This window comes from Microcaecilia unicolor, chromosome 6 (assembly GCF_901765095.1).
Source record: "Microcaecilia unicolor chromosome 6, aMicUni1.1, whole genome shotgun sequence".
NCBI classification, from domain to species: Eukaryota; Metazoa; Chordata; class Amphibia; order Gymnophiona; family Siphonopidae; genus Microcaecilia; species Microcaecilia unicolor.
This window is the reverse complement of record NC_044036.1, coordinates 182,147,906-182,378,779: the sequence shown is the minus strand read 5'-3', so window position 1 is coordinate 182,378,779 and position 230,874 is coordinate 182,147,906. Positions and strand designations below refer to the sequence as shown.

Genomic DNA, 230,874 nt, shown 5'->3' with positions numbered 1-230,874 from the left:
CTGATCAATTTGCTCTTGGTCTCTGGGGTTTTTAATCACTCTGTATAAGAGACCATCTTTCAACTTCAGTCTTCCTCGCATTTTCCACAGCTTTTTGCTGTCTTCGGACCAAGTCTCAAAATCGTCTGTCCTGGCACTCAAAAAAGCTTCGATTATAGGGTTTAAGGTGTGATCTGTTCTCTGTAGCTCTCTCACAGTGAGGTCAGACAGGTAAAACACTTCCGACTCTGGTTCTCTCACAGGAGGGCTATTGGCTCCAGCACGGATGTTTTGGCTTTGGGCCTGGAACCGATGCTGAATCTCGTTGGCCTCCACTATCCAGGACTCAGCACCACCATCTTCCCCAGCTTCTGATTCGTGTAATCTGGACAGTATGTCAGCATTGGTATTCTGTCTTCCAGGCTTGTATTGCACCTCAAAGTTGAAGTCAGCCAACTGGGCTAGCCAACGTTGAATTACTACTGACACCTTCGCTGTATCTAAGTATCCTGGCTCCTATTTGCTATCTCACACACTGTCCCTCCCCTAGTTCCCAGCTTGCTTTGGGTACCTTAGCCAGCAAATCAGGAGCCTTTTACTGGGCTCTTAGACAGCCAATCGGAAGATTTGTAACAAGTCTGCCCTTATCTCACAGTCACAAACTGCTGAAACCTTATAAACACACATCTAGCATTTATGGACACCTGAGTTCTTTGTTTCATAGCAGTGCTGGAGCATTCTAAACACTTTAAGCATTCTAACAAAAGGTGCTAGCATTGTTGCTGGCTCTCAGCTTGTCCTCTGTGTCTCCCTGCTCTCTGCAAGATGCCCCCTTCCCAGGAAAGGGGGGGGGGGAGGACAAGGTAAAAGCTTCTTTTCTTCTCTATATTTACACAATCAAAACTCTTCCTCCCCCCTTAAAGAAACAGAAAGAGAATGGAGCACAGCAAGGAGGGATCTGCAAGGAGTGAGGGGGGAGGAGGAGGCTAATCCAACCCCTCCTCAAGTAAAAGAGAGAAAGGGAGCCAAAGCACAGTACAGTAAGGAGCTGGGAGAGGAGGGGCACGAAGGAAAAACCAACCTCCCCCCCCCCTCAAAGAAAAAGGGAGCTGGAGCGGTGCCGGGAGGGGGGGGGGGAGAAAAATAGGAGACTGAGCACAGTATATTGGATCTTATAAGGACCCATTCCCCCCTCCAAAAAAAGGAGGGGGAGGAAATTCAACAGGAAAATTCTCCCACAAAGAGAGGGAGAAGTGCAGTATAAGAATGAAAGAGCAGGAAACTCACTCTCCTACCCACTGAGATGGAGGTGGGGGAAGAGCACTTAGACCCAGATGCATCAACCAAACGTAAAAAAAAGCAAAATCGTTAAAGCCATTACCGAATTTTAAAAAACGAACAATGCTCCAAAAAAACAAGTCGCACAAGTTCAGTGCGGTATTGTAAAGAAAGATGCATCAATCCCCGTCGGTAATCGGCTCCTAAACCATGCACAGAGCAGCCAAGCGTTATGCTGGCTGCTCTGCGCATGCCAGAAACGTCAAAAAAAAAAAAAAAAGAAAACAGCACAAACACATGGCTCCCCGCTTTCCCCTGCATGTCTCCACAAACAAAGGATCGGGAGGGAGCAAAGGCGCTCATAAGGACCGTCCTGTATGGATGGCCTTGCCCCCCCCCCCTGAGGTCGCTGCTACTCCCCGCTGCTCCGTGTGTGAAATAAAAGCTGTTAAAAATCTTAACTTTTGCAGTGCCAGGCCCCCCTCCCTTCCTGTCTCTCTCTTCTCCTTCTGTATCCAATGCTCTGCCTCCTGCCATCCTCCGCCTCCATACCCCGCCCCCCTGAGTTAGTCGCCGCCGCTCCCCCCCCTCCACCGGACCCCCCCCCCTCCGCCATAATGGCTGGTGCAGCGCCTCTCACCTATGTTTGAAGGCGCTGCACGGGTTGGATCAGCTGTTCATCGATCGCTTCTGTCTCCTCCGACGTCTCTCTCCTTCTTCTTGTGCCCGCCCTCCTCTGACGTCAGTTATCTACGTAGGTAACTGACGTCAGAGGAGGGCGGGCACAAGAAGAAGGAGAGAGACGTCGGAGGAGACAGAAGCGATCGACGAACAGCTGATCCAACCCATGCAGCGCCTTCAAACATAGGTGAGAGGCGCTGCACCGGCCATTATGGCGGAGGGGGGGGGGTCCGGTGGAGGGGGGAGCGGCAGCGATGAACTCAGGGGGGCGGGGCACAGAGACGGAGGATGGCAGGAGGCGGAGCATTGGATACAGAAGGAGAAGAGAGAGACAGGAAGGGAGGGGGGCCCGGTACTGCAAAAGTTAAGATTTTTAACAGCTTTTATTTCACACACGGAGCAGCAGGGAGCAGCGGCGACCTCGGGGGGGAGGGGCAAGGCCATCCATACAGGACACTGTTGATGAGCGCCTTTGCCCCCTCCCGATACTTTTTTAATTTTAGTTTCATTTTTTGTTTTTGGCAGAGGGAAGCGGGGGAGCTCACTTTTCTTTTTTAAACATGTTTTTTTTTTTTTTTTTTTATATCATTTTTATTAATGACCAAAAGATACAGGTGACAATAAAGTGGAAAAAAAAAACATTGCATTACAAGTGTGTTCCAATAATCTAATTACATCCATGTTCAACCTGGTCATTTATAATTTTTGCTTTCATAATGTGCCTATCTAACCTCCCCCCCTCCCACCTCCCACCCACCCTCCACCCTGCAAGCTTACCCATTCAGAATTCTACTGCGAGCCATGGGAGTCAAGGTATCCCAGAACAATAACCAACATTGTAATAGTCGATCTCCTTTCGGGGATGCTAAGTCATTTATTTCCCTACGTTCTAGAGCTCCTAGGGAGATCATAAGGGATCGCCACCGTGGCATGGAAGGGGGTTCCGATGAAATCCAATTCAATAAAATCGTTTTCTTTCCCATAGCAGTCGCCCTGCGTAGGAACGGTAACATACCCCTCCTTCGGTTCCCTCTCACCTTATATTTGTCAAATAAAAGGGTAGGTAAGGGGCACCACTGCAACCCCCAGATACTCGAGACGAATGCACAAAGCTGTGTCCAGAAGACACGGACCTGGGGGCACAACCAGAACATATGTCCCAAATGCGCCCCAGTTCCCGCACACTTAGGGCAGTCATCCAAAGGTCTTAAGGCAGCTCTAAACGCTCTATGTGGCGAAATATACATTCTCATGTTAAATTTATATTGGGATTCCTGCAGTGTCACCTCTCTAAAGGTCTTATACCCCATTGCCAAATTAGCCTGTACCATCACTCCAGTAATAGAACAGCCCAAGTCTCTAGTCCAGGCCCCAGCAATCTGATCATATGATATCTCCGGGCAAAGCTCTTTGAGTTTAAAATGATAGAATTTTAGAGGAACCGAAAGCTGCGCCTCCAAATCTAGCAAATCTGTAATTTGTCTTCGTCTCTGCGAGGTCAACGACGCTCGGGGGAGGGAGGCAATGTAATGGCTCAATTGCAAGTAGGAAAGGGTAGCCTGTGCTGGAAGTCCAACATTCTCACACAAATCCTTGAAGGACTTACATTTGCCTTCTTTTGTTAATACTTGAAACAGGAATATTATCCCCCCCTCCCTCCATGTCTGAAAAGTCTCAGTATCCGTGCCCACTGAAAAATCTACGTTGCCACCAATCGGTAGGAAGGGGGAAGAGTGGCACTCGAACCCTCCAGCTCTGCCCAGCCATCGCCATGCACGTCTCAGCGGCGTGAAAAGAGGAGCATATCCTTTGGCGGTGGGTGCTTTGCCAACTGGTGCATGCAACCAATAGCTAAAGTGATATTTGCTCACTAGTTTAGTTTCAGGAATGGGAAAGGAAAAAAAGGATGTGCCCCTAAACCAATCCGTAAGATGTCTCATGCAACCCGCCACTGACATACGTTGAATGCTGTGTACACCCAATCCTCCCTTTTGTATTGGAAGGTATGTTTGTTGTAGTGTAGCCCTGGGTCTTTTCCCATTCCATAGATATCTAGCTAGTAATCTGTGTAGTTTCCGCTCGTCTTTATATAAGAAGAATAGAGATAGCACCTGGACCACATATAGCCATTTCGGAACCAGGACCATATTGTACAGAGCTGCACGCCCCCACAAGGACAGGGGAAGGCGCTGCCACATTTCTAAAGTGTGTTGAGTCTCTTTCCACAAGGGGGCTAAGTTGATTTTATAAAGTTGCGTGAGCGATGTTGGCAATCTGATCCCCAAGTAGACCAAGTAATCAGCGGTCCACTTCAACGGGAACCTTCCCTCCCAGCGCTCCCGCACGGAGAGAGGTATTGGTAGCACCTCGGACTTCTGTGAATTAAGTTGGAACCCCGAGTAATATCCGAATTCTGCTATGTGGTCTAAAGCTATTGTCAACGATGTCTGAGGTTGTGTCAGTACTAGAAGAATGTCATCTGCATAAGCCAATACTTTAACATGAAGCTGTGGTAGCTGAACTCCCTCCACCTCTGGGTCTTTTATAATATTGCGCAGCAGGGGCTCCAAGTATATCAAAAACAGAAGTGGGGACAGGGGGCAACCCTGTCTCGTGCCCCGTCTTACCAAAAAACGTGGAGAACACATTCCATTCACTAAGACTCTGGCTCCAGGATCCGTATATAGTGTATCAATTGCATGCAAATACCACCCGGTCAACCCTATGTATTTAAGTGTTTGAAAGAGATAGTCCCAATTCACTTGGTCAAATGCTTTAGTAGCGTCCAGGCCTGCCAACATTAAGGGATGACCCGTGGCTTCCGCATACGCCACTGCCATCAGGGCCCTACGGACATTGAGACCTGGGTGTCTCCCCCGCACGAATCCCACCTGATGGTCCCCTACTAAAGCCGGGAGATGTATAGCCAGCCTGTCAGCAAGGACTTTAGCTAAAATTTTTACATCTACATTGAGAAGAGATATTGGCCTGTAAGACCCTGGCAAGTCGGGTGGTTTACCCGGTTTCGGGATGAGAACAATTAAGGCTTCATTCGAATCCCTGGGCAGTCTCCCCACTCCCACAGCTGCTTCAAGGTGAAGTGTCAGGGGAACACTCAGTTGGGTCGACAATAATTTATAGTATTCTGTAGAGAAACCATCCAGGCCCGGAGATTTTCCCAAGGACAAACCCTTGATCGTTTGTTGAATCTCTCGGGCCTGGAGGGGAGCATTCAACTGATCCCGGACCACCTGTGGCAGTACCGGGAGGCCCGCGTCTCTCAAATAATCATCCAATTTTGGTCCCCCCTGCTGCGCCTCCGGTTGGTATACTCGGGAAAAATAATCTCTGAATATGGTCAATATATCCTTAGGACAAGATTTACGGGAACCATCAGGTGCCAACACCGTAGAAATAAATGTCTTCTCCGACCAGGCCTTTGCAACTTTAGCTAGTAATTTCCCAGGTCTATTACCATATTTGAAATAGTGATATTTACGGCCAAAAGCTTGCCTCTTGGCCCGTTCGTGGAGTAGTGAGTCTAGGGCCACCTGTGCCGCAATCACATTGTCATAATTGGTCTGGGTTCTACATCGTATGTGCGCCCGTTTAGCTTGTTGGTATTTACGCTCCAGTAAAATTATGCCTTGGGAGATCTTTTTATTTCTTGCGCTTAAGTATCCGATGATTTCCCCTCTCATAACTGCTTTAGAAGTTTCCCAGAACAATGTCGGGTTTTAAACATGTTTTTTATGGTGCAGGGGGCAGCGGGGAGATGATAGCTCAGGCCTTAACGACAGGTCTGAGCTCAAGTTAAATTTCTGACGGTAAATGGTTCGTTGCAATCGTCGGTATGCTTAGTGCATTTCGAATTGTCCTCATTTCAATGGTAGTTTCTCGTTTGCATTCCGTTTTCGTTAGCTGCTAGCGTTGTCGGAAAATGGCCTTTAATGCATGCTACGTTTCAAAATTTCCTCGTTAAAGGGTTGTTAAAGGGTCATTAAAGTTTTGTGCATCTGGGCCTTAGAGTTTGGTGAATGTTACTAACACTATAATGCCATTTCCACCCTCCCCCCAGTTGCTGGCTGGATCCTCTTTATCCCCCTTCCCCCCACCCCCCCCCCCCCCCCACCCCCCAAAGAGAGGGGAGGCTTCATTTGACATCTCCATTTCTTTGTTGGTGGTTTCTCTCTGTATAAACTTTTTCTCTCATTGCAACTGATTGTTGGAAACAAAATTTGCATATAAGAGGTCGAGAATGTCTGCCCATCTGTTTTGGGGCAATACTGCTGTCTGAAAACTAGACAGAACAGTTTTAAAGGTGGAATGAGACAAAAACTTGGAAAAGAATAAAGTGAGTTTTGCAACTGGGCCAGATTGGATTGGGTGTTCCAGAGAAATGAACCCTAAATATATGACCCAGTGATTTCATTTCAGCAGCTGCAACATAGAAACACTGACAGACTGAAGTATAGCTGTCAGGGATTTGCTCCTTCCAAACTGCGCCACATAAATACATACTCAGGCGTCCCGTCCTCTTTTTTTTCCAGGCTGTTAATGAATAGGATTGCAGTTTTTTACTTGTAAATTCTACAGTGACACCTAAACGATAGTCGACTTAATGGTTTTCTAGTATAGTGACCTGTAGTAACTTGCACTGTGTAATTTGCTCCTGGTTGCTCTGTGTGTGTCTCTTGGTAGTAGAGAAGCATGACAGCCTTGTGCTTGTGATTAAACTGTAATGGAGTTTTGGCGTGAGAATCAAGGAAGCCCGGTTCAAATCTCACTGGAGCTCGTTGTAATCTTGGGCAAGTCTCTGTTGCCTCGGGTACAAACTTAAAGCCTGATATTCAAAGGATTTATGCTCTTTGGGGTCCTTTTACAAAGCTGCGGTAAAAATTAGCCTTACCGCAGACGTATATGGGACTTTCCCGCAAGCCGTTAGCGTGTGACCATTTTTAAACATTACTGCGAGAGGACATGCAGCCTCTTTATTTTGTAGATTGTAAGAGCTTCTGCATTGAGAATGACATGGGGATGGGGACGGGGACAGACTTTCTGCATTAACTGGTTATCACAGGAACACTTGTTCTCTGCCCCTGAAACACTTCTCAAAAAAGATACAAAAGCTTAGCACGTGGTTAGCATGTGACATTTAGAAAGTACTTCGTGACACTGTAGCGCGTCCTGCTGTTTTCCATTTTTTTACTGCCTTACATGGTTTGGTAAAAGGGCCCCTTTGAGAGCTACACACCTAACTTGTCTCTTTGAAAACTTATAGGGCTGAGTGTGTAACTTTAAACTGAAAATTCCACTAAACTCCTAAATTTTAGGAGCATGAAAAGTGACTGGCAGGAAAAAAAGGTTATGAACTTAGTACTAATTTTAAATACTAGGCTCAGTAGAAGGCCTAAATTTATATGCATAAATTTTAAGCTCTTAAATTAAGATGAATTTTCAGCAAAAAAACTTGGGCTCATAAAAAACCAGCTTGAGCAGCACAAAATAGCATATCCTGTACAATGCCAGAAAATTGGTGAATAGTCTGCTCACAAAGAAGACTTCATATATATTGGTTCTAACAGAGAATTTGATACCGATCTTATTTAATAAAGACACTGACTAGCCCCTGACGCAGCCCTATTGTTGGGCGAAATACAGCCTGTGTCGGGCATTTGTTTAATGTACGGTATCTTCAATAAAGTCTTTTTGGATATTATACTGATCTGCTGGCTAGTTTCCCTATTTATATGGTTACTTTTTTTTTAGATGGGGCAACCAGAATTGAACACAATAATCGAGGTGTGGATTCATCATGGAATGACAGATACAGAGGCTTTATGATATTCTCTGTTGCTTTCCTAGTAATTCCTAGCATTGGGGGGGGGGGGGGGGGGGGGTTGGCTGCCACCATACACTAAGCATAAGATTTCAGCAAATTGTCCAGAATAACACTTAAATGTTTTTCCTCAGTGGTGACTCCTAAAGTAGAATCTGCAGCATATAAATTGGATTAGTCTTCACAATGTGCATCATTTTGCACTTGTCCATGTAAAATCTCATCTGCCATTTGGATGCCCAGGTCTTCTCTACAGCTAAGGTCAAGAAAAAATCTAGGTGTCATTGTGTGGCGGCAGTCTACTTTTTTTTACTTTTAATTATTTATATAGTGCTACTAGAAATAGTAGCAGCACTGTACACATTATATGCAGGTACTTTTCTCTGTCAGAGGGCTCACAATCTAAGCTTTGGGAAAATGAAGGGTTAAGTGACTTGCCCAAGGTCACAAGGAGCTGCAGTTGGAATTGAACCCAGTTCCCCAGGATCACAGTCTGCTGCACTGACCACTAGGCCAGGGCCGGTCTTAGGGCGAGGCGACCGCATAGGGCCTCGCGCTCAAGGGGGCACCGTGCGGGGTGCCTGAAGTCGCCCCGCCCCGACCGCCCAAGCTCCAGTCCCCCCGCCCTCTCAATTTTAAGTTGCCTCGTCAGCGACGTTGGAGCGGCCGGCAGGTAGCAGCAGCAGTGAAAAGCGTGGGAGCTGCTGGGCGGCGCTTTGGGAGTCAGCTGAACGAGGGAAAGGAAGGCTCCCGAAGCGCCACCCAGCAGCTCCCACGCTTTTCACTGCTGCTGCTACCTGCCGGCCGCTCCGATGTCAACGACGAGGTAACTTTTAAAATTCAGAGGGAGGGGGGCCTTGGAGCTGGTGGGTGGGAGGGAGAGAGAGAGGGAGCAGGGAGGGAGGGGGGCCTTGGAGCTGGTGGGTGGGAGGGAGAGAGAGAGACCGGCCGGCCTTGGAGCTGGTGGGTGGGTAGGAGGGAGGGAGAGAGAGAGACCGGCCTTGGAGCTGGGTGGGAGGCTGGGAGGCCTTTGAGCTGGGAGGGAGGGAGGGAGCTGGGGAGCCCTGCCCTGGAGCTGGGGAGCCCTGGGGATGGCCCGGGAGCTCGGAGGGAGGGGTGGCCGCCCTGGAGCTCAGAGGGGGGGTGGCCAGCCCTGGAGCTAGGGTGGGGGCGGGGCTAGGATGGGGCCCCATCAGATTGGTCTGCATAGGGCCCCGCACTTGCTAAGACCGGCCCTGCACTAGGCTACTCCTCCACTCCAAAAGCTATCTAGATTGAAAAAAGGTTTGGACAGGTTCCTGGAGGAAAGATCCATGGTCTGTTATTGGGAGGGACATGGGGAAGCAACTGCTTGTTCTGGGATTGGTAGCATGGAATGTTGCTAGTATTTGGGTTTCTGTCAGGTACTTGTGACCTGGATTGGCCACTGCTGGAAGCAGGATACTGGGATGGATCATGGATGGACCATTAGTCTGACCCAATATGGTTATTCTTATGTTATGTTCACAGCCTCCGGCAAACAGCTCCAGAGCTTAACTATTTGTTGAGTGAAAAAATATTTCCTCCTATTTGTTTTAAAAGTATTCCCATGTAACTTCCTCGAGCGTCTCCTAGTCTTTGTACTTTTGGAACGAGTAAAAAATCAATTTACTTCTTCTCGTTCTACACCACTCAGGATTTTGTAGACCTCAATTATATCGTACGCCCATTTTGATTGACATATAGACAAAGCATTCAAAAAATGTTTTGGAACTATAGAATAAACCTGTTGATTATACTTTAAACCAGTGTTTCCCAAGCCTGGTCCTGGAGGCACCCCAGCCAGTCAGGTTTTCAGGATATCCACAATGAATATTCATAAGAGAGATTTACATGGAGTGAAGACAGTGCATGCAAATCTCTCTCATGAATATTCATTGTGGATATCCTGAATACCTGACTGGCTGGGGTGCCTCCAGGATCAGGTTTGGGAACCACTGCTTTAAACAATACTCAAAATTTAATAGATAGCCAATGAAACTATTCAATTCCGGTCCTCAAGGTCCACTGGCAGGCCAGGTTTTCAGAATATCCATATTGATTATGCATGAGAGAGATTTGCATGAACTGCTTCCTTGTTATGCAAATCTCTCTCATGTATATTTATAACATCATAAGAATTTTAACAGCTGTTTGTGCTGTTCGGACCAGGGCAGGACTAGGATTTACCTAGGAGGCTGAGCAAGCTCTGAATCAGACTTCACACAATGATGGAGACCACACCAGTTCTTTTTCTGAAAACCAGAACCTTTACAGTCCTTCAATTGATGAGTGTACTGCTTCAAGCATTTCAACACAGATGGCCAACTATTTACAATAGCTTTCTCCTCTCCTCAAATAAAGCACAGAAATTACAAACTGCTTCTCCTTATTCTCCTCATTACTCAAACCCACTTACCGGCGGTTAGGGCTTGGCTTGGCTTGCACAGTTCATTTGCTTTTACATTTAAGCAGATGTTAACTTTATCAAAAGTCAGTTAGTTAGTAATCACTTACAGGTTCCTTGATATCTCAGTGATAGACACTGTGGCTCTAAAGTAAGGATGTTATAGTTATTTAAAAAATCTTTTCTCCTCCTGTCATTGTAAGTTGTAGGCTGCCTGGATGTCACCACAGGTACCCTGAATGAATTCCTCTCTCATTCTTCCCTGGACTACACAGGGATGGAAATGTTTCCCATACCAGTGGCATAGCTAAGGCCCACCCAATCTTAGCTAAGCCCCACCCAATCTTGGCTCAGGCCCACCCAGCTGCAGCGCCACACTGCTCTCTTCGCCCCTGTCCTCTGCGGCGGCCCGGCATTGCACTCTGGTCACTGAACCCCTTCCCTCCCAGGTGCCTGTAACGATTCATTCTCTCTGCTTATACTGGCCCCACAGGCTTCATGCATAGGCGCCGACTCCGTGGGTAGTCGAGCACCCCCAATATTTCACCCGCCGGAACAGGAAGATCCCTTCGCCAGCCCAGTGCCCGCTCTCGCCTTCCTGAATGCCGCCCAGAATTATAAAAGTCATCTTACCTTGGGGTCTCAGCGGCAGCAGTGAAAGGCAAGCAGGCTCGGCGCTTCAGCCTTCCCTTCTCTCTCTCTCAATTCTGGTCCCGCCCTTACGGAAACAGGAAATGAGGGCGGGACCAGAACTGAGAGAGAGAGAAGGGAAGGCTGAAGCGCCAAGCCTACATGCCTTTCACTGTCTGCTGCCGCCGGGACCCCGAGGTAAGATTACTTTTAAAATTCGGAACTCAGAGGGAGGGAGGGCCTGGAACTCGGAAGGAAGGAGGGGAGAGGGAGGGGGAGGGGGAGGGGGAATGCACCACCTGTAAAAAAAAAAAAAAAAAATTCAGCACCCCCAATCATTTTGAAAAGTTGGCTCCTGTGTGTCCTTGTGCTGCGCTCTGCCAGACAGAAAACAGGCAATGATGTCAATGAGGACGGGACATGGCAGATGGAAGCCTGTACCGAATACATCGCTACAGGCGCCAAAGGACGCCTGTACTGACATCGGGGAGGAACAGAGTTCAGAGACAGGAGCACAGATGCTGGGATGCCACAGAGGAGAGGGAAAAGATGTGGGGTAGGTGAAAAAAACCCTCTTATGCTCTTAAAAAATATCTCTGGGAAGATATTTGTGGTGTGTGATTGGGGGGGAAGGGTCATATGTGTGTGGAAGGGCCCATCCAATTTACCTCTGGGCACATCCAAAATATTGAGTCTAGCTATGTCTCTGCCCCACACTGTCCCACTACACAAGCCAGCAAACGGGTTTCGGGTCTGTTTCTTGTCCCTTTGTCCTTTAATTCTTTTTTTTTCCACTTAAAATTTTTATTGTAATAATTCTGTAACAGTCATTTTCGCAAAGAGCACATCTTGCTCACATTTGCTGGACTATAACATCTTGAACTAGCGTATTAGTTATATACACTTCTCCACAACACATTTTATCAAAATAGTCCCATAAACAGTATCCGCTCCCCAAACAGACCGTGCACCCATAATATACACCATCACCTCTCCTGCCCCACCAACCACATCCAGCCCCTGCTCAACTTGATCCCCTGATTCTTTGGGACATTCTCTCTCCCCCTCCCCTCCCCCCTCTTCCTATAATACTCCACCATCCTAAATGCATGTCAATCGCTTTGTAATCGAGCCCATCCGCCTTTGTGTCGCAGTACGCCCTCCCTGCGGAATGCTATTAGGCGCTCCATTTGTATTAACTGACCCAATTTGCACTTCCAATCACCCAGTGTCAGGGAGTCTGCCCTCTTCCAATGCTGTGCTATGAGGCACTTAGCTGCTGCCAACCCCCAGCGCAGCCATTTACGCTCCTCCCAAGAGTCCCTCTCATTATGTAAGCCCAAGAGGCACACCAAAGGACTGCACACCAAAGATGAGCCAATCAACTTTACCAATGCCTTCATAACAGCCTGCCAAAAGGGCACCACCCTAGGGCATGTCCACCATATATGTAAGAATGATCCCAATTGAGAGTTACACCTCCAGCATAGATCTGAAGTACCTGGGTACATCTGCTGCAGCCTCTCCGGTGTGTAATACCATCTAGTGAGAACTTTATTCGCATTTTCCTGCACCAAAACACACACCGAAGCTTTCTGAACCGCCCCACAAATAGCTTCCCACTCCTGATTGGAAAAACTGCAATTTAAATCTGCTTCCCAAGCCCCCTGAAAGCTAAATGGTCTGGGATCCCATCCCCGAAAAAATGTATATCACACTGATATAGGTCTGGGTACCCTCCTCAATAAAAGCCACAGGTTTTCCAAACTTTCCATCTCTTGAGGGTTCTCCCCCCTCCAACCCAGTGTCCCCACAAAGTGTTGAATCTGTAAATAGGAAAAAATATCTCCCCCGGGCAGGCCATACATGGAGCACAGTGTATCAAAACTCTTCATCCTACCCCCCTGCAGCACAGCTCGGAAATTCAATATACCCATTTGTTCCCACCGCACAAATATGGCATTTTCTCTCCCAGCCCCAAATTTTGACTCCCATTGCAAAGACGCAAGTGTAGATACCCTATCAGTCTGGCCCCATTTCCTCCGCATTTCTCTCCACAATTCCACCAGATGCCTCACAAATGGATTTTGTATCCCAGCCAAAATCACTCCCACTCCTTCAGTAGTCCACAAATAGGAACTCATTGGCCTATGAAGGCTACACGACTGCTCCACCTGACTAGCTGGTTTTGTTTTCCCCCTCTCCCAGTCTATAATCATCCACAGTTGGGCAGCAAAATAATACCACTCAATATTGGGCACCACTCTACCCCCCTTCTCAGGAGCCCACCACAATACACATCCTGCCAAACGGGGATGCCTACCCTCCCATATAAACTGTGACAAAAAACCCTGCAATTGTTTAAGTGTCCGTCTTGGAACCACCACTGGCAGCGCCTGAAACAGAAATAACAATCTAGGCAGCACATTCATCTTCACCACTGCCATACGCCCCCACCACGAAAGCCACAATCCCTTCCATCCAGACAACTCCCCCTGAAATTGGTCTATTATCTTCTCATAATTAAGACTATACACCCTTCCCAAGTCCATAGGAATCTGAATCCCCAAATACCGAATGTGGTGCTTGGTCCACTTGAATGCAAACAATGCTCTCAATCTACTTTTCTCCCCCTGGGTCAAAGAAATCCCCAATAGCTCACTTTTATCCATGTTAACCCTTAGGCCAGCATATCGTTCAAATTCCCTAAATATCTCCAACACCGCAGGTAGTGTCTGCTCAGGATCCACCACATAAAGTAACACATCATCCGCAAACAAAGCAATACAATGTTCCATCCCCCCAACCCTAATACCCCGAAAATCTGGATGTTGACGTATCATTTCTGCCAACGGCTCTATGTATGGTGCAAAGAGGAGAGGCGACAAGGGACATCCCTGCCTAGTCCCTCTACCTATTGGGAAGAAGGAAGTATATCCCCCATTAATATTAAGGCATGCCTTCGGAGCTCTATACAAAGCTGTCAGCCAAGCCCCAAAATGATCTCCCAGGCCCATGCGATTCATCACTTCTCGCAAAAAAAAACCCCAGCTTATCCAGTCAAAGGCCTTCTCCGCGTCTGTAGCCAACAAGGCTTAACCAATACATTTAGGAATCTTCAGGCTATTGCCCTTTCTACTCTGTCCTCTTCTCTACCACTATATTAGCCAAGTCTGTCAATGAGGCTGTCTCTTCCTATAATACTATTCTCTCCTCTGCTCTGAATACTCTCGCTCCTCTCATTCCCCGTTCTGTAAAACGTACCAAACCCCAGCCTTGGCTGACCTCTAGAATCTGCTACCTACATTCCTGTGCCCGCTCTGCCAAACGCCTTTGGCTGAAATCCCGTGCCAATGCTGACTTCATACATTTCAAATTCTTGCTGACCTCCTTCCAGTCTGCTCTTTTACTTGCCAAACAGGACTATTACATCCAGTTGACAAATTCTCTTGGCTCAAATCCTCGACGTCTCTTTGCCACACTGAACTCTCTCCTCAAAGTGCCTTCACCTCCAACCCCCCTTCACTTTCCCCCAGACTCTGGCTGAGTACTTTCATGATAAGGTTCACAAGATTAAACTTGAATTCTCAACCAGGTCACCTCCACCTCTCCTTCCCTTAGTCCATTCTCTCAACCCTCCAACCACTGCCTCCTTTTCTTCAATCACTGAAGAGGAAACTACACATCTTATTTCCTCCTAGAAACTAACTACCTGTTCCTCTGATCCTATTTCCACCCATCTACTTAACACTATCTCTCCTACTGTCATCCCTTTTATCTGTCATATCCTCAATCTTTCACTGTCCACTGCGACTGTTCCTGATGCCTTCAAACATGCCGTAGTCACACCACTCCTTAAAAAACCTTCATTGGACCCTACCTGTCCTTCCAACTATTGCCCCATCTCCTTCCTCCCTTTCCTATCCAAGATACTTGAACGTACTGTTCACCACTGTTGCCTTGATTTTCTTTCATCTCAAGCTATTCTTGATCCACTTCAATCTGGCTTTCGCCCCCTTCATTTAACTGAAACAGTGCTTGCTAAAGTCTCCAATGATCTGTTCCTGGCCAGATCCAAAGGTCTTTATTCTACCCTCATCCTTCTTGATCTATCTGCTGCTTTTGACACTGTTGATCACAGCCTACTCCTTCATACGCTGTCCTCACTTGGATTTCAGGGCTCTGTTCTTTCCTGGTTTTCTTCTTATCTCTCCCAGTGTACCTTTAGTGTATACTCTAGTGGATCCTCCTCTACTTCTATTCCACTGTCAGTTGGTGTACCTCAGGGATCTGTCCTGGGACCTCTTCTTTTCTCCATCTATACTTCTTCCCTTGGTACTCTGATCTCATCCCATGGTTTTCAGTATCATGTTTACACTGATGACTCCCAGATCTACCTCTCCACACCAGAAATCTCAGCCGAAATCCAGGCCAAAGTATCTGCCTGCCTGTCTGACATTGCTGCCTGGATGTCTCAGCGCCATCTGAAACTAAACATGACCAAGACTGAGCTTCTTATCTTTCCCCCTAAACCAACCTCTCCTCCTCCCCCATTCTCTATGTCTGTGGAAGGACTCTCATCCTTCCTGTCTCATCAGCTCGTAACCTTGGGGTCATCTTCGACTCCTCCCTCTCCTTCTCTGCACATATTCAGCAGACTGCTAAAACCTGTCGTTTCTTTCTCTATAATATCAGCAAAATTCGCCCTTCCCTTTCTGAGCACACTACCAGAACCCTCATCCACACTCTTATCACCTCTCACTTAGACTATTGCAACTTGCTTCTCACAGGTCTCCCACTTAGCCATCTCTCTCCTCTTCAATTTGTTCAAAATTCTGCTGCACGACTAATATTCCGCCAGTGTCGTTATGCTTATATTGGCCGTCTCCTCAAGTCACTTCACTGGCTTCCTATTCGTTTCCACATATAGTTCAAACTCCTCTTATTGACCTATAAGTGCATTCACTCTGCAGCTCCTCAGTATCTCTCCACTCTCATCTCTCCTTACATTCCTCCCCGGGAACTCCGTTCACTGGGTAAATCTCTCTTATATGCACCCTTCTCCTCCACTGCTAACTCCAGATTCCATTCCTTTTATCTTGCTGCACCATATGCCTGGAATAGACTTCCTGAGCCGGTACGTCAAGCTCCATCTCTGGTCGTCTTCAAATGTAAGCTAAAAGCCCACCTTTTTGATGTTGCTTTTAACTCCTAACCCTTATTCACTTGTTCAGAACCCTTATTTTATCATCCTCACTTTAATATTCCCTTATCTCTTGTTTGTCCTGTTTGTCCTAATTAGATTGTAAGCTCTGTCAAGCAGGGACTGTCTCTTCATGTTCAAGTGTACAGCGCTGTGTACGTCTAGTAGAGCTATAGAAATGATAAGTAGTAGTAGTAGTACTAGCCCAGGATCTTTGTGCCTCCCATATTAAATGGAGAGTACGCCTTATGTTATCCCCTACCTGCCTCTTCGGGATAAACCCAGATTGATCTATATGGATCAATTTCGGCAACACCCTAGCCAACCTGTTAGCCAGAACCCTGGCTATTATCTTTGCATCTAAATTCAGAATTGAAATAGGCCTATAGGCACCGCAAACCACAGGATCTTTCCCAAGCTTAGGCAGAACCGTTATCCCAGCCTCATACATGTATACCAGGAGCCCATTGCCCTCCAAAACTCTATTTCCCACCTGCACCAATAAGTCTCCCAGCTCCTCCACAAAACATTTATAAAACCTCGCCGAGTATCCATCTAACCCTGGTGCTTTACCTCCCCTAGTCTAATGGGTTCCCCAAGCTGAGCTCTTTCAGACTCTTCCAATTGTTGTAATGGAACCTGGTCCAAATGCCAAGCTATATCTGCAGCTGATGTATCCTCAGAAGCACTATATAAATCTTGATAGTTTTTCACAAAACAATTTCCAATGTCTGAATCAGCATAGTGCCAACCTCCCCTATCATCTTTCATCTTTTGAATAAGGGAGCACCCTCTCCTCACCCGTAAATAACGGGCCAACATTGCACTTGATTTATTGGCAAACTCAAAATATTGCTGCTTTAGCTTGGTTCTCATAAAATCCACGTCTGCCATTTGCAATTGTGCTATTTCCTCTCTCACTTGCTTAAGGTCTTCCCATACCTGCAGTGTAGGGTTTCTTTTATGCAGCTTTTCTAAGTGCAACAACCTCATCTGTAAAGTCATCGAGTGCTGCCCTTTTTCTCTTTTCTTGTGCGACCCCCACTTAATCAAGGCGCCCCTCACCACTATCTTCATCGCATCCCATAACACCCCATCAGTTACATCCCCATTGTCATTAAAGCAACGGAACTCTTGAATAGTAAGCTTAATATCTTCCCGCATTTTCTCATCTCCAAGCAGTGACTCATTAAGTCTCCATACTCCTTGTCACCTGCATTGACCCAACCCAGTTAATTTAATCCACATTGGCGCATGATCAGAAACACAAATGGTCTCTATCTCAGCAGCCCCCACCATATACCATCCATTGTGATGCACCCATAACCCATCTATCCGGGAATAAGTCTACGCTGCATGTAAAAGGTGTAATTCCGCTGCACCCCATGTAATAACCTCCAACAATCCACTACCTCCAACCCCTTGAAAAATTGTAACAATGCTTTTCGCCCAGGGCCACTCTGCTGCCCTCCTCCTGTCGAGTGATCTAGTCTTGCATCCGGGGCAATATTAAAATCCCCCCTATAACACGACCTGCCCTCCTACAAATCCCCCAAATTTCTTCTTTTAATGTTTGAAAGAATTCCCTCTGCCCCACGTTTGGAGCATAAATGTTGATCAATGTCAGCTCCTTGCTCTGCAACCACCCTCTGAGCCACACAATGCACACTGGTATCTGGAAACACCATTTTAATCACAAACCCACAAGTTTGTTTTATCAAAATGGCCACTCCCCCCATCCTTTTTGGTCCTATTCCCTGATGTACCACCGCTTCCCAAAAAGGCCTACGACGCAGCATGTGAGTATCTCTTGGTCTTAAGTGTGTTTCTTGCAAAAACGTTACATCCCACTTCAGCCTGTCCAACTCCTTAAATGCTCTACAATGCTTCCCCTGATTATTTAGCCCATTTACATTCCATGTACCCACCAATAAGGTCTCTCCCCTCCCCGCCCCTCCCCTCCACCCTCCTCCCCTTGTCCCCTCCCCTTCCCCACAGGTTATCTCTGCTCCCCCTGCTCCAAACCCACTCCCCTCTGCTCCAACATATCCCCAACCCCTCCCTCATCCTCCCTTTCCCTCCCCTTCCCTGTAGCTGATCTTTCTATCAGTAAATCAGCCATCCCAAGAGAAATCAACGCACTCTCCCAGGACTTTAACCTCTCAAAAGCTAATCCCTAACCCTCCCATCCTCCTGCATTCACCCACATCCACTGCATTCATTCATCCCACACCCCTCCACCCCACCTCCCTCCATCCCCCACCCCCAAACTTGCATAATTTTAATTCCCTCACCCTAAATCCCTCCAGTTCCATCTCATACCTCACCGGCTTCCAACCTTTTCCCATACTCTCATCCCCAGGGTACCCTCCCCTCTCCCCTGCAGACCCCCTATACATAGCACCCCCTAAGTAAGGGAGGGGAAGATCGGGTATGTCTGGGTAAAAACGGACATAACCCTATGTAATATGTAAGATAAAATGCATACATCAGAAATCCACCTGTGCACTACCCACACTACACTCTAGAAATGCCTTAGTATGGTACAATACAACTATTTCTATTCCATACTTACCAGTAACTTGGCTCACTGCAGATCACACTAAAATAAACCAGCTGTATCTGGGAAGTCACGATAAACGAAACATAATCAGGCTCAATTTCTAAGAAATTTTGAGAAGAGAAAATATTTTTCAGTTTCCAGCAGACATGCATATAATCGATTTCTGATCTGAAATCTGTTGGTAAATCATTCCATAATTTTTGGTACTTGGTAGGAGAAATATGAAGTAAAAATCCATTTGTTTCTAATACCCTTTGCTAATGGCAAGTGAATAGCTATCAAATCCCTAGTATATAATGTTCTATTTGATACAGAAAGAGGCAATAATTGGGACATAAACCACAAATTATCCTAAATACTACAATGTATAATTTAAATATTACCTTTGCCTCAGTCAGCAGCCAGTGCAAGTTTTGCAAGAGAGGAGTTACCCAATCAAACAACACACATTTATACTATGTTTTCTGCAGGCAGAACAACCTTTATAGGCTTACCCTATATTTAGTGGGGTGAGACAAATAGTGTCACTGAGTATACAAAAGAAGTTAAGTGCCAGCACCTAGGGGCCCTTTTACAAAGCCATGGTAAAAAGTGGCCTGCAGTAGTGTGGGTGCGTCTTTTAGGCGCACGCTGGGCCATTTTTTACTGCGGCTGGCAAAAAGGCGATTTTTTTCTAATGGGTCGGGAAATGGGCCTGCGCTAATATTAAAACTAGCTTGCGACCATTTATGGCCTGCGCCCTTACCGCCACCCATTGGCTTAGCGGTAAGGGCTCATGTGCTACCCACGTGGTAACCATGTAGTGCGCACCAACATGGGCATGCTGCCGGTTACCATTAGGAACACCCCTCCCCTTGCAGTAAAAAATAGAAAATTATTTTCTACTGATTGGGCGCACACTACCTGCTCATTAGCCCTCCCACGCCTTTCTAAAAGGGCTCCTTAATTTTAGATGCTGGCTGCTGTAACTGAGTAACCTGTCCTAAATATCTTGACTTGCTAGTACTCGGAATATGTACATATATAGATCATTTAAGTCAGTGGTATATATTTATTTTTTTATGATATTTATACCCGGAGCAGGAGAAGAGTGGGAACAGAATCAGGCTCTTCGACAAACAGACCGGAGATGTCCAATATTTGAAGTAAAGTTGTGGCATCTAGAAGCCATATTTTCAACTCTACTCCAAAGGTCTTTCTCAAGACCAGAACAATTTTCAACAAGAGACTCACTCTCGTATGCTTTGTTTGTACGTTTGCATGGGACAAAGTACAAAGACTCCTGAAGAAGGCACTTCCAGTGCCGAAACAGGGTACCTTGTAGAGTCTTCCCTCAATAAACTTTACTTCAAATATTGGACGTCTCCGGTCTGTTTGTCGAAGAGCCTGATTCTGTTCCCACTCTTCTCCTGCTCCTGAGATCATCCGTGGGACACTGTTGTTCTTTTCTACCTTGGTGGGTTTTGCTGATATTTATACCCCACATTTTCCCATACAATTTTGAGTTCAATGTGGCTAACAAGCTATTAAAAAGTCATTACAAAATATGAAACAAAATATATAAACCCACACATATCGATAAGTAAATATAAAGAATTCAATAATATAGCATAATGGGGAGAATGGAAGGGAGAGATTACAGATCAATTGACAGAAATGTTATGAAAAGGAAAGATTTCAAAAACTTACGAGGAACCAAATGTTGGGATCTTTTATTTTTTTGGCAAGGAATTCCACCATTTAGTACCTTGGTATGAAAAAGTAGCTGAACATATAGATTTATAAACTACTTTCTTACAGGTAGGAAAATGAAGACACAGGAAGTCTCTTGCACCAAAGACTGAATTGCGAGAAGGCAAAGTAACAGGGGGCAACATATAGTCGGGCAAAACCATACAAAATCTGAAATATGAGCAGCCCAATGCCAGAGTGCAAGCTTTCTAATCCTAAGAAATGGCCCAGTGGTAATGATCAGCATAAAATGCATTGTGTGTTCATGTTCCCCTGCTTTTTTTAAACTGTCATTTTGAATATTATTACTATTACTAGTAAAAAAGGCCCGTTTCTGATAGAAATGAAACGGGCGCTAGCAAGGTTTTCCTCACAGTTGCAGCTTGGCCTCCTGCCTCCCTCCCTATCATGTGAATTCCATGCTCCCCTCTCCTCGGAGTTCCAGCTCTCCCTCCCTTGGTCTCTGTCTTTGGAGTTCCACACCCCTACGTGTCCGTCCCTCTCTCTCCTCGGAGTTCCAGGCCCTTTCCTCCCTCCCTGTCCTCCGCCTCCCAGGCCCCCCTCCCCTTCGAGTTCCAGGACCCCCCTTCCTGGTCGAGTTCCAGGACCCCCTCCCGTTCCAGTTCCAGAACCCCTCTCCCGCCTCCCTCTCCTCCCCTGCCTCCCAGTTCCATGTACCCCCTGTCGTCCGAGTTCCACACCCACGTTCCTCCCTCCCTCCCTCTCTGTGCCCTCTGAGTGGAAGCAGGACATGTGCAGCTGCCCCTCCCCTTCGTAAGTGCCGGCTGTTATTTAAAACTTCTTACCTCGTGGTCTGCCGGCAACAGTGAAGTCGAGCAGGCACGGCATGGCGCTTCAGACTGCCTTCGCTTCTGTTTCAGCTCTGCCTCTGGTCCCGCCCTCATTTCCTGTTTGTGGAAGGGCGGGACCAGAGGCAGAGCTGAAACAGAAGCCGCCCTCATTTCCTGTTTGTGGAAGGGCGGGACCAGAGGCAGAGCTGAAACAGAAGCGAAGGCAGTGTGAAGCGCAGTGCTGTGCCTGCTTGACTTCACTTTTGCCGGCGGACCAGGAGGTAAGAAGTTTTAAATAACAGCTGGCACTTATGAAGGGGAGGGGCAGCCCCACACGTCCCGCTTCCAGTCGGAGGGCACAGAGAGGGAGGGAGGCGCGGGGCGGTGGAATTCAGAGGAGAGATAGCCGGCACTTACGAAGGGGAGAGGTAGCCACACATGTCCTGCTTCCACTCGGAGGGCACAGAGAGAGAGAGGAAGGGAGGCACGGGGTGGTGGAACTCAGAGGAGAGGGGGGGGCATGGAACTGGGACAGGAGTGGAAGGAGGAAGGTAGTGGGCATGGAACTTGGAGGGGAGGGAGCTGGAACTCGGGAGGGGGGCGATTGTGTACTGACCTCCGCCGGCTGGTGCTAGCTTCCCTTCCCAAGTTGTTGTTGCACTCCGAGGGGACAGAGGGAGAGACCTCCTGTGGCTGATGCTGGCTGCCCTTCCCTCTCACTTCCCATTGGTCCGCCCTGTGATGTCATCCTCAGGGCGGACCAATGGGAAGTGTGTTACGAACCCAGGCATCCAGACAGAGGTGCAAATTATTATATAGGATTGCTTTCTATATAATTATTTTTTAAATATTCATATTTATTAATAATATAAATAACACCACATTTCCACTGTTCCACAACATAACTCAATAATAGTGTGTTATATGCTCCAAAAAGCAAACCGCAAAAACTCTAAATGCTCCATAACAAACTTTTTTTGTCCTTTCCCCTCCTACTCTTCCCTTAATTCCTCCATCCCTATTCAGTAGGCACAAAGAAGAAAAAGACTCTACTCCAGGTGGTTTCTGCGCTGGAGTAGGCTAACAATTCCCAACACCTTCCTCCCCACTATGGACCCAAACCCACAGTATCAATCTCCAGACCTAAGATATTGGTATCTATTGATTATTCTTAGATTAGCTAAAATAGCTATTCCAGTTGCCAGAATCCTGCCTACACTGATTCATCAGCACTTAAAATCAGGAATCGATTGTAGCTGCTATGCTATTGGCAATCACAGAACCTAGAGCGCCCCTTACACTGTGGGCCCCTATTACCATGCTGCGGCAAAGGGGGGCCTGCGCTGGTGTCGGTGTATGTTTTTGACGCGAAACGAGGCCCCTTTCTACCGTAGCGGGTAAAGAGTAGGTCTTGTTTTCTGCAGGAAATGGCCATGCGGCAAGTAAAGCAATTGCCACATGGCCATTTTGGATGGGGAGCCCTTACCGCTACCCATTGAGGTGGTGGTAAGAGCTCCCACGCTAACATGAAGGTAACCGATTACCACCAGGTACACACCGGTGCTACAAAAACAAATATATTTTTGTTGTGCTGGACATGACAGGGGGTGGGAAGTACTGCTGGGCTGGTCTTACCACCGCTTTTTAAAAGGGGCCCTCAGTACCTTCCTTAAGAATTATCAAAGAGGCATCCAGGAATGCTTATATAACATGAGGCCACCTTTATTTCTTCTGCACTATAATTTAGCAAGTGCTATGAGTGTTTTACTGTACACCTTGGATATTTTTAACAAGATTCATATATTGTTTGGTTTTTCTTATTATGTGGATTGCTATTTACGTTATATGGGTATTGCCTCATCTGGTATGTGGCACACTTATTGTTTTGTAATAATATTACATTTGTTTGTACAATTATGTATGTATTGCTCTGTAAACCACTTTGCTGTGTTGATCAAAAGGCGTTCAATCAAATTGAATAAAAAACATAAATATAAACGTATTGCACAACAGCGAGAACATAGTGCTTCTTGGGGGTAAACGTCTTCCGATGGATTAGTTTTGCATATAGTGTGACAGTAATAAACCTCACTCCTAAGCCAGAAGTATATCTCAGTCTCTCAAATTTACTGCTAACACTTGCCGTAGTACTTGCGAGGGGCAAACATCCTCTAACATGATGACATCTTTTAGTAGAGGTATCATTGATTTATTTGTGACATTTATATCTCACATCAACCCAAGGAATCTTGAATTCAACGTGGTTTACAGCAGTTAATCAAAATATCATTAGAAGGTAGTAACAAGTATAAGAAAATTATTTACAATAAAGTACATCAACCATTATAACAATGGAAGAAGAGATATTAACAACAATACTTTAGAGATTATTATCCTGATTAATATACACTTTAAGTTGATACTTTGGATTACAATAATAAGTATAATAAATTGGAGAAGTCAAAGTATTCATGTGATTATACAAAAAATAATTTTAAGTGTGCAGCTCATATAAGTTGAAGTTAAATGGAAGTTAAAACTGAAAGATTAGTTTTCTGTTGACAAGAGTCTATTAAAGAGATGCGATTTCAGAGATTCACAGAACTGGATAATTATATTGAGGTTTCATTGATTTTGGTAGTAAATTCCACAATTTCGTGCTCAGCCATGAAAAACTCAGTTGATAAAACAGATTTATAGCAAATATTTCTACAGTTGGGAAGTGTAATGTAACATAATCTCTTGCTCCAGTGACTACGTTGTGCAGGGGAAGTTCTATAAATTGCTGCCTATAATTCGGAGCCATCCCGTATATTATTAGATGAATAAAAGCACAAATCTTGAAGTAGACTCTGGCTTTTATAGGTAACAAGTGAAGTCTAATTAGCAGGGGGGGTAGCTCTGTTTTGAACAGTTTGATTTTTTTAAAATTGTTCTTTACAACTGGCATAGGTAGCATTGCAGTAGTCCAGTTGAGTTAATACAAGAGATTGTATTAGGAGTCTAAGGGTTCAGGATGGGAACTAGGACTTTATATGTTTTAGTTTCCAAAGAATTTCAAAGCATTTGGATATGACTGAGGAGACTTGAGGTTCAAATGTTACGTGATGATCTATAATTACTCCAAACAATTAACCCAATGGAAAACATATTAAAAATTCCTGATCAGTTTTAATATAGGGAATGGTCAAAGGGATATGTCACTACCAAGAACTTACTTTTCTCTCTATTCAATTTTAGTCTAAAGTCAGAAGCCCAAGATTCCATGAGGTTAAGACCTAATTTGATTTTATTTGTAATTTCATGAATTTAATTTACAAACGGGATATGTTTAAATCTGTTTTATTGACGATAAGATCAATACAAACCAGCAAGCGTATGCTAATAAATATACCATAATACAAAAGAGAAATCAACCAACATTCTCATAATCATCAATAACTTTTCCTTTTTCTCCCCACTCCCAAATGTTTATTTTCTCCGAATCTGCCTTTGCTAATCCAGCAGCGGAAGCAGTGGCCCGTCTCATCTCTCTGGGCAAAGTTACATATGCCCTCCAAATATCTAGCTTTCCCAACTTTGAATCTGCTCATGACAGGCTTACACCATCAGGCAGTATGGACTCTTGTAATTAGAAAGGAACCCAGTATGTAGTAGATATAATAAGATAGTTTATTACAATCTTACCAATGGTAATACAGGTAGGTTAAGCATTCACATAATGGAACCGCATATCATGGCACGTCCTCTCTCTCTAGCCTTCTGGAGTCTCCCTTCTTCTTCTCATCTCGTCTCGTCTCGTCTCGACTGAACTAATACTCCTCAAACTGCTGCTTATATACAATTTTGGCCCTATTCATTTCAATGGACCCCAGCTGTCTCAACTGGGCTCCTAGTCCTTATCAGTTGATCAGAATGACTTCACATATTCCCAAACCTTCCTGTAGCCCCCCCTTTGGATGGTCCCATCTGGGGTGCAGCTGACCCAGCACTATCTCTACGTAACCATAGCAACTCTTGCTCATGACGTCTTGCAGGTGCCAATCTCAGGATTGTTTATAGAGTAGATTGCCCCCACCCTTGCCAGTTCAGCACTTGCCACAGTGAAATGTAACTGTGTCAAAGGTGATCTCTGATTTTTACAAGCTAGCTCTCTTTTGTATCAGAGATGATTCTGATTTTAAGAAGCCTAGCTCTTATTATGAGCCATTTGCTTGCAGAGGCCTAGCTCTTTAGCCTGAGCCATTGACCTGTATTTTACTGAGAGCAAGGGCAGCCATATATATACACAAATCACCCCTCCCCTTTATGGCAATCATTTTAGTGTGGGTATTAAGAATGACAGGACCTGAATATTATACATCATAGTCAAAGTCAGCACCATACAGATCCAGAAAATAAAGCGATATCAATGCTTAATTTTATTCCTTTAACCATCAAAACAAACCACCTTCCCTCTGTTACCTCTCCAAACCCCGTCCGCCCTTTAACCATACTTTTATGAACAACTTCACCATCAATAGGTTCTGCAATCTTGTTTCTAATGAAACCTTATTTTGAAAACCTTTTATTTAGGGACATCGAACAACCTATTGTCCCAGTAACTGTTAACAATCCTAGAATAAAATTTAACGAATCTGAAACACCCCTCCTAAAACCCCAGATGCAACCTACCCGCCCTATCCCCCCCCTGGCCTCTACACCCTTCCCACCCCTCCCTGTTCAAACACATTAGAAATTCAAAATATAACTTCTTCCTTTGGAGGGCAAGGTTAGCCATAAAGGTTCCCATTTTTCTCAGAACCGGACCCCTGGTATATCATCCAGAGATCAAATACTACATCTATCCATGCTCATTTAATGAATCAGGTGAGATCTCCACTGAATCAAAGATGGACCCTGATCAGACAGCCACGCTCCCAAAATAGTATTGAGCCCAAAAAATATAGCCATCTGAATAAATCGTCAAAATTCCTGAGGTGGAACTGCAGTGAAGCTATACTTATAAAAAAGGAGCAGCGGATCATAAACCAAAGTACAGCCCCACTGCCGGTCCACTGTATGTAAAATATTTTATCAAAAGTGCCTGACCCGCGGACACAACCAGAACATATGCCCCAGAGAGGCAAGATCACTCCCACACTTTGGGCAAGAGCCATCACAGGATTCTATTATTCGGGATGCTCTTCTGGGGGATATATATATTCTTAAGAGGAATTTGTATAACTTCTCTCGCTGCGGGACTGACATTCTTATTGAATGTAAATTTTTTTATGAATGTTTTACACACGTCGACCGTCACTTCACACCCAAGTTCTCCCGTCCAGCCAAGGGCCAAGCACACATAGTCCAACTCAACTGTTGTGTCTTTCAACTGCCGGTGATGAAATTTTAACGGCACCGACTGTTGGGCCCCCAATGAGTACATCTCGGTAAGCACATCTATAACATCCTCTGTCAAATCTGTCCATTGTAAGATAGCTAAATAGTGACGTAATTGCATATAGGCAAACTGCTGGCCCTCTACTAATCCATATTTCTCACAAAGTTCTGACAGAGGCCTCAACTGACCCTCTTCATTTATTACCTGTGCTAAATATAGAATTCCTTTCGTAGCCCAACGACTAAATACACTACCCCCTGTCCCGGGGGGAACACTGGATTATTACAAATTGGTAATAATTGCCGCAAAGTTATGTCTCCTACATATCCATCTCCAGGTGGCTCTTAGTGAGAATAGTAAGGGGTGTCTTCTAAAAGCCTGAGTCGGCAATCTGTTTCCTGCATGTAGAAGATAACTAAAATGAACATTTGAAAAAAGAGAAGTCTCTGCTTTAGTTAGAGAGAATTCTGAGGTGCCCTGAAACCAATCATTGATGTGTCGCATTGCACAAGCAATAGTTAGGAGTCTAATGCTCAAAAGCCCCATCCCTCCATATTCCTTTGGAACACAAAGCACTTTCAAAGGCAATCTAGGCCGTTTGCCTTGCCATACATATGCTTGTATAAGTCTGTTCAATAGCTTCTCCTCCCTAACTTTCAAAAACAGGGGAAGTTGTTGAAATAAATACTGCCATTTGGGGGCTAACAACATATTAAATAGAGCAATGCATCCCCACATTGAAAGTGGCAATGATTGCCACAAAGCCAGCTTGTACTTTGTCTGTTTGAAAAGAGGATTAATGTTTAGAGCTTACAATGAAGTCAGGTCCCTTGGTATATATATACCCAAGTATTTCAGAGCTTTTCTCAGCCCACCTGAGAGGGAACTCCCCCCTCCAGGAGTGCCTTATGGTGTCATCGGTTGCTAGCGCACATGATTTTTGTAAATTTAGGGCAAACCCCGATATGTCCCCATATTGTCCCACTATGTCTAACACGTTTTGTAATGAGATCTTCAGTTTGGACAGAACTAGCAAAATGTCATCTGCATATGCTAAAGTCTTCACTTCCTCAGTCCCTATGTTCACCCCTGAGATCTTCCTCGAATTATTCAACACCCTGATCAGCGGCTCTAACGAAAGATCAAAAGAAGGGGAGATAAGGGGCAACCCTGTCTTGTCCCTCTTTGAACTGTAAATCCCTCCAATCTCCCACCATTAGCTACAATTTTCGCCCCCAGACCTATGTAAAGCACTCTTAGAGCCTGCAGGAACCCCACAGGGAAACCCAATCACTCCAATACACAAAGCAAATATTTCCATTCCACCTGGTCAAACGCCTTAGCGGCATCTAGACTCACCAACATAACTGGATCTTTCTGGTAATACTCTGGGGCATAGATAAAAGAATTCGACGGACATGTAGCACCGAGTGACGCTTAGTTATAAATCCAATCTGAGCTGTACTAATCAACCCTGGGAGATGTTCAATCAGCCTATTAGCCAGGATCTTCGCCAGAAGCTTAATATCTATGTTAATGAGAGAGATTGGCTGATAAGAATCTGGATCTATAGATTTCCCAGGCTTAAGAATCAAAGTGATCAATGCTGTATTTTCATGTTTGGAAACTCACCCTCCACAACCGCTGCCTGATAATATTCAAGTAAGGGCCCAGAGAGAATTGCAGAACTCTATAAAATTCACCAGAGAATCCATCAATTCCAGGTGCCGAGCAGAATTTCAGCCCCCGAATTGCTTTCTAGAGTTCCTTGGGTTGCAACGGCTTCTCCAAAATCTCTGTCCCCTCTTTGGTTATTTTGGGCATCTCAGACTTTCCCAAAAAACTGACTACCTCCTCTTTGCTCGGGGAGATGCTGCGCGTATATAAGTGTTGGAAATGATCTTGTAGAATTTGCAGCACCATCTGCCCTGCTTATCACCTGACCTCTAGAATTTTTAAGGGCAGTTATTGTTCGATTCTCTCCCCAAGATTTTACCACCCTTGCCAGAAGGCCACCTTGACGATCTCCATATCTATGTAATCTATATTTTTGGTAAACCATGTGCCTTTTAGTCTGTTTGTATAATAAAGAATTATTTGTCACCTGCAGAGTCAGATAGAGGTCTCTATTAACTGAAGATGGCACGTTTATATATGTCAATGACAAGCTGAACTTACTTGAATACCCAATAAATTTAAAGTGTAGTATCAATTCTTTTTTTCTTATTCTCTTTTCTTTTCAAAGTGGAGAAAAAGACCTCAGCAGTCTCTGCATGGCGATACTGTGCTCAATGTGCTCAAACGCCAGCCTTCCTAAGACTCCGTTGTAATCATAGGTCTCAAAAAACTCCACCGATATATAATAAAATATCATATATATAAAGTGCTGAAATGCTAAATCGTGATCTTTTAATTCTTTTGACTATAATATTATTAATGTTACTTAGCTTTCAATCATGCCCAATGGGGCTCTCCGTTTCGCTATGAAATATAAGCTGTAGCCAGCTCTGCAATTTTTTTTTTGGGGGGGGGGGTGCAGAGGGGGACCAGGGAGAGAGCCTGTTGTTAAACATTTACCAGCACACCACTGGATATGGAGATAGGGTTTTCCTTCCAATTTGGTTTGATTAAGGGAGGTTTAGGAGGAAGACTACAAGGAGAAGGAAGAGGAAGTTGCAAAGCACTGTCTGGAAGCTCCTTTGGGCCCCCACGCAAGAAAGAATTCTGCATTTCTGTATTCACCAGCATTCTGTAATCTGTTACAGCTAAGTAAAGGTGTGCATGAAAAGTTAAGCTGGTAAACTCACCTGAACATTGCTTGATTTTCTAAGGTGAACTCTGTGAATAAAAACCCCCCACAAAGAATCAAATTCTAATGATAAGTAAGAACGTTACAAGTTTATAAAGAAAACCGACGCGTTCAAATGTTACAAATATATATATTTATGTACTTATCTGATAGTCTTCATGCTAAGGTTTCTGTAGTACCCCTGTGGAATAAAAAGAAATAAACCTCAGTAAATGATTATAAAGGCATATAGGAGACTTATGTTCAAATGTTTATATATATTATTAAATTACTAAAAAGGAAGGTTAAATACTTACCAGGTTGTGTTATGGAAAAATAAAAAAAATAAAATACAAAATTGAATACTTGTATTTGACTTTATAAAATAAAATAAAGAAACTGAAATTGATTCAACTTTTATTCTCATACCCTGGGTGTAAGAGCGGAAGTTGAGTTAAATGTACACCCTTCCCCCACTCAGCAGTGTGTTCCTAGAGAAGATGGATGGGGAAGAGAAACAGAGAGGCAGTGATGCTAGATGGAGGAGAGAGACGGAGAAAAGAGACAGTGGATGGGGGAAGAGAGGCAGAGATGAGGGTGATGCAGGATGGGGGAAACAGAGAGACAGAGAGGCTGGTGGCTTTTGATTCTTAGTCCCCCTCTCCTAATGTGGACTGATACTGTAGTGAGGATCATAAGGGCCAGGGTATGTGAGAGGATTGCCACAGGGTCTGGTTCCCTGTTTTCAGGACAAAACTAAATAGAGGGAGAAATGTCATTTTCCCTTTAAGATCCTGCAGGCAAGGGACCTATTTAGTTGGATAGGGTCACCACCCTTTTGAGAGGTAAAAGGAAGATGCAATCTACTAACCACAAGGAAGCCTTGCTAGGGCCAAAAGCTTCCAGAGTCCAGAAAGAGAGGTCCATTTAGAAAGTCCATGCAGGAGGAGAGATGGAAAAAAAACACCTCAAAGCCTGTCTAAGAGTACCATCCAGGAAGCGATGAAATGGAAAGAAAGCCTTACAAAGAGGAACCCAAAGTGGGAGAGAGAGAGAGAGAGAGTAAAGCAAGGAATAACTTACTGTTTGGTTTGGATGTAAGGATGGAATTGGAAGGAGAACTCAGGGAGTAAACCCAGGAACAAGGGACTGTTTTGCTTTGAAACTAAACCATATCCCTGGGTTTTCCTGACTGTACTATTGGTGCTTTTCAACAGTAGGAGGTGAAGGAGAGTTTATTCCAGCAGGGGTGGAAGAAGTTGGCATGAGATTCCCGTACGGATGGAAGCAGTTGCCAAGGGATTCTCGTGGAAGTGTAGTCAAAATCTCTGCTGAGGCCGCAATGAAGCTTGAAATGCACTGACAGAGGCAACTGGAGCAATAGAATGAAGCTTGAAATGTCCAGAGAGACAGTCAGAACAGCAGACTGAGGCTTGAAACACTCATTGGTTAAAAACTGAATACAACCCCCCAAAAACGTCAGAGGCTGTTGGGGTCAAGATGAAACAGAGGGCTCTGAGAGAGTAAATAATAACGTTGATTTTTGTGGTACATGTGGGGATGGAGGAGATTAATTGTGGGAATAAAATCGATCTTAGCGGGTTCCAGTGGGGACAGGTGAGGATGGGTGAAATTTCTGTCCCCGTGCAACTCTCTACTGCAAATGTACTCGGTTACAACTCAACAGATTTGTTCTCTACTTCTAGAACTCAGTTATGCACTGCGCAGGAAGTGGGCACACTCATATTTAAAGAATGCATGATCATAATGTATCTTCTGTTGAAAGACTCATATGGGCCCCTCTCTCTAGCAGATGACCCTCACTCACTACATCAACGGTTTTAAGTCTCTACTCCAATCTTAGAGCTCGACCTTGTGAACAAGTCATCGTTGTTCTCTGTCATGTAGGAGAAGTGGAAGAAGAGTCCAGGGGTGACCAGAGGAAAAAGTGGCCCTTGGAGCCCTGACGAGGCGGGAAGCATGGGGAGGCAGGTGGTGTTGGCAGTGGATAGGACTAGGGAGGACCAGCTGCTGGGAAAGTACCAGAGATCCTGGAAACCAAGAAGACTTCACGTAAGTTTTACAATCCTGATTGCTAAGTAGATGGTAAAAGAGCTAAATATAAGTGCTTTAGGTGAGGTTCTATATATGGAGCCTAAAAAACTGTATTCTATAATCGGTGCCTAGATTTAGACACCGATTATAGAATACCGTAATGAGGTTGGTCCCTCTAGGGAGTAGATTCCCAGCAAAATAACCCTTGGGTATAAAACTTTCTGGCCTTAAACCTAAGGGAGGGAAAAAAACCCAGAATGCATTCAGAAAGAAAGGAATAGAATTGTTCCTCCTAAGGTAGGGTTACCATATGTCCTCTTTTTGCATATCTTCAGATATGTCCTACAGGATTTTTGATTTTTAGAGAAATGTCCTCTTTTTCTTTTATGTGCCTATGACCAACACACCTACCCATATAATGACAGAAACCATCTCTGGCCTATTAGTCAGTCTGGACACATGGGGGTACTAACGAGAGAAAAAGGCATCACTGCTCCCTTCTCTGTTCCCCTGCTGATTGAATCTGTCAAAGGAATTTTGTTCATGCAGCACGATTTTAAGCATATGTCATGCAAAGATTTTCACACGTTATCTCAGAAGCCAGCCAAAGGGATCTGCGCTCTTATGATAAGCATGCTTAGGCTCAAACTCAATCGAACTCAAATCCAGAAGTTCTTGAAAAGTAGAATGTCTACTGCTGACCTGTAAGTAAGTCAATGTTTGAAGGTAGCAACCATTTTTATTTTTTCTGTCCCTTTTTTTTTGTCTCCGCAAATATGGTAAATCTATCCTAAGGCAGAAGTGGAGTTATCTTGTTTGGCAGCCAGGGGGAGCTATAGTAAGAAAGTCCAGCTCCCCTGAGTGGAAAAAGCAAGATGTGCCTCATCAGGAGGGGAAGATGGGGGGGGGGGGGGGGGAGAAGTCATTCCCACCCCCAGCTGTAAACAGGCAGGCTTGAGCCACAAAGGCAAAGAAGAAAGAGAATACCTGGGAAGAGGTAGGTGTCACTCTCTCCCACCCGGAGGGTATGGAGTGTAGAGAGAAAGGTACCTTAACTTTGGCTGTGAAGCAGAGGGTGGTGAACAGGAAGCCTACTAAAGGAATTCCAGGTACTGCAAAAGGCAGTTGTGGGAAGCCACAGAAAGATTATTGGAGCAGGGAGCTGACAGTCCTTAATAATGAAGGGAGCAGACCACTGGAAGAAGCTTGTTGAGCATCTTCCTGGTGAGCAAGTAAAGGGCACGAAGATTTGTAGGAGTCTTTTGGGTTTGGACACTATCGGATTTTCCCTTTTGCTTGTTACACTGGTGTTAAAACTGATTGGCTGGAATAAAGGAAGAAAACCAGGAGAGGATCACTTTGGAGCTCATTTTCAAAGCACTTGGACTTACAAAGTTCCATAGCTTACTATGCAACTTTGTAAATCTAAGTGCTTTGAAAATACACCTCCACGTGACCTTGACCTGAGCTCATATAAACTTCCAATCTTTATTAACACGCCTATTACAACAAATGCAACCATGGAAGCTTCTGCTCCTTGGTCAACTCCAGACCACTCCATACTTCATAGTACAATGTACAGTACAATGTCTTTCTTCAATATTACTTCACCCCCCGCCAAATAGCTCAGACACTTAAACGCTAAGAACCACCAGTGTCCATCATGATATCCTCCCCTCTTGCGTTATAAAACAATTTGAAATGGAATATCAAATCTTCATTCCATGATTTCTATAAACCCAAAAGTTAGCTTCGTACTGCCTTTCTGGAAGTCTACTTTTATCTTCCCAAAACCTAAAGACCTAAAGTTTTGTACCTACCTTTCACATGATTGCTCAGCTACCTTTTGTGTCTAAACCAGCCTAAAGATTGGTCCTCAATCAAATGGAGGATTATCTAGACCAGTGCTTCTCAACCCAATACGTGAGGTTATCCACAATGAATATGCAAGGAAACAGTGAATGCAAATCTCTCTCATACATATTCATTGTGTATATCCTGAAAACCTGATGGGACTAGGTATGCCTTAGGGACTGGGTTGAGAAATACTGACCTAGACAAAACCAATAACCTTCACCCTAATGATATGGGATTTAGATACTTGTATAGTATAAAAACCACCTGTGGTATGCCTCACGACATCTGTCCTATATACTTTGGGACAGGATAAGTCAGTAATCCTTCTATCCCTGGATCTTTCTGTGGCATTTGATCTCATTAAACCATGATAATCTCCTCACAAAACTGGTCTTGATGACAGTCTAAATTGGTTCCACTCATATCTAGCAATAAGATCTAATTATAGTAATCCTTACTCATTCAATTGCAGAGTCCTTCAGGGCTCAATACTAATTCCCACCCTTTTTAAACTTTTCATGTCACCACTATTAATTTCCTATGTTTGTGGGAATGACATTCAGGTAGTGATCAGTTTCCCCACCACCTGCCCATATGAGATGCTCACCTTCAAATGCCAAGCTTTCACTGATCATTATCTGCCTTCAAGATCACAAACTCAAATTGAATCCAGGAAAATCCCGTTTTCTACTTATCTCCCAAAATGGTAATTCCTCTCTCGTCAATCATCTTTGCAGAAACAACAATCCCTTTAGGACCAACTGTAAAAATACTTGGTGTTACCCTTGACCATCTCTGAACTTTCAATCACATATTTCCAATATTGTTAAACATTGTTTTTATAAACTCAGAACACTATTTTATTCATCATCTTTTTGAACAGTGTCCTTTATGTTCTGGTCCATTCTCTAATTAATCACCAACTTGGATTAGATTTGGCACAAGATTTTAAAAATTTGACCATGTAACTCCTCTCCTTCAAGAAGAGCACTGGTTAACTATAACTCACAGAATTACTTTTTAAGACTCTTTAATTAGTACATAAGTGGAGTGGAGGAGTGGCCTAGTGGTAATAGAGCACCAGTCTTGCAATCCAGAGGTGGCCAGTTCAATTCCCACTGCTGCTCCTTGTGATCTTGGGCAAGTCACTTAACCCTCCTTTGCCTCAGGTACAAACTTAGACTGTGAGCCCTCCTGGGACAGAGAAATATCCAATCTACCTGAATGTAACTCACCTTGAGCTACTACTGAAAAGGTGTGAGTGTAGCATGATATGAGTTTAATTGTCAAAATTATTGAAATATGTAGCATGATACCAGAGTTCTTTAAATATTTTGTTGGATCAGATACAAAGGTAAAAAGGTTCTGCTGCAAAGAGATTTCAAGTTCCTCTTTTCCTCCCCCCTGGAAAACTACTGACAACAAAGCTTGGCTGGGTGTGAATATCCTGTCCATCAGCATAATAAAAACTCTATGTAGCCACAGAGACTGCAGTAACAAAAGACTCCACCAAAGACTCAGACTGAAAGCCCATCTACCTATTCACAAGACAATGATTCAGGCTGGGGCTAAACAAAAGACACTGACCACCTACAGCTGGCTATCTCAGACAAATCTTATCAGATGTGTATCTGCCCCCCCCCCCCCCATCAACTATCAGGCAAGACACCAGCACATGTAAAAGGCTTATAGCATGTGACCATGCTTCCCTGCAAACTACAATACCCAGGATTCCCTGGGGACATTATAAAAAGCCTGGGAACAGCCCAGCTCGCTCGCTGGGGATCTGCTGCTCTCTGCTGAACATTACCAACATCCTGACAAGACTTCACTCCAGGCTCCAGTAACCAATTCTGCAACAAAGACTTTGTAAGTTAACGTATGATTTATGATTCAGATCTGTTATCTTGTAGCAAATTTCTCCTGTACCAAGATCCTTTAACGCTGCCTCTCATTTGTAACATTATTACATTACCTGTATTGTAAATAAACCTTTTTAAAGTTAAATATATGGTCTTTTGCACATGTTCTTAATTCTTGCAGTGCAGGTTAATGTAATTCAACAGAGATAATATTTAATTCCCCTTTATTCTTGCAATTGTAAATCTTATTACCTTAGAGGTAATTGGTGGAGAATAGAATATAAAATCAAAATATATCTTAAAACTTAGAAATACAGCACATGTTACGACCATATGCTCTGAGCAATTCCATTATTCTTAAATATCATATTAGAACTGTAACATTAATTGTAACATGAGCAAAATCTAAATAAATAAATAATCCTTCAGATCTACTTTCCTTTCTCTCCTGTCTTTTAATACAATATACTGCAATGAAAAATCTCAGATCTTCTCAACATAATCATCTGGTAATTCCATCTTTTCCACATCTTACCCTGGCTATTATTAGATCCAAAATAGTCAGTGTTACAGGGCCTTCCCTTTGAAATACCTTCCCACTTTATTTCTATTTAGAAGACCCCTTTGACAAATTCAAAAGAGGTTCTTGGACCATCCTTGTTCAAGATGCCTTTGGAGCTTAACGTTCTTCTGTACCCATGCCATTCCAATCTCCCCCAGGGACGATTGCAGTGGTGCAGGTCTCACATGATCACTGCTAATATCTGTACCCTTTTCTATCATGATTTTACTTCCTTTCCATTTTCTCCTTCACTAAATTTTCCATATGATTGTACACTGCTCAGAAGGATCCCCATAAGGTAGTATATCAAATGCTTATCAAACTTGACACTTTGAGCCAAGGAGGTTAGATAAAAACAGGAGACGAGATGATGTCAAAATGTTGAAGCCAATTAGGCAAGTCTTTGTTTCCCCTTTCCTGCGTAGCCATCATTTTGCGTACACTCAAAACAAAGCAAGCAAACCTATGAGCTGCTGCATCCATGTTCTTCTTTATTGTTGGCAGCATTTTTACTTAATCTCACTTGTATTTTCAAACATGCTGGTTTGTGCAGCATACAGATGTACACCTTTCTCAACCTACACTTCCCCAGTTGTAAAGGATTAAAATACAAACTATCTCATGCGACCAGCTTTTCTTATATGGCCACACAGCTGTGGAACGCACTTCCAACCCACCTGAGAATGATCAAAGAATTAATTAACTTCCGCAAATCTCTGAAGACCTACCTCTTTGACAAAGCCTATCACAAGAACCCATAGCTAACCATAACACAACACCTACCCAACTTTAGGCAGAATGCATCTCTCTACAACTACTTGATCAAATCCTTTTGTCTCCCTTGACTTCTTTGTAATATCAAATGTATACTTCATCCCGTATGGCGATGCCACAACAGGTCTTTGTAAGCCACATTGAGCCTGCAAATAGGTGGGAAAATGTGGGATACAAGTGAAATAAATAAATATAATAATGGAATAACTTTTCATAAGTTGAGTAGTAATTTGTTATAAATCGTACTCAGTGTGTCATGTGGAGGGGCTGGTTATAGGGACACACTAGCAATGTTATATTCATGCAGAGATTTTTTTTCTCCTGGTAAAGGGCCACTAAAACAGACATCATGTTATGAGAATCATGTGCTCAGCATTCAGAGTTTCTATCTATTTATTTACTTTTGACATTTATATCCCACATTAAACATGAATTAGGTTGAAACCTGGGAGTATTTAAAATCTTTTTTTTTCCTGTGCCTACATCAAAAGAAAAGGATGACATGGGGGAGTTGCAGTGGTATATCATAAAAAAAGCACTTGCCTTTTACTACTATTTCACAGAGAGGTATTAAATAATGAGGGAAGGGCTTGCTTCATGCAGAAATTCTGTCCAGTATAAGTCTAAATGTGCCAGCTGGATGGTGATGGCACAAGGAAAACAAGTTTGGTCCAGTGAAGACTAACTCAAAATAAACTTAGTTGGCTCTAGTTTTACCATATTTATCACATTTATAACCCGCATTTCCCCACGTTTGCAGGCTCAATGTGGCTTACAATAAACAGAAAAGGCTATCACCAGTCCAGTAGTTATACAAATACAATATATTGAAAATGCGACCCCCTATTATGGGCTAGATAGGCACATCCCGTCTCCTGTTTTTATCCAAGCCCTAAAAGAAATCCTCACACGGTTTGCAGGCTATGATTGATAAGGCCAAAACTAATTGATAGCAAGCTAGTAAAAACACTAGTTTATGTGGCTGCAGAAACCTTACCTAACAATACCCTCTGAAATTTGGACAAGAAGCTATAAGAGTCTGAACATAAAATGTTGGTCACAAACGCAACATAACCTGCTCCTTGAGAAAATTACTATATATCAAGAATAGCATTGAGAAGATGTTTAGAACTGGTTGGACCATACAAAACATGATGATGCAAAGGAGGCTACTAACATAGATCTGATGTCAGCACTGTCTCCTATACTGCACTGCAATGGCAGAAGTAAACATGTCCCACCCAAGTGCATATTAGACATCTACATAGCCAAAAGGCTGTAAAACTGAAATCTCTCATCTTTTCTATCTGGTCGATGTTCCTCTGCAACTGCAGGGAAGTAGAGACAAATGCAGAAATTTAGAAAGCTAATGGCTGATCTCTAAGACTGAAGGTATTTTCTGAGGAAAAGCAATAGGAAGTTCAAAGAAATGCAGCAAAAAAGCAATAAATATTTAGCCACTGGCAATCAGTATTTTGTCAACTGTTGCCAGCGTTAAACACAGAAATTCGATGCTGGGCTATGTCCCTGTACCGGCATTGAATTTTCAGTTTCTTGAGCCAGTTGGTTCTCACCCTCTTGTAGATTTCAACCTCTTCTTCCACTTCAGTCTTACTGTTTTTCATCCTTTGAAGTCCACTCCTTCCATCTATTCACTCTTCTACCTCTCCGAGTAGCAGTCATTTATCAACCCCCTGATAAGTCCCTTTCTTCCTTTCTCACTGACTCTGACGCTTGGCTTTCCTTCTTTCTTGAACATTCATCTCCTTCCTTCATTCTTGGGTATTTTAACATTCATGCTAATTATCTCTCCGACTCTTATGCTTCTCAGTTTCTCACTTTAACATCCCCTTTCAATCTTCAACTGTGCTCTACTACCCCTACTCAATCTGTCCTTTAGTGTTTCAAACCTCTTGTCAACCACTATGTTATCCAAGTCTGTAAATGAGGCTGTCTGTTCCTATGACTCCCTGTTCTGTAAAGCATACCAAACCCCAGCCTTGGCTGACCTCTAGAATCTGCTACCTACATTCCTGTGCTTGATCTGCGAAACACCTTTGGCTGAAATCACTTGTCCATGCTCATTTCATATACTTCAAATTCTTGCTGACCACCTTCCAGTCTGCTCTTTCACTTGCCAAACAGGCTGCTACATCCAGTTGACAAACTTTCTTGGCTCAAACCCTTGACATCTCTTTGCCACACTGAACTCTCTTCTCAAAGTGCCTTCACCCCCAATTCCCCCTTCACTTTCTCATCAGATTCTGGCTGAGTACTTCCATGATAAGGTTCAGAGATTAACTGTGAATTCTCAACTAAGTCACCTCTACCTCTCCTTCCCTCAGTCCATTCTCTCAACCCTCTTTCAACCCCTGCATCCTTTTCTTCCTTTCCTGAAATAACTGAAGATGAACCTGCACATTTTCTTTCCTCCTCCAAACTGACTACCTGTTCCTCTGATCCTATTTCCACCTATTAGCACTACTGTCATCCCTTCTGTCATATCCTCAAACTTTCACTTTCCACTACAACTGTTCCTGATGCCTTCAAACATGCTGTAGTTACACCACTCCTCAAAAAACCTTCATTGAACCCCATATCCATCTTCCCTTTCATATCCAAGATACTTGAACATGCTGTTCACTGCCATTGTGTTGACATTATTTTATCTCAAGCTATTCTTGATCCACTTCAATCTGGCTTTCATCCTCTTCATTCAACTGAAACAGCCCTTGATCCAATGACCTGTTTAGCATCATTAGCCTGAGTCTTCAGTGCCTATTCAGAGAATGGCAGCTAACGGCCTCTGGGAGAGAATGCAAGCAGCACTCTTCCCACCCCCTCCTAGTTGAATCCCTGGGAATATCTGTGAAAGACAGGATGTATCCTAACACCTGTGCTTCCGAGCAATAAAACAGACCAGAACCAATGCTCAGGAAAAACAATAGAAATAAACCACTGTCTCCATAAACTGCCTTCACAGGCACAAAGAGGACAGACAGACACACACACACATGCACGCGCGTACACCTTCAGACACAGATCCAGACACCCCTCCCACCTGTAGCACTCACTAATAGACATACACAGAATCAGACATCAGGCAGACCCTGAGACACATAGACACACTGCTGTGTTATCTTTGTGCCCTAAGTGCTGTAAGCCTATTTCTAGATAAAATACCTTTTGCCAAGCCACATTTGTGTGTTGTATTATTGTGCTATCAAACTCACTGCTCCTAAGAAGTGGGCTTGGGACCAAAGGAAAGGAACTCAGTCCAAGACCAAAGCCAAAGCTGTCTGACCTCTATAGTCATACAGACATCTTGGTGGCATTGTCTCAGATGCATCAAAAAAACGTAGAAGAACCGAAAACGTAAAAGTCACGATGGATGCTCTAAAAAAACAACTTGCAAATGGTCAGCGTGGTATTAAAAAAGTGGGTGCATGAAAGTATTACTAATCTGATGAAATCCCCGCTAGCAGTGTAGGAAACGCATGCGCACAATAGTAATTTGCTAAACACACGGTATCACTGTGGCTGTTGTACGCATGTCACACATCATAGACGTGTGTCCGGGCTGTGTAAGATACACGTTACTTGGAAGTGGGGCTTTTAGGCGCGTGGCTTTTTGATCACAACGGCTACTGGCGTGTGGTGTCTGCCTCGTTGCTTGACTCCGGGCTCGATTTTCCGTTAGGTGCTTGCACATGTTCATAGGTAAGTGAGACGTTTCATGCAGAGAGATGAGCTTATGGATGGGTGGTAAGTGTGCTTCTTCTTGCATTTTCCTGATGTTAACATCTCCTCCATTTTATTTTATTTAAGTTGTGTGGTGTGTGCCACGTTGCTTTTTCCTTTGTGCTTTCAAGTTTTCATAGGTAAGCGAGATATTTCATGCAGAGAGATGAGCTTATGGCTGGGTGATAAGTGTGCATTTTCCTGATGTTAACATCTCCTCCATTTTATTTTTCTGGAAGCAATAGCGGATAATGTGCCCCGACGGGAGGAGGATGAGGAAACAGTGGTTGAAAGTATGGGCCCTGATGGCAATGGTAAGCGGAAGCGTGCACCAAAATTCACAGACGACGAGCTTGAAGTTTTGGTGCATCGTGTATGCGAAGAGTTTGACCGGCTTTTTTAAAAGTCCAGGCTTTCGCTTGGCCAAAAAAAAAAAATATGGGAAAGAATGCAACAGCACTCCCCCCCCCTTCCCCCAGTCTGATCCCTGGGAATGTCAGTGAAAGACAGGCTGTCTCAACACCTGTGCTTCCAATCAATAAAACAGACCAGACCAATGCTCAGGGAAAACAATAGAAATATAAGTACATAAGTACATAAGTAGTGCCATACTGGGAAAGACCAAAGGTCCATCTAGCCCAGCATCCTGTCACCGACAGTGGCCAATCCAGGTCAAGGGCACCTGGCATGCTCCCCAAACGTAAAAACATTCCAGACAAGTTATACCTAAAAATGCGGAATTTTTCCAAGTCCATTTAATAGCGGTCTATGGACTTGTCCTTTAGGAATCTATCTAACCCCTTTTTAAACTCCGTCAAGCTAACCGCCTGTACCACGTTCTCCGGCAACGAATTCCAGAGTCTAATTACACGTTGGGTGAAGAAAAAGTTTCTCCGATTCGTTTTAAATTTACCACACTGTAGCTTCAACTCATGCCCTCTAGTCCTAGTATTTTTGGATAGCGTGAACAGTCGCTTCACATCCACCCGATCCATTCCACTCATTATTTTATACACTTCTATCATATCTCCCCTCAGCCGTCTCTTCTCCAAGCTGAAAAGCCCTAGCCTTCTCAGCCTCTCTTCATAGGAAAGTCGTCCCATCCCCACTATCATTTTCGTCGCCCTTCGCTGTACCACTCTCAATATAAACTGTGCCTTCACAGGAATTCACACCTCCTTGGTACAACTAACCAAATTATATCACAGGCCAGTGCTGTGAAAACAGTAAACAAAGAAGGACAGACACAGACACACCCACACACCCCTCTTACCTGCAGCACTCTCACTCACTGACAAAAAACATACACAGAATCAGACATCAGGCAGACCCTGAGACACAAGCACTGCTGTGTTATCTTTCTGCCCTAAGTGCTGTTAGCCTATTTCTAGATAAAATACATTTTGCCAAGCCACATTTGGGTGTTGTATTATTGTGCTACCAAACCCACCCTAAGAAGTGGACTCGGGACCAAAAGAAAGGAACTCAGAACCAGACCAAAACCAAAGCTGACGTCTGACCTCTAGGGCCATAACGGACACTGTTCCTGGCCAGATCCAAAGGTCTCTGTTCTATCCTCATCCTTCTTGACCTGCTGCTTTTGACACTATCGATCACTGCCTACTCCTTGATAGTTGGATTTCAGGGCTCTCTTCTTTTTATTTCTTCCATTGCACTTTTAGTGTATGGTGGATCCTCTTCCACCTCTATCCCACTATCACTGTGCTTCAGGGCTTTTTCTTGGGACCTCTTTTTTTTCTCCATCTATACTTCTTCCCTTGGTGCTCTGAACTCATCCCATGGTTTTCAGTATCACCATTATGCTGATGACTCCCAGATCTATCTCTCTACACCAGAAAGTTCAGCAGGAATCCAGGCCCAAGTATCACTGCCATCTGAAACTAAACATGGCCAAGATTGAGCTCCTCTTCCCCTATCCTGTTTGTCCAGATTAGGTTGTAAGCTCTTTTGAGCAGGGACTGTCTCTTAGCACAACACAGTAATGTTGTTCCAGATATAACATCTGCTCATGCTTCTCTTCCTACCCAGCAGCACACCTCTGCAGTATAGATGAGCTCCCAACACAGCTTCTAGAGACAAGATGAATTTGCCACCATTTTGAAGAACACACTATTGTGGCTGTAAAATGAAGATACTTACCTGTAGCAGGTATTCTCTAAGGACAGCAGGCCTTATATTCTCACAAGTGGGTGATGCCGATCACGTCGCCTGGTCCTGAACTTTTGACAAGCATAAGTTGAGCTTTGTGGCGTGCGAGCCATGTTCTACCCCGCATATGCGAGTGCCTTCCCACCCGCCAGAAGAACATGGTGAGCTCAGTTATATAGTACAGCAAATAAATAAAAAATAGGAAACAACTCCAAGGGGAGGTGGAAGAGAGTGTGAGAATATAAGGCCTGCTGCCCTTGGAGAATACCTGCTACAGGTAAGTATCTTCACTTTCTCAGAGGACAAGCAGGCCTATTTATTCTCACAAGTGTCAGCATCCAAGCTCACCGAAAACAGCAAACATTGGTGAATTGGGCCTCACAATGGCAAGGACCTGTGGCGTACCTAGTGTATTTGACACCCGGGGCCGGGTGTACCTAGGAATGGCAGCATCTTAAAACATTGCAGTGAGCACTAGAACATCAATACACCCACTGTAAAACTAAACAAGACATTAGTAAAACTGATCCTGCCAACAGAAAACCGTGTCTTTTTTACAAACATAGAACACAGGTACATCCTCACCAAGTATAGAATAAGTAACCACAAACTAAAATAGAAATATGTGGACAAAAATTAAACTGAACCCCCAAGAGGCCAGATTCCGCATTCAGTGCAACACCACAGAAACAGTGATGCATGTTGTGAGCACTCTGGAGTGCTGTCATGGGGAAAAGGGGATAGTGGTTCTTTCAGCTGGCATCATCCCTGGTCATTCAGCCCAGCTAGGAGAGCAGTGCGCCCTCTAGGGGCTAAGCTGCCAGAGAAAGCTTTAGTTCAGGAGAAAAACCACACTCCCCAGAAGCCAATGCAGGGTCAGCTGAACTCCCAGGAGGGGGAGGGAGGAATGACTGATTGGGAGATGAGGTCTGATCCTGGAGATGAGGAACAGCTGGTGGAGCTTGGGGAGGCGGAAGAGATGAATTGTAAAAGAGGAGGTGGAGAGAGAAGGGGAGGAGGAGTGCATGGAAGTGGGTGGTTTGGCTCTATATCATGCAGACAAGGTGAGAGCTTTTGTGGCCTCTGTGTTGCCCCGACTGTGGAGTTTGGGGAAGTCGAGAGTAAGGCAGTGGAGAGGAGGTTGGGTGAAATGCCTTGCTGCAGAACTGTCTGCTCTTAAAAGGTAGTGCTGCTAAAAGTTGGATTGTGTTGCTGAGCAAGATTGTGCAGGTGAAAACTCAAACTGTGTAAGAGATGATGTGGAAACACCTAACCACCAAAACTATCTGCTGTTAGGAGATAGTGCTGCTGGAGGTTTGGTGGGATTTTGAAGCAGAAATGTGCAACTGTCATGTGGGAAATGAGTCTGCACTATGTAAAGAAAGGAGGACTGTTAATAAATAAGATAAACTATAAGGACTGAAAGAGGTTTTCTCAAGCTGGAAAAATCTGATGTTAAGAGAGTTGAAACAATAAAATCCTTTGTTTTATAATGACGTGGAGTGTTCAAGAGTTTCTAAAAGCAACAGAGGAGAGAGAGATAAGGCGAGGTTGGAGGCTGGCTCAGCTCCCGGGTGGTGAGGCCTCGGTCCCAGCCGGAAGGGTGGCCTGGTTACAATGTCCCTAGTACTGTGCAAAATAGAAAGATAGCAGACGTAAATTTGAAAAAACTGACAAATACCAATCACAACTTTACAAATTAAAAAAATAGAAATAAAACAAAACGTTGAAAATAAGATAATACCATTTTATTGGACTAATACTTTTTCAATTTGCTTTCAGAATCCAAAACCTCCTTCCTCAGGTCAGTACAGTATACTGCTGTTACGGTCCTGTCCTGACCTAAGGATGGAGGTTTTGGTCTCTGAAAGTTGGTCAAAAATGTATTAAAATTAGTCCAACAAAAAGATCACCTTATTTTCATTTTCTATTTATCACCACAGCTACAATACTAATTTATTCTAAAGCAAATAAATAAATCTTTTTTTCTACCTTTATTGTCTCTGGTTTCTGCTTTCCTTGTCTTCTCTTCACTCTCTCCCTTCAATCCAGCATCTGTTCTCTTTCTCTCTCCCTTTCATCCAGCGTGTCTGCTTTCTCTGCCCCTTCCATCCACTGTCTGCCCTTTCCCCCTTTCCATATGGTGTCTGCCAGCTTTCTCTGCCTCCTCCATCCACTGCCTGCCTTTTCTTTCCCTTCTATCCTGCCCGTCTCCCTCTCTCCTTTTTACATGATGCATTGCAGTATCTCTCCCCCTCTCCATCTTTATTTCTCTTCTCTCTGTACTCCATCCATAGCCATCTTCTGCTTATCTCCTATTTGACTTTTTTCTCTCCATGTCCACTGTCATTCCCTGTGATTCACTATCTCTCCTATCCATAACCTCCCCTGTGTACCTGTCCCTATTCCCCCCACATTCAGCATTTGCTCTGTGTTCCCATCCCTGTTCCCCCTATGTGTCCCCTTCCCATGTTCCTCACCCTTCTTTCTCCCTTTCCTGCACTCCCACCTCGGGGCCAGTATCTCTCGCCCCTGCTTCATAGTACTGCATCTCATTCTCCCCCTCCCCAGCTTCTCCTCCAGTCTCCTCTCCCTCATGCGTCCCACCTTTCTCTCCCCTCCCCCTCTTGCTTTTCTTTGATCTGGCATCACTCTCACGCCTTTCTCCACCCCCCCTTTCTCATTCCCCTGTCTTCACTTTCCTTCTTTTCTCTACCACTCTTTTCCCTTGGGTCTGGCATCCCTCTCTCCACCCCCTCTTCCTTTAGAGCTGGCATCACATTTCATCCTCCTCTCTCCACTCCCCTTTCCCTTTGGTCTGGCTGGAATCACTCTCCCTCCCTCCGTCCTCCCCCCCCCCCCCCGCTCCTGCATGCCTCCAAGCTTCCAGGCCCGCCATCAGCGTCTCAGCAATGAAAGTGCTGCCTTCTGCCTGCCATGGAAGCCTCCTCTATACAGCTTCCTGCGTAGGCGGGACGCTGTACAGAGAATGCTTCCGGGGCTGGCTGAAGGCAGCGCTCACATTGCTGATGCTGCCGGAGGCCTCGAAGTTTAAAGAGCAGCAGAGTGGGGTGAGCGAGGAGGGGGGAGAGCAATACCGCAGTAGTCGGGGGGAGACGGGACACCCCATGCAGCACCGCACCAGTTGGGGGTGGGGGGGTGAAGACATACGCAGCAACATGGCACCAGTTGAGGGAGGGGGAAGATGTCCATGGATGGCAGCACCCCCTAACGACCAGCACCCGGGGTGGACCGTCCCGCCCTCAGTACGCCACTGGCGAGGACATAACTCAGATTAACCTGAAACTATATACAAACCAAGAATGCAGCCTGGAACAGAATAAAATGGGTCGGAGTTGAATTCTAGACCCTAAACAGATTTTGCAACACTGCCTGCCTGAACCGACTGTCATGTCGGGTATTCTGCTCCAAGGAGATGTGAATGTGTAGACTGAAGACCACGTTGCAGCCTTGCAAATTTCTTCAATGGAGGCTGACCGCAAGTGGGCTACCGACACAGCCATGGCTCTGAAATTATGAGCTGTGACATGACCCTCTAGGGTCAGCCCAACCTAGGCATAAAAGTGAAAGAAATGCAGTCTGCCAGCCAATTAGAGATTATGCGTTTCCCCGATGGCAACCCCCATCCTGTTGGGATCAAAAGAAATAAAAAGTTGGGCGGATTGTCTGTGGGGCCTGGTCTGCTCCATGTCATAGGCCAACGCTCTCTTGCAATCTAAGGTGTGCAAGGCACTCTCACCAGGATGGGCATGAAGTCGGGGAAAGAATGTTAGGAAGACAACACTTTTGGCAGGAATTTAGTGTGTGTGCGGACTACCCTGTTGTGATGGAAATTAGTATAAGGTGCATCCACTTCTAAGGCCTGAAGCTCACTGACTCTATGAGCTGAACAGCCACCAAGAAAATGATCTTCCAGGTCAAGCACTTCAGATGGCAGGAATTCAGTGGCTTGAAAGGAGCTTTCATCAGCTGGGTGAGAACGACGTTGAGGTCCCATGACACTGGTGGAGGTTTGACAGGGGGCTTTGACAAAGGAAACCTTTCATGAATCGAACTAAAGGCTGTCCAGAGACGAGCTTACCTTCTACACGATGATAAGCACTAATTGTACTGAGGTGAACCCTTACGGAGTTGGTCATAAGACCAGACTCAGATAAGTGTAGAAGGTATTCAAGCAGGGTCTGCGTAGGGCAAGCAAGGGGATCTAGGGCCTTGTTCTCACACCAGTTGTCAAACTTCCTCCACTTGAAAGAATAACACCTCTGATGATGTATTTCCTGTTTCTGCAAGGGCGGGACACTGAGGGAAGGGAAAGGATGGAGGCGAGCCTGCTGTGCTGTTTTTTTTTCACTGCCGTCGCTGCAACTTCAAATAAAAGGTTTCAATGCAGGGCAGCAGGAATGGAGAGGAGGGCTATTGCGGAAGCTGAGGGTGGGAAGGTGGGGATGGGTTGGAACTCGAACTCAGGGACTGAAAAGGAGGGGCTGAGGCAAGTCATTGGACATGGATGGGAGGATAGGGAGCAAAAGACAATTGTCAGGCATGGATAGGAGGGGAAAGCAGAGGAGAGAAATCATTGGACATGGAGGGGAGGGCAAGGGAGAGAGAGAGAATTGCTGAATATGGATGGAGGAGAGGGCAGGGGAGAATGGAGAGTTGCTGGACATGGAGGAGAAGTAAAACAGGAAGGAGATGCACAAGGATGGAGGGGAGAAATGCTAGCCATGGATGGAGTGGAGGGCAGGGAAGAGAAGAGAGTAGAAATGTTGGACAAGGGTGGACGGAAGGAAAGAAAGACAAAGGAAGGAGAAGCACACGGATGGAGGGGAAGGGAGAGGAGAATGCTGGACCTGGATGAAGGGGAGTGAGGAGAAATGCTGGATATGAATGGAGGGAAAACTGTTGAATTTGAGGGCAGATGCTGAAATTGGTGGAAGGATAGGGACAGGGCTAAAGATGGTAGACAGGACGCATAAGGACACAGAAGGATGGTGGACATGGTGAGAGAAAAAATATCAAATGGAAAGAAGACACTGGGACCAAAGCGGATAGAAAAACTAAATGCTCAGAAAACAAATGTAGAAAAAAGTATTTTATTCAGAATTTATTAATTGGAATGTCAGCTTTTGGAAATATGCATCTGTGATATTTTGCATGCAAGTTTCAATTTCTCTAGTATTGCTGCATGCCAAGTCTGATTTCTTGAGGTAACTTTCCAGTTCAGTATTTTGCCTTCATATTTTTTAATTTCTAGTTCCTTGTGTCGTATCTGTTGTCATGTGTTTTTCATGTGCAATCAAGGTGTAGTATTCTGCTAGCATGTAGTATTTGCAGCCCTTTTTGTTTTATTGTTTTCACTAGGTAGTGAATTGGTGTTATAGAGCCCGGTGTAATTACAGTGCTGCCTCTCTACGCATAAGGTTGTAGCTCGTCCTGACCTTGGAATTAGTGCTGTTATGATTTGGTAAGGTTACGAGTGTGTTTTTGCACAAGTTTCTGTATAGTGTTTTGCAGTGGAGAGATTGTCATGATTTAGGCTTTAAAACTTTCTGATGTTTTGGTGCCACCTCAGTAAGGCCAACATACACACTACCTCTTGAAGGATCTACATACAGAGCCTATGCATTTCTAAGGTCTACACTGGCGTGGTATAGGAAAAGGGATGGGGAAAAACTACTGGAGAGGAACAGGGAGTGCTGGGTAAGGAGGAAAGAAGGAAGGGAGAAAGAGCTGGCTTTTTTGGGAATAACCATAATGAATATGAATCCGCCCCTGAATGCTACATAGCCGACCTCACATCTCACCTAAACTACATGTTCAGCTAGGCCTATCCCCTAAAGAAAATGGCAATGTACTACTCACCCCGATACCAAAAGACACCACAAAAAAACAAATGAAATCACTAATTATCGTCCGGTAGCATCCATCCCGTTGTCAGTCAAACTGATGGAAGTATGGTAGCCAAACAACTCACAGATTACATACACAAATTCTCAATACTACATGAATCACAGTCAGGTTTTTGGCCCAAACCCAGCACAGAAACAGTACTAAACACTCTACTAGCCAAATTCAAGCGGGAAATTGCAACAGGAAAAAACATACTCCTCCTTCAATTTGACATGTCTAGTGCATTTGACATGGTAAACCACAATATATTAATAAGATTACTAGATAAGTTCGAAATTGGTGGTAACATTCTTAGCTGGATCAAAGGTTTCCTAACCACAAGAACCTATCAAATAAAATCAAACTCAAACATATCATCACCTTGGAAAGCAGACTGCGGAGTACCACAAGGATCACCGTTATCACTGATCCTCTTCAACCCTATGATGACCCCTCTAGCCAAGATCTTATCCAACGAAGGACTTAACCCTTGCATCTATGCAGACGATGCCACAATAGTAGAATTGGAAAAGGTGCAGCGAAGGGCGACTAAAATGATAGCGGGAATGGGACAACTTCCCTATGAAGAAGATTAAGGAGGCTAGGGCTTTTCAGCTTGGAGAAGAGACGGCTGAGGGGAGACATGATAGAGGTATGTAAAATAATGAGTGGAGTGGAACGGGTGGATGTGAAGCGTCTGTTCACGCTTTCCAAAAATACTAGGACTAGGGGGCATGCGATTAAACTACAGTGTAGTAATTTAAAACAAATCGGAAAATGTTTCTTCACCCAACGCGTAATTAAACTCTGGAATTCATTGCCGGAGAACGTGGTGAAGGCGGTTAGCTTGGCAGAGTTTAAAAAGGGGCTAGACGGTTTCCTAAAGAACAAGTCCATAAACCACTATTAGATGGACTTGGGAAAAATCCACAATTCCAGGAATAATATGTACAGAATGTTTGTACGTTTGGGAAGCTTGCCAGGTGCCCTTGGCCTGGATTGGCCGCTGTCGTGGACAGGATGCTGGGCTCGATGGACCCTTGGTCTTTTCCCAGTGTGGCATTACTTATGTACTTATGTACAATATACATTCCTTACAAATCTAAATTCACAGAAATAACCAAAGAAATCAAGACCAGCTTAAATATCATGGGCTCTTGGGCAAACGCATTTCAACTAAAACTCAACAAAGAAAAAACACATTTTTATTTATTTATTTAGATTTTGCTCACACCTTTTTCAGTAGTAGCTCAAGGTGAGTTACATTCAGCTACACTGGATATTTCTCTGTCCCAGGAGGGCTCACAATCTAAGTTGTCTTGTCATCTCATCCCAACGCAGCACAGACAACCCTACAATCATCAACACACCAGACTACACACTCCCTATCTCAGACAGCCTGAAAATCCTCGGAGTCACATTGGACCACAACCTAACACTAGACAGCCAAGTGAAAAGCACAACAAAGAAAATTTTCCACTCAATGTGGAAACTTAAGCGCGTGAAACAATTCTTCCCAAGGGAAACATTTTGCAACCTAAAACAATCAATGGTACTAAATCATTTAGACTACTGCAATGGAATTTATACGGGATGCAAAGAACAAATCTTAAAGAAACTTCAGACAGTCCAAAACACAGCAGCCAGGCTCATCTTCTGGAAAACGCGATTTGAAAGTGCAAAACCCCTCCGCAAAAAATTACACTGGCTCCCAATCAAAGAACGCATTGCTTTCAAAATCTGCACTATGGTTCACAAAATAATCTACGGTGAAGACCCAGGATACATGATAGACTTGATCAACCTACCAACTAGAAACACATTTGAATCATCACGAACATACCTAAACCTGCACTACCCAAGCTGCAAAGGACTCAAATACAAATCAATTTACGTATCCAGTTTTTCCTTTATAAGCACACAACTGTGGAATGCAATACCAGAAGCCTTGAAAACCAAGTGCGACCATCTACACTTCCGGAGAACAGTAAAAACTTACCTGTTTAAAAAGGCATACCCCACCAATCCAACATAAATGCCTGATCTCTGCAAAAAAAAAAAAAAAGACAGACATAACACAACCCTTACAGCTACAATTCCCTTATGTGGCTATACCACATGAACTTTATCTTACCACAACTTCACTATGTATTTGTTTACACCGGAGTCCGCAATCGCCTCTCCGGTACTATGTAAGCCACATTGAGCCTGCAAATAGGTGGGATACAAATGTAATAAAGAAATAAATGCACATGAATATTTATTTTATTTTTGGTGCATTAAAAAAATGTTTATTAAATATTTGAATTCAAACATCCAATGCACAATATACAATTATTGTGTAATTCAGAGGTTAACAAATTTTTCCAAGCCTCCCCCCCCTTCCCTTCCCTGATAACCAGACACAAAGCTCAACTGAAGGTTGGTGTTGATGAGTCTTTGAGTTTAACAGTCACAGCCGAGGAACAATCAACTTGGGGGCATCCAGATCAATCCCTCCATGAGATCTCCACGATCTATACATGTCCCATTGTTTAAGGAACTTTGTAAGATGTCCAGAGCGGATAGCTGTCATTTTGACATTCGATAGAGATAATCCATTTTATGAATAACTTTTATCACTGGTGGTGCTGCGGGGTTTCTCCACGCTGATGCCAACGCAATTTTGCCCGCCACCAGCCACACCGATGTTATCCGGTGTTCCGGCAACTGGACTCCCCCAGGACGGATGTGCAACAGGCAAACTTCCGCTCCAGCGGGATACGCACCCCCGTCACCTCAGCAAACAAATCTAGCAGTTCTGACCAGCAGAACTGTATCTTTGGACATGTCCACCAAATATGAAGCATATCTCCCACCAACACTGCACATCCCTGCCAACACTGGTCAGTCCCCTGTCCATACATTTTCACTAGTCTTTTAGGCGTATAATACCATTGATACAATACTTTATAGCTATTTTCAATCATAGAGCTGGAAATAGAAACCCGCAGCATATGCTCTAAAGCTTTCTCCCATTGTGTGTATTCCAGGTTTATCTTTAGGTCTCTCTCCCAATGCTTTATAGTGCAAGATAGGTCCCTGTTAGTGAGCAATGCCTCATATAAGCGAGACACGCACCCTCTATGGCTTCCTGCCCTCAGCGCCTTTTCTAGGGCCTTCTCCTCAAGGGATAGCTCTTCCATGGCGCGCCTGTATATGTAGTCTCTAATGCGGTTATATTGGAACAAATGATGTGATGGTAGGCCATATTCCTCTTGAAGATCAACAAATGGTACCATCTGCCCCTCTTCCCAGATTTGACCTAATGTGCCAAGGCCCCTCCGCTCCCAGAATCTGTATAGGATCTTCCGATCCCAAAGGACAACCCAGTGCTGTCTTTATTGTCATCTGCTGAAAATATGTTCTATTGGGAAAAGACCTCCGCCTGAGAGCAGACCAGGTCTGTAGGGGGTACTGCACCGCTAGTGGGGCCTGTCTAATATATGCCTGAAGTCTGTCTCTGGTCATCCATAATATAGAATTTAAGTTTGTTGTCCCCATCCAATACTGCTCTATTTGTAGCTAGGGCTTTATGCTACCAGCGCTCCACTCCGTTAACACTCGTAATTGTGCCGCCCGATGGTAGAAAATGAAATTCAGAACTCCCATGCCCCCTTGCTTCTTGGATTGACACATATCTGCCCATACCCTTGGTGGTCTGTGCTGCCATATGTAGGCAAAAACTTTTCGGTTAAGCTAGCAAAAAAAAACCGTGCGGGCATTAGTAATGGTAGTGCTAAAAATAGATACAGGAGTTTTGGCAATATCATAATTTTTATGGCTGCCACCCTTCCCAACCATGACAGTTCTAACCCCTCCCACCTAACTCTTAAAAAAAAAAAAAAAAGTTCTCGAATTTTGGAGGGAAAGTTAGTCTGGTATAGGTCGGCCAGCTTGGGCATAAGATGAATGCCCAAATACTTGAGGGATTGGGTGGCCCACTTGATAGGGAACTGTTGGTGAAGAGAGGCCTCCTCTTCTTTTGACAAACCGAGGCCTAAAACCCCCGACTTGTCCATATTCACCCGAAACCCGGAGAGCTGCCCATACTGATGTAAACCCTGCACTACCTGAGGCAAAGACTCTTGGGGGTTGGTCAGTGTAAGAAGGACATCATTGGCAAATAACATAATCTTATGGGTGGTTATTCACAGGATAAGGCCATGTATGTGCGGGTGCCATCATATAGATTGGGCCAACGGTTCCATTGTCAGTGCAAATAGTAGCGGCGATAGTGTGCACCCCTGACGCATCCCCCGTTTTTGGTGCATTTTTACCCCACATTTTCCCACATGAGCAGGACAATGTGGCTTACATAATTTCAAGAGGATACAATACAATACAGAGAAGGCACAGATTCTGAGTGTGACAGGAGGGGAAGGAACATGGGATGGCACAGGTTAAACATTGGATTAGCCAGTGGAATAAGCCCTGTCGAATAAGAATGTTTTTAAAGGACTTCTTGAACAGTTGATGGTCGACTAGCTCTTTGAGCTGTTTTGGCAGGACATTCCAGGATTTTGGACTGATATAGAGGAAGGACAAAGCATAAAGGGTCTTGTATTTAATATTCCTGCAGGTGGGGTAATGTAAATTGAGGTAGGTCCTTGAAGTTGCTAGGGCATTTCTAGGCGGGAGATCGATTAAATGAAGAATGTATTCAGGGGCTTCCCCATATATGATCTTTTGTGTTAGTGAGCAAATCTTAAATGTATACGGTCCATTACTGGGAGCCAGTGAAGTTGAAACGTAGAGGTTGAGCAGGGACAAAGCGCGATTTCCCAAGGATTAGTCTAGCAGCCGTGTTTGAACAGTCTGAAGCCTTTTCAGGACATAGTCCCGACAGCCAGCATAGATCCCACTAATATGCCCTGCCCCATCCTTTGCAACCCCAATGAAACAGTCAAACTACAACCCATACCTTTGCGCCTTTCCCAGAGAATGGACCCCACCTGTTTCCCAGCCTCACTTTGGATTTGGACTTTATCTAAATGCTGGCTCATCCTTAAGGACAGACTTCTTTCCCTCCACGAAAGCACTACAGGTGAGGAGCACCTCCTTTCCTGAGGTAGTGCCAGGTTTTCTCCCTTCCAGAGGTTCTGTGCCTGTCCTGGAGAAGGACAGCACTAAGCATTACTGGGAAGGGTTTAGAACTTTGGGAATCTGCCCTCTTGGTAATTATGATCATGGGAACGCATACTCAGCTGCCAGGTAAATTTTTCTCTCTTCAATAGTATCTCATTTGCTTAGAGAGCTCCATTGGCTTCCAGTTTCCTCTCGTATATGTTTTAAGATTGCATGTTTTGTTTTTAAATCCTTTGCTGGTCAAAATGTGGTTGGAATAACAAATCATTGGCTTTTGCAAAGATCTAGCAAGCCCTTTCGATTGGCTCAAGCTTTCACTGTCATTTCCAAGCTGCAGAGGGTTTAAAGCTAAATAAAAATGTTTGGATTCTTCTTTCAAATATTTAGCCGCTAAGGTTTGAATGGGCTGCCAATTTTGCAAGATTGTCTTATTTAGGAAATGCCTGAAAGTTCATGTTTTCTGCTGTTGGTATTAATTTAGATATAATTTTTTTGTCTGATATTGTAGATATGATTTCTGTCTGTTATGTTTTCTGCTTTTTTATGTAATATAATTTCACCTGACTAGGGTGCTTCTTTTTCTTGACTATAATCTGCAGTGAACCCAAATGGAGATATTGTAGAATATAAAAGTCATCCATAGTGTAACCGCCCCCTCCCCGGGAGGGCATTGCATAACGTGTGATTCCCAGGATACCAGCTGTTGGTAGTCGTGGCAAGCATCCGAGTACACACTGCCTTGAACAGGGGGGAGGTACAATAGACTAACCTCGTCTCTCGCCCTCAAAGGGTGAGAGCGGAAATGATACTAAGCACATAAGCACTGCCATACTGGGAAAAGACCAAGGGTCCATCAAACCCAGCATCCTGTCTCCGACAGTGGCCAATCCAGGCCACAAGAACCTGGCAGAACCCAAAAATCTTAATAATGATCAAAGGACTTTTCCTTCAGGAATCTGTCCAAACCCCCTTTAAACTCGGCAAGGCCAACTGCTGTCACTACCTTCTCTGGCAATGAGTTCCAGAGTCCAACTACGCGCTGAGTAAAGAAAAACTTTCTCCTATTTGTTTTAAATCTACTACATTCTAGCTTCATCTTGTGTCGCATGGTCCTATTATTATTAGAAAGTGTAAACAAACGTTTCACATCTGTCCGCTCCATTCCATTCATTATTTTGTAGACTTCTATCATGTCCCCCCTCAGCCACCTTTTTTCCACTTTTATCATTTTCATCGCCCTTCTCTGCACCTTCTCCAATTCCTTTATATCTTTTTTTGAGGTGTGGCGACCAGAACTGAACACAATATTCGAGGTGCGGTCGCACCATGGAGCGATACAACGGCATTATAACATCTTCATGTTTGTTTTCCATTCCTTTCTTAATAATACTCAACATTCTGTGCGCTTTTTTAGCCGCCGCAGCACACTGAGCAGAAGTTTTCAACGTCTTGTCAACGATGACTCCCAGATCCCTTTCTAGGTCCGTGACTCCTAACGTGGAACCCTGCATGACATAGCTGTAATTCGGGTTCCTCTTTCCCACATGCATCACTTTGCACTTATCAACATTAAACTTCATCTGCCATTTTGACGCCCAATCTCCCAGTCTTGTGAGGTAATCTTTCACATTCCTCCTGCGATGTGACCACCCTGAATAACTTGGTGTCATCTGTGAATTACTAAATTAGGATTAATCCCTATTTGGAAAGAAGCAACCTAAAAAATTCACGAAACAATTTGTTTCTATAACTAATGTTAAATATTTAACTTTGGAATTACTTCTTCTTTATTTTAAAACACTTTAATAACTATACATAAATATCCTAAATATAAAGTTACCACAATGTTTATTTTGTTTTTCTTAACAGAGTTACTGTCCCTCCCAGTGTAAGAAAAAGAAACAAAAAAAACATCAGATAAGTTTACTTTTACCTACTAGTATCCCCAGCATTTAACAGTTTCAACTGCTTTTTATCTTTCTTCTTCTAATATGTTGCAAGAATTTGATACTATAGTGTGCATTCTTTTTGTGTTCAGAGGAATCTCTCAAAGAACCTCAACAGGTACTCAGGTAAGTATTTCATTAAGTTCTGTCTTTATCCAGGTTAATTTAAACAGAGTTCTCTTTAAAGATGTTACTTAGCTGTGTTGAAATCTTCTTTGAAATCAATTAAGATAATTCTTTCTTGCGTGGGGGCCCATACAAAGAGACTCCAGTCGGTCTTCACAATGTCTTTTTTCCTCCTACACCTCACTTAAAATAAATAAATTGGAAGCAAAACCCTGTCGCCTTATAACTTTCAGTTAACTTTATCTTTCTCTAGTGACTTTTAATATTTTATTAACACATTTTTGGGCCTGTGAACTAGTAAAAACAAAATTAATCAAACGAATCCTTACTTCCAAGCCTGAACTTTACTGTTTTTGCCCTAATCTAGTAAGAGCTTTAGGAGGAACATGCACTATTTCAATGAAACTACATGAACATCCCCATCCCCATTTTATTTTTCAGATCTTCATTAAGTCACTCAGTCAGCCTCTCTCATTTTTGAGTTATCAGAAATCCATTCTTCTCTCATAAATTCAATTTCATTCACTTCAATTGCTTTTCTTGCACAAGTGACAGGCCTTTTATGGCATTAAAACAGCACTGCCATCAAATCAATGTGAAAATTCTATTCCCATCTAATCATTTAATCATACACAGGTAGCATGGAATGTCACCATTAGTACAGAGACTCAGTCTCACTTTCCATACATTAAAACTTACTTCAACTATTCTTTTAATTTTTTTCCAACAAGTTTTTTTTTAATAAGATATATTCTGTTTTTGTCACCTCACTCTCTCTAGTACAGTGACTCCCTCATATCAGAGTTATACCTGTACTATCTGGTAATGTTACTACTTTTACAACAACTTAAAACCAATTTTTATCTCTTTCAATCCGAAGCACACAATGAGCACCACCTCCACATCAAACGCTTCAGCTCTTCTTTGAAAAAGACTGATTTTCTTTGAAAGAAACAAAACCAGTATTCCCTCACCCAAACCAGAATCAGGCATCTACTCCTTTAACTTTTGATACAGCACAGCTATTTCATCACAAAACTCTACTCCCCTTTTTAAACTATGTTAATTAGTGCCAAACTTAATCACATACATCCCTGAGTAACATAACCAGTATAGAAACAGAGTTTCTTCTACTTCCCTTTTTAAATTGTTTTAAAACCACCTTTATTAACTTACTTTCTCTCTCTGAAGCACAATCAATATACCAGTCACCTCCTCTCTCACACTCAGCTCAGCACATCCTCTCACACCAACAGACAGAGAGCCTCTCTGTAACTGTCAGCAAAGCTGTTGCTAAGCCAACAGAAGCTCAGCTCTCAGCAAATTCTAAGGACCTGCACTGCTGGCCACAACGGAACTCTGGGACAACTCAGGTAATTTTATTTATTTTTTTTAAATTCCATTATAACCCCTTAGGGTTACAACAGCATAGCATATAGTGGTAGTCAGGTTTGAAAAAGACAACAGGGAGACCAGGAGGGCATCCCATACATCACAATTATCAAGATCGGTGATATATGAATAAGCTTCAGCATTACACCTTCAGTCTGTAGGAAAAATATTTTAAAAATGTCAAAACTTCAGTTCCTCCCTCCCCCAATAAGGGCCACCGATCAAATTAATACAAGCAAAAATATAATAGGTCAAAGAAACACACTCTGGGAGCTGCTGGAGAAAGTGTTGACCAAACCTGCTCCCAAGTCCTCTGGAAAAGTTGTCCTTTCACAGATGTCAAATCTTGGATTCTACACCGATTCTACACCTAATTTATAGAATTAGGGGGCAAATGAGTGGTAGGAACTTTCTTCAGAAACAAACCATCCTATAAAAAGAAACTACATTACAGCCAGAGATCTTTTCCCATCCCACAGTGAAGGAAAAACGGGCATTTCCACGCTCTCTGGAATGAGAGGACAGCCTCCTTACCATCAATGCCAGGCTCTCTTCCTCTTCACCAACAAAACACAGGAGGGTGGACAGAGGGCGAGAGATAGGGCGAACTCCCCCTCCCACCTTTTACAAATATTTGGAAAATAAAATGCCATGAACAGTATTTTTATGTTTTTAATTTTTATTTAACAATGGTGTAAGATGCATTTAAATAAACATTCTGACTCTTATGCAGGGCTTTAACTCAGTTTGGGTGGTGCCCTTTTCAGGGGAATTATGTACACTGCATTCTTGGCTTCTTTAATCCGCCACCAACGTCCCAACCTGTAGGAGAAAAAGGAAGCATGAGAGTGGAACAGCTCCTTGAGAGGTTTTCACTATCAATCCTTCAGACACCTAGCTGGAGGATGAGGCCGGGATAATTTTCTAAAGGTTTTCCTGCATGTAAACCCATATTCACACTCACAACCCTGTGTGCTATTGAAGCTTTGACCTGGCAGCACATTTTATTTAAAAAATCTGTGTACTTTGAAGTGTTTCTTGCACTATGTTAAATCGAGCTGTTCTTGATGCTTTTTGATGTATGCATTTCTCTGATTTTAATAAAGATATTAAAAAAAAAATAGGTACATAAGAGTGACAATGGGACTCATTTTCAAAGCACTTTGAAAGTTCCACAGGTTACGTGGAGGCATATTTTCAAAGCATTTATTTTATTTACTAGGATTTATTTACCACCTTTTCGAAGGAATTCACGCAAGGCAGTGAACAAAAAGAATAGATCAAATATGAGCAATAGACAATTACAGCAGTAAAAATAGTCAAACAATACAAAGTATGGCATAGTATACTACTTACAATGTCAACACAATATGTAATAGGACATTTTAGAAGGGTATAAGCAAAGATGGAACATATAGATAGGCAAGAGAGTAAGAGGAGTTAGAAGATAAGGTGACTAATTTAAAAGAAAGTTGCACATGAGGTCAGAGGGAACTCTAAGTGCTTTGAAAATACATCTCTACATTACCTTCATAAAACAGGCTTAAAAACAAGGCCTTTTGGGACTTCTCACACAGACATCCTCTGATGAAATCAGGTCCTAACGCCATGGTCCCTAAATCTGTTGTGGAAGTTCCTCAGCCAGTCAGATTTACAGGATATCCACAATGAATATTCATGAGAGATTTGCATGCACTACCCTCCACTGCATGTAAATCTCTCTCATAAATATTCATTGTGGATAACCTGAAAACCTGACTGCTGGGGAGCCCCAAGGAAATGTTGGGAACCTCTGCCCTAAAGCCTAGGGGGAAGCAGTCCAGTCCCTGAGTTGGGCCTTTTGCAAGGGCAGTGTTTGAAGGCCCTGGGGAAAAGGGAAGGGTAGGAAGTTGTGGTCACTGTTTAAATGCGACACTTGCTGGCTGAATTCTTGGTCCAGGACATCAGAGCATACTAGGTATGTGGAGGGCATAAAATAGGGTAAAAGTTCACAAGTAGTCATGAAAGAAGGTTTGTGGTGCCAGATCCCAGACCAATACCAAAGGAGTAGGAAGCTGACAGGTAAAATACATTTTCGTAATTAGGGGAGGAGAGGAGAGTCTCCTATTAACTAAACATGAACCAATGTTTAGGCCTGTTTACTGATTTGGATTTTGCTTACACCTTTTTCAATAGTAGTCGAGTTACAATTCAGGTACACTAGGTATTTCCCTGTCTCTGTAGGGCTCACAAGGGCTAAGTGACTTTTGACCAAGATCAGATCACAAGTAGCAGCAGTGGGATTTGATTCGTTCTCCCCTGGATGTTAAACCCACTAGGCTTCTCCTCCACTTTGTGCGACCATCTGATTGTACACCTGGCCTTGGTTACAATCACTAACCAAAGGAAAAGAGACCACCCCTGTCAGGTGGGGTTACCATCGGAGCTATGGTATTCTTAGCCTCATGCAGTTATAAATTACATCCCCTGCACCCATAATAAAGACAGCTCCTTTCTTCTGGCCCCACTAATGCAGCATAATATGCAGAATACAGTACCTGTGCTCCTGTCCCACTCCAGCCACAAGGAAATCTCCTGCATTACTGAACTTCAGACTGTTGATGAAGCCCATCTAAGAGAGAGGAGAGCAGATCAAAAGCTGCCCAGAAGGAGAAATCTGACAGTAACATCAAGACTAACCTCAAAGGCAAACATTCATTCAGAACAGAAATTCTGTTTTTGTTGCACCTCCCCCACTTCAAAATAACAGAGGATGCTAGTTTGACCCTGCAGCAGAGGGTCTGATTTATTCACATTAGAAGAAAAAACACATTTTAAAGAAGATTTCTTTAAACTGTATAATGAACCATAAAGGGTTCGTGTAGACTTATCTTTTTATCAAAGCAGCTATAAACAAAACAAGAAGAATCTCTTAGGCTAAAGGGGAACAGATGGATGAAAACGGAAAACACATCAGACACAATAATTATGTCAAAAGTTACAAATTTATGGCATACCTTTATAAGGAAATTTAAGCCACAAAGAAACATTACTTTTCCTAACAAATAGAAAAGGCACCCAATACTGGGACATGATACGAGATACTTTGAAGCTTAACTGACCAACCTAATTGAAATTGTTCTCAAAATCTTTTGACAGCTACAGAGTTGGCAACTTATTTTTCAAGAAAGATTCTCAACAGCCTTAATGTCTCAAAGCTGTTCCCATGCACATGAAGACTACAGGACAGGGGCATAGCCAGACATCAATTTCTGAGGAGGGCCTAGGGGTCGACTGGGAAGGCCAAGCATGACCTCACAGTTCCCTCCCCTGCCAGCTGAAGAGATTTTCTGCCCAAGCAGCAAGAAAGTCGGTAGGATACTCCAGGCTACAATGCCAGCATTTCTGTGCGTGCTCTATTCAATGCATGAACTCAGTTTGCGAGGAAGTGCCGGAATCGGCAAGTAACACACCTCATCAACTTTCTGCTGCTCAGGCAGTGTGGTGGGGGATCTGGCAGTGAATCCAGTGGCACAATTTTGAAAAGGGCACAGCACTCCCCCCCCCCCCCCCCCCCGTGGTGGTTATGCCAAAGCCACCCCCCCTTGTGGCTATGCCCCTGCTAAAAGCAGAGCTTTTTCTTTTTTGCCCACGTACAGCTTTGTAAAATTGTTGATTCCGCTTGATTTGGGGAGATATACACATTTTTTCTAAGAGGCTCTGTGTCCGGCAAAGCTTTTGTAAAATATGGTGGGAATTTTCCATGTCCCAGCTCAGACATCCTTTTTTGAAAATTGGGCTCCGGGTCTCCTTCAACCCCAACAGAACTGGAACCCTAGTCATCAAATGGAGTCTCTTGACTGTATCTCCTGATAAAGAAGAGTAAGCATACACCTTGTGGACAGAAACTGGGTCCATCACCTTAGAGCCATGGTATCAACCATGGCTTCCTCAGCAAATTATCCACTGGACATCTGTCGGGCCAAAACATGATCATCTAGCCACACTTTTACAAGACACTAATGCCTCAACCAACAGAGCCTCTGACAGCTCCTTTGGCTGCACCATCCTCTAAAAGACCTTCTCTCTCCAGGTCCATGAGCAGGCCACCCCACAGGTGCCTTACCTGTTGGCTTTTCAGGCTGTTTTAACCATGCTTATGCTACTAATAATGTGTATGCCCCACTGGCTTTTCCATACATGCTCTTATGTTCACTCCTGATTCTAATTCTTCTTTCTTCTCACACAGCTTCATCCCACTGCAGCACTCACACGGGCTGTCAAAGGTAAAAAGCTTTCTTCTCTATACAACATTCTTCACAGCCCCATGTTTGGGGGTTCATTGTGTACAGTATGATAAGTCAGCCACACAAGTCCGCCCACCTCCCCTCAAAGATGAGCCTGCTTGCAGCTAGAGAATGAAAATGGAGCAGAAATGGACATGCACTGTGGTTGGGGCTGTTCAGCACATGGTCAGAAAGATCTTCTAAACCGAGAGCTACCTCCACCCATGGCTCTGTTGGATGACATCACCAGCGTGTGGCTGACTTACCCTGCTGTCCATGGAGAATCTCAATTACAAGTAAGTAACTTTGCCCTATGACTTCAATGCTTTTTGGTGTCAGCTCTCTAGCAGAAATTTGGGAAAAATATTGATGTCTACCAAGAGATATCTACATACTAGGGACAAGTACCAATCCAGTGATTTTGAGCCAATTGTCATGTTAGGGATCAGGAAGAATTATTTTCACTGTTACAAACTCACGGACCTCTTTTTCTGGTCTTTTAACCTAAACAAAAACAACAAAAAGTGTCCCAACTGCTATATGAGAGAGACATAGAGGGGCATTTTCGATATGACGTCTACGTCAGACTTTGGACGTTTTGCAAAACACATCCAAAATCTGAATAAGAAAAACGCTTTTCTTTTTCAAAAATGACCTTTTTTTTTTTTTTCTTAAAAATACTGTTTTGTGATTTGGACATTTTTTTTTTGGGTCCATTAAAAAAAAAAAAAAAAAAAAACCCCCAAGTGCAAAACGCACAAAATCAAGCCATTTTGATGTAGGAGGAGTCAGCATTTTTAGTAGATTGGTCCCCCTGACCTCCCAAGACAGCAATAGGGCACCCTAGGGGGCACTGCAGTGGACGTCATAAACTGCTCCCATAAGTACATAAGTAATGCCACACTGGGAAAAGGCCAAGGGTCCATCGAGCCCAGCATCCCATGCTCCCAGGTACATATCTCACCGTTGCTCCCTTACCTTGTCTGCTGAGGCCCCCAAAACCCACTACCCCCAACTGTACACCACTACCATAGTCCTTATGGGTGAAGGGGGCACCTATATGTGGGTACAGTGGGTTTCTGGTGAGTTTTGGAGGGATCACAGTTTCATCCACAAGTGTAACAGGTAGGAGGAGGTAGGAGCCTGGGTCCACCTGTCTGCAGAGCACTGAAGCACTACTAGACTACTCCAGGGACCTGCATGCTATTCTAATGGACCTGAGCATAACATCTGAGGCTGCCATAGAGGCTGGCAAGTAATGTTTTTCATCACATTTTTGGGGGGTGGGAGGGGGTTAGTGACCACTGGGGGAATAAGGGGAGGTCACCCCTGATTCCCTCCAGTGGTCATCTGGTTATTTAAGGCACCTTTTTGTGCCTTATTCGTTGTAAAAACAGGTCTAGATCAAAACGTCTTAGTTTTAGTCCTGGACGTTTTTGTTTTGCTCCATTATGGCTGAAAAACATCTTAGGAACACCCAAATCCTGCCCCTGACACGTCCCCCCCTTTGAGATTTGGACATACTTCCAACCGACTTCTAAACGTCTAAAAATAGGTTTCAAAAATACTGATTTGAACGTTTGTGTGAGAAAAATGTCCAAATGCTGCTTTATGCCACTTTTTAGACGTTTTTCTGTTTTGAAAAACAGCCTGATAGCCACTCTGCGTGATCTCTTTTCCCAATTCTATTTTTTCACATCCCTCCTCTTTCTGGTGCCAAAGATGTTTCTGTTCCTCAAGCTCAGTCCCTGCTCAGCTTCCAAAATAGTCATTTGAGAGCACCAACTTACCAGAGGGATCTCAAAAAGTGCTTTCAAGCTGCGGAATCCCTCCCCGCACTGCCACACCCGGATGTTAGAATCATGGGAGCCTGGAAAAGCAAAGGAGTTAGTAAAGAAAGACTGTCCCAAAATATCACATAGATATTTAGCCTTCCCCCTGCCATAGGTTGTTTGTGCCACTCATCTCCATGCAGGGTGTTGGACGGTGGGTGCTCAAAGGGTTTACAAAGACCACCCTGGCTTCCTCTTCCTATGGACCTCCATATACACTACAACCTAGCACATCTCTGATCCCTCCACCCACACCCCGTGTAAAATAGAGGGTGGGAGGGATCCTAGGTTATCACCTCTTCTCAGATGGAAAAATGGAAAGAAATTAAGAACTCCCCTCATGGACATGGAGGCTGAACAGGACATTGAAGGGGGTCTCTCAAAGCTGGAGGTGTACCTGTAGCTACAACATCACTATTCAGAATGGCTGACACAGAAGAAATCCAGTAGGGCTGCTCCAAGCCCTGGTCACCATGGACACCGTGCGCTTGCTTCACCACTGCCAGTGGCTTCTTCTTGGCCACGCTCCAGAGTGCTAGAGACCTGTGACCAAAAATAGACAAGTTGATTTTTTGCTGCAAGGTCTGCACACATCACCCCCACTGCTCAACTGCTTCTTCTGCACAATGAGCACAAAAACAAACAAAAGGTTTAACTGCGTAAGTCTTCACACCCCTTGACTGCATGCGTAGTGGAAGTCCCTTCTACACCAACAACCACGAGTCTTTTAAAGTGTCTACCAAATATGGATAGCAGGATGGTGCAGTTTTTGCCCATTGGTCTTGGCAGAAATGCACAAACTCTCAACTTAGATGCAGTGTTCACACTTTAATTATGCTATCTTTAAAATGTGATGAAACATAAGAAGAACATAAAAAAGAGTTGCCATATGGAGTCAGACCAAAGATCCGTCTAGCCAGTATCCTGTTTCTAACAGTGGCCGATCCAGGTCACAAGTATCTTCAAACATGATAAATACAACTTGCTACGGATTTTACTACTACTTATCATTTCTATAGCGCCACTAGGCTACTAGGACAAATTTTGGTGGCATTATAGGCAGGTTCTAGCAGTCTGTTGGATATGTGCAGAAAAAGAGAGGAGTCAAAGATAACCCCAAGGTTACGAGATAAGACAGGGAGGATGAGAGTGCTATCCACAGAGAATGGGGGAGGAGGAGAGGTGGATTTAGGGGGAAAAGATAAGCTCAGTCTTGGTCATGTTTAGTTTCAGATGGCAGCAAGACATCCAGGCAGCAATGTCATACAGGATTCCTGCTGAAATTTCTGGTGTGGATAGATCTGGGAGTCATCAGCATAACGATAATACTGAAAACCATGGAATGAGATCAGAGCTCCAAGGGAAGAAGTATAGATGGAGAAAAGAAGAGGTCCCAAGACGGAGCCCTGAGGTACACCAACTTATAGTAGGATAGAAGTGGAGGAGGATCCAGAAGGAGTACACACTAAAAATGCGATGGGAGAGATAAGAAAACCAGGAAAGAACAGTACCCTGAAATCCAAGCATCAAGGAGTAGGCGGTGATCAAGTGTCAAGAGCAGCAGATAGATCGAGAAGGATGAGGATAGAATAAAGACCTTTGGATCTGGCCAGGAACAAGTCATTGGAGACTTCAGCAAGGAGCTGTTTCAGGTGAATGAAGAGGGCTTTGTCTGGGTCACTCAGACATTCACTTCTTTAATGCCAAGACACTTCATTGTTGCTTTTCTTTGTGCTTAAGATCACTGTCCTGCTGGAAGCTCAATCTTCTCCCCAGTCTCAGGTCTACTGCACAACACATTGGATCAGCTTTTTCTCCAGGATGTGCCTGTACTTGGCATCATTCATCTTTCCTTTGATCTTCACAAGCCTTCTTGTCCCTGTTGCAAAGCTTCTCCACAACATAAAGCTACTACCACTATACTTTAATGTAGGGTGATGTGACGTGTTTGTTTTATGCTATATGTAACACTTAACACCAACACCAGAAAATTCCATTTTTCTCTCATCAGACCACATAACTTCCTCCCACATGTGCAATGTCCCCTAGGTGGCAATTCATATGGCTTGTTTTCAGCTGTGGCTTCATTCTTACCACCCATAAAGACCATATTTGTGGAATAATCCTGAAATTGTTAACTGTCAGCAATTTCCCCAGTCTTGACTAGAGTACTTTTAGAGTAGTCTCAGGTCTCACTTTGGAGGCACAACCTGATCAAAGCAGTGTTTAGTGGTGTCCAAATGGACTCGACAGTGCTGCAAGAAATGAAATGCTGAAATATTCTTATAGCTTTCCTCCAATCAGTATCTTTCAAAAAACTTTATTCTGGAGTTTTCTGTAGTTCCATGTTCAACATGTTTGGGTCTGTCAGCTAATCTGGGGTTGCTATGACAACTTATGTGATCAAGACTTTTTGGTTTCTTTATTACTTTTTGAATATTTCTGTAATTGTTCTTTCACACTGAAGGTGTATAGTGTGTGGGTAACAGGGTCACGGACTTGCTACACTGCCTGTGTACAATCAAAGTGGTTTAAATATACAATATGCAAATACTTCCTCGGTCTCTACTGGGCTCACAATCTATGTTTTTTTGTACCTGATTTGCCTAGAATCACAAGGAGCTGCAGTGGGAAATGAACCCAGTTCCCCATGTTCTCAGCCCACTGCATTAACCAGATCAGTAAAATAAGTTTCTGCTTTTAATGCACTATGAATTCTATTTTTCAGACAACAGAACACAAAGAATGTACAAGGATACATGATATGAAATGAAACTGCAATGAGGTAAACTTAAGGAAACTATCAAGAGACAGTATTTCATGAAAAGTGTGGCAGATACCTGGAGCACCATCCTGGTGGAGGTGGTGGGGACAAAAACAGTGACAGAATTCAAAACGTGTAAAATAAACACACAGGATTCAATCACAACAAAACGTAAATGACTTTTACACATTAAAAAAAAAAGAAGAAAAAGCAGAGGGATGTAACTTGCATGGAGCAGCAGTTACAACTCTAGCTACCTTACTATGCAGACTAAATGGACTATACTGGTCTCTGTCTGCCATCTGTTATTATAGAGTCGATAGTCAAAGAGATTTAACTGGCCAGAAATGGCTTCTGGTCGGTTAAATCACCTATTTGGGACTAACTGGTTATTTTCAGTGGCACTTAACCAGTCGATGCTGAAACTGAAATGTTAACGCTTAAAACAAAACTGGCTATTTTTTGGGTGTTCCGGGAATGGAATCGGCTCTTGGCCAGTTAAGTACTGATATTCCGTACTTAACCGGCCAAGGTCACCACATAAAAGTCAGTCCTATCTTTATGCGGTGCCCCCTAGCTGGTTAAGTGCTGAATATCACTTAACTGGTTATGGTGTAGCTGGCTCTGGAAATTCAATATCGAAGCCCAGACATACTACTACTAATCATTTCTATAGCATTACTAGATGTACGCAGTGCTGTACACTTTAAATGCAGGCGCTTTCTCTGTCCCTAGAGGGCTCACAATCTATGTTTTTGTACCTGGGGCAATGGAGGGTTAAGTGACTTGGTTAGAGTCAAAAGAAGCTGCAGTGGGAATTGAACCCAGTTCCCCAGGTTCTTAGGCCACTGCACTAACCACTAGGCTACTCCTCCTGACACTGAATTTCTAGGCATAAAGCCAGAAACGGTGAGCTAAACTGAGTGCTGCCAGCTAAATATCAACCCCCATGTATATGTACGAATACATAAAAGGCACTATAAAGCTATACATACCCATCAGTGTACAGGTACACAAACATACACACACCAACAAATTTTTAAAAAGCATTTACCTGGGTAAAATTATCTAAAAGTATGTTTCATTGCTACAGCATGTGTACTTTTAGTGAGAACTGGTGAAATGTATATGAGCTAAAATAGCTCCTTTACTCTGCACACAACCTACGATATTGCCCCCTCTAAAACTAACCAGACGTTTTCTAACACCGACTGTAAAACAAACCTGGCACCACCCTGATCACCAGGCAGGAATACAGCCTGATTTGTTAATCGGCTCCAGTCTAATGTGGGTTTATGTATTTATTGCATTTGTATCCCACATTTTCCCACCTCTTTGCAGGCTCAATGTGGCTTACAATACATCATGGATAGTGGAAATAAGAAGAGAATATACATTTGGTATTACAGAATGATTTTGGAAACATATCAGGACAAAAAAAAAAAAAAAAAAAAGACTAACTTACCCATCATCTGCTCCAGACACCATGTGCTCTTCATTTATCAGCTGGATGCAGTCAATGGAGCCGCTGGAAAGAAAAACAGCGGGTTAGGAGGCACAAAAGGGTAGGTAAAAAGTCTCACTCAGGAAAAAACAAACAGACCGCTCCCATCTCTTTCCTGCATGCGGCATCTTATACCAAAATTATCCAAATCTCCCCTAACTCATGGAAACCAATCTCCTTCAACAATGTGCAGACAGGTAATAAAAAGTGTCACAACAATAACCCAAAGGCCAAGTTTGCTTGATGCCCAGAAATAACAGTCATTAGACGACCAAAGTGGAAGGAAAGCATGGCACGTGTATCACAATGGGATAAACCAGTGAAGCAAAATTTAAAAAAAAAAAAAAAAAAGTGAAGACAAGCCAACTGCAGAAGCAAGGAATCTTTAATACTCTGGTTAGCTCACACTAAGCAAGTAATCACGGTTTGAAAGACGTTCCACCTCAATCTGAAGATGCCGGACGCTGGTTGACACTTTTGAATATTAAAGTTTCCTTTGTTCTGCAATTGGTTTGTCTTCATTATTTATTTTGGCTCACTGGTTTATCCTGCTGTTCTTCACATAGGGACTATAATCCTTCTCCTATGTACCACATGTGTACCACAATGGCACCCTCTTGAGGAAAAGAGGTTTCACTGAAGATAGGCAGACAGGGACTGAGCTATCCCATCTTAGGGTCATTTTCTCATTAATAATTTTTGAGATTTGGCTCAAATAAAACCAGTTTTCAACTCCAGCTCTATCTATGCTAGAATTCTGACTGAAAAGTGTTGGATGGTTGTAGGAAGACCACAAAGAGTGAACTGATTAATGGGACATCAGGCACCCCTACACACTTATAAGGCAGCAGATAATTGGCAATTGGCTATTCAGAAGGCCTGTCTGGGCCGAGAGTTACTTTAAAAGGGTGGATATATTACTGTTGGGCAGTGCTTTCCAAATGCTTATCCAATATGATCCCATTTTAAACAATTACAAATTCAAGAGACGTCCAGTTAATGAAAACTGAAATAGTGGACCATTGCTCCCCTCCCCTACTTATCCAAAGCACAGAAGTAACAGCAGCGACAGCCATCGAAGGGTCCAGTGTGTCAGATTCCATTGTACTGTGCATGGTATAGGAAGCCCATCTGTAAACATTCACCAACTCACAGGCCCTAACTAATGGCCATAGGTCAGAGTGGAGGTCCAGGAGGAATGAGAGCAGCCCTTTTTCTGCAACCCCATCTACTGAGGATGAGACCCCATTGGCAGTCCTTACCCACAGTTTGGGAACCATTGCTGTTAAGGTCTCGCTCCCCTGCTAGACCCTGTGGAGCACTTTCTGCCACATATTTTCAGTCTTTGGGGGTTCTCTGCATATCCTGCTTCTAGAGGACAACTTTCTTTTGTTTTTTTAAGAAAAATATTCTATTTAATGACTACCAGCATTTCAACAGATACCCCAGGCTCAGTTATACTAAGGGCCTGGCATTCATCACCCCAGCAGCACACGTGTGGGGTTAAAGGAGACAGAGGTGCAAGGGTGGGGGAGAAGATGACCATCATGCAATTGATTCTGTTAAGAACAGAATCTTATTAGGTTGTGAGAGCTTCTTAAAAATTAACAGCAGAACAGATGTTGCAATATATGGAGCATTCAAAAACACCACAACACGGGCCTTTTCTTTTTATAATTAAAGCACCCTGCAGATCACTTACAGGAAGCTAGGATTATGGAAACAGTGCATTTAAAACTCTTTCCTTCTTTACACATTAAAAAAAAAAATTACATTTCTAATGGATTGCAGTGGAATTGTAATAATGAGCACCAACACAGTACTGCAACAAAACACATTTTGTAAAACATCCGTTTCCAAAATCACAGTCTCTTGTGGCATGTATAGGGTTCATTTCCAGTAATTAGCAGTAGTTCTTCATTAACACTTTGGGTTTTTCACCTAGCACTTTCCTCAAGCCCTCAGTTCCTAGCTCAGGCAAAACAGAATTCAATTAGGCCAGGGCTTCTCAACCCAGTCCAGCCAGTCAGGTTTTAGGATATCCACTATGAATATGCACAAGATAGATTTGTATATCAAGGAGGCAGTACATGCAAATCTCTCATGCATAGGCATTGTGGATATCCTGAGAACCTTACTGGCTGGGGGGGGGGGGGGGGGGGGAGTGACCACATCATATTCATTCAAACTCCTTCCACTAGTGCAAAAGATACATAACTCTGGCACTCCCTTATACCTCTCTTGGCTATTAATACCATATTCACCTTCCACAACCACATCTAGAGATGCCCAGTTCAATTCCCAGTGTTGCTCCTTGTGATCCTGGGCAGGTCACTTAACCCTCCAATGCCTCAGGTATAAACTAGATTGTGAGCCCTCCAGGGACAGGGAAATACCCAGTGTACCTGAATGCAACTCACCTTGAGCTACTACTGAAAAAGGTGTGAGCAAAATCCAAATAAATAAATAACCGTTCACTCATCTTAAAATAATGGTCTTGCCATGCCATCTTTTTGTAACATATATTTTGACTTTATCCACTCTAAAATCTTTGGTGTAACAGGTCCCACTCTCTGAAGACCCTTTGACTGGAACAATCCCATGCCATATAAAAAGAGGTTTTGAGGACAGTTTTATAAGGATGACTATGACCCCTGACCTTCTTGCTTCACTACCCACTTGGTGGTCAGATTTAGGTGACAGACACTTTAAGCAGATAGGAAAGCGAAGTTAAAGAACTCATATATTGTATTTCCTTTTTCTGTTTGACTGGAATATTGTTAACCACATTGAAAGGCTTCTCACTGAGTGGTATATTAAGTATTAATAAACTCAATTGTTGTGCAGCTCTGTATTAGGCTACTGCACCACAAACCTTCATTCACAACTATCCCAGTTGCTATTTTTATATCCTTTGCCCAACTCAGTCCAGTCATCACAGCAACCGTCCTGGCCAAAAAGCCACAAAGCAGAGCTCCCTTCAGAACCCAGCTACCATATATCCTAGGTCTAGCCAGTGGGTGTTACGATGGTCAAGACTTCCTATTCCCAGTCTTTGAACCACTAGGCCAGCCATCAGTAAGGTCTTTTGATACAAGCAAGTCACTTCTCACTTCATTTTCATACAATGCTAAGCCAAAGTAAATCCTAACTTGTTAGCTGGTTATTTATTTTATTTTTCTCACATTTGTGCCCCGCACTTTCCCACTCATAGCAGGCTCAATGCGGCTTACATATTATATACAGGTACTTATTTGTACCTGGGGCAATGGAGGGTTAAGTGACTTGCCCAGAGTCACAAGGAGCTGCCTGTGCCTGCAGTGGGAATCAAACTTCAGTACTACATCAACGTATCATAAGCTGACAAGCAATGAATGGATGACACTGTGCGCCAGCACCACTATGCCATAGGGCAGTATGACAGACCAAGAAAATGTGTCAGAAAGATACACAAATATTCCCATCATATTCTGGAAGCCACAGGTCTGATTAAAAGCAATTTCCAAGCACACCTCGACAACTTGCATGTACATATTACATCCTATGAACTCTGCAAGGAAGTTATTTGGTACAGTGCAAGTATTAAAGCGAACACCAGCAGTAAGTTTGAGAAACTGAGATTATAATACACATAAAAAGAGTGAGGTTCACTACTGTCATGGAATGTGCTGACCTTACCCAATAAAACAAAAAAAGGCTCAAGGAAACCACTGCAAATGTCCAAATGTCAGAAGAGAAATAGCCAAAGGAACCAACCAGTGGCCATCAAATAAAAGTTTATTAGAAGAGCACATTTTGCTACCAAAGTGTGTTCTAATAAACTTCATCCTTAGAGGGCAAACCTCTAAAAGTAATTAATGTCTATGCTCCAAATATAGATGACCCTAATTTCTTTCATAAAAATCAACATTTCTGGGTCAAATGCTCTCAATTATCACACTATAATTGGAGGAGATTTCAACTTCCCAATTGATCCTTATCTGGATCGCTCTTCAAATTGCAGACCTGCCAAACTCAAAGTTCGCAACTCACTAAATGTTCTTATGTAGTCCAATGGGTGGTCTGATTTATGGAGATTACTTTATCCAACAGCTAGTGATTACTCTTTTTTTTTCTGCTCCTCATCACATCTATTCAAGAATTGATTATTTTTTGGGTACTAAGGACTTGATTCTTATGTTAAATATGTGCTGCACAGATACATGAAATATTGACTTCTGACCATGCAGCAATATCCTGTGACCTTATTTGGTCTTCTAATAAAACAACTTCCTCTACTTGGAGAGTTAATACTTCTTTACTCTCGGATCCAACATTTCTGCAACATATCTCCCAGAAATCTGTTAAATTTTTTGATAATAATAAAGATTCTGTAGCATCTTATATAACAATATGGGAAGCATTCAAGACATGACTAAGAAGTGAAATAATTAGTTATGTATCTCATCTTCGTAAAACCAATAATGCTAAACTTAATAGACTTGAGAAGGAAATTCATCAACTTGAAATTACTTTATACTCCTCATCATCTAAGTTTACACTTCAAAATCTCAGATCTCTCAAAATGCAGTATAAATTCTCTTTTATCAAGCATGTCCAATATTATCACTTTTAAGCAAAATGCTATGTATTATACAGATTCCAAACTGATAGCATCTTATCTTAAAGGCAAAAGAACAAAACAACGTATAGCTGTTATAAATCTTCTGCTGGAGCCTCTTTGACATCTTCTCCTCAAATACTTGAAGCTTTTGAATCTTTTTAAACGTCATTATATTCTTCAGAATGCGCAGCTCATGATATTGAAATTTCTAAATTTCTTACATCATTAAATCTTCCTTGCCTTACTGATCATCAAAGAAGCCAGCTAAATCAACCTATTTCCCATGAGGAGATCATCTCTGCAATTAAAAAAATTGCCTTCAACAAAAGCACCAGGTCCAGACGGTCTACCAATGGAGTTTTATAAATCATTTTTCACCTTCATTTCATCTCATCTCATTTAATGCTTTACTACCACACTTTGTTAGATTCATCATCTCCAGGTCACTTTCTGGATGCAAATATCATAGTACTACCAAAACCTAATAGAGACTCTGTACCCTTGTACAAAATTACAGACCGATTTCATTACTAAATGCAGACTATAAGATTTACACAAAGCTACTATGTTGCAGAATGGAGACTATTATTCAATCGCTTATACATAGAGATCAAGCTGGATTTGTAAAACTCAGATATGGTGCTGATAACACTAGGTTACTGGTCATCTCATCTACTTCGCCCGGTCTGAAAAATGTCCTGTATTATCTATCTGTCTCCTTGGATGCTGAAAAAGCTTTCGACCGGGTGGAGTGGAAATATTTGTTTAATGTACTTAGACATTTTGGTTTCCCTGAATTCTTCATACATATGTTTCATTTATTGTATTCATTCCCATCTGCTCAAATTGCAGCTAATGGTGAACTTTCTGCCCCATTCATACTACGCAGAGGCACCAGGCAAGGCTGCCCTATTTCTCCTATATTGTTTAATTTGGCTCTTGAACCTCTTTTGGTGGCTATTCGAAACTCAAAAGATATCACTGGAGTTATGGGCAAGGTAGAGTTCAAGCTTTCAGCATATGCTGATGATATCATGCTATACCTTACTAAACCATGGGCATCTACGAAGGCACTTATTCAGCTAATTTCTCAATTTTCAATGTTGTCTGGCTACAACGTTAACTGGGATAAAACTGAGTTGATGCCTTTAAATGATGCCTGTATTCCTTTCAATATACCTGGTTATTCTCTCAAACGGGTAGTCTCTTCTATTAAATATTTGGGTGTCTTTTTTTGATAGAGATTTCCCTACCACTATTAAAATAAAATAATAAAATAAGATTATAGCAAAAGTTGAAAATTCTCTCTCATCCTGGTCCCCACTTAGCTTAACATGGTGGGGCAGGCTTGACACTATCAAAATGATGATAGTACCCAAAATTACATATACCCTGAGCATGATTCCTCTCCTTTTTCCTAGTTCTTTCTGGAAAAATTACTCTCTAATTTTCTGTGGAATCTTCGGTCACCCAGAATCTCCTTAAGTAAGTTAAAACTAACTAAATCGCAAGATGGGGTAAGATTTCCCGATCGATTAACATACCATAAAGCTTTTATTATTTGTCAGGGCTTAGAATGGATCACGCCCTTCAATACTACTTCTCTGCCTAGATGGCTAATTCTTGAACAGTCCATTATAAATCCATTAATACACTCTCATCTAATTAGCATGCATCTTCCCAAAAATATTGCTTCTAATCCCGTTATTAACATCACTCACAAATTATTATCCTCTTTTGATAAGCAGCTAAATATACCCTGGTCTGCTACCATACGCATGCCTATATGGATAACTCCAAATTTATAATTAATAGAAAACACATTTCCTGTCACAATGGCAACGTATTGGTATATGGGATCTTAGCAATTTCCTTGATTTAAATAATCATATTTGGAAATCATTTTCTGTTATGAAAGCTGAATTCTCTTTATTAGACTCTCAATTCTATCAATGGTTACAACTTAGCTCAATGCTAAAAAATAGCAATTTACAAATTCAAAAAATGTCGCATATACCTGAACTTAATGATATGTCCAAATGATTCCAACTTACTGGGCATGTTGCATCTCATATATATAAATTTATCTTTAATAAATCTCCTATTAAACGTATAGGTTTACGTAAATGCTGGGAAGAGGATATCCAGCAACCTATCTCAGACAAAGTATGAGAACAGATATGAAGTTCACTGTTTAAATGTTCTAAATCCTCATCGGTAACAGAAGCTCTTTATTTTTTCACTCATAGGTCCTTCTATCTCAAATTTATGTTGGTCTTGCCAATCTCAACAAGGCACTATCAAACACATTACATTTGATTGTATATGCATTCAAAAGTTCTGGAAGACCATATGGTCTATATTAGTAGATATATTCCATCTTTCTGGTCCAATACTATATAAATATGTGATACTTAAAGATCAATGTTTTAAAAACACTTTAAATTGAATTTAGCTTTGACAGTAGTCTTTTCACACTGGAAAGTTCTACATCAAGCTACTTATCAAGAATGGTGGAATTTGTTATTTCAAACTTATAAATATGAAACATATTTTGCCAAAAAATCAATTCATTTTACTTTGTATAAGGAAAAGTGGTCTCTTTTGATATCTTATTTTCAAGATGCAAAATGAGAAGTGTTCACGTATTTATATTATGTTACATGCATGAATCATACTCTGATTTATATCCTTTTTCTTCTCCTCTTTCTTTCTTTCTATATTCTCCAATGTTAAGTCAAATTGTATATTACATTTGTTGTTACTCATGCTTATCTTGTACTAAAATTAATAAAAATACTAAGACTTAAAAAAAAAAAAAAAGTAAATAAATAAATATGTACGTACATACATATATTTCTTTGAAGGGGTGAACAAACAGGTGGAAAAAGGTGAGCCGGTCGATATTGTGTATCTGGATTTTCAAAAGGCATTTGATAAAGTACATCATGAAAGACTCCAGAGGAAATTGAAAAAGTCATGGGATAGGAGGTAGTGTTCTATTGTGGATTAAAAACCGGTTAAAAGATAGAAAACAGAGAGTAGGGCTAAATAGTCAGTATTCTCAATGTAGATAGTGGGGTTCCCCAGGGGTCTGTGCTGAGTACGCTGCTTTTTAACATATTTATAAACGATCTAGAGATGGGAATAACTAGTGAGGTAATTAAATTTGCTGACGACACAAAGTTGTTAAATCGCAAGAGGATTGTGAAAAATTGCAAGAGGATCTTAGGAGACTGGGCATTCAAATGGCAGATGACGTTTAATGTGAGCAAGTGCAAAGTGGGAAAGAGGAACCCGAACTATAAATACATGATACAAGGTTCCACATTAGGAGTTTCTGACCAGGAAAAGGACCTAGTTGTCATCGTTGATGATACACTGAAACCCTCTGCTCAGTGTGCAGCTGCGGTGAAGAAAGGAAATAAAATGTTAGGTATTATTAGGAAAGAATGAAAAACAAAAATGAGGATGTTATAATGCCTTTGTGTGACCGCGTCTTGAATACTGTGTGCAATTCTGCCATTGTATCTCAAAAAAGACATAGTGGCACAAAGGTACAAAGAAGGGCGACGAAAATGATAAAGGGGATGGGACAACTTCCTGTGAGGAAAGGCTGAAGCGGCTAGAGCTCTTCAGCTTGGAGGAAAGATGGCTGAGGGGAGATATGATAGAGGAGAGGCACAGGTAGAAGTGAATCGCTTGTTTACTCTTTCCAAAAATATTAGGACTAGGGGGCACGCAATGAAGCCACAAAGTAGTAAATTTAAAACTGAATCGGAGAATTTTTTTTTTCATTTGTACCCCACGCTTTCCCACTCATGGCAGGCTCAATGCGGCTTACATGGGGCAATGGAGGGTTAAGTGACTTGCCCAGAGTCACAAGGAGCTTGCCTGTGCCTGAAGTGGGAATCGAACTCAGTTCCTCAGTTCCCCAGGACCAAAGTCCACCACCCTAACCTTCACTCAATGTGTAATTAAACTCTGGAATTCGTTGCCAGAGAATGTGGTAAAAGCAGTTAGCTTACTAGGGTTGAAAAGAAGGTTAGGATATCTTCCTAAAAGAAAAGTCCATAAGCCATTATTAAGATGGACTTGGGGAAAATTCACTGCTTATTTCTAGGATAAGCAGCAAAAATTGTATTGTACTGTTTTGGGATCTTCACTGTTGGAAACAGGATACTGGGCTTGATGGACCTTTGGTCTGTCCCAGTATGGCAACGCTTATATTGGCCTTAAATTTTTTAAAGGATCAATTTATTTATTTATTGCATTTGTATCCCACATTTTCCTACCTTTTTGCGGGCTCAGTGTGGCTTACAATACATTATGAATCATGGAAATACAATTTGTTACAACTCGGTTATGGATTACATTGTGATGAGTTATGCGAGACAAGTCAAAGTATCGTTAAGGAATATAATAATGGAGAAGAGCACTGAGACATTGAAAGGAAATAACGGAAACAAAAAGGGGCAATATATAATAACAGGAAAACATTTGGTATACATTTTCTGTGAGTAATGGTATGAGTGTGGTGAGATTACGGGGGATAAGAATTCAGAAGTGGCTGTATTGATGCATTACTGAACAGTGAGTGTGGGCTTTATGTGTTTTGGTTCTTTCCGTAAATTTTCTCAAAAAGATGGGTCTTCAATAGTTTGCGGAAGGTGCCTTGCTCGTAGATCGTTTTCAGGTTGCGTGGCAGTGTATTCCAGAACTGCGTGCTCATGTAAGAAAAGGTTGACGCGTGCAGTGCCTTGTATTTCAAGCCCTTGCAATTAGGGAAGTGGAGGTTGAGGAAAGTTCGGGATGATCTTTTAGCGTTTCTGGGTGGTAAGTCTATTAAATCAGACATGTAAGCTGGGGCTTCACCGTGAATGATTTTGTGGACTAATGTGCATACTTTAAAAGTAATACGTTCCTTGAGTGGGAGCCAGTGTAGCTTCTCTCTTAAGGGTTTTGCACTTTCATATTTTGGTTTTCCGAAGATGAGTCTGGCTGCTGTATTCTGGGCTGTTTGAAGTTTCCTCAGTATTTGCTCTTTGCAACCTGCGTATAGTGAGTTGCAGTAGTCCAGATGGCTGAGTACGAGGGATTGCACTAGGCTGCGAAAGACGGATCTTGGGAAGAATGGTCTTATTCTTTTCAGTTTCCACATGCAGTAGAACATCTTTTTGGTTGTGTTGTTTGCATGAGTTTCGAGTGTTAGGTGGCGGTCGATAGTGACTCCAAGGATTTTTAACGTTTCTGAGATTGGAAGGTTTAGTTTTGGTGTGTTTATAGTGGTGAATTCATTCGTGTTGTACTGGGAAGTGAGTATCAGGCATTGAGTTTTTTCTGCATTTAGTTTCAAGCGAAATGCATCTGCCCAGGTGTTCATGATGTGTAGACTTTGGTTGATTTCATTGAAGATTTCTTTAATGTCTTGTTTGAAAGGGATGTATATTGTTACATCATCGGCGTATATATATGGGTTGAGGTTATGGTTTGATAGGAGTTTTGCCAAGGGGATCATCATTAGGTTGAAAATGGTTGGTGAGAGGGGTGATCCTTGTGGTACTCCACATTCAGGTGTCCATGCAGCAGACGTGGTTGAATTCGATGTGACTTGATATGACCGCTGGGTTAGGAACCCCTTGAACCAGTTTAGGACATTTCCTCCAATGCCAAAATATTCAAGTATGTGTAATAGGATTTCGTGGTCAACCATGTCGAAGGCACTTGACATATCAAATTGTAGGAGGAGTATATTGTTGCCGGTTGCAATCATTTGTTTAAATTTAGTCATAAGGGTAATTAATACTGTTTCTGTGCTGTGATTCGACCGGAATCCTGATTGGGCATCATGCAGTATTGAGTGTTTGTTTAGATAGTTTGTGAGTTGTTTAGTTACCATTCCTTCGGTTATTTTGGTTATTAGTGGTATGGATGCTACTGCATAAAACTGTACATTTTTGTTGGCACTTATAATACCTATGCAATTATATATAGAAGTTATTTCTGTGTGTAAAGCATGCTTTACATTCTAAAAGTATTAAGGGCTCCTGTTACGAAACAGTGCTACTGATTAGCATGTGCTGAATGTGAAGAAGCCCATGGGAAGTGAATGGGCTTTTTTTGCATTCAGTGCATGCTGATCGGTAGCACCATTTCGTAAAGAGAGCTCTAAGTTTTCAAATACATTTCTGGAAATACTTTGCAACTCTTTGCATGCATTCCTTGTAATCATTGTTTCATCGCCTGATGGTATTCATGACATCAGAGCCAATGTGAACCAGTTTGGATGAAGGTTGTAAAAGGCAATGTGTGTAGATACTGCATTTTCAAGACAACTGCATTTTCAAGACAACCTGAGTCCCTTTTTTTAAATTGATTCCACAGTTCAAATACAGTCTTCCATTAATCCACAGCTTACAAAGAAAAAACCCTACTTTCTCTAGGACTCAAGTGTCACCAGAGCCCCACAGTACAGGATTCATTTATGCCACTGCATTGAACATGGCTGCTCCCAAGTAACTAGGGGCAATGAAAGACTGGTTTACAGAATTTCAAAAAGCAGTGGACAACAGAAGCATGCTAGTTATCACCAATTATACAAAGCAGAGACCACATGCACAGCTCAGTGACATGGGGTATTTAGTGGACTCACTTGTGCCCATGGAACACCAGCTGCGACTCCTCAGCAATCTTCCAAACTCGGACAGTGCCATCCCTCCCACCAGCTGTGACACAACGCTCCCGGCTTAGGCTGTCCATCCCCATCACCGCGTCCTGGTGCCCGAACCTGCAGTTCAGGAGAAGGCAGAAATACCACAAAATTCAAATCACATTCGCTTCTACCAACAACTTGAAAGAGCTAGACAGAGCTGTGGCCATCTTGAGAGGCCCCATCAGAAGTCCTCTAAGAAAGGTCAACCTAAAATCTGCATGGCCTGTGATGAACTGGTCACAATGAGGCCCTGGAACACCAATGTGCATGGCTCAGCCCCCAAACTGATCTAAACTTAATAGGGCTGGGGACAGGGTTAACAAAGTCTATATCCTTGTAAGTGGGAGAGGGGTAGATGAGAAACATGTGTATAGCTAATCCAAAAGCACTTTTCAGTGGAATGCATGAAGAAACGTCCAGAACAAGATACAGGCTGGTGATGCTTTGAATAACCTCACACTGGTGTCAAATATGGTCATGGAATGCTAAAAGACATGGGATAAAATCAGAAATCCACAAGGGTCTGTGATATTGCAGCAGAAAGATAAACAGGCCTTGCAGTCATTGTTAGCTTTTGGGTCTCATGCTCCTGTCCAACACTTTCAAGTTGGAGGAATAACCTCAGTCGGATCTGGCACAAAACTGGCTACAGACACATCTATCATAACTCCATGAGGGTACTACGCTAAAACCTCCCCTTTCAATGTTTCACTTTCCTGGAATGTTTCCGCAGGAATCGCACTCATATAGAATGAACCTCAGTGTGTGACAGCTGTTTCCTCCCCATCTCTCCCAATTTAAAAACAAAATCACTAGCCTCTCTCCTTCATTTACTTTTGGGTTAAGATATCCTTCCTCTCCCACAAACATGCAGCCTGGCTCCCCTTGCTATTATGGTTTCCAGATGGGCAGATAAAAGCAGGGCAGAGCTCCCCTGTACATGCTCTGGGCTGGACATGCCATCAGGCCCCAGCTTATCTGCTGAACACTGAAAATTCAGTAAGGAAGCCAAGCATTTGTGGGCAATGCTGGGGGGGACGGAAGGGGAAGGAATAGATCTCACCACAGCACTTTCCCTATTCCCAACAATACTGGCTCAAATACCTAAAACAGTACTGGTCCTTACAGAGTTTCCACATAGGCGTTCTCAGCCACATTCCAGACTTTGAGGGAGCGGTCATGAGAGGCGCTATACAACTGGTGAGTGCCTTTGCGAAACGAGAGCGCCTGTGTAGGAAGAAAGAGAAAGGGTGTCAAGTAACAAGCTTGTGCCACTCCCTAACACTCACTAGGAATTAAATCCTTGGCCATCAGATTGTCTCAGCTATTACCATGCTGGCCTCATCGCACATATGGAAACAGAGAAAATAAACAGCCTATCCAATGTGACCATTCACGCCAACAATTAAGTTCTACAATCCCTTCCTCTCCCTCAGAAATCCCATATTCTGGACAACCCCCCCCCCCCCCCCACCTGACAAATGGGTTCCCACTTATCCAAGCAAGTTCCCAAATTTCTGGGTGCACTGGGACTTCAACCCAACCTGAGGTCATAGGATTCCCAGAAAGAAAAATACCAAGCTTTCATCTCACAAAGACCAAGGGACCAATGCTCAAAGGAAACTGGGCTTACAACATTTCATTTAGACTGGTTTTAGCAGTGACCAAAAGTGTTATGCTAATGAGTTCGCTTATATTAAAACTAGCTTATTAGCAATTTTGTGCAGTGCTCAAAAACAGCATTGCACGGAAACTCCCTGCCCTAACAACTAAAACCTGACAGCTCCTGAGCTGTTGGCAAGTTTACTTGATAGGGCAGGGTGACCAGAACTCCCTGATGGTCCAGTGGATCCCAATCCTGACCCCGACCCCCCCCCCCCCCCAAACATTTAAAACTCCCTGGTGGTCCAGCATCCGTCTGGGGACTACTTTATTCTGCTGGAGAAGGCTATACAAGTGCTTTTCACTTTGTAAAACATTATTATAAGAAATGAAAGGGTGGTACTTTTGCACTTACCACCCTTTCATTGTGGTGTTGTTTTTTGCCAATGATGAAGAGTTATTAGCTCCGGAGGTGTTCTACCTGGAGCTCTTTTGAGGCTTTTTCCATCCACTTCACTTCCATTCGACTATTACCAAAGCATTACCCTGTGCTGTAGTCACACACATTTTTTTTGGATACATCAATGTCTCATGACCCCTGAGGCAGGCACTTAGTGCCGAAACATGGTGCCGTGTCAGGTATCACGTTATTGCAAGTATAAGCAATAAAGTGTTTTTCCTACTGATGACCATCCAACGTCCCTGGTTTTTCCTCAAGCCTTCTCCAGTCATTTGCCTATCATGTTCTACTTTCGGTTCTCTCTTTGCTTCTTATGTTAAATACTGAAATGTTTTTAAAATTATGCTCCATGATATACTTAGTGGATGATGATGATGATCAAACCAGCATAAAGTTGAAAAAAAAAAACAACAACGGTTCTTTTGAAAGGAATCTGTGGAAAGTCAGCGAAGGAATGAGGCAGCTCAAACACTTACTGATACTGCATCTCGATGGCCTGGGAATGTGTACAAGTGTCTGCAGGTCTCAGTTTCCCAAATCAGGATCAGCTTATTTTTATCACCTGTTGCCTGGAAAGAAAAACAAAAAGGGGGAGGGGGGTTACTGAGCACCTTTAATAGAAGAATAGCCTGTTAAGAACATGCACCCTCCCACCACATCATCAAACATACACACACTTACTACTACTGCTAAGCATTTCTATAGCGCTACTGAACGTATACAATGCTGTACAGAGCTTATAAACTATTCAGTACATAACATAAAAATAGCCATACTGGGTCAGACCAATCATACATCTAGCCCAGTATCCTGCTTCCAGCAGTGGCCAAGCCAAGTCACACCTGGCAGAAACTCATCATTCCATACCACCAATCCCAAGGAAAGCAGTGGCTTCCCCCATGTCCATCTCAACAGACTTTTCCTCCAGGAACTTACCATATCCTCCTGCAGCAAGTTCCAGAGCTTAACTATTCCTTGAGAGAAAAAACATTTCATCCTATTTGTTTCAAAAGTATTACAATTCCTGCTGCCCAAGTCATTTAACCCTCCATTGCCTTAAGTACAGACTGACGTTTTGCTCACCAATGTGATAAATAATTAGATTGCAAACACAACCACTGTGATATTTATGTGTGAGGTGATTAAATCTGCAGATGACACAAAACTAATTAAGATTGTTAAAACACGTGAAATATTGCAGGAAGATCTTAGGAAACTGGCAGACTGGGTATCCAAGTGGCAGATGAATTTTAATGTGGACAAATGCAAGGTGATGCAAATTGGAAAGAATAACCTGAATTGTAGTTACCTGATGCTAGGGTCCACTTTGGGGGTCAGCACTCGAGAAAAAGATCTAGGTGACGCTGTAGATAATACAATGAAATCTTCTGCTCAGTGTGTGGCGGCAGCCAAAAAAGCAAACAGGATGCTAGGAATTATGAGGAAAGGGATGGTGAATAAGATCGAAAATACTATAATGCCTCTGTATTGTTCCACGGTGCAACCGCACCTTAAGTATTGCATTCAGTTCTGGTCACCATATCTCAAAAAATATATAGTGGAACTAGAAAAAGTTCAAAGAAGAGCAACCAAAATGATAAAAGGGGATGGAACTCCTCTCGTATGAGGAAAGGCTAAAGAGGTTAGGGCTCTTCAGCTTGGAAAAGAGACGGATGAGGGGAGTTATGATTGAGGTCTACAAAATTCTGTGTGAAGTAGAAGTAAATCAATGTTTTACTCGTTCCAAAAGTACAAAGACTAGGGGAGGGGACACTCTAGGAAGTTACATGGAAATACTTTTAAAACAAATACGAGGAAATATTTTTTCACTTAACAAATAGTTAAACTCTGGAACTCTTTGCCGGAGGAGATGGTAACAGCAGTTAGCGTATCTGGGTTTAAAAAAAAAAAGGTCTGGACAAGTTCCTGGAGGAAAAGTCCATGGTCTGCTGTTGAGACAGACATGGGGAAGCGACTGCTTGACCTGGGATTTGCAGCATGGAATGTTGCCACAATTTGGGTTTCTGCCAGGTACTTGTGACCTGGCTTGGCCTCTGTTGGAAACAGGATATTGGGCTAGATGGACCAGTATGGCTACTCTTTATGTTCTTATTTCAAATTTTCTGAACTTATTGGTGAACTTCATGCACCTGAAAAGCACTCTACTAACACCTAACAACAGGAAGGGGATAGAAGAACTACAACATAGACAGGAAAGAGGGGAGGGTTAAACAAAAAGGGATAATGAATTTGTATTCAGAGTTACAGTGGAGTCATAGAGATCCCAAAAAATCATTTAACAATGGAGAAGGCATCCATGGAAAGAAAAGTTTTTAAATCTGCTTTGAAAGTATCTAAAGAAGGATACTGCCTTAAGTGAGCTGGTAACAATTCCAAAGTTCTGGAGCTTCAACCGAATATATACTGTGTCTAGAATATTCATGATATATTTCCCTGTAAGTGGGTACATAAAGGCGATGATGTTGTGCTGATCTAAGGGGACACAAAGGAACATACGGAACTAAATAGCATGCTAAGTATAGTGGTTCACTGGACGAACAGGTTTTGAATACTAGCAGTAAACGTTTGTAAGTTATATGGTGTGTAATTGGTAACCAGTGGGCTTTTATCAAGTAAGGTGTAACATGGTCAAATATTTTAGTCCATTAATGATCTTGATAACCATATTTTGAACGAGTTTGTAAACACTGACTATCTTTAACACGGAGACCCATATATAAAAAGAGTTAGATTGGCTAATAACCAAAGAACGCATGAGAATGTTCAATGCAGAGAGATAAATCAAAGACTGGACAGATCTGTTAAGTCTAAGCCTGTAAAAGGAGTGCTGTACAACTAGTGAAATCTGAGAATAAAGGGCGCCTGGTCGTCATGGCACCTAGAAATTGAATCCTGGAGCCTGATATTTCATACCCCCGAAAGCTCCCCCCCCCCCCCCTTATTCCTAGTAGTTAGAATGTAAGGCTACAGCAGGGGCATAGCCACACCTCGACGGGAAGGGGGGCCAAAGCACAAAGTGTGTGTGTGTGGGACACATTTTGGCCCACCTCCCCGCCGCTGCTGCACGATGGTACCTCCAACCCCTGCCAGCTGAAGCATTTGTCCTTTGCTGGTCTTGCATTGCCTGCCCTGCTCTGTTCTCAGTTGCGCTGTGCATGCTCGTTTTAGTGAAACTGAGCATTTGCGCCGTGCACGCTCTTTTTAATGAAACTGAGCATTTGCGCCGTGCACACTCTTTTTAATGAAACTGAGCATGTGTGACGCATGCTCACTTTCACTAAAACGAAAGTGCACGGTGCAACTGAGAAGAGCAGAGTAGGCAATGCAGTGAGACCAGTGCGGGGACCCCGCCAGCCAAACCGGGGGGGGGGGGGGGGGGGGGGGGCGCTAGGCCTCCATGGCCCACCCCATACCTACGCCACTGGATTAAAGTACAGGTGCTAGGTAGCCCTTAAAGAGATAATACACAAATGCTCTTATCAAAAGCCAAGTCAGAGTAAACACGCACTCCCTAGGCACAGAAATTGGACTGCCTGCTTATTGCCCAACAGCAATGACACAACTTGTGTTTATACTACCTGATGGAAAACAGATCTTTTTTTCTCACAATGTCTATGCAAGACAGCAGCTGTACAGCTGGTAGAAAGAACCCTAGATTGTCCCAGCAGTGCAGAGAGATATAAAGAGGAGTCCAGTTGAGCTCTACAGTTGATAGGCAATTCACAATGACAGCTTGGATCCGATGAGTGATTAGGTGAATTTTTGTCTCCAAAGAGGCCTTTTTTATACAGTTCTCACCAAGGATCCGACCCCAAAGAAAATGTAAACAGTTAATTTTGTTTTGAACATTCTGACTCCACAAACTACAAGAATGTTTATTGTACATCACTGAAGATGCAGTTCTTGGAACTCTGGAAAGTCCTCGGACCTAGGCACCAGTGTCTGAAGTCAACCGGAGAGCCTTATCTCTGTACAAGTTAAGGGAACAATAGCTGTGCAATAATGATATCAGCTAAGTAGGCCAGAAAGTCTGCTGATGAGCAAATTCAGGCTAAAGTTCCTCCTGAATCATAAATTGATGGAGGTTGCCAAGCTAAGCTCTGTATTATAGCTACATAGGCAGGAGCCTAGACCCCTACAAGCCCAAGGAATGTCTGCTAAGGAAATAAACTTGATGCAATATGCCCCACCAATATCAGAGGCAAATGATTCTCTAGAGAGTGAAAAAGAAGCTGTGCTTCCTGAGCCAGCCGAGCATTTTTGGTTGCCCTTGCCTGGTGATAGGCTGTTGTTGGGCGATTGACCTACCATAAAGCTTCCACTGGAGGCCAGAGACCTTGAGCTGTTTGATCAAGACAATGGGCTCCCCAGATGGAAAGGCCGACGTCATTACTATCCAATCTGAGAAGGCAAGGAGAAGGCCTCTCTGGAGATTACAGGACACAGCATCCAGTCCAGACTCGCTCTTGACTGAATCATCCAGGGAAGGTGAACCTGATAAGTCAGCGGTAGTGGGAGACCATCTACTGAGTAAAGATGGTGAGGTCCCACATGAGGACACTCCAGCTAAAGGGAGCCCATCTAATGTGGCTGAATGGACCTTAGCACCTGGATGTAATCCCAAGCCCATAGGGTGAAGAGATATAGAAAATTGGAGCTTTGAAGCTTGAGCTTCTGATGCTCTGATGGGAGAAAGACTTTTCCCAATTTGGTGTTGAATAATTTACCAAATCATCTAGATAAGGTTGCACACAAATGCCTTCATGCCAAAGAAAAGCAGCTCCTACCACCTCCATTATTTTGGAAAAAGGCAAATGGCGTTGCTCGAAATTGATGTTTGCCCAGAATGGCGAAACAAAGAAACCTCAGATGAGGCCAAATTAGGTTAGGGAAATAAGCTTCCTTGAGATTGACAGAAGACAGATACTTGTTTGGTTGAGCAGCTGTTATTACTGACCCCTAGTCACCATCCTGAAATTCTGGACTTGAGCGTTCTGTTGAGGTTTAGGATCGGTCGAATGGAACCCCCCCACCTTTTTGGAACTACAAAGTAGACGGGATACTTTCCTTGACTTCTGTCACAGAGAGGGATAGTTTGTACCACCCGTAAGCATGGTCCTGCAGTGTGGAAAAAACTGCAAGCCTTTTCAACTGCATCTTGCAGGGAAACTAAGAAAAATAAATCAGTGAGTGGGTGGGGGAACTCCAATTTGTATCAGTCCCTTACGATATCCAAGACCAACTGGTCTGAAGTGATTTTAGTCCACTCCTCCAAAGATCAGGACGGATGTCCTCCAATGACAACATTCGTGGAGTGGACCGGCAGCTCATCATTGGGCAGTGCGAGAGGATTTAGAGAATCTGGACGCTGGAGCAGTTTCTTCTGTCTCCATGAAAGGAAGAGTGTTTCTGTTGGAAGGAAATGAGATCTCTCATAGGAAGATGACTTCCTTAGCCTATAGAGTCTAACATCTCTGAAACTGGAGCGAGGCTGAGCTGACCGAAATGAGGTCTTAGGTTTGTCCTCTGGCAAAAGTTGACCTTTAGAGTCAACCAGATTCTTCACTATCCTTTCCAAATCTTCCTAAAGGGCAATCTAGCCAATCTGGACTTTGAAGCTACATCTGCTGTCCAGTGCCAAAGCTAGCGCCAACATCTTGCAGACACTGCCAGGGACATCTACTTAGCTGTAACTGTAAGCAGACCATAGAGCAAATCTGCCAGATCAACCTCAAAGGGGGGGGGGGGGGGGGGGGTGAGGCAGATCTCTATAAAAGCTTTTTAAACTGAACTCAGGCATTCCTGAGCTGCATAAAAACCACATACTGTTGCCTGTAAGCACAAGGAAGCCACTTCAAAAGAAAGCTTCAGCAAAGATTCTAGCCTGTGATCCTGGACATCTTTAAGAGCAATGCCACCTTCCATAGGGAGTGTGGTCTTTTTAATCACTGCAGTGATCAGAGCACCCACCAGCAAATTTAGCTTAAAGCAGCAAAGAATGAGATTTGGAATTTGATATACCGTCTTTCTGTGGCTACAATCCAAGTGGATTTAGAGATGATCCCACCACAGCCAGCCTTTTCCATAAGGAGGCATTACCATCCCTTATTACTGAGGCTTTAGAAGTTTTAAATACTTAATCTCCAGAGCCTGAAAATGTGGCAGCTATTTCTCGTCCTCTAACGTCAGGAACCATGAAACCACCAAAGGCTTTTCTTTTCATGCTGTGACTCAGGAATTAACACATGCATCCAGCTACTTACTTTGTACTTGGGGCAATGGAGAGGTAGGTGACTTGCCCAGAGTCAAAAGGAGTTGCAGTAGGAAAAAGGAACCTGGTTCCCAAGCCACCGTACTAACCATTAACCTCAGAGGTGTCTCACTGGGAGAAATTAATTTATTTGTTGCATTTGTATTCCACATTTTTCCACCTACCACCGTACTAACCATTAACCTCAGAGGTGTCTCACTGGGAGAAATTAATTTATTTGTTGCATTTGTATTCCACATTTTTCCACCTACCACCGTACTAACCATTAACCTCAGAGGTGTCTCACTGGGCAGAAATTAATTTGTTGCATTTGTATCCCACATTTCCCCACCTATTTGCAGGCTCAATGTGGCTTACATTGTTCCGCCATGACTAACGTCATACCAGAGTAAAAGATACAATTAATAATTACATAAGAATATGGGTAACATAATGGAATAAAGCATCAGGTATAAAGAGATCACAATCGAAATAACAGTTAAAAGCAGTAATGCGCTAAAGTTCAAATGATGGATTGTTGTGGTATGCTCTGTTGAAGAGGTAGGTCTTCAGTGATTTCCAAAAGCTGATTAGGTCACGCATTTTTTTCACATCAACTGGTAATGCATTCCAAAGCTGTGTGCCTATATAGGAAAAGCTGGATGCATGTGTTAATTCCTGAGTCACAGCATGAAAAGAAAAGCCTTTGGTGGTTTCATGGTTCCTGACGTTAGAGGACGAGAAGTAGCTGCCACATTTTCAGGCTCTGGAGATTAAGTATTTAAAACTTCTAAAGCCTCAGTAATAAGGGATGGTAATGCCTCCTTATGGAAAAGGCTGGCTGTGGTGGGATCATCACCCTCTTCAGCAAGGATTTCTCCCTCCTCAAGGGGGTCAGAATGGCAAGAGCCAGGGCTGCTTCTGAACCATGACCCAAATGTACCGATTCCTCATCTAAGTCCTGCTGAGTATCCAAATGTCTTTTCTTAAAAGACTGGTCAGCCAAACTTAAGAGAGACTTTGTGGAGCTAAGATAAGGCCAATTCCTCTTCATCAAATAATTTTGATGCAGGATTAAAACAAAACTCTGGAGAGTATGGCACCTCAGAGGAAGCAATATGGACATTTCTACGACTATCTGACACTGACTGAGCAGAGGGGACATCTGACAAAGCAGAACTCAAGAAAGGAGCTGCTGACATAGGGTGCTAAAGTTGAACCGGTGCTTCAAAGATGGCTACTGGTGAAGCACAGTCTGTGGAAACTGCCATGGAGCCCACTAAAAGAGAAGCTTGCATCCTTTCAGCTCCAAGTGAACTAACACCTGGGCCAGTTTGGCAGTAGGGGAAAGAGGAAGGAGCCCAACACTGCTTACTGACTCCCACGTGAGGAATAGCGCTTAACAGGTTCCACAGATGCTGTTGTAAAAAAGAAAAAAAGAAAGGCACATGTCCTGAAAAAATAAAATCCTCAAAGAGTTGTCTTTACTGAAGCAGGCGCTGCAGCACTGGGTGCAGACTGCACAGAAACCCCCTCAAAACCAAGTAGCTATTAAAAAAAAAAAAAAGGCGGCGGCAAGGGATTAGAAACTCAGTCATAAAATAAATCGCAAAAAAAAAAGGGGGGGGGGGGGGGGGAAGAACCCAAGCTGCTATGAAGCACCCCCAGCTCCACTGAACCCACTAAAGGCCAGGACCAAGCATCAGCATCTACCAAAGCTGCACAGGTTACATCCTTCTGTCTGCTGGAGATAGAGAGAAACTGACTGCAGTGCACTGTGTCCTTTATGGGCAGAGCTCTGCATGGTAGATGGGCATAAGTCACAAGTTCTGATTGGTTGGGATGCCATAGAAGTATGAATTGTATATGTAAATGAGTAGGAAGCCAACAAAGTGGCTCGAGAAAAGTCTAGCAAAATTAGTAGAAATTGTGAAGAAGAATTTGGAGTAGATAAAATAAAGAAACATGATTCAGTGGGAGACCTGTAAGAAGCAAGTTACAGTAGTGGGATAGAAGCGGAGGAGGGAGATGGGACGTTAGCTGGAAGGGCAAGTAGGATCCAGAGGTTTTTTTTGAGTGGTGGTGTAAACACAGCAGTTTGAAGACTAAAACATTTCTCTACCCTTAAATATGTTCAAAATTCTGTTATACAACATATCTTCTGCCAGTGTTGCTATGCTCAAATAAGCCCTATCCTTAAGTCATTTCATTGGCTCCCTATCATTTCTGTATACGGTTCATAAGCCTTTTACTGATTTACAAGTAAATACATTCTGCAGTTTCGCAATATCATTGCTCTCTCAGCTTCCATAACTCCCACCTCCTTGAACTCTGTTCATCAGGTAACAACTCTTATCTGTTCCCTTCTCCACCACCAACTTGAGTCCATTCTTTCCATTTTGCTGCACCATATGCCTGGAATAGATTTCCTGAGTTGGTACATCATGTTCTGTCTCTGGCCCTACTCAAATCCAGGCTAAAAGACCACCTTTTTGAAGCTACTTTTAATTATTTGCCCCTTATTCAGCTGTTCAAAACCCATGTTGTTTCAAATCATTCCTATAATAAAACAGAAATCCCTGATCTCTCATTTGTCTGATTTGGACAGATTGTAAGCTATGTCGAGCAGGGACCATCTCTTATGTGTTCGTGTACATCACTGTGTATTGTCTAGTAGCACTACAGAAATTTATTTATTAGGATATATATATATATATATATTGTTACATTTGTACCCCGCGCTTTCCCACTCATGGCAGGCTCAATGCGGCTTACATATACAGGTACTTATTTGTATTTACCGCCTTCTTGAAGGAATTCACTCAAGGTGATATACAATAAGAATAAATCTAATATGAGAAATAGACAAATTACAGCAGTAAAAACATTCAAGTAACAATATGTATATTCCTTCCTATGCTAGGCCTGTTACAAAAAGCCTTTACATTGCTTTATTTGGTTCTCACAAGTTAGCCTAATACGTTGCCATCTTTTTAACATACAGTGCTTTCTCAGGACTGAGGAATGACACTTCAAGGATGCAAATTTGGCTGGAGCTGAGCAGGACTTTCATATAAGCTGGATATAACCTTGGGAGGTGCTGAGAGAGACTGAGGATACAGTGAGCCTAAGATGGCCAGAATGTTTCAGTTTTAGGAAGAAAGGACACAAGGGTATTGTAATATGTATTTTTGCTCTGTGACTAACTGCACGCAGTACTGATAGCAAATTAGCCAATGGCCACTGAGTGTGCACATGCATACACATCAGGAGAGACTGATATGATACAGAAACAATCCATATACGGCATAGGCTACCTAATGATTCTAGTTTAGGGGAAATCATATGATTTGGGAGAAAACGAAACTTACAAAGAGTATATATGTGATGGCTGGGACAGTGTTAGCTGAGCAGTCTTTGTTATTCAAGATTTGCGTCTTGCTTTGCTGTATGATAACTTGCTCCAGAAAGAACAATTACTTTGTATTTGGCTTAGTGATATACCAATAAAGATTTTTACTGGTTGCGCCTATATCTAAGTCTAAATTGCCTCTCTTATTTTTTCAGCCCACGAGGCTGAAGTGTTTCCCCTCCCAATGGACCAGGGATAACACAAATACAAAGTATGGCATAGTATACTACTTACAATGCCAACAGAAATAGTAGGAGAGGGCTCGTCTTCAGAGCAGAGGGAGATGTATATATCTATTTATTCTGTGCTGATTTGAATGTTTTTGAAGGCTCATGATATTATCAGTGTAATGTTTGAAATTTGTTGTATATTTTAAAATGTTTTAAAAAATTATTTTTAAATTCAGTTATAGCCAGTATTATATAATATGGCCTTTCTATAAAATATATTATTAATAATTAAAATAAGCATTTTAAACATATATTAATATATGAAAAATTTTTTGTCCAAAAGTAAGGAATATTGTAGATGAAAATATTCGAGTTATTCCCCAAGTTTTCCACGTCATCACTGTGGTGAGTTACCATTACCATTTTTGTTTTGATTAATTATCCATTTATTTTCAAATTACTATATAATAATATATGAGAATGTTAAATTACTAAATGCAATGTTAAAATATTAAATGCTTTAGGTGTTTATATAGGCTTATATATGTATGCTTGATGAGTCTAAATATTATTTTTAATTCTTGGTTTTATTCATTATATGTTAACAATTTTTAAAAATATATTATTTCTATGTTTTGTATTTTATGTAGACCCCTGACGCAGGTGCTAGTCACCGAAACACGGCCCGTGTCGGGTCAAGGCTCATTCATTAAAGAACTTTGTTCCATTTTAAAGGCCCGTGGTGCTGATAGTATACTACTTACAATGCCAACAGAAATAGTAGGAGAGGGCTCGTCTTCAGAGCAGAGGGAGGGTGCAGGCTCTCATGATGCAGGCGTCTCGCCTGAAGGGTGTTGGAGGGACTGGTGATTCCAAGTGGTTGAGGAACAGAGCAAGTATTTTTTTCTATGTTTATGGACTGAACTGCTATAAACAGGTGTTTAAAAATATGTGTTTGGGTTTGCAGGGAAGGACAGGATGGCAGCTACAAAGATAGAAATTTAAAATTTAAAATAGTTCAGCTTATGTGGGATTTGAACTCTAATTCAGCACTAGAGAGGAAGAATGGATTCTCCTTTGAACTCATGTGGTCATTTAAGACCAAGACTGAGATTACAGAAGTCATACTGAGCAAACTTTAGTACCCATGAGGTGTCTTTTGTATTAGGAAATGGGCCAAAAGTAAGCATTAAAATGCAGTGGTGCAGCTAGAACTGAATGAACCCCAAGAGGAAAAATTAAGATGGACCCCTATAACACCATCCTCCCAAGGTAGTGAAGATTTGGAGGGGGAGGATCCTTTCAGAGCTCCAGTAAACAAAACACATTCCAAACCTATATAGAAAACCTGTTATAGTAATAGAAATAGAAGCTGGAATGCAAGATATCAGAGATGCATGTTTCCCAAAGACGATTATTACAATTAAAAACAATTCAGAGAAAAATACTATTTTCTACCTTTCTCTGAGCATTGGGCTTTGGTCTCACTTTCTCTTTCCTACTTTTGTCAACTCTTTCCAGGGTCTCCTGTCCTTTTCACATTTCCCTAAGTCGGCACCATCCATTTTTCCTCTTGTCCCTTATCCGTCTTGACCAGCAATGCCACCGTGTTCCTGTCCCCTTCCTCACCCCAATTTCAGCATCTACCCATCATATTCATTATCTCTCCTCTGTGTCCCTATCTTACTCTGTCCAGCATCTCCTGTGCATCCCTGTCCAGCACCTCTTCTCTGTGTCCTTGTCCCTTCCCATGTCCAGCTTCTCTCTCCTCTTCCCATCCTCCTGCACCCCCCACCCTGGTGCCAGCATTTCCTCCTTTCTCAATCTGACCCCCTCCTCTTGTTGTCCGGTATTTGTTCCTTCCTCCCTCCTTCCATTTGTCCAACAACTCTCCCAGTTTGTCTCTCTGCTCCCCCACCAGGTCCAGCATCTCTCCCTCTCTCTCTTCCCAGGTCTAGTCTCTTCCCCACCCCCCCACCCCCAAAACCAGCCAGGCATTTCTCCATTCCTGGCTCCCCCCTCCAGTGGATCTGGCATCTCTCACTCCCTGACCCCGACAGTGCTTTTCCTCTGCCACTTCCCACCCAAAGAAGTTACATCAGAGGAAAAGGAAAGTCCCTCTCAGCAGCTATCTGGTTTCACTGCTGCCAGTCCCAGTTTAGAGGATTATGGAGGGTGAGAGAGATGCTGAACAATGGGGATAGTGAGCAGCAGTTCGATAGCAGGCGGTCCATGTCATTAGGCAGACCTAGGCATTTTTCCGGCTTACTCAGTGGTACCTATGCCCCTTGTAAAAGGGAATCCATATGTGGTTTTGCTGGATTTAAGGTGTGACAGATAGAAAAAAGAGGTCTTGCAGGCAGAAAGCCAGCTTGTGAAGAGTGCATACCATTCCATCCCATACACCCTGTAATATAGAAACAAAGGTTCCCTCAATACAACACACATACAGGATATGTTCCTGTAATACAGAAACTCATGTTTTTCCAGCACCATAGCACATACACACACACCTCCTTACCAGGTACTTTCCATCTGATGAGATAGTCATGGTCAGGATGTGCGCTGTGTGGCCATGCTGATCCTTTGCCCCTTTCTGCCCCCGTGGGATTACGCAGATCTTCTTTCCAGAGTATACATCCCCTGCAAAACAAATTCTGTGTAATGAACACTCATCAGCAGAGACCTGCAGTGCAGTATGTCCTAACACATGAAAATTACTAAGAGGCAAACCTTTGATAATGCAGGAATAGCACAGGCAGAAAAACACATCCAAGAACCCAATTCGCCAGAGCTCAATATGCAAGCACCAAGTGATCCTGACCAAGCAAGAGGCCTTAGTAACAAAAAAAATGTCTACATTTAAAGGTTGCCCATTTGCCCTGTCCATGCCCTCTCCCCACATAGAGAGAGCGATTAGAAAATCAGAAAGCTAAGCTTGATGATGTCTAGTCTAGTGACCAAAATCAACTCAGATGCCAGAGAACGGCACTGTATCACTCCATTTCTAATGCACTATCACTTGTTACCTGTTCATTACCATATTCAATACAAAATTCTTATATGAGCACATAAAGTACTTCATACTGGTATTCCAGCCCATTTGGCTTCTACCATTACTCTACATACTCATTCTGGAATACTGTGCTCTTAAAATGATGGGCAATTTGTATTTTTAATACATAACCTTGATGGCTGGTACTTGAGTAAGCTGATACTGTTCCACCCCCCAACTCTTTCCTATCTGAAAAGACATTTTTTCCATTAAATGTTATAATTTGCACACTACTCTGTCAAGTCTTTTCAAGAGTGCTGCATTCAAGCTAAATAAACCATAAACCATGTACAGGTTCTGGAAAACAGCAACCCCCAGCAGGACAGCACCAATAACACCATGCTGAAATTCTGGAAGATGTCCTGTATATAGACAAATGGTGAACAGAGCACTAGGGCTGGTGTAAGGGCACTAGACACCCTAGCCAAACTTTCAGCCTTGCCCCTTTCCCCGTTAACTTTCAAACATTTAGTGCCCCCAGTCCCCCAAACAAAATATCTTAATAATAATTAAACAATCACAATTACACTGATATCATCCCCGTGAGAATGAACCTGTGTAAATACATAATTGGTCATCATACTTTTAAACATTAATATAGTTAAAAAGGAGTCTTACTGAATAAATGGGAGGCATATGGGATCTCGGACAAAAACTCATGTTTCCTACTTAGTAAAACTTACGCATTAGGGAAGCAATGCATACTTAAGCATTGGATGCAAGAACCTTCATGTGTATCTGGAATTGTTACTTGCAAACCATTTCCCATAAAGCAACAAGTGCTGTATTAAACAGGTTCCAGAGTGTTTCCTAAGTTTTAGTAAGGGGTTACTCTGGAGTTTTCTGCCTGGGGAGGATCAGGATCTCAAAGGTTTTTTGTAAGCTTTCGATTATGTATTAGTTTGATGACTTTGCTCACACTAGTTATTCGGCTGTTTGATGGTGGATTCTTTTGATCCTGAACAAGATTGCTAATCCTTACAAATCTTGAAATAAGATGAATACGAAGGGTTGGGTGGGGGAGTTCGGGTTAGAAATGAAAATTGCTAAAAATATTGAACACACATTTCTGTTTGAATTAATTTATTTTTATTCATTTGTTCAATAAAAATTGTTTATAGTTAAAGGTAACATGATATTGGGCTAGTGGATGTGAGTGAGAAGGGCTCCCGGGCCCCGACTTCTGAAATTCCCCCTAGAATTGTTTTACTGACGATACCGCCTCACACAACTCGCAGCCGAGTTCACATATTGCACCCGGAAGAGAGCAGAAATTATTTCTCCTGCTGTGAATAGCTGCCTGATTTCGACGACGAGAGATGATGCCCGAGTAATTCTAAGATGGGGGGTGTGGAGCACAAGGGGCCTCCTAAGGTAAGCTCGGCTTGGGTGCATGAAATTGTGATGGAAGTCCAGTGGGCGGTTGAAACTTCCTTAGATAAAAAGTTGAAAACAGTCACTATTAAACTGGAAGTTATGGATGGGCATTTGGAGGCCCTTCGAGGGGACTTCACCTTGCAATGTCAGCGAATCTCTGACTTGGAGGACCGCGTGCAGCAGCTGACTTCTAACAACGTGAACCCGCAATCTGCACTACAGAAGTTGGAAGATAAGGTGGATGAAATTGAGAACTGCTCCAGTTGGAGTAATTTACAAGGCATACGCAGCGCTGTAGTAGGTTTACCTGAGAAAGTTACTGATGTGAGCTTCGCACTGTTCTGTAATCTTGGCTGGTTGATACAATCCACCTTCAATCGGTGGTGGGATCCTGCCATACAGAATGGGCTCACCGTTTGGGTGGCCAGAGATCGCAAGATGGTCCCCCAAGAGTGATTATTTTTAAACTACTTAATTATGCACATAAAGTGGAATTTTAAGAGCTATCTGATCAAATGGCCCTTTGAGGTATGAAAACAAAACAGTGTACTGTTTTCAGGACTTTTCCATTCACATTTCTACTATGTGAAGGGCCTATGTGCCTATCTGTGCTACTCTTCATAAACGTCACATCCAATTTGCACTACTCTATCCTGCAAGATTGAAGGTGGGTATTTTTTTTTTTTTTTTACTGAGGGCAAGCCTCACCACAGAGGCCACCAAGACTTTTCTACAACAGCTACCAGAGCCGGAGAGTTCAACTGGGTAAGCTCTGTGGACTGAGGATCATCTGCCCTGTCGTCCTTACGGTTGTGGACTGAGCTATACGACATTGCTGTCTTCAGATCATTGGATTTCTTGCTTATATTTGGTGATGTTTGTTCGTTGGTGGGAAAATGTGGGATACAAGTGCTATAAATGAATAAATAATTGATCCATATTTCAGTTACCTGTTATTTGCCCACTGCACTTCTTTTGGTTCACTGTTTAATTTTTTTTAAAGAGAATAAACATAGCTGTTTGTTCGCCCTGCCTGTCTGGACTGATAAAGATTCCTGGTGGTTTGTGTGTTGGGTCTATGATTGATTTCTGGGAACTGAGGGACCACTACAAATTACTGTGGATGAGAGTGGAAGACTCGACCGGGGGCAGTTGTGACCCAGTTGGTGGGAGGAGGGTGCTAGTGTACAGCACAAGTGGCAGGTGCAGATGGACCTGAACTATGCTGGGGATAGACCCTCTAAGTGGCCACGGGGTAACCCCAGGCGACTGGTTAGGCATTTCATGACAGGTGGTGAAAGGAGTTTTGTGTCTACAACAGGTTTTAGGAGCTGAAGGTAAACTAATCCATTGGGAGGATTTGTTTGCCAGAGTAGTCGTCAAACCACAGGACCTTTTTGCTTATAGACAAGTGTCTCACTATGTGTCTACTTTAGAATCCAAGGACTAACATTTCCTTTACAGGCCCGTTTATTGAATTTCTTTGAACTACTCCAGGATGGTGGCCGATCAGTCTCCTCTCTTCATAAAGTGATGACGGAACTTTCCACAATTCCTAGTCATATAGAACTTCAAAACTGCTGGAGCCGAGATTTGGATTTACCTACTGAATCTCTGATCTTGGTGTGTTGATCCATCATATACCTTCGCTTTCCATTAGAGCTGATTATGTGAATGCCAATTCCATGTCCTACATTGGGCCAACTTTACACTGGACCGATTACATTTCCTACAAATGGGACTATCTACGCCCCTGGCCTTAAATAATCAGGATGTTAATTCCTTTTTTCATTGTTTTTGCAGCTGTGTGAAAGTTCAGTATTTTTGGAAATCAATACTACGTTATTTTGAGAGGCTGTTTGAACACACTGTTCCAGTGTCACCAGCGGGATTGCTCTTGAACAGATATGAGGCCTTTCACATAAATCGTTCTCACACCCTTTTGCTCCAGAAGGCAGGGATGTTGGGCAAGAGTTATCTTAGGAGTGTGGATCAATGAGGAATCACCCGTACTTTTAGAGCTGGAGAAACCGCTTTCATACTTTGATGTTGCTTGCGCAGAGATGTGCTGGGTATTCCCCTAAAGACAAAAGCTCTTTTTGAGCACTTGCCTCACAGAACTAGGAGTCTAACTCTTAACACATTATAGTCTTCTCATGATCCCCCGCCTTGATGGTGTTTTCCACTACTCCTTCTAGCTGACTGGTGGGGAGGGGGGCTCCTTTCGGTCGGGAGTACCCAGCCTGTATGATCCTTCTACAGCTTTTTTTTTTTTTTTTTTTTAATTATTATTATTTATGGGGGTGAAAGATAGGATATGGAATTGCTATATTCCCCACGGTATTCTGAGGTGTTATAAGAGTACAGACACTTCGGAATTCATTCTCTTGTTACTGGATTGGACTGGGGGCTGACTCATCTCTTTGATGATGGATCCCCCCCACTCTTTTTTGGGGTGTTAAGTTATGCATTGTATTCTATAAGCTCAGGGGGAGGGTAATTATACTCTAAAAAAATGATTTGGTGATGCTTTTCAATTTTTCTATTTGATGTTACTGTATTGGTTTCTGTTATATCTATATCTTGCAGTTCTATAGTAACGTTATATATACCTTGTACTGTTACCATCACCAATAAAAATGTTTCATCTAAACATTAATATAGTTAAAACCACAGGTTGGAGAACGTAGTCCTCCACCGTTAGATGTTTCTGCTATTCTAAAATGGACCCAACATAGAATTTCTTGAATTTCAACAAGCAGCAATTTCTATTGGAGCTACTTACCAGCTGAGATTCCCCAGTAAATTCTCAGAATATATTTCTTTTTGAAAGGCAAGGATGCCTAGTTTGGCTAATCCTGTCCTGGACTCTCAGTTATTTTGGGACGAGTTAAAGTAAGAAACATTAGGCTTTTATTTCTTATGGTAAATACCAGCTTCCTAGGGTGTTTGTGTGATTTCTCCCCCCGTGGTAGACTATATTAAGTATATCACTTCTTTCCAGTTTGGAGTGTTTATTCCTTTTGAAAAATTGCTGAATTTCCTTTTTCAAAGTTATATCTTTGATGTCAATTTTAAATGCAAATAAATAAATAAATAAATAAAACCCCCACAGGTTGAAGGTTCTCTGAAATTATGCAGCTGTCAGGATCTGTTCTGCATTGGACTTCAGCCACTCTTTGTTGCACCTCAACCCGAAGGTGTCATCATCCATGGTGCCTGTCTAGGTTACCTTGTGGTTAAGCTTATGCCATCAAGTTATTAAGACCAAACCAGACCCCTCCTTTGGTGATGTAGCACAAAGTACATGACACTTACATTTGATAATGGTGCAGTCTTTGGCTGCTGAGAAGATGTGTTGGTCATCAGGGGAAATGACCAGGCAGGTGATAGGTCGCTGGTGACCTCTTAGTACTTGGATCTTTGTGACATCTGGAGGCTGCAACTACATAAAACAGATCTCAATTGTCAAAATGCATTAAAATGCAGCTTCATGCATTCCATCCAGTCAGAAGGCTGGAAAGCAGAGATGTAAATATTAGGAGCACTCTTGATTCATCCAGATTCCTTACAAGGCAGAAACGGCCCTAAATCTAGGTATGTACAAATCAATTAATGGGCAGCACTTCTGCTTGGGCCCAATTATGCTCCCTATGGATCTCCAGCTCTCCTTTCCACTCCTATAACTGATTTGAGATGTTGCTGTCAGAATATTAAACACAATAAACAAAATCAAGTCCTGCCCTGTTGTTGCAGTAGCCAGAGCAACAGTTGCTTATGGTGGCCCCCTGTTACTGGCCTGAAAGTCACGCAATAAATACTATTAATGCACTAGCACCACCTTGCCCTGCCTCCACAGTAGATACTTACATCTTTGGCAACAAGTCGCTGAAGTTTTCCTCTCTGCTCAAGCTGTTGAAAGAAAAAAAAAAAGAATTAGCACAGTGAGCACCACTCTTTCATCATTCAGCACACACAGGGACAAAATCCAAAGAATGCAATCCAGGAGTGGGCAATCACTGTACCTCCCCCCATGCTTTTTCTTTTATCAAACACACGAGGGATAATGATATAGAAGTTTCCAAAAAAAATGTGCTTATTTTATAAAAGGAGCGCTATAAAGATCGCTTTATAAAACAGGCACCCAGAACTATATCCAGAAGTACATGTGCTTCTAGGTACTATATAATGCATGCACACACTTCATAACTGTGCCATGTTCTGCCCAAATGACACCTCAGGAACACTTACTCACGGACCGAATAGAAATGCTAATGCTCTCATCAGTATGTGTATTCTCCCATGCAGAAAACTATTCCATTAGGTTCCTAAGAGACATGCATATGTGTCAAGTCTTTTCCTTGGCTCTTTCAGCTGCTACTCAGCAGTTTCACTTTTTCAGCTACATGAGGAGCATGTTTTACACACAGATGGAACACACATGCTCAAAAGAGCTCTAGATCTGTCATTGTACAGCAACTGCACTTCTCAGGAGCCATGATCATCCAGCCTATAGCATTCTCCTGCTTCTGCCAGCACCAAGTCCAATCCATGCTTTCCCCCTTCAAATTGTAAGAAACATTGAGGGTTCAACTGTTAATTATATATAGGATCCGTCATGGAACACCTAGCACCCACCTGAGGTTAACCCTGCGGCCACCTTGAGGGTCTGTCTCCAGCACTGCTCAAGCCTGCCTGCACCTGGGCACGTGCTCTATACTAGCACCTTCCTCCCACTTGCCTCTGGATGAGTCTATTATTCTCAGGTCATTTCCCCCAAGGATTTCTAGGACACTGAGGCCACACTCCCAGATGTCCCACAGTTCCTAGAAATCACCCACAGACCCAACACACAAACCACCAGGATTCTTAGTCAGTCCAGGACAACAGAGCCAATAAACTAACAGGTTTATTGTCACAGTAGAACACTGAACACTTGAAAAACAACAAATAATAACAGGTAACTGTCACAAGTCTTGAACAGGGTCTCATGACAGCGATGTTTCTCCTCTGTACTCCCAAGCTGAGACTGGGGAAAAATCCAGTAACTCCTGGCTAGATCTGAACTTCAGGGCCAATCAGAGCCCAGGGCACCAACTTTGAAAGTGTCTGGCTAATGGTACTGCAGACTGCCTTTCACCAAGCTTAATCTGCAAGCTTAGGGGCCCTTTTACTAAGCCACATGTGTACGCGCACCCAAATGGAGTTACTGCCCAACTACCGCATGGCTCTTGCGGTAATTTCATTTTTGATGCGTATCTGAAAAGTATTTTTTTTTTTATTTTGGGGCGCGCATAATGGATGTGCACCAAGTGGCATTTGACGCACATAGGTCATTACCACCCAGATTCTTTACTGCTAGGTCAATTGCTGGCGGTAACGTATCAGCGCGCGCCCAAAGCCCGAACCTACACTACTGCAAGCCATTTTTCAGCGTGCCTTAGTAAATGGACCCATTAATCTGCAACAGCTTTAACACACAAAACAAATGCCATCTGCTGGCCAATTAAGAGAAATACACTTCATAAAATAATACTGTTCATAGGCTTAAAAACCTACTGTTTCGTCACAGGATCCATTTAGCTATGTCAGACATAACCCAAGAGGAGTCTATTCTAACCCATTTCCAACAGTTCCCCCTATCATCTAGCACAAAGATATTTGCAACTATAATTTTTTAGGCCCAACTAAAAATATTTGATTCTTTAAGATGTTTGTGAATTAATCTGCTTAGTGTTTTTAATGACTAGATGCAATCGATCACTTATTCCTCTCATCAGCTAGGTGTTCTTAAAGTCTATAAAGTCCATTTGATCTCATCTGTACCTTCAGTGCAGTTATATAGCGGAGCCAAACAACATTTATTATAATTGGAAATCTTCTAATTGCATTGATTAGAATTTGTATTCTCAAAAAGGGTTTATCATTTGTACCAACTACAGGCTACAATGCATTTCAGACGAGAGTAGACCACTTTAAATTCAATCGTTTCTCTAAGAATGATGGTCCGCACCAGAAAATTTCTGTAGTCAAGAAATCATCAACCTGGATTCCACCCGGTCCCATCCATCCTTTAATAACGGCTTTTTTTTTTGTTACATTTGTACCCCGCGCTTTCCCACTCATGGCAGGCTCAATGCGGCTTACATGGGGCAATGGAGGGTTAAGTGACTTGCCCAGAGTCACAAGGAGCTGCCTGTGCTCGGAATCGAACTCAGTTCCTCAGTTCCCCAGGACCAAAGTCCACCACCCTAACCACTAGGCCACTCCTCCACTCATTCATGTGTGGAAAACGACCTAAAGAAGGTCGAGAAAAACAAAAACCCAAGATATTATATCACCACCACCTTGGAACGTAATGCCATCAAAGAATTAAACCCGCCGACAAATGCGGAGGAATAGTCATTATGGACCGTACTAACTATGTGAAAGAAGTAAAAAGGCAATTAGAAGACCGAGAATTTTATATCCCTTTAGCAAAGGATCCAACAGATGATATAAAAAAAAAAAAAAGACATTACCGAACTTATTGATATTGCCTCAAACATGGGTTTTCTAACAAAACAATTTCTGCAAGTAACGCATCCAGTCATTTCAACAATTTATATACTCCCAAAAATTCACAAATCACTAGAGAATCCACCTGGCAGACCAATTATTTCGGGAAATAGCTCTATTTTGGAACCTCTGTCCATATTTGTTGACTTTTTCATGCGCCCATTTGTACCACTAATTCCATCACATGGGCAAGATACCACCCATATGATTAACATTTTACAGGACTACGATGGCCCGCTGGAGGAGGAGTGGCCTAGTGGTTAGGGTGGCGGACTTTGGTCCTGGGGAACTGAGTTCGATTCCCACTTTAGGCACAGGCAGCTCCTTGTGACTCTGGGCAAGTCACTTAACCCTCCATTGCCCCATGTAAGCCGCATTGAGCCTGCCATGAGTGGGAAAGTGCGGGGTACAAATGTAATTAAAAAAAAAAATAAAAAAAAAATCATGGTCACCATGGACATTGAACCACTATATACCAATATCCCACAGTTAGAGGCCATCAACATCATAAGCAAAATTCTACAGGAAAGAAATACCCATAAGAGGATACCTAACCACCTGATTTTGCTTTGTGTCACTATCGCGCTTATGAAAAATTACTTTGGCTTCGAAAATGCATATTACCAGCAGATAAAAGGCACAACCATGGGTGCAAGTATGGCTCCAGATTTAGCAAATCTATACGTCGGAAATTTCGAAAAAGTACATCTTTCCACCCATTCCTTCTCACAACACATCAAAATCTACCGACGATATATAGATGATGTTTTCATTCTCTGGCAAGGAGATACAGAAACACTCATGTCTTTTCACCAGTGGTTAAACAGCAGAGATCCCAATCTTAAATTTACCATGGAACATAATACTGAAGAAATCCATTTCTTAGACCTTTTAATCACCAAGAATGAATATTTTTTCAAAAACAATATTTATAGGAAATCAACAGACCGCAATACCTTCTTACACTATACCAGTTACCAAAATCCAAATCTCAAAAGCAACCTCCCGATAAGTCAATTTCTACGCCTACGCCGTCTTTGTTCAGACTATGATGACTTCAATCATCAAGAATGGATCATGAGTGACAGATTTTCAGCGAGAGGATACCCATCTAAACATATTTCCAATGGATTTACTAGAGCATTAGAAAAGGATCGCGGTGATCTAGTACAACCTACCCGCACCAAGACGACACCAGATGTTGTCTGTACCCTCAAGTACTCATTTTTGGCCAAATACATCTCACGATCGATCCGTAAACATTGGCACATTTTGGAAGGCTTGGAATGTTTTAAAAATAAAGAGCTGGTGGTTGTGTACTCTCGAAATAAGAACATTTAGTCCCCTTAACACTACCAGACGTAGTACCGACATTCCCCAAATCGGGACATCACAAATGCGGCCACTGCAGTGTATGTATTCATAGTCTGGAAGGAATGTTATGGTTATGGAACAGAAATGGTCCTTGTATCCCTGCTAGATCTTCACAGAAACCGAGACAAGGGATTTGCCTCAATGTTAGTACTGCTAGATTTCTCCCTCTATTGCAAATCTTTTTATGTGAGCCTTTGAAGAGAGATTTGTACACCCATCTAGATATCATAAGTACATTGGCATGTGGACCAGGTTTATAGATGATATTTTCATGTTGTGGACTGGGAGTGTTTCTGAGTTGAATCTTTTTATAACGAAACTGAACACTTATCATCCTTGTATCAAATTCACCTCACATATACATACAGCAGAAATAACGTTTTTGGATGTATTAATCAGGAATGAAGGTAATAGTTTTGTTACCACTGTGTTTCACAAGATCACAGACAAAAACATGTTTCTAGATTGAGAGAGCAGTCATCCGATCGCTTTAAAAAATAGTTTACCTCTATCCCAATTTTTGAGGTATCGTCAGATTTGCTCTGATGATTTAGATTTTAAAAACCAATCTAGAACGCTGTTTAACAAATTGAAAGTTCGAGGATATCCTAAACCTGTGATCAAAAACGCGTATAGAAGAGCCTGTTACAATTATAGAGTACATCTCCTGAAATCGAATACTCCAGCTGTTAGAGAAGAGGATGAACAAAATATTTTTACTTATGTCACACAATTTAATTCTACATCACCACGAATTACAGCAATATTGAGAAAACACTGGAAACTTATTCAAACTCATCCATTGTTTTCAAATGCTCACCTCTGTTTATCCAACAGCAGAAATAGGAATTTAAAGGAACTCCTCAGCCCCGCTGTATTATCCAGCAGAGTCCCATTGCCGATGAAGAGTTGGACTGGTCACACTAAATGTAACAATTGTTCAGTATGTTTCATTATGTTGGAGATCTCCACTTTCGTCAACCCATTGGATCAGAAGCCATATGAACTCAGGATAAACACCACATGCAGATCCAATTCAGTAATATATTGTCTACTTTGCCCATGCAAGAAATTGTATGTAGGACAAACCTCTAGACCTTTACATGTGCGCATAATAGAACATAAAAGCGCTATCTCACAAGATAGGTCTACCTTAGGTCAAACATTGTACGAATCAACGGCATGTTTTCGATGACCTGAAAGGTTTTGTCCTACAAGAAATTTCAAGATCTATGCGAGGGGGAGACCATCAGAGACAATTATTACAAGCAGAACGATGGATTTTTAAACTGCACTCTTTAGAACTGCAAGGTCTAAATTCATGACTGGATTGGTGCTATTTCTTTTAGAACTCCTGATTGGAGATTCATCTGTCAGAGTCTGATGTCAGATTTCTAATATATACAAGCGCAGTAATGTCTTTTCAGGTTAGACGTGCTGCAGTTGAAACGCTGTGCAAAGTGTTCCAAGTACTTTGCTGTTGGTTTTTTATAAAGAATTTTTCTTGAAACTGTTTTTGCTGCATCATACTAACTTTTCCATTTGAATTTCCTAGTAATTACCTGAGATCCTGAAGAAGCAGCGAAATGCTGGCCAACGTCGGCTCAGGGTAACAAAGCAGGGAACAGCGCAGCATGAAGCAGCAGTAATATAGAACGCCAAGCAATAAGCTAAGTGTATTGTATTAGATATTGAGTATGTTCTAGAAATTAACACGTTATTTTCAAAAAATTCTTTATTTCAAAAAATCTGTATTAACAGAATCTTGCGGTCCACTAGGAATTTCTGGGGCTGCACATACGGGGTTTTTGCCTATGATGAAGAGAAGACCAGTCTGTTTTAGCTCCGACAGATGGATATTTGATCTGGGAGCTCTTTGAGGCTTTTCCTCATTACTATTGTAGTTTTGTACTGAGAAGAAGTATTTGCATTTAGAACACTTTTTATCACACAGCACCAAAAAATGTTTTAATTACCATTTCATCTACCACTTTATTATCAATCACAGAGTACAAAAATTTTTTTAACTCCCATTTGACCTACCCACTCTATTTATTTTTATTCACTTTTTTATTTTGAATTTCATTTGCATTTTTATTTTTTGTCGTTTTTTCCGAAATTAAATCCCATTTCATTTATTACCCCACATGTATATAATGCAATTTAAATTTTACTAGCAAGCCATTTTTTATTTCATTATTTTACTACATTTAAGCCTTCCCCCTCCCCCTCCTTTCCCTTCCCCTCTCCCCCCCTCCCTTTTCTCTTTCTGTAGGCATAATCGATGCCATTACTGTCCTATCATTGTACCGTCATCTTAAGTTTAAAGTCACACCATAACCTCAGCTGTTCACAACCCATAACTACAACGGAAATATTTTTAACCACACACATTTTTTAATAATGTTTGTTCAATTTAAAGTCCACATTCGATCAGATAATCTCATTGATTTTTATTTTTAATCTATTTTAATTTTGACTCCATTGACCACACACGTCATCAAACGTCACTTCCCACAATTTTGGCGTGCATTTTTCCTTTTTAACGGACTGCCTGTGCAAATTCCTCTCTTTGCTTAAGCTGAAAACTAACCTTACTGGCAAGCAGGCTGTTTTGTTAAAAAGGTCTTTGTCCTTTCCAAACATTCTTTGCCTTCTCTTACTGCCACAGTACTCGTAATTGGCTATAATCGCTAGAAGACACCTTTCATTGTTTAATAAGAATTGAAAAGTATATTTTGCATAGCGTCCATTTCAGACATCATCTATCAATTACTAGCTCCTTGTTCCATTCTTTTACTGAGTTTATCTCCGTTTTTCCTCCTTTTCTTTTTTCCCCCCCAGTCTGTATACATCACGTTTTAAAACAACTTCTCTCATACGTTTTACTTCCTCATGATTTGACCCTTTATATTGCATTACAGACCACTTTTTTGACTTCACAATAAAAGATCACATATTTCCACAAGTACCAGTACCATTCTGTACAACGCATCAGAAGCTCTTCGTCTACAAAGGTCAGTGGTCTCTAGGATGCCTATGAGAAGCTTTTGGCTGTATTTAATATCCTTAATCTAGCTATTTGTAAAGTTTTCATCACATCATAGCATGGTGTTGCTTTTTCAGTTCTATTGTTTTTTTGTTTCTTTCATTTTGTTGTTCTTTTTGTTTTCCGCAAAACTTTATTTTGTTTGATAACACACACTGAATTATTCTTTATGGAACTTTCGAATATCTCTGTAGCATAATTACCATTATTCAATATTATGTTCCCTCAATACAATGACACTTTTAAGCCCTTCTTTTTCCTTTCCCCTTCCCCCCTTCACAACCCCTTTTTTTTCCTTCCCCCACCTCTTTTTCGTTTTTCATAGTACACAGTGTTAAGACAAACTGCACTTTTATTTTTTAATTAGTTTATAGTTTATTTTTATTTTTTAATTTTTCTATCCTTTAAATCTCACCATCAATAACAAATGATTAGGCAATGGATGATTACATGTTTTTTTGTCCTTTTTATATTCTCTATATATTTAAATTTATATGCAATATTAAGTCAAGCCATATTACATTCTATCAGCATATTTTATCATTTTATTATATCTCGCCATGAAATGTTTATTAAACATTTTTACTATTCATTAACATTTTTAACAATGGATTTAAATGATGTTATTTTGTATGATTTTGATATTGTATTTATCCTTTATTGTCTTAATCAATGGAATTAACTGATGTCATGATGTATATTTTCATTATTTCTGACCTTTTGATATGAAAGTACATTTTATCTGTTATTGACTTGTATTTATCATTTTATTCATTTTTTAAATTATATTTCTAATTATTATTTTTTCATTATATGTTTTTTAGTTGTCTATTATATATATATATATATATATATATATATATATATATATATATCATGGCCATTTTACTTACCACCAAAGCAATAAATCAGACTGCCTTTCACTTTTAAATGTGGCTCCGATTTTTATTAATAGCTTTACAGTACAAAATTGAGCTTGATGCTCTGATGAAGATTGAGTGCTCCCCTCCCCCACAACTCTAGTATCATCTGGGCTCATGACCAGCCTCGTTGGTATATACATTTTGCACATACTACCATCCAGTGAGATGCTGTCATACAGATCACATGACCAAAGCTTCTCATGCCACTACTCCAAGGTTCATACTCACCACTTCCTCCTCTAGTCGGCTTGCAACTAGATCTTGCTGGAAAGCTTCCTCTTCGGCCTTCTCCTCTTCTGTGAAGGAACAGCACATACAATGGAGATGTGAGTTCTGTCACTCAAGTACAAATGACCCCAGAACATCCAAACACATCAGCCCACAAAACTCCAACTCAAATTTGCTGCATGCAAGCAGCCTTAAAGGTTTGATAAGTAAAGAGGTAATGCAACCACTGCTATTGACAGGGGCAGTTCCCTGCTGCCAAACCACTAAGAAAGAAATGCTCAGGGCAACCTCCTGTTCTTGGGCACGATGAAAAGAAAGTGATAATAAACATAGGGTATGAAAGAGGAGGAAAGTGGAGAGACTAGAGAAGTGGAATTTAAAAAAACAAACAAACACACACCAACAAACATAAACAAAAACAACAGGGTGGCCTAGGGCACAGCAATGTGAGGGATCATGCACTGCTTTGCAGTAGGGCTAGCACCTCATGGTAGTAGCTTGAGCCTTCACTAAAAGGTTTTTGGTGAAATTCTTGAGTATAGTTGCATGGCCTCTCAAGCACTAACACAGAGTCACCTGGTGGTAGTGGAGCTTTCTGAATTCCAGAAAGCATGGGACCAATATATATAGGTTCTTATTTTCAAAGCACCTAGGTTACTATTAACTTTGTAAGTCTATATGCTTTGAAAATGAGCCTCATAATATCTAGGAGAGAGGAAGGGAAGGGAAATGGGACTTGATATACCGCCTCTCTGTGGTTTTTTGCAACTACATTCAAAGCGGTTTACATATATTCAGGTACTTATTTTGTACCGGGGCAATGGAGGGTTAAGTGACTTACCTAGAGTCACAAGGAGCTGCAGTGGGAATCGAACCCAGTTCCCCAGAATCAGAGTCCTCTGCACTAACCACTAGGCTACTCCTCCACTAGCAACATTCCATGTAGAAGCTTGCCCTTGCATTTCAGCAGTGCGGCCGCACAGGCTTCTGTTTCTGCGAGTCTGACGTCCTGCAGGACGTCAGACTCACAGAAACAGAAGCCTGCGCGGCTGCGTTGCTGATCTGCAAGGGCAGGCTTCTACATGGAATGTTGCTAGTGGAATACCAACATTCCATCTAGAATCTCCAATAGTAGCAACATTCCATGTAGAATCTCAAATAGAGAAAGGGAAATGGGACTCGATATACCGCCTTTCTGAGGTCTTTCTTTTTTTTTTGCAACTACATTCAAAGCGGTTTACATATATTCAGGTACTTACTTTGTACCAGGGAAGTCTGGATAGGCCATATGGTCTTTATCGGCCTTCATTTTCCATACCCCCCACCACCTGGAACTTTAAGAGCACCTTATGCAGATGGCCCTGCCACCCCAGGGCTCGCAAGAGCACTAAGAGACAACCATCTCATTAGTCAACACTGTTGGCCAGACCTACAGGAAAGAATAAACACCACTAAAGCTATTTTCCCAGAAGACACTCAAACTATCATATTGGAAATGTGCAGCAGGCCTCAGTGATTTTCCAGAAGGATTAGACAAATGGATCAGGAGATATTCCATTGTGCCACCAGAACAAAGCATGAAGCATTTGCCAGATCGTATCTGGGGTAGTGTTCATTCTTGGGTACCCCTTCTCAAAAGGGATATCGAAATGTTAAGAAACAACATTCAACCTGGGGCCATTTACATCAGAGAGCTAAATTACACTACATAAATATATGAAAGAAAAGCGGCCACCCGCAAAACAGGAGGCATCCTCTACAATTAAGTAATAAATTCCACCACCTCCAAAGGATTTTTTTTTTTTTTTACATTTAGAAAACCTTTAGATGATTTAACATTTCATAAAGCAGTAACTATGCTATGAAAATCAATTAAAAAAATAAACTGAACAAATTTTCAGAAGAAAAAGCTATTAGTGAATGTGAGAACACAGCTACATACTGGGATAAGTGCTAAGCCACCAATTCTAGGTTTGGCTGCCTTTGGACACTTTACCAACCTCAGCAGTTTGCCCAAAGTGGCTTATAAAAAAAGTAAAACACATTTTCATAAATTACATCACATCACTAGACCAATTCTAATATTTAGGTAGTAGGAAAAAGAAAGGGAACAGTTTGGGAATACACATTCTTTCACTGCTGCAGACTGGGGTAGAGATGTGCTTTCATGCCTAGAACACAGTGAAAGCTGTTAAGTAAATGAAGAGGTTCAGTTCTCGGGACTTCTGATCTTTTAATCTAATGAACAATATAACTACCTTTAAGTCAGATCACTTAATCAGGAGGTGCCAGAAGCCTCACTAGTTCATATATTTCCTTGCTACGAAATGACAAAGCCTATCCCCTCCCCACAGTAGGAACCAGGAAAGAGATGCCTGTTACTCTCACCCTGCTGCTGAAGCTGTTCCAAGTAGCTCTTTGCCAATCTCAGTTTCTTCTCCTGAGCCGTTTCTTCGATCTCCTCATCCTCAGCATGCCTCTGTTTCCTCTTGTCTGCTGCAGGACTTGAGGCAGACAGCATCAGTACGATAAATTAGGACCAGCTGGCTTTCTCAGGACAACCTCATATCACAGCGAGTACAATCATACCCTGCAGTCTATAACTCCCTCTTGTACATTAATGCACACAAAGATATACCGAGACAATTGCAGGCCCAGTATATATTATTGTGCATCACGATACAGGATGAGGAGGGAACCCCGAACATCAAAAGAAATGTCAGAATACGAACAGTAAAATAGAATATTGTGCACTAGGTTACTGTTTACCCACCATGAGGTGTGTGACAACACATATTAGAACACTATAATATTCCCCACTAACTTGGCACCTAAATTGAAATAAGGTTTGAACACTTACATTTACAGAATACAAGCACTTAAGCAGGTTTAGGACTAGATTCAGTGAATGGTGCCTAAATTTAGGGGCCGAATAAAAAGTGAGTGCCGAGCATTATTCTATAAATGGCGCTTCGAGTTGGGCAACGTTTATAGAATAGGGCATAGCACCAGGATCTGCATCTGAGGATTTACACCAATTGAAACCCGACATAAATGCATCCTTGCAAGTAAATTAGGAGCGGACTGACTTTGAGATACAGATAGCTTTAACCAGAGTCCTTGAAGAAAAAAAAAAAAAAAAAAAAAAAGACTAAAACCGGCGATGTTGGGCGATTTCAGGGGAGAACAGTCCATTATCAATCATCTCAGCGACAGCATTCAATGAGCCCTGGGCGTCCAGAAGTTCAGGACGTGGGGCTCTTAAGATAAATAATGTAAAATACAAAGTAGACAAGTTATATTTTGGCCACATTACAATACATGAATAGCACATTTTGCACAGTTCATTAACAGAAAAAGTAGCCCGATGAATGAAGTGCTAAGTCACACATCGGAGGTTGAATGAACCGCCAAACGAGTGTGGAAATCTCTGAGGGTACTCTTTTCTACACTTTATATTTATAAACTATTTGATTAGTAGCATTATTATTTCCTGGTTCTACAGAGTACTGAATTGTGGTGGGGCATTTTCGATATGATGTCTAAATCCAAATTTGGACATTTCATGGAAAATATAAAAAAAAAAATAGTAGTGAACAGACACTTTTCAGTTTCAAAAATTATAATTTGCTAGATGTTGTTATGCTCAGTGCGTCTATCCTTTTTGGACCATTTTTGAAAAAACACAAAAAGCGTCCAAATGAAAAACGCACAAAATCAAGCCATTGCGATGTAGGAGGAACCAGCATTCTTAGTAGACTGGCCACACAGACATCCCAGCAGAGCAGTAGGGCACCCAAGGGGACTTCACATAAAAGGTCCCAGGTATACATCTCATCATTGCCCCCTTATATTGCATGGTGAGCCCTCCAAACCCCAACCAAAATCTACAGTATACTACTGCAGGTGTCATCTATATGTGTGTACAGTAGGTTCTGGAGGGTTCATACGTTCCACCACAAGTGTACTAATTAGAGTGGGATATGGGCCTGGGTTCCCTTCTTTACAGGGCACTGCACAGACTGCTAGGCAACTCCAGGAACCTGCTTGCTATTCTAAAAGGACTGGCCATAACATCTGAAGCCATCATAGAGGCTGGTATGTACTGTTTCTGTCACATCTCTGAGTAGTGGCGGGTGGGGTCAGTGACCACTGGAGTAACGGGTGGTTATGCCTTAATCCCTCCAGTGGTCATCTGGTCATTTAGGGCACTTTTTTGTGATTCACTCGTGATAAAAACATCTAAATTGTTGCCCTGGACGTTTGTTTTGTTCCATTATGACAGAAAAACATCCAAGTGTTAGAAACGCCCAAATCCCACCGCCAACATGCCCCCCACCTACACTTTGTGATTTGGAAGTACTGCCGATGAACTGCATAGAAAAACGTCTTAAAAATGTGTTTCAAAAATAAAGATTTGGATGTTTGGGCAAATAAAACATCCAAATGCTGCTTTGTGCTGGTTTTTGGATTTCTTCTGTTTCAAAAATGAGCCCCTAAACCAGCAGATTGGTGGCACAGCACAGGATGTCCCCTACAAGCAGTACCACCTAAGCAATTCTTTAACGCCCATTCCATTTCCCTTTATTCCAGAAATCACCTCAATCTTTTTGGAACCTCTTACCTCTCTGTGCCTGAATCACTAGATATCTCTTCATTCAGTTGGGACAAAGCTTTCCTCCGTGGTTTCCCGTCTCCCTCATTTGGCTGAAACAAGTTTAAAAGAAGCAACACAAATCAGAAAACATACATTACAATATACTTTTAGACAACCGATACCTTCAGGTTCTTAGTGGTTAACAATAATTAAAAAAAAAAAAAAAGACAGTCTCTTGGGAAACAAAAAACAGAACATCTTATTCAAGAACTAATGTTAACAAACTTCTTAAAAAGATAGGGCTTTTTTTCTTATTCTAGAAAAATGTAAAGATAACTGAGCAGCAAAACAAATATTAAAGTCGCTCCAGGACCTCGATGCTTGAACTGCAAGAAGTCTAGCAAACATTTTAAATCTCTTTACTCCCTTAATAGATGGAAGGACGAAAAGTGAATTGTGAAATGATCTTCTATCCCTATTATTGGAAATAAATTCCATATGATCCATTATATAAGTTGGGCATTCACCATTTAGGATCTTATATAGAAAGCAAAAGAATTTTGAACACAATCCTCACCTCTATAGGCAACCAACGTAATTCAACAAAATATGAAGAAATTTTATCCTGCTTCTGTAGTGAAAAAATTAATTGGATTGCAGTGTTCTGGATTGTTTGCAATCACCGAATAACTTGTCTATGTGCACCCAAATAGATAAGATTACACTAGTCCAAACTTGGACAAAAGCAACACCTATAACCAATAATCTGAACAGTCCAAATTCAAAACACTTTCTTATGCGTCTCCTCAAAAGGAAGAGCTCTTAGAGCATTGAGTCGAGAGTGAAGGGATTAATTCTGGTCAACATAAACCCACAGTATCTTTATGACAGAAGAAAATGAATCCCTAGCTCGATCCATCATTATATGGTCCACTAAAGGGTCAGGATTGTTATCAAAAAGTAAAAATTTGGTCTTATCGGTGTTATACTAGAGTCGATAGTGTAACATCCAGGATCTAATTGGTGCATCTTTGAACAACTGATGATACTGATTTCATAGATGAGTAAATTGGAATTAACACTAAAACATCACTTAGTTATGCCGACGATAATCCTCTCTAGCAAGTTTCAAACCCAAAGAATGTAAAACATTCTGTAAGGAAGCCTTAAAAGATATGAATTCATTCAGGATGAGGTATACTACACAATGCAAGACCCCAACAGTGAGTGTCAATACAAAATTCCCTGAATCTGAAAGTGACTGCTGTTTGATGCCTGGCAAATAATGCCAGCCCAGTAATTAAACAGAGGAAAAAAGCAGAACCTTTCGCAGATGGTGTCCAGAAAAGATCTTTATTAACATCAGTCTTCAATAAAAACAAAGGGGACCCGACACAACTCGTGTTTCGGCGCTACCGACCTGCATCAGGGGTCTAGGAATCTACCATCTCAAACATATTCCCAGACAAGTCATGAAACAAAGTCCCCCATTGGCAACCTGTGGTCTCCAGCAGAATTCTGTGCCAAGAAAGTTCTGGAGACCACAGTGAACAGATTACCAGTAGGAGACTTTTTTTCATGACTTGTCTAGGAATATGTTTGAGATGATAGATTCCTAGACCCCTGGTGCAGGCCGGTAGGGCTGAAACACGAGTCATAATCGGGTCCCCTTTGTATTGAAGGCTGATGTTAATAAAGATCTTTTCTGGACACCATCTGTGAGAGGTTCTGCTTTTTTCCTCTACTGTTTGATGCCTAGTGTTTTCCTTCAGTGATGTTTTTCTCCTGTTATTATTTATTTGCCACCAGTAGTATTACGTACAACTAAATCTCTTTAAAACAGGGAACAGAGAGTATCTCAATCCATACACACTGTCCCATAAAGATTTTCTAAAACATATGAGCCTTTAACATATCACAATCTGGAACATATCTAAATGACCATTCAGCAGTGGATAGGTTCCCAAATAGATTTATCACAGGAGCTGGTTGAGAGAAGATGAAAAGCCCTGATGCAGGAGACAATTATGTCAGCAGCTATCCTCCTACCATGCAATATGTATACATACTAAAAACAGTTGGCTTCTTAACATCTTCAAAGATAAGTGAATATTTCTTTCAAGAAGTTTTCTGTTTCAAGATATTTTTATATGCAAAAGTATATATGCTTAAAAAAATGGACCGAAGATGAATTTTATGTGGAATTTGGTACTGTTGTGAAAAATCTATTTGGAAGCCTCTCAATTGCTGACTGGTCCTTAAAAAAACTCATTTAGATATGTTCCAGATTGTGATATGTTAAAGAATTTCTAAAACATATGAGCCTTTATGTAGCCTTTATGTAGTGTTGGAACACTGTATGTGTGTGGAATTATTTATTTGTGACATATCTGTGCGGTAAATGAGAACAAGCAAATTCAATTCCTATGGGCTTCCTCTTATTTGCCGCACGGGAATCGCTAGTATGGTTTTGTAAAAGAGGCCCTTTAGTGTTGCCCAGTTAAAACACAGATGTCACAAATAAATAATTCCACACACATACACTGTTCCAACACTACATAAAGGCTCATATGTATTAGAAAATCTTTAACATATCACAATCTGGAACATATCTAAATAGTTGTTTTTTTTAAGGATACTAAAGGCTGAAGAAGTCTTATTAGAAAGCCAAGATTATACTCCTAGGTGAATTCTGTGCAAAAACAACTTAAAATTCTGAACAACATATTTCAGATTCTTCAAAATTCTGGGGCATTTATTTATTCAAAATAGTGCAATTTCTTTGTCTAATAATTTATAAAAGGCAATTACAGACCATTTTGTTACCCAATGATGCATAACTGTCATGTTTTGTGCAGAACTCCTCAATCATAACCCTGGTCCATCCCTCGCCGCCCCCCCCCCCCAACTGCGTGCTCAATTCTCCTCAGCTATATATCCTTTTGGCAAGAACCCTTTACAAGCATGATCTCACTATCCTCCCCCTCTCTTCTCTCACTCCAGCTTTTTCTTCCTCTCTTCCCCAGTTCTCTTACTCCTTCCCAACTCATCCCTTCCCAGTGTAACCTCTCTCTCACTGCTTACTTCTCAAGTGGCACCCCCCTTGCTCCAGCACTCTATGTCTTAGGCCTACCCTCATTTCTCCCTTTTTCATTATAAAACTAGTAAAAAAGGCCCGTTTCTGAAACCAATGAAACGGGCGCTAGCATGTGGTTTTGTGTGTGTGTGTGTGTGTATGTGTCACAGAGTTATTTTGTTTGTGTGTGTGTGTGAGTGTGTGAGGGTGCGGTGTGTGTGCAGGTTGTTGATGTGTGTCTTTTTTTGTTTTGTTTTTTGCTTGGGGGTTGGGGGATGTGCTGTGTTGTGCTGGCAAAGTGGGTTGGATGTGTGTGTGGCTTTGAGGGTGTGTTTCTGTTGTATTGTGTGTGTGTGGTTTTGTCTGTCAAGGAGGTTTGTGGAGGGGGGTCTTTCTGTTGGTGAAATGTAAATGTGGTTGTAGGGGGGTCAGCCTTTGTTGAGTGTTGTTTTTTTTTTTGTGTTGTGCTGAGGCAGCAGTGTTGTTTTAGATGGGCGGAAGGTAGAGGAGCACGTTCTTGGTCTGTCAGTATTTTTTGGCCGTTTCAGGGCTGCTGTAAGGGAATGCTGGAAGAGAAATGTGCTGTTGGAAGCAGCGCCATCTTTTTCCATTGGGCTGGGGTTCTGGGCATCCTGGAGGTGGGTGACGGCTTGCCTGAGGACGGGGATGGTTGTTTTAAGTTGGCGGAAGGGAGAAGAGCACGGTCTCGGGCCGTCGGGGGGTGATCCGGTATGTTTGGTCCATTTCAGGCCGGCTGCAGGGGAATGCTGGAACATTTATGCGCTGCAGGAATCAGCGCCGTCCTTTTCCGGGTGCTCGGGGAATCCCCGAGGTGGGAGACAGCTTGCCTGAGGCTGGTTGGGCACGTCCTTGGCCGCTTCGGCAAAAGGGGAAGGGGAAGAGGAAGAGGAAGGGGGTGGGGAGTTACCTGCAGCCGCCTGAGAAACCATGTATTCTTTGTTTGTTTTGTATTATTAGTTTGCATTTCTGTTGAAGAAAGAGTGGATGCCTTTCGAATGATGGGGGTGGTGCGTCGGTGTGCGGTTGTTTCGTTAGTTTGGCAGCCAGTCTCCAGCGATTCCTAGGCAGGGAAGGAGTACTCCTCCCCCTTCCTTGGTCGCTGTGTGCTGCTGGCTGGGTCGCGGGTAATCCTTCCAGCTGGGCCGCAGCTTGTTCTGTTCGCCGATGTCCCAGATGGTGACGGGCACGTTGTTTTCCGGCTCCTCTGACTCCATGTCAAGCGATCCCAAATATAGTCTGTGCTATAGGCCCTCTGGCACTCTTCAGTACTGGCATTAGGCATTTAAAAATTTCTCCCCCCCCCCGGTCTATTTTTGCACATACCCACAGCAGGAATATTCTTCTCTCGTTCCAGCGGTGGTTCTGTGCTCTCCGTGCTGCACAGATAAGTAGCCATTCTGCTGGGGAATGCTCCTCCCTTATTGTCACGCAGTTTCCTCTGATTGGTCCGTCTTAGGTTGCCTAGTGTTGCCTGGGAATGGTGTTGTGATGGTCCTTTGTGTTTCAGAATGTTGAGGGTGTTTTTTCTGATTGGTCCGTCATGCGAGGGCGGGGCAGAGAGACATGGTCAGTGTTGTGGCTTCACCACCATGAATCCATGAACCCTTCAGTGAGTGACTGAGTGACTTCAGAACGTTGTCTTCAGAACGTTGAGGGTGAGTTTTATTATAGTAGATTTGGACTTACCAGAAGCTCTGCCAACCAGTAACCGCATCTCACTGGGTGTGCTTGGCTTCAGCCTCCAAATTGGACTGACAAGCTGGCTCTCATGACTATAGGTTAATTTTCCTTACATATTCTAGTATTTGTGGCTGCAGACTCCTCCCTGAGTCCACAGTAAGCCTTCTCCCACAGCGACAGCAGTTTTTTCATTTTAAAACATGCATGCACAGCTCTTCACTTCAGGCCACTCGCAGCTTCAGCTTTTACCTGGGCACACATGAGCCAGCCCCCGAGACAGCAGCCATCCATCCCCTGGTGCAAACTGCTACATGTTTTCATCTTGTGCCCAAATGATCTGGCAGCCTTTCCTTGCTTATTGTTCCCTGCACAAAATTCTGCAACAGAAATGCAGAGTTCTGCGTGGAAGGGGAATTCTGCTTTGTACAGTTGTGCAACATTCCCTCAGGAAAAAGATACAAATATTCCAAGGCACAATTCCTTGATGATAAAGTAAATGACATCAGAGAAAGAATTATCTGTCCCCACATTTAGTCTGCTAGTAAGGCTGCTGGGGTTGTATCTGCCATGCAGTGGAGGTTACTTTCCCCGTGATTTGGAAATACAGATACCATTTCACAGCTCTTTTGAGCTTTAGTGTTCTATTACTGTCAGGTGTGGAAATGGAAGTACTCTATAACTTCATGTCTAAATCTTGGGAACAACCATGACCCCGCTCATGCTCCTCCCTTGGCCATGCCTCCTTTGGAGTTGTGCGTGAGAAGAAGTAGGTGCACATATTATAGAATAGGGACCCAGAACAGATATGTGTGTAACCGGTAATTAATGCCAATTAGTTTATGTGCGTAAAGGACCTCTTCTAAAATGGCATACCCAATAGCACACCTAACTCTGGGCACCACTTATAGAATTTAGGAGGTAAGTTACTTGCCCAAGATCACCCTCTTGGCCATGTGCGGATGACTTGCTCCTGGGATACCTCCTCACTTATGTGTGCAGGAGAGCTGGGTCATCATATTCTCGCTCATCTGCGATCCCTACCAGTCTGCCCAGGGAAGGGACGCAAGAAAGAGATCCCCTTCCTCATGCTCTGCAGACATCAAGACTGATGCCACTTTAAACTGTGTCTGTTTGCATCCCCCTCTCTATGGAATGGAAGTGCATGCATGATGAGGTCTTTCCATTCCTACTAGACCGAGGGAGTCCAGAGCCAAGGGGATGCCAGCTTCATTCAAGGGCTGAGAGAAGAAGGGATCCACTAAGGGCACTGGATGCTCAGCATGCTAGAAGAATCAATACCCCAGAGAGAAGGGGGTGAACCAGCAGACAGGTACTAGGATCATCTCTGTCCTGAAATACAAATGACCATCAATCAAGCACCATTCTCCTTTCCAAGTTCCAAAGATCTAGTGTTGTTCCAGTCACCCAATAAAAAACATGTCTACACCATATGGAAAGGAGACAGTGGAAAGGTTTGAAGTCTCTTATTACACATTAATCTTGTATTCCGCATAAGTCTTTGCAGTTCAGTGTGGATTAGATTAAGAACCGAGACAGTTCGTGAATTTACAATTTAAGTACAGTAAGTTAAAAACTCAGCCAACAAACTTTTTAAAAAGAAAAGAAATGTTAGATGACCTGATTTGTCATGGGAAGTGAATTCCAAACTGAAGCAGCCCTATACAATAGGCATGAGGCCAACCTGTTTCCTAAGTTTAATCATATCCATTGAAGGAAATTTCAAAGCTACCTGACCCCGATCTAATTGTCTATTTAACAAAGAAAAGAACTCAGCCAAATATAATGAAAGATCCCCATTCAGTGCCCTAAAAAACATAATACATAATTTAAAATTAGACCTAGTGGCTACTGGAAACCAATGGTTTAGTGAGGTAAGAAGATATATGCTCTTCCCTACGTAGAGGAAAGATAACCAATTGCAAGATTTTGAATCATTTGAAGCTTTGTTTTAAGACCTCATTCATGCGACCAACATAGACTATGTTGCCATAATCCAACTTGGAAAGCAACAAAGATTGAACTATGAGCCTAAAACAGTGTAATTCAAAATTTCTAAGTATTAATTTTCTTAAAAGAATGGAGGAGAATTAACCTAATTTAACACAGTTAGCTGACTATCCACTTCAACTCCTAATATACGCGTGGTGAACTCAAACTTAAGGTATTACTCCCAATGACAAAACCTTTTATGTTCTTTGGTAGACCTATCCAAATAAATATTTTTACCTTAAGTTTCGAGCAGAAAGATGAAGCCCACTCTTCTCCACAAATTTTTGAATTTCCCTTATCTCTTCTTGGGAATGTGACTTGAAATACCGCCTTTCTGTGGTTTTTGCAACTACAGTCAAAGTGGTTTACATAGTATATACAGGTACTTATTTGTACCTGGGGCAATGGAAAGTTAAGTGACTTGCCCAGAGTCACAAGGAGCTGACTCTTGAGAAAGGCATCAAGATAGTGATGTCAACTACATAGATAAAGGTGTATAAAACTTTGAACCATCAAGGGCCTTATCTAGTGACTGTAACAGCAAGTTAAATAAAATTGGTTAAAGAGGTGACCCCTGTGGGACCCCACATGTTGGAAACCAAACATCAGACAAGACACCCTGCATCTTGACCCTATAACTGCGACCAGTTAAAAATCCCCTACCAATTCAACAATGCATCTTGTACACCAAAGCTGTCCAGAATAAAACAACAAGAAGTCAAGGTCGACCAGATCAAAGGCACTTGATCAGTCAAATTGAATAACAGTAGCACTTTGACCATGACTCAACAGATGTTTCCCATGTTCCACCAGAGATCCTAAGACAGTCTCTGTGCTGTACCCTTTCTGAAATCCTGATTAAGATGATGTAACAGATCATATTTATCAATATAACATGTCAACAGTTTCATGACCCATCCCTCTATAATCTTATCAGCAATGGTACAGAGCAGGGCTTTTCAACGTTTTTCATCTCACGGCACATCACAATCCATTCCATCCCTGCAACCTTCAGAAGTAGTTATCTCATGTAATTATACAATTGAAATACATTAGAACACCAATATACCTGCTGCTAGGAAACTGGAACAAGATGAACTGTTACAGATCCCTGCACAGACACCACATAGCAGCAGAATTCTTCACCTTGTTGCAGATGCAGAACACGCCTCTCAACTAATACAAAATAGGGAACCGCAAAAAAACATGCGGACAAAAACTGAAAGCAGAGATACCAGACTGTGCATGGCATGTAACACTAGAGAAATAGAAAGAAATGTATGTTCTCCTGTACAGTGCAAATAAAGCCGACAGTTATAAATTCTCAACATCAATATAATTCAATTGCTAAGCTGAAAATAAAATTTCCTACCTTTGGAATAATAAAATCACCAGACTGCAATCATCTTGTTACCAATCTTTGGCTCTGCTTTCGTCTGTCTGTGCTCTTAACTTTGTTTCCAGGGCTTTCTTTCCATTTGCAATTTCTTTTCTAACCTCCTGCCCTGTCTGTTTCTGATCTTTCACATTCAGCTTTCTTCAATTTCTGTCTCCTCAATCTATCTTGTTTTCCCTCTCTCTTCCCTTCATGTGCAGCCTGTCTCTCCTCTCCCCTTCCCTCCCACACATGTGCAGCCTGTTTCCCTTCCTGCTCACACATGTGAGCAACTACAAAATTTGAAGATCGTGGTGAAGAGGAGAGAGACCCATGTAGTGGAAGAAAAAAAGATCATAGGCATCCCACAATTTGCCACATTATCTGGAGGGGATCCTGGACCTGCTGTGGCACACTGGTTGAAAAATGCTGGTATAGAGGCTACTGGCCTATAATTAATTTCCTATAGGATTTTTTGTACAGGAGTCAAAATTATTTCACCATCTTTTTTTTTTTTGGGGGGGGGGGGGCCTTGATATACCACCTTTCTGTGTTTTTTGCAACTACATTCAAAGCGGTTTACATAGTATATACAGGTACTTATTTGCACCTGGGGCAATGGAGGGTTAATTAAACCATTTCGTGTCCAATGTTCACATCAATCTGTTCATATATGGCTTATTACGAGAACATTGGACACTAAAGGGTTAAGTGACTTGCCCAGTGTCACAAGGAGGTGCAGTGGGAATTGAACCCAGTTTCCCAGGATTAAAGTCCACTGCACTAACCACTAGCATATCCAATTTTTCTACACCAATTAATTTTGAAAAATATTCTTTTCAATTTAAGAGCACATTTATATTTGTGAATTGCACAACCAGTACAGAAAAATAGCAACAGTTTAAACACGTGAAAATCTCAGACACACACCGGATAATCACCAGAAGCCTCTGCACTCTGTACTAACAAAGGGAGGCCGCAGACAGATACAGCAAAAAGATCGAACAATGTTTCCCATCCATCCTCCCAAGTCATCGTGTCTCACCTTCTTCCGTCTCTTGCCAGTCCCACGCACCTCCACAAGTCCATTTTTGCGCGGTTTCTTATTTATGAAAAAAGAAGACATAATAGCCACCACTACGGATGCTTTCACGTGGAGACCTGCCTCAAAGGGAAATACTTCCGGATACACCCCCCGTCCTACTATTGGATGCTGTGTTTTTCCGGCCACGCCTATACCAAACTCCACCACAGGGTTAAGGCAGAGGGCGAGCGAGGTAGGCAGAGAGCAGTGTTGCCAGATGCCTGGGTGGGTTTCCAAATTTGGATCGCAGACCGCGCAGAGTACTTTCAATCGAAGGCTCAGGCAAGGATTTCTATTTCTGTTCCTGTGTGAAAAATTTTGGTAAAATAGATTCTCACCCTCGGGCAAAAAGAAGAGGGTAAACTACAAGATTAAAATTAGCATGATCAAGTGTAAGCTGAATTTTTGCAAATTTTATTAGCGAAGAAGGTTTAATACTTTTCTTCCTAAAAATGGGGCTGATCTGTGTGAGTATGCAGATGATGAAAATAACAAAAGTGCCCGTGCAGTGTAAACAGCTTGTTGCCTCGGTTCAGTGCCTTTTCTCGACCATTTATTCCAAACGTGTCCTCGGGGAGCCCCAGTGGGGTAAGGTAGGGTTCCAGTTACTTTTGTGCCGGGCGGGCTTCCTCATCAGCTTTTAAAAACCTCCAACCTCTACTATTTATTGTTTTTTTTTGCTAACATATAAAAAAATAAAACATAAAAAAACAATAAATAGTGGAGGTTGGAGGTTTTTAAAGGCTGATGAGGAAGCCCGCCCGGCACAAAAGTAACTTACATAAGTAATCACAGTCGAGCATCTGAAGCCTTTTTCCTCCGTTGAAGAAAAACCTCCACACGTTGAGAATCATATTTCAGCAACTTAATTTGATGATAGATTTGGAAGAGACTCTTTTCAAAGTTGCAGCCATTTAGAGTATGTTATACCTCAGCAATCACATGTCACATAGATCAGAAAAAGTGAGTCACTTATTCCTTATGCAGCTGTAATACTGATCGTTGCCAGTGCGTGCTAAAGGTGGCTAACGTGCCAATCACAGTGGGGACTGGGGAGAAGCATCAGCACAGCAGGGAGGGTGGTGCTATAAGCAGATTTAGTGAAAGAAGTGGGAGGAGGAGACCGGACAGTAAGAAGACCTTGGAGCAAGGAGGTTTGATTGAGAACAGGAGATGGCATGACGTCAAAAAGTTGAAGCTTCTTAGGTAGTTTGTTTCCCCTTCCTCGCGCAGCCGTCGTTCTGCGTACACTCAAAACAAACAAACCAATGAGCTGTTCACGTTGTCGTTGTTTATGCTGGTAAGATTTTTATTTAATCTCACTTATATTTTCAAACATGGCAGCTTGAGCAGCATACGGATGTCCACAGAGAAAGTATAATGATAGAGTAACTTTTCATAGGTAGAGTAGTTATTTTGTTATAAATGGTAATCAGCGTGTCATTTGGTGGGGCTGGTTATAGGGTTACCATGTGTTATATTTATGCATAATTTTTTTTCTCCTGGTAAAGGGCCACTAAAATAGACATCATGTTTGATGTCAGATAGTATTGTGATTGCATGACAAATTCCAGGAGCAGCTTCTTTCCTGAAGCAGCCAACAAATGGGCGAAACAAGGCGCTCTTGTTGAGGGAGACATGCGCTTTATATTGGAGAGTGGAATACCCTGGACAGGTGGCAATTTCCCCAGGAGAAGTACTAGCGGTGGGCTAGTGTCTGTTTGAATTTCAATTAGACCTGCAACTTGAACTGCTATTATAAGTATCTTTATTTTCATAATTTTTTGAGGTTTTGCTACTTGTACATCAAGGGGGGGTGGGTTGCTTCTACTGAGGGGCATTCTTGTGTTCCAGGTCTTTCAGAACCAGTGCCAATCTTAAAGGGTCATTATATTTGGTAGGATTACTCGGGGGTTACGTTTTTTGTGTGTATATGTTTTGTCATAACTTTCCTGTCCTTCCTTTTGGGTAAAAGGTTTTTTAAACCATCTGTTTTTCTCTGTTTTCAGAGTTTTTTCGGATGTTTTTTTTCTTTTTTTTCCCAGGCAGGGACCAGTGGTAGTACTGCACTCCCTGATTTGATAGGGGATTTTGAATACTGTGAGTACTTTCCCTATTGGGAAGCGTTTGAGGTCCCAATTGTTTACAGTTTTTTTTTTTTAGATTTCTTTGTTTCAATCTGGAGGTTACAGGAGGTGAGACACAAAAATAGCTTTTTAGTACTACTACTACTACTACTATTTAGCATTTCTATAGCGCTACAAGGCATACGCAGCGCTGTACAAACATAGAAGAAAGACAGTCCCTGCTCAAAGAGCTTACAATCTAATAGACAAAAAATAAATAAAGTAAGCAAATCAAATCAATTAATGTGAACGGGAAGGAAGAGAGGAGGGGGTAGGTGGAGGCGAGTGGTTACAAGTGGTTACGAGTCAAAAGCAATGTCAAAGAGGTGGGTTTTCAGTCTAGATTTAAAGGTGGCCAAGGATGGGGCAAGACGTAGGGGCTCAGGAAGTTTATTCCAGGCGTAGGGTGCAGCGAGACAGAAGGCGCGAAGTCTGGAGTTGGCAGTAGTGGAGAAGGGAACAGATAAGAAGGATTTATCCATGGAGCGGAGTGCACGGGAAGGGGTGTAGGGAAGGACGAGTGTGGAGAGATACTGGGGAGCAGCAGAGTGAGTACATTTATAGGTTAGTAGAAGAAGTTTGAACAGGATGCGAAAACGGATAGGGAGCCAGTGAAGGGTCTTGAGGAGAGGGGTAGTATGAGTAAAGCGACCCTGGCGGAAGATGAGACGGGCAGCAGAGTTTTGAACTGACTGGAGAGGGGAGAGGTGACTAAGTGGGAGGCCAGCAAGAAGCAGATTGCAGTAGTCTAAACGAGAGGTGACAAGGGTGTGGATGAGGGTTTTGGTAGAGTGCTCGGAAAGAAAGGGGCGGATTTTACGGATGTTGTAAAGAAAGAAACGACAGGTCTTGGCGGTCTGCTGGATATGAGCAGAGAAGGAGAGAGAAGAGTCAAAGATGACCCCAAGGTTTCGAGCTGAGGAGACAGGGAGAATGAGAGAGCCATCAACAGAAATAGAAAATGGGGGGAGCGGGGAGGTGGGTTTGGGGGGGAAAATGAGAAGCTCGGTTTTGGTCATATTTAATTTCAGGTGGCGTTGAGACATCCAGGCAGCAATGTCAGACAAGCACGCTGAAACTTTGGTTTGGATGCAAGGTGAGATATCAGGGGTAGAAAGGTAGATTTGGGAGTCATCAGCATAGAGGTGGTAGGAAAAGCCATGGGATGAGATTAATGAACCAAGGGAAGAAGTGTAGATAGAAAAGAGGAGGGGACCAAGAACAGAACCCTGGGGTACGCCGACAGGCAGAGGGATAGAAGTAGAAGAGGATCCACCAGAGTGAACACTAAAGGTGCGGAGGGAGAGGTAGGAAGAGAACCAGGAAAGGACAGAGCCCTGGAATCCAAGTGAGGACAGGGTATCGAGAAGTATGCTGTGATCGACAGTGTCAAAAGCAGCGGAAAGATCAAGAAGAATGAGGATGGAATATTGACCTCTGGATTTAGCCAGTAATAGGTCATTGGAGACTTTAGTAAGCGCAGTTTCGGTTGAGTGGAGAGGGCGAAAACCAGATTGTAATGGGTCAAGAATAGCATGTGAGGAGAGAAAATCAAGGCAGCGGCGGTGAACAGCACGCTCAAGTAATTTGGAGAGAAAAGGAAGGAGGGAGATGGGTCGGTAATTAGAGGGACAAGTAGGGTCAAGTGAAGGCTTCTTAAGGAGAGGTGTGACCACAGCATGTTTAAAGGCAGCAGGGACAGTCGCAGTGGAAAGTGAGAGGTTGAGAATGTGACAGATAAAAGGAATAAGAGTAGGAGAGATGGCATTAAGAAGGTGGGTGGGAATGGGATCAGAGGAACAGGTGGTACATTTTGAGGAAGAAAGGAGAAGTGTAGTTTCCTCAATAGTAACTTCAGGAAAGGAGGAAAGGGAATGAGGGGAAGGAGAGAGAGGGGAACGGACTAGTGGAGGGAGAGCTGGTGAGGTAGAGAAAGCAAGGTTTATCTTTTGAACCTTGTTGTGAAAGAATTCAGCAAGGGTCTGAGGAGATAGTGAAGGGGGAGTTGGGGGAGGGGGCACCTTGAGGAGAGAGTTCAATGTGGTGAAGAGAAGTCGAGGATTAGAGCCAAGAGAGTTGGTCAGTTGGATATAATAATCCTGTTTGGCACGTAAAAGAGCAGATTGGAAGGAGGTCAGCATGAACTTAAAGTGTAAGAAATCAGCAAGGGCCCGAGATTTCCGCCAGAGGCGTTCGGCGGAGCGGGTACAGGAACGTAGGTAGCGGATATTAGAAGTCAGCCAAGGTTGGGGTTTTGTACGCCTTACAGGGCGGGTCATCAAAGGTGCAAGAGTGTCTAAGGCAGAGGATAGAGTATTGTTGTAAGAAGAAACAGCCTCGTTGACAGACGTGGATGGTGCCACAGTAGAGAGGAGGTTTGAAACATGGGAGGATAGAGATGAAGGGTCAATGTCGTGAAGATTCCTAGATAAATTAGATAGGATAGGACGGGACTGGGAGGGAGGAGATTTAAGTGTGAAAGTTATAAGATGGTGATCAGAGAGGGGAAGATCGGAGGCAAGGAAACTAGAGGGTGAACAGTTGGAGGAGAAGATGAGATCAAGACAGTGACCATTTTGATGAGTGGGGGAGGTGGAGCATAGTTGGAGATTAAAGGACGACGTTAAAGCGAGTAACTTGGAAATATAAGAGTTGGAAGGATCATTAGCAGGAATATTAAAGTCACCAAGGATGAGAGAGGGGGAGGAAGGATCATGGAAGAAGGCAAGCCAGGCATCAAAGTCACTGAGAAAGGATGAAAGGGACTTATCAGGGGGACGATAAATGACCGCTATTCGAAGAGGCAGAGGAGAGAAAAGGCGGATAGAGTGGACTTCAAAGGAGGAAAAACAGTGAGATTGAGGTGGAAGAAGGGGTTGAAATCTGGAGGAGGGAGAGAGAAGTAGTCCAACACCGCCCCCACGGCCAGCAGGGCGAGGAGTATGTGAAAATAGATAACCGCCATGGCACAGGGCTGCGACTGAAGCAGAGTCATCAGGGCAGAGCCAGGTTTCTGTTATGGCGAGCAGATGGAGGTGACGCGAGATAAAGAGGTCCTGGATATAGGGGAGTTTGTTACAGATAGAGCGGGCATTCCATAGGGCGCAAGAGAAGGGCAGAGAAGAGGAGGGGAGTAGAGGAATAGAGATGAGGTTAGAGAGGTCACGGTGAGATCTGTAGAGTTTGGATAATAGTTGGTGAGGAGGGCCAGGATTTTAGCTTCAAACTTCTTTGAATTTTTGTATGACATTTTTATCTACATATTTGTTTATTTGTTGCATTTGCACCCCACATTTTCCCACCTATTTGCAGGCTCAATGTGGCTTACATAGTACTGTCAAAGGCGTTTGCCCAATCGGTTGATAACAAGTACAAGGTTGAAATGTATGAGGTATATGTGGAGGGTCGGGAAGGATGAAGATTGTGTGTTGTCCAGTACGATCAAAGTTATGCTGTGTTGCTGGGTGAGGAGGTTTACGTGGGGTTGTTGGGGTAGGCCTTTTTGAAGAGGATGGTTCTTAGTGATTTCCTGAAGTTCTGGTGGTCGTGGATTGTTTTCAGGGCTTTTGGGAGGCCATTTATAGTTGTGCGCATATGTAGGAGAAGCCGGATGCGTAAGTTGTTTTGTATTTCAGTCCTTTGCTATTTGGGTAATGTAGGTTTAAGTAAGATCTTGATAGTCTGACTTTGTTTCTTATTGGTAGATCAATAAGGTCTGTCATGTATCCTGGGACAATGCCGTATATGATTTTGTGGACTATGGTGCAGATTTTGAAGCTGATCTGTTCTTTGATTGGGAGCCAATGCAACTTTTCTCGAAGAGGTTTAGCATTTTCGAAGCGTGTTTTGCTGAATATAAGTAAAAAATAATCTTTTGCCCTCCACCTTTTAAGCTTTTGACTTTTTACAGATGGACTGCGCATAGGCAGTCCATTATTTCTAATAATCTTTTACTATTGCTTATAGCGTTTGCTATTGTTTTGGGTGAACTAGTGACTCCGCCTACTGGTTTCAACCCATATAATGGGCTAGATAGCCCCCTCATACTGTCTCCTCAATCAAACCTCCTTGCCTTGTAACCTGTACGCTTCCTCCTCTGTCTTCTGGAGTGTATCAGAAGGGAGGATAGTCAAGGAGGTTTAATAGACAGGCGATGAAGTTACGTCAAAACGCTGAAACCAATTAGGTAAGTCTGAGTTTTCCCTTCCCCGCGAAGCTGTCATCCCTGTATACTCAAAACAAATCAAGCAAACTTATGAGCTGCTGCATTTACGTTGTACTTTATTGTTGGTAGCATTTTTATTTAATCTCACTTGTATTTTCAAACATGCCAGCTTGTGCAGTATACGAATGTACACAGAGGAAGCATAAAAACGGGATAACTTTTCATAGGTAATTTGTTATAAATCTTAATCAGTGGTCAGTTGGAGGGGCTGGTTACAGGGACATCCTAGCATGTGTTATATTCGTGCAAAGATTATTTTCTCCTGGTAATGGGCCACTAAAACAGACATCATGTTATGAGAATCAGGTGCTCAACATTCAGAGTTTCTATCTATTTGACATTCATATCCCACATTTAACATGTATTAGGTTGAAACCTGGGAGCATTTGAAAGCTTTTTTTTTTTTTTTTACCTGTGCCTAGATGGTTTGTGGGAACTTGCTCCTACTGTTTTGAAGAATGCAGTGGTATATTATAAACATGCACTTAATATTGTTTATTACTATTATTTACTACTGGTTGATATACAGCAGAAGTTAACCAAGTCAACTTCATGCTTTGTAATATAATTTTAATATCATTTTCCTCAGTCATCACCCAAATACAAATAAAATTATAATGTTAATTATACGACCATGTCTGCCTCTTATGGTAGCTTTTGTTAATTAAAGCCGTGTTGGAAAAATATTTGCAAGCGCGATTTTATTATGCAGACAAACAATACACCGCCAAAATACAAAATTGCAAGCAGCACAGTATTAGTCGCCAAGTTTATACAAAGTGATTTTTTTCAGTGGAAAATAAATCTGTTGGCTGCTACTATGTGAGTATTCCATCACTGTTTAATTATTGCTACCAAGTATTACATATTTAGGGGATATGCCTTAAACATAGATTGTTCACATTTGTTTATCTAGACCTTACATACACATTGTATTGCTTATTAAACCCGAAGGCAAAACCAAAGTGTGGTTAAACAATTTGGTATAAACTTGTTTATGAAATGCTTTGAGTCCTACTGATCTGTACATGTGTTGTGTTATTTTGGCATGTGGAAACAGGTGGGCTTATAGGGGGAAGGGTTCTTGGGGTAAAAGTTTTTATTGTGCCATGTTGGATGGTTTACTGTTTTTTCTTCTGTATGAAGCTTATCAACCAACATGTTTTGCTTTTAATAAAGATGATTAAAACATTTTAATTGTATTATTTCTCACTGTATTTCCAGTTTTGGCACAGTATAAGCCATCAAAAGAACAAAATATAAGAAAACCAATGGGCTGTATTAGGGGCTTATAGCCCATTTAGTTATGTTTCAAAAAAAAAGAAATCCGTTTGACAGAAAATATTTTTATTATTTTGACTTATAAACCACTTGTCCCTGAAACATGCACAAACAGAATAATCCATTTGTGTATCTAAAAGGTAAAGATCTACAAAACAGGTGAAGATGTGATTCCATGTGCCCCAATGAAAGGAGAGTTTAATTCTACTTCCATTTGATTTCAATATATTCCATCATCTTTATAACACCATGCTTCCCAAGGCAGATTACAACAACATTTAAGATGAACCCATCAGGAAACAGAATATCCTCTCTGAAATTTGGCCATCAGTATTGTATACAGTGTATTTATTTAGTTTTTAGTGTAGAAAAACGAGCACAAAATACAGAGTTTAAAATTGCTGTTTCTACCAGCTATAATAATTTTTAAGATGTTTTAGTGATATTCAATTATTTCATGATATTTATATCTACATATGGGAAGCTTTGGAATGAATGAAAAAGCTGTCCAATAAGTACAAAAAAACCCCCAAAACTTTTGTCCTCCACTTTATAAGGCACTGCCTATGCAATTGAAACAGCTTTAGACTTGTTACAGTGGACCAACAGTAAAAAAACAAACAAAAAAAAAACCGACAATGTGGATGCAGCAGCTCATAGGTTTGGTTGATTTGTTTGCGTAAATGGGGATGACGGCTGCGCTGGGACGGGGGAAACTCAGATTGTCCTAATTGGCTTCCTTACTTACAATGGACGAGATAGGCTCACTTCCACTCCGGACCGATCTATTAAACCTCCTTGAGATTAGTAGAAGAGGAGGAGAAGGAGGGACCTTGGAGCCTGCACGAGCTTCCTCCTCTGTCCTGCGGAGTGCATCAGATGGGAGGATGTTGTAAAGGGATTAGCAAAAGAGGTGGGAGAAGAGGAGGAGACCGCATCGGAAAGTAAGAGGAGAAGGAGGGAGGGACCTTGGAGCCTGTACGGGCTTGTCCTGATTCCAGTCCGATAGCCAGGCAGACTGTCTTCCTCCTCTGGAGTGTCAGTAGAGCACTGTAAGGAATAGGTACTGGGTGATCCTAGTAAAGAGGGTATCACAGGTGAGTGCCTCGACTTCTGCTTTCCTGACCAGCGTATTCCAGACCTACCGTTTATAGCCCGACGTTTCAAGTAATTATACAAGGCCTGCTTGTGTTAGGTCTTCAGGGAATGGTGCCACATTCATGCTCTTCCCATACCTGCCCAGGGGGAACCCCAGACAGGTATTCATGAGATCGATTTTCGTACACTGCCTCCTTGGTGTACTACTACTTTATTATTTATTTATTTGGATTTTGCTCACACCTTTTCCAGTAGTAGCTCAAGGTGAGTTACATTCAGGTACACTGGGTATTTCCCTGGCACAATCTAAGTTTGTACCTGAGGCAATGGAGGGTTAAGTGACATGGCCAAGTTCACAAGTAGCAGCAGTGGGATTTGAACTGGCCACCTGTTCCACCCAGAAATCTGCAGCAAAAAAAACAAAAATGTGTAAAAAAAATTTGAAAATTCTGCACAAAAAAATTTGTTTGGCATAATTTAACCAATATTACAGCCCCCCCCCCCCCCACCCATACACACACAAATATATAGCATCTACCTTTTTTTTACAGCCCTGTCTTCCACCCACACACAGCCCCCTCCCTTTACCCACAGCATCAACTTTTTTTTTTTTTTTTTACTACCCCCCTCCACTCACCCACACATAGCATCCACTTTTTTTAACAGCTCCTTCCCTGCCTGCACCCACAGGCCATCAATATAATTTTTTTCAGCCTGCACTCACCCGTAAGGTAGGGGCTGCATGGGAGTACCTCTTTGGAGCAGGAAAGAACCCCACTCTTTCCTGCCTGGCCCGCTGCCGCCACTCTTTGGCTTATGCCACCGCTTTTTCCAAATGGCCGCCAAGACTTCCTGCGACAGTCTCACGATATTACCGTTTGAAGTCTCAGTGACCATTTTGAAAAAGCGGCGGCATGAGCCAGAGAAAGGTGGTAGCAGGCTGGAAAGAGTAGGGCTCTTTCCTGCCCCCGAAGAGGCCACTAGACCAACAGGTAGGCCTGGGAGGGTGGCAGGGGAGTCAGCTAGCCTGCCTGCCTGCCATTGCTGCAGGCTGGGGAGGGCCAACTGAGGATTGGCGGAGAGGCCAGCCATCCAGGCTCGGTGTGCAGATTCTGTTCTGACATGCAGAATTCTGCACTCTGCAGTCGTGCAGAATTCCGGCAGGAGTAGTATACAAATTTATCTTAATGCATATTCATTGTGGATATCCTGAAAACCTCTCTAGCTAGGGACAGGACCCTAGGACAGGTTTGGGAATCATTGGTTTGAGGGCTGAGTGTTCAGTCACACAATAATTCCCTTCAGGTGATACCCCACAATGCTTGTTCTTATTTTGAATGGGTGTCATCTTCAAAAATTTTAGGAGTAGTGGTAGATGATAAATTATCCAAAAAACTACTATACATTCAGTTAACTCCTTATTCACAGATCAAGCTTTTTATTCACTCAGCTATAATAAGCAATATAGATTACTGCAATTCTCTTCTTAAGGGGATCCGCTTAGTTGAATGCCATCGTCTTTCAAATATTTCAGAACACCGCTGTGAAATTGATAAAGGGTGTGCAGAAGTGGAATCATGTTACGCCTCTTTTGAAGGGGGAACATTGACTTTCAATAAATCACAGGATTACATTTAAGTTCTTGATGTTGGTATATAAAATTTATCATTCTGATATGCCATTTTCAATCGTATCAACACTTGGGGGAGGGGGTTATTTACTAAAGCTTAGCTTGAGTTATCTGCAGCAGGGCCCATAGGAATAAAATGGGCCTTGCTGCAGATAACTCGAGCTAAGCTTTAGTAAACAGGGGGAGTTGGAGTTGCATGTAGATACATTTGTGCATGTGCTGGAATGCTATTCTATGCAATATCAATATTTATGCACAGAATAACATTCTAGCAGATGTATTCCCTTGCACATCTGGGTCCCAATACAATTTTTATTATACAAATAAAACATTCCCTTTCCTCAATGAATGTCACTGCTAATCCACTTGGATTTGGAGGAGTAGCCTAGTGGTTAGTGCAGTGGACTTTGATCCTGGGGAACTGAGTTCAATTCCCACTGCAGCTCCTTGTGACTCTGGGCAAGTCACTTAACCCTCCATTGCTCCTGGTACAAAAAATAGGTACCTGAATATATGTAAACCGCTTTGAATGTAGTTGCAAAAAAACCCTCAGGCAGAATATCAAATCCCATTTCCCTTTCCCTCAATCATATTTTCGTTGATTGTCATCAAAGGTTGCTTTTGTTTATTTTGTTTTGTGTGTGTCTTGACCACAGAGCATGGACTGTTTATATGTCTGATAGTTCTATATTACTAGTTGTAGTAAACAGGGGCACAGGAGTAGGCAGATGGTTAGAGCATCAGGCTGGCCACTAGAAGGACCAGATTGAAATCCTACTGCTACTCCTTGTGTAAGCCCTGGGATAGCTAGGAGTGGTGCTGGCAACTTTGCCGCACTCAAAGCCAACCATGGAAACCGTCACACTTGTGGCAGTCCCCATAACAGTTTGTAGCTTGGTTTATGTGTACAATGGAAAGAAAGAGAGAGAGAGAGACAGTAGTAGTAAAGGCCTTTTGAAAATTGCCATTCAAAATAAATTACACCATACAGTTGGTGGTTACCCTTGAAGGCCTGTGTGATGTCTCTTCAAAAATAAAAAGGATGTCCTGATATTTAACAGTTCTGTTCACAGATTATTTATGCCAAGAAGGTTTCATCAGCCTTCAGTTATTTAGGAGACCTGAACTTTCCTTTCATCTAGGCTGTATGTTTGATTTGTAAGCTTTTTGTTTACTTATCTTAATTTATTTTGAAATTACTGTTTGTGAAAGGTGTCAGGAGTGAAAACTGAAAGCCCTATACTGATACGTAGGCCAGATACAGCAGTTAGAAGCATTTCTTCCCCGCTGCCCCCCCCCCAATACACTATCCTACCAGAGAACAGGGGTAGCAGCATTTATAGGCATCCCCCCCCCCATACACTGTCCCACCAGAGAACAGGGACAGCATAGCAGCAGTTACAGGCTCCCCCCTCCCCCATACACTGTCCCACTGGAGAACAGGGAGAGCATGGCAAACAGCAGTGTAAACCTCTCACACTGCTGTGTAATCTAATTTACCCTAGCCTAGTTCTTGAAGCCCCACTTTGGTGAGAGAATGCACTCCTCATACCTGCTGTCAGGATGGGTTGGTCTCAGACCAGTGCTTCTCAGGAGGAGCTGTTCCTCCCCTTGGGGACTTTACTGGAGCCAGCTCATTCATCAAATGTCTTCTAATAATCTTGCTCCTGTTGTTTCTGTTTCCTGATTGGCCCAGCAGGGACCAGCCCAGGACCAGTTCCAGTATTTCTGCCCCAAGCCTGGACTTTTTCTCTGCTGGGTCATTTATTTTAGGACTGCTGCTGCTGACCAGCCCCCTGCTTTCCTTAGATTTTTTTTACTGAGAGGTTCTGCCTCTGTTACTGTATTTGCCTTGTTTCCATTTGCGTTTTGGATTTCATTTCTGCGCCTTCTCAAGTTCCTTAATTCAAGGGCCAGCGTTAGGGGGTGGCAGACAGGGGACTTGCCCTGTGCCCTCATACTACAGAGAGCCCCAAGCCTGCCTCAAGCTGAAGAAGGCATAGGTGTCCCCCACCCCCCTCCCAGTTTCTATCCTGGGCCCCTGAATGTCTAACACTAGCCCTGCTTAATTCTTGTGTTGGTCTTTTTGGTGGATGCATTTATGAGGTCCAGTGACATTAAACTTACCTTAAGAATTACCAGGATATGTACGGTAGTTCTGGAATTTAAGCTCTTGTCCATTCTGTTTTTGTTTTTTTTTTTTCATGCCTCTTTTCTTTCCTTCCTGAAAATAACTCAGAACCTGGCTCCTGTTCGTTTTTTTCCATCTGCTCTTTCCTGACATTTATAGCTAGTTTTTATTTCCTTAATTTTCTCATTGATTTTAGATAGTATTTATTGATTGTGGCATGTCTGGCCTGCACGCCTCTTATTCAGCACAATGCTGACTATCATCCCTTGCTCTAAAGTCCTTGTGTCATTGCTGTTACTGTGGTCAGGTGAAAGCAGTACAGAGTTAAGAAGGGTGTAGCCTGGCCTTTTTTCCTGTTGTAGTCTAAAGACCTGAGTATGCTTTGCATTACATAACATGCCTGGTTTGGGCAGAGCAAACTCTCTGTATAATATGTTTACTGGCGTTCAGCTCACTTTGTATGAAGTCTTATTGCATTGTTGCTTGGATGTCAAACAGAAGAAAAAGTGAAGGGGTGTGTGCTTGGGTTGGGTGTTTTTTTTTTAAATTTTGTTATTAACCGGTTTGATCTGCTGAATAAGTCACTGTAAAGAGCTTATTGGTATCCCAGTAAGATTAGCAAAGGGTTACGTTAGGCAGAGTTAATGATATGAGTGTGTTGCTTATGTGTACTTCATTCTGCTTTTTGGGTTGAGAAACCAAGAGGATGGACCTGCACCTGACAGTGCTTAGGGGTGGAGTTTCAAATCAAACCCCAGGTTTCTAAGGGGGATTTCCATATCATCATGCTGATCAATCCATAGTCTAGTGGGTTGTGTCCATCTACCAGCAGGTGGAGATAGAGAGCAATCCTTTTGCCTCCCTATATGTGGTCATGTGCTGCCGGAAACTCCTCAGTATGTTCTCTATCTCAGCAGGTGGTGGTCACACACAGCAGCAGCTCTGGCTAGGTCTCCAAGCCTAATCTTTAGGTTTTGTTGAGTACCTGGGGTTGAGGGCTTTTCTTGAGCAAGTGCAAACCTGGTGGTGCCAGGTCCCTCCTTTTCTCCCCCCTCCCGCTGGGTCCGTTAAAAAAAAAAAAAAAATGTTTGGACGTCCTTAAGGGCGTTTATTTCAACGTTTATTTCAACGTTTATTGCAGCTGCTCACTGGGACACCAGTTCGTTACAGCTCGGAGCGAGAAGCAGGTAATTTTACCTTTTTATAGCGGGCAGGGGTTTCCCCGTTCGGTCTCCACGTGGCTTATGGCGTCGGAGGGCGAGGGCGCAAGGATTCGCTCCCCAGACCGCGTGGGTGCGTCTAGCGGGAATGCAGGGATTTCAAAGCCTGAATCGCCTTTAAGCATCAGTTTGGAGTCCGGTCAGTGTCCCAGTTCTTCCTCCGGTGCGGCGGTTTTTCCCGCCATAAGCGCCCATCCCCCGCTGCTCGCCCACTCCATGTTAGCCGGCCACTCTGCTCGGACGGCTTCTTCTTGGGCCGCCCTCGAGCTGGGAGACGTTAATTCTATGGTCGCCCTTGATTCGGGCAACAGAAAGCGGCCAAAGCTAAGCGCCGTTCTTCCCTCGCGGCTCCTTCTCGGAGTTTCACGCCGGACGGCATTTTGGATGCGCAGCACGTTTCTCCCCCGCTCTTGCGAGCGCCGGTTGAGGGTGCGTCTAGGGCCGTGGCCCAAGCTGCAGAAGTGCACAGTTCGGGGGGCTACTCCCCTGAGTTCATTTTGCTGCTGCATCAGGCTTTTCTTATGCAAAACGCTGCCCCTGCCCCCCTGTCTGATAAAGGGGTTGAGGCCTCTGGAAGCAAACGCCCTCGGGTGGATTTCCAGGCCCTAGAGGACTCTGTCTCCTCTGATGTAGATGAGGGCAGCGTATCTGAGTTCTCCCAACGGTCCTTTGGGGATTCCTTGGAGGAGACGGATTCCCACTCGGATGGAGCGGATGACCCCTCTGCAGCGCGGATGTTTCGCTCAGAGGATTTGCCCAACCTGTTAGTGCAGGCCATGAGCATTTTGAAGATTTCCTTTCCGGAGGACGTCTCTCTCTCAGCCTCTGTTGGCTCCGCCATTATGCTGGGGACGAAGCGCCCGCCTAGAACCTTCCACGTGCATGATGCCATGCACACCTTGATTTCGGCTCAATGGGATGTCCCGGAAGCGAGCCTCAAAGTGGCTAGGGCTATGTCCCGCCTCTATCCTCTGCCTGAAAGTGAACGGGAGGCCTTTCTTTGGCCTACCATGGATTCTTTAATCACTGCGGTGACTAAGAAAACGGCGTTGCCGGTGGAAGGTGGCACGGCCCTAAAGGACGCCCAAGACAGAAGATTGGAGGCGGCCTTAAGGTCGTCCTTCGAGGCGGCTGCTTTAAGTTTGCAGGCCTCAGTTTGCGGCTCCTATGTGGCCAGGGCGTGCCTGACGATTGTGCAGCGGGCTTCCCCCTCGGATCCTTCCTTGAGAGCTGATTGGCCAGCCCTGGAATCGGGCTTGGCTTATTTGGCAGACTTGCTGTATGATGTCTTGAGAGCCTCAGCTAAAGGTATGGCTCAGACAGTCTCTGCGCGGCGGTGGCTTTGGCTGAAGCATTGGTCTGCTGACCACGCCTCTAAGTCTCGCCTGGCTAAGTTGCCTTTTAAAGGCAAGCTGCTCTTTGGGGTCGAGCTGGACAAAATTGTGACCGATCTCGGCACGTCTAAGGGCAAGAGGTTACCAGAGGTCAGGGCTCGGGCCAGTGGTGCCCGCCCCGGTTCTTCCAAAGGACGGTTTCAGGAAGCCCGTCGGTATCGCCCGGGCAAGTCGGGCTCCTCTGCCCCCTCTTCCTTCAAGAGGAACTTCTCCCCCAAGCAGCATTCTTTCGCAGAGACCGCCGTCCCGGAGGTGCGTCCTCCGGTCCTCCCCCAGGGTCTCGTACCCAATGACGGGGCCCTGGTCCATGGCCCAGTGCAGATTGGAGGACGCCTGTCCTCGTTTCTGGGCGAGTGGACCAGGGTAACTTCAGACGCTTGGGTGCTGGAAGTCATCAGAGACGGCTACAAGCTAGAGTTCTGCCGACCCTTAAGAGACGGGTTTGTGCACTCTCCCTGCAAGTCTCCGGTCAAAGCTGTGGCAGTGCAGCAGACTTTGGACAATCTTATCCGCCTGGGTGCGGTCGTTCCGGTGCCAGAAGATCAGCTTGGCAAGGGACGTTACTCCATTTACTTTGTGGTACCAAAGAAAGGAGGTTCTGTACGGCCTATCCTCGACCTCAAAGGGGTCAATCGGGCCTTGAAAGTTCGGCACTTCCGAATGGAGACTCTCCGCTCTCTGCTCCAGGGGTCCCACAAGTCCACAGCTATTCTCTCAATGGGCATGAACATGAGAGGGGCAGGTGGAACCCTAGCAGGGCTGTTCAGCTGACAGGTTGGTTAGGACTGGCAATAGAGGTAGACTTGTTTATATAAACTTGGCCAGAAGAACTGGGCCATTATCTGCTCTCAAGTTTTCTCCTGGAACCTGCTTACGATAGGGTTGAGACATTAACAGTTGCTCTACAGAGTGGGCAAGGGATTCTTGGAAAGGGGAAGAGGTGGAACAAGTCATATTTCAGTATAAAATATGGGGAAACTACCTTAGAGGGATCCTGATTGCCTATGTGTTTCTCATCCCACTTGGACTCAGGCTCCTCTTAGGGGCTCAACTTCTAACTTGAGCCCTCTTAAAATTCCTTGGATTGTCCTCACTTCATACAGCCACATTCTCTGAGCACATATAAGTACTACCACACTGGGAAAAGACCAAAGGTCCATCAAGCCTAGCACTGTCTCCGACAGCGGCCAATCCAGGCCCCAAGAACCTGGCAAAAACCCAAAATTTAATAGTGATCAATGGACTTTTCCTTCGGGAATCTGTCCAGACCCCCTTTAAACTCAGCAAGGCCAGCTGCCGTCACTACCTTCTCCGACAATGAGATCCAGAGTCTAATTACGCACTGAGTAAAGAAAAGCTTTCTCCGATTTGTTTTAAACCTACCACATTCTAATTTCATCTTGTGTCCCCTGGTTCTATTATTGTTAGAAAGTGTAAACAAACGCTTCACATCTGTCCGCTCTACCCCGCTCATTATTTTGTAGACCTCTATCATATCACCCCTCAGCCGCCTTTTCTCCAGGCTAAAGAGTCCTAGACGTCTTAACCTCTCCTCATAGGGTAGTTGTCCCATCCCTTTTATCATTTTTGTCGCCCTTTCCTGTGTGTCTTCACCTGCACCCACGTCCCCATTTACTGCAGCTTCTAAATTTGGAGTGTAGTGTAGCATTTCCAGGTGACACTGCCAGCACGGTTTGGGAAACTTGGAATTCTCCATGTACAAATCAGAATCCTTCAATGAGAAGATCCTGGGGAAGGATTCATCCTTCGTCTTTGGGCCAGCAGTTAACTGTGCCCATGGGGCCTCAAATTTTGGAAAATCCCAGCACAGGACGACTGGGTAAGGTTGCCGACCTCCAACTAGGCTTCTCTGGGGTTTTGAAGGAAACTCAGGCAGTGGGGTAATACCTCTGATTCCCATGTTTGCAAGACAGTCACTGTCCGCTCATAATTCATTTGATGTATGGTGAGGATTCGTTTTCATTCGAGGGTTTTCACACTGCCAGAGTCCTTCAGGTTTAACCTGGAGCACAAAGTTCCTGCCTCCTGGCTGGGAGGCTTCCACAAAATTACAAAAGTGTGGGTCTACAATATTCACGTCCATGGCAATCACTTGCTAAGTGTCCCCCCCCCTCCCCCACACACACACAGAGCCTGTTTCCGGTCCCGAGGTCCACATGGCCTGCTGTGTTCTGAGTGAGGACAGCTTCCACCGCATTGACCTTCCCTTCCCAGGCTTGATGGTGGCTTCCTCTACTTGGGATGCTTGACCACTGCCTTCTCTTTTTGCCTTCCAGAGCTCCCACCTAGTCTTCTCTCCTTCCCCAATTCCAGGATATGTTTTACATCCAAGCACTGTAAAAATCTAAAGTGCCTGAACTAGAAAGACTGTTGTTCCATTATTCCAGTATGCATTGTGAAGAAATATTCCTGTTTGCCAGCTGTAGAAGTCTGATCGCTTCTAGAGTCACTTACATTCCATCATTTTGTTGTTTTCTTATTCCTTGTTTCTCTACTTTCCTCGGTAGCTGAGTATACAGGATGCCAGACTTTATTAAAGATTAGATCAGCAGGTCTGAGAACCATAGAAGGTAGAATTCAGATCTGCTTCGCCCACTGATGCTTTTTATGACCTTGGGAAAGTCATTGTACAGAACTTGGAGCATAAGCCCACAGGGAAATGCCTCCAGTATGACTTTTAACAATTTTACAGTAATGCTTAATGGTGAAATGCTTTTATAACACTGTGAGTGGGTCTACAGAACACTGCCCCTCTCCCTTAAGAAAAGTCCCTCTGATAACCTGGGCCACTTAAGAGTATGAAACTTGGGAAGAGGAACCCAACCTGGGCAAGAACCTGATTGAATATGTACTCACCATGCAGGCGAGGCTACAGAAAGCCAGCGAGGCTGCCAAGCTTTGCCTGGAAAAGGCTCAAGCCTGAACCTATAACCACAAGGCGATTCAACGAACCTTCCAGCCAGGGGCTAGAGTCCTTCTACCTTCTTCTGAGAGCAGGCTGTTATGCAAGTGACAAGGTCCTTACGAAGTTGTAGAAAGGAAAGGGCCTATCAACTACAAGGTTGCACAACCTGACAAAAGGGATAAGACAAAGGTTTTCCATGTCAACTTGCTGAAGAAGTGGGTCCCCATGACAGCAGCCCTAGTGCAGCGGGCCGTCCTGGAGCAGTTGATATGTCAGAATGAAGATGTGTTTTCCGAAGGGCCAGGCTGGGCCCACCTTGCGACTTATGATGTTATTACCGAACCAGGAATGGTAGTCTGGCAGTGCTCCTATTGAATCCCGGAAGCCTAGCAGCAAGTAGTGGTCACTGAAATCTTAAAATTTGGGAGTTATCGAGAAGTCTACAAGCAATTGGTTATCCCCCATTATATTGGTACCTAAACCAGATGGGAGCATCCAGTTTTGCATCGATTTTCAAAAAATGAATGCTGTGTCTAAACTAGAGGCCTATACAATACCAAAGGTTGATGAACTCATTCTGCAACTGGGAGGGGCCCGATTCATTTATTAGCCAGAAACTGTTCCCAAGAGAAAAGAGCTATGCAGTGATTGAGAAGGAGGCTCTTGTGGTCAAGTGGGCCCTGAAAATATTCTAGTACTGTCTGTTGGGCCGAAACTTCTTGCTGATCACTGACCATCAGCCCTGCAGTGGATATACAATGGTCTGACTACAAAGGGACTGCACCAGCTTCAGTTGATTCAGAATGCTGCAGCAAGACTCATAGAAGGTTCAAGCAACGTGACCACATCACACCATTTTTGCAAAAACTTCATTGGCTACCAGTACAATACAGGGCTAAATTTAAAACACTATGTGTGATCTTCAAAGCCCTTAAAGGAAATGGCTTACACACCTCCAAGGACACTAAGAGGGGCATAATCGAATGGGGCACCCGAATTTTCATGAGGGCTTCCTCACAGGATAGCCTTGCGAAGGGGCGGGGAAACCTGTATTATCGAAACAAGATGGGTGTCCGTCTTTCGTTTCGATAATACGGTCGGGGACGCCCAAATCTCAACATTTAATTCGACCTTAGAGATGGTCGCACTAAATGTTGAGATGGTCGATCTTAGAGATATTCATCCCCAGTTTTCAGCCATAATGAAAACTGAGGACACCCATCTCAAAAACGACCAAATCCAAGCCCTTTGTCGTGGGAGGAGCCAGAATTCGTAGTGCACTGGTCCCCCTCACATGCCAGGACACCAACCTGGTACCCTAGGGGGCACTGCAGTGGACTTCAGAAATTGCTCCCAGGTGCATAGCTCCCTTACCTTGTGTGCTGAGCCCCCCAACCCCCCCCCCCCCCAAAAAAAAAACCCACTCCCCACAACTGTACACCACTACCATAGCCCTAAGGGGTGAAGGGGGGCACCTACATGTGGGTACAGTGGGTTTCTGGTGGGTTTTGGAGGGCTCACATTTACCACCACAAGTGTAACAGGTGGGGGGGGGGGATGGGCCTGGGTCCGCCTGCCTGAAGTGCACTGCACCCACTAAACCTGCTCCAGGGACCTGCATACTGCTGTCATGGAGCTGGGTATGACATTTGAGGCTGGCAAAAACCATTTTTTTTTTTAGGGTGGGAGGGGGTTGGTGACCACTGGGGGAGCAAGGGGAGGTCATCCCCGATACCCTCTGGTGGTCATCCGGTCAGTTCGAGCACCTTTTTGAAGCTTGGTCGCAAGAAAAAATGGACCCAGTAAAGTCGGCCAAGTGCTCGTCAGGGACGCCCTTCTTTTTTTCCATTATCGGCTGAGGAAGCCCATCTCTTAATCACGCTCCAGTCCCGCCTTCGCTATGGTGCCGACACGCCCCTTTGAACTTTGGTCATCCCCGCGACGGGAAGCAGTTGAGGATGCCAAAAATCGGCTTTTGATTATGCTGATTTGGACGACCCTGAGATAAGGACGCCCATCTCTTTCGAAAATAAGCCTGTAAGGCCCTCCCAAGGGGTATCCCTAAATGTACCCTCTCCAACAGACATTACATGATAAGCGAGCCTTCTGTGGAGTAGCCTCCACACTCTGGAATGCACTCCCTGATAGGCTTCACTTAACACAAGACTATCTGTACTTCAGGAAGCAAGTGAAAGCTTGGGTGTTCAACCAGGCCTCTTATGGAAGAAGTTACTACTACTACTACTATTAACATTTATATAGTGCTACCAGACGCACGCAGCGCTGAACAATTGACATTAGAGAAACAGTCCCTGCTGAAAGAGCTTACAATCTAGGTAACTTCTTAGACACAGACACTCACACTCTTTATACACTTGTACCCTAGCTGAGATAACATTTAATCATCTCTCTGATGTCATGTTGGTCACCTTATATTCTAACTCCTCTTACTTTCTTGCCTTTCTATATGTTCCATCTTTGCTTATACCCTACTAAAATGTTCTATTACATATTGTGTTAACATTGTAAGTAGTATACTATGCCATACTTTGTATTGTTTGAATATTGTTACTGCTGTAATTTATTGCTTATATTTATTTTATTTTTACTGTACACTGCCTTGAGTGAATTCTTTTAAAAAGGTGGTAAACACATTCTAATAAATAAATAAGTCCAATGCATGTGTATTGCAATGGTTCCTCAGCCTCCAACCTTTTAGCTATTGGGTGCAGCATCGGGCGGGCCGAGAGCATGCTAATGTGAGGTGGACCATGAAATGGCAGGCGCTCAACCTGGTATGGTTGAGCTGAGGGTATGTGAGGGGGCTACAGAACACTGCCCCTCTCCCTTAAGAAAAGTCCCTCAGCTAGCTTGGGCCACCTTAGGAACAGTCCCTCCAATAGCGTGGACCACCTTAAGAGCATGAAACTGTCCCTGGGAGGAGGTGAGCTGGGAGGAGCAGAGCCCAAACCTGGGAGTATAGAAGACAGAGCCAGGCTGACCTTAAGGAGTCCCAGAGAAGGAAGAACAGATGCCCTAGTCTATATCCTGACTGAATACATCTGGCTGCTGTGACTTGGCTGAGGTAAAGCAACCTTGTGCTTTTGGTTAAGACTCACCAGACCTGGACCTCTGAGGGAAAGCAAGAACTATAAGCTGTGTTTGGGCTGTGGCAACCCCTGCAGTCAACTGCATCATGGGTCAAAACCAAATCTTACTTTAAGATGACAGTAGAACGAATCAATAGCTGGTTGTCAATTCTTATACTCCTTAAAAAACAGTATAAATATAGCACAGCAAATGATGGCGCTTAGTGTGCCGATCAACACAGAATGCAGGTATAAACAAATGCAGGCGTATGTTTATGCAGAATGTAGGCATATATTTATGCCAAAACACAGCTGTGTCGGGTTCTTCCAATGCTATTGATGCTGGCAATAATCATCTGGTTTCTATATGTGCTTATTGACTCCACGTTTTGTTCTATCAATGACTACTTATGCCAGTTCTATGGCTTCTGTTAGATTAAGCACATTAGTACTGGATTATGTTGGTCAGGTGCCTGGTTCCATTATCAGCTGTCCTTGAGTTGCTTAAGTGACTTGGTTATAGACCTGACCTCAAAGCCTTCACAGAAAGGTGGGAAATAACATGCAACACCACCTGGAAGTGGTGGAGACAGCAACCAATTCAAGAAAGCCTGGTATAAGCACAATGGACCCTAGCTGTGAAGGCATTCAGAGGAAGCCATGGACTTGTTTTAAAAACATATAGGGGCCATTTTTACTAAGGCACGTTAGAAAGTGGCTAGCACTTCGATTAACGTATGGGTTTGCCGCATGCTCTGACCACTTTTTAGCGGGACTGAAAAATGGCCGCGGTCAACTTTTTTTTTTTTTTTCTTTAATGGCCATGTGCTAATTTCCCCATTAGCGTGTCGTCCTTGTGATAAGAGCTCCTGCACTAATCGGGTAGCGTGTGGTAATGTGCCCGCACTACCCGATTAGCATGGGTGTGCCTACTCTCCGCCCTCCAGACGCGCCTCCTGCGGCAAAAAAAAAAAAATCTTTTACTGTGGGAGTAGCGCGTGCTGCTGCCCAAACGACAGCAGAACTCAGCTTGTCCCACGATAGTGCCCCTTTACCTCACAGGAGGCCCACCTTAGTAAAAGGGCCCCATAGTGTCCAATTGCATTGATATGTCAGGTAAGAAAATGCATTACACAAAACAGTCATCAAAAGTAAATAAATGAAAAATATAGAAATAATAAATTTAAATATGATCAACTGGTGTCGATGATGTTGCTCTAGCGATGAAATTGGATAGAGAAGATGAGACTAATGGATCCTGTTTGCCTTAATGTTCTGCATTTCTATGGAAGGTCACAGATGCCAGGGTGAGGTGACACCCAAATAGTTTTCTGTGCTATTGAAGAACATTAATGGTATTTTGTCGGTTTATTCATGGAAATTTAGAATCTGCCAGTGCAGGTGAAAACACCTGCTCTCAGTAGATGCAGGCACCATTTTCTTGTACTGACAATGTAGATATTGGCCTCAGCTTTTGTGGTCCTGTCATAGGTTTCCTCTATCTGGCCCAGGAAGATGGCTCCCAAGCGCAAGGCTGCAACCAAGACCGTTGCCCCCAGCAAAGGGAAGAAAGTGAAAACAGAGCCAGAGGAAGACAACTTCCGATCCGCTGTGGAGGCCCTGAAGGCTGCTCCCAAGGAGAAAGGGAAGGCCAAAATTGATTCTGCCTGTCCTCTGAATAGTTCTGGAAGCTCTGAGGTAAGTGAGTCAAGGGGGAGATAGACAGGAGAAGGGGCTGCAGTGTTGCATCTATGCAGGTGTTGGGGGGGACTCTGATAATAACATTCTTCCATATCCCCTTCCTTTTAAAACTTTCACATAGTCTAGATTTAAAAAATGCTATTTGTACATGTACCTGTATGCATGCAGTGTGTAATAAGTGTTAATATGTGGCCTGGCTTCAGACTTACCACTGGAATAGTGGTGGGCTAAGCTATACAGGCAAAAGCAACTGAAAAGTACTGACTAGGCCAAATAACAAGCTAATGATGTCATATTAGAGAATCTGCAAAAAGCAGGTTTGAACAATGGGTCTTAACACAACCAGGTACAACTTTCTAATTGAATATAGCACCTATAATGAAATAAAAATGGGCAAAAGGAATAAAATGAGGTTTTTAAAGTGGGACTTATTTTCCATCAGATGGCACTGAGATCATAAGATGTTATGAAAGGTATTACTAAAGAAAGATGTGAAACTGGTATCTTAACAGAAAGATATTTTGGTAAACGACAAAAACTAAATGTTCCAAAAACATGTTGACTTTAACGGATATGGGGCAATCTCTTGAAATAGCTAGAACGGAAAGACAGATGGTACAGATGCGCATGTGGCCGGATACGAAAGTATGATCTCAGAAATTGAGAAATATTAGAAAAAAAAGGTACTTCACAATAGACTTCTATTGGGATCTGTGGGTATAAAAGGGATAAGATTTTGAGAGAAAGTTGGAGTTCTCCCCAACGCTTGCTCAGACGGCAAGGCCCTGTGCGACTGAAACCAGAGTCTGTCTGATGTCTGTACTTAATTGAACAACTTGGTAAGATTAAAGTCTTCTTTCTGAAATTTATCTCTGTCTTTATTTCCAATAATTCTTTACCTGTCATTCTAACTTAAAACTAAGCCACATACAACTCACACACACTCTTTACACTAAGTGTCATAGATTTCTAATACTATATATATATGGGAACTTAAATGGACAAAGATCTACTTAGATCCTGATAGATAGAAAACTATGGTCATGGACAGTATCCTAGACTTATGCCTTCTAATATCTACACAAGAGACATATCACTGGGATGGAATATCAAAAGGATTTAGGCAGGCGGCCCAACACGTAGTGAAAGCGCAGGCCCTTTGTCCCTGGAGTAGGGTATTCCTGGGGCGCAAAGAGGGCCCTTAGAATTTACATAAGGCACACAGGGAAGAGTCTTGTTTATAAATTCACATCTCATTATCCTAAAAAAGTCTTTCAGTCACTGAGTTTTTACGTAGATATTTGTCTGAGACGGTGTAAAGGGTGTCCTGTGAGATCATAGATTACTCTTGCTATCCCTCATTTGTGAGCAGCTATCCGACACTAAAGCTTTGATGCTGCCTGCCGTATTGGAGGGGCTGAAACCAATTCCGCTTGCATACTGTAAAGAGTGGTCACGCATCCTGTGTGCACTCCCTGCCCTGCTATTTCTGCAGTGGACTTACTTTTCCATACCAAGTCTGCATTTATTTATTTATTTATGTGTAGCATTTGTATCCCACATTTTCCCACCAATTTGCAGGTTCAATGTGGCTTACATTTGCCGTAATGGCGATTGCCATTTCCGGTTAGCAGAGTTACAAATGGTATTGCGTTAAGGTGCTTACATACATGGTAGCAAACATGGAGCATAACATATATGGCATAGATCATGGTGTGTGTATATATATATATATATAACGTACATACATGGTAAAGAAGAGAAAAGTTGTGGTAGTGCATGAAGGCTGAAGGCTCCTGAGTAGTGGATTGGTTAGTAACATGCATTAGGTCATCGACTAAAGAGAGTCCCTATTCCGCATAAGCTTAATTCCGAATTGCTTAATCATTAATATCATAGAGGTTGATCAGTCATGTGTTAGGAGTTCGGTTTTGTGTAGATCGTGTATAGTTTCGTTATTTAGTATTAGGATGGATGCTTAAGGTATGCCTTCTTGAAAAGATCTGTTTTCAGTAGTCTTCGGAAGATGGTTAGATCTTGCGTTGTTTTTATGGCCTTCGGTAGTGCGTTCCATAGCTGCGTGCAGACGTATGAGAAACTGGTTGCGTATGTGGATTTATACTTTAGTCCTTTGCAGTTAGGAAAATGGAGATTGAGGAATGTGCGTGATGATCTTTTTGCATTCCTAATAGGCAAGTCTATAAGGTCTGACATGTAGGTCGGAGCTTCTCCGTGGATGATTTTGTGGACCAGGGTGCAGACTTTGAACGCAATACATTCTTTTAGTGGGAGCCAGTCAGGCATATTTTCAAAGCACTTAGCCTTCCAAAGTTTCATAGGTTTCTATGGAACTTTGGAAGGCTAAGTGCTTTGAAAATATGCCTCCGTGTAGTTTTTCTCTTAGGGGTTTGGCGCTTTCGTATTTCGCTTTCCCAAATATGAGTCTGGCTGCTGTGTTTTGGGCGGTTTGAAGCTTCTTAATGATTTGTTCTTTGCATCCGGCATAAATGGCATTGTAGTAGTCTAGATGACTGAGCACTATTGATTGTACTAGGCTGCGGAGTACTTCCCTTGGGAAGAAAGGTTTGATTCTTTTGAGTTTCCACATTGAGTAGAACATTTTCTTTGCTGTGTTTTTTGCATGATTTTCGAATGTGAGATTTCGACAATTGTGACCCAGAATTTTCAGGCTGTCTGAGACCGGGAGGGTGTAATCCGGGGTGTTTATGGTGTTGGGTTTATTGGTGTTGTATTGTGAGGATAGAATGAGACATTGTGTTTTTTCTGTGTTTAGCTTTAGTTGGAATGTGTCCACCCATGAGTTCATTAATTGGAGGCTGTGTGTAATTTCATTTGTGCTTTCAGCTATGTCTTATTTGAACGGGATGTATAGCGTGACATCGTCTTGTTTTAATGCCCCCCTTTTAGACCCCTCCAGGGTTACCCAGACCCATGGGGGTCTGTTCTGGGAAGGCATCAGAAGGCGGAGTTCACACCTTATTCCCATGACCACAGCTTTCTGTCTTTCAGGATCTAGGTGTATCTTGGGCCATTTATGTTCCCACATATATATTATTAAAATCTACCCTAATTAGTTGGAAAAGTGAGTGTCACCTGTGTGTGGATTATTTGGTAGAGCAAATGATAGATAAACAGTAGAAATAAAGACAAAGATAGTTTTCAGAAATAGGATTTTGTTTATTCTTACCAAAATAAAGTCTTCTATTCAATACATTCATCAGACAAATTCTGGATTCAGCTGACTGGAGCTCTGCGTCCTAGATGCGTTGGGGAGAAATTTAAAGTCTGCATAGATGTACGGGTTGAGTCCTTGGTTGGATAGTGATTTGGCTAGAGGTATCATCATTAAGTTAAAAAGGGATGTTCACATGGAATTCAAGCCAGAAAAGGACCGGTGCTGCTTCCAGTGTCCTGAGGTCATGGGGCCTGCCAGCCATCATCTAGTATTTCTGGATTTCTCCCTTCTCTCCCATTGTCAGATTTTGATTTTTTCTGGAAATGGTCTGAACCCCAACACTCTGCAGATTTTATAATTCCACAGCTGGAACTAGCTGCTTCCCTTAAGGTTTATCACCTCTCTACTCCTGTCTGAAATCACCTTCCTGTAGTTCTCTGCATACCTTGTAATTGTCATTAAAGTTATGCAGTTATACGCAACAGTATTAACTAGATTCCTCAAAGCCTCGGGTTACTTGTTTTCATGATTCTGTTGCCTTTTCTTTTGGTCTTACCCTAGTTCATTATATTTTTTATTCTTACTTCTTTCTTGAAAGCTAATATGTACATCTTTTATTGTAGACAAAACTTCTGTCTTTAAAAATCTTGTCCAGTCTGATCAGTTCGTTGCTTCTATGGGCCTTAAAGTGCTGGTAATATGAAACTCAGGTATGCCAGATTCACCCATCAGAAACCTGCCTGACTCTAGGGTGTTCAGTCCCCTGTAAATGATGTTTCAACACAGTTATTGTTGTGTGAATAAACAGAAGCCCCTGAAAATCCAGGAAGGTAGTTGCGGTGGGGGGGGGGGGGGGGGGGGGGGGGGGGGGGGGGGGGGGGGGGGGGGTGTTAGAAGGTGGGAAAGGGGTGGGTCAGAACTTAGAGACAACGGGGAATTGCATCTAGCTGCAGTTGGTGTACAGCAGCCGGAGGATGTTGCTGGTGGAGGGACGGGGCTGCCTTTTCCCTTTCTTGGGCCGGCGCAGAAAACTTGCATTAGTCATGTGCTGATGGCTGACTGCATGGCTTAAAATGCAAATGTGATGCCCATTTTTTACTCAATGATGCAGTATACAAGTTTGATGCAATAGAGCAGAAATATGTAGTAGCACATGTGCCGGAATGCCGTCCTGTGCGTTCTTCTCAGTCCTGTGTGCAGCTGTAGTTGCTCTTAGTGCAGAACCGTCACCTCCTACCTTTTTATACCCATGCTGTTCATGGAGGCCACAACAAAAGTTGGCAGGAAAAAGAAGAGCAGCATTAAATGCTCACAGACAACCAAGCCTCCGGGCTTTCAGGTGCCTGCGTTGTGCTCACCTGAGTCTTCCATGTGTTCTCCGAATAGCTAATACCTTACCAGTGATTTGAAGATGCTATGTGCTGGTGTCTAATGCAAGATTTGTGTGCAAAACTTGTGGGCAGGTGTTGCCTTAACTGTATTCTGCTGTCTGTGCAAGCTTTCTGCATCAGCCATCCCTGGTGTTTGGGGAATGATGACGGTATATTGAGAGTGTTGTTTAAACTGAGCTGTGCCTGTCTTGGGAACACTGGGCTGCAAGGGGGAGGCTGGATCTGATATCTTTAAGTAGATGCTGTGGAGATGCCGTTGCCTCTTTCTCCTCTGAGATCCCTTGCTATTGCTATTCTGTTTTGTGAACCTGTAAACAGAGAAAACCTGCTTCTCTGATAACCTGCCTTGCTATCCTTTCTGTCTCTGTGTGATACTGCATGAAGTAAAAACTATCCCCTGGTGTTTCTATCCATTTTATCTCACTCTATCAAATGCTAAAGGGCAAGCAGGATTAGGGGGTGCTGAACAAACTAAACTTCAGTGCCTTTCACTTCTCCAAGTCCTTTAGTTGCTTATGCTTTGCAAGCAAGAAGTTGAATGGGCAAGGGAGTAATCCACCCTGTCCTACTGCTTGTTCTGCAGGGAGTGAAGACTATCTCTGTTCCCTTCATCTCACTGGTGGGCCGATGATCAGAAACAAATGCAGACGCTAGAGGCTGTTAGCGCCATACTAGCGCCTGCGTTTGCTACCGTCACATGATTAGAGCCCCTGATCGCGTGAAACAGTGTGCTCGCGGGCTGTGAATGCAAGTAGCATGCAAATGCATTCTAAACCTATTCATCCCCAATGATCAGCGACCAGCGCGCCAAAGATTGGCTCGCTGGCTGGGGCAAACCCTACGCCAGCTCGGAGCTGGCGTTAGGGTTTGCAGACCATTAGGAAGGAATGGTGAGCCCTGTCCAGCATGCATTTGCATGCTAGCTGGCCCCCATTCCCCCGAATGCAGCAGCCCCGGCAGGAACCCCGACCTGACCCCCCTTCAATCCAGCAACAGGGGACTGGATGTCCAGCAGACCTCTGGGCCCCCCGACCCCCCCCCCCGACACAGGTTCAGAGGGGGCTAGAGATCCGGTGGGTCTCCAGCCCCCCTACCCCCCCCCCCCCCCCCAGCATCCCTCCAATGTTCCTGGTGGCCCAGTGAGCCGCGGGTAATTTCCCCCCCCCCCCCCCCACCTGGTAGTCTAGCAGTCCTTCCCCACCCCCCTACCTACAGTTGGAGGAGGGAGGCAGCCTCCCTCCTCTTCCATCGGTGCTGCCTGAAAATGGCCGTGCCCAGCCTTCCCAGTGCATTTATTATTCAAGATGCCCGACTTGGCCATGTTTCGCCATCAAAAAGGCTGTGTCGGGGGGGGGGGGAACTATTGGGGCTCAGAAAGCCCATTCCCCTCATAGTTAGCACCATAGCCAGAGCATCAACATCAGTGTCTCTCTCCTCCTCTTTCATCACCTTGAATAGTAAACGCTCTTCTCTTCAATTTATTGGTCTGCTTTGTTTTGTCTGTGGATCCAATCATCTTGATTCATCTAACAGTTCTATTGACTGTGCTGTTTCCAATTGAGTCTCTCCACTAACTCTTCTAGACAGGTACAAATCAAGGTAAGGTATACACAAAAAATGGCACATGTGAGTTTATCTTGTTGGGCAGACTGGGTGGACCGTGCAGGTCTTTTTCTGCCGTCATCTACTATGTTACTATGTTCTTCATGAAGGAAGATAATGTATTTTCACAATCGGTGGTATTATATTTGATGAAACATTCAAAACTTCTCTCATATACCTCACAAATAATACCTTAGGAGATACCGATTCTAAACATGGAAAATTAAGACGTCTCAGGTTGCAGCTTCTAGTAGCATTTTCCAAAAATTCTATCTTAGCTTTTAAAATTGAATCTGTATCTAAAGTTTGAATATTAGATACAGATTCCTTCATTTTCTCAAGTGTATCAGCCAGTTGAGTTGCATCATTTTCATTTTGATTACCTTCTTTTGCAGATCTTGCCAATCGAAGCCCCAACACTATATTTTGAGAGGTTTAACGTTTTCCCAGGTCTAGTATAGCATTCCATATTGCCTTGAGTAAATTCTTCAGGATGAGACAAATTAAAAGATGATATCTGAGCAACCCCAGATGCTTGATGAAAATCTTGTTCACTCTGTACATTCTTCACTAAGGGCAAAGAAGTAGACAGTCCAGGTCTTGCCATCTGTGGCTCAGCTCCAACTGCAGGTTCACTCCGTTCACTGGCTCTCTGCGGCAAGCTTGACACCTCGGGCAATGCACTGCTAACATCTCTACACTCTGTGGATCATTGTCTCCTTACATTCTATTATCCGCTACCTTTGGCCTTGGTCCAAACTACCCACCCCACAGTTCCCCTATTCTGGTTAGGAAGTTAAGAAATCTCACTTTTGACCACTTTTTGCTTCATGCAGCCCCTTTCCTCGTAACTTTACATTTTCGTACTGGAGTCTTAACTTTCTACATGAGACACGACCTTTGCTACCATGAACTGAGGATGCTCAGGGAGTGCCAGCATCGGCGGCTGGAGGCACCCTGCTGATTCATTTCTTCTGAGGCAGCACAAGGAGGAAGGGGGCCACTTTGACAGTAGATTTCTTTGACTGGTGGGGCTTTGGCATCCCCACCAGAAAAGGTATTATATTTAATGTGTAGGGGGAGAGATGAAATATGTGCCTTTAATCACATGATTAATTGTGATTAAAAGTTGTAATCGAAATTCAGCCCTACAGAAAAATAAAACCATTGCCCTATTCACACAATAGAAATTTAAGTGAGAAATTAGTTCCTTTCTGGTTACCCAAACTCAAAGAAGCAGAAAACTCATGCGGAGGTCATTTCCCATGTGGTTCCTGTCCTGTTTGCAAGCATACATTTAGTCTACCAGTGTTTACTCATCCAGTCACTAAGAGGCACCAATTGCAACTCTGCTCGTGTTATATATGTAATCATCTGTCCCTGTAAAGTACTGCACGTTGGGAAAACAAAACCCATGATAAAAACAAGAAGCATAGAGCATAGGAGTTGCATCTGTAGGGGTGTGACCTCTGCAACATTAGTCACACATTAGAATTTGTTCAACCACACCAAAGATGATTTACAGTTCTTTGTTACCAGGAAAATACACAGAAGGCAGCGTGGCGGGCACATTGATCGGATTTTGTTACAGGAAGAACAACGACTTATTTTCAACCAAAACACAATAGAACCCAATGATGCATTTCAATGGCATTTTTGTAAGACCATGAATATGTGTATGCACATTTTTAAAAATTGATTTATTTTCAGTTAGGGCCCTATTTATTAAGCCGCACTATAGGCGCGCTAGCATTTTTGGCATTAGTTTTTAGAATTAGGTGTTAATTAAGGTGTGAAGAAGTAGAATATTTGCAAAGGTTACAAAGGGCTAACTGATTACTGGGCTAGCTTCAGACAAACAGCTGGCATGGTTAAAAAATGAGGGGAAGGAAGCTATTAGAGCTAAAAGAAAATCCTACAGAAAATGGAAGAAAGATCTGAATGAAAATAATAAGAAACAGTATAAGGAATGGTAAGTCAAGTGCAAAGCGCTGATAAGGAAGGCAAAGAGGGACTTTGAAAAAAAGATTGCGTTGGAGGCAAAAACACATAGTAAAAATTTTTTTAGGTCTATTAAAAGCATGAAGCTGCCAAAAGAATTGGTTGTACCACTAGATGACCGAGAGGTAAAGGGGCAATCAGGGAAAAGCCATAGCGGAGCGATTAAATGAATTCTTTGCTTTGGTCTTCACCAAGAAAGATTTGGGAGAGATACTGGTGCCAGAAAAGATATTCAAAGCTGATGAGTCAGAGAAACTGAATGAAATCTCTATAAACCTGGAAAAGATAATGGCACAATTTGACAAATTTGAAGAGTAGCAAATCGCCTGGACTGGATGGTATTCATCCCAGGGTACTGATAGAATTGAAAAATGAACTAGTGGAACTGTTGTTAAGTTGGAGAGTTTTCAATGTAATGACAATTTTTAAAAAGAGTTCCAGAGGTGATCCAGGAAATTATAGATCGGTGAGCCTGACGTCTGTGCCAGGCAAAATGTTAGAGACTATTATAAACAACAAAATTACAGAGCATACTCAAAAGCATGGATTAATGAGACAAAGCTAACATGGATTTAGTGAAGGGAAATCTTGCCTCACCAATCTATTACATTTCTTTGAAAGGTGAACAAACGTGTGGTAAAGGTGAGCCGGTCGATATTGTGTATCTGGATTTTCAAAAGGCATTTGACAAAGTACCTCATGAAAGACTCCAGAGGAAATTGGTGAGTCATGGGATAGGAGGTGTAGTGTACTATTATGGATTAAAAACTGGTTAAATGATAGAAAACAGAGAGTAGGGTTATATGGTCAGTATTCTCAATGGAGAAGGGTAGATAGTGGGGTTCCCCAGGTCTGTGCTGGGACCGTTGCTTTTTAACATATTTATAAATGATCTAGAGATGGGAGTAACTAGTGAGGTAATTAAATTTGCTGACTACACAAAGTTATTCAACTTTGTTAAGTCGCAAGAGGTTTGTGAAAAATTACAAGAGGACCTTGGGAGACTGGGCATCCAAATGGCAGATGACATTTAATGTGATTTAGTGCAATGTGATGCATGTGGGAAAGAGGAAGTTGAACTATGGCTATGTAATGCAAGGTTCCATATTAGAAGTCACCAACCAGGAAAGGGATCTAGATGTCATTGTTGATACGTTGAAACTAGAGAGTTACACGGGGACAGAAATCTTACCCATCCCCACCCATCCCCATAAGAATTTGACCTGTCCCCACCCGTCCCAGCAAGAATTTAATGGTACATAAAAAAATTTTCTAGTCGGTTCTCTGTCTCTCTCTAGGTTTGAGCCGCAGCACTGCAGGCAAGGAAGGAACAGAAGTTGGAACTTGGAACACTCTGGTGCACACATGTAAGACTTGTCTCTGATTCACTGGCACTGTGTGCTGAGAGGTCACCACATGCACGCGCCAGTAGGTCAGGTGACATCTTATGCTTGTGCCTGTGTCGGAGCTGAGGTCTGCGCATCAGCCCAGGAGCAGGATGTCAGACTCACAGAAACAGAACAAAGCCTTGCAGATCAGCCAGGCTTCGTTCTGTTTCTGTGAGTCTGACGTCCTGCACGTACAACGTGCAGGATGTCAGAAACAGAACGAAGCCTTCAGAGCAAGAAGAGGACCTCCTCGGCTGGCGGGGATTGGGGTCCCCCGCCAGCAAAGGTAGGCAACGGCGGGGGAGGGTTGACAGCGGGAGGGGGGTCGAGAGGGTCATCGACAGGGGGGGGTCCAAGGCCAAATCTATGGGGGCCCAGGCCCCACGTAGCTACGCCACTGGTTCCCAGCACGGTAAGCTTTGTGCGTTGGGCCCTAGTCTGCTCCCTGCTGGCTGAGAGTTTTTTTGATTTTACATTTGCCCTCTGTTAAAGCAAATAAGTTTACAAAGTTCTTTCAGTCTGTCTTTTCTTTTGCAGGAGTTAGATTGTGAAATGCATTACCATTGAATATTAGACATCTTGACAATTATCTTTTAAAAACATGGTTATTTGAGAAATACTTGTATTAAATTTAAATTTTTGCAGCTTATTTGTAAGCTACTTTTAATGTAGCAGGGTTATTTTATGTACTCTCTCAGGTATGCCTGACTTCTTTGATGTAATCCGCATAGAACGTACAAGGGCGTTTGTGGAATATAAGAACTGTATTAGATTAGATTAGCTCAGAGTGCTCTCTGCACCAGTATTGAGGCCCAGTCAGTTCCCTTACTCTTCTGCAGCATCAGAACCTTGCACACCTCCTGAATAGCGTGCTCCATAGATTCTTAACGGGGTTTTTTTCACCCCCCTGCATTTCCAATTTTTTAGGACATCCAACTTGTATGGCTGTTCCTGTTCCTTTTCCAATTTGTCCACTTTAATCCAGGCCCCCCATAGTGAATTCATCGTGCTCCTCAGTCTTTGTCTCAGTTTCCAACACTCTTGTACCCAGGTCATGGATTCACAATCCACATGTTCCTGATTTTACTTGTGATGTCATCCTTCACTGCCTTCAGGTCTTTAAATTGGCGAAGCATTTCGAGTTTTCCATTCTTCCCCACCATTTTCTCTGTGCCAGTATCCCTGTCAGATAGTACCTCTCTTTTTGAGTCTGACGCTATGATGAGTATGGAAGGTCTGGTGTGCCACAGGCTACTCATTACCACACTACACTGATCTCTGTCACTGCCTCACCTCTGGCTGCAGACTCATGCTTGCCATGCTGCTGGATGTCTAAAATATTATTGGGAACATTTTAGTGTCCAAACTCTCAATGGCTACAAATACCCACTTTTATCAGTGCCAGGGAGAGCTACTGGACTATGCTGTCATCTTGGGCACTGGTGTCACCCCCATCCACACACGTATATTTTATAAAATACACAGATACATACATTAGAAACATACATATTTACACCATCTTCAGAGCAGGTGTGAATATGTACATTTGAATTTGCTTGCTTTTGGGAACTTAGTTTATAAAGGCACATGGATGTATTTATAAAATAGGAATAAAATATGTTGGACATTCAACATAGACACCCTGTCATAAAACTTCCCCAGTGTGTGTTGGCGCTGATAGAATGTCCTTTTCCTAATACACTCCATATTGCAGAAGCGAAACGCATTTTGAAATTATCCGTTCCATCAGAAGTTAGACACAGAAGGTTTGGCATGTGATGGCACGCTGCTTTATGGCTAGGGGCCACAGTTCCTCAGACCTGAGATGTGGCAAAATGCAAGGAAAATCTGACATGCCGTGTGAGGCACAGGCTGACACTAAGGGTTGTAACAAATGTGCTGTGGATGAAAATGCCAGGGGGCATGGTGTAGCAAGGATGCATTTAGTCAGTAAGCGGAGGAGCTGGGGGAGTCTTTATTCACCGGCTTGTTAGCAAGTGTTTGTAACTGTGAAATCTGTAGATAAAACTCCCAGTACATAATAAGAAGGAACGTCTCTTAACATTATAAGAACCATCATGGTGTAGTGGTTATGAAAGGCAGAAAGCTCAGATTGATGGACCTTTGGTCTGTCCCAGCATGGCCATACTTATGTACTTATTTGCTTTTTGATCGTTAAAATACCATGAGGCATGTTTTCAAAGCACTTAGCCTTCCAAAGTTCCATAGGTTTCTATGGAACTTTGGAAGACTAAGTGCTTTGAAAATATGCCTCCATGTGCATTTATATCCGCAGTTGAACTCATCATCGATTTTTGAAACAACGATCGATGCTCAAAGGAAATTGAATGCAAATGAGATGCACTGAAATTCTGCAAGTGGCTCAGTAGGTAAAGCGCTCAGCACATGCATAAAAGAGTCTTGCGTTAAGCGTTGATGTTCTGTGCATGCCTAGGAAAAAAAGGCAACAACTATGTCATAGGCATGTATCCAGTGGCATCACATGGAGTTTTTTTTGTTCCACGACGACTTTAAAGCTACTGTTATGTGTAAGACATACACACATACAATACATGCAGATGCTATTAAAAAATGCAAGCAGGCTGCTTCAACAAGAAGTCGTCCTCATGCAGTGACAGCTCCAGACCTAGAAAAATTTGAATGTTAACGGTAGGTGCTCCTTTCTGTGTATTGCATGGAAACATCTGTGCATCGCATAGAATGCTCATTTTAATACTACTGAGCTCACTGTAGTACATGTGCATAGGATTATCGGTAGCTGCTACCATGAATGGTAAAAGCAATGCAGAACCTCTTTGTGCATTACACTCTGAAAAACATGTGCGCTAGACTGGCTACAACCAGTCTAAATTGAATGTTGCAAGCATTGTAAACTTTGAGCATCGGGACCTAAGAGATTACCTTCCTAGCCTCTGTTAATTTCTATCAGTGTGGGGTTTTTTTCTCCTGTATAGATGGACTTTTTTAAATCTTCTAAATGGAGAATCTTGGCACTTCCTTATAGACAGTATTTTTATTATTTAATGAATCGTGTTTTTATTCCACTTATTCAACAATGTAAGCAGATCTCAAATTCAGCATAAAATAATTAACAGAAAACAGAAATGGGCACAGTGCACAAGCTACAATGTGTGCTGTGATGCCTGGTGATATGTAAGGGTACGCTATGTCGTGCGTTCTTCAGAGTCAGCAAAAGGGGTAAGGGTTACATGCTGCCTGCATGCTTAGTCTCTGATTTGCCCTCTTCTACTGTCCGGGTAACAGGTTGCTCTCTTATAGGGGGTAGTTCTCTAAAGTCAGCACTAACTATTTCATGACAAATACACATGGAAAGGATTAGAAATTTATTTATTTAACACATTTATACCCCACATTTTCCCACTAGTTGTAGGCTCAATGTGGTTTACTCAAGACGGTAGGTCAGGCTACAGTTCAGTAAAATACAATTCCTCCATGACCCTCCAGACTGGTCAAGACGCGTGGGTTATGTCCTCCTACCAGCAGAGGGAGACTGAGAAACACTGAGCTTTTGAATACTGTATATATAACCTGTGCAGTACATCCACTAGCCAGTATTTTCTCAGTCTCAGAAGAGGTAGAAGGACAGCCTGTGCAGTCTTCAATAGTCTGGTGAGGTAGTTTGGATACTAGGTCACGGGGACATGTTGGTTTCCTGACCATTTTCTGTTTCTTGACATACCCTGTACGTGTGTTAAAAAAGAAATCATAATAATAAATAAGTGCTTCGGGGCCCTGGGTCCGGTGGGGCCCAGTGTTTTCCCCCGGGGTGTCACACCTATTTTGGGTCCCTCCCCCTGTGCTGCTCTCTGTATTGAGATTCTGGCAGCTTGTGCCTCGGCTGCTTTCCTGGTACTGTAGCCTTGAGTGCCTCACAATTCTCAGCTGCCAATTTATGTTCCTGTTTCTTTAAGAGCAACAGTGAATTTCTTGTGCTCGGAACGAATGGAGTTTCAGTTCTTTGTTAGAGTGTGAGAGCAGCGCGAGTGTGTTGAGTGAGAGCAGTTTGGGTCTGTCTCGCGCAGCATTGTTGTTTTTGCCCTCGTGCTTAGATGGCGGGCAAACTTCTCTGATGTCGCGCGTGTCGTCTTTGTGGCGAACCAAAGCAGGCAACAGTGGCGGCTCCCCCCGAGTTAACTGTGGAGGTCCCGGCAGTTTCGGGAGTTGCTGGGACAGCGGGGGCTCCGCTCGGGACATCGTCAGCGGCTCCTGTTTTGGCGGGAACGTCTGCCATTTTGTCAGCGGTGCGCGCTGCGGAATCAGCTGTTTTTTGGCCCGCTGCTCCCGTTTTAGTTGCAAAAGCCCCGTCTGAGGCTCTTGGAGGGGTTGGTTTTCCCCCTGATTTTGTGTGGACCCTCTATCAGGCATGGAGGACGGGACGACCCCCCCCCCCCCCCCCCCCCCGTTGGAGGAAGGGGCTAGTACCTCGCTAGCAAAAAGACCACGGGTGGATTGGTCAGATGACGGGGAGTACTTTTCTCCGGGTGGTTCTGACGGAGCGCTTAGTGAGCTTGGGGACCCAGAGGGGTTTGAAGGCTCTCAGGATGCGGAGTGCTTGATTCCTGGTGAGGATTCCTCAGTGGTTCGTATTTTCCACAGAGATGAGCTGTCTGAGCTTATAGATCAGGTGACGGCCACCCTTAAGTTTGATCAGCAAGAGGTAGCCGTGGGGTAGGCTAGACAGGTGGATCCCTTAGTTAAAGGTATCCAGCGGAAAGCCCGGTCCTTCCCCATGAACAAGGATCTCCGGGATATGGTTTTTCAGGAGTGTAATGCTCCGGATGCGCCATGTAAAGTCGCAAAAGCCATGGCGAGGCTTTATCCTCTTCCGCAGGAGGATAGGGATTCCTTTAAGGCTCCCACAGTGGACGCCGTGGTGACGGCAGTTACTAAAGCCACAACAATCCCGGTAGATGGAGGTACCGCTCTCCGTGACCCCCAGGATAGGAGGCTGGAATCATTTCTCAAGCGTAGTTTCGATCTGTCAGCTCTCGCCTTGCAGGTGGTGTGTGGGGGCCTGGTAGCTCGGGCGTGTTTTCACTGGGCCGAGAAGCTTCTGGATGATTCGGTGGATGTTGGTTCCTCGAGGGTCCAGGAGTTAGCCAAGCTGGAGATGGGATCATCTTTTTTGTCGGATGCTCTTTATGATTTATTGCGTGCTTCGGCAAAAAATATGGCTATGGTAGTGGGGGTGCGCAGGGCCCTCTGGTTACGCGGTTGGGTCGCGGACGCGGCCTCTAAGGCTAAGCTGTGTTCTCTTCCCTTCAAGGGGTCCATGCTTTTTGGTGAGGAATTGGATAAATTGTTGAAAGCTCTCAGTGATGCCAAGGCCCCTCGTCTTCCGGATTTTCGTCCCAAGGTGGCTACCAGGGGTACTTCTTCCCGAGGTCGGTTTAAGGAGGCTCGTCGGTATAGGCCAGGGAGGTCTAGTGGGTCTTCTAGAGGGTGGTTCTTCCAGCGCACCAAGTCCTTTCATGGGAGTCGTCGCGGAGGGCGTGACTTTTCCGCGGGAGGACATGTTTCAGGGCGAAATTCACAATGAAGGTGCGGGCCCAGGCTCTGGTTCGGGTAGGGGCTCGTCTGAGTCTTTTTTTTTTTTTTTTTTTACCAGAACTGGGCCCAAATAACTTCAGATCAGTGGGTTCTCGAGGTGGTGCGAGACGGATATGCCCTGGAGTTCGACAGTTTGCCTCCCTGAAGGTTCTTGGAGCCCCCTTGTCATTTGAGGCTCAAGCGGGCAGCAGTGTGGGACACTTTGGCTCGTCTTATCAGGGGGGTGGTACCGGTTCCCCCCGCTCAGCATGGCTCGGGCTGCTATTCGATCTATTTTGTGGTCCCAAAGAAGGAAGATGCCTTTCGGCCTATCTTAGATCTAAAGAGAGTCAATGCAGCCCTCAAGGTTCCCTCGTTTCACATGGAAACATTGCGGTCGGTCATTGTCGCGGTTCAGGAAGGGGAGTTTCTAACATCTTTGGATTTGACGGAAGCTTATCTCCACATTCCTATTCGTGCCGCTCATCAGCGATTTCTTCGCTTTGCTGTATTGGGGAAGCACTTTCAGTTCTGTGCTCTGCCTTTCGGACTAGCATCGGCTCCCTGAACTTTTTCCAAGTTTATGGTTGTAGTGGCTGCGGCGGCCTTGCGGAGGCAGGGTATTCTGGTGCACCCGTACCTGGACGATTGGCTGATTCGGGCCAAGTCCAGGTCGGAGAGTGAGATTGCTACTGCTCGAGTGGTACAGTTTCTTTAGTCTCTGGGCTGGGTAGTGAACTTCGGCAAGAGTCATCTGGTGCCGTCGCAGTCTCTGGAATATCTGGGGGTCCTTTTCGATACCAGGAAGGGTCGAGTATTCTTGCCGGGTCCCCGGATTCGCAAGTTGCAGGGTCAGATTCGTCGATTTCTGGCGGAATCGGCACCGACGGCCCGGGAGTATCTGCAAGTCCTGGGGCTGATGGCGGCCACCATAGAGGTAGTTCCGTGGGCTCGGGCGCACATGCGGCAGTTGCAGTTAGCTCTTCTCAGTCGTTGGTCACCACTGTATCAGGAGTTGGACATTCGTCTTCAGCTGTCAGTAATCCCACGCCTCAGTCTCCGGTGGTGGCTAGACACATGCAATCTGGAAAAGGGAATGCCGTTGGAGGCTCCGCAGTGGGTGGTCCTCGTCACAGACGCCAGTCTCCAAGGCTGGGGAGCTCGTTGTCTCGGGCAAGTAGCTCAAGGTCGGTGGACTCAGAATCTCAGTGGTCCATCAATCGCTTGGAAACTCGGGCCATTCGGTTCACACTTCAGGCCTTTCAGAGTCTTCTGTTCCTGAAACCAGTCAGGGTTTTCTGCGACAATGCCACCGCTGTGGCTTATGTCAACCTTCAGGGGGGCACAAAGAGTCAGGCGGTCGCGGAGGAGGCGGCGCTGTTGTGCCAATGGGCGGAGATTCACCTTCTAGCGCTCTCCGCGGCCCATGTGGCCGGAGTGGACAACGTGTATGCAGATTACCTGAGCAGACATACTCTCTAGACCCCGGAGAGTGGTCTCTGCATCGGTCGGTGTTCGATCGCATTGTGTCGGTCTGGGGGCTTCCTGTGGTGGACCTGATGGCAACGGCCCGCAGTGCTCAAGTTCAGCGGTTTTTCAGTCGTCGGAGGGACCCTTGAGCGGAAGGGATCGACGCTCTTCTGGTGCCCTGGCCTCAGGAGTTGCTGTATGTTTTTCCTCCATGGCCGTTAGTCGGACGCATAGTTCAACGCATAGCTTGGCACCCCAGATGGGTAATTTTGATAGCCCTGAATTGGCCGCGTCGGCCTTGGTACGGAGATCTGGTACGGCTGGCGGTAACGGACCCTCTTCCGTTGTCATATTCAGTGGTGTTGTGTCAGGGCCCGATAATTATGCCAGATCCGGATCGGTTCTCGCTTACGGCCTGGCTCTTGAGAGGCATAGGTTAAAGAAGAAAGGGTTTTCATCCAGAGTCATCGCCACGATGTTGAGCTCTCTTAGGCAATCTACTTCGTTGGCTTACATCCGGGTCTGGAGAGTCTTTGAGCATTGGTGTGCAGGTAGACAGGTTCTTCCTTTTTTCGTGCGTCGGTGACGGATGTATTGGAGTTTTTGCAGGATGGTATGGACAGGGGTCTGGCCTTGTCCTCCTTGAAAGTACAAGTGGCAGCTTTGTCGTGTTTCCATGGGAAGGTGCAGGGGAAGTCTTTAGCTTCTAGTCCTGATGTTGTTCGTTTTTTGAAGGGTGTTAAGTTGCTGCGACCGCCTCGGCGGTGGATGGTGCCTCCGTGGGATTTGAATCTCGTTCTGGATGCTTTGGTTAGGCCGCTGTTTGAGCCCTTGGTTTCCGTTTCGGACAAGGGTCTTTCCTTAAAGACAGTTTTCTTGGTGGCTATTACTTCAGCTCGGAGGGTGTCAGAGCTTCATGCTTTGTCTTGTAGAGAACCCTTTTTTACTTTTTCCAAGGAAACGGTTTTGTTGCGGCCGGTGCCGTCCTTTTTGCCCAAGGTGGTCTCAGAGTTTCATGTTAATCAAGTCATTTCCTTGCCAGTTTTGGGTAACTTGGCGGGGGATGCGTCGTCTGGCAAAGTTAGATGTGCGGACAGTCTTGCGCTGTTATATTTCCAGAACTCGGGAGTATAGAGTTTCTGATCGTTTGTTCGTTCTTCATGGTATGAGTCTGGACAGGTGTGACAGTGTTTGGTAGTCTACCTGTGGAAGCACACATGAAAAAGGGACACAGTAAGAGAAATGAAGAAAGTGTCCTGTTGGCAGTGGCCACGTACAGGGTTGCTCATTATAGTTAGTGTTATTGTTTCTCTGCTTTGTTAGTTTTATACTGGCTAGTGGATGTACTGCACAGGTTATATACAGTATACAGTATTCAAAAGCTCAGTGTTTCTCAGTCTCCCTCTGCTGGTAGGAGGACATAACCCACTCGTCTTGACCGGTCTGGAGGGTCTAGAGGAAAGAAAATTAGCAGGCAAGATCTAATTTCACCTTAAACAATGTCATATATAGGTATCAAATAGGACAACAAAGATAATAAAAGTGAAAAAGATGATAAGGTCCATGGATTTTGCTGTATCAAAGAAGAGGTACGTTAGGTTGGGTCAGGAAGGTAAGCCCTCTTAAACAGGGTGGTCCAGTAATTTCCTGAAACTTAGATGGTTCTGATTTGATTTTAAGATTTTGGGTAGTGCATTCCATAGCTGTGTTCCTATGACATATACATGCTTGTGTAAATGCCATAATTCCGCTTAAGCACTATTCTGTAAATACACACATTACATGATGTGTATTTTATAAATAGGCGTACACATGGGTGAAGCATTGGCAGGACTCATATTTCGTACATCATTTATAAAATACTACAAGTTACAAACATCTCTGGCACAGCTCTAGGGCTGGTGTTAGTTCTCACACCTAGATTATACAAATCAAATTAAGCCAAAAGGAAGTGAATCTGAAGCAGGGGAAACCAAAAAGATATGTAGCTAAACCATCCCAGCGCTATCATAACTTCAAGTGCTTAACATAAAATCTACACGAGACTGGGAAACTGGGCGTCTAAATGGCAGATGACATTTAATGTGAGCAAGTGCAAAGTGATGCATGTGGGAAAGAGGAACTCAAATTATAGTTGTGTTATTCAAGGTTCCATGTTAGGAATCACCGACCAAGAAAGGGATCTAGTTGTCGTCGTTGATGATACGTTGAAACCTTCTGCTCAGTGTGCTACGGCGGCTAAGAAAGCAAATAGAATGTTAAGTATTGTTAGGAAAGGAATGGAAAACAAAAATGAGGACGTTATAATGCCTTTATATCGCTCCATGGTGCAACCGCACCAAGAATATTGTGTTCAATTCTGGTCACCGCATCTAAATAAAGTTGTAGTGGAATTAGAAAAGGTGCAGAGAAGGGTGACGAAAATGATAATATGAGGAAAGTCTAAAGCGGCCAGGGCTCTTCAGCTTGGAGAAAAGACAAATGAGGTCTATAAAATAATGAGTGGAGTGGAAAGGGTAGACATGAAGCGTCTGTTTACTCTTTCCAAAATTAGTAGGTCTAGGGGGCATTCAATGAAGCTACAAAGTCGTAAATTTAAAATGAATCGGAGAAAATTTTTCTTCACTCAATGTGTAATTAAAATCTGGAATTTGTTGCCAGAGAATGTGGTAAAGACAGCTTAGTGGGGTTTTTAAAAGGTTTGGACGGTTTCCTAAAGGAAAGCTCCATAGACTATTATTAAAATGGACTTGGGGAAAATCCACTGCTTATTTCTGAGATAAGCAGAATAAAACGTTTTGTACTTTTTGGGGATCTTGCCAGTTATTTGTGACCTGGATTGGCTACTGTTGGAAACTGGATGCTGGGCTTGATGGACCTTTGGTCTGTCCCAGTATGACAATACTTATGTACTTATATACACTCAAACATATAAATCTTGGCAACAGCTTTTAATATCTTCATCTGTATAAACATTTAGGGCCCTGTTTACTAAGGTGCGCTAGTTTTTTTAGCTCGTGCTAAAAATGAGCGCATGCTAACTGTGTAGAGGCCAATAGGAATATTATGGGCCTCTACATGGTTAGTGCATGCTAAGGCTTAGCATTCGCTAAAAACGTTAACGCACCTCTAGTGCGGCTTAGTAAACAGGGCCCTTAAATTACAATCATGCAGATCACCGACATGGACCATGTTTCTTCTCTGCTTCAAGGTTGGTCCTACAATATAACACATGATTCTACATCAATAAAATATATAAAATATCATAATTTAACAACACTTCAATTATTCAAAGCATATCAACTCACCTCAGCATTTTTTTTCTATTCATGATGGCATTTCATTCATCGAGATGTCGTTGACGTGATGCTAACTACATAAAGACAGCCCACATATAACCACCAATCAAAACATCAAAGCTACACTGCCATTATCCAATAGTCAAACAGTTCGTCACAATAATGATGTCCAATCTAATTCTAAATTAAGTCCATTGGAATGCACAGTCTGAAGCGTGAAAATCCAACGCTGTTCTTTATAATTCAACAACTGTTCAGAATCTATTTATACAGAATCTATTTATATTAAAAGTTATTTTCAAGATTTATATGTTTGCGTGCAGATTTTATGTTAAGCATTTAGCGCTTGGATGGTTTAGCTACACACTTAGATTATAGGCACACATTTCACTTACTATGATAGTGTTCTATAAAGGAAAGCACACTTACAGAATTACCCTCACAATGGCTTTGCTTGTTCTGATTTCAGATTCATGAGGACTACGACTGCATGCTGAACCAAACCAATATTGGCCATAACAACAACAAGTTCTACATCATTCAACTCATCTGTAATCAGGGACAGTATTATTGCTGGAACCGCTGGGGGCGTGTGGTGAGTAGAGTAACTCCAGCTCACTAATCTGTGATCAGGGATAGTGTTACTGCTGGGGCTGACATCAGTGACAGCAGTACTGGTGGGAATCCTTAGAGAACTTTGTAAATCCCACCCCCAGCTCAATCAGTATAACTCCAGTGAAGAAAACAGAAAATAAGAATGAGTTGTTGGTTTGTTGTTTTACATTTTTTTCTGTTTGTTTTGCTGAGCAGGGAGAAGTTGGTCAGTCAAAGCTGAGCCCTTTACCCAGTTTGGATACAGCAATAAAAGACTTTGAGAAAAAGTTCAAAGACAAGACCAAGAATGACTGGAAGAATCGGGACTCGTTTGTGGCTCACCCGGGAAAGTACACTATGATAGAGATGCAGAATGATGAGGAAGGAGGAGAAGCCATGGTGAAGGTGAGGGCTAGAGAGCTGAAAGGGGGAGGGGAGGGGAAGGGAAGGGGTTTTGTTGCAGTAAAGATGAGTGGGGAAGAAGTAAAGATAAAGAATGGCAGAGAGATGAAGGGGAAGGGCAGAAAAGTGATAGGGAAGGTGAGAAAGGGGCAGGGATAATACTGTAGGTGAAGGAGAAGGAGGGCAGAGAAGGGACCAGGTGCTAAAGGATCCCAAGGAAGATGAGAGGGAAGGTACTTCTTCTAACTTTTAGTCTCTGTGCCTCTTCCAGGTGGACACTGTTGATGGTGTTCAACAGTCAGTGAAAAAGAAGGAGCTGCCATGTCGCCTGGACAAACCTACACAGGATCTGGTTTCACTTATCTTCAGCAATGATATGTTTAATGAAGCCATGAAAACCATGAACTTAGGTAACCCCTTAAAAGATAATAACAGACTTGTATTTCTATACAAAGCCTTTACATATACACCCAAGAACATTTTATAAGTACATACACACTGCCATATATACAGTGGTGTACAGAAATGTAGGCATTCCTGCTCAGATTTTATTTTTCACTGTGTTTGACACATCCTCTACATAATACCAAATTAAACACCAAAGAAAAGCCACACAAGGAGCAGAGAGTGACAAACTGCCTTTCAGCCTAGGAGAGAATGTTTAAAGGTTCTTTTATTTAAAGGAACCAGAGAAATGACCCGGCACAGGTCCGTGTTTCAGCAAACACAGCTGCCTACCTTAGGGGTCACAAGAAACACTCTATGTGAACAGAATTTGGTGTGATAGATGAATGTAGATTGTAGGATAAAAGACTGCACTGGAGTGCGTTGGGTTTGACGGTGCTGGAAGAAGATGGTAAACTGACCAACCATGAGTTTATGAACATATGGAAAGTTGGTGAAGATATTTTGAATACCAAATTTGCATGAGATTGACGAGTTAAAGGAAAGTCAAGATCAATTTGGAGATAATTGCTATCAGCGACAGCTGTGTGGAGCTGTAGATTGGAAAGACATTGTGAAATATTGATTTAGATCTACAGATTGATATGTGATCACATGGACATGAGCTGAAAGCACAGTTATAATAGAAGAATTGAATGGGAGTATACACCAAAACAATGGCACAGAATTATATGTGGAAATAGAAATTCCTTGTCATCAAGCAGATGAAGCCATTACGTATGGGTTGTGTCCATCAACCACCAGGGGGAGATAGAGAGCACTCAACTTTTCACAGTGCCTCATGGCCAGCTAGCTCCAACGCCTCTTCAGTATTCTCTATCTCCCCAAGCAGGGTGGCTGCAGCTTCTTCGAGCTCCATCAAAAATCTGCCTGGGGGTGGCTCCTGGCTTGCCAGTTGTTAGCCGGGGTGTTAGAAGCTATAGCAGCTTCACTTTGAAGGCACATAGGTCAGCCCTTTCCCTGCCTTACCCATGCCCCCAAGGATGTGGACATATTAGCTTGCTTTTCCCTGTCCTTTCCCACTCAGTGGATGCAGGCACATTGGTTCGCCTTTCCCTGCCTTTCTCACTTATCTGAGCCTCCGGAGTGATTTTATTTACCTCTTTTGCCTCTGCTTTCCTCACAGCGTTAAAAAAAAAAAAAAAAAAGAGGTTTTTCTTGAGATTCTTCTGCAGGACCGGAGCTGTGATACTCGGTCTAGTGAGGTAAGAGTGTTTTCTGACTCCTCCGGGGTGGGCCCGCGATCGGAACGTTTTTGGCGCGAACCGCCATTTTTGAATTTTCCGCCGTTTTCGGCGATGGCTGCGGAGACTGTAAAGCGCTGTTCTAAATGTGGCAAGCGCAAATCAGCAGCGGGGCTCTGTAATTCGTGCTGTACAGACGGTAGAGCCGGCCTGAGCATGGCGAGCGGCGATCTTTCGCGCTCTGAGCTGGCAGCGGACGCCATTTTGGATTTTCTACATGGCGCGGCCTCCGTTGCGACGGAGAGCCCTGAATCCGGGGGGGGGGGGGGGGGGGGGTCCCCTGAGTGAGGCTAATAATAGAGCTGATAGCCCTGGGCAGGATCCGGGTGGTCAGGGAGCGGTTTTTTCTCCTGATTTTGTTTTAATGCTGCATAGGGCATACATGCTTAAAAGAGCTCTTCCACCGGGATCTTTGGACCCTCTGCTTGCCCCCCCCCCCCCCCCCCCCCCCCCCCCCGGTGGATCCTGGCCTTTTGGAGTTGGCTTTGTCTGTTTCTTATCCTCCTGATAAACGCAGAAGGGCTAATTCCCTTTCTGAGTGTGGCACACCCCCCTTTCCCCCACACCCGTGGTCGGGCTATGAGGATTCTGAGGGGTCTGGCAGAACTTCTTGGGCTGAGGAGCCAGAGTCGGGTGCAGAATTGCCACAGGAGCTTGATGATCCGTCTGCGGTGAGGATTTTCCACCGAGAGGAGCTGCCAGCGCTTATTTCAGATGCCTTACAAGCCCTCTCGATTGAAGATCCTGGGAGTGGCACAGCCTCCTCTGTTAATCCAAGGATGGCTAGTACCAGAAAGCCTGCTCGAGCCTTTCCTTTGCATGTCTCCATCCAAGAGCTTATTTCGGCTCAATGGGCTGACCCCGAGGGACCTTTGAAGGTTGCTAGGGCTATGGGGCAATTGTACCCTCTGAGTGAGGAACATTTGGCTCGCTTTGCAATGCCTAAAGTGGATGCCCTGGTCACGGCTGTGACAAAGAGAACTACCCTCCCTGTTGAAGGAGGTGTTGCCCTGAAGCATATTCAAGACCGCAGGCTTGATTCAGCTCTGAAGTGGTCCTTTGATTTGGCAGGTCTCACTGTTCGGGCGTCTGCATGCAGTTGTTATGCTGCTAGAGCCTGCCTGGCTTGGTTACTGCAGGCAGTGGAACAGCCCGGTGATGGAGCGGAGACCTTATCTGAAGTGGCTCCGCGGATGGAGTCGGCCTTGTCCTTTTTGGCTGCTGCCCTTTATGATATGGTCAGAGCTTCGGCTAAACAAATGGCTGTAGCAGTGATGGCTCGCCGCACTCTTTGGTTACGACATTGGCGGCGGACATGGCCTCTAAGCAAAGGTTGGTGAAGTTGCCCTTTCAAGGCCTTCTCCTGTTTGGTGAGGAGCTGGAAAACATTGTTAAAGGCCTGGGGGATTCCAAACCTCAGCGCTTGCCCGAAGATAGGCCGAAGCCTTCCTCTAAGGGCCAGGCGGTCCGCTCCTCTTTCAGACCTCGCTTCGTGAAGCTAGAAGGTCCCGCCCGGGGCATGCTGCTGGGTTCACTTCTTGTGCCCGCTTTCAGCAGAGAAACTCCTTTCGCTCGGACAAACGTTCTGCAGCTGCCGGTTCAAGGCCTGGAGTTCAAGGGCGACCCTCTCAATGATGGTGCGCCGGCCCCCTCCTCGTTTCCTGTCATCGGAGGAAGACTGTCAGGTTCTCAGGTTCAGAGCCCACGGGGCCGGGCTCTGGAACAAACGTGAGCCCTTGGGCTGCTGCCGAGGAGCGACAGCAGCAGGCAAAACCCACCAACCAACGCTGGGCAAGCACACCGGCAGGGACTGCAGGCACTGCCCAGCGAACCGGAACACATGGACTGGAATCCCCCGGACTGGAGGACACAGGACTGGAACACACACCGGACCGGAACACACTGGATTGGAGCGCACCAGACTGGAACACACCGGACCGGAACACACTGGACTGGAGCGCACCGGACCGGTCCACACAGCTTCACCTGCACTTAGCTACTAAGCCCCCCAGGAGTTGAGCTCCTGGGTTCGAGTGGACGACACAGGGACCAGGACTAGAACAAGCTGTAACTGAAGTGCACCTAACTCCTAAAGTGACCGAAAGTGTTCCTAAGCCCAGCACCAGCAGAAAAGCTCCTAAGCCCTCCACTAACAGCAGTGCTCCTACCAGAAACTAACAGGGGTGCCCCTACGCCCTACACTAACAGAAGTGCAGGGAAACCACAAGGGAAAAGGAAGGGAAGACAAATGCCAGACCTAACACTGGTACTTCCTAAGCACCAAGCTGCAGCAGCTAAACATGGGTTCTCACCCTGGTGCTTCCTAAGCACCCAGCTACAGCAGCTAAACACAGGTCACGAGGAAAAGCGAGGAAAGCCCAAGGAAACAAACAGGAAAGCCAAATACCCAAACAACAAAAGGTGCTTCCTAAACACTTACTAACAAGGGTGCTCCCAGCACCAAACTCCAGCACTGCACTAACAGCAGTGCTACACACCGTAGCAAAAGGGAAAGCAGAGGAGACAAAGGGAAAAACAGGGAAGTAACACACAAGTCTCAAGTGCACACTGCACTGCACTAAACTAACCTGGACCTAAAGCAAGTAGCCAGAAGAAAACGTTGCGAAGGCCCTGAAGGAAAGAACCCACTTCCTTATCAAGGCCCTCCCAGATGATGTCACTCTCCTTAGAGCCAGGCAGAACACATTCAAAACCCGAGAGGCCCAACCCACAACAGTGCAACACCGTGAAACACTTGAAGCCAGTACACCCAAAGAGAGTTAGAGCAACTCAGACCACACCCACAGCTGTAGTGAAGTGAGACAATTAACCCCATGCTGCTGGAAGCTGCCAGCATAGAGAGACAGAGCCAGCTCAGAAAGGACAGAGAAAAGAACCAGAAGCCAGCTAAGAAGCTGACCCCAGGAAAGAGGTAAGTTTGAGAGGGGTTCAGACCCCAATCATAACAGCACCTCTCCCTCAAGGCTCCCGTGTCCCCACGGGAGCTCCAGGTCTCAAAAGACAATTTAGGACTCCATGGGTAGCTGTGATGAAATCTCCCAATGGGTTTCACAACATAAATCTGGGCGGCTGGGCAGGACGTGACAAGTACATCTGGAACTAGGAAACCAGAATGGCTTTGGCCGCCACGAGGCACTTTAGAACGGCTGTTAGGCAGGATCAGAGTCTTGGATGCAACAAGTGGAGTTCTATTCAACAGGAACCATCTCCTGAAGGAGTCCACAACTTCCTTGACTTCCTGGTACTCCACTGTAGCAGCCAGAACTGGGCTAGAGCCCACACCCATCCTGGAATCTGAGGCCGGATAGGAACTCGAACAGGACTTCAGACTGGACCTTGCCTCTTGGCTGGAGCTGGAACTCAGGAGGGGTTCAACATCTTGGTTGAAGTGGGAACTCAGAGTAGACTCAGCATCTTGCCTGAGACTGCAATCTGATCCGGCCTCAGCATCTTGGCCGGAACTGCCACTCAATTCTGACTCAGCCTCTTGGCTGGATTCGGTACTCAGCGTAGACTCAGCATCTTGGCCGGAACTGCAACTTGACCCGGACTCAGCCTCTTGGCCGGAACTGCAACTTGACCCGGACTCAGCCTCTTGACCGGGACTGCAACTTGACCCGGATTCAGCATCTTGCCTGGGACTGGAACTCCAACTTGACCCGGACTCAGCATCTTGCCCGGGGCTGTAACTCAATTCTGATTCGGCATCTCGGCTGAACTCTGCACTCGGTGCAGACTCAGCACTCATCGTGGACCCGTCATCTTGGCTGGGCTCCGCACTCGGTGCAGACTCAGCACTCATCGTGGACTCATCATCTCGGCTGGGCTCTGCACTCGGTGTAGACTCGAAATCCCGGCTGGGACTGCAACTCGATCCAGACTCAGCATCTTGACTGGAACTGGAACTCGCTCCGGACTCAGCATCTTGGCCGGAACTGCAACTTGACCCAGACTCAGCATCTTGACTGGAACTAGAACTCGATCCAGACTCAGCATCTTGACTGGAACTGCTGCAACTTGATCCGGACTCAGCATCTTGGCCGGAACTGCAACTTGACCCGGACTCAGCATCTTGACCGGGACTGCAACTTGACCTGGACTCAGCATCTTGCCTGGAACTGGAACTCCAACTTGACCCGGACTCAGCATCTTGCCTGGGACTGTAATGCCAACTTGACCCGGGCTCAGCATCTTGACCCGGACGGCAACTCTCACCGGACTCAGCATCTTGGCCGGGACTGTAACTCAATTCTGATTCGGCATCTCGGCTGAACTCTGCACTCGGTGCAGACTCAGCACTCATCGTGGACTCGTCACCTTGGCTGGGCTCCGCACTCGGTGCAGACTCAGCACTCATCGTGGACTCATCATCTCGGCTGGGCTCTGCACTCGGTGTAGACTCAAAATCCCGGCTGGGACTGCAACTCGATCCAGACTCAGCATCTTGACTGGAACTGGAACTCGATCCAGACTCAGCATCTTGACTGGAACTGGAACTCGCTCCGGACTCAGCATCTTGGCCGGAACTGCAACTTGACCCAGACTCAGCATCTTGACTGGGACTGCAACTTGACCCGGACTCAGCCTCTTGACCGGGACTGCAACTTGACCCGGATTCAGCATCTTGCCTGGGACTGGAACTCCAACTTGACCTGGACTCAGCATCTTGCCTGGGACTGGAACTCCAACTTGACCCGGACTCAGCATCTTGACCGGGATGGCAACTCTTACCGGACTCAGCATCTTGGCCGGGACTGTAACTTGACCCGGACTCAGCATCTTGCCCGGGGCTGTAACTCAATTCTGATTCGGCATCTCGGCTGAACTCTGCACTCGGTGCAGACTCAGCACTCATCGTGGACCTGTCATCTTGGCTGGGCTCCGCACTCGGTGCAGACTCAGCACTCATCGTGGACTCATCATCTCGGCTGGGCTCTGCACTCGGTGTAGACTCGAAATCCCGGCTGGGACTGCAACTCAATCCAGACTCAGCATCTTGACTGGAACTGGAACTCGCTCCGGACTCAGCATCTTGGCCGGAACTGGAACTCGCTCCGGACTCAGCATCTTGGCCGGAACTGCAACTTGACCCGGACTCAGCATCTTGGCCGGAACTGCAACTTGACCCGGACTCAGCATCTTGACTGGAACTACAACTCGATCCAGACTCAGCATCTTGACTGGAACTGCAACTCGCTCCAGACTCAGCATCTTGACTGGAACTGCAACTCGATCCAGACTCAGCATCTTGACTGGAACTGCAACTCGATCCAGACTCAGCATCTTGGCTGCCACTGCTGCAACTTGATCCGGACTCAGCATCTTGGCTGCCACTGCTGCAACTCGGAGTGGACACAGCATCACGGCTGGCCTCAGCACTCGGTGTAGACTCAGCCCACAGCGTGGACTCAGCAGCTCAGCCAGGACTGGCACTTGGCCCGGGACTATTAAGCCACCTTCTTTCAGCTTGGGCCTCAGGAGTATCCCGCAGGGCTGGATCTGATAGGAGTTGGAAGCGGTAAAAGAACAGCTTGGTAGAGGGATCAATAGCAGAAACTGGGTTTTCTTCAAACCCAAGCCAGGAGACACGCTTTCTCTCTGCGGCAGCTTCAGGGGTATCCTTCAAGGCTGGATCAGACAAAAGGGCAACCCGGTACTCCTGGAGTGTCATAAACGGATCCAGCTCAAAAATGGGGTTGGAACTGGGATCCAAACTGGTACTAGGAGACTCAGTAGACAGAGCCACTTGAACTGGACGCAGAGACTTGGCTTGAAGCGCTGCTTGGACTGGAATCGGAGACTCGGTAGAAAGCATCCCTCGGACTGGACTCAGAGACTCGAATGGAAGCGCCACCTGAACTAGGATAGGAAGCTCGGTTCAAAGCGCCCTCTGGACTGGACTTGGAGGTTCGGTCAGAAGCATCCCTCGGACTGGACTCAGAGACTCGAATGGAAGCGCCACTTGAACTGGAGTCGGCGACTTGGTTAGGAGCATCCCTTGGACTAGGCTCCGAGGCTTGAGTGGAAGCGCCCCTTGAACTGGCATCGGAGGCTCGGTCAGCAGCGTCCCTCGGACTAGACTCTGAAGCTTGGCTGAACGCGCTGCTCGGACTGGATTCAGAGGCTTGTCTGGGTGCTCTGCTTGAATGGGACTGGACCCCTGCTGGGCCCAGAGCATGGAATTCCCAAGACGTCTCCTCTCAGCGACAGCTTCAGGAGTATCCCACAAAGCTGGATTCAAGACCAGGCTGCGGCGATATTCAGCGAGCGTAATAAAAGGGTCCATATCTGAAACTGGGTTTTCAGTGATTCCAAGCCATCGGACACGTTTTCTCTCAGCTGCCGCTTCAGGGGTCTTCTTCAAAACAGGATGAGACAAAAGTTTTCCACGATACTGACAAAGAGTCATAGAAGGATCAAGAACAACGATGGAGCTGGACCCCAGCTGGGTCAGCTGGGCGGGGGTTCTTGCCGGGCTCATGGCCGCAATCTGTCAGGTTCTCAGGTTCAGAGCCCACGGGGCCGGGCTCTGGAACAAACGTGAGCCCTTGGGCTGCTGCCGAGGAGCGACAGCAGCAGGCAAAACCCACCAACCAACGCTGGGCAAGCACACCGGCAGGGACTGCAGGCACTGCCCAGCGACCAGAACACATGGACTGGAATCCCCCGGACTGGAGGACACAGGACTGGAACACTGGACTGCAATCCCCCGGACTGGAGGACACAGGACTGGAACACACACTGGAGCGCACCAGACTGGAACACACCGGACCGGAACACACTGGACTGGAGCGCACCGGACTGGTCCACACAGCTTCACCTGCACTTAGCTACTAAGCCCCCCAGGAGTTGAGCTCCTGGGTTCGAGTAGCCGACAGGACTTACTGTACGGCACAGGGACCAGGACTAGAACAAACTGTAACTGAAGTGCACCTAACTCCTAAAGTGACCGAAAGTGTTCCTAAGCCCAGCACCAGCAGAAAAGCTCCTAAGCCCTCCACTAACAGCAGTGCTCCTACCAGAAACTAACAGGGGTGCCCCTACGCCCTACACTAACAGAAGTGCAGGGAAACCACAAGGGAAAAGGAAGGGAAGACAAATGCTAGACCTAACACTGGTACTTCCTAAGCACCAAGCTGCAGCAGCTAAACATTGGTTCTCACCCTGGTGCTTCCTAAGCACCCAGCTACAGCAGCTAAACACAGGTCACGAGGAAAAGCGAGGAAAGCTCAAGGAAACAAGCAGAAAAGCCAAATACCCAAACAACAAAAGGTGCTTCCTAAACACTTACTAACAAGGGTGCTCCCAGCACCAAACTCCAGCACTGCACTAACAGCAGTGCTACACACCGTAGCAAAAGGGAAAGCAGAGGAGACAAAGGGAAAAACAGGGAAGTAACATACAAGTCTGAAGTGCACACTGCACTGCACTAAACTAACCTGGACCTAAAGCAAGTAGCCAGAAGCAAACGTTGCGAAGGCCCTGAAGGAAAGAACCCACTTCCTTATCAAGGCCCTCCCAGATGATGTCACTCTCCCTAGAGCCAGGCAGAACACATTCAAACCCCGAGAGGCCCAACCCACAACAATGCAACACCGTGAAACACTTGAAGCCAGTACACCCAAAGAGAGTTAGAGCAACTCAGACCACACCCACAGCTGTAGTAAAGTGAGACAATTAAACCCATGCTGCTGGAAGCTGCCAGCACAGAGAGACAGAGCCAGCTCAGAAAGGGCAGAGAAAAGAACCAGAAGCCAGCTAAGAAGCTGACCCCAGGAAAGAGGTAAGTTTGAGAGGGGTTCAGACCCCAATCATAACAAAGACTTTCCCTCTTTTTCGAGGAGTGGGCCAAAATCTCCGCAGATCAGTGGGTCTTGGACCTGATCAGAGACGGATACCGAATAGAATTCGATGCCCCGGTGAGAGACGTGTTTGTGGAGTCCCGATGTGGTTCTGCCACCAAACAGGCGGCTGTAGAGGAGACTTTGCACAGTCTGTGCCAGATAGGGGCTGTGACCCCAGTGCCTCCCGCCGAACAAGGTCTAGGCTGCTACTCCATTTACTTTGTAGTGCCATGAAAAGGCGGGTCTTTTCGCCCGATCCTGGACTTAAAAGAGCTAAACAAGTCCTTGAGAGTGCGGCATTTTCACATGGAAACCCTGCGCTCCGTCATTGCGGCGGTACAGCCAGGAGATTGTCTCACGTCTCTGGACCTGAGAGAAGTTTACTTGCACATACCAATTTGGCCCCCGCACCAGAAGTTTCTGCGGTTTGCGGTGTTGGGAAAACATTTCCAGTTTCGGGCCTTGCCTTTTGGCCTCGCCACAGCTCCCCGAACCTTCTCCAAGGTAATGGTGGTAGTAGCTGCCTTTCTCAGGCCAGAGGGTATCCGGGTTCACCCGTACCTAGACGACTGGCTCATCAGAGCAGACTCAGAAAAAGAGAGTCATCTAGCTACAGCCAGAGTGGTTTCAGTCCTTCAATCTCTGGGCTGGGTCGTCAATATGGCCAAAAGTTACCTGACCCCCTCGCAATCTCTAGAATATTTGGGGGCCAGGTTTGACACAGCCTCGGGCTATGTGTTTCTTCCCGAGCAAAGGTGGTGCAAGCTTCAGAATCAGGTCCGTCTGCTCCTGAGGATGCCCCGCCCGCGAGCTTGGGACATTGTCCAGCTGTTGGGATCGATGACTGCCACCTTGGAAGTGGTGCCATGGGTGAGAGCGCACCTGAGACCTCTACAGTATTCTCTACTTCAACGATGGTCTCCAGTATCTCAGGATTATCAGTGCAGACTTTCTTGGCTCCCTGCGGCCCGCCTCAGTATGGGGTGGTGGCTCTCGGACAGCATGTTGCAGCGGGGAATGCCGTTGGCGCTCCCCGATTGGTGCCTAGTGGTGACAGATGCCAGCCTGAAGGGCTGGAGCGCACATTGCCAGGGGAAGCATGCCCAGGGTCTGTGGATGCCCGACGAGTCGGAGTGGTCTATCAACCGCCTGGAGTTGTAAGCGGTGTTTCTGGCTCTTCTGGCCTTTCAAGTGACCCTGGAAGGATTGGCTGTCCGAGTGATGTCGGACAACCCGACAGCAGTGGCCTACATAAATCGACAAGGCGGCACTCAGTGCAGAGCTCTAGCTGCGCAGGCCAAACAAATTTGCCACTGGGCCGAGCTGCATCTACAATCCCTGTCAGCAGCTCACATTGCAGGTCAGAGCAATGTGCAAGCATCAGATCGATCCAGCGGAGTGGGAACTAGCAGACGATGTATTCCTGCAGATATGTGCCAAATGGGGCAAGCCAGTGATGGATCTTATGGCGACCAGTTCCAATGCCAAAGTCCTGTGCTTCTTCAGCAGACGGAGGGATCCTCGCTCTGCCGGGTTGGATGCCTTGGCTCAACCCTGGCCCCTGGGCTTGCTGTGTGTCTTCCCTCCGTGGCCCTTGATAGGGCAAGTGCTCCTGCGGATTCGGCTGCATCCAGGAGAAGTGGTGCTCATCGCCCCGGATTGGCCCAGGAGGCCTTGGTATGCGGACCTCCGACAGATGCTGTTGGAGGCTCCCTTTCCGTTACCTCTGGTTCCGCACCTGTTGTCACAGGGTCCGGTGGCCATGGAGGACGCCTGCCGCTTTGGTCTTATGGCATGGCGATTGAGAGGGCGCAATTGAGAGATAAAGGCTACTCAAGGTAATTTCCACTCTCCTGCGGGCCCATAAGCGCTCCATTTCCGTGGCTTATGCCAGGATTTGGCGCCAGTTTGAAGTCTGGTGTGTTTCAAGAGCGCTTTCTCCGTTGCGGGCTCCTGTCTCGCCGATTCTGGACTTTTTGCAGGATGGTGTACACAAAGGCTTGGCCTATAATTCCCTGCGGGTGCAAGTGGCAGCATTGGCCTCCCTGCGTGGCAAGGTTGAAGGCGTGTCCTTAGCTGCTCATCCAGATGTGGCACGGTTTCTTAGAGGGGTGCTTCGGCTCCATCCTCCCGTGTGGGCACCTTGTCCAGCTTGGAACCTGGGGTTAGTATTGAAGGCCTTTCAGGGGGCTCCCTTTGAACCGCTTCGGCGTGCTTCAGAGAAAGATTTGACACTGAAGGCCGTCTTTTTATTGGCCATTACCTCGGCGAGACGGGTGTCAGAACTCCAGGCGCTGTCCTGTAGAGACCCTTTTCTGCAATTCTCAGAGTCAGGGGTCACGGTTCGGACCGTGCCTTCCTTCATGCCTAAGGTGGTTTCAGCGTTTCACCTAAACCAGCCTGTTTTCCTTCCCTCCTTTGTTGAGGAGGAGTTTCCAGATTAATTTGGGCAGTTGCACCTTTTGGATGTGCGCAGGACTCTGTTGCAGTATCTACGAATTACAAATTCTTTCAGGACCTCTGATCATCTTTTTGTGCTGTTTGCAGGTCCTCGCAGAGGGTCTTCAGCGTCTAAAGCCACTATTGCCCGTTGGCTCAAAGAAGCTATCTTTTCAGCATATCTGCTGTCTGGCCGGGCTCCGCCTGAAGCCTTTAAGGCACATTCCACAAGAGCGATTTTCTCTTCCTGGGCGGAAACTGGAGCACTATCTCTTCATGAGATTTGCAGTGTGGCAACATGGGCTTCTAAGCTCTCTTTCGCCCAACATTACAGGCTGGATGTGGCTGCCAGGAGGGATGCGCATTTTGGAGCACAGGTACTAGCACGTGGTGTGGCTTGTTCCCACCCTATATAGGGATTGCTTTGTTACATCCCATACGTAATGGCTTCATCTGCTTGATGACAAGGAAGGGAAAATTAGGTTCTTACCATGATAATTTTCTTTCCTTTAGTCATAGCAGATGAAGCCATAAGCCCTCCCTGTATGATTGTCTGTATTGCAGTGATTCTGATTTCAGGTGTTGTTCTTGTTTCCTGAAGTTATATTCCTTCCTTGGGGAGTCGGAAAACAGTCTTCAGGATTCTTGTTACAGTTATAGGAGGATGAGTTCATTCCCTCCAGTTCATGTTTTGGGAGGATGAGTTTATTCTCTCCAGGAGGATGCAAGTATTCCCTCCGTTTATACAAAGTGGAGGACGAGTTTATTCCCTCCAGGAGGATGAGTTCATTCCCTCCTTTTTTGAGTTCATGCCCTTGTTAAGGGGCCATCGTTCGCTGTGAGGAACGTTCACGTTATTTCCATTGCGGTTTGCCGTACTGCTTTGGAAGCTTCAAATACTGAAGAGGCAGTGGAGCTAGCTGGCCATGAGGCACTGTGAAAAGTTGAGTGCTCTCTATCTCCCCCTGGTGGTTGATGGACACAACCCATACGTAATGGCTTCATCTGCTATGACTAAAGGAAAGAAAATTATCATGGTAAGAACCTAATTTTCCTATTCAAACATTGTATTGCCTTGCTGTTGGAAAATTGTTAGAGATATAAACATAAGGTGCAGGATGTATACTTCTGTTAATCGTCAGTCGTGCACGATTCGGGATCTTTGATATAGCATAAGATTGTATATGTTGAATGAGAAGTATAAATGCAGAGTGGAATGACTGGAAATAGTGAGATTGTTGAAGGAAAAATGGCTAGGGTGATGGGAAATTGTTAAAAAATAGATAAAATATCATAAGAGCATAATAAAAATTTTAAAAATGTATATATCATAGTGGTGGTTACTATTGGGAGATAATAAATTTTCAGAGAGGCCAATTAGTGAGCATAACTCTCAGAGGGGTTCTTTTAAAAAGGTTCGGTAGTATTTTTAGTGTGCGTTAATGATTAGCATGCACTAAACGCTAGATACATCCATAGGAATATATGGGTGTCTCCAGTGTTTAAGGACCCTAAAGTTAGGCATATAAATCCTTTGAATATCAGGCTCCTTGTTTTTAACTGAATCCTGTGGCATAGAAAGGTACAATTTTTTTTTTAAAACCTTGGGGAGTTCTTGAAAGCAAAGTATACATGGGATCAGAAAATACACTTTTCACATGGAAACTTGCTGCAGAATTTCCCTTTAAAAGTTTGGGCTGGAGACTTTGCCCCTGTTTTGAAAAAGGGACAAAGTCCATGGCTGAAACCAGGCACAGGGATTTCAAAATGAATCCCCATACATGGACTGTCAATTCCACCCTGGATCTGCCTCTTTTGGCACAGGTAAAAGCCCCCAAACTAAAATAGCATGGGTGCTTTTACCTGGAGAGGTTGAAAAACATCTTTTAGTTTCCCATTTCCCCTTGAGAACTGTTTAGATTCCTGAGTAAAATCTTTGGAAATTTCCCCTCAGAAGTTCTAGTTAGGTTCACAAAGAGTGTCTTTGAGAAAGGAAGTGCTTAGTGATTAGAGCAATGGACTGAGAACCAGGAAAGCCAGGATTCAAATCCCACTCCTGCCACTAATACTCCATGTGACTTTGTTCAAGTCAGTGTTATCTCCCATTGCCTCAGGTACCCACTGAGATTGTTATTTCTTTGTGGCATGGACATATTGTACCTGAATATCACCATTGAAGAGTACTGTGTAGATTCACCACACTACATGTATTATATTGCAGATGGGATTAGAACTGAGATACAGGGAGATAAAATAACTCACACAATGGGGAGTTCTGATGCCTTCTGAATCATAGTCTGTTGCTGATATTCCTATTCTAGGCCTTCTTCCTGAGGATCTAGCAGCAGTGACTAGTCGCAGCAGTGACTAGTCACAGCCGTTTGACTGTAGCTCCTGGACCTGTTCACCTTAACTAGAAGGATTTACCTATCTCTTCCTATCCTCCCTAGATGTGAAAAAGATGCCCCTTGGCAAGCTAAGTAAGCAGCAGATTGCTAAAGGCTTTGAGGCCTTGGAGGAGATTGAAACTGCCTTGCAGAATCAGCAGCCCATTTCCCAGCTACAGGAGCTGTCCTCCCGCTTCTACACCATCATCCCTCACAGCTTTGGGCGCATGCGACCCCCTGTCATCAATACCAGTGAAGTCATCCAAGCCAAGAAGGACATGCTACTGGTAAGAGCCCCTTGGGTGGAAGGACAGATGAGGTGACTTTTAAATCTCAACATCTGGCTCTTCCTGATCAGATCCCTTCTGATTTTAACCATATTTTCCACAATTAACAAGTCCACATAGGTAAAATTGGTCTTTACTTCTATAAATCTTGCGTTTTAAATCTTTACCATCCTTTGTCCAGGTAACTTGGTCCACATAAAATTTTAGTGTGTCCAAATGTACTGGCCTTGGTATAAAATGTTGTGTGGCTGAATTTGTGCCGATGTTGATCGGCACAAATTCAAGGCCTAAACTTATCCGGGCAACGTTATCTGAAAATTTAGATCTTCAGTTAAGTTATGCACTCATCATCTCACCAGTTATTTTGGATTTAGCTTGCATCTTTTGATTGTAGCTACAGGTGACTTACGTTCAGATACAGTAGCTATTTCCTTGTCCCCAGAGGGCTTACAGTGTAAGGGGTCTAGTTACTAAGCTGAGAAAAGATAATAATGCAGGATTATTTTACCGCAATGCACGTTATCCCCGGGATTCTATATATCACGCCTTAATTTCCACATGGAAATCAAAAGCATATTCTATAACAGTGCATGTAATTTTAATTGTTTAACTAGCTAATCACTGTCAATTAGATGTTAAGCAATTATCAGCACAACTTGCTAAGTGTATTTTGTAATGTGGTGCGTGTAAATTCCAAGTCGCATAGTTGAAAAAGGGGGTGTGGCCATAGAGCATGGGTGTTTCTAAAATCTGTGCACGTTGTTATAGAATACACCCGCTCTGCGCCTAATTTAGGCGTTGGGATTTACGCCAAGTAAAACATGGCATAAATGGCCTCGACTAAATTTGGTCACGTAGAGAGGCGCTCGGCATATTCTATATACCATGTGGAAATTTAAGCCTATTCTATAAAATTTAGGTGTATTTTTTTCTGCCTGGAATTTTCAGGCGCCATATATAGAATCTAACCCTATATGCTTCACAGTGCATTATTATTTAGGAGGCAGTTGTATAAGTGGGGTTTCCTTTTAAGTGCCCTGACACTGCATGGAGAGAGCCTATTCTGTAACCAAATTCGGGCACCCTGCGCACCTAATATTTTTGCGCTTCAGTTACACCAGCCATATAATTTTGAATATTCTGTATGTCGGAGCCCCGCCCTTGTGTACCGCTTGTAGTTACGCACTTACGCACATCCTGTATAAAAGTCGTAGCGTTCTGTAACTTTACATGCGTAAGAGTTGTGTAAATGGAAGTGCTCTGTTATAGAATTTTCCTTATAAAATCATGCAAAGCAGCTCATTATTATGCAAAATGAATAACACATAGTATACCTTACCTTGATTTGTATCTGACATTTTCAGGGCACAGACCGTAGAAGTCTTGCCCAGCACTAGCCCCGCCTCCCAATCTCAGCTAAGCTTCTGAGGATCCATTCCTTCTGAATAGGATTCCTTTATGTTTATCCCACGCATGCTTGAATTCCCGCGGGAGGTAGTGGAGATGAAAACGGTAGCGGAATTCAAGCATGTGTGGGATAAACATAAAGGAATCCTGTTCAGAAGGAATGGATCCTCAGAAGCTTAGCTGAGATTGGGAGGCGGGGCTGGTGTTTGGGAGGCGGGGCTAGTGCTGGGCAAGACTTCTACAGTCTGTGCCCTGAAAATGGCAGATACAAATCAAGGTAAGGTATGCACAAGAAGTAGCACATATGAGTTTATCTTGTTGGGTAGACTAGATGGACCGTGCAGGTCTTTTTCTGCCGTCATCTACTATGTTACTATGAGGCATATTTTCAAAGCACTTTGGGAGGCTAAGTTCCATAGGTTTCTATGGAACTTTGGGAGGCTAAGTGCTTTGAAAATGAGCTTGTATGTGTTATTCATTTTGCACAATTTGCTTATTCATGAAAAAAATGCTCTCGGGGAGCAATTTAAAAGAGAAGGTACTTACTGAAAAGAACACACCCATCCCGTAATTCTCACAAAACTTGATCCCCTTTCAGAATAGTGCTTCCCTCCAGACTCCTACCCCTCCCCGCACCTGGTAGATAGTGGGAGGGCCATGTGTCTAGATTTGAAAACGCAATCTAAGCATGCGCTTTTTGTCTCCCCTGACTTAATGATTCCCTTGGAAACATGTCCTGACAGTGTGAGTAAAACTAGATGCTCTCTTTTACCCACATTGAGGGTAATTTTACAGAGGTATCTTCACACACATGTACAGGTAAATGCACGTAGAATGCCTCTTAGAAAAATTAGCCCATGCATAAAAATACAGGTGACAGCCAGAACACATGTACTTTTTATGTGACCCTGGTGTAGGTGAGTTTTGGGCAAAGTGTACAACTTACGCTCAAAATGCCAGTGCATGCAAATGATATGTAAATGCGGGCATTCAGTTACAGAACATATGCTGTACATACAAGGGGCTCTTCACAGGCTGTGGGGTTCAGCTGGTATGTACTGTACAAACGATGAACAATAGTAGCAATTCTTGCCTCACTCCTGCTGTTACCTTTCGGCAGGTCCTGGCAGATATTGAGCTGGCTCAGACTCTGCAGGCACAGAAGGTGAAGGACGAGGAAAAGGTGAAGGAGGAGGTAGTGCCTCACCCGCTGGATAAAGACTATGAGATTCTTAAGTGTGAGCTCTCCCTGCTCGATCCAAAGTCTGAGGAATACAAGGTATGACACAGAGCTAAGCACCACTGCGGGAACATCCTGCAAAAGTGTCACATGGAGCTTTCCTGCTGAAAGAGTGCACTGTGACCCATGACCTCATACATAAAGGGGTTGGTTTAGTACCGATCAGCTTCCTGAAGGGCAAAATTAGCGTTGAGGGCGGAGCTCCCAACGAAGCGTTTGGGAAACAGAAGCTTTCTGTTGAGCACACCCTCCAGTCCATGCTATAGCCCAGATAGGTGTTTTTGTATTTGATAAAAAAGCAAGAATACCATGTGTAAAGTATTGATTCAGTAGCGGAGGTTTTGACTGAGGAGCCTTTATCATGATCTCTATAGTGAAATGTGCTTGAGATTGATGACAGTCTGTAATTCACGGTTATATACAGTGAGTACAGAGTTTCTGAAGTCTTTCCTCCTTAAGTATTGCACTCTATATTCCTTCTTGCCTATATTATATAGCAGTAGTTCTCAGGGGCAATTCTGCAAAGTCACTAAAAATTAGGCGCTAAAATTTGCATGCTAAGCCTGTATTCTATAATGGCATATTGGTGCACATAAGCCATTATAGAATACTAGAGTAAGACTGGCATCAACATGCCTATTCTCCGAGGACAAGCAGGCTGCTTGTTCTCACGGACTGGGTTGACGTCCGCGGCAGCCCCCACCAACCGGAAGAAGCTTCGCGGGACGGTCGGCACGCAGGGCACGCCACCGCGCATGCGCGGCCGTCTTCCCGCCCGTGCGCGACCGCTCCCGCCAGTTACTTTTTTTCCGCGACTGGAGAGAGTTGTGCAATTGCCTCTCTCTCCGTTCAGCCGCCGGATTTTTCGACCGCGTTTACGCGGATCGTTGCTTTTGACCCGTTCGGTTCCTCTTTCTTTCTTTCTTTGTATTGTTAAAAAAAAAAAAAAAAAATAGATTTTCAGGCGTGTGGAGCACGCGCTCCCCCTTTTCCCTCGCTTCCAGCGGGGACGCTCGTTGCGGCCTAGTGGCCGCTCGGTCGGCTAGTTTTTTCGTGGTGTGATTTTAGCCACCATTGCCGACTTTGACTCGCCGACGCGATTTTTCCGTCGATGTCCTCGAAGGTCCCGAGTGGATTTAAAAAGTGTGGTCGCTGCGGCCGGCCGATCTCGCAGACCGACACCCACGCTTGGTGCCTCCAGTGCCTCGGGCCGGAGCACAATCTCAAGTCGTGCGCGCTGTGTCTCGGTCTCCGGAAACGGACTCAGGTTGCGAGGCAAGTTCTGCGGGACCGTCTTTTTGGAACTTGCGCCGGCCCCATCGACGTCGACCTCGACGGCATCGGGATCGAAGGCCGGTTCTTCGGTACCGGTATCGATGCCCTAGACATCGGCACCGATGGCAGCGACCCCAGGAGAACAGGTCCCGTCGGCCCGCCGGTCCGCCGTGAGAGTGGGGTTGAGAGGCCGCGTGGGCAGTCGGCCCCGTCACATCCCTCAGCTCGTGAGCCACGGGACCGAACCCTGTCGGACCCCGGTACCCTCGAGACCGAGGGGGATCGACCTATCCTCCCCTCCTGCCCCCGGCGCCGTGACGTGCACCGGAAAAAAGATAAGAAGCGCCGTCACCGGGAGCCCTCGGTGCACCCTGAAGAGGGAGTCGACGCCCGAAGCGTCATCGCAGAGAGAGAGATCTCCGTCGGTGGTGGAGGTACCGACGCGTCGGGGTTCCGGCACCTCGGTGCCGTCTCCTGGCCCCAGCAGCTTCTGGCACCGACACCCTTACCGGCCCCACCGCCTTTCCCGGCAGCGGCCTGGACGAGTGCTCCATAGCCATCCTTCCGGGGATCCTGGAAGGGCTGATGCGCCAGGCTGTGCCGGCGTCGGGGGTGCTTGCGCCCCCGGCGCCGATGACTGTGGCGCCGGCGAGCTCTAGCCCGGCGCCGGGGCTGTCGACACCGCCGCCGCTATGCGGTGCCGGTCTCGACCAGCCACGCAGGTGGAGTCTCCCGTCCGACGTCGATGGAGGGAGCTCCGTCCCCGCCAGCGCGGGAGTCCACCGCTCGACGACACCGAGACCTCGGTGCCTCGACGTCGAGCCGGGCCCGGTACCGGACTCAGTCTACATGAGCTAATGTCCGATACCGAGGATGAGGACTCGTGGGGGGAAGAGGAGACCCGAGATATTTCTCCTCAGAGGAGTCGTACGGGCCTTCCCTCGGGACCCCACGCCGTCACCGGAGAGGAAGCTCTCACCTCCTGAGAGTCTCTCCTTGCCTCCTTTGTGCGGGATATGTCTATAAGCATTCCCTTTCCCCGTGGTCTCTGTGGAAGAGCCGAGGGCCGAGATGCTCGAGGTCCTCGACTATCCATCACCACCTAGAGAGTCCTCCACGGTACCGCTTGCACAATGTCCTGAAGGAGACGCTGCTTCGGAACTGGGTGCGACCACTAACTAACCCACCATTCCCAAGAAAGCAGAGTCCCAGTACAGGATCCACTCTGACCCAGAGCTCATGCGGCCCCAGTTGCCCCATGACTCAGCGGTCGTGGATTCTGCTCTCAAGAGGGCACGGAGTTCGAGGGATACCGCCTCGGCGCCCCCGGGGCGGGAGCCTCGCACTCTGGACTCATTTGGGAGGAAGGCCTACCAATCCTCCATGCTCGTGACCCGCATCCAATCTTACCTGCTCTATATGCGCATCACATGCGGACCAATGTGCAACAGCTGGCGGACCTGGTCGATAAGCTCCCGCCGGGAGCAGTCCCAGGCCAATCCAGGAGGTGGGCAGCAGCTGAATGCGTGCAGAAAGTTCCTGTCCAGGGGATTTTTGACACCTGTGACGTGGCAGCTCGTGCTGCGGCCAAGGTATAGTGATGCGCAGGCCTCTCATGGCTGCGTGCCTCTGACCTGGACAACCGCACCCAGCAGAGACTGGCTGACGTCCCTTGCCGGGGGGATAATATTTTGGCGAGAAGGTCGAGCAGATGGTTGACCAACTGCATCAGCGGGAAACCGCTCTCGACAAGCTCTCCCACCGGGCGCCTTCAGCAACCCGCCCCCGCGGGTGCGGGCTTTTTTTTTCCCGGGCTCGGCAGGCTGCACCCTATTCTTTTGCGAAGCGTAGTACAACCAGCCGGCCCGAAGGCCTCGTCAGGCACAGGGACAGCCCCAGCGCGCATCGGTTCCCGTCAACAGCGTGCGCCTAAGCAGCCCCCTGCGCCTCCACAGGCAAAGCCGGGGACGGGCTTTTGACTGGATCCACGGGGAACATAGCCGCCCTACAAGTGTCCCGTACCGGACGACCTGCCGGTCGGAGGGAGGTTAAAATTTCTTTCACCAAAGGTGGCCTCTCATAACCTCCGACCAGTGGGTTCTCCAAATAGTGCGGTGCGGATTACTCCCTGAATTTGACCCTCCCTGCCTCCGGGAGCTCAGTCTTTCAGCTCCCATCACAAGCAGGTACTTGCAGAGGAACTCTCCGCCCTTCTCAGCGCAATATGCGGTCGAGACCCGTACCACCGGGCAGGAAGGGCAGGGATTCTATTCCAGGTACTTCCTTGTGGAAAAGAAAACAGGGGGGATGCGTCCCATCCTAGACCTGAGAGGCCTGAACAAATTCCTGGTCAAAGAAAAGTTCAGGATGCTTTCCTTGGGCACCCTTCTGCCAATGATTCAGAAAAACGATTGGCTATGTTCCCTGGATTTAAAGGACGCATACACTCACATCCCGATACTGCCAGCTCACAGACAGTATCTCAGATTCCGCCTGGGCGCACGGCACTTTCAGTATTGTGTGCTGCCCTTTGGGCTCGCCTCTGCCCCACGAGTGTTTACAAGTGCCTCGTGGTGGTAGCGCCCTACCTACGCAAAGCTGGGAGTGCACGTGTTCCCATATCTCGACGATTGGCTGGTCAAGAACACCTCGGAGGCAGGAGCCCTCCGGTCCATGCAGTGCACTATTCAACTTCTGGAGTTGCTGGGGTTTGTGATAAATTACCCAAAGTCCCATCTCCAGCCAACTCAGTCTCTGGAATTCATAGGAGCGCTGCTGAATTCCAGAAGGTTCAGGCCTACCTTCCCGAAGCGAGGGCCACCAATCTCTTGGCCCTGGCTTCGCAGACCAGAGCGTCTCAGCAGATCACAGCTTGGCAGATGTTGAGACTTCTGGGTCATATGGCCTCCACAGTTCATGTGACTCCCATGGCTCGTCTTCACATGAGATCTGCTCAATGGACCCCTAGCTTCCCAGTGGTTCCAAGCCACCGGAATCTAGAGGATGTCATCCGCCTCTCCACCAGTTGCCGCACTTCACTGCTCTGGTGGACCATACGGACCAATTTGACCCTGGGACGTCCATTCCAAATTCCGCAGCCCACGAAAGTGCTGACGACGGATGCATCCCGCCTGGGGTGGGGAGCTCATGTCGAGGGGCTTCACACCCAGGGTCTGTGGTCCCTCCAGGAAAAGGATCTGCATATCAACCTCCTGGAGCTCCGAGCGATCTGGAACGCACTGAAGGCTTCAGAGATCGCTGTCCTGCCAAATTATCCAAATTCGGACCAGACAATCAGGTTGCATGTATTACGTCAACAAGCAGGGGGGGCACCGGATCCTCGCCCCCTGTGTCAGGAAGCCGTCGGTATGTGGCGTTGGGCGTGTCCGCTTCGGCATGCTTCTCCAAGCCACGTACCTGGCAGGCGTAAACAACAAGTCTGGCCGACAGACTGAGCAGAGTCATGCAACCGCACCGAGTGGTCGCTCCAATTTCCAGAGTGGTACGTCAAGATCTCCGAGAGTGGGGGCAAACCCCCTCTGTGGATCTTTTCGCCTCTCAGCGACCAACAACAAAGCTGCCTCTGTTCTGTTCCAGGCTTCAGACACACGGCAGGCTAGCGGCAGATGCCGTTCTCCTTCAGTGGGGGAACCGGCCTCCTGTAGGCTTATCCTCCTAACCCATACCTTTGGTGGTGAAGACCGTACTGAAGCTCAGCAAGACCCGCGGCAACCATGATTCTGATAGCCAGCCCTTTTGGCCCCGTCAGATCTGGTTCCTCCTCGTCTTCTGGAGTTGTCCTCGAGAAAAAAAGAACCGTGGAGATTGGAGTGTTTTCCGACACTCATTTCGCAGAACGACGGAGCGTTGCTGAACCCCCAAACCTTCAATCCCTGGCTCTCATCGCAACGGCCTGGATGTTGAGGGGGCTGTAGACTTCGCTTGCGTTGGGTCTGTCGAGGTGTCTCCCGGGTCCTTGCGTGCCTCGAGGAAGGAGTCCACTAAAAAGAGTTACTTTTTCAAGTGGAGGAGGTTTGTCGTTTGGTGTGAGAGCAAGGCCCTAGAACCTCGTTCTTAGCCCTGCACAGAACCTGCTTGAATACCTTCTGCACTTATCATAGTCTGGCCTCAAGACCAACTCAGTAAGGAATCACCTTAGTGCGATTAGTGCTTACCATTAGCGTGTGGAAGGTAAAGCCATCTCTGGAGAGCCTTTAGTCGTTCGATTCATGAGAGGCTTGCTTTTGTCAAAGCCCCCCTATCAAGCCTCCTACTGTGTCATGGGATCTCAAGGTCGTCCTCACCCAGCTGATGAAGCCGCCTTTTGAGCCACTGAATACCTGCCATCTGAAGTACTTGACCTGGAAGGTCATTTTCTTGGTGGCAGTTACTTCAGCTCGTAGGGTCAGTGAGCTTCAAGCCCTGGTAGTCATGCTCCATATACCAAATTTCATCACAACAGAGTAGTGCTGCTCCGCACCCACCCAAAGTCCTGCCGTAAGGTGGTGTCGGAGTTCCATCTTAACCAGTCAATTGTCTTGCCAACATTCTTCCCAGGCCGCATACCCCGCCCTGCTGAACGTCAGTTGCACACATTGGACTGCAAGAGAGCATTGGCCTTCTACTTGGAGCGGACACAGCCCAACAGACAGTCCGCCCAATTGTTTATTTCTTTCGACCCTAACAGGCTAGGGGTCGCTGTCGGAAAACGCACCATCTCCAATTGGCTAGCAGACTGCATTTCCTTCACTTACGCCCAGGCTGGGCTGACTCTTGAGGTCATTCACGGCTCATAGTGTCAGAGCCATGGCAGCGTCGGTGGCCCACTTGAAGTCAGCCACTATTGAAGAGATCTGCAAGGCTGCGACGTGGTCATCTGTCCACACATTCACATCTCATACTGCCTCCAGCAGGATACCCCGACGCGACAGTCGGTTCGGTGCAGTCGGTGCTGCAGAATCTGTTTGGGGTGTAAATCCAACTCCAACCTCCAGGACCCGAATTTATTCTGGTCAGGCTGCACTCGTCAGTTAGTTGTTCTTCGTAGGTCAATTTTCTGTTGTTCCCTCGCCGTTGCGAGGTTCAATTGACCTGGGTTCTTGTTTGAGTGAGCCTGAGAGCTAGGGATACCCCAGGCGTGAGAACAAGCAGCTGCTTGTCCTCGGAGAAAGGGTATGATACATACCTGTAGCAGGTTGTTCTCCGAGGACAGCAGGCTGATTGTTCTCACCTACCCTCCTCCTCCCCTTTGGGAGTTGTGTGTTCATCTTTGCTAGTCATTCAACTGGCGGGAGCGGTCGCAAGCACGGGGCGGGAAGGACGGCCGCGCATGCGCGGTGGGCGTGCCCTGCGTGCCGACCGTCCCGCGAAGCTTCTTCCGGTTGGTGGGGGCTGCCGCGGACGTCAACCCAGTCGTGAGAACAATCAGCCTGCTGTCCTCGGAGAACAACTGCTACAGGTATGTATCATACCCTATATCTGCTGTATGGCAGATATAAATATTCATGCCTAAATGCGGCAGTTGCGCACGTAAGTGACAGGATTCTAGAAAGCACGTGTCAACATAGGCAGAATGCCTATGATCTGTCCATACCCTGCCCCATCAACGCCCTATAGAAGTTGTGTGCTAAATTTTTACTATAGGTGCCTAGTGCCTTTATGTGTGTAACTGCTAATAAGTGCCTTTTAGTCATAGTTAACGTCAATCATTGGTGGCTAGTGCCAGTTAAACACCATTTAAAGGCCAATTAACCAATTAATTTGCATGCATAACTGAAGGTAATCTATAACTACGCAGTTTTATCATGGCGCTGTACTGTGACTGTACACCTCTCACCATTTTCTTCCCCGTATCGAGGCATGCATGCTTCTGGCTCACAGCAGCAGCTGCAAGTGACGCTGGGGTGGAGGTCTGACATCAGATGCACTCTCCTCGAGGCCTCGGCAACAGGTCTGTCGCGCTTGGTCTGTCTTCTGACAGAGTTCTGCTCACTGTCTGCCCTGACCTGCCTGGATTCTGACAGAGTTCTGCTCACTGTCTGCCCTGACCTGCCTGGATTCTGACACTGTTCTACTCGCTGCCTGCCCTGACCACTGCCTTGATTCTGGCGCTGCTTTGCTCACTGCCTGCCCTGACCCCCCCTGGATTCTACTTGCTACCTGCCCTGACCACTGCCTGGATTCTGATGCTGCTCTGCTCGCTGCCTGCCCTGACCACTGCCTGGATTCTGATGCTGCTCTGCTCGCCGCCTGCCCTGACCTGCACGAATTCTGACCCTGTGCTACCCACTGCCTGCCCTGACCACTGCCTCGATTCTGACGCTGTCTGCTCGCTGCTGGTTCTGACCGTTGTCTGGATTCTGACATTGCAAGCCCATGATTCCAGACCTGGCCCAGGTCCTTCAACAGCAACAAAACCAGCTGCAGCATCTCTCAGAGGTTCTCCAGGACCTATGTTCACAGCTCACTGCCCTATGAGCAATTCCATGACCAGCACCGATTATCTGTGGGCCCCGCACTCCCCTCAGTTGCCGCATCTCCACTATGGGTTCCCTAACCACCTCGATTTGATGGGATGCTACAAGCCTGTCGGGGATTCCTGAGTCAGTGTCTCATGCACTTCAAACTGCAACCAGCCAACTTTCCTTCCGAGCGAATCAAGGTTTCGTATGTTATATCCCTTCTATCCGGAAAAGCCCTGGTTTGGGCCTCCCCTCTTTGAGAACAAGAAGACCCGATTCTCTTGATCTACAAGCCCCTGGATGGCCTTCTTTAGCGGCTAGTGAGATTCTCTGTCTGCAACGGGGTTCTCTCACTGGCAGAGCATATGCCATCAGGTTCCGTACTTTGGCCTTGGAGCTTCGATGGAACCAAGAGGCCCTGGTGGCTATATTTTGGCAGGGTCTGGTGGAAAGAATTAAGGATGAACTCACTGGTCGGGAAGTGCCAGCTACCCTGGATGAGCTTATTGCGCTCTGTATCTGGATCGACATACATTTTCAGGAACGGGCATCTCGTAGACTTCCACGCCTGGCACCCCGCTTACAATGACTTGCTGGGTCCCAGCTTTCAACAAGTGAAAGGGTCAAGGAGCCCATGCTCGCAGACCGATATCGGCTGTTGAGAAGAGGACTGCATACAACCTCTGCTTGTATTGTGGAGAACCAGGACATTTTGCTAACAGGTGTCCTCATATAGTAAACATAGTAAACGTAGTAGATGACGGCAGAAAAAGACCTGCACGGTCCATCCAGTCTGCCCAAGAAGATAAATTCATATGTGCTACTTTTTTATTTGTACTGTCCTCTTCAGTGCACAGACCGTATAAGTCTAGGCCAGCCCTATCCCGCCCTCCCAACCACCAGCTCTGGCACAGACCTATAGTCTGCCCAGCACTATCCCCGCCTTCCAACTACCAGTCCCGCCTCCCACCACCAGCTCTGCACAGACTGTATAAGTCTGCCAGCACTATCCTGCCTCCCACCACCGGCTCTGGGCACAGACCTTATAAGTCTGCCCAGCACTATCCCCGCCACCCAACCACCAACCCCGGCACAGACCGTATAAGTCTGCCCAGCACTAGTCCCGCCTCCCAACCACCAGCTCTGCCACCCATTCTAGGCTAAGCTCCTGAGGATCCCTTCCTTCTGCACAGGATTCCTTTATGTTTATCCCACGCGTGTTTGAATTCCGTTACCGTTTTCATCTCCACCACCTCCCGCAGGAGGGCATTCCAAGCATCCACCACCCTCTCCGTGAAAAAATACTTCCTGACATTCTTCTTGAGTCTTCCCCCCTTCAATCTCATTTCATGCCCTCTCGTTCTACCGCCTTCCCATCTCCAGAAAAGGTTTGTTTGCGGATTAATACCTTTCAAATATTTGAACGTCTGTATCATATCACCCCTGTTTCTTCTTTCCTCCAGGGTATACATGTTGAGGTCCGCAAGTCTCTCCTCATACGTCTTGTAACGCAAATCCCATACCATCCTCGTAGCTTTTCTTTGCACCGCTTCAATTCTTTTTACATCCTTAGCAAGATACGGCCTCCAAAACTGAACACAATACTCCAGGTGGGGCCTCACCAACGACTTGTACAGGGGCATCAACACCTCTTTTCTTCTGCTGGTCACACCTCTCTCTATACAGCCTAGTAACCTTCTAGCTACGGCCACCGCCTTGTCACACTGTTTCATCGCCTTCAGATCCTCAGATACTATGACCCCAAGATCCCTCTCCCCATCCGTACCTAGCAGGCTCTCACCGCCTAACACATACGCCTCTCTTGGATTTCTACTCCCTAAGTGCATCACTTTGCATTTCTTCGCATTGAATTTTAATTGCCAAACCTTAGACCATTCTTCCAGCTTTTTCAGATCCTTTTTCATGTTTTCCACTCCCTCCGGGGTGTCCACTGTGTTACAAATCTTAGTATCATCCGCAAATAGGCAAACTTTACCTTCTAACCCTTCGGCAATGTCACTCACAAATATATTGAACAGAATCGGCCCCAGCACCGATCCCTGAGGCACTCCACTACTCACCTTTCCCTCCTCCGAGCGAACTCCATTCACCACCACCCTCTGGCGCCTGTCCGTCAACCAGTTCCTAATCCAGTTTAAAACAAACAGGCTTGGGGTCCTCAGGGGAAATGACTCTAGGCCTGCTTCCTGTTTCCCCAGTCTCTCTTTGTGTTTTTCCAGTGTCCCTGCGATGGGATTCCGGCCAGGTTGAAATTCTAGCTCTGATTGACTCAGGGGCTGCCAGGAACTTCAGTGATGGAAGACTAATCCAGCAGTACCAGATACCGGTGATCCAGCCTCTGGCTAGAGCCTTATGCATCTCCACTATTCATGGGGACCCATTACCAGATCTAATCAACACTTCCTCTGCTCCCCTTTCCTTACAGGTTGGGGGTCTTTCATCACAAGATTCTTCAATTCCGTGTTCTCTCAAGATCCATTCGTCCTGTAGTCCTAGGACTCCCACGGCTACTACGCTATTCACCTTGAATTGACTGGCACACTAATGATATTGCATCTGGGGTCCTTCCTGCTTTCACACCTGCTTGACCCAAGTTAACCCTATAGGGATGGCAACTCCCAGCCAGGCCCCCAAACTCCCCAGGACGTTACTGATGTTTTTAGCAGAAAACAAGCGTAGATCGTCCTGCCACACAGAGATTTTGATTGCGCCATTGGTTACCAGGGAGTTTATACCCTTTCCCGTCCAGAAACCCAAGCCATGACAGAATACATCGAGAAGAACTGACGGAAGGGGTTCATCCAGCCCTCCACGTCTCCAGCTTGGGGCCAGCTTCTTCTTTGTCAATAAGAAGGATGGAGGCCTTTACCCCTATATAAACTACAGGGTCTTTAATGATATTACAATAAAAAAATCGCTATCCATTGCCACTCATTCCAGAAATCTTTGATCAGCTGCAAGGAGCCGTCATCTTTACCAAACTGGATCTGCGGGGAGCCTATAATCTGGTCCGGATTAAGAAGGGGGATGAGTGGAAGACGACTGGCATTATGAATATTTGGTCATGCTCTTTGGACTATGTAACACCCTCACAGTGTTCCAGCATTTAGTGAATGATATCTTCAGAGATCTGCTATACTTGCATGTTATTGTGTATTTAGATGATATTCTCATTTTCTCTTCCTCCACCTCAGAACATCCTAAACGTGTCAGGGCCATTCTCCAACGACTGAAGGACAACAATCTGTCTGCTAAATTAGAGAAGTGCACTTTCCATCAGAAGACCATAACCTTTTTAGCAGTTCAAGACTACAAATGGACCTTGATAAGCTCCGGGCATCTGGGACTGGCCACAACCCTCCGGACTGTGAGCCCCGCAGTGATTCCTTGGTTTCATAAACTATTACAGGAAGTTTATTGATCACTATTCTGTAATCACGGCGCCCATGACTGCTCTTACTAAAAAGGAGGCCGATCCCAATACCTGGCCACCAGAGGCCTGCCGAGCCTTCAGGCAACTAAAGGATGCCTTCTCTTGGCTCCAGTTCTGCAACTGCCCGAACCCACACGCCCATTTGTCCTAGAGGTAGAAACCTCTTTAGTAGGAGCAGGGGCAGTACTCTCCCAAGCTTCCCTGAGAGGACAATTGTGTCCATGTTTTTTTTTTTTCTTATCTAAAATTTAATGCCCACAGAACATAATTATACAATTGGGGACCGGGAACTCCTAGCCTTGAAGTTGGCCCTGGAAGAATGGAGGCATCTCCTGGAGGGGGCACATCACCTTTTCACAGTTGTTACTGATCATAAAAATCTCCTTTATCTGGAAGTGGCTAAACGCCAAAACCCTTGGCAGGTCCGATGGTCATTGTTTTTGTTTTTTTTTTTGCACGATTTAATTTTTGCCTGTCATTTCATCCTTCAGAGAAGAATATTAGGGCCGATGCTCTGTCTAGGTCCTTCAAAAATGCCGAACAGCAAGAGGGACCACAGTTTATACTGGATCCCACTAAGGTCTTGGTGCTCACGGACCTTGCACCCACTCCTGGAAAAACACTAGTGTCTTTCCAGTTAGCAGGACACCCTGGGGTCCAAAAGACTATAAGCTTGATCTCCCACCATTATTGTTGGCCTCAGATGGCTCAAGATATTCGGCACTTTGTCCTCTACTGTCCTAATTGTGCCCAGCACAAGGTCCCGCACACTCGCCCCTGGGGTCTGTTACAACCTTTGCCCATTCCTAGAAAACCTTGGGATGAGATATTCATGGACTTTATCACAGATCTTCCAACCTCCACTGGGTATGTGGTCATTTGGTCATGATAGATCACGTCACAAAAATGGCCCACTTTATTCCTATGCCAAGCCTTCCTTCTGCTGCCACCCTGGCCCACGTCTTCTTCCAGCATATCTTTCACTTGCTTGGACTCTCTTCCCAGATACTCAGCGATCAAGGAGCAAAGTTTACATCTCGATTCTGGTGGCAGCTTTGTGCCTCTTTAGGAGTAACTACATTTTTCCTCAGCCTATCATCCATAGACTTAACGGGCAGACAGAGTGGATTAACCAGACATTAAAAACCTTTCTTCATATGTATGTCAACTCAAGACAAGATAATTGGTCCTCCTTGCTTCCTTGGGCTGGCTTCACTTAAACAACAGTACCCATGACTCATCGCTGACCTCTCCTTTCTATGCCTATGTATGTCCACCACCCACACTTTCTATCACCTATCCCCGAGGCCTCAGACACTCGAGCAGCCAACAACGTTCGGGACGTCGGGAGCAGGTGCGACGACAATTGTAGCAGGCCTCGGCTGCCTAAGAGCGTCACTCCGATTGACTCAAGAACGGAGCGCCTGTGTCTTCCATCCCAGCCAGAAGGTCTGGCTCTGTACCAATTATCTGCGACTCCGACTTCCATCCCAAAATTTGCTCCATGATTTATTGGTCCTTTCCATGTGTGGGAGTGTATTGGGTCAATAACTTACCGCCTACACCTACCGTCTACCATGAAGATATACAATGCCTTTCACGTATCTCTTCTTAAACTCTTCGTCTCCTCCAGGTGGCATCCTAAACGGGCTGAGACACTCGCCCCCATTCTCAACCTGGATCCAGAGTATGAAGTAGACGAGTTACTGGACTTTAAAGGTCAATCAGGTTGCCTGTATTACTTGCTGTCATGGAAAGGCTTCGGCCTGGAAGATAACTCTTGGGAGCCTGCTGTGTATTTCCATGTTTCTGCCTTGATTCATGAATTCCATTCCTGCTACCCTTCAAAGCCCAGACCTAGGAGGTGGAGAAGGGGTTTAGTGGCAGGGGTACTGTCACAGTGCCATACCATGTTTGCATGTCTGTCACCAGTTCACGTGCTTCCCTCCACCAAGGCGCACATGCTTCCGGCTCACCGCAGCATCGGCAAGTGACCCTGGGGCGGATGTCTGACATCAGATGTGCTGCTCCCTTATCTTCGGGCCCTGTGCTCTCCTCGGGGCCTCACCAACAGTCTGTCGCACTTGGTCTGTGTTTTGACACGGTTCTGCTCACTGTATGCCCAGACCTGTGCCTGGATTCTGCCGCTGTTCTATTCGCTGCCTGGATTCTGATGCTGCCTGCCCTGACCTGCCTGGATTCTAAGAGCATAAGAGTAGCCATACTGGGTCAGACCAATGGTCCTTCTAGCCCAATATCTGGTTTCCAACAGCGGCAAAGCCAGGTCACAAGTACCTGGCAGAAACCTAAATCATGACAACATTCCATGCTACAAATCCTAGGGCAAGCAGTTGCTTCCCCATGTCTGTCTCAATAGCAGACTATGGGCTTTTCCTCCAGGAACTCTTCCAAACCTTTTTTAAACCCAATGACGCTAACCGCTGTTACCACATCCTCTGGCAGAGTTCCAGAGCTTAACTGTTAGTTGAGTGAAAAAATATTTCCTCCTATTTGTTTTAAAAGTATTTCCATATAACTTCCTTGAGTGTCCCCTAGCTGCTCTGCTCACTGCCTGCCCTGACCACTGCCTGGATTCTGACGCTGCTGTTTCGCTGCCTACCCTGACCATTGCCTGGATTCTGACCCTGTGCTGCCCACTGCCTGCCCTGACCACTGTCTGGATTCTGACGCTGTCTGTTCGCTGCTTGGCTCTCTGCCTGCCCAGATCCTCCTCCAGGCCTTCCCAAGTCCTGCTGGCTGCCTGAACCTGAGGGCTCAACTCTCAAGAAACGGTGGTCGATCCAGGTGAAGCTTTCACTGGCATGTTGACTGCCAGATACCAGCTTCGGAGTTGGCACAAGGGCTTGCTACAATCCTGCACCACCGGGGGCGTGACAATTTTATAGAATGAGAGGAAAATGTATACTGTGTCTTTTTTTTTTTTTTTTTTTAATGTACATGCCTATCGCATACATATGTAAATACTGATTTTTAGAAAGCCGCTATTTATCTGTGGATAGCAATACCACCCTGAGATTAAGGGGACATGGTGTGAGCTGAACTAAAATCTACACGTATTTTCCCCATTTTACAAAAAATTACATGGGTATGGGGGAAATTCCCGTGGTGAGATGTACACCTGTTGAGAGGTATGCACTTGTTTTAAAAAAGCGCTCATTCCAGCCAGGGCTTTGTACAAGGCATTAAGGGAGTCATTTATCTTAATCCCATGTAGCTTGGCCTCCTCCAAACTGAAACCAAATTAAAAATTGATGCCTTTCTACTTAATTGGTGGCACTTACACACATAGGTTTATTAGAATGGGGCAGCTACACATTGAAGTTATGAAGTTGCTGTTTCCACACATAAGTGCTGATGTCTACATATAGAAGCTGCTGGGACCATTCTGTTTATTTTTCAACATCTATATTTGTAAAACGTCTGCTTCTGCTGCACGTACCAGCAATTACAGGTGCATTAGCAGAGTCTTTTCTAAAATACCACCAGAACTGAGTATGTCCTGACCTGGATGTTCCAATTCGATCTTCAGATTCTATGTAAAATAGGGCCTCACATATGCTAGAAGTGAGGGGGTCTTTGTATGTTCAATTCAGACATTTTTTTTTCTCAGCACCTCTCTAATGGTTCCTTTGCTTATGTTCCTTTTGCTTCTTCCCTCATCAGATCATTGAGACCTATGTTGAAATGACATGCTGCACCTACAGGAAACTGAAAATCCGTAATGTCTGGGAAGTGAACCGAGAGTATGAGGTAAGGAGGTAGCAGCAAGTGTGTGAGAAGAACCGTGCTCTCCCCATTCTGTTCCCAGCCCCCTTCATTGACTGTACACTTTTCCTTTAACTGGGTGACTGGATATGAATTGACACTGGGCTGGTGACTACAAATAGTTCCTAATCTCCAGTCCCTAATTAGATGCATCACCTGTGAGACTGATTCACCTGTTTAGGGGGGGGGGGGGGGTGCTCACACAGCTGAGGGCCAAAGAGAGAAACTGGTTTTATCCCTCCTGGAAATGTAGCTCTGATTTTTAAGAAAGACCAGGTTTGCATTTTGAGGCCTTCAGTGGAGTAAAACCAAAAAATCATAGGTGCCAACTCTGTGGGTATTAACTCCTTCACTGTGTCCAGGTAGTAGTAATTTATGTTGGGTTTAGTGCCCCTAATCATTTTGAAATGATAGCACCTAAGCATAGAGATATAGTCAGAATACTTTGTGGAAAATAGAAATATACCTCCAGATGGCTGCTCCAGTAACTTTAGATTTGGGTTTGGGTTTATTTACTTCATATATTGCCTTTAGAGATTATCATCGAGGTGGTTTACAGATTTCAGGGAAAACGAAAGTCACAAAATTACATAAAATAACAGTAAAACAACAAATATCAAGAAAGATACAAGAGAACATACAATTTCAAAAAAGAGCAGAAGTTATTTTTCATTTGTGTATAAAGTGGTTAATGTCTTAGGTCATACAAGAGCTCGGTTTGAGAACATGTCTTTTTTTTTTTTTTTTAATATTTTTTTGAAGTGTAGGACACACATAAGCCAACAGTGCCGATGACTATCCAAAAACAAGGGAGAATACATAATATAGCTTTACAGCAGTACATAGAGTCATACATGACCTTATACTTGTAATCCCTGCTTGCAGCTTTACTCAGGTATAAACATAAATACAGGAAAATGTAAAAACATCCTGTCCACCTTATTTTGTGTAACTCCCCCATGCATACATCCCCTTCCCCCGAGCCCTTCCCCTCCTTATCCACCCGTCCCACCCACTCCTGGAGTACCTTGAGGCCCCAAAGACACCACTTTAAAGAGCTGCCAGAGAGATCTGTATGCCTGGCAACGCTTCCGCCCAGAAGACTTAAGTCTCTCCCTCTCCCAGTGAGCCATCTGGAGCATCTTTGCCATCCAGTGTTGTACACTCGGTGGGTCCTCCTCCACCCAGTTCACTAGTATAGCTTTCCTTGCCAACATCAATGCAACACACACAAAACGCACCTGAGAGGGAGAAAACCCCTGGTTGCTCAGTTGGGACTCATCTCCCAGAAGCAACACCCTGTAAGACCATTCAACAGATACGTCCATCATACGCTCTAGGGCCCTCAGCACACCCAACCAAAAAGTACACAATTTTGTGCATGCCAGAAAATGGTGGACTAGCGTACCTACTCAGCATTTATATCGCCCATATTTATTGTCCCCCCAGAAACCCATTTGTTCCCCCTTAGCCCTTGTTATAAAAGCACCATGCAATAACTTAAATTGCATTTCTTGTAAGGTTGCACTAGGACTAGTTTTAAAAGCCCAAGCAAAGTAGTTAGAGAGCATCCCCACCGTAATCTCATCCCCCAACTGCTCCTCCCACTACTTGGCCAAGCCAGCAAAAAAAGGTGCCTCCCGGTGCTCCCTGCCCAAGGCATACCATGCTGCTAGTTTATTCGTCTGCGCAGGGACCTGACAGAAGATCTTATCTAGCAAAGAGAAAGTCAGACCGCGAGTCCTCACGGGTGTTAATTCCGCACAGTAGTGCCTCCATTGCAAAAAGGGCAATAAGTCTGCGCGTGTCAGATTCCAACTCTCCTTCGCTTGTTCAAAAGTAGGGAAGGAATCCCCCCCCCCCCCCCCAGGAGTTGTGAAATGTCCCACATACCAACAGCCTCCTCGTGCCCAAGCCTGAAATCATGTCATGCCTTGCCCCGCCGGAAATGGGGGTTATCAACTACAGCTAAAAAGGGAGAGGGGCCCGACGTTCCCCCAAACCTCCCCGCCACCAAATGCAAGCTTGCCTTAACGGACGAAGCAGGGGGTGCAAGCCCGCCCCCCCCCCCCCCTCCCCGCTGGCAACTGCAGAAGGTTGAAGTCTGAGAACATGTCAAAGGCTTGTGTAAAGCAAACCTTTTTCTCCGAGGACAAGCAGGCTGCTTGTTCTCACGACTGGGTTGACGTCCACGGCAGCCCCCACCAACCAGAACAAAAACTTTGCGGGCGGTCCCGCATGCAGGGCACGCCCACTGCGCATGCGCGGCCGTCTTCCCGCCCGTGCGCGACCGTTCCCACTCAGTCTTTTCTTTTCCGCGCTGGAGAGAGCCGCGTTTGTCTCTCTCTCTGTCAGCCCCAGAAACCGGACCGCTCCTTAAACGCGAGTTTTCTTCGTTTGTTTTTCTTTTGTTCTGTTTCTTTTCAAAAAAGAAAAAGAAAAACTTTTCTATTTACTCCCCTCGTACTTTTAGCGGGGGGCGCCTCGTTGCGGCCTTGTGGCCGCGCGGTCGATTTATTTTTCGGGTGTGCTTTTTACCGCCACCATCGACGACTTTGACTTCGCCGACGAGATTTTTCCGTCGATGTCCTCGAAGGTCCCAAGTGGATTTAAGAAGTGTGGTCGGTGCGGCCGGCATATCTCGCAGACCGACACTCACGCTTGGTGCCTCCAGTGCCTCGGGCCGGAGCACGATACCAAGACGTGCACCTTGTGTCTCGGTTTACGGAAACGGACACAGGTGGCGAGGCAAGTTCTTCGGGACTGTCTTTTTGGAACTTGCGCCGGCCCCTTGACGTCGACTTCGACGGCATCGGTGTCGACGGCCGGATCTTCGGTACCGATGTCCACGAAATCGGCACCGACGGCACCGACCCCAGGAGCACAGGTTCCGTTGGCCCGCCGGTCTTCCGGAGATGGCAGGGGTGAGCGGCCGCGCGGGCAATCGGCCCCAGTCACTCCCTCTACCTAGGGCCATCGGGACCGAACCCTGTCGGACCCGATCCCTCGAGGCCGAGGGGGATCTACCTCCTCTTCGGTGCCGCCGAGCGCCGATGACGGGCCCTGGAAGAAGGCTAAAAAGCACCGTCATCGGTCGCCCACGGCGCATGTTGCTACCAGCTCCGGCTCCAGAGATGACTCGACGCCGAGGAAGCGGCAGCGCCGGGAGGAGCGTTCCCCCTCGGTGGTAGAGGTATCGCTACGTCAGGGCACGAGCACTTCGGTGCCGTCTCCTGGACCCAAGCAGATACCGGCCCCTCCACCGGCCCCCTCGCCTTTCCCGACAGCGGGCCTTGACGAGTGCCTCTGAGCCATCCTTCCGGGGATCCTGGAAAGGCTGATGCGCCAGACTGTGCCGGCGCTGGGGGTGCTTGCGCCCCCGGCACCGTTGATGGAGGCGCCGGCGTGCTCTAGCCCAGTGCCGAGGCCGCCGCTTGCGGCGCCGGTCTCGACCGCCACGCAGGTGGAGTTGACGTCGATGGAGGGAGCTTCATCCCCGCCGGCGCGGGAGTTCACCGCTCGACGACGCCACCGAGGACTCGGTGCCTCGAAGTCGAGCCGGGCCCGGTTGAAGTCTGAGCTACAGGAGCTCATGTCCGACACCGAGGAAGAGGCCTCGTGGGGGGAGGAGGAGGACCCCAGATATTTCTCCTGAGAGGAGTCTGTGGGCCTTCCCTCTGACCCCACCCCAACTCCACCCTCCAGGACCCGAATTTATTCTGGTCAGGCTGCACTCTCAGTTAGTTGTTCTTCGTAGGTCAATTTCTGTTATACCCTCGCCGTTGCGAGGTTCAATTGACCTGGGTTCTTGTTTGAGTGAGCCTGAGAGCTAGGGATACCCCAGTCGTGAGAACAAGCAGCCTGCTTGTCCTCGGAGAAAGCGAATGATACATACCTGTAGCAGGTGTTCTCCGAGGACAGCAGGCTGATTGTTCTCACCTACCCTCCCCTCCTCCCCTTGGAGTTGCGTTTACTCATTAATTTGCTTGTCATTCAACTGAGCAGGAACGGTCGCGCACGGGCGGGAAGACGCCCTGCGCGAAGTTTTTGTTCCGGTTGGTGGGGGCTGCCGTGGACGTCAACCCAGTCGTGAGAACAATCAGCCTGCTGTCCTCGGAGAACACCTGCTACAGGTATGTATCATTCGCTATCTTGGCATGAAAAGTGACGTGGGTCATATTTGACCTTAAAATTACTCGGTAGAGAATGCCATATTTTAATTTATTTGACCTGGCAGTTTTCTCCTACTTCTTCCATTGCTGGCACCTGGCACCAGGAGCCTTTCTTCATAATCACCTGGAGATTTTTCCCCTGTTTTTTTAAAATTCCCTTACCCTCTAATTTACCCAGTGTAGTCATTGCACTGAAAGTCCTGAACGTTCTGAGACCTGTAGTCACTTACCCTGAATCCCACAATTAAGTGTCATTCTTGAGCCATGACTCTTCTTTCTCTGCTGCTTTCCCCCTCCCCTGCCCCCTTGAACACTGGGTTCAACATTCAGCCCAAGGAAGTGAGCATTTTTGTAAATTCTGGCCACCATTAGCCACTTTGGAACTGGATGCTCTGCAGAAATGGGGCGAAGGCTGACAGTCGCTCAAAAGCGCATGGTTCGGGATAAGGTATCTTTCAAAGATATCACCAAAACAGGGAAGATAGGGTATTCTGATAGTGAGGTTGCAAAAGAGGCCATAGTAGATCAGGTGTCCTTAAATAAAAATAAAAAAAACAGTCCTTCTTTTTGAGGGGGTGAACAAACATGTGGACAATGGGGAGCCGGTGGGTATTGTGTATCTGGATTTTCAAAAGGCGTTTGACAAAGTGCCTCATGAAAGGCTCCTGAGGAAACTGGAGAGTCATGGGATCGGAGGTAGGGTATTACTATGGATTAAGGACTGGTTGAAAGATAGGAAGCAAAGAGTAGGTTTGAATGGCCTTGTCAATTTTACTGTCAATTCAGAGCCTGAAGAAAGTAGGATGTCAGGCCTGCATAATACCCATAATAGACAGTGGCTAGCAGTGTGGCTGCCAATTGCCACAGTGTTCAGAAGGCCTGGGGGTTCTACAGAGAATGTCTTCAGCTGGTGAGGCTTGTGGATCCCTGCCAACTACAAAGATGATGTGCACTCTTGACCCAGTTCATAGCAAAATCCACAGTATCTGTAATCACTGTTTAGGTGATGCAACAGATTCTGTGAGTGATTTCAGTAGAATGAAGTTAGGGTATCCTTTCCTCCCCTCCCCCCCACCCCCCCCCCAACCACACAATCACCTTGTCCTTGAATCTACACCCCCATCTTCTTAATCAAACACATCAGTCCTTCCGTTTCCCACCTTCTACCCCTTCATATCTGATCTCACTTGCACTTCATATGCTCTGGTGGACCCTTCTCCACTGCTATCCTGCTATCGGTTGTTGTACCTCGGAGCTCTGTCTTGGGACCTCTTCTTTTCTCTATCTATCATTATTCCCTTGGTGCTCTGATCTCCTCCTATGGTTTTCAGTATTATTTTAATGCTGACGCCTCCCAGGTTTACCTCCCTACACCAGAAATTTCAGCAGGAATCCAGATCCAAATCTTAGCCTGCCCAGCTAACATTGCTGCCTGGATGTCTCATCGACATCTGCAGCTAAACATGGCCAAGACTTAGCTTCTTATCTTTCCTCCTAAACCCACCTCTTCCCAAGTTTTCTTTCTGTGGATGACACTCTCATCCTTCTGTCTCGTCATCTCATAACCTGGGGATCATCTTTGACTCCTTTCTTTCTCTGCGCATATCCAACAGACAGCTAAAACCTGTCATTTCTTTCTGTATAACGTCCCTTCCTTTTCTGAACACACTGCCAAAACTCTTATCCACATGCTTATCACCTCACTCTTAGATTACTGTAACTTGCTTCTCACAGGTCTCCCACTAAACCATCTCTCTCTCTCCTTCAGTCTGTTCAAGATTCTGCTGAATGACTTATATTCTGCTAGTGTCACTACTCAAGTCACTTTGCAAATCTCTCATGAATATTCATTGTAGATATCCTGAAAACCTGACTGGCTGGGTGCCTCCAGGACCAGGTTTGGGAAGCACTGCCCTAATCCCTGCTTGTCTTTCGTGAATAGATTGTAAGCTCTGTTCAGCAGGGACTGTCTCATATGCTGCATACATCTAGTAGCATTATAGTGATAAGTAATGGTAGATGTGACCTCGCTTTCTGCTTGCCTTTTGTAGGGCGAGCGTTTTAAGGCTCACAACACTCTGGATAACCGGCGTCTGCTGTGGCATGGAACCAACATAGCTGTGGTGGCTGCTATCTTGAAGAGTGGGCTGCGCATTATGCCCCACTCTGGTGGCCGTGTGGGCAAGGGGATATACTTTGCGTCGGAGAACAGCAAATCAGCAGGATATGGTAAAACCCTACACTTTTTGTTCCTGCTTCAGGCTCTTCTTAGTGCAAGGGGAAGAGGAAAGGGTAGTGGCTAGAGCAGAAGATGGTGAGAGCTAGCAGGAAGAGTAAGGGACAGATATGCCCTTTTGGGGATGAGAAAGGGGGTTACATGCAGAAAAGGATGTGTGCCGGGGAAGGCGACAGCTCAAGTGTTTATGGCTGGTGTTTCTGTCTCCAGGGGGCTCCTTTTTTGTCTGGACACTGCTGAGTTCATTAGTTGGTTTCACTGCAGATATACTGCTTCCAGCATGATAGACAGCTGCATCCTGCTGTCTGGGTCATAGAGAGTCACAGAAAGAAGGTTTCTATCTAGGTTATGCACAGGCAATGGTGATCCGGGGGGGGGGGGGTGTCGTACTGTACCCGGGGCGGATTGCCACTGCGCCCCCCCCCCCAGGGTGCAGCACGACACCCCCGGCGCAATGACACCCCCCTCCCCAGGTGCATTCTTGGCTGCTGGAGGGTGCAGAGAGCAGCCGCGTGCCTGTCGGCTCCACTGGCTCCCTGCTCCCTCTGCCCCTGAACAGGAAGTAACCTGTTCCAGGGCAGAGGGAGCAGGGAACCAGCGGAGCCGACAGGCGCATGGCTGCTCTCTGCACCTTCCAGCAGCGTGCACCTGGGGCGGACCGCACCCACCGCCCTGCCCTTGCTACGCCGCTGTGTACGGGGAGGGCAGTCTCAGCACAAGCGCCCTCAAACTCTGGCTATGGGAAGGGCAGTCTCAAGCGCCTCTGAGCTCAGTGCATACAGGGAAGGCAGTCTCAATTGTCCCTGAGCACAGTGTGTACAGGGAGCACAGTGTCAGCAAAAGTGCACCCCCCACCCCAAATTCAGTGTGTGCAGGGAGGACAGTCTCAACAGAAGCACCCTTGAGGAGAGTGTATGGGGAGCGCAGGCATGTTCTTAGAGGGAGTCACTTAGAAGACAGAGGTTGGGAATGAGTGGTACTGTGAATGGTAAGGTGGCGTTGTTAGTCTCTAAATTGGAGGCTTTAATTTGTATTCTTATTTTGGAAGCTAATTGCTGAGGTAAGGTTGATCCTCTAGTGTGCACCACTGCAGCCAGGCACTATTGTAGTTTAATATTTTTGTTTCTCTTTTTCTGTATCTGCCACTTTTCCTTCATTTCTTATTATGCTTTCATTTATACATTCACAACTTATCTTCTTCGTTGCCTTCTATTGTTTCTCTTTCCCACCTCCTCTTTCTTTTTTTTCCTCCTGTATCTCCTCCCACCCACTTCCTTGTTCATCACTCCTCTGTTTACTTTCCCCCTTCTATTCCTCTCTCATCTTCCTCTCCCTCATTTCTCAGTCGGTTGCACCTCCAAGCAAATCGGGATCATGTTTCTGAATGAGGTGGCCCTGGGTAAGGAGCATCACATCACCACAGATGATTGTTCTCTGTGTGCAGCCCCAGAGGGGTATGACAGCGTGGTGGCTCGTGGATGCACAGAGCCAGGTGAGTTAATTACACCCGCAGATGCTCAGAATTGCTCCTCATCTCCATGTCTGCGTTTCCTCTCCATATTTCCCGATGCAGAACAGTATAAGAGCTTTCATTGGTGGTCACTTATTTATTATCAGAAAATTATTTATGTAATATATATGATTATGCGTTCATGTTTAGGTTCATTTGTTTTTCATTAAAAATAAAAAGCTAGTGAACATGAATTCACTGTGAGAAAGTGGAGAGGAAGGAGAGCGGATGGGAAGTAAGATGGAGAGAGAAGTGTCTGGCTGCTGTTTGGCACATCAGCTCTGCTGCTTTGGGTGCTTAACCTCTCAGCATTGGAGGCAGCCAAAAAATATAATGTGAGGCCCTACAGTGACCAACAGGGGGCCTCGAGTCGATTGTGACCAGCTGAATCCTTACCAGCTAGCAAGGTTAAGGCTCAGCAAGTTCAGACAGCTAATTTTAACATGGGATAAAAAGCTTTGACAAATGTCCTCTTGAAGAAAATTTTCAAAAAACATTTACCTAAGTAAAAAGGCTGTCTGAGGTATTGCTTACCCTTAAACTATGAGCATGATTCCGCGTTACAGGAGGTATTGCTAGAGATGTGTTCAGGTCTAGAGAAGAAAATAATGTACACAGATAAGATTTTCAAACCTTCCTATAAAAGGGGGCAATTTTCTAACTGGACATTACAATTTAGACACCTGGATGCCACTGGCTGAGTGCTAATTCTATAATGGCATCTGGGCTGCCAGATTTTGTTTTATAGGACATTAGCATAAGTTGGCATTGGGGAGCATACGTTTAAGTGTTCCCATTTAGGCCATCTTAATAGCAGGCTTAAGTGGGGCACTTATGCATGCAACGTACAGTATTCTATAAATTGTGCTATAAGGGGAAGGGAAATGGGACTTGATATACCGCCTTTCTGAGGTTGAGGTTTTTTTTTTGCAACTTACATACAAAGCGGTTTACATATATTCAGGTACTTATTTTGTACCAGGGGCAATGGAGGGTTAAATGACTTGCCCAGAGCTGCAGTGGGAATCAAACTCAGTTCCCCAAGATCAAAGTCCACTGCACTAACCACTAGGCTACTCCTCCACAGTGGAAGACACGCCCATGCTCCGCCTACCTGTACACCCACCTCTTTGCATTTACGCTCTAAGACAGCTGCGCACTCTCTTTATAGAATACTGCTGAGCGCACTAGCTCATGGGGAAGTGGGGGGGGGGGGGGATTCGGTAAAGGTCGCCCAAAGTTAGGTGCCAGAATGATGAGTTCTGTTGTGTTTACCACTGTTCTCTGCAGATCCCAAGAAGGATAAGGAAATAACCATGGATGGGAAGAAAGTCGTTGTGCCACAGGGGAAACCCATTGAGATGCCCAAATATAAAGGCTCGCATTTCAGTCAGAGCGAGTACCTGGTGTACAAGGAAAGTCAGTGCCGCATCCGCTACCTGCTTCAGCTCCAGTTCTGAGGGACAGGAGGCCATGGTTTGCTTCTCCTCCATTATTACGTCCCAGTTGCCCGCCTGGCTAAAGTCTGAGGAATGCTTTCTTCCTAACTTGCTCCATTCTAGATAGACACACCATCCCTCTCCAAACAGAGTTTATTCCAGTGCCAGCCCCAGTCCCAGTGAATGGCTGCTTACCGCATCGCATTCTTGGTCCTGGTCTTCCATTCTAGAACCATCTCATAAACTGATATTAACCTAGGACCATTTGCACGTGCTAGTTTCCTCTTCCCTCCATCTAATTCTCCATGGTTTTCATCCCATTTTTCTGAGGGGGTTAATTCCCCGCACATTACTGTTCACTATGCATGTTGCCTACGGAAATGACACCTTCCCTGCCCCTGCCAAACAGCAGTAGCTGCAGTCCAGCAAAGCTTTTTTTTTTACTCCCAGTTGCTGCACGTGACAGTTCTCAGCTTCTAGAAGCCCCGAGACTTCTGCTTTCACCAATCTGCCTTATTGGATTCAGGATAACTTAGTCGTGTCCTGGTCTGTAGGTACTTATCACTCTAAAAGGACTGCAATGTGTTATAGATGAGCAGTGTTCAATTAGTATAAAATATAATCTCTTGACTACATTTCTACTAGTTATTGTTTATTATAGGAGGGTTGGGATATGGCAGATGGGTGAAAGTTTCAGTCTTGAAGACTAGTGGATGAACCTACTTTGGCAGAGAATATGATAATTGAAGTCCTTAGTTCAGGTCTTGCTGAGCTCCAAAATGAAACAAACTCAGTCATCAATTTTTGGATGTGTATCCACAAAACAAATTTAATTTAAGACCCATAGAGCATTATGGGAGAAGCTTGACCAGTCTCCCAGTGGACTGACAATGCTGGACATTTGGTACTTTTGGTAATTTACAGCAGTCTGTGTCTTTAAAGCTGATACAGTTGCTGAAAATTGTCATATCATCCCCTGGGAAAGTCTGTAGATTAATAGATTACTGGAAGTATTAAGGGAACAGTACGGTACAATCAGCACTTCACCTAAAGAGGTGCTTTTACATACATGGTAAACTTTTATTGGGCCACTGGATGTTTGCCAGCGATAACTTAACAAGTACAACCAAATATCGTTTCACAAAGCCAATGCACAGCAACCTAGACGTAGAGGTGAACATACTAATGGGAATGAGACTGGTGCAGACTTCCAGCATCAGATGTCCCATTTCCTTTTTCTTTTGATGTATATGACGGTGAAAGGAAAGAGGAGTCATGCTTGATCCTGGAAGAAGGGTTAGCACGGTTGTGATTGATAGCTGTAAATCGGTGCTGGGCAGCATCTGGTTACCCATTAATAACTTGTAGTTTGAAATCCCATTTTGTGCGAAAAGGCACGTTTCACCATGTTGTTTCCATTTAAATAAACTGTTGGGGGTCATCATTGACTGCAAGATGACCATGATGGAACAAATACATCGTTTGACAAAGAGTTGTTTTGGGGTAATGCAGAAATTGAGAAGTATTAGAAAATATATTAACTGTGAATATTTTCACCTAGTAGTTCAGTCTCCAATTTTGAGCAAACTGGATTACTGTAATATAGTAAAAAAGCCCCGTTTCTGATGCAAATGAAACTGGGGCTAGTAAAGTTTTCTTCTGTGTGCATGTGGGGAGTGTGTGTGTCCCTGCCCTCTGCCCTCTCCCCTCCCCCCTCTGAGTCCTTCACTGCTTTGCTGTGTTTTCCTTCACTGACTGTTTGTGTTACAGAGAGGGCGGGGCAGACACTCATGGGGAAACCGGATATCTCTCCCCTTCACACTTCCGGCTGGAGGCTTCATAGAACGTTGGTGTTGCCTTTTATATAGAGAGATTTGGGAGCTTATTTCCGATCTGACGAAGAAGGGCTACTTTAGAAAGCTAATCATAAAATGTATTAAGTTATGTCCAATATTTTCTTATCCATGTTTTATTTTGTTTTATTTCTGTTATTACCTTTAAAAGTGGACTAACACAGCTACCACATCTCTCTACTCGAGTTATATCATAACATTAATATGCAGACAGGTATACAGGAGGATTCATCGTGTATGGCATTCTAATTTTTTAACATTTCCTAATTCTAAAGATGTCTGCTACTGGAAATAATTTCAGACAGTTTTTTATGAATCACGCAGCAACATTTTGGTTACACCTTCCAAATATGATTAAAGCTTTGTCCAGTTTTGTTAGCTTTAAGAAGATGTGTAACACTTCTCTTTTTAGAAAACATGTTTTGAATACAGTGAATTAGTTATAATTCTGTTGATAATTCAATGTACGTTCTTAAATATTTGGTCTAGTTCCTCTTATTCTCTGTTTTGAACTACATAAGCTGTGTAACTGTACTGTTCACCTCGTGTTTGAAGAAGAACTTTCAAATAGTGGAATCAGAAACAAAGTACTGCACTACTTTATTCCACTTCTACTTTTTCAAAACATGTTCTCTACCCCCTTCCCTAAAATCATGCCCAGTTGCTGGTAGGATGACAGCAACCGGGAAGAAGACCTCTACCACCTGCCATTCCATGCACAGATCATTTCCTAGCAACACATGTCAGGAGAGATTAGCTCTAATCAGAAAAAAGGGGGTTATCTCTGAGAGATAAAGAGTCCTGTATTCAGTAGTGCCAGGTAAAAGGTGCAGTGAAACACTTGCTTCCACAGGCTGTATAGAAGGAGGAAATACTGGTAATATTATTCTGCTATCTGGTACTTTATCTAAAGCAAAAAAAATCCCCAAGCACAACAGGATAAACATACCTTCCAAGCTGGGTTTTCTGGAGAAGAGTGAAATATATAGTGGTAACATAGCCAGAGCACAGTTAAGTTTTCTGGGGAACTGGGTTTGATTCTCACAGCAGCTCCTTGTGACTCTGGACAAATAACTTAACCTTCCATTGCCCCAAGTACAAAAGTTGAGATTGTGAGCTCTCTAAGGACAGTGAAAGTACCTGCATATAATATAAGTAAACTGCTTTAGTTGTACTACAGAAAGGTGCTATATCAAATGCATGACCCCTCAGTAAGATGGGTTCACAGGCTTGGAGGGGACCCTGTCGGAGGCCCTGCCTGGACGTCTCAGGATAAAGCGAAGATACCTGTAGCAGGTATTCTCCAAGGACAGCAGGCTTCATATTCTCACACATGGGTAGACGCCGATCCGTGTTGCCCGGTCCGGAATTTATGCCAAAGTAAAAAAAACAGCTTTGTGAAGAGTGAGTCGCACTCCACTGCATGCGCGAGTTCTTTCCTGCCCACTGTGAGAACGCAGTCCTCTCGGTTTAATTGCAAAGCAAAAGAATAAAATAATAAAGGAGACAACTCCAAGGGGAGCTGGGCGGGATTGTGAGAATATGAAGCCTGCTGTCCTTAGAGAATACTTGCTACAGGTAAGTATCTTTGTTTTCTCAGAGGATAAGCAGGCTTCCACACTCTCACACATGGAGAATCCCCAGCAACCAGGCTCACCCAAAATAACAAACATTGGTCAATTGGGCCTTGCAATGGTGAGGACATAACGCAGATTAACCTGAAACTATATACAGTCTGAATGAGAGTGCAGCCTGGAACAGAATAAAATGGGCCTAGGAGGGTGGAGTTGGATTCTAGACCCCAAACAGATTATGCAACACTGATTGCCCAAACCAACTGTTGCACCCGGTATCCTGCTCAAGGCAGAAGTGAGATGTGAATGTGGACTGAAGACCACGTTGCAGCCTTGCAAATTTCTTCAATGGAGGCTGACCTCGTGGGCTACTGACACAGCCATGGCTCTGACATGAGTGCAGACTGGATATAAGCGAAGGAAATGCAATCTGCCAGCCAGATTGAGATGGTGCATTTCCCGAAGGCGACCCCCATCCTCTTGGGATCAAAAGAAACAAAAAGCTGGGCAGCCTGACTGTGGGGCCTTGTCCGCTCCATGTAGTAGGACAATGGTCTCTTGCAGTCCAAGGTCTGCAAGCTGCTTTCACCAGGATGGGCTTGAGGTCAGGGAAAGAATGTTGGCAAGACAATTGACTGGTTCAGGTGGAATTTAGGGTATGTGCGGAGGACTACTCTGTTGTGATGAAACTTAGTATAAGCTGCATCCAGTACTAAGGCCTGAAGCTCACTTACCCTGCGAGCTGAAGTAACAGCCACCAGGAAAATGACCTTCCAGGTTAAGTACTTCAGATTGCGGGAATTCAGAGGCTCAAAAGGAGCTTTGATCAGCTGGGTGAGAACGATGTTGGGATCCCATGACACTGGTGGGGGTTTGACAGGGGGCTTTGACAAAAGCAAACCTCTCATGAAACGAACAATTAAACACTAACAGAGATAGACTTACCTTCTACACGATGATAAGCACTAATTGCCCAAAGGTGAACCCTTATGGAGTTGGTCTTGAGACCAGACTGTAACAAGTGTAGAAGGTATTCAAGCAGGGTCTGTGTAGGACAAGTAAGAGGATCTAGGGCCCTGCTCTCATATCAGACTGCAGACTTCCTCCATTTAAAAGAGTAACACCTCTTAATGGAATCTTTCCTGGAAGCCAGCAAGACTTGGAAGACACCCTCCGAAAGATTCAAGGAAGCGAATTCTAAGCTCAACATCCAAGCTGTGAGAGCCAGAGACTGGAGGTTGGAATGTAGAAATGACCCCTCATTCTGAGTGATGAGGGTTGGAAAACTCTCCAATCTCCACGGTTCTTCAGAGGGTAATTCCAGAAGAAGAGGGAGCCAAATCTGTCATGGTGATTACATTGCAATCAGAATCATGGTTCCGTGATCTTGCTTGAGTTTCAACAAAGTTTTTCATAAGCTTACAGGAGACCTGTCCCCAAATTGAGAAGAAAGGCATCTGACGCTAGTCTGTCATGGACCTGAAGCCTGGACCTTGTGGTTGATCTGAGTGACAAAAAGATCCACCGAGGGGGTACCCTACGCTCAGAAGATCTTGCTAGCCATGCCCTTCTGGAGAGAACACTCATGGTTGCATTATCCTACTCAGCCTGTCAGCCAGGATGATGTTTGCGCCAGCCAGATAAGTGGCTCAAAGGAACATGCTGTGATGGTGAGCCCAATGCCACATATGGACAACCTTCTGACACAGAGAGTGTGATCCAGTGCCCCCCTGCTTGTTGATGTAATACATTGCAACCTGATTGTGTGAATGAGAATAATTTGTTGGGACAGCTGATCTCTGAAAGCCTTTAGAGCATTCCAGACCGCTCGTAGCTCCAGGAGGTTGATCTGAAGATTCGTTTCCTGGAAGGGACCAAGTTCCTTGAATGTGAAGCCCATCTACATGAACTTCCCATCGCAGGAGAAAGGCATCCGTCGTCAGCATCTTTTGTGGCTGAGGAAAGTCCCAGAGTCAAATTGGATCAAATGGTCTACCACTGAAGAGAGCGAGCAAGCTCTGGGGACACTTGGATGATATCCTCCAGATTCCCTGTGGCTTGATACCACTGAGAAGCCAGGGTCCATTGAGCTGGTCTCATTTGAATACATGTCATGGATGTAACTTACACTGTGGAAGCTTTGTGGCCCAGCAATCTCAACATCTGCTGAGCTGTGACCTACTGAGAGGCTCGAGCCTTGGATGCCAGCAAGACAAGATTGTGTGCTCTGGCTTCTGGGAGGTAGGCTCAAACCTTCTGTGTGTCAAGCAGGGCTCCTATGAACTCCAATTGCTGGGCAGGGTGAAGATGGGACTTCGGGTAGTTTTAAAACAAACCCTAGTAGCTCCAGCACCTGAATAGTCATCTGCATAGACTCCCAAGCACTGTCCTCTGAGGTGCTCTTCACCAGTCAGTCGTCGAGATATGGGAGCACATGAACTCCCAGTCTGCATAGCGACGCTATGACTACCACTAAACACTTGGTGAAGACCCTGGGAGCTGATGCAAGGCCAAAGGGCAACACGCGGTACTAAAAGTGATGTGTTCCCCAGTCGAAATCAAAGATACTTCCAGTGTGCTGGAAGTATCGAAATATGAGTATATACATCCTTTAAGTCCAGAAAGCATAGCCAATCGTTTTTCTGAATCATTGGGAGAACGGTGCCCAGGGCAACCATCCTGAACTTTTCTCGGACTAGAAATTTGTTCAGGGCCCTTAGGTCTAGGATGGGACGCATCCCCCCCTGTCTTCTTTTACACAAGGAAGTACCTGGAATAGAATCCCTGCCCTTCTTCCCCTGGTGGAACGTGTTTGACCGCATGGGCAAAGATTTCCTTTACAAGTACCTGCCTGTGCTGAGAGCTTGGTGGGCAATTTGGAAATTTGGAATGCCAATTGAGAGTATATCCAAGGTGGACTGTTTGAAGAACCCAGTGGTCGGAGGTTATGAGAGGCCACCTTTGGTGAAAAAATTTCAACCTTCCCCCCAACCGGCAAGTCTTCCGGAACGGACACTTGTACTGCGGCTATGCTGTGCTGGAGCCAGTCAAAAACTCGTCCCTTGCTATAACTGGGGAACAGCATGGGCCTTAGGTGCATGCTGTTGACGATATCGAGCGCGCTGGGACTGAGCTTGAGTAGGCTGATGAACCAAAGGAGTGTACCTACACATAGAATAGTAGTAGGGGGCACTCCTTAACTTGCCAAAAAACCTCCTCGATGAGGAGGTGGATGCAGAAGGCACCTGGAGGGAGAGAGAAGAGATAGTACCAGTATGTTTCTTCATTTTCTGTGACCTCCTTAACCTTCTATCCGAGATTATCCCCCCGGCAAGGGGCATCCACCAACCTCCAAGTCAGAAACATGCAGCCATGATAGTCTGCGCATTGCTATACTTTGAGCAGAGATCCTGGATGCCACATCAAAAGTGTTGTAAGTGCTCCGGGCCAAGAACTTTCGACACATCTTCTGCTGCTTGACCAGCTGGCAAAAAGGCTTGGCCTGCTCCGGAGGAAGCGTATCGACCAAGCCTGACAGCTGTCTTACAGAGTTCCGCAAGTAAATCCTCGGAAAGAGTTGGAATGACTGAATACGGGAGATGAGCATAGAGGCCTGGTACATCTTTCTCCCAAAAGAATCCAGGGTCCTAGCTTCTCTGCCTGGGGGAGCCGAGGCATAGTCCTTAGTACTCCTGGTGGAGACCCACTCGATGCCTCAGTGCTTCCAGTGCCTTGAGGTCTCGAAGCAGCCATGCATACTGATGCTCCTGATGCTGGTGTGACACTCGACGTCGTCGATGCCGATGTCGAGGAACCATACCTGGCTCCAAAAATCTTGTCACGTTGAGCCTCCCAGAAAACCTGGGTCCTCTTCTTAATGTGTAGACAGACAACATAGCAGGGCTATGGTCGGGCCCAAGACACTGCAGACACCAAGAATGGGTGTCCTTTCCTGAGATGATCCGGTTGCACCAGGTACAATGCTTGAAGCCACTGGGAGTCTTCATGGACGTGGACAGGTAGATCTCGCCAGCGAAATCAAACAGCTCGATGGTGCCCGAAAAAGGGACGAAGGCACGAAAAAGCGAGTTCCCGACTGGAGTTGGGGCCTAAAAGCAGCCCACATCGAAAATAAAAGAAAACTTAAATGTGGGCAAAACTAGACTAATAAAAATAAAGGGTACTTTTTTTTTTTTAAACAAAGCTCTGGGGTTTTTTTACTTTGGCATAAATGCCGGATCAGGTGACACAGATTGTGTGAGAATATGCAAGCCTACTTGTCCTCAGAGAACAGATGTATTGCACTGCAGCTGAGGTGCTGTCATCAGCTAGTGCTGTGCATCAGCACCCCTCTCCAGAATCATTAGCTTGAGAAGACGTGTCTTCTGCCATGTGGTAGGCCCACTTCCTCTGATGTCTAGGCCCCATCAGTCCACTGGATCCTTCAGCTTCTGGAACTAGCTCACAGTACCTGAAGGAGCAGGAAGCAGCAGCCAGCCAAACAAGTATTGAAGGCTTGCTGAGGTCTGGGAGGAAGGGTGAGAAAGTGCTTCCTGGAGTATGGGTAGTTGGTGAGGGAGCTTGCTGAGATGTGGAGGGAATTTTTAAACCCCCTCAAGTTAATGGGAAGTAATTATAGAGGCCAATGTACTGGTGGTCATGTACCTTCTGGAGGTTTAAAAAGTAGTTATAACAGGATGGGAGCCTGGCATGCTTGTTACCTAGGATCCCCCAAAGAGTTAATCCTGCCCTAAGCATAGCGGTTCTCAGCCTAGTTCTCAGAAATCCCCTAGCCAGTATGTTTTTCTGAATATTCCTAATGAATATGTATGAGTTATCCTAGACCTAGTCTATGTGGACATTCTTGGCACCTTGACTGGCTATGGGAAGTCTGAGGACTGGGTTGAGTACTACTGTAGTAATATTTGGTTCTCAATTTATTTGAAATGATTCTGCTGCTAAAGATGTAATGCCCAGCATAGCAACCAAACAGATCTGCCTAGTGAACTTGGACAAGACGTTTTGCTGACTTGGATCTTGGTACAGGTTATACCTGCAGCACAGAGCTATGGGCAAATGTAGCTCACACGTTTACTGTGCACCCCTTAGCCACACACAAAATGCAGCACTACAGGTTTCTCCAATCAAAGGTTTTTAGCTTCTTTTGTATTAGAGAGATTGAGCTGACTGAACCCAGAAGGTGACTACCAACCAGTGGCATAGCTAGTGGGGGCCTGCCCCCCCCCCCCCCCAGACTGGATCTGTGCCCCTGGTTTGGTTGGCGGGGGTCACCAACCCCTGCCAGCTGAAGCGTTTTTTCCAGTGCTGGTCTCTGGCAGTGCAGCATTTCTTGCCCTGCTCTCTCTCTTCCCCTCACTTCCGGCATGCTTGTTTGAAATAGTTTCACTAAAATGAGCATGCCGGACATGATATGAGGGGAAGAGAGAGCAGGGCAAGAAATGCGGCATCGCCGGAGTCTAGCACTGGAAAGTGCGCTTCAGCTGGCGGGGGTTGGGGACCCCCGCCAGCCAAGTCATGTGTGGCGGCGGTGGTGCTTCAGCTGGCTGTGGTTGGAGACCCCTGCCAGCCAAGGTATGTGTGGCGGTGGATGGGGGTGACGGGGAGGCAGTCCAGAATGTGCCCCCTCACTTTTGATTCTGGCCCCCTCCCACCTTGAGGTTCGGCTACCGCCTCTGCTACCAACTGACCCCCCCTAATGCAGGCAACATGCCAAAACGTGGGCCATGTTGGGTCCTTAATAAACAGTGCTTCCTTATCCCTTTCTTGGGGCCAGCTACACTTCATTGCTGTGTTGAGAATTCCTCTGCTTCCTTTATTGGATGGAAGAGCTCTTGGTCTATATTCAAGAAAGGTACGGTGATTTTCAGAAAGTGTTTTTTTTTCTGTGATAGTAGTTTGTAGGAGATTTTGAGGAGACTGGGGTTCCTAGAAAAGAAGCAGAGGGGCTGTCCACCTAAGACTCCAGAAGAGGTATTAAAGGAAAGAAGGGACCTGCCTGGTACCAAAGCAGTGAGAAAAAGAAAGAACTGCTACTACTTCATTTAGATCATCTTTCTATTTCTGTCTTTTTTTCTCTCATTTTGTTATATTGTATGTACTTGATTTGGGGGATTTCACCTAGACCGAATAATAGTGTTTTTGTTAAAATGGTGTGCATGAAATTTTTTGGAGCTTTTGAATGTGTTTGAGAGATGCCAAGGGTGAACTGTCCAAAAAAGTGAAATTGAAGGTCAGTGTAAGATTTTTCAGATGATGTGTCCCCAACCCCCACCAGTTGAAGCCTTTCTCCAGCGCTGTTCTCTGCGCATTGCCTTCCCTGCTTCCCCTCACATTGTGTGCATGCTTGGTTTTAGTGAAACGCATGCTCAGTTGTACTAAAACTGAGCATTCACGTGACATGAGGAAATAGGGCAGGCAATGCGCAGAGAACAGTGCTGGAGCTTCAGCTGGTGGGGGTTGGGGACCCCCGCCAGCCAAACCAGGGGCCCCAGATCCAATTTGGGGACCCAAGACCCCCCCCCCCATAGCTATGCCACTGCTTATTCAAATATTATCAAATGCATACACCAGAACAGGCATCTATACACACATTGCAAAAGTAAACAACAACTTCTACAGAGTACATCCAAAATTTAATTATTTTCTCATTTCCATCTTCCAAAATTCCAGACAGCAGATGTACAGATCAGCAGGACCCAAAGCAGTCCAAAATAAGTAAAAAAACAAACAAACCCCAAAACAAAATAAAAACTGCAAAAAACAACAACAACACAGTTTATACCTAATTGTTCAACCACCCTTTGGATTTAAAACACAAAACTATGTGCATGTAAGGACTGGATAAATAAAATGTTTTCAGCAAATGCCATTAATATGTAATACTTGGTATCAATAATGAAACAGTGATGGAATATTCAGATGGCAAGCAGTCTGAGCCAACAGATTTATTTTCCATTGAACATAATTAAGTTTGTATGAATTTGGTGACTAATAGTGTGCTGAACTGGACAATGTTAGCACATTTAGACTGCTTTCGGACAGAACTTCAGCGTGAAGGAAGCCCCTACCTCATTATTCAATACATATCTGTGAAATATTAGTAATTAAAAAAAGAAAAGCAAGTACATTTTATAATATACCACTGCATTCCACAAAACAAAAAGGAGCAAGTTCCCACATGCCATATTTTTTTTCTTTTGATTTAGGCACAGGAAAAAAAGATGTTAAATGCTTCCAGTTTCAACTGTTAATGTTTCTTTAAATTGTACTTATAAATAGTAAGTCTGATTGTTAAATACCTGATTCTCATAAAATGATGTATGTTTTGGTGGCCCTTTACTAGGAGAAAATATCTCTGCATGAATACAGGGAGTACCTATAGCCAGCCTGTCCAAATGACACAATGTTTTAAAATGTAGAACAAATTAGTATTCTAACCGATGAAACCAATACTTCCTCTGTACATCCGTATGCTGCACAAGCCAGCATGTTTGAAACTATAAGTGAGATTAAGAATGCTACCAATAATAAAGAACAACAATGAGGATGCAGCAGCACATAGGTTTGCTTGCTTTGTTTTCAGTGTACTAGATGATGGCTGTGTGGGGAAGGGGAAACATAGACTAACCTAACTCGTTTCAACTTTTTGGCGTCATTCCATCTCCTGTTTCAACGCAGCCTCATTGCCTGCTGGCCCAGAAGTCTTCCCTCTGCACAACTTCCTGTTGCTTGGGTGGGATGATGCAGAGGGAAAGCTTCTGGGGCCAACAGGCAATGTCTTGTGGCTGCCTTGATCTGTGACACTGCTGGAATGGTCTGAAGACTGCAGCGCTAGGGGGCATGGAGAGAAGGGGAAGATGCCATTCTGCAGGTGGGTGGAGGTAAGCGAGACAGATGGTGGGCTGGTTGAAGAGGGTAGGAAGAGAATGCCCCCTGACGGGGGGTGCGAGCTCTGGGGAAGAGAGAGAGGTCGGATGCACCTTTAGGGAGAGGGAGATGGATAACGCACCTGGAGGCAGAGAGGGAAGAAAAAAAGATGTGCCAGGTCATGGGGGGGGGGGGGGGAGAGCTGGGAGGAAAGGGGGGGAAAGATGTTGAACCTACAGAGAGAGAAGATGGACCTGCAGCAGGAGGGGGAGAAAGATAAGGGGAGGGGGCAGAGGGAGAGATGCAGACCTTGGATTGGGGGCTGCAGAAAATAGAGAAGAAAGACCCTGGAAAGAGTAGAAAATGGATGGCACTATGGGGTAGTGGAGAGATGGGGAACAGAGTAGATGGATGGGACTAGGGTTTTGGAGAGAAGGGGAACAGAGCAGAAGATAGATGGGACTAGGAGTTGTGGGGAGAAGAGCAGAAGATGGATGGGACTGGGGCAGGAAGAACAGAGCAGATGATTAGGATGGGGGTAGGATATGCGTGGGATAAGCATAAAGGAATCCTGTGCAGAAGGAATGGATCCTTGGGAGCTTAGTCGAGATCGGGTGGCAGAGTCAGTGGTGAGAGGCGGGGCTGGTGGTTGGGAGGTGGGGATAGTGCTGGGCAGACATACGGTCTGCCAGAGCCGGTGGTGGGAGACGGGCCTGGTGGTTGGGAGGCGGGGATAGTGCTGGGCAGACATATGGTCTGTGCCAGAGCCGGTGGTGGGAGGCAGGGATAGTGCTGGGCAGACTTATACGGTCTGTGCCAGAGCCGGTGGTTGGGAGGCCGTCATCTACTATGTTACTATGAAAATAGAGCAGAAGATTACTGGGACTTGGTGATTAAGTGGGAGAGTTGGGGAGCAGAGTAGGGAGTTTTGAATGGGAAAGATGGAGTGAGAATATTGAGGAGATAGTACTTGGCCATTGATAGGTACAAGCATGTGTATGTTGATATTCTGGGAGAATGAATGAGGGAATGAAGTGGAGGCTAAGAGATGTGTGGGAAAAGGTTGAGACATAGTGTGAATGACCTGGAAGAATGGGGAGAGGATGAGAGGCACTGGAAATGGATAAGGGTACTGGGGAGGGATATAAGAGCAAGAAGATTGGTCTCTGAAGGGATTGAGTGAGGGCAGAAATGTGGCTAAAACGATAGTGAAAAAGGGCAAAAGGAGATGGGGTACAGGGTAAGAGAAGAATGGTCTGGAAGCAAGAGAAGGAAGGAGAGATAGGGATGGGGCTGGTGAGGGGATGAGAGTCAATGGAGTATAGATGGGTGAGAACAGAGGATGGAAATGGGGGACTAAGAAGTAGGTGAAAGATGGGGAGGAGAAGGGAGGGAAATGGGAAAAATCAGTAGGTAGATGAGATGTGATAAGGAGGAGACTAATGACTAGAGGTTGAGAGGAAGAATGACAACAAACTTAAATAGGCAAATATAAACGAGAAAAGTGAAAAAAAAATCCATAAAAGATCAGAGCTGTACAGATCTAGAGAAGGAAAGGAAAAAGATAAAGGAGAAAAAAGAAATGGAAAGACAAATCTGGACAAATATTTAGAAGATTGACATAAGGAAAGTAGAAAAAAAGACTGGGCCCAGCCCAATTAGAAAAATAAAATGCCCAGACAACAAAGGGAGAGAGAAGAGGATATAATGGGGGGTGGGTAGGTGGGTACGGTGACCGAATACAGATGCTGAATAGGGATGGGGGAATGAGAGGGAAAGTACTAGAATAGAATGGAGAAGATGCTGGCTTGGAGGTGGGGAAAAGAGAAAGATGATGCTAGATCAGGTAGGGAGGAAAAAGGGATACTGGAGGATGCTGGACATGCAGTGAGTAGGAAGATGGGAGATGCTGAACATGGAGGGAGCAAGAAAACAGGGGAATGGTGGACATTGGATAGGGACAGAAAGGATAATGCTGGACATGGGAGGAGCAGGGATATAGCAGAGATGCTGACATGGAAGGGGGAGAGGGACAAGGAGGGATGCTGGATATGAGGGGGAGTAGGGTGACAGGGAGACATGCTGGATGGAGGGGGTGAGAGAAAGAGAGAAGATACTGGTCAGATGACTGAAAATAGAAAGAAGGTGCTGTACAGAAGGGAGGAAAGAGAAACAGAAGGTGTTAGAAGAAAGAGGAGAGAGCAAAAACTGGGGAATAATAGGATGAATGGGAGGCCTGAGGTGAGGAGGTGAAAAGCTGTAGGTAGATGTGGTTAAAAAAAAAAGGAAGATTGAAGACTAACTAGTAAGAATGTATGAAGTCTGAGCAAATAAAGAGGCAGAGAAACGAAGGAAAGCTGAAAGGGAAAAATCTAAGTCAAAGATGAATATAGGAGAGGAAGTGAAGAAGACAGGAAGGGAGAGAAGTGGCTGAAGGACTGGAGATCTTGTTTAGTTTCCCAATAAGCATGCTGATGTTCTAAGTTGAATTGCAATATTTACTGTGTGGCATTGTCCTAGGTAGGGTCCTTGTTGTGTTACTTCTGTAAGTTACTGGTATTATGGTAAAGTAGATTAGCTCTATATGTCCGGAGTGATTTTTCTAGGCTTTGTATCACAGGTACTTCACAATATGCTTGGGACTGGAAAGAGTCTATTTTTTAATGAGATTACACAAAAACCTTTTTTTGTATGGTGAGATCCTGGGGAAATGCCCTTTTCCTGCTTTGCATCCATTCTTAGAGGAGGAGCTATGGGGGGGAGGGGGCTTCTGTGGATGTAAAAAATATGTTTAAATCAGATACCGCATTCAATTCAAGCTTCTTCTTACCTACAAATGCATTCAGTCTGCTGCCCCTCACTACCTCTCCTCCCTCATCTCCCCCTATGTCCCCGCCCGTAACCTCCGTTCACAGGACAAATCCCTCCTCTCTGTACCCTTCTCCAACACCGCCAACTCCAGGCTCCGCTCATTCTGCCTCGCCTCACCCTATGCTTGGAACAACCTTCCTGAGCCCTTACGCCAAGCCCCCTCCCTGCCCATCTTCAAGTCTTTGCTTAAAACCCACCTCTTCAATGCTGCATTCGGCACCTAACTCTTACAGTTCACTAAATCCAGACTGCCCCTGTTGGACTGTCCGTTCACTTGTCTCTTAGATTATAAGCTCCTTCAGCAGGGACCGTCCCTCTATGTTAAATTGTACAGCGCTGCGTAACCCTAGTAGCGCTTTAGAAATGTTAAGTAGTAGTAGTAGTATGTTTAAATTAACAGCTTGCTAGTCCAGTGTTTTATATAGTAGATTTCTGAAGCTACATATTTAAACTGGTACTTTAAAGGTATTTACTTGTTTTATTAACACCTTTTTCAGTAGTAGCTCAAGGTGAGTTACATTCAGGTACACTGGATATTTCTCTGTCCCAGGAGGGCTCACAATCTAAGTTTGTACCTGAGGCAATGGAGGGTTAAGTGACTTGCCCAAGATCACAAGGAGCAGCAGTGGGATTTGAACCAGCCACCTCTGGATTGCAAGACCAGTGCTCTAAACCACTTGGCCACTCCTCCACAACAGGAGCACAAAACAACTTTCTCTCATGTTACAGTATTAGATTTGATCTCAGTGTTAAAATCTCCCCCTAAATTTTAAAACATTTTTATTTATAAGATTGTATAATAAATTCCAGGATAATCAAATCTTGTAAAAGTTGAAGGATATGTACCATTATAGTAATTATTTTGCAGGTCACTGTGATGTGTGTTGAGATGTTGGCCAGACTCAAGTCTACCATAATGGCAAAGTTTAAGTTATGAGATAATGTGACTTTATTTTAAAAAGTCTTTCCTGGGGTTTATGTTGATACAGGACAGCTGGTGGGCAGACTGCTTACTCATTAATATATCATCAAGTACACTCTAAGGCATTATTTAAGAGTATACCAAGCACTACTCATACAAAAATGCCTAATGCCCCCCCCCCCCAAAAAAAAAATGTCAGGTCTGGCTATGCCATTACTGCCTGGATAAACCCTTTTGAATATCAACCCATTCGTTACCCCTGGGATTGGAGCTATAGGATCTCAGAGCCCCTGTGGGCAGGGAGAAGGAGAAGAGGTATGCAGTGTGTTGGAAAATCAGGTGAGTGGTTAGGACCCAGTGGAAATCTCCCTGTGAATGACAGCCCTTTGAAAAGGCTGGCCAGAGATCACCATATGTGACAGGCTGTGCCACACTGAGCAAAGCTGAGCCGGCTCTGAGGCTTCCTAAGAGAGAGAATGAAGGAGAGACAGATACACAGAGGCACATAGGGGAGGGAGGCAGCAGAATTTGCAGGACTGACATAAAGTCAACAGGACGAACAGAGACAGGGTTCTCTTCCACTGGCTGGTCTCTACAGTGCATCTCTGTTTAAAGATGTGTAAAACTCACAGGCATCCCACAAGCAAAGCAAGCTTCTGACGGTGTAAACCTGCCCTTCACGAGAAAGTGACTGGAGCATAGACCTGTGCAGTGCATCAGTTGCAGCATGTGGTGATTGGGTCCATAGTACTCGCTGAATGCGTGAAGCGCAGCGGGCTCGGGGCAGCCTGCTTGCTGGTACTGGCTAGAGGAACAGCTATACTGACTTGAAAATCCATAAGAAAACTGGGAGAGCTGCAACAACTTCAGGTAAGTGCCATCCTCTCTGGGGAGCTGAGTACTCTGGCCTGTTAAGTAGGCAAATCGAGCATCCTTTAGATGGGAGGTCCTAAATCGAAAAAAATCATAGAAAGTAAGATGATATTACATAGAAAGTAAGATGATACCTTTTTAATGGACTAACTTAATACATCTTTTGGTGAGCTTTCGAAGGTAACCCTTCTTCTTCAGATCGGAAATAAGCAAATGTTGACAAATATCAGAATATTTGTGGAGGAGTAGCCTAATGGTTAGTGCTGCAGGCTGTGGTCCTGGCAACCTGGGTTCAATTCCCACTATAGTTGCTTGTGACCTTGGGCAAATCACCTAAACCTCCACTGACCCAGGTAAAAAAAAAAAAAACTTTGATTATGAGCCCTCTAGGAACAGAGAAAGTACCTGCATATAATGTGTATAGCACTGTATACATCTAATAGCACTATAGAAATGATTACTAGTAGTAGTAATATATAAATGAAACCCAAAGGAACAAAAGCATTCCAAAGACAGTCTCACAGGAAGGAGGGGGGGGGGGGGTAGGTTAGGTGAGAAACAGGGGGAGCTGGGTGAATGAGAGTCAGGGAGAGATGGATGCTATATAAGAGGCTGACAAAGCAATACAATTTTATGGTTTATAATGGGCTAGGAAACCCAGATCTTTGTTGAGTCCTGTCTGGTGGGTGTCAAAATATTTAATCATTTTGACTTCAGAGGTCTTAGTTCCTGGATTGTCTTAAAATTTCCTTTTAGTATTCATAGCATAAGATCATTGATGCAGTGTTCTTGTTTTGTAAAGTGCTGTCCCACAGAGGTGGCATCCTGGTTGGCATTGGAATGTTTAATATTGTATCTATGTAATTTGAACCTCGTCTTTAGCATCTGGCTGGTTTCTCCAGTGTAGCACCCTTCTTCACACTTTTTGCATTGAATGATATAGACCACATTTGATGATGATCATGTAAATGATCCCTTTATGCTGAATGTTTTTCTCATGCGAGTGACTGTAGCATCCCGTGAGATGTGTTGGCATAATTTGCAATGCCATTCTCTTCTTTTTGAGCTTGTATTAGGAGTTTGCTTTTCACTAATTTCTGTTTCAAATTAGGTGGCAGTCGGAAGGCCGGCACTGGTGGGGCTGGGAATCTCTCTTTCAGTAATTCATCCTCCTGGAGTAGTGGCAGTAGATCTTTCATGATTCTTCTCAATTTTTTCTAGCTCTGGATTGTATGTCACTACAAGAGGGATTATCTCGGTGGCTTTCTTTGTACTGCAGTAGGTTTTCTCTAGGCATTTTAATGGAGGAAGCAATATTCTTGGAGATTATTTTGGGGTTGTAGCCTTCTTGTTTGAAGGAATCAGCCAAGCCACAGCAGATACAGTGGTATTGTGTGGCTTGGCTGGGTATAATGGATTTTGTTTTATATGTGAAGGGTGGAAGTTGGAGTTGTAGAGAGAACTGCATTTGTCTGTAGGTTTCCTGTATATTATCTAGAAAGTTTATTTTTTTTCTGGGGAGTAGCCCGTTTTCAATTTGATTGTAGGATGGTATGTATTGAAGAACTGTAAAATTCTTTGAGAGTCTCTTCTCCCTCAGTCCAAATTATGAAAATGTCATCAATATACTGGTAATATTTTAAGGGTTTAGTTTGATATGTATTCAAAAACGTCTCTTCCTTTTCTGCTATGAAGAGGTTAGCATATTGGGGTGCCATTCTGGTGCCCATAGCAGTGCCCATGATTTGCAGATAGATATATAACTGTTAAAACAGAAATAGTTGTGGAGTAGAATGAAATTGATTAATTTTGTAATTGTTTCCAGTGAGTATTGGTGGTCCAAGGTGGATATTTTTTAGGAATTTATCATATGTAGCTATGCCATCTGCATGGGGAATGTTGCTGTATAGTGTTTCTTCATCCATTGTGGCCATAAGAGTATCCTGTGGTGGCTGCTTGATGTTTTTTTAGTTTGTTCAGAAAGTCTGTGGTGTCTTGTATGAAGCTGTTTGTCTTATGCACAAATGGTTTAAGAATCCCCTCTATAAGTCCAGATATTTCCTCTGTGTGCCAGATATGATTGGTCTGCCAGGGTTTCTGGGAGCCAAGCAGAATAGGATAGTCTGTATTTCTCCCTCTAGAATTATTTCCAAAATAGTTCAAATATAACATGAGGGAAAGAAAAAAGAACATGGCAAATCCTGGTACAGAAACATTTTAAAATATGACCTCAGGAAAGAAAGGAGACACAAACCTGTTATCAATACAAGTCCATACAACAGAAGATGTGGCAAAGTTCCCAAGAGATTACCAGGAAAACAAGAAAATAGCATCTACAATTAATCACCTGTTAAGATTCCCTGTATGATTCAATGCCATACCATGTTGAATAATCCAGATGAAATTGAAATTTTCCTACTGCTGTGGTTGAAAAAAATATGAAGCATATTCCCTGCTATGTTGTTATACATTTGGAAAGATAATTAAATATAGAAAGCTTGTATCAGTGGAAATAACTTGCTGGAGCAGACCCAGAAATGGTTTAGATCTCTTTTGTGTAGTTTTTGATAAATTAGAGAATACTCAAATTTTTAAAATATAAAAAGTGACTTTGATTTCTGAAAAGTAAAACTTAACAGTCCAATCTGGTCTGATTCAAAAGTGACTGTCACTATTAGCTAGATATCAATATTTTCTCCTCCTAATTGCTAGCCAGCACATTAGAAAGATCCATACTACCAATTGGAGTTAAACTACACTGTGCCACTTATTCCCTTCATTTCATGCTCCTTAGGGATTAAATAATGGACTCTGGCAGTAGGTGGTGTGGATTTGGGGGGATTTAAAACATTTTCTGCAAAATATCTCATTGACATACCAAGATTTAATAGATACGATCTTGGAAAATTCATAAAAGGTTTTTGCTCCTTGTGCAATGTTCTCCAAAATGTACAATTTACTCTAAGGATATTGTCCTTAGTAAGAACCACAACTGTTTGCTGTAGAGCCATGATTTTCACCTCTGCCCATTCCAAGTATAGATCTTCACCCTTAAGTCTTTCCTTTCGATCCTGCAGCTTAAGTGCATTCACTTGACAGAACGTATAAGTTTGTTTAAACATGTTTCAAACTTGGAGAATACCACCAGAGTAATGACTTGTTGAGCTTCAGACAGTGACAAAAGAAAATGCCACAGAAGTGGAAGAGCAAAAAACCACTACAGGAAAAAACTCAAGGAGAATGAAGAAAAGTACAGTTAACGATGGGTCTTCCCTGAATTTGTAATTAACGAGAGCCTTGACTCAGATAGATTACAAATTCAGCAGCACACAAATCACACCTTTGAATCACTGTGGGTTGAAATTCCATGTATAAAATGGAAAAGGACGGTGATAGGAGTGTACTACCGTCCGCCTCCCCAGGATGAGCAGGTAGACGCAGAAATGATAAAAGAAATCAGAGACACAAACAAAATAGGCAAGTGGAAGTCCAAGATATAAAAATAGAGACTTTGACTACGGAAATGGTTTCTCTACGAAAATCAGTTAATTTGGTAATGAAGGACAGCCATGTTTCTTGTAAAAATTGGAATTTCTGGAGAACCAATTAAGGAAAAATAACTTGAGAATGATAAATTTTCCTATAACATCCTATATATCAGCTACTGAACTGTTGAAGAAATATTTCTTTGATATTTTGCAAATACCTTCTGATAGCCACCCTCTGGTGTCTGAAGTGATTTATATTTCCCTTAAAATTTTCTTTATCAGAGAAAAGAGATGTGAACTTAACTGACATTTTGGAAAATTCAGAAATTACAGATAGAGTTATATTATTAGTGACTTTCGCCTTTGATTTAGATAGGAACAATGTTTTGAAATTGTATTTCCGACCCATGGCTAATAGTTTTTTGGGTTCAAAGATGAATATATTTCCTGACATATCAAGGGAATCACAGACTAGGAGGCGTGAACTCTTGGCTTTTAAGCCAGGAATCATTGCCCTAGGTGGGACCTTCCTAGTGCGATTCTCTTGTGTTTTATTTCCTTATTACTTATTTGTTGAACCTAAGAAATTACAAGAGTTTGTGGAGTTGAAAGAACAGATGAAGAACCCTCTGCAGCAACTTCCTTTAGTTACCACTGTACCGGCTGCAATTACCGATTAACCTTCCTCCCTCAGAAAATGTGAATTGTAAGATTAACCATTTTGAGTTTTTCTTATTTTCTTTGAGATTGTTTTCCTGATCTTGGATCTCCCAATTGTGGACAATTATATAATATATATTGATGAGAGAAAATGTTTTCTTTTTCCTTTATATTAATTTCTGTTTTTCCTTACATTTATGTGATAAATGTGTATGTAATTAAGTAAAATGATAAAAAAAAATAGGCAATGCAATAATAATGGGTAACTTCAATTACCCAAATATAGACTGGGTAAATGTAACATCGGGACATGCTAGAGAGGTACAATTCCTTGATAAAATCAAGGACAGCTTTATGGAGCAGCTGGTGCAGGAGCCGACGAGAGAAGGAAAAATTCTAGACTTGGTCCTTAGTGGAGCGCATGATCTGGTGAGGGATGTTATGGTACTAGGCCGCTTGATAACAGTGATCATAATATGATCAGTTTTGATATCAACCTTGAAGTAACTACACTCAGGAAGGCAAATACGTTAGCGTTTAACTTTAAAAAAGGAGACTATGATAAAATGAGAAGAACGGTGAAAAAAAACTTAGGGGGGCAACTGAGAGGGTAAAAACTGTACAACAGGCATGGACGCTGTTCAAAAATACCATCCTGGAGGCCCAGGCCAAACATATTCCGCAAATTAGAAAAGAAAGACGGAAGTCGAAAAGACAGCTGGCGTGGTTGAAAAGTGAGGTGAAGGAAGCTATTAGGGCTAAAAGAAACGCCTTCAGAAAATGGAAGAAGGAACCCTCTGAAAATAACAAGAAGCAGCATAAGGAGTGTCAAAGCAAATGCAAGGTGCAGATAAAGAAGGCCAAGATGGATTAAGAAAAAAAGATAGCATTAGAGGCAAAAAAACATAGCAAAAATGTTTTTCGGTATATTAAAAGCAGGAAGCCGGCAAAAGAATCGGTTGGGCTGCTGGATGACCGAGGGGTAAAAGGGGCGATCAAGGAAAATAAAGACGTAGCAGAGAGACTGAATGAATTTTTTAATTCGATCTTCACCGAGGAAGATTTGGGTGGGATACCGGTGTCGGAAATGGTATTTCAAGCGGACGAGTCGGAGAAACTTATTGACTTCATGGTAAACCTGGAGGACGTAATGGGGCAGTTCAGCAAACTGAAGAGTAGCAAATCTTCTGGACCGGATGGTATTCATCCTAGAGTACTGATAGAACTGAAAAATGAGCTTGCGGAGCTACTGTTAGTGATATGCAATTTATCCTTAAAATCGAGCGTGGTTCCCGGAAGATTGGAGGGTGGCCAATGTAACGCTGATTTTTTTAAAAGGTTCCAGGGGAGATCCGGGAGATTATAGACCGGTGAGTCTGACGTTGGTGCCGGGGGAAATGGTAGAGGCTATTATTAAAAACAAAATTACAGAGCACATCCAAGGACATGGATTACCGAGACCAAAGCAGCACGGCTTTTGTGTGGGGAAATCTTGCCTCACCAATTTACTTCAATTCTTTGAAGGAGTAAACAAACATGTGGACAAAGGGGAGCCGGTTGATATCGTGTATCTGGATTTTCAAAAGGCGTTTGACAAGGTACCTCATGAAAGGCTACAGAGGAAATTGGAGGGTCATGGGATAGGAGGAAAAGTCCTATTGTGGATTAAAAACTGGTTGAAGGATAGGAAACATAAATGGGCAGTATTCACAATGGAGAAGGGTAGTTAGTGGGGTTCCTCAGGGGTCTGTGCTAGGACCGCTGCTTTTTAATATATTTATAAATGATTTAGAGATGGGAGTAACTAGCGAGGTAATTAAATTTGCTGATGACACAAACTTATTCAAAGTCGTTAACTCGCGACAGGATTGTGAAAAATTACAGAAGGACCTTACGAGACTGGGAGACTGGGTGGCTAAATGGCAGATGACGTTTAATGTGAGCAAGTGCAAGGTGATGCATGTGGGAAAAAAGAACCCGAATTATAGCTACGTCATGCAAGGTTCCACATTAGGTGTCGTCGTCGTCGATAATACACTGAAACCTTCTACTCAGTGTGTTGCTGCGGCTCGGAAAGCGAATAGAATGTTGGGTATTATTAGGAAAGGTATGGAAAACAGGTGTAAGGATGTCATAATGCCATTATATCGCTCCATGGTGCGACCGCAACTTGAGTATTGTGTTCAATTCTGGTCGCTGCATCTCAAGAAAGATATAGCAGAATTGGAAAAGGTGCAGCGAAGGGCGACTAAAATGATAGCAGGGAGGGGACGACGTCCCTATGAAGAAAGACTAAAGAGGCTAGGGCTATTCAGCTTGGAGAAGAGATGGCTGAGGGGAGACATGATAGAGGTATATAAAATAATGAGTGGAGTGGAACAGGTGGATGTGAAGCGTCTGTTCACGCTTTCCAAAAATACTAGGACTAGGGGGCATGCGATAAAACTACAGTGTAGTAAATTTAAAACAAATCGGAGAAAATTTTTCTTCACCCAACACATAATTAAACTCTGGAATTCGTTGCCGGAGACTGTGGTGAAGGCAGTTAGCTTAGCAGAGTTTAAAAAAGGAGTTAGACGGTTTCCTAAAGGACAAGTCCATAAACCATTACTAAATGAACTTGGGAAAAATCTACAATTCCAGAAATAACATGTATAGAATGTTTGTACGTTTGGGAAGCTTGCCAGGTGCCCTTGGCCTGGATTGGCCGCTGTCGTGTACAGGATGCTGGGCTCAATGGACCCTTGCTCTTTTCCCAGTGTGGCATTATTTATGTACTTATGTACTTATTAGCTTAAAGAAAATTTATTGTTGATTCACCACTGAGACTTAATGAGATGGGGCTGTGTTTTGGCATTACTACCTGCTTCAGGAGTCTGCCTGTGTGTGGCCTCAAGCTGGTTTGTCTTTCTGGTATAATTTTGTAAAGAAAAACTGCCCTTTATCATGCCTCAGAGCAACAGACTCTTGTGTCTGATAGCCTGGTCCTCACTGAGGCATGATAAAGAGCAGTTTTACAGCTAATAGGCTTATTATAATTGATTTTAATATGCTTTATGGCATTGGCCCCACAGCCAGCAGCTCCTTCTTCTGATATACAAAATACTACAAGAGTTGCCTTTCTCCTCCTAAATGCAGGAATTTCACAATCTGTGCAGTAAAAATACTTAAAGTATCTTCTTGCTCCAATTTAGTCACAGGGTTCCTTGAATCCAAGAAGGACATCTGAATTGATACTCTCCGACTCCTCCACTCTCTTGGCTCCTGAGGCATCTAGACTGCTACTCATATGGGTCTCCAGTCTTCTAGCTTCTTCAATCCTTCAGGACCCTAGAATGCAAAGATCCTGCACTAAGTAGTCCAGCCACTCCAATTCAGAAGCTCGCAGAATAAACCCTAAATCCAATCGAAGGATGGACCAGGGGCTTCATCCCCCAAAGGCAATCTTTTCACAATAGCCTTTCCACTATTCTGAAAAAGTTGATCAGAACCAAACTGAAGATCTCTTCATTTCCTGTTCAGCTGCTCTTATTGTATTTCTGCTTTACCTGGATCAGTGTGATTCCCGCAATGAAGTCTGATAAAAGGCTACCATGGCAGTGCCCCAATGTAGTGAGATTCATAATAGCTAATCAGTGAACTATGGAAAACTTAACACCAGAGTTCAAATCCTACAGCTGCACTTTGTGATCTTGGACAAGTCACTTAACCTTCCATTGCCTCAGGGACAAACTTAGGGGCCCTTCATTTTACTAAATCTTGGTGTGTGCTAACAGACATTAACATGCACTAAATGCTGTGCATCCTATTTTATACATATGGGCTACGTGACAGCACGTGCTAATGTCCATTAGTACAAGCTAAGCCCCTTTAGATTGTGGGCCCTCCAGGGATAGAAAAATACCTACTGTGCCTGGATATAACTCACTGAGCTACTACTGAAAAAGTGTGAGCTAAGTCCTAAATCCTATCTAAATCAAATAAAACTGAAATGAAATTAGGAATATTTTTTTGTATTGTATTTTATCTACAACAAAAGTTTTCCAGCTGTAACTATGTCAAATCATGCCATGTGTTTTTTCTCCTAAATAACTGAGGGTTAAAGAGCAAAATCCAAAATGCATGAAGACATACTGTTCCACAGGTTTCCAAGGATCCACAGAAGTCTTCCATGGTGTTTTGCTGAGAACTACTACAAAAATACCTACACATGCAAAATGTACAGGTTTTGGGAAAACTTGGAGCAGACTGAAATCTATGTCATCGCTTTTACAACTTGCCACAAGTAGAGTTTGGCTTCCCTCAAAAGCAGGCTTAAAGCATCTTGAATTTCTATTTAGCTGGGTTTTGTGTGTTTAAAGGTGACTGCTACCATCCTGTGAAGCAAATATCTTGAATATGACATAAATCTCTTTTATTAATTTTTTACTTTTATGATTTTCACAATGGACACCTGATCAGAGTGCTGACCTGCAATACACACAAACAGCACATCGTCCCTGGCATTCAGAACAAGGGTGGATCAGGAAC

The 230,874-nt window shown here is 44.5% G+C and overlaps 2 protein-coding genes across 3 annotated transcripts; one reads left to right on the top strand and one right to left on the bottom strand.

Annotated features, from left to right (window-relative positions):
- Positions 1-57,507: 57,507 nt before the first annotated feature.
- On the bottom strand, positions 57,508-120,902 carry RRP9 (ribosomal RNA processing 9, U3 small nucleolar RNA binding protein). Its single transcript, XM_030207542.1, has 15 exons — positions 120,776-120,902; positions 111,596-111,678; positions 109,360-109,475; positions 106,972-107,039; positions 98,710-98,751; positions 98,158-98,284; positions 92,929-93,050; positions 81,031-81,123; positions 79,619-79,719; positions 78,433-78,567; positions 67,139-67,201; positions 63,307-63,452; positions 62,868-62,947; positions 59,350-59,423; positions 57,508-57,634 (listed from the first exon to the last, which is right to left on the bottom strand). Exons 1-15 carry the CDS (start codon positions 120,854-120,856, stop codon positions 57,550-57,552), a joined length of 1,416 nt encoding a protein of 471 aa, XP_030063402.1. The 5' UTR covers positions 120,857-120,902; the 3' UTR covers positions 57,508-57,549.
- A 116-nt stretch (positions 120,903-121,018) lies between these two features.
- On the top strand, positions 121,019-206,849 carry PARP3 (poly(ADP-ribose) polymerase family member 3). Of its 2 annotated transcripts, none has more exons than XM_030206660.1 (11): positions 121,019-121,096; positions 143,426-143,632; positions 164,023-164,148; positions 164,364-164,552; positions 164,821-164,959; positions 179,013-179,236; positions 181,764-181,922; positions 196,758-196,844; positions 203,083-203,260; positions 204,613-204,759; positions 206,068-206,849. In XM_030206660.1, exons 2-11 carry the CDS (start codon positions 143,450-143,452, stop codon positions 206,235-206,237), a joined length of 1,602 nt encoding a protein of 533 aa, XP_030062520.1. In that variant the 5' UTR covers positions 121,019-121,096; positions 143,426-143,449; the 3' UTR covers positions 206,238-206,849. The 2 variants fall into 2 exon arrangements, with proteins under 2 accessions (XP_030062520.1, XP_030062519.1); XM_030206659.1 differs by lacking the exon at positions 121,019-121,096 and adding an exon at positions 129,294-129,543.
- Positions 206,850-230,874: the final 24,025 nt, after the last annotated feature.

Excerpts from the sequence above, each read along its gene's own strand:
- RRP9 (XM_030207542.1), bottom strand. The coding sequence starts at position 120,856 with ATGTCTTCTTTTTTCATAAATAAGAAACCGCGCAAAAATGGACTTGTG. Across the intron at positions 111,679-120,775 it reads CTGGCAAGAGACGGAAGAAG|CCAAATGAGGGAGACGGGAA; the intron begins GTGAGACACGAT and ends AACTTGTTTCAG. Across the intron at positions 67,202-78,432 it reads CTGGTGTTCCATGGGCACAA|CGGCTCCATTGACTGCATCC; the intron begins GTGAGTCCACTA and ends TTTTCTTTCCAG.
- PARP3 (XM_030206660.1), top strand. The coding sequence starts at position 143,450 with ATGGCTCCCAAGCGCAAGGCTGCAACCAAGACCGTTGCCCCCAGCAAA. Across the intron at positions 164,553-164,820 it reads GAGGAGAAGCCATGGTGAAG|GTGGACACTGTTGATGGTGT; the intron begins GTGAGGGCTAGA and ends TGCCTCTTCCAG. Across the intron at positions 196,845-203,082 it reads AAGTGAACCGAGAGTATGAG|GGCGAGCGTTTTAAGGCTCA; the intron begins GTAAGGAGGTAG and ends TGCCTTTTGTAG.